This window comes from Callionymus lyra, chromosome 19 (genome assembly GCF_982586985.1).
Source record: "Callionymus lyra chromosome 19, fCalLyr1.hap1.1, whole genome shotgun sequence".
In the NCBI taxonomy this organism is placed as follows: domain Eukaryota; kingdom Metazoa; phylum Chordata; class Actinopteri; order Syngnathiformes; family Callionymidae; genus Callionymus; species Callionymus lyra.
This window is the reverse complement of record NC_141836.1, coordinates 11885243-12156826: the sequence shown is the minus strand read 5'-3', so window position 1 is coordinate 12156826 and position 271584 is coordinate 11885243. Positions and strand designations below refer to the sequence as shown.

General features: G+C 38.0%; 1 protein-coding gene across 2 annotated transcripts; it reads left to right on the top strand.

Annotated features, from left to right (window-relative positions):
- The first annotated feature begins 34681 nt into the window (after positions 1-34681).
- LOC148059524 (plexin-A1-like) lies at positions 34682-214500 on the top strand. Of its 2 annotated transcripts, none has more exons than XM_087781286.1 (33): positions 34682-34874; positions 58041-59371; positions 73193-73375; positions 118225-118356; positions 126820-126920; positions 128542-128665; positions 130704-130857; positions 131460-131559; positions 137630-137744; positions 149857-150057; positions 159104-159200; positions 164628-164845; positions 171183-171334; positions 173147-173267; positions 174227-174363; positions 176782-176949; positions 180598-180691; positions 181490-181726; positions 183268-183411; positions 191213-191447; positions 194185-194333; positions 196232-196329; positions 196448-196606; positions 197549-197615; positions 200782-200928; positions 202749-202908; positions 204089-204192; positions 204264-204360; positions 205415-205605; positions 206487-206656; positions 206888-207100; positions 208480-208630; positions 210169-214500. In XM_087781286.1, exons 2-33 carry the CDS (start codon positions 58214-58216, stop codon positions 210262-210264), a joined length of 5673 nt encoding a protein of 1890 aa, XP_087637412.1. In that variant the 5' UTR covers positions 34682-34874; positions 58041-58213; the 3' UTR covers positions 210265-214500. The 2 variants fall into 2 exon arrangements, with proteins under 2 accessions (XP_087637412.1, XP_087637413.1); XM_087781287.1 differs by having other exon boundaries at positions 34683-34874; positions 194185-194327.
- Positions 214501-271584: the final 57084 nt, after the last annotated feature.

The window sequence follows — 271584 nt, the reverse complement described above, 5'->3', positions numbered from 1 at the left end:
CCTTGTGTTGTCTTTGGGTCAACATGACTCAGATTCCCAGAAACAAATATGTATGGTGGTATCCATTGTGTTTTCTCTGGGTCAACATTACCTAAACGCCTGAAAACAAATGTGTTAGAGGTATCCCTTGTGTTGTCTCTGGGTCAACGTTACTCAAATGCCCCGAAACCAATGTGTTTGAGGTATTCCTTGTGTTTTCTCTCGGTCAACTTGACCCAAAAGCCTGAAAACAATTTTTTTTGAGGTATCCCTTGTGTAATCTCTGGGTCAATATGACCTAAACGCCTGAGAACAAATTTGTTCGTGGTATCCCTTGTGTTGTTTCTCGGTCAACTTGACTCAAATTCCCAGAAACAAATGTGTTTGGTGGTATCCATTGTGTTTTCTCTGGGTCAACATTACCTAAACACCTGAAAACAAATGTGTTTGTGGTATCCCTTGTCTTGTCTCTGGGTCAATATTCTCCCTGTGATGTACCAGGCTGTAATCTCTGGCCTCTCGTAGATGAGATCCTTCTAAACCAAAGAGAACTTTTGTCAAATGGAAAAAAAAACACCAAATGTCTTTTTTACAACTTTTTCAATTAGGACGGAGATAAAGCAGTGCAGATTGTCTCGTAACCAGGGCGTCGTGAATGTGTTTATAAATCGTGAAATTAGATAACTCGTGATCCTGTTTGACTATTTCTTAAGTTCCTCTTTCAGTTTGGAAGGTTGTTGTTGGTTAATGCGGTACCAGGTGCCGAGCCATTCACCGGAACCATTCAGCTTTTTCCCGGAGAAGGTGAAAAACATGCCGATATCATTATCCGTTGCTAACGGCAACCGCGTGGCTGCTTTAAAAGAAGCGCCGACCAGAAGCCTTGACATCTGCGCTCGTGAAAGTCGCGGAAGAAAAAGATAACGCTGAATGCTTCGGCACATTATCCTCAACTATTTGTTTAGTGGAAGAAGTACTTGAAGAAACTCAAGACATAAAAGTGTTATATAGCGTCCAATGTATTCAGCGGTTTAACCGCAGATAAAGAATATATATATATATATTCAGGGAAGCAAACGCTCCACCGGCTTCCTCGGGAACGCCACTCAGGATTAGAGCGATTCCACATTTTTGACTTAATTCTGGAGATGGTGTCTGTAATTAATGGAGTGTTCCAGAATACTTCAGGGCCTTGTTTAATAAGAGCGTAGTGGAATATTGTCTCTGTTCACCTACAGCCCTCAAAAATCCATTATTAACAAGGAGCCAGCGGCCAAAACATCTATTTATTGGTGCCTGTCTCTCTGCTGCCAACCGCCCCCCGGACACGTCATTATTTACCCAATTATAACACCTCGGCAGTAAGAGAAGAACTAGTTCTACCCGAGCCTTGGTATTGACAGATTTTTGCCTGTGAATATCATTCTCGGGGTTCTATGGTGTTAATAAAATAATCAATGCATATTTTCAAGAGTGACTGTTGTTGATTCAAGCATTCAAATATTTTAAATGAGTGTACGTCATCAATGCTTCTGAGAAAAAGATAAAAACCTTCTGAAAATCCTATAAAACTGAATCCCTAATGGGTTTTTATCCATCAGCCCTTAAAGTGATAGTTCATCCAAAATTCAAGTGTTAATACGATACTACTCTCGAATAAGAGTTGAGATTATTTTCAGAGTGATCTTTTTTTGAGAGATAAAGGCAAAAATTCTATATGTACAGTATTTATATGATAATCGTAAATGGGGTTCACAAAAACATTCAAGTACCTATGTACTTGTATGTAACGTCCATCTTGGATTGAACCCTCGGCATAAGAAATTGTTTAAAAACAAAACAAAATAAGTCTGTATTTGTTAAGCTTGGTAGCGAAAGATCGTAGTCACAAGATTGACCCTGAAAGACCCCGAAAAGTATGACGGTATTTGGATGTTTTTAATAGTCTTTTTGGACATACAGTTCTGTCTGTTACTCCAAAAACCAGATTCCTCTGAAAATAATCCCAACTCTTAGTCGACACGAGTAGAAAATGAGTGAAGTTTGAATTTCGGGTGAACTATCACTGTAAGTAGAATATATCGTACGAAATATATCGTACAACATATATTGTACGTAAAAGCCGCTTTCAGTTATTACGGCCTGTATCTATAGATCATTTTAAATGTGAACTATGAAGACAAACCTTCTTATTTCTCCGTCTCATTTTCTGCTTTTTATACGTTAAATTTAGTTGATTCCTTGTTTTTAAAGTCTCTGGTTTCTCCACTAGGGGTCGCCCAACCGGGGACACAATCTGGGGCCAAACAACTGGTGAATCTCTTTTCTAAGATGGGATGAAGGTCATTCTCTTTTACAAAACTACTACACAACACAACTTGAAATGAGAATCAATCTGGAATATAGTAAAGTATAAAATCAAGCAGTTGGTCTCGAACTCTAAGAACGTCTGCAGTATTACTCCATATTTGAAGCATTATAACAAAAGGAAAAGAAAAACATGAAAACAAAGGTAGAATTTCAAACGTCTCTTTGAAACATTGGGAGTTTATTTACTGGAGCTCCAGGGACGAGGATCAGGACTATATTCACACATGACTGTTGCTCGGCGATACCTTTGAGGGAACAACACTCCAGCTCCAGTTGTTGGTGGATGTGACGAGAGCGGCAACGATAGATGGCAGCGTTTGCTTTTTTCATCTCTTCCCTTCATTCACACGGCACCACTAGAGACGCACTCCAGTTACACACACACACGAGGTGTACGCACAACGTATGCATCGCTATGAGGGGTTTTTGTTATTCCTATAAATCCATTTTAAACATCGTTCAAATATAGCTGTTGTGTAGCTTAAATTAGCTCCTGTAGAAAAAGAAAATATGCTTTTTTTAGTGGATTTTAAAGATGTTTTATGGTCACATCGGATTCAATAAAATCGTAAACGATGACCCTGGATAATGCGACACTCCTAAAACACACAAGTGTGTGTGTTTTTGTGTGTGTGTGGACAATGCTCTCAGCTTTTTATCCGGAGAGCCACCAGGCCAGGTTACCATTAAAGAAGGCTTGATTGACAGCTTTGGACGAGCAGACAGTGTGTGTGTCTGTGTGTGTGTGTGTGTCTGTGTGTGTGTGTGTGTGTGTGTGTGTGTGTGTGTGTGTGTGTGTGTGTGTGTGTGTGTGTGTGTGTGTGTGTGTGTGTGTGTGTGTGTGTGTGTGTGTGTGTGTGTGTGTGTGTGTGTGTGTGTTACTTCAGTATCTGAGAAGAGAAGATGAGGGGGGGTTCAAAGGCTCTGGAAAATATAGAAAAAGGGATTGATGAGGTTTTAAGGTACAATTTTGATTCCTGTGAACAATAGCTTTTTGACTTGTTTGTCTTTGAGAGAAAGAGTGTCAGTTTATTGACAGCAGGGGTCAAAATGACCTGTCGATAAAACCCAAATACAGATATTTACACCAGAGCTAATGGAATACACTATATAAGAATGAAAAACACACAATTGTTTGACAGGAAAACCAACAAAAGATAGAAACTTACTCCCAAAAACTTGCTTAAAAATAGATAAAGTTCTTATATATTTTTTATTCAAGTTTAATTAAAGCATTGAAATCAAAACACAATTGCATTTTTCTCCCTTAAGAGAGATGATGTTGCCAACGTTAGTATTTTCCCAATATAAAAACTATCTTGGAAAAACACATTAATACTTGATAATGAACGGGTCAAACCTTTGGCTAATCTTTCCACAGGCGTCTCGAAACAGTTGCTGGGATTATGAACCGTTAATCCTCCAGAATTTGTGTGACTTGGACAGGTTTTTAACGTTCCCCGTCGCAATCCTCTTAAAACTCTTGTTCAACAACACAAGAGGTTTATTATTATTATTGTTGTTGTATTTGTAGATGGAAGATAAATAGTCTGTCATCAATGGAAAAGTTATTTTGACGTGACGACCCACGAGGGTCATGCGAATGTACAGTTGAAATGGTTTATTGATTATCGTTCATAGCAGCAGGAAAGTGTGTGAAAGTGCAACAATCGGGTGAAGTGAGACGGACTGTGACAACCTCTCACTGACACTGTAGAGGTTTGTATGGTCTTAAGATCACGCCAGGAACTCAACAACAGAGACACCTGGCTTCCACCTATAGCTTTGACTAGAATGCTTGGTGAATATACAGTTTATTTGGCCCTTGAGTTTGACTGCTTGAAGATTTTGGCCCCCTGTGTAAGTGGCTTTGACATCATCAGTTTAAAACCATCCTAACACTACACAACCATTTATTCGTACGACAAAAACGGTCATCACCTACAAATGATGTAATTAACTAGACAAATCCCGCTGGGAAATCGCGAGAGTGGGCTATATGCTCCGTGACTAAACAACTATGAAAGATACAAAAATAGTCAAATCCCACGTTGATAATTTGGAGTTTTATCTACATTTTAAAGTTCGAACGGTGTTTCTACGTGAACGTATGCCAGAGTGGTAGATGTTTGAAAACGTCAGAAAGATTTGTCACTTTTTTGGCCTCGTCCCATTCGTTCCTTATGGGAAATTTTTCGCAGTTCTTTGCGACTTGCGTCGCGAAAAATGTATATTCTGGTGAGAAAAATAGTCAGATCGACCCGCACCGTTTGATGTATTTTTCGTTTGTATACGCTCAACGATGCGGGGCGTGAAAAGTGCCAAAAACGGATTTAGGGTAAACTATAAGAACAATTTCTTGGTGCTCCGCGAGCCCCATTAACAACTAAAGCAAAGGGAAAGATGGTCCATGAAGTAGAACATTATAGTCCAAACACAATTCAACAAAAACACAATTAAACGCAAAAAGAATTCAACACAAACACAATTCATTGCAAAGACAATTCAACACAAAAACAATTGAACGCAAAAACAATTAAACACAAAAACAATTAAAGGCAAAAACAATTAAACACAAACACAATTCAACACAAACACGATTTAACACAAACACAGTTCAATGCAAACACAATTTAAGGCAAACACAATTTGACGCAAAAACAATTGAACGCAAACACAATTGAACGCAAAAACAATTAAACACAAAAACAATTAAAGGGAAAAACAATTAAACACAAACACAATTCAACACAAACACGATTTAACACAAACACAGTTCAATGCAAACACAATTTAAGGCAAAAACAATTTGACGCAAACTCAATTTAACGCAAACACAGTTCATTGCATACACAATTTAACACAAACACAATTTAACAAAAACACAGTTTCATGCAAACACAGTTCAACGCAAACACAATTCAATGCAAACTCAATATAATGCAAACACAATTCAACACAAACACAATTAAATGTAAAGTAAATTAAAAGCAATCACAATTTAACACAATCCAATTCAATAAAACATATTATGGAATTTTCCAACAAATAACGACACATAAAAACAATCACTTTGGTATTCACCGACAGGAAGAAACATTATAGTCCTGCAATGCATGATGGGATACTCAATACTAAATGTATACACTTAGTAACGGTTGTATGGAATGGAATATTGAGCACCGGCTAAACCCCAGTCACGAAGACTCACAATGATCTACTGTTAACACAACAGGTGATTTAACAACACAACATCAAGCTACATCTGCGAAGCCCGGATTAAGAGCCACGCTGGAACTACATACACGTTTATTTACGAGGAAAACTTTCTTTTCACTTTCAAAATCCTCTTCTTCCAAGTTGGTTCTGAACTTCCGCCGCCGCCGGTCCGTCCCTGTTGGCGGCACTTGTGTGCGGCGGGCGGCGGGTCAGTCTGCTGTAAATGAGGGCATTGTTCCAGGAGGAGACGGCTGGCTTTGCGCAGAGGATTATCTGTCGGTGCTGAGCTGTGGGATTCAGTTCCTTCTGCAGCATGAGCCGGTCATTGAGCTGCGACGCTAAGCTTGTTATTATTGTTTTGGGAGAAGGAGACAGAGTTCCCAAAGAGAAGGAGGAAAGAAAGAAAAAAGAGTTGTGAAGAAAAGTGTGGAGGTAATTAGGAGACGGGGATTGCGGTTATTGTTTGTGTGAGGAAACAACAAGTGGATAACATGGTAACGACGAGATAATGACACGATCAGTACAAGGTAATACACAAATGATGGGTGTCAACAATGGTTTCCTAGGTGTGTTAAGAAGCTCTTGACGATCTTCTTAAGCAGGGTTGAGTGTCAGGATGATAGTTTTTCAAATGAAACACCTTCAAGGTAGTGATAATAAATATAACTTGTTTTTTTTCTTGGTAACAAATGTCTCGCAGACCTGCTCTTAAGAAGGCTCTGAAATAAGGATGTGTTAAGTCGCTCGTAGCTTAAGAAGATCTGTCACTAAGAAGGGAGTAGACTCTTTACCTCCTTCTTAGCAAGCAGATGCTCAGTCATCGACTTCAGGGAAATGTATATCCTTCACTTTTCCAACTGATAAAACAATGTTCAGTGATTTAGAAACTAGTAAGTACTAAGTTTTATTGTATTGTACTTACGTGTTTTCTACAAACCTTTGCATATTTGAGTTTATAGTACTACTGTGACAAGGCCATTACACATTAAATAACTTTAGTGAGTGTAATTCATCTAGAAATCATCATTAAACTTTTGCAATTAAAAGTAAAACTAACCATAACTTAAGTTTAAAACTTATGTTGGAAAAACAATTCAACACAAAAACAATTCAACACAATCCAACAAAAAGACAAATCAACACAAACACTTTGTGTCACTTCAGACCCAAACTAAAGTTCAAGCAAAAGCTAAGAAACAGAGATTATCTCATTCAAGGCAAACACAATTTAACACAAACATAATTCTAACACAATTCAACTTAAACAAATTTAATGCAAACACAATTCAACGCAAACACAGTTTACCGTAAACACAATTTAGCGCAAACACAATTCAAGGCAAACACAATTTAATACAAACGGTTCATCACAGACAAAGTTCAACACAAACACAATTTAATGTAAACTTAATTCAATACAAACACAATTTAACACAAACACAATTCAACGCAAACAAAATTGAACGCAAACACAATTCAACGCAAACACAATTCAACACAAATACAATTTAACGCAAACACAATTTAACGCAAACATAGTTAAAGCAAACACAATTTGGCACAAACACAGTTCATCAAAAAACACAATTCAAAGCAAACCCAATTCAACGCAAACACAATTCAACGCAAACACGATTAAATTCAAAGCAATCTCAATTCAACACAAACACAATTAAACACAAACACAATTAAACACAAACACAATTAAATGCAAAGCAATCTCAATTCAACACAAACACAATTAAATGCAAAGCAATCTCAATTCAACACAAACACAATTAAATGCAAAGCAATCTCAATTCAACACAACAATCCAATGAAACATATTAAACATATGGAGTTTCTAAAGACGACCATAAAAACATCAACAATACTTTTGCATTTCACAGACATGAAAGGATAAGGTTAAGGTTAAGATTAAGGTTAAGGTTAAGATGTAACTCAGAGACGATTTGTTTCTTAAATAATTTCTTATTTTCTTTGTCTTGATCTTAAGGTTCTCCTAAGAAGGCATCTAAGAACACGTTTGGGAAACACCCGTATCTTAGCTGAACCCTTCTTAAGAGCCTTCTTAGGTTCTTAAGAACAATGGAATCTGGGAAACCCGGTCATTGACGGTAAAAGTATTGTTGTTACATTTTAACTTGTTTGCTCGAGTGCTTCTCTTCGTCTCACTCCCTCTCAGTAAACTCAGTGCCGCTGCGCCTGTGTGTGCAATGTTGAGCAGGGCTTTGTCGTCAATAGACAGTTAATAAAGGTTGAATATTCCTGAAATGATCGCAGGAAACTATCAAGCGTGTGTCGTTATTTGAAGTCGAGCCACATTGAGTTGAAAGTTTCTGTTTTTTGACCAAATACTTCAAAACCAATTGATCCAGTTACCATGGCGACGCAAAGATGGGAATCAAGACAGCCAGAGGTTGTCATGGACGCAGTGATTACTGGAACTTTATGATACTTTCCACGGCTTTGTGTCTTCAGTCCCTCGCTGTGATAGTCTGAGCTCAACACGGAACACTGTTTTTAACTATTGTGTTTGTGTTGAACTGTGTTTGTGTTGAATTGTGTTTGTGTTGAACTGTGTTTGTGTTGAATTGTGTTTGTGTTGAACTGTGTTTTCGTTGAATTGTGTTTGTGTTGAACTGTGTTTGTGTTGAATTGTGTTTGTGTTGAACTGTGTTTGTGTTGAATTGTGTTTGTGTTGAACTGTGTTTGTGTTGAATTGTGTTTGTGTTGAACTGTGTTTGTGTTGAATTGTGTTTGTGTTGAACTGTGTTTGTGTTGAATTGTGTTTGTGTTGAACTGTGTTTGTGTTGAATTGTGTTTGTGTTGAACTGTGTTTGTGTTGAATTGTGTTTGTGTTGAACTGTGTTTGTGTTGAATTGTGTTTGTGTTGAACTGTGTTTGTGTTGAATTGTGTTTGTGTTGAACTGTGTTTGTGTTGAACTGTGTTTGTGTTGAATTGTGTTTGTGTTGAACTGTGTTTGTGTTGAATTGTGTTTGCGTTGAACTGTGTTTGTGTTGAACTGTGTTTGTGTTGAACTGTGTTTGTGTTGAATTGTGTTTGTGTTGAACTGTGTTTGTGTTGAACTGTGTTTGTGTTGAATTGTGTTTGTGTTGAACTGTGTTTGTGTTGAATTGTGTTTGTGTTGAATTGTGTGTGTGTTGAATTGTGTTTGTGTTGAATTGTGTTTGTGTTGAACTGTGTTTGTGTTGAATTGTGTTTGTGTTGAATTGTGTTTGTGTTGAATTGTGTTTGCGTTGAACTGTGTTTGTGTTGAACTGTGTTTGTGTTGAATTGTGTTTGTGTTGAATTGTGTTTGTGTTGAATTGTGTTTGCGTTGAACTGTGTTTGTGTTGAATTGTGTTTGTGTTGAATTGTGTTTGTGTTGAATTGTGTTTGTGTTAAACTGTGTTTGTGTTAAATTGTGTTTGCGTTAAATTGTGTTTGCGTTGAACTGTGTTTCCGTTGAATTGTGTTTGCCTTAAATTGTGTTTGTGTTAAACTGTTTTTGCGTTGAATTGTGTTTGTGTTGAACTGTGTTTGTGTTGAATTGTGTTTGTGTTGAATTGTGTTTGTGTTGAATTGTGTTTGCGTTGAACTGTGTTTGTGTTGAATTGTGTTTGTGTTGAACTGTGTTTGTGTTGAATTGTGTTTGCGTTGAATTGTGTTTTCGTTGAATTTTGTTTGTGTTGAATTGTGTTTGTGTTGAATTGTGGTTTCGTTTAATTTTGTTTGTGTTGAATTGTGTTTGTGTTGAATTGTATTTGTGTTGAATTGTGTTTGCGTTGAACTATGTTTGTGTTGAGTTGTGTTTGTGTTAAACTGTGTTTGTGTTAAATTGTGTTTGCGTTAAATTGTGTTTGCGTTGAACTGTGTTTCCGTTGAATTGTGTTTGCCTTAAATTGTGTTTGTGTTAAACTGTTTTTGCGTTGAATTGTGTTTGTGTTGAACTGTGTTTGCGTTGAATTGTCATTGTGTTGAATTGTTTTTACATTGAATAATGTTTGCGTTGAACTGTGTTTGCGTTGAATTGTGTTTGCGTTGAATTGTGTTTGTGTTGAACTGTGTTTGTGTTGAATTGTGTTTGTGTTGAACTGTGTTTGTGTTGAACTGTGTTTGTGTTGAATTGTGTTTGTGTTGAACTGTGTTTGTGTTGAATTGTGTTTGTGTTGAACTGTGTTTGTGTTGAATTGTGTTTGTGTTGAACTGTGTTTGTGTTGAATTGTGTTTGTGTTGAACTGTGTTTGTGTTGAATTGTGTTTGTGTTGAACTGTGTTTGTGTTGAACTGTGTTTGTGTTGAATTGTGTTTGTGTTGAACTGTGTTTGTGTTGAATTGTGTTTGCGTTGAACTGTGTTTGTGTTGAACTGTGTTTGTGTTGAATTGTGTTTGTGTTGAACTGTGTTTGTGTTGAACTGTGTTTGTGTTGAATTGTGTTTGTGTTGAACTGTGTTTGTGTTGAATTGTGTTTGTGTTGAATTGTGTTTGTGTTGAATTGTGTTTGTGTTGAATTGTGTTTGTGTTGAACTGTGTTTGTGTTGAATTGTGTTTGTGTTGAATTGTGTTTGTGTTGAATTGTGTTTGCGTTGAACTGTGTTTGTGTTGAACTGTGTTTGTGTTGAATTGTGTTTGTGTTGAATTGTGTTTGTGTTGAATTGTGTTTGCGTTGAACTGTGTTTGTGTTGAATTGTGTTTGTGTTGAATTGTGTTTGTGTTGAATTGTGTTTGCGTTGAACTGTGTTTGTGTTGAATTGTGTTTGCGTTGAATTGTGTTTTCGTTGAATTTTGTTTGTGTTGAATTGTGTTTGTGTTGAATTGTGTTTTCGTTTAATTTAGTTTGTGTTTAATTGTGTTTGTGTTGATTTGTATTTGTGTTGAATTGTGTTTGCGTTGAACTATGTTTGTGTTGAATTGTGTTTGTGTTAAACTGTGTTTGTGTTTAATTGTGTTTGCGTTAAATTGTGTTTGCGTTGAACTGTGTTTCCGTTGAATTGTGTTTGCCTTAAATTGTGTTTGTGTTAAACTGTTTTTGCGTTGAATTGTGTTTGTGTTGAACTGTGTTTGTGTTGAATTGTGTTTGTGTTGAATTGTGTTTGTGTTGAATTGTGTTTGCGTTGAACTGTGTTTGTGTTGAATTGTGTTTGTGTTGAACTGTGTTTGTGTTGAATTGTGTTTGCGTTGAATTGTGTTTTCGTTGAATTTTGTTTGTGTTGAATTGTGTTTGTGTTGAATTGTGGTTTCGTTTAATTTTGTTTGTGTTGAATTGTGTTTGTGTTGAATTGTATTTGTGTTGAAATGTGTTTGCTTTGAACTATGTTTGTGTTGAGTTGTGTTTGTGTTAAACTGTGTTTGTGTTAAATTGTGTTTGCGTTAAATTGTGTTTGCGTTGAACTGTGTTTCCGTTGAATTGTGTTTGCCTTAAATTGTGTTTTTGTTAAACTGTTTTTGCGTTGAATTGTGTTTGTGTTGAACTGTGTTTGCGTTGAATTGTCATCGTGTTGAATTGTTTTTACATTGAATGGTGTTTGCTTTGAATAATGTTTGCGTTGAACTGTGTTTGCGTTGAACTGTCTTTTCGTTGAATTGTGTTAAATTGTGTTTGCTTTGAACTGTGTTTGTGTTGAATTGTGTTTGCGTTGAATTGTGTTAAATTGTGTTTGCTTTCAACTGTGTTTGTGTTGAATTGTGTTTGCGTTGAATTGTGTTAAATTGTGTTTGTGTTGAATTGGGTTCTCCATGATTGTTTCTGGTGGACCAGTGGACTCTGAAACCGGCTCCACTCCACCTGGCGCTCCGGCCCGTCAGAGCCCGATCCTCTACTGTATCTGACTCTGACTCTGACTCTGACTCTGACTCTGACTCTGACGGCGGCGCCGCTCATGCGTTGAGGCTGAAAACTCAACCTGGCATTTCCCGGGAGCCTGATGGATGCAGTGCGAGGGGAATCACAGACACTTTCATCCCAGCAGGAGCTCCACAGTCCGACCTATCACAGGGTCTGCTCTACTCAAGGTGCGATATTAGTTCATATTTCTCCATTATATCTACATTTTGGGAATTTCAGAGTACTTTTAGCTTTAGAATACTTTTAATAAATTGATTCTCACTTTCTAAACATGACCTGAGAAGCTCCAGGTTTACATCAGAGACTATATTTGTTGTTTAATGTCACCATTAAAGTTACATTTCTTGACAATTTTTTCGTCCGAAATCTTAAAGTTTGCTTCAGAATCACTGCTTCTTGAGTCATCGCTCTTTGATTAAAAATTTGTCGAAGGCAAATCAAGGACATTTGGAACTATTTGTTGTAACGTTCACTTCTTGGAACTCGAGAACTTGCAGTCGCAGACACAACATGACAATTAAATTCTTCTTTTTTTTAAATTGCAGTGCACTTTTGTCGTGGTCTACTGATTATTACTGTCTGAAAGGTATTTTGTTTGGAAATAAGATGTTATTTTCTCTGGAGTAACATTAGCCTGTGACTCTTGACACGTCAAGACACTTATTTCAGTTGAGTTTACTCGAAAAATAAACTTATAAAACTAGTAAAAAATAGTGAAAAACAACCTTTATTCTCTTTAGAGTTCGTCCCTCATCACGACCATGTTCTGAACTTATTACTTTATAAAGTTCTCCCCCGTCTGAAATCTCGGCGAACGAGAGGTTACGAAAGCGAAGTCCATTATGACGTCATAACGGCTTCACTCGGCTGTAATGCTTTGTTTATACAACAAGTCCCTTTGAGGTGGAGACTTGCCGGATTGATGACACACAGTGACAAACCGTGATGCTTGACCAATCACAGCAGAGTGGGCGTGGTTATGATAACAAGATTTTATCTCCAGAAAAACGAATGCTAATGGCTTTACAATGAATTAAACTGATATTTTATATAGAAAATACTGAACTTTTGCATTGGAAAAAAAAAATCTACCTGAATGACTCCTTGTGACCTGCGGTAGACTCACGACCTGTCCCCCGCCTCTCACCCCGAGTAGCTGGGATCCAGCCCAACGCAAACCAAGTAAAGAAATCAACGGAAAAGAATATAAACTCTTGTTAAACCGAAGCTTTCTTGCACTTTCTGTCCTAGTCGTAGGTTTGTCGTTCATTTTAATTGTTTATAAAGCATCACCTGCTCTGTTATCCAGTCCTTATACATCAGATAAGTATTTATTTACGTTTTCTGACTCTTTCTGCCTCCGAAGAAACGTTCACTGCGTCTCAGGAGAGTTTGCCGAGTGAAAGGACAACAGGCGGAGGAGAGTGTAAAAGATGAAGGTTTTCTCAGGTTTAAATGGTGAGGACGGCGTGGGGAGCAGCAAGGCTGTCACTTATTTCTCTCTCCACTTTGTATTTTCTAAAAGCAATCTATCAAGGTCTGTCTGCAGAAGCACAATTTCAGCAGATGAACACGGGAATCAACCGAGCGCCGCCGCAAACTTTTTGTGCTGAAATAGCTTCGAAAAAAATAAATTAATATATATTAAAATCTTAGCATTTTCTCCGAGAGGAAAAAAAAAATGTTTATTTTATTTCTAATTTGTGTCTCCGGGCGGTCACGCTTTAAACGTTGTGAAATGGTTTCCGGGAGTTTACAGAGAGAAACCGTGTTCAAGTGTGAAATTACTCACTTTCTCTGGGCTCCTCCGACTCTCTTTTGAATGGGTTTTTAGTTGAGTTGGATTAGTCGTCGTTTCCTCCTCAAATTACATTCGGCGACGGGGTCGCGGCGAACTGTAAACATAATGAGATGGAGGGGGGAATATTCCGGTGGCGAAGACGCACAACCCTCTTAAAAAATGGAAGCGTGGCGCATGTGTCTCAATTTGTTTACAACAACGGGCGGCGGGAAAAGGTCGGAGCTGTCCTCGCGTCTTAATTTAGAGCGGCCACGTTCTGTCAAATACCGATCCGCGAGAAGAAACCAAAAGGACAAACTTGTAATGGAGGCAACAAAAAAAAAAAAAGAGGGCGACGGAGATGAACTCCGGGCAGTTATTTAAAGAGTGGAGGTTTTCAGCAGTGAAGCTGCCGGATGTTGTTTTTAAACTTCACCCGCAGTGTTTTCAGAAATATATTTTTGTAGGAATCTGTCTTTTGTTGTTGGGCCGCAGGAAACTATATTTTGACCTTGTGGTCTTTTTTCTCTAGTTTCGGATACTTCGTACATCAGGTCACATTACAGACACACAGACTCACTGCTGACAAACAAGTGCAATGTAATCCATGTCGAAAAGTCAACGGTAAATATTTGACAGCAATGTAGCATATAAGATTACCCAAAGGCACAAAAACAAATGTGTATGTGGTATCCCTTGTGGTCCCTCTGGGTCAACGGATACCACAAAAACATTTGTTTTCAGGCCTTTGGGTCACCTTGACCCTGAGGTAACACAAGGGATACCACGAACACATTTGTTTCCGGGCCTTGGGTTCCCCTCGACCCTGAGGTAAAACAAGGGATACCACAAACAAATTTGTTTCCGGGCCTTTGGTTCTCCTTTACCCTAAGGTAACACAAGGGATACCACAAATACATTCGTCTCCGGGCCTTTGGTTCCCCTCGACCCTGAGGTAACACAAGGGATACCACAAACCATTTGTTTCCGGGCCTTTGGTTCCCCTTGACCCTGAGGTAACACAAGGGATAGCACAAACCATTTGTTTCCGGGCCTTTTGGTTCCTCTCGACCCTGAGGTAACACAAGGGATACCACAAACACATTTGTTTCCGGGCCTTTGGTTCCCCTTGACCCTGAGGTATCACAAGGGATATCACAAACACATTTGTTTCCGGGGCTTTGGTTCCCCTTGACCCTGAGGTAACACAAGGGATAGCACAAACCATTTGTTTCCGGGCCTTTTGGTTCCTCTTGACCCTGAGGTAACACAAGGGATACCACAAACACATTTGTTTCCGGGCCTTTGGTTCCCCTTGACCCTGAGGTAACACAAGGGATAGCACAAACCATTTGTTTCCGGGCCTTTTGGTTCCTCTCGACCCGGAGGTAACACAAGGGATACCACAAACACATTTGTTTCCAGGCCTTTTGTTCCCCTTGACCCTGAGGTAACACAAGGGATACCACAAACACATGTGTCTCTGGGCCTTTGGTTCCCCTTGACCCTGAGGTAACACAAGGGATACCACAAACACATTTGTTTCCGGTTCTTTGGTTCCCCTTGACCCTGAGGTAACACAAGGGATACCACAAACCATTTGTTTCCGGGCCTTTTGGTTCCTCTCGACCCTGAGGTAACACAAGGGATACCACAAACACATTTGTTTCCAGGCATTTTGTTCCCCTTGACCCTGAGGTAACACAAGGGTTAGGGGAACTTGCTGTTGATTTCCATTGTTTTTGCTGTTGGTAAATAAATATTATATTAAAAATTTTTTTTTTTTTAGAAAATCCTTTAATGTATTTGTAGTATTGTCGAGTGCTTGACTTTGAACTTTTTTTGTTTTCAAACCAAAATATGGCCAAAAATCAACTTTAAAGTCTGATGGTGTCAACTGTATCCTCTCGTCCTCAGACAACGCCGGGATCTCGTGGGATTTAAACGCTCATTTAGCTGCGGAGGACGTAATGACTGCTGCCATCTAGCCGCTGGAGGTTTAATTGCTACAGGAAAATGTCTACAAACGTCATGAATGTTAATTGTAGTAATTCGAGTTTTACAGCCAAAATAAAAATATCGAAAATATATATATCGAATTAATATCGTACAGCTCACTGTACAGTGTTTCGTTTCTTGCTCTTTGTTGAATTGCTGGGATCCATTTTTCCTTAATCAACTATAGTCTTATTTCAACTGTATAGTGTATTGAGATAACTTTGTTATGATAAGACACTTTAAATAAAATTGAATTGAATTGAATATCGATACAGTATCATGGAAAAGAAAATCACTTTTTATCACCATATCGTTGAAACCGTACGTGATATCGATGCAACCCCTTATAAAAACTCAACTTCTACGTCAATGTTTTAATGACGTTACCATTGGTTACAACACGATACACCAGATCACAGCAGGTTCAGACTAGTATCCGTTATGGTGGAGAAAATGATTCAGGATTTTTCGGGGGGGTTTTCGTCACCGTGGTAACCGTAATGACCACCAAAAAGTTGCAGCCCGACTGCACTTCGTCTGCTCATATAAGCTTGACTTTGACACATCCATGGTTGAACCTTCCATGTGAGGCTGATGAGACGACCCAGAACCATTAGGGTGGACTTTCCAATACGGATCTTGGTCCGTGTGGTTTGAAAAGTGATGTTTATTTCCGTCCAGAATCCGACATCCCACCCTTCAAAGACCAGGAAGAACAAAGGGGGGGGGGATCTGTGGAATGAACAAGTCTGTGTTGTTGCAGTGATTCCCCTACAGGTAATAGCTAGAAGGCATGTCACTGATGAAGACCTGGACCCGCATCGTCGGTTCAAACGTATGAATTATGAAAGCGACTGCCAAGTTGCAGCCGTCCACCGAGACCTGCCGCCAAAAGAAAAAAACCCACCGCCCCGTAAAAACTCCGGTTCAACAAGTTAGGCCCCCCGGTGCAAATCGGACCACCGGGTCAGAGAAGCCAGTCAGCCTCGAAGCCGGTTCTGCTTATTTTCCCCTTTTGTCATCTTCACTTCGCTGTTCTTACTCACCTTCCCTTTTGCTTATTTGCGCTTCCCCCCCCTGTAGCCCCTAACTGCCACGCATCAACCCAGCAGTCCTGTTCCCCCTTGTCTTCATCTTCATCGTGTCTGAAAAGGGCAAGCCTGTCAGAATAGTTTAGCCGGAATGCGGGGTTTTTCTCAGAGGCGGCGTCAGGGTCGTCTGACCCCGACTGTGTATTTACTGTCGGGGAGGAGAGCGAGTAACGTTCGCTCTCAAAGATCTAAATGCGGCGGACAAATGAGGCCTCGGTTCACATTGTAAGCCCCGGAATCTTGTGAAAACGTATTAGAGGCAAACGCGCCGTGACAGTGAAACGCACACTCAAGGTCAGGCCAACAGGAAGCGCCTGGAATTTGAGGCTGAACAGAAGCGAACGTGGTCGCCGGGCCTCGGTCGGGTTGGTTGAGATTGTTGGTATTAATCCGTGGCGACCTGATCAGGGAAACGATTGAGCTTCAGATGGCAGATTGGTTTAGCATCGACGCTAAGTCGTTGCAGCAACAGATGTGATCGTATCGTTGACCCTGAGCAAGACACTTGACCTTGACTGTTCCTGATGATGTGCTAGGTCGCAGCCTACTGCCATCAGTGTGCGGTAATGGGCGACGTATGGCGCTTTTTTACCACTACTTCGTTGTGTTGTGTTTCCATTGACCCTGCTACCTATTCGCGGTGGACTGGACCCTCAGATCATAGGGCCGCAGAACTTGAAGGCGATGCTGTGCCGACTTGACCAGGGGTCACCAACGTGGTGCCCACAAAGTACCAAACTGATGGTAGCCCTTCGGGTCACAAGGTGTAGCCCGTAGTTGCAAAAAGTTGATGACCCCGTACTAGATGCTTAGAGGTCTGGACGTTGCCAACAGAACCTGGAGCAAGTTTTTGGACCGACATACCGTACTCCTTCTTAAAGTGGATTTCTTAAGTGTTTTACCTAGATTTCGGAGTCGCTCCGCTGAATCTTCAGTGTCGTCTCCGACCAATTAGTGACTGGTCAGCGTACTTTCTAGTACAGGCGTAAGTACCATTTCGGTCCGGACACTTCGTACCAAACATTAATGTTAACAAATAGACCATCTTTGTCAATCGGATCATTTTCCAAGGATCCTTCTGACTCTGACTTCCTGAGCTTTGTCTCAAATACTTAATTACTTGTGTATTTAAATTTAGTATTTTTAGTGCATAAGTGCGTCTCAATTCTTAGTATGCGAAATGTAGTGCGCCATGCACACTTAATTGTCGTACTAAAACGGCCACTACCAATCAAATGGGGTTCATTTTCAGGTGCATTTTCAGCCAGCAGTAGGAGGATGACACGTCTTCGGTGCTGATACCGGCATAAATATCTCGCGAATATTTCATCATATCATTTTTATTGATCCAAACAAAACGTTCTGCCAGCAGGTGTCGATAGCGTTCCTACAGCTGGTTGAAATCATCGTTAAATAGTAGTAGAAGACGAAGCTGTCGAGTCATTTCCTGTTAGTGTGTAGCGGCAGTGTTTGATTTGAGACGTACTATCTGTTTAGAATTTGCGTACTAGTTAGTACCTACACTATCCTGATGCATACTAACTTCTAGTATACTAAGAGAAGAATGTATTTGAGACACAGCACTGGTCTGATGACGTGCGTGACTTTCACCCCAACATGTGACGACATCGATGATTTTCAAAACTGTGTTTGACCGAAATAACGCAATTTTAACCGTACGATGCAATACAAACATTTAAATCACCAACAGACACACAGAAGCTGTCGTGTCATTTCCGGTTAGCGGGTAGCAGCAGTGTTTGATTTGAGACATGCTATCTGTGGAGAATTTGCGTACTAGTTAGTATGTACACTATCCTGATGCATACTAACCGCCAGTGCACTTAGAGAATTATGCGATTTGAAGACAAAAGACGTGACCAAATAAAAATATGTTCTAACTATACTAAAACTAACTAAAAAAACTGTTGCGATGCATTGATTCGTCGACACTTTCTGTTGGAGTAAAATACATATTTACGTCATTTTTGCTAATATAACTGTTAAAAATGTTGGTATAAAGTGTCATTTAAAAGCTCAATTGAAGGTTTGTTTACTAATAAAAAAAGCTTTTTATAAGACGTTTGTTGTATGGGACCGAAATGGTACTTTTACACCTGCTCGGAGGAGTAAACACTAAAAATAGTATCAACAAAAACCAGGTCTAGTCGGGTCGAGTAGAGCTAAGACGAGCCGGTTAAAAGGGGCATCAGCGCTGACCCAAGTTCTTTGAATGCTGACCATATGCTTAACCAACCTGACCAGTAGGACGCTCTTCAAGAGTCGGTGGACTGCAACCATTTCTTCTCCTTCTTTTTACAATCTCCATCCCTGTTTTTTTTTTTAAAGGCTACACAAATGTCTCCGACATCTATTTTATTTTTTTTCATTCTGCAACACGGTGAAAATAATAGGTTTCTGTCGGCGCCGCCATTTCCACTTGTTAAGTCTATCAGAGGAATTGGTCCCGAGTCACACCTCGATGACATAATTGCCGGCGATTGCAGTGGTGAGAGAAAATAAATAAATAAATAACAATAACAAGACTGCAGAGTAATTTTCTGTCCGGCGCGTGCGATTGATTCTGTGCACCGGGCCGTGCACGGCCTCTAACCCGAGCTCAACCCAAGCATGTCCTTGTTAAATTGCATAAGAGGCTGAGCTGCCTCGCAGGCAAATTAAGCCTCGCCGCCGCTGCCTTTTTTTTTCCCGCCGTCCCAATCTATCGCCACCTCGTTCCCTCCTTCACTCCTTTTTTTTCGCCGCTTCCATCTTTAATTCCGTCCATTCCGTCCAAGCGGGGGCCGGCGTGGTCGGGCCTGCTCGCCGTGATAGTAAAAGGTTTAATAAAAAAAAAAAAACGGCGTTCGGGGGAGGGGAGGGATGAGAATTGAATTTCATACTTGGACGCGCCGACACTACATGTGTTTCTTTTTAATAAAGAGAGGAGACCCGCGGAACTGAGGGAGCGCGGAGCAGAAGCACTCGGACTGAAGAAGATTGGTCCGAGCTTTTCTCCTCCACCGGCGGCCTTAAGCTGGGATGTGTGCTTGTTGTTCCATGGTGCGGCCAGAAGGGGGAAAAAATCTTCCTTCATCTGAGCGACGCTCAAGAGCATCTGGTGCGGCTAATGTTGTGTTATTATAACTTTTTTTTTAAAACAGATGACAAGTCAGACAACGTTAGCATTATCGAATGGGAGATAAGGATTTGTTTCTCAAGAATTTGCTAACTTTATGTCTCTGAACCACTGGCTCTACCCTTGGACTCCCCCCTGGGAATTATCGCACAACTAAACACAGATTAAGGATTTAAAATCTATTTTTGTTGATATTATCTTTAATTTAAAGTGTTCCAAGTACTAAGCACACAGTCTTCATTTTATCCATTGGAAATGAAGACCTTATTAAAACCCTATTATATAAGAAATAAATACAATTAGAACTAAGAAAGGGTGAGTTAGGGTCCATTAAAGCATAAAATATAATTGGACTATTTTAATAGTTTGCATTATTATCATTTAAGACGAGAGCTGTGTCTCAAATCGCATACTTGCGTACTTAAACTTAGTATTTTAAGTGTATAAGTGAGTCTTGATTCTTAGTAAGCGAAATATAGTCCACCATGCACACTTAATTCTCATACTACAACGCCCACAGAACTGAGTACCGATCAATGGACAATTTCTACCCTAATCGGCCGCCATTTTAGTGACGTTGACGTTGTAAATATATATATATATATATATATATATATATATATATATATATTATACATCCATATATCCATATACTTTCAGGTGCATTTTCAGCCAGCAGTAGGAGGATGACACGTCTTCGCTGCTGATACCGTAAATATCTTGCGAATATAAAATCGTACACTTCTCTAAGTGCACTGCTTTACACTACACTGTAAGACAGTGCACTTACTTGCGCAGTGTGCACATTTTCGACAGGGTAGTACTGTCTCAAATCAAAAACTGCTGCTATACACTTAATGGAAATGACTCGACAGCTTCTTCTTCTACTACTTTTTAACACTGATCGCAACCAGTCGTCGAAACACTATCGTCAACACTTTTCACCAATCGAAACAAGTTATTAAGTTGTGTTTCATTGTGATATAAGTGTTGTTTTGTGGTAAAATTTGTGTTTTCTCGAGACATTTACGCCGGTATCTGCTCGAAAGACGCGTCGTCCGTGACGTAGCTTCCGTTTAGCGTCATCTACGTCACTAAGATGGTGGCCGTTAAGGGTGGAAAGTGTCCATCGATCCACACTAAATTTTTTGGCCAATTGAGAGTGCCATTTGAGTGCTTATTGCGCTCTACATTTTTGCACACTGCTCATCGGGATGCACTTGTGTACTCTAATATTAAGTGTAAGTGCAGAAGTGCGCGATTTGGGACATCACTCCATTTTTTTTACTCGTGAAATTCGTCCATTTTCTCAAACTGAGCAGTTTGTAAGTAAAGTGTAAAGTTATTTCCTCCGTCTAAATGTTTCCATCCATCCTCCTCAGTCCGTTGACAACAACAAGAGCTTCAGCAACATTCTGAAAGCCACCAAAAAAACAAGAAACGATTTCCCGTGCTTTGGCGCTCTCGGCTTTCCCCGGCTCTTTATTAAATTTATGGAGAGTGAAAGCGAACCCATGTGACCAAAAAGGAAAACAACGGTCCCAATAAACAGAAACAAAAATTGATTTGTCTCCTTGTCATTTCCGTTCTGAGGTCTGCGGAAAAAAATCCATTCCCTGCTGCGTCTCCTCGGATAACTGCTTGTCATAAAAAAAATAAATACCAGATTTTCCAGCCCGACTGTAAGATTGCAGAGCAGAGAAATCTTGTTTTTGGCGCAGATGCAATTTCAGCGACACAACAGAACTCGGACCAATTATTGATCGTGGTTGTATCAGAGGATTATTTTTTGTTTTGTTTTCATTCTCTCCTTCAGCCGAAGCCAGCAGCAGCAACCCTCGGCGTAATGATGTCAGTTTGCATGAACCGCGAGCGGCAGTAATTGCCATGTTGAATTCTCCCGATGACTAAATGATGTCAGAGGTGCCGAAGACCCACCTGTCCGTCAAAGCGGAGAATAACGGGGGGAACTAAATGCATCGCTGACCTCGGCCACATCTAACCGATCCATTATTGATCCGGCTGACATATTCGGCTGAAGGGGGAATCTGACACCGAGATGTATGCCTTTGTCAGAACACGCTTCCACAGCTGGCTTGAGATCCACTTGAACACGTGAACCGAACGTAAATGCTTTTCAAATATTGGCAGAAAGATCATTTACCGTCAGAAGGATGCAGAGGAAGGTCAGACATCGGATATATGTGCGCGAACATCTTTTATAAAACAATATCGATTTGTTTTTCCACCCATTTTTAAATTGAAACCAAACAAATATATAAATACTGAAGTATAATGAGTGGTTAAATCTAGGGGACCTCAATCTTTTAGGCCGCCATCTTATTCACGGTCTGACCTTCAGCTAAAAACAGTCAAAATAAAGAAATATTTAGCTTCTCTTTGAGAAACACTCTGGATTGACCTCCTACCAGCGGTTTGACTTGTTTAATTCAAGTATCAAAGTCAAAGCACTCAACTGTTGCAATATTAGAGAATAATGATGATGTGCACGAATGTTCCTCCCATGATGCAACACTAATAGACTCAGGGACTCATTCATTCCTTGTGCTACTAGGCTGTATAATTCGGAATTTAGGGGCAAGAGCGAAGTGAAAGTATGTTGTTATTCTATTCTTTGTATCCTTTTATTTCCTTTGATTTATGTTCTTTATACTTCACTCTTTTGTTTGCACTTACCGAGCTGGAAAAACCTAATTTCCCGAAGGAGATCTCCAGAGGGATTAATAAAGTCTATCTATCTATTAAAACAAACCTGTGGACAAGTTTAATGTTAGCATTAGTTTCACTTAATGTTTTTAGAGGTGTGGCAGATAAAAACATAAAAAATAAACTAGCCAACCGACCCAAAAACGTACGTAAAGCTTGTGATAAAATATACAGCTTTCCTATACAACTGAATCCACAGCTCTTGGCTGGTTTCTTTGCTACAATTTAGTCCCATTTTATTTTATTGTTATTTCAGGCTAATTTTTAGAGTAAATATGATAAGGTGTGATGTCGGCTAGTAACAGTTATTTAAGTATTTAAACTTGTTTTTGTTGGTCTTTTTTTTTTACTGTAACTCTGCTGCTTTAATGCAGAAAGTCCTGATGAAATTTTAATTTGTAAGGACTTTTTAATCTTCCAGACAGTAATTATCAATATAAGTGGATTTTTTTCTAAATAAACTTCAGTTTCTGCCCCAAATAAAATACCGAAAACAACATTTTACACATTTGGGCAACATTCATTTCAGTTCACATGGTCCGTCGGATACAATACTTTAGTTTTCTGACATTATTTTCCTTTTTTTTTTTTACAAGTTTTCGTTGTGATAACTGTTGTGCTGAACATCAATGTGTTTATTAAAAAAAAATCAGTTACTACTTATCTTGCTACTTTGGGGGGGGACGTTCCATACTGTTTTTTTTTTTTAGAAAAACCTGAAAATATCTGTTTTTAAGCAACTAAAAATGATCAGTTTTTATTAAAACAAACACTAACAATCGAGCAGGATATTGAAAACCATGACAGAAGGATGAAAATAATAAATAAAAACGGCCCAGTCGTGTGCAGAGGAAAACGGTCACAAATTGCAAAACGTCTCCTCCCAGCTCTGACTGGCACAGCGATCATCTCACGAGCACATCTCCAAGCGATGCCTGGCTGACTGTCATTAATTGGAACATGATTGGTGGAGGTGGGGGCGGCAAGATGCTCACATCTCATCCACATCAGAGCAATTAATAACACATTCACTCCTCTGCACTTTCATCACAAGTGATGCTCCCGAATGCCAGCGGTGACGAGCGACGTGAGGCGGGAGGGAGGGATAATTGAAAAGGGAAAGAGGAGGGAAGGCAGACCAGAATGATGAAATTGAGGGAAGAAAAAAAAAAAAGGTATTAAGTTGTGCGACAATTTTGGGGGGCTGACCAGAAGAGATGTTTCTACAATCTAATAACTCAAAAAGTGATTCACTAATGGCTGGAATTCTCACCCTTTACCTTCTTACATTGTGTCGCTGCGAGAATTCAGGGAGGGATTTGAATTTTTTTATCCGTTGGAAAGTGATCGTGTTCATAAAAACCAGAGGCCGTAATAAAAGTGACGGTCTCAGCATGTACGTTTAATGGGACTGAACCGTCTTTTTAAGGATTTTTTAAGTGATTTATCTCCTGCTTCCACCTGACAGGGCGTTTAGAGATTCAAATAAATTGATGTTATCATTCAATTAAACTACGATTTTCATCATATCCTACAGATAAATGACGGCACTAGTCGACCCAACCTTGACATATTTTTGAAAGCATCCTGTCTTAGTTCAGATCAAACGCTGTTTTTTTTATTTTCCCATCAACCAATGCATGACAATATACTTTTCTTGGATTGTTTCTTGTCGTAATGACCTGCACTCTGTTCGGATCCGCAAATAAACAGCAACAATCTAGAGCTAATTTAATAAAAGAAAACTTTTGTATTTTTTTCCCAACCTTGGCTTTTATCCTTGTGATTCCGATGCAAGTGTTTTTACTTGTGCTGCTTTTTTTCTTCTTGTATTCCACCTTCATTGCTCAAAGACAACGCATATTTTCAGGTGTCTTTATTAAGAATTGTCAGGTTAGGAATCTGACTTTTTACTAAAACAAAGAACAGACATCAGATCTGGTTTAAAGTCACACATTTTACTCGTATACAAGTGAGAACAACACAGAGTTTACATGTACACTGGTATCCATTCTGAAGCACAGAGCTGTTACTTTGCCGTTATATCTTCGTACCTGTTTCAAAAGCTGTTAATTTTCTTACTCCAAACACAAACTTGAATAAGTTATTATCCTCAAGGTCAGGGTTAGCGTTTTACTCCTCCAGAGACCTGGTACCAAATTGATTTTCTTTCTACAAGTAGTGATAAGAAATATAGTCAGTGCAATAATGATATTATATTTGGTTAAGTTACTTTGATAAACACACTTTTTCCCAATTAAAACATTTCCAACAAATATATATGTACTTATACAGTTGTTTAAAAAAATGAGAATAGAATTTTGTTTTCTTCAGTTTGTTGTTGATTTGAATGGTAGATTTTGACAAATAAAATGTGAAGTTAAGGTTAATTAAAGAGTTCAATTCTAGACATGTTTTCTCGCTGAAAAGTTTTACATCAGCAGCTTTGACATTGTATTGACAAAAACGATGCTTTTAGGCATTTCATGTTTTTTTTTTTCTTTCTTTCTGTTGATCACATGACACACACACAAACGTTAAAATACACATTTTAATTCACTCAAATCTCCAATTTCCTATTGTGAACAAGAGCTTTAGATACTTGGATACTGAACTGGAATGTATCGCGTTGAAGAACCGACCTGTTCTCCTCGAGCACACCTTGTGTAGGTATCTCGGTAACATCGTCCGGGCTCCGACAAAATAACCTCGATTTAAACAAATCCTGAATAAGAAAAAAAACATGAAAGAAAAACCCAGTTAACATCTACACTGTCACATCTCTACTCTTGCTTTTCTCTCGCCATATATGTGTGCTTTTACATCCCCATTTTTCTTTCAAGCTAAATTGCTTTTGTGGCATAACATGAATAACATAATGTTTTCTATTACCGGCTCGTGGAGAGAGCATCTCTTTCGTCCTTCTCCATCTACAGTCCACTTTCTTATTCCTCTACCGCCGTGCGTTGATGGTAAATTGACTACATTCATAGCGGAGATGCTTCTTTGTCAGCGTCCTTGAGCGAGGAAAATGGACAGCCATGTTATTTCTAGTGAATGAAATCAATTAAATACTCTTTCCTCGCCCACTGTAGCCACTGCTTTGGCGTTCCTCTGCCGCCGGTCTATGGTCACGGTGCCCGGTTGATCTGTAGCTTGTAGTCCCTCCGGATCTTGGCCAGGTCTTTCTCCATCACCATGGTAGGGGCTTCCTGTCTTGGCCTTGTGGTGTCTTGGTTATGGCTTTCAATGTGTACTTTACCCGCTAGCATCTTAGACCTTGCTAGAAGGTGCTGGCCGGCTTGTACCAGGGATATCGTCTAGTCTCTAGCCGCCATGATGAGGTCTTTTGTGCCGTTCTTGAGTCCAGTCCACTCTAGCTGTTGGTAGGGTTTGTTCATACCAGTCACTTCATCCCTCTGGTACATTTCATGCAAGGTTTCTCCTGGTCGTTGTAGGGCTGTAGTAGCTCTGTTGCTCACTAATTCTCGGCCCCCTTGTTAATACTTTGTCTATAGACTGTAGATACTGGATTTAGGGTATAACTGGCTCTTAATGGTGAGTCCTAACATCTGTGACCCTGATTCTGTCCTTGGCCAACTTACTATTCCAGCATGTGTTGATTGCCCGGATCTTGCTTCGCCCATTGAGCTGACTCTTGAGGACCTTTCTTACTCTCATCTGGCTGTGTTTGGTACATAAAAGATATAGAAGGACGTGGATATGGGTGACCACATCATGAATCTCCAAAAAATGAAGATGCTTCTATGTTGAGTGGAGTTGCTGAAAAATTCAGAGTGTTTTTGGTTTGGCTCAAGTGTTTTTTTCCACGTGATTCCAACTCAGAAAGATTCTGAATAAGAGAAAGACACTTTAAGAGCATCACGTGAAAACCCAACTTTCCTGACTCACTCTCATGTTTCAAATGTTAAAGTCTTCCTCTCCAAGATGCAGTAAGTCCCTCATCATGACCTTGTTTGGAACTTATTACTTTATAAAGTTCTCCCCTGCCAGAAATCTCGGCGAACGAGAGGTTACGAGAGCGGAGTCCATTATGACGTAATAATGCCTCCAGCCAGCTTTAATCACGCCCCGCTTTTGCCCCTTGGAGGTGGCATCCGGGATTGATAACGTGCAGTGACAAACCTCGATGTTTTGACCAATCACAGCAGAGTGAGTGTGGAACTCCGCCCCTCAGAGTGTGTCCATTGTATGGTCAATACTGTAGTGATCGGCATTTGCGATTGGGCGGCTGGGCGGCAAAGCATCACAGGGAGCTGCTTCAGTGAGCGATATATTACTGAGCAAGGCGTTCAAAGAGTGGTGCTCGCTACACAAATAACAATAAAACACACCAAGTAAAGTAGATATTTTTGAAATGTTTACTCCTTTTGTTAATTGTAAGGAGCCCCATGAGAATTAAAATCAAATCAAATGTAATTTGTTCAGTAATAATTCATATTAAATAAGGATAATATCCATAATTGCAGCTCTTCCCTGCAGTTTTCAAACCCATAATCCACCTGAACGTACTCTCTCCTCCCCGTACCCTTGTTTGTTTGCCATAGCAACAGGTTTGTACTAAAGTGTCTAAAGGCCCTGACGTTTTTTTTGTCTCAATCTCTATCATTACGTCTTTCATCTCTGAATTCTTTTATCAATCGTCACTGCTCCTTTTTCTTCTTTGTTGCTTCTCTTTTCACCAGCGCCCCCCCCCACCCCACCAACCCCCCCTCTTAGGCTTTCATGGTGAGGGCTAATGCAGCATCACTTTGCATTTAGATAACCATCTCCTCGCCACCTCAAATTGGTCTGGAGCAGAAAGGGGGTCGGAGGGAAAAAGGCGGGGAAATGGAGGGAACCGGGAGATATCAAAGTTCAAGCCAAATAATTGCAGATGCTGAGCCTCGGCAGATGGTGACAGAGTAGGTGGTTGAATCCAGGCTAGGATTTCAGTTCTGGCATTTCGCAACAACAGCAATTTATCCGTTTTTGACACCTTCCACTGGCGTCAATCACACATTTATTGTGTTTTATCACTTCTTTTTTTTACCAAAGAGACTTCTTATTTTTTATTTTAATTTTTGAATCATTTCTTTAGCTTGAAGATGCAGGGAAGTCTTTTATCCAAGTTGTCTTTTTGTGCTACGCAGTCTGTGACACATGATTTAAACATTTTTTTCCTCTACATTAACCAAAATTTATTTGATAAACAATAGGATTTTTTATCGTTTTCTGTAGGAGAAGCTTTAGTTAGTGGTAGGGATCGTTTTATTTATTGCTTATTTTCGACATGAGTTGTTTATCTTTAAAGAAACGTAAACATTTGTCCTTGGAAATTGTTTATTTGTTTTCTGTTTAGGCAAAAAATAGAAAATGAGTAAAAAAAAAGATTATTCTCTACAAACAAAAACACGTAGAAGCTTTCATGCATACAAACCAGAATAGTTTAAAGTACATAAATATCCTCATTTATTTGCTTCTTCCTTTGACCTCTTCTTACTGAGTATAAACTCATTAATCTTTAATATGTTGTTCTTCTCTAAATATGTATATTGTTTTCTTGACTATGACAATGTTATTGTTGAATAAAGGACCCACCATAGTTTCACCAGGTACCGTCTGTAGCCAATATTTATAATAATAATCAAATCCCCAAACAAAGAATAAGTTTTGTTCAGCTGTTGTTTACGCACTTAACTTACGACACTAAGCTCATAAACGAGAAAAGTTGTTGCTTTTAATCTTGATGACGCATTCCTCGCATGTTTTTCTTCTTTTCTTTCTGTCCCAACAGTCTTTATGCTTCCTGCTTATCTCAAGACGTAATCTCTGGCTAATCCGTCTGATTCGGGTTTTTGTGTTGCGAACATTTCACACGGTTCTTTTTTTAAATAATATTTATTGTAATGTATCATTCTTAATTATCATTGTTGTTTAATTGGTTCATCATTATAACGTGGACTATTTTGTTATTTCTCAGTTTTGTTGTATAGACGTTGTTTCCACTGAAGGTTCAAAAGTTAAACTAATTTATATAATTTATTTTCTATTGATTATTAATCTCTGAAAGTGTTTTTTCTTTCAAGATATTATTTTTTCTTAGGTTACTTTAGTTTGTGACACTCAAGACCCTTTTTCAGTCAACTATACTCAAAAAATAAACCTGTAAACTAGTGAAACTAATCTATTATTTATTTTTTACTGTTTTAATCTAAAGTTTGTTCCATAAATATGATCCCAAAAAATGTTTAATCTCTTTTATATATATATATTTAAAACGTTTTTACTTATTAAGTTTAATTGATCTATATGGGGTTATGGAGCTACTCAGGGTAAACAGCCTTTTATGAATTAAAAGATTTTAATTAATTTTTGATACCACAAGACCATTATTTTGTGGCCAAATTCTTTATTTTTTTTTCCCCATTTCACGCTCAACTCTATTCAACTGCACGAAGGCTTATCCGCCCCCCTACTGGCGGGACGGTGTCATCGCAGCCGATGCATTAGCTTACACATCCTGTTACACGTTCGCGGATCGTCAACAGCGGCAGTTCACGATGTTGCAAAAGTGCGCAAAAAGGGCAGTATTTTTGGAAGTTTTGTGAAGTTTGTGATGCTTAACTTGTCAGTTTTTATAGATTTGTGCTTATTCTGAATTACACATTTAGATAGATGGATGAATGGATGGATGGATGGATGGATGGATGGATGGATAGATGGATAGATATATACATAGATAGATACATACATAAATAGATAGATAGATACATAGATAGATAGATACATGGATACATAGATAGATACATGCATAAATAGATACATAGATAGATAGATACATAGATACATAGATAGATACATGCATAAATAGATAGATAGATAGATAGATAGATAGATAGATAGATAGATAGATAGATAGATAGATAGATAGATAGATAGATAGATAGATAGATAGATAGATACATGCATAAATAGATAGATAGATACATGCATAAATAGATAGATAGATAGATAGATAGATAGATAGATAGATAGATAGATAGATAGATAGATAGATAGATAGATAGATAGATAGATAGATAGATAGATAGATAGATACATAGATAGATAGATAGATAGATAGATAGATAGATAGATAGATAGATAGATAGATAGATAGATAAACTTTTTTTTACAGTTCAAGTTACATACTTGTGGACAGAATGAACAGATACACGTATATAGTTTAAAATCCTTTCAGGCTTTCGCTACAAAAATAGCCCCATACATCTATATATAAATACCATTTATACCCCCGAAAAAAAAAGAGTAAAATACACACACTCTACACACGTGTGGCGGCAAGAAAAACAGAAAGAGAATCAAAGACGTTTTTCTCAGTTTGTGATCTCGCTCTGGTTTTAGTCGTTGCCTACATGTGTGCGCCGGGGCAGCATGGATTCTCCGGCAGGAAGTAGCATTAGCAACCGACCCCCCCGCCCCCTGCTGAACATCCCAAGCACGGATACAATTAGGGGCATCCAGAAGAGACGGAAAAAAAAGAAACACAAAGTCTGGCTGTGTGGCTTGACGTTCGCCGGTAGTCGAGCCTGACGTTTGATTGAGCTCAAGCAGAGACGGAGAGCGAGAGAAAAGATGCGGAAAAATAAAAGCAGGAACTTTGAAGTGATGTGTTAAACAAATCCCTTTTACTGTCGGCTTCTTTGGCTTCCCCCCGTCAACCCCGCGTTTCAGAGGCTCACATCAAGAACTTGCTCTCAATTAGTCGCTGATCAAAACCTGCGTAAACCTCGGAGAGTCAAACAAAACTGAGTCAAAAAAAAAAAGAGACTTCAGAGTAAACATGATGTAAAAAGGAAAGAAAGACATTTTTTAACGTCCAATCATGGTCGCTTTTCGGCTGCTGTTTGTTGGAGATTTTAATTATGATCTGGCATCGGGAAGTGATTCCGGATGATCAAGAGTCCGCTGGATGGCGACGCGTTTGTGAAAAATGGTCACATTTTTACAGAAAAGCTTCGTCTACTTACCGAGAAAAAAAAAAAAAACTGTTTCTTCAAAACCTCGCTGATTTGAAATGTCATTGAAACTGATGACGCAAAACTTTCGCCTTTTCAGAAAAAAAGCTTTCACGTCCTTTTAAGTCTTCCTTCAATCACCTGTGATGGACGGGAATTTTTTTTTTTTTTTTCTTGTTAGGAAATAAATGGCTTGCGACGCGTCACTCTCCATGAGTCACTTTTGAAAAACATCTCATGGCAGCTGTCGTCTGAGATGTCCCGATATTCTCCGATGTTTCTTCTGACTAAACAAACACATGGTTCTTTAACTGGTTGACTTGAAAGGGTACAATAATCAGATATTTCAGAGCATGTACATGGATGGATGGATGGATGGATGGATGGATGGATGGATGGATGGATGGATGGATGGATGGATATTTTCCTCTCCATTTTCACCATTTGTACAGGATAACTTTACTATGTTATATTTGAATTTACTTCCTGCTTATGGTCCATTTGTATTTCCAGTTACTCATTATTGCTCATTATTTTGGTTGTTGTTGGGAAAGTCCTTTGTTTTTGTTTTTTACTCACCGACCATTCGATAAAAACTGTAGAAATGCATCATATAGAGTTTGCGTTTCACTCATTTTCACTAGTTTATAGGTTTATTTTTAATCTTAACTGAAAGAGTCACAGACTAATGTTATTTCAGAGAAAATACCACTTTTTTTTTCAAAACAAAGCACCTTTTAGACAGTAATATCATTAGAACTGAAATTTCATAGAATTTTTCTTTTTTCTGTGCGGCCCGATAACACATACTTCACAGATTAATTAGAATATTGGTCTAAAAGGCATTTTTTCCCCCCAAAAAGATCTGGTGCCTCGTGTACTAAGGGGTTTTACGCACAAAAAACATGCTTAACTACCTTTTAGCTCAAAGTCCATATGTATCAACACTGAAAAGAGCGGTAAAAAGTTTGTAATTCCCGCATGGTCTGTAGGTGGCGTACGCCCAGATCAGCTGCTCAGACAGCCAGTAGTTATAGTTACATGAGTGGATATTAAATTATTCACAACTTTATTAATATGTTATCATTCATCAAATTGATGATCTGTATTTATTAACATAACATCGATCATTTTATAATGAATATTTTAATCCGCTTTTTTTTACGCTATTCAGAAAATAAATACATAAATTATGAGCTTGTTTTTATAATATAACAAACAAAATGTTGTCCATGTCAGAAATGTTTAAATGAACGAATAAAAACGGTTAATCCTGTTTACACTCTTTATGTTTTCATTTGTTTGTTCTGATCGAGGCGAGAAAAATCACGTACTCTGGTTCATTTAAATATGATAAATGTGACAGGTGTTTAAAATCCGATTGTCATTTGGGGCATATGTTCTTTCTTTGCTCAAAAATACACACATTCTGGTCAGGCTACTTTAACTGTATATCCACTGTTTTGGAGAAACACTGATAGCAGTTTTTGGAACCCCGTCAGAAGACCAAAAAACGATTGTGAAATTTACCTCGTTGATTGCGCGACGACGACTGCTTCTACTTTGGAAATCTCCAAAGCCACCAACAATCTCAATGTGGCTGAGAGACGTCATACCTTTTCTAAAGCTTGAAAAAATCAAATACACAATGAGAGGCTCAACACAAAAATTCACAGGTATTTGGGAAACTTTTTTGCTATATTTTAAAACTTTGCAAGTTCTGCCCGACTGAGAGTGGTTAAAAGTACTACTCGTTAAAAGTACTACTCATTATTTTAACGTATCTAGAAGTTACGCTACGAATTCCAGGATACGGGGAGGGTGCGGGTGGGTGAGTTGTTTGATTTCTTGTATTGTCCCTTTGTTTTTTTTCTATTTTTATTTTTTATTATTATTGAATTGTTTTGTTTTTTAATTTATTTCGTTTGTTTGTCCTCTATGTATGCAAAAAAGGAAAATGTCAAAGAAAGTTTTTTGTGATGTATAGTACAATCTTATTTCTCGTTTTCCAATAAAAATATTGAAACAAAAAAAATATGATTTAAATATGTAAAGACGGTCGTGGAAAGGGACAAACAAGTCTGCGATTAATTGATAAGGATGTACGAAGGAAAAGTGCCTAAATTCCTGCCGCGCACAGATCCATACATTTAGTAGAAGAACTACAAATTTCTTAGTACATGAGGCTCTGGATTTATACTGTACTTCTTGAATCACTGAACCCTTGTGTTGTCTCTGGGTCAGGGTCGTTCACTTTGACCCAGCGCCAACAAAAGGGATACCTCAAACACATTTGTTTCCAAGGCCACTGGGTCACCTTGACCCTGAGATAACGTATATAGTTTTGACTTAAATCTCGAGTGAAAGGGTGTGAGACCGGCGGATGAAGATCACATAGTAACGTGAGATTCCAGTATTGTCTTCGCAGCCACTTCCTCTGCCTCAGTGCGGAGCGGCAACACAACACCCCGTCGGTCTATTGTCGTTACTTATGTGGGCAAGAACATCGACATCTAATATCCACCAGGGGACATCGGAGGACAAACCGTCGGGGGGGGCATGATACAGACATGAAGGTATTCTCATGGAAAGACTGTCGTGAGACTTTCTCAAATCCACCCCCCGAAATATTCACGTGATACTGTGGTGGGATGTGTAACACTGGATCACCTGCTTTTGTGTTGTCGCTGGAGTGCAGTGTGAGATGAATGGAAACCACAATCTTTCGTGAAAGGATGGCCTCCCTCTTCGTCGCACTCTTTCAAAACAACTCTCCTTTATTCTCCTTCAAATCGTCTCTACGGTAACTTACAGTTTCTACCAAACATCGTCAGGGTTAGTGTGTACTGTACCCCCACTGTCTGAAGGACATGCCGCTGACCAATAGGGGGCGTAGCAGCTTTTTCTTTTGTTAATACTTTGTAACTTTATCCATCTTTGTCCAATCATTGTCCTTGACTTTTTTCAGATCAAAAATATAGTTTTTGAGCAGCAAAAGTTTGTGAGGACGATCGACCTTCAGCTTGCTTTCCATTACTTGGAAAGGTTCCGGGATTCCCGTAGTGCCCTTAAATGTGAACATTGAATATTCAATTCAACATCCATCCATCCATCCATCCATCCGTCCATCCGTCCATCCGTCCGTCCGTCCGTCCGTCCGTCCGTCTGTCTGTCTTATCTATCTTATGTTATCTATCTAGGCTTTTCTAAAATGTCCCTCCATAACCGTAAATTCCAAACCTACTGATAGATCCTGGGGATTGACTTGGATCGCACAGTTGGCAAAAATCATCCCGAGGGCCACAGAAAATTGACTTGGCGGCCCCGATTCAACCCCCAGGCCTTGAGTTTTATCGACATGTGCCATAGAGCGGTGATCCCGAACCTTCGGTTCCGGGGACTGGAACTGGGCCGCGAGGCATTTGTTACCGGGCCGCATTAACAAAAGGTGAACATGCGGGATGTGGAGGTAATTTTAATTTAATAATGCCGAAATGTAACCGTACACAAAAGCTTGGGGGGACCCCTGATGTAACTGCACATTGTCCTTTTAAATAAATAAACTGAAACTGAAATCAGAATTATTTTGATTGACATTATCAGTAGAGGGTTCCACCAATTTATTTTGGTTGCATTGTGCAACATTAAACATTGTAGTTGCAACGATTTTTGGGAGATGCTAAGTAGCTAAAGGCTGCATTTCCCTCATAAAGAAAAGTTTGGAAAGTTGTTCTCTGTCATAACTTCAGGAAACCGTGGTCCATGACATCATCATCGTCGCATTCAAACATGGATGGAAAAGATGGAACTGAAAAAGTCAAGTTAGTATACAGTAAAAATCTGTTAGGATACCAAAAAATGCTTTGGTATATATTGTTTGTTATAAGCTAAAAACAGCAATCTCTGAATTGTATAAATGCTATTTCATAGCCATGTCCTGGTAAAAGGAAAAGCATGAACCGGACCATAAATGTAAGACAAAATGGTGTTTGTAAAGGCCTTTGAACCAAAAAATATATACAATTCTAGGTAAAAGCTTCATTAATAACTGTTTATTTGGTGATGTTCATGAGAGTAAAGGCGTTTTAAAAGGTGTGGAAATAAATTCTTAAGCAATTAATAACAATAGAGTTAATCTATTTACATATATTCTGATATAAAGGTGTTACAAAATGTACCGATCTTTCTTAGTTTATTTACTGTACCATGAATCTATTAAAATGTTTTTTTCATCAGCATTTTTTATTTTCTTGATAAATAATTGGCTTATCATCTTTTTTACTGGAAATTTGTCGCATGTAGACAATTGTTCATAAATGAATAATGAAGAAAAAAAACTGTAAGAATGATTTTTTAAAAAAGTGTATTTTTTAGAGAGTTGCGATCTTCCAATGTTCAATGTCGCCCCCTATCGGCGTCAACGGGTACTTCCCCGGCGCTGTAGCAGTAGGGGGCGCGCCTCTCTTTCACTGCGAGCTTTGCTCTCCCTCTTCCTCCCTCCTTTTTTTTTTTTTTTTTTTCATTCTCTGCTCTCCATCGATGCTCGATTCAAACCGTCTCTTCATTCATGCCGAGCGCATGCACGGGAGCTGCGGAGCCGCGAGAGCCTCTCGTGAAAATAGACCCCACCGGTGCTGCTGGGAATGTCTTGTACTTTTTAAAAAAATGTCAACCTGGACTTCCTCCGAGGAGCGTTTACACGGTAAATATCCAAAGTTTTATTTCATATTTTAAATTATTTTATTTAAGATCTTGTCTGCGTAAGTTTGTGCAGGATCCGCATCCGCGCCTCCATTCACTGCTGCACAGCTGCGACGATTGTTGGGTCGCTTCTTTTAAAAAATGTTTTTTTTTTGCGTCATTTTCTTCAACATTTTTTTGATAGTGTCGCAGCAAGTTTAGGGGTTTTAGTTCTGCGCGTGTTTTTTTTTGCAGCGGGTCGTTGACACCCGCAAACATTTTCTGACCCGTTTTTTCTTTCTTTTTATTTTTTGCTCAGTTCTATTCTGGTCTCTTAAGAAAAGCTTCCTGTCGAACAGATAAATTCATGCGGGATCATCCGTTTGACAGTTTCGTGTCACCTTATGAATATTTGACTAGAAATGCGTAGGTGAGGCAGACAGTTTTTTTTTTTTGAAGAGACCACTGGTTCACTGCCAAGAACATTTAAAAAAAAAAAAAAAAAATCTTTACCTGTGTTGTGTGATCTCTGCTGAGGATGAAAGATGCTCTTCCTCTCCATGGAACCTCAACCTCCACTTGGGTTCCTCATTGTCGTTGTTCTTGACATGAAAAGTGGCGTGAGATCCCTCTGACAGCTTTTATGTTTTTCTTTCCCATGTAACCTCATTACCCAGTTTATTCTCGGCGCGTTTTTAATATTAATCCCCATCTTCGAAGACATCTCTTTACACGCCTGGATGAATATTTTACCACTTTTTTTTTTTTACTGCGTTGAGATTCTCATGCCACATGTTTACTGGATACACTCGGATGCAATATTCATGACTATAGATGCTGATCGAGCTGGGAGAAGTTCATTAACAATAAATCATTTCAGTTTTTTTAATGATCGTGTTGATTCTCCTGATTGATTTGGAGTGAAAAAAACGGTTTGAAGTACTTTTTTTTTGAGGCTCATTGTTGATATTTATCCCCAAACATTGAAAAAGATCCTTTAAATCAACTGGTTATTCAGTATCATCGCCATGTTTTTGACATTAATCTGTGTGAAGTGATCTATCCGACAATTCTGACCTGCTCTAGTAGAAGAACTCACATTTCCCCGATCGTTAAAACTCTTCACTGGCTTCCAGTTTCTTTCAGGATCAATTTTAAAATTCTGGTTCTTACTTTCAGATCTATTCATGGTCAGGCTCCTCCTTACTTACTTGTCACTATTGTTAAAAAAAAAACTTGTCAGCAATATCCCGCTCGATCTCTTGGAGCAGTGGTTCCCAACCCCTGGTTTGAAGGCGGGTAACGGCCGCACGGAAAGAGAAAATAGTTTATATAATTTCAACGCTATCGATTACGATGTCTAAATGGTGTTTTATTTACTTAAATACACATCAAGACGCGTATTTACGTCAACTTTACTCCATTAATAAACATGTTAACTAGTGAAAATTCAAGATTTATTTTGACATAAGTTTGGTAACCCCTGGATTTTGTTTTCGTTGTGGGTTACGAAACTTTAGCAACTATTTTTTTTACTATGAATGTCAGTTTTTAACGAACCATGACGTTGTCAAAATCTCATTAGGACAGTTTTTAAAACTGACTCGTCGACCAGAGCTAACGTTGCTAACCTGGCAACACGTGAAAGTGGAATCTAATTGGACACATTTTTTAGTGAACTGGAAGCTGACAATCTTATTTTTTGTCCTATATTTAACTATATTTCTTCATAATATATAATTGTTTATGTTTGTTAATTAACTTTTTTTTGTTTTAACTTCTACAACCAAGCATAAAGAATACATAGTTTTAACCTTTTCAATTTAAACAACTTTTAGTAATACAAATATAACAAACATCCCATGATTTCTACTCAAATTATCTTCTTCTATTGATTTAAATATGGTACTTATTGTACTTTTTAGAGTTTATCAGGTGATACAAATATTTATAGAATGAATTATATTGCACCGTATACTTTATGAAACTTCCAGAGGTGTTTTTTTCCAAACAAAATTTCCAAAAATGGTTAATTTGTCTTGATTTTAAATAGTGTTCAAAGTAATTTTGAAGTTTTAAACAAATACACTTATTCTTGCACAGATTGTATTTGCATCAAAACACATATTGAAAGTCTTTTGGTAGTATTTTTTTCTTCGACACTCTCGAAGTCCTTTACTTTTATTGGAATCTCATCCTTATCTTATCTTAGACAACTGTCATCTTGACAGGTCGTCACATAAATGCGAAGCTACTCTGATTTCCAGACGACCATCAAGTTTCACTCTTTCAAACGCGAGTCTGTTTAGCAGGAGAAAAACAATCCAACATTAACAGGTGCCTGGTGTTTGTTCTTCTCCGCCGTGTTTGTTCTCAACACCGCGACGGATAGAATGATTTAAGAGTGAAGGAGGGGGGGAAGCGTTTCCACGTCGGGGGAATATGAAGTAACTCAGGCGAGGTTTAAAAAGATGAAAAATAGATGGAAATGGAATATGGGAAGAAAGAGCAAAGCGTGAGCATTGAGGTAAAGAGAGGCTGACATCTCCCCTGACAGTGGGCTGAGATGAGAGGAGCGGCACGAGCCGGGGAGTGAAAGCGATCAGGGTTGAAGGTCTTTCTGGGAGAAGATGCCACAATTAATGAAGCTTTTCGGCAGGTTTTTCTACCTTTTTACCTGAGACTTGCTAATGTTACCAAACTTTAACTTTAACTGATATTTCTAAGTAGAATTTGACACTAATTGGTATCGACCAGACCATGTTATGTCATTTTAATCTCATCAATATGTGGGAAAAAATACTTTCCAACATCAGATAATATCCAAAAATATTCAAAGTATATCCTAATTTATTTTCACCAAAAATGAACTGATTCGAATTATCTTTATTTACAGTACATGAGCTAAGTATATGACAGTCTTAATTAAAATGGATTATTGTGTTTTTATTGATTGTATATTAATATATTTAATTTCCATTCATATATATATTTCTTCTGTTGAATTAAATTAATTTTATATAAAGTTTCAAAACATAACCGTTATCTTAAGATATCATAAAACTGATCATTGTGTTATTTTTAATTGATCATGTATTAATATATATATACATCAAAGCATTCACTTTTGTAAGTTTAATCAAAGTTGTTGATAAAAACGCACTTAAATAATCTATAGTAGCATTAAAAAAAAGTCTGAATTTTATGTATATATTATTTATTATTCTGTTTATTAAAAGGAATGTTTTTTTTATTTATCAAAGTGTTACATTTGTTTGATTAAATATTGTAAGATTTAATGAAAAAATAATAAAATCTTATAAATCTCGATTTTAACAGATTTATTTCAATTTAATATATATATTGTTTTGTTTAATTAAATTTATATAAAGTGTCAAATTATAATTGTTATTTCAAGACTTCTCAAGAGCTGAAAATGTATCTAAATTTTTATTGATTATTTATTAATATTTAAATTTTTTATTCAGTAGTTAAATTAGTTTTATGCTTTGTTTTTGTTGATAAATTAAATGTTTTTTTTTTTAAATTGATCTGAGATTATTTCAAATATTTATAAATATTTTTTTTCTTCTGTTTAATTACTTTAAATTATATATAAAGTGTCAGTTATTTCAAGACACAGATAAAAAAAACACTATATAAGAGGAAAAAATGGCCCTAGAGAACAAAAAGAGAGTGACAATGATGGGGCAGAAACCTCGAGCAGAACCAGACTCAATGTAGCACCATCTTTTCGAGCTAATCTTTGTGTAGTTTTCTTGACACATGAACTCACGTGCGCGACAATAACCAAACCTAAACATGATTCCACGACATTTCCCTTCAAAGAGTTCCAGAAGAAAAAAAAAACACAACAAAAAAAAAAAACTCGACTCACAGCCGACAGTTCGGAAGTAAAACAATCCCCGAATCTGTCTCATCTCTCGCGATCACGTCCGGGTGTTTGCCAGAAACCGAAGCCACTCGCCGGGTGAGAGAGAGAGAGAGAGAGAGAGAGAGAGATAAACTGTGCGTCATCCATCTGGCGTCAAGACATCCGGACTGCCTGCAAACTGATGAAATGACAGGGATGACAGTGTGGAAGTGCTGAGTCAGTGAGAACAATGATACTCTGGGCCATTACCCCCCCCGACACACACACACACACACTCTCACACACACTCACACACACACACACTCTCCGAGAGAGGCTGATCTCATTTAGCTGAGTGTTATATGTGCAATATTTCTTACGTGCTTTAGCTGAAAAGGATTAAAGAACTTTATGAGGACGGTTTTCTCGTGACACTTATTAGGAAAAGTGAAGACTTTCCTCTTTCATCCATCGCTTTTCCAGACTCGTCCACTCGGTTTCATTTCTTTATCTTCATCTTGAGGTCACTGCTATAACGTTTATATATATTTATAGGCTATATTTGTATGATTGCGACTGTTTTATGTTGGAAAGAACATTTGAGGAGCTGCTGTTGTCGTCACTTGTATCTTCCTGGTTGTGCGTCTGGATCAGTTCAAGACTCACTGGAGGAGGTTGAGCTGCAGCTTCTCTTTCCTCTAATGATCCTCAACAAGTGAAGAACACACACCTCAGCTCTCTCTGGTTTCGACTGTGTGATGGTGTGTTCACGTGTGTCATCGTCTGTATGTGTCTCTGCGCTTGTGTTTATCTGTGCGCGCATGTGTGTGTTAGTATGTCTGTTGGTTCTTGTGCGTGTTTGAAGGTGTGTTCATACGTGTGTCGGTTGGCTGTGCGCACGCACGCATGCATGTGATCATGTGTGTCTGTTCGCTCTTGCAGGTGTGTATATGTGCACATGCATGTGAGTGTGTACGTTTTTGTTTGTGTGCATGCATTTGTGCGCGTGGGTGTGTCTCTTTGCATGTGTGTGCGTGTGTGTTAATGCCATGTGTGTGAGTGTGCACGTGTTTGTGTACATGTTCAGGTGTGTTTGTGTGTATGGGTGCTTGTTTCTGTGTGTTTATTTGTGTGTGTATGTTTGTAGTTGTGCGTTTAGATGTGCATGTGTGTGTGTGGGTGTGTGTTTCCATGTGCATTTGTGCCTGTGTGTACGTGTGTGTGTGTGTGTCTGTGTGTACATCTGCATGTGTTTGAGTGTGCACGTGCTTGTGTGTTTGTGTGCATGTGCAGGTGTCTTCATGTGTATGGGTGCATGTTTGTGTGTGTATGTTTGTGTATGTGTGGGTGTGTGTTTAGATGCGTGCGTGCGTGCGTGTGTGTGTGTGCGCGCACGTGCATGTCTGTATGTGTATGTTTGTGCATTTGTGCCTGTGTGTACATGTGTATGTATGTGTCTATGCTTTTGTGTGCACGTGTGTACATGTGTGTGTGTGTACGCATGTGTGTGAACATGTACATGCGTGTCTAGGTGTGCATGTGTGTGTGCAAATGTGTGTGTGTGCTGCAGTAGTGTTTGTGGTTTAGCAAAATTGCTCCAGTGAAACATGATGTGTGTGAGTCAGCGTGTTTTCGATGTGTAGCCATGGGCTTTGTTTTTAAGAGCGTGTGCTGAAGTCTTCATGCCTCGCTACGCACCCGCTTTCACATTCTTTCCTCTTGTGAAACGGAGGAAACCGAACAGTTTATGTGGCTGTTGAACAAAACATTTCATTTTTTTTTTTTTCCCCAACTGCGCGCCGATGTAGTCGAGCGGCCTCCTCCCCTGCAGACCCCCGCGGACCCCCGCAGGAGCGCCTGAGCCCCGACAATCACTCCCGGAAAATCACTTGTTTGTCGTCAACGTTTCCAACTCTACCTCATTGAAACTTCATCTGTTGCGCCTCGGAAAAGAACTCTTGACTCTGATTTTCTAAAATACACATGTTCTTCTTCCCGTGACAGAGAAATAAATCCACTTTTTTGATTAATTATCAAACATTTTGCTTAAAAAGTAGGAAAGGATTTCACTAAATTAATGTCTGGATAGATTTTCCACTCAGTCTGGATCCAAAAAGAAGTCTTTTGGAAAAAAATGTTTGTGTACATGTGCAGGTGTGTTCGTGTGTATGTGTTTATTTGTGTGTGTATGTTTGTGTATATGTGTGGTTGTGTGTTTAGATGTGCATTTGTGCCGGTGTGTATGTATGTGTAGGTGTGTGTTTACATGTGCATTTGTGCCTGTGTGCACGTGTTTGTGTGCATGTACAGGTGTGTTTGTGTGTATGGGGTGCATGTTTGTGTGTTTATTTGTGTGTGTATGTTTGTGTGTGTGTGTGTGTGTACATGTGCAACAACTCTTGACTCTGACTTTCTAAAATACACATGTTCTTCTTCCAATAACAGAGAAATAAATCCACTTTTTTGATTAATTACTAAACATGTTGCATAAAAAGTAGTGTGTGTGTCTGAAGGTGTGTTCATCGGTGTGATCGTGTGTGTCTGTTCGCTCTTGTAGGTGTGTATATGTGCACATGCATCTGAGTGTGTACGTTTTTGTCTGTTTGTGTGCATGCATGTGTGCGCGTGGGTGTGTCTTTTTGCATGTGTGTGAATGTGCATGTGTGTGTCTTTTTGCATGTGTGTGAGTGTGCACGTGCGTACATGTACAGGTGTGTTCGTGTGTATGGGTGCATGTTTGTGTGTTTATTTGTGTGTGTATGTTTGTGTGGGTATGTGTGCTTGTGTGTACATGTGCAACAACTCTTGACTCTGACTTTCTAAAATACACATGTTCTTCTTCCAATAACAGAGAAATAAATCCTCTTTTTTGATAAATTTTGCGTAAAAAGTAGAAAAGGATTTCACACAATTAAGGTCCGGATAGATTTTTCAACTCAGTCTGGATCCAAAAAGGAGTTTTTTGGAAAAAAAAATGGGATGGAAAAAAATTGGCATTAGCTCTAAAAACCCCGGGTTAAGGATGTTTCCCACAGTGACACATGTTATAGTGAGGATGGATGATAGATTGAAGCTTTTCTAACCCGAACCAGATTCTAACACGCGACGTCTTAGATTGAGCGCGGCGTCCTAGCGTGACCGCGAATCCACACGCTAGGGTCACGACGACATGCGTGGAATGTTTTTCCGGAGCAGCTGTGAGGAGGAGGAGGAGAGGAGGAGGCGTCAACAAGTGGGAATCGACCACAGAAGCTGCGGCGCTCGGGAGGGATTAGTGGGTTAAACTGCAGTGTGTGTGTGTGTGTGTGTGTGTGTTCGTGCATGTATGTTGATAGCTACATGTCTGACCTTTTACCAGGCCCGAGCTGCCGTGGATTACTCTCTCTTTCTCGTGATGAGTCCAAGAAGAAAGAAGTGAAAGATTCGGTTCACTCGTCCTCGACTCGACACACTTTTGATGACTCGGCAGAAGTTCGGGACCTTCTTGGCAGGAACAGCCATATTTGGGAGACGTCGTCTCTGGAAATGATTATGTGCCAGACGAGCATGTGCAAGGGTTGCGAGTTGGAATTCCTTCATCTGATTACAGCAGTCCCACTGTAAACTCTTGCAGCTGTGTGTCTGTGTGGGTTTGTCTGGGTGTGTTTTATGTGCGCTTTTTTTTTTTGTTTCTGTCTAAATGTGTGTGTGCATGTAGGTATGTACGTATTTGTCAGTACTGTTTGCATGCCTGTGTGTGTGTGTGTGCATGAATGGCTTTGTGTATGTGTGTGTTTGTCTTTCTGTGTGTATATGTATATAAGTGTTTGTTTACCCTCCTTCATTGACGCACAAAAAGACACACAATTATCCAGGCTCTAGCATTTCTTTAGGCGTTTGTGTACATGTATGTATGTGCATGCATGTGTTTGTGTTGGAATGTGAATGTGTGTGTTTTTGTCTGCACATGTGTGTGCATGCATGCATGAGTGTGCGTGTTTGTCTTCATGCCTTTGTGTTTTGAATGTGCATGTGTGTGTCTGTACCTGTATGCATACACGTTTTTGTCTGTGTATGTTTGTGTTTTTGTCCGTTTGTTTGCATAAATGTGTGTGTCTGTACGTCCATGTGTGTGCATGCAGTACACGTGTGTCTCTGTATATCTGTGTGTGAGTGTGTGCGCACATCTGTGTGTCTGTACGCTTGTGTGTTTGTGCATTCGTATTTTTGTCTGTTTGTTTGCATAAATGTGTGTGTCTGTACGTCCATGTGTGTGCATACAGTACACGTGTGTGTCTGTATATCTGTGTGTGTGTGTGCGTGCACATCTGTGTGTCTGTACGCTTGTGTGTGTGTGCATACATGTATCTAATTTTTGTCTTTGTGTTTACATAAATGTGTGTTTTGTATGTCCATGTGTGTACATATATACTGTTTTTTGTGTGTGCGTGTGTCCTTGTGCGTCTGTGACAATATCATGACCCTGCAGTTGTTGCTCACAACACACAGATACGATCTACACACTGATCAGCAGAAGAACAAATATTTCCCTCCATGTTCCTTTGGTTCTTCACGAACAGATGATTGAAGCATATTTTCTCAGTGAGATCTGGTTCAATCAACAGTTGCGTCTACATTCAAACAAGGACTTCTTGTCGAGGACAGACGAGTGTGTTTGATTCGCTCGAGTGCAGCTGCTGTTCTCAGAATCAACACCGACCATAAAAGTGTATCCAAGACAGACGAGAGCAGCGACTTGGCTAATGGAGTCGTGGACTTCTATACGTTTGTCTTGGCCTGTGTTTTTCCTCTGCGCTTCGAGTGCCAGCGTCAAGTTTATTTTTTTCCACACTTTATTTTCCACAGTGAGCTGCAGAGCTGATGCAGAGACACTTGGCTCTATTCATCCTCGCGTTCCATCGATGACGCCGTACGTTGGCATCGGCCGGCGTCGTTTAGCTTCGCTGTCAGATCGGAATAACATCGGGTCCGCCTTAAAAAATATGTTTTATTCTTCCTGTCGTCGAAAAGCTGGTCCGACCACACGACTCTTGATGAAGTCGTAACTGCTTTCATCTGTTTTGAAAAAAAAATGGTCAAAACAACAGCTTTGAAAGCGGCTGGAGTCGACCGTATCCTCTCGTCCTCAGTCGTCACCGGGATCTCGCGGGATTATATTGTTGAATCTCTAACTAGAACACTAACAAATGCAGTGAATGTTAATTGTCAATAAAACATTTTTTATTTTATTTTGAAATCACTTTATTTACCTATAAAAAGTAAATTACTATGTTGAACAATAAAATATGATTGAAAAGCCTTAATACCGAAGTTTTTTTGTTTTGATTCAATTGATACAGTGCTGTCGAATATTGATACAGTAATGCGATATATCGTAGGATCAATGTTTCCCGCTTAAATATAAATCGTTTTTTGTTTGTTTTTCATGATACTCGGAAGCACTGTATTATTCTTTTTTTTTAATTTAAAATGAACGTGCACATTTTTATAGCGTTTGTTATTTTTGGTGTTGAAATTGCACTTTCGGCCAGATCCTGGCGTTGACTGAGGACGAGAGGATACAATCCAGCAGCCTTTAAAGCTGATGTTGGGACATATTTTGGTTTCAAAACGGATAGAAAAAGTTGGTCAAAAGAGTAAATTCTGAGTCAAGTACTCGACAATACTACACATATATACTTGTTACTAGTATCACAATATATCGTGATATGTATCGTTTCGGCAGATTCTTGCCAATACACACCCTTTCGTAACATACCGAGTTCAAGATGTGAGGAATGTTGCAAGAAACAAAAGGATCTTATGAGCAACTACCAGATGAACCGCAGATGACCTTTAGACTTCACCCGGACGTCTGACCTCCGTGACCAGCAGGGGGCAGCGATCCTGCTTCACATTAGCCAACGTGTTGACGGTATTAGGGTTTCCTGGGACTCGATCCTTGCAGGTCTCACGTCCTGTCCACATTCCTTGAAGTAAAACCATCAGGGCTCGCACTGAAACCTGGCCCGGGTTCATATTTATTCAGCGGCCGCTCGTCTCCGACTGATACGACAACATAGTGCGATTGTTTTCCTGCTCCATTGTGAAGTTGTTTTCATTTGCCGAGCGCTCGACACTCGCCGTGGTCTGGTTTGTTTTCCCTCGGACACTCGATCTTGACTTTCAAGCTCCGAAAAAAACATCTTGAATTTCATGCACAGCCTTCCTGACATCTTGCCGTCTCAAGCTTTTACCCCCCCATCCTCCGGACCCTCCTTCATTGACGCACAAAAAAGACACACAATTATCCAGGCTCTATCATTTGGCGTTAATGGCTTCTTTATGTGCTGGGATTGTTGATTTTCTTCACTCTGGAACAAAAGGCGAGTTGATTGTGATTTCCTGGACATCACCACCTTCAGTGGGAACACTTCATTATGTGGGAACGTCGATGGTGCACGCCTGCCAACAGTGACGCAGCACTTTTTGATCCTGCTGCTATAAGGTTAGCAAGAGTGATGCACGAGGGTTTGAAGGCCACGTGTCGGAGATAAACGCCTGAGGGGCGGCAGTAAAGATGTCCGACAGTAGCTCCTCGTCCTGATGTTCTTCTCTACTATTGTCTCTTTACTTGGTGTCTGTGGTTGATTCTGACTGTTTGCACTCACACTGAAGGAATAAAAGGTTGTTTTATTACATTTATGATGGTAAGTTTTACACATAATTGCATTTGGTTGGTTGAGTATAAAGTACATTAAGATAACTTTAAATAATACAGTATGTGCAACACTTGCCATCATAAATGTAGTAATAAACCACTTTTGATTACTTCAGTGACCTAAATACCCATGCATTGTTGAGTCAATGTGTTTGTATAGTAAACCATATGTGTCAAACTCATGGCCCGGGGGGCCAAATCTGGACTCCAAAGTGATAGTCCGTGGACCCACAGGGTGGTTAGCTAAACGTTCCATTACGTTTCTGTTCTGTCTTAGATTAGATAGACTTTATTAAATCTTCAGGAAATTAGGTTTCCAGTCCACAGTGGTCGATAGAAAATACAGAGGTTTCATAAAATCAAGAACAAGAACAAAGTGCAAATACAAAGAACAAATGCAAAAAGATAATAAAGCGCTAAGAGTTCAAAGGAGAAAAACGCATATCTTTAAGGATACATTTTTGGTTGAAATTAGTAGCTTAGTTACAGTTACTGAATACTTATTTCAAAAGTAACTTAACTAAGGCAAGAACAATAAATTAAGTTACAGAATACAAATGAAATACAACAAAGTATCTATTATTTATCATATAATTACTTTAATTTGTTTTGAAACCAAAATATGTCAAAACATCAGCTTCAAAAGCTGCCGAAGTCCCCTGTATCCTCTTGTCCTCAGTCATCACCGGGATTCATTGTTCCTTTAGCTGCCTAGGATGTAATGACTGCTGCCATCTAGTGGCCGGACATTTAATTGCAACACAAAAATGAACAAATGCTGTGAATGTTAATTGTACTTCAAAAAAAAGAAGTATTTTATTTATACAAACTTTATTCAACTTACACTAGTGTAAGGTTAGATACTGTGAACAAACAATTCAGAAAAAAGGTAAGAACAATAAATAAAGTTACAGAATAAAAATAAAATACAATAAATTATCTATTATGTATCATATAATTACTTTTAATTTGTTAAAATATGTCCAAACATCAGCTTTAAAAGCTGCTGGAGTCGACTGTATCCTCTCGTCCTCAGTCATCTCCAAGATCTCGAAAGATTTCATTGATCTTTTAGCTGCGTTTTGGACTTCCTGTTAGATACAAGTTGTGTTGCTTAACATCTAAAATATTTTGTGTACACGGAGAACAATTGTGTATTAGAGGACAGAGATGGGAACATATCAACAGTAGAAATGACTCTCTGACGGGCCATAGAAAAAGACTTGATCACGAACCACTGGTTTGTTATTCCAGGCGGCGTGAAAAGAAGAGAGGGAGGTTGTCATCAGGGCGGAGCGAGCGACGGGTCAAATGTTCTGGATTTAGACGAGCGCTTCCTCCGCTGATCCCCCCTGCACTTTAATAAGCACTTTCATTTATATTAATGATGCAAATGTAGCCTTTACGGGAGGGATTGATATGCAAGGTGGATTCCTTCGGTGTGTGTGTGTTCATCGGTGTGTGTTCATCAGTGTGATTGTGCGACTGCAGGCTGGAGAGGAAAAATATCCGCGTCTAAAGGTCACGTCACGAAAAGAAAAAAAAAAAAATGACACAAACCCAAACTTCACTGACACCACAGGCGTCGTCGCACACACTCCCTCACACACGCACAACGACGTGTGTGTTTGTAGGTGTGTTGATTTAAGTGGCAGATGTTTAATTAAGCGTGCGATTCCTGCTCCCTGACAACACACGGTTACATTATCTCCCAGTTCACGTTCGTCTTTATTTTTGGCTCCTCGGCGTATGTGTTTAAAAGAAAATCAAAGGATGCCTCAAGGCTTTGGATTTATGAACCGTCATGTTAAAAAAAAAAACTGTCATGTGCCTGCGGAGTGATTTACTGGAGAGAAAGTAGGGCAGCGTGATAAAGTTGCATCATAATACGCAGCTCTTCAAGCAAACGTTTGAACGTATTAGTCAAGAAATGCATCAATGTTCTTTAATGCAGCGTTAAAATCACACGGAGCGTCTCCAAGTGAAGATAAAAAGATTTGTTTTCATCAACAGTCTTGCTTTAAAATGAGGTCTTTTTGTTGCCCCCCTGTGGAGAGGGAATTCTTTTTTTTATCTTCTTTAATTCAACCCATTAAAAACAGTTTCAAGCACAAATATGGTATCATTACATCGTCTTGAAGCCTGGATCTTAAAACAGTCAAAATAAATAGTATAGAGTTCGAGTTTCACTCTTTTTTACTAGTTATGAAGTTTATTTTTTGAGTAAACGTGACTGAAACGAGAGTCTCGATGTGTCAAGAGTCACAAGCTAATGTTACTTCAGAAGAAAATGCCATCTTTTTTCAAAATAAAACAATTTTCAGGCAGTAATAATCAATACAAGAGGGTTTTGGGACCACTGCCTTAGAAAAGACTTTTACAAAACATAAGCAAAAAGGTTTTCTTGAAGATCCAGTCATGGTAGTCGATCTTACATTGTCGGCGACTACTTGGACTAAGCCTGCACGATATGAGAAAATTTTAGTCTGACAGCAAAACTTGGCATATTCTAGATTTAGCGTTGTCGTGGTTAGCACACATGCTAACATCGGAATTACGAGGAAAATTACCTTTCATTGCCATGTGGAAAAGAATCTAATTTTTAGGTGAACACAAATAAAGAAAAACTAAAATATAATGTTGACTTCGTGAAAAAGGAAATCTGTGTTATCTAAAAAGCGAAAGTAGGACCGTGATACATGTTTATCATTATTATGAGGATATAACATAGATAATAAGAAAAATCCTGAAGTATTTCTACAGTATATTTTTAGACATGTATATCACTACTACAGAATTTATGTTTTATTGCCTTTTTGGAGGCAAACTGAGTACAATAAAATATATTTCCAAACATAGAACATTTAAATCTAAAAAGTAGCGGTCCAAATCTTCTGGACCAAGAATCATATAGAGTTCGAGTTTCACTCTTTTTCACTAGTAGTACGGGTTTAATTTGTTTTGAAATGAAAATATGTCCAAAACTCATCTTTAAAAGGAACTGAAGTCCACTGTCTCCTCTTGTAATGACCATTTAATTGCAACACAAAAATGAACAAACACTGTGAATGTTAATTGTACGTTTAAAAAAAAAAGAAAAAAAGAAGGTATTTTATACATACTTTATTGAACTATTAGTAGTGTAAGGTTAGATACTGTGAATAAACAATTCAGAAAAAACGTAAAAACAACAAATTAATTTACGGAATACAAATAAAATCCATAAAATGATCTATTATGTATCATATTATTACATTAATTTGTTAAATTGTGTCCAAATATCAGCCTTAAAAGCTGCTGGAGTCGACTGTATCCTCTCGTCCTCAGTCATCTCCAAGATCTCAAAGTATTTCACTGATCGTTAGCTGCGGTCTGGACTTGCAAAGAGACGTGAGAATACGTTGTTTTGCTACGATTCCAAAATGTCCGACAGACACGATCCCGCCAGGCTGATGCACTCTCTTCGTTCACGTTTAGTTCGGTGCTGGAGTTGGAGTTCCTGCAGTTTGTCGGCCTCGAGAAGTCGTATTTTCTTTCCCCCCGTCTGAGCCGTTGCACTTGAGAATATATGCAAGCAGGCGAGAGGACATCTCTGTAATCCACCATTTTTACGAGGCGAGCGCGCACGCCGTTGATATTTATAACCGTGAAGTACCTTCGGATGGCGGCTGGTCACCTGCCAGAGTGGCTGTAAAGCGATTACCAAAATTCAGCGGCGTTTGGCTCTTGGCAGCCATTAATTTTACACTCTTGCGGATGAGCTCCAGAGCCAAAAGGTTTTCATTACCATCAGCCAGAGTTATTTTGACCTCCTCGTTCCTCTTTAAGTGATTAAAACACATCAGCTTGTTCAGCCGTACACAGTAGTTTCTGATGATATCTTCATGAAACCAACTTGTGAAGAGTCGTAGATTATATCGACACCGATGAGGCCATCAGGTTATGAACAAGGCGGATATCATGGATTTATTTGTGTGACTGCTTTACCTAGGATTTTTAAGACGGTGTGTTAGCAAAAAAGTAAAACAAACGGATGTAATTAAAGAACAGGTTGAGTCTGGTTCTGGTTGAGGTTTCTGCCTGAAGACTTGTTTTTTTCTCTTCTGATGTATTTAGCGTTATTTAAACTTTAATGTGTCTTCAGATTACTTTATTATTTAACTTAAGATAGAGTTTAATTGAATTAAACTGAATAAAGTGTAGTTTAAAGACGGGGTGTCGACAGGTCCTTTTGTGGCCCTTAAGCAGGTTTAATTTGGCCCCGCGTCTCCATTATGAACTGACTTTTAATCAAAGGAATATAAAACACACAATTTTTATAATTCTAAAAGGTAGCATTTTTAAAGACAAAACAAGATCACAGGTCAATTGAAAACATGCGAAGCGGCCAGGTGTTGCTAACGCTAATTCCGTTGTCCGCGGAAAAAAGTTCAGGATTATTTGTTTGAAATGGATCAAGTTTATATTTTGAATACAACGAAAAAGCTCACAACAAATGCAAAGACCGAAGCGACAACACTTCAAAATTCAGCAAAAACACTTCGACATTTATCCAAAAAGGTAATGTGCTGCAGTAGTCCACAACGGAAGTGACGGACATGCGAGTTCGGGAACTTTATTGTTGTAACGTAATAACCTTTTTTTTTCTTGTTCTCTTGCTTGTTGACCAATGTTCGTTTTTGGTCATGTGATGTGGGTCTGTGGTGTCGATTTGAGACGACTCGAAAGCTTTAATGAAAAAATGTTAAAAGATGCGACAAGTACACAAATTATTGGTTGTTGTACTTGTGTTGGGTTTAAAATGTTGGTGAATTACAAATATATATATATATATATATATATATACACATACATACAGGGCTTTGGAGTATTTCTCTGTGTATTATTATAGAGCTTAGCGGAGTAATACTACTGTGACCCGTGGGTTGGCTTCATAGCTTACTCCGTATTTGGACAGATTTTTGAGCACCGTGTAACACGTCGTATAAGCCATATGCGTCGAGAAAATGAATGATTTGTAGTGGACCTTATAGTCCATAAAATATGGTAAATGAATCTCTGCGATTTTCTGGTTATGTTGGTTATAATTGAGTATTTGAGGAGTGTCTTAAATAATAAATCATTTGTTTCTGATCACTACTGGAAGGGCTTTGCTGCAATGGGATAATATATCATTTTAATGGATACAGAACCCTCTAGTGGTTATAAAGTGCAACTGTGTGTAAGTAGTTATTGTTACAAGCCTCGCCTACATCTGTAGAAAAACTATTAAGGAATCCCCCCTTAAATATTCTGACATAAATCAACCATCAGACCCCTAGAACAGAGCTCTTATTCTGGGAAACGTAGACTTCATGGAACGTGGGGAAGTCCAGGTGTCTGCAATGGCCCTCGTCTGTAATAAACCACTAATGACGCCATTTCTCGGGGCGATCCAGGGTGTGTTACTGTGGACATAGTGCCTTCTTGCAGGAAGCGTGGGAGCCATTATCCATTTTCGGCGTTCCCAAATGTCCATGAAAAGTGTTTCCAGGAAACATCTTCCATTTTTTTTTTCTGGTGAAAAATGCTGAGAAATACAGGATTAGGTTTGATGTATTTACAGGGCGTCACTATCATCCTTGCTGACCATATCGGACGTTGTAAAATGCGTGTTTTCTCGTCTCTGCCCTCCTAATGGCTGCGAACATTTGCACTGACAGCCCAGTTTATAGACGCCGTTATGGTGACAATAAAACATGTTTCTATTGCGACTCCATTATACAGTTTCTCAACCAGGATCGATGATGATCTGCCTCTGCACACCCAGAGAGGGAAAACTCCGATACGCCCTCGTGTCCCGTCTCCACTCCCTTTCAGTGTTTTCTTCTTCCACTTTAGCTTTTGTTTTTCCATTCCTTCATACTTCATTGCCCACACCCTTTTTTTTTTTTTTTGTCTATAATTTTACTGCAAAATTACTTCGGTCGGGAGCCAGTGTCGATTATCTTCGCCCAATTCCCTGATAAAGAAGTGTGTTTCTGGGCCTATTCAAGCACTTAAAGCCCTTCTAAATGGCTTTAGCTGCGGGGTTTCCTCTTTTGAAATTTCTCACACACACACACACACACACACAAAGGCATAGCTGTGGCCGCACACACACATACACACACACACAGTAAATGTTAGTGGACGTCTGGAGGCCTAATTGTAAATGCTAACATCGAGAATTCCTACCAGAGAGACTGTATTTACTCAGAGCTTTTTATGACTTTGTTTTGGTTCAGTGCAGAAGCTTCACAACGACTAGAAGTGTTTTATATGAAGGTCAATGAGCTCCTTAAACCGGGGTTTGGAAAGTTCACTTTCTATGTGAACTAGTTCAAAGCTCAGTTCACTCAACTTTCAAATTAACTAGTAAATGAACTATGGTTCTATTATCTAGTTAATGGACAATGGTTCTATTATCTAGTTAATGGACAATGGTTCTTTGAACTAGTTCATGAATTATGGTTCTGTGAATTAGTTCATGAATTATGGTTCTGTGAATTAGTTCATGAATTATGGTTCTGTGAATTAGTTCATGAACTATAGTTCGGTGATTTAGTTCATGAACTATGGTTCGGTGAATTAGTTCATGAACTATGGTTCGGTGAATTAGTTCATGAACTATGGTTCGGTGAATTAGTTCATGAACTATGGTTCTATGAACCCGTTCGTGGACTATGGTTCTATGAACCCGTATCTGGACTATGGTTCTATGAACCCGTATCTGGACTATGGTTCTATGAACCCATTTCTGGACTTTGGTTCTATGAACTCATTTGTGGACTTTGGTTCTATGAACCCGTTCGTGGACTTTGGTTCTATGAACTCATTTGTGGACTTTGGTTCTATGAACCCGTTCGTGGACTTTGGTTCTATGAACCCATTTCTGGACTTTGGTTCTATGAACCCATTTCTGGACTTTGGTTCTATGAACTCATTTGTGGACTTTGGTTCTATGAACCCGTTCGTGGACTATGGTTCTATGAACCCGTTCATGGACTATGGTTCTATGAACCCGTTTGTACACTTTGGTTCTATGAACCCGTTTGTGGACTTTGGTTCTATGAACCCATTCGTGGACTTTGGTTCTATGAACCCGTTTGTACACTTTGGTTCTATGAACCCGTTCATGGACTTTGGTTTTATGAACCCGTTCCTGGACTATGGTTCTACGAACCCGTTCGTGGAACTATGACTCAATGAACTATGGTTCATAGAAATGTGGTTCATAGAACTATGAACCTGTTCATGAACTATGGTTCTATTTACTATGGTTCGTAGAACTGTGAACTAGTTGAACACTGTTCTTAATGAAAGGTACATCGATTTAATCATGAACAACTTTCCTGTATTTAACTGCCTCATGTTTATTTGCTCAGAAAATATCAGTTAATTAGTTCTAAAATCTAAACATCAGAACAAAGAAAAAGTCTCTTTGTCAGAAGAAGCTTTTCTTCCACTGATGAAACGAGCCTCACTCCACATCCTATTGACCTCTCCACGTGCCGTCTCTCAACAAGCCTTTCATCATGTATGTATCCTGAGTAGTCGCCACTTCACTGCCTCTCCACGTTGATTTAGAGCCAATCAAACACTCGCTCGTGTGTCAGGATGAGTTTTGGATGTTTGTGGCGACAGAAAGTAAAGCAGCTCTCGGACGCACACGAGTTGCTGTCGACATTTGTCGCAGACAAAGAACACGAATGTTTGTTTAAATGTCAACTGCTGTCGTTTGGTGGTTCCAGAACAAAATGTGTCGAACTTGACACTTGATGAAGTGTTTGAAACAAAGGTGTTTGTTTGTGACTATATTTCCTCAGGGGCCACATTATGTTACTGTTATCAGGGGCCTCCAAAGAGAGCAGAGACACAATATGAAGGAAAAACTCCAACCTAAGCATTAGATTCAGCAGTTTTTCTATGGCCTTTTACTTGTTTTATTTTTCTCATTGTATTATTCTACTGTTTTTAATCTAGTACTTTTTATCTTGTACTATATGTGTACAGAACTTTTCGCTGTTGTTGTTAAAGTGCTTTATAAATACAGTTGACTTGAGAAAAAACTGAGAAAGTAAGAAAAAAATATCAATATTAAATCAACCAAAAACATTATTGACGTAACGATGGCTTCACTCCTCCTCAGAACAGAACGCCCGCTTTGTTTATACAACGAGTTTCTTTGAGGTGGAGACTTCTGGGATTGATGATGCGCGGTGACACATCTTGAAGTTTGACCAATCACAGCCGAGTGGGTGTGGTTATGGTTAAATCGTGTTTTCAGTGGGCGGGGCTTAAGCAAATTTTCTAATGTAAATATTTTAATTAAAATAAAGTTTTGTAAAAACAGACACTTACTCATGAGTTAATTTAAATCAACACATTAGTTGGCGCTTTAACAATAGAACATAAAAAAATAAAATAATTGTTGGATACATTTTCTACGCTCCTGACCTCCTTAGGGCCACATAACATACAGTGAAAGGGCCAAAAGTGGGCCCCCGGACCACACTTTTGTACAAGTTTATATATGCAGAAGATTGCAGCGAAGAGAATTGTTGCACAATAATTGCCACTGTGTCAATATGATCGGATAATAAGTTTGATTATGTTGACAAACAAACGGTTCTAAAACACAGTTATTCAAGCTATTTGAGTATTTTCGTCACTGGCCTTCTTTGGCTAATCGTCACGTTCTGCTCTGCACACACACACACACAAACAAACGCACACACAAACACACACACGAGGGTAAACTCACACACTTGTTTCAAGCCGAGCAGTCACAGCCAATTAACGTAGTGCAGTCAGAGTTTATTCCTGCAGGAATTAATGTGACGTAAAGTGAATGCAAATGCAATTAAAAAGTAGCCGTACTGTGTCGCATGAATCAAGCCTTAATGGCTCAAAACTGATGCTTTTTCAAAGCTGACAGACACAGATACGGATGTTCAATAATACAAGTTTGTCTCTCACAAACATTCCCTGAATTAGGTTGAAAACCTTTCTATGTTGTGTTGCGTGTAACAAAGACATTGATTTCCGTTTGTGTCGGCGGTGTAATAAATCTGTCTGAACAGTCGGGATTTGAACTGCGTGTCCGACAACGTGGACCAGCGGAAAGATTTTTTGCCCCTCGTGTAAGTTAAGGGCCGGAAAAAAAGTTACACAACAGGAAGTAAGAGTTTTATATTTTATTTTCATACTTTGAGGCTCAATTTAGATCTTTCTAGCTTCAAGCAAAATAAATCAAATATAATAATGAGATATTATTGACTAATATTGGGGAAAATATAAAAATAAAACAAAAAAACAACAAGCCATAGTTCATATAATTGTGTGAATACTACCTCTACTGCTACTTCTACTTTTACTACTCAGTCCACTTCTACTTTTACTGCTTATTCTACTACTAATCCTACTACTGCTTTTCATAATTATACTACTACTAATACTTCTACTACTTACACTTTTACAACTAATTTTACTACTGCTTTTACTTATAATACTTATACTACTAAATCTACTACTACTACTTCTTCTATTCCCCACTCCATTTTTACTACTATTTCTCCTTATACTTCTATTACTAATTCTTCTACATTTTTTTGTACTACTTCTACTATTTATTCTACTTCTAATTATACTACTTCTACTGTTAAGTATGCTATTTCTTCTACTCCCACTACTCCTTCTTCTACTCCCACTACTTCTTCTACATCTACTTCTGTTTCTACTACTTCTTCTACTTCCACTAGTTCTACTACTTCGTCTACTTCCTCTACAAATGTTACTACTTGTACTACAACTTCTACTTCTTCTACTCCTATTACTACTACTTATTCAACTTCTACTACTTCTACAACTCCTACATCTAAAACAAATTCTACTACTTCCAGTACTTCTTCTAGCATTTCAGTTTACATATTCAGCAGATTCAGCATTCACACTGCATTTTTTTTTTCTGCTAATGCAGATTTTCTTGTTTTAATAATGATTCAAGCTGTGTACAAATAATTTTCTTTTCATTGTTTTTTCATGTAAGTAACATACAACAAACTATAAAAAAAAAATTATATCACTGTAGAAAAAAATGTCTTCATTGTTTCCAACATAATTTAATTTGTCGCCACATTTTTCAACTCAATCCCAGTCGATCTATTTCAGTCTCTAAAAGTTTAAAAAATCAACTTTTTCTTTCCCACGTCCCGCTCGTCCCTCTCATCTGGATGCCCCAGTTTAGTCAGACGTCTTCTGACATCATCGTCTCAACCGTGCACATGGAGAATACACTTATTTTTAGCTTCATGAAGCATGTCTGCGAAGGTGCGACGAAAATGTGACAGAAATAACTCAACATGTCATTCACAATTAAGATAACACCCATTAGCTAATGGATCTTTACGTCTGCCGTTTTTCGTAAAAAAAATGATGCTCCAGAAATAGATCAGTTAGATCCACAACAATGTTTAATGTATATCATGTATATCTTTAGCTAGTTGCTGTCGAATAAACATCAAGGAAGTAGATGTTCCTCCTGCCATTTTTATTCCCTCGTATGTCGCAGTTACTGAGTTTATTGCTTGTGATCACATGACTATAATGAGCCAATTAAATCATTTTATTTGGAAAGGGGTTTGTTGAAATGGTGTTGCGACGTTATGCATTTAAAAGTATTTATTTCCCCATTTTCCTATTTATCCTTTCCTTTGAATTATTTCATGTGATCCTTGTTCTTTACACTTTGTCATCCCTTGCGCTTTGTTCTTTTGTTTGCACTTTGTTCTTGTTTTTATGAAACTTGCTGAACCGAACTGGAAACCCAATTTCCCGAAGGAGATCTCCAGTCTGTCAAAGAAATTCTTTCTATCTGAAAGTTTGTAAAATGTATTCAGAAAAATAAAAATATAATGATGGGACCAGAACCTTTTTTTTTTTTTTACAAGTATAAGTAAGTAAGTAAGTAATATTTATTCATATAGCTATAAGATATTACTGAGAACAACACAGGAGTTCGTATCCCAGATATCCGCTATTTCTTTCAAGCCATTCGGGAATGCTCGGAGGTAAAATACCGCGGGACTATAAGCGATAAAGCGGGAAAACGAAAAATGGCGACCTTGGTTTGGTACATTGTCTAGTTATTTTGATTTGTAAAGGTGTCAACAAAGACTGTATTATTACTTCCACACTATAAGCAACATTTTGTTGATAAAATTAATGTTTTTGGGATTGAAAAATAGCCTAATTCTGTTCCCCCTTGAGTTTTTCTTACAGTATTTTACAATTACTCTAATTTAATGTTACATGAATGGATCCCCGTTTGTATTTCTTGTGTCTATTTTGTGTTGTTTTTTTCAAAAGAATCAAAATTCCCAATTCAAAAGGAAGGTGCGTTAACCGGCCAGACTGTGGAGCATCTTCCTTCAGTCCGCTGAAGATGCTAACAGTAGCCATATTGTCCTGGTCAGACATGCCACGGCCGAGTCATCTGGGCCACTGTAATCCCGGCTGGACTGTGGATGAAAGGAGCCATTGACGACTAGTGAAGATTTTCAGATGGAGCGGAATGTAATTAAGCGAAAGGAATGAAACACTAGAGGAATGAAACACGAGAAAAGTCATTTTTCCGTCAGTTTAGAGGAAAAATATAACAACAAGAATGCGTTTTAATTTAAGCTGCAGTTTGGTAATAGTTGTTGACATCCTTCCTTGCACAGTGAGGACTATTTAGTTGGGAATATAAACTCCACAAAGCACCTTAAATACAAACGATCTCAACCTCTTGGTGCAGTTTTGCCTTTAAATTACAGGTCTGAAATCCGGGTCATATCAAAACATATATTCCTGCCATGGTTCTCAAAGAAATTCACGTATATCTGCAAAGTTACCTACTTATAATCGTTTTCCTATATCTCAGGTTCTCAGAATACCTAAAAATACTTTGATAAATACAATATTTTTGTGTAAATGAGAGAAAACCATCTTGTAATTGTCATTTCTTTCATACAGTCATTGGCCCCGTTCATATTGAACTAGAGCGAACTCACTTCCACTTCTTACCCTTCTGTCTTTGTTCCTTTGCTTCATTTGCCCCTGCACCGTTCTCTTATCATTCCTTCTTCGGAAAAAGCCAGGAATTGCATTTCTCTGCTCGGCTGTTGTGTTGTTAATATACTATAGGATTTCCCCTGCGGTCCGAGCTTGTAATTTATGGATGCTTACTTGCTATCACAATGCAGCACATTATCTTGCCTCGCCTCTTTGTATGCATGTGATGTTCGGGGGTCGAGACTACAGTGGGAAAATGTAGTATCACTTCATCCACCAGGTTTATGTTCCTGAGTGTCTTCCGCGGCCCAGACCATCAATTTGTACAGAAGCCATGTTTGGCTCTTCTTCACGATGCTCTCCACACTGTGTCCACACGGGCGTCAGAAAGTCAATACGACTGAATCCAATAGTCTCCTCATTTGAATTGTTTTTGTCTCAAGTGTTAACAGTCTGTTCGTGGATATATTATTTGATGTTCTTGCTCACATCTGTAGCCACAGACCTTCTCTGATTATCTTCTCTGGTTTCTTCCTCAGGGCTGGTGGCAGGAGTGGCTGAAGGAAAGGGGATGAAGTCGTAGAATCCGCAAGTGGAACTAAGGAAGGGGAGGTTGATTATTTTAGCACTCTGCAGACCCGTGAAGAACCAGGAGGATTGAGTGGAGAATTCCGCCGACAAGTGATACATCTGGACCTCCCCTTCCCTCACCATGTCCTTCCACCTCAACCCTCCCCCTCTCATGCTCCCCATCTTTCTCTATCTACTCTTGTCCACGTCGTCCGGCTCGCCGTTCCTGTCCTTCTCGCCGCCCGAGGGAAGCCTCATGCACCTCGTCGTCCACAACAAGACCGGGGAAGTCTACCTAGGTGCGGTCAACTGGATCTTCAAACTGTCGAGCAACCTCACCAAACTTCGGAGCCATGTGACCGGACCCGTCACCGACAATCCCCGCTGTTACCCCCCGCCCGGCGTCCAGTCCTGCCCCCATGAGTTAGTGCAGACCTCTAATATCAACAAGCTCCTGCTGCTGGACGCGGCCCACAACCGATTGATCGCCTGTGGAAGTACGTCCCAGGGAATTTGCCAGTTCCTCCGCTTGGATGATTTGTTTAAGCTGGGCGAGCCCCACCATCGCAAGGAGCATTACCTATCCAGTGTAGCAGAAGCTGGGACCATGTCCGGGGTCGTTATACCTCCAGATCTTTTTGGTGGCAACGTTGGGAAGCTGTTTGTCGGCACGCCCATTGACGGGAAATCTGAATACTTCCCGACCCTCTCAAGCCGGAAGTTGATGTCCAACGAGGAGAACGCCGACATGTTCAGCTTCGTTTACCAGGACGAGTTTGTTTCCTCTCAGCTGAAGATCCCCTCGGACACGTTGTCCAAGTTCCCGGCCTTCGACATCTACTACATCTATGGATTTCAAAGTGAGCAGTTTGTGTATTACCTGACTCTGCAGCTGGACACGCAGCTCACCTCGCCCGACACCAGCAGCGAACAGTTCTTCACGTCCAAGATCGTCCGGCTTTGCGTGGACGATCCCAAGTTCTACTCGTACGTGGAGTTCCCGATCGGTTGCACCAAGGATGGGGTCGAGTACCGCCTGGTGCAGGACGCGTACGTGTCCCGGCCCGGGACCCGTCTGGCGCGTTCGCTCGGAATCCCTGAGCACGAGGAGGTGCTGTTTACCATTTTCGCGCAAGGCCAGAAGAACCGGGAGAAGCCGCCTAAGGAGTCGGCGTTGTGCGTGTTCACCATGCGACGGATCAAGGAGAAGATCAAAGACCGGATTCAGTCTTGCTACCGTGGCGAGGGGAAGCTGTCCCTGCCCTGGCTGCTCAACAAGGAGTTGGCGTGCATCAACTCGGTGAGTTTTTATCCTCTTATGACTTCCCACTCACCGGTAACTGGACTGAGCTTGAAGTTGATGAAGCAAATAAAAGCTTGTGTTTCATCCTCGCCATAGACTCGCACACCAGACGCATGCATGTCGGCCGACGCACACCGACACGATCTCATGAATAATTTACCCTGTCTCACCTTCCCTTATTCAGTTGCTGCTCTATTACAACCTGCCATAAATCTCGCCATCCCATTTCGCTCCCACCAGACTTTACCTGCATCGCCAACATTTGCATAAATATTCCAACCATCCAATTCCCTGAATGCTTCTTCTTCTTTTTTTTTATGCCTTTTGAAGCGCACAACTTCTGACCCGATCCTTGATGTATGTCTTGACCTTTCACACGGTTCATTGTCGCGCTCTCTGGCCTTGGCTTCCTCCTCCATCTCCATCTGTCCATCTCTTGTGTATACCTTCCCTTCCAATCCCTCGCTGCCCTCGTCTTGACTTTGAGGAGTGATGCGATCAAACCAAAGAATCTTATTGCGTCAGCGCTGCAGAGGAAGTGAAATGAAACGGATGAGCAAAGAATCATATTATTCTTTTACTCCCTGCACATGGCCAGTTTATTTTAAAGAAACAATATACGGTAGTTAGTAATTTTTCACAACCCTGAGAATGTAAGCATGAATTTTAAAACATTAAGTTTTTCATAATAGATAGATGGATAGATTAATAGAAAGAAAGATACAGATATATTGACTTCATTAATCCCTCTAGAGATGGGTTTCCAGTTCACACCAGGCTATAGAAGCTACAGCAAGTTTTATAAAACAAGAAAAAGGTGCAAAAACGAAGCGCAAAGGATGACAAAGTGCAAGTATGAAGAACATAGATCAAAGAAAATAACGCAATGAAAAGATTAACATATTATAACATCATACTTTCGCTCCTGCCCCCAAATTTAAGTATTAGACTGTATAATTTTACTTAATACCACAAGGAATGAATTACGGCGTCATGTATATTGAGTACTTAGGACAAACGTTGTTATTGCTTTATTGTTGTAGTGTTTTAACTTGAATTTCTTGAAATTAGAGGTGGGCGATATGGTAAACTTTTTTGTCATGACATGGTCCACAATGACATTATACTGCGATAAAACACAATATCTTTTTTCATATAATAACTTGAAATTGCACTAAAGTACTTAACAAACTGCTGAAACTTTCAAAAAAAACTTCTTAATTTTTCTCTTCCTTCAATTTGCTTGAACCAATACAATGGCAATGGAAACAATAGAAGATGAATGACGTCACGATATTTACTTAATTCCGGGGGCGGCTGGCACATAGATAGTCCCACGGATTTGGCTTTATTTTTTATTTTCTAATCTTTTTTATATTTTGGAAAATAATAATCAACAGTGATGAGCATTTAAGTTTGTAGAATTCTTTACACTGATAAACTATATTTGAATTGATTCACGTTTTGCTAATAATGTTGGTTTTGCGCGGTGATTTGTCATATCCTGTCTATCTGGGGGGTCACTTTAAACCTAAAGTATGTGGGTTCGATCCATGCTCCTGACAAGATTCTCTTTTTTTTGCAGTGTTTTTGTGTGTGATAATGATCAGTTGTTCAAAATCTCTTGTGTCTTGGTGCGTAGGAAAGGTTTTTAATAATTTTCCTGTAGTTTTTTTTTAATATAATCTGGTGTATTCTGATTACTTGGTTTGGAATATCAGGTTGTCATAATATCACCCACCACCGGTTGACAATATCATATTAACTGATACGATACGTCTGTAGTTTTGCATGTGTTCACTTGTAGCCATTAGCCTTGTCGTGGACATTGGTTTTATGATAATGAGCTTCTACATCTACATGATTGTCCTCTGATCAAGGTCGTGTCAGTAGCTCTCGTCGCTCTCCTCGATGACCATGAATTCAACGACTTCCCATCGTACGTCCACGTAGGTGTTTTTCCGAGGACTTGGTTGCCACGACGATGGCACCAGGTTGTAACTTATCGACGCCGACGAAGCTGTTGTTCCACATTATGACATGAGTCACATCACAATATTTCTGTTAAACCGTAAGTGTAATATAAGAATAATAGGTTTGTTATTTAATTGTAGATTTAGAGCAAAGTTTTCTTTATAATTGATTGCATTAGCATCTCTTTCTTATCTTATCTTAAACACTAAAATCTTCCATATCGTTCATTATATCAACTTGAACATGAGTCTCAAATGTTGCAACTCAAGAGGCCACTTAGCGGATCAGATTTGGGCCCCAAGGCCTTGAGTTCAACTAAATAAAAACACATTTTCCTACTCTTTACGTAAAAAAAGATTTTTTAGATTTAATTTTACTAGTTTTAGGGTCTATTATGCATTATTAAGTTAATTCTTAATCTAATTGCTTGACTTGCCTACTTCCGACCTTGGCTCCTGCCCTGGTTTATTAGATGCTATGTGTCTTCGTAATAACTTGTAACTGTTACACGGTAGTAAGTAAAACAGTTTAGTGGAAATTACTGGTTATTTTTAAGAAATAATTGATGCTTTTATTGCGAATGAAACTCCAACTGAGAGGTTAAATAAAGTAGTACTTAAAAATGAATTTGAGCTCAAGGACCATTTTAAGAACCAGTAAATGTTTTACCAACTGAACCAGTGGAAGTCGAGAGCGTGTCCGTGGGGGGTCACATGACTCATTCATTGTGTTCCCAAAAAATTCCTCCACAAACACTTTCGCACGTGTGTCGCCCTCAGCGCGTGTTGACAACCTGGGGTCGCGGCTGGCGTGGCTCGGACTACAGGGCAGTGCCAGTCATGGGAGAGTAGCCAGTTGTGGCCCCCGGGGGACGATGGGGGGGGACGGGTTGGGATGGAACCGAACGGCGGGCGACCTTCCCCCGACCAGCGCTCCAGCCCCGTGAGCAGCACGACCTTGCAACACAACAGCCCCGGCATGACTAATGAGACTTATTCAGACACAGAGGGAGATACTATCCCCCGTGTGTGGGTCTGGGACTCATTTTATCTCGGCTTGTTTGTGTGTGTGTGTGTGTGTGTGTGCGCGTCTCTTTATGCTCGACTCATTTGTGTATGTGTGAGCGCACACTTCTTATCCTCCACTCTGAAGGAGAAGAACCAAACAAACAAAGGCAAACGGACTGATAATGCTGAGTGTGTGTGTTTGTGTGGAGGAAAAAAAAATCGGAGACTATCATTATCGCCTTCTCGCTCCGTCTTCATTTTTTCTTTCAGTTATTAATATATTTATCAGGATTGATCACTAGTTTAATCATATATTCCTGTTTTTATTGACTCGTCTAAAGTCTCATCAGGAAGATCTTCTGCCTGAATCCATGGATTACTACCACCTACTTCAGATCCACTTGGTTGAGATGATCATGTGGATTGTATTTGCCTGACGCTTATATCAGGAAACTGATGTGTGTGATTCTTGTCTAGTTGGTAGCTTTTGACCTGGAATTTCTACTGTTTTTTTATTGGATTATAATCTGGTTGCAGAATGGAATTTATAATCCATGCGTTTGTGTCATCTCGTTCAGGATATTGTAACAGTTTATTTTCGTGTCTCAACAAGAAGGATCTGTCTCGCCTGCAGTTAATACAAAATCTGCAGCGAGAATTCTGACCCGCTTTAGTAGAAGAACTTACATTTCTCCGATCCTTAAAACTCTTCACTGGCTGCCAGTTTCTTTGAGGATCAACTTTAAAATTCTGGTTCTTACTTTCAGATCTATTCATGGTCAGGCTCCTCCTTACATCAGTGATCTGATTCAGCCTTACACCCCAGCTCGGGCTCTGAGGTCTGTGGATCAGAATCTACTGATGGTTTTGGACCAGGCTGTTGCTCCTAAGCTTTGGAACGATCGTCCTCTACCTCTGTGTTTGATGGATCTACTGACTATAAACACACACTCAAAACATTGTGACGCAATCTATGAAAGTCTATCAAATATATCTTGTCTTTTGAGGACAAGTTGTGTTATCGTTGTCTTGTATCAGTTACCAGATACCAGGCGTCCCCAACCTTTGTTGCCCCGGGGACAGGTTCAATGTCGCCATTATATTCACGGATCAAGCTGCAGATGAAAGGGGGAAGAATAAAGGGCTTGACGACAAAAAAGGTTCATGACAAAAAACATCTCAATATAACGCTGAATCAGCAAGAGTTTGGTACTGTTTTTGGTTGTTTTCTCTAGTTTTTTCAGTAAATTTGACTCAACTGACTTGATATGTGAAGAGTCACAGACTAATGTTACTTTTAAAAAAAAAATAAAACAGGTTCCAGACAGTAATAATCAAAGGAGTTGAATTGTATAACTGATTAAAACTTGTTAACTTGTGGATTCTTCTAAAGATTCCATCACTTTTTAACAAAGTGTTCTTTAGCACAAGGTTTTTTTTCTGTAAGAAAACCGCTTTACCGAATTACCAAAGATGAAAAATGGAACTACAAAAATTTGTACTGTGTGTCATGTTTTTTAGATTTGATCTTGTATTAAAAAGATAGATATGTTGTTCAGGAACCGGTACTTAAGTGAAGATATTTGTATCAATACTAGTATCAAAAACTTTGGAATGATACCAAATACAATTTATGTATATTACTAACTAAAAAATCCTAGAAACGAATTAATTTCATTAAAAAAAAAGGTTTCCTGCAAATATCTTTTGAATGAATCATATATCAGTGAGATCCAGGTCAGTACTAGTGTCTATAAATGAATTGATGGATCTATGATACAATAAATTCCTCACCTTGTTACACGGCTGGACCTGAAATGCTTCATAGTTTTGAACTTTCATGAACTTGAACTCACCGCGACCTCTATTTTTAAAGTAATTTAAACAAAGTGATGTAGTAACAAAGCAACCGGTTTTGAAGACGTGAGTTGATGTTGAATGAACTTCCTGTCAGTCACAAGAGGAAGAATACTTTCACTAGGCGTGTGTATTGGCAAGAATCTTGATATTATCACGGTGAAGGGTACACAAAACGATATATTGTGATACTGTATATATATTTGTAGTATTGTCGAGTACTTGACTCTGGAATTTGCCACATGACTCTTGACGAAGTCGCATTCATTTGTTTTGAAACCAAAAAAATGTCCAAACATCAGCTTTAAAAGCTGCTGGAGTCGACGGTATCCTCTCGTCCTCAGTCATCGCCGGGGTTGCATTGTTCCTTTAGCTCTGGAGGACGTGATAAATGCCGCCATCTAGCAGCAGGAAGTTTAACTACAACACAAAATGAACAAAAACGTGATTATCTGCATGTTAATTGTAAATAAAATTTCATTTTATACACACTTTATTAAAATATAAAAGCAATATAAATCCCCAAATGTATTTATTTATTAATTGTGTTATTGTCGATACAGTATTGTTAATAAAACATACTCGATATGGAAGTATGTCAATATTTTCTCGCATAGAGCCGACCAGTGATGCACTCTGGGTCCAATCCCAGATATGTTGAGTTTGTTGATCCATCTGGTGAAGATCGATGTCGGGTTGAGTCGGTGGAAAAGAAAAAAAGGGGCAACGCTCTGGTTCAGGTCTTCTCTCGGCCGCCAGAGACACGCTTGCTTACAAACTGCTGACCTGCAGCAGCTAATGAAGAGCGTAATTATTTATTGATGTGCATCTTGTGCTTGATCCGTGCCTCCGCCGGTAAATGTGTTTGTGCCATCACATTTCTTTATTAATGTATATTTGTTGTTTGAATTATTTATCTGCACGAGTTCAGTCCGGTTGTCGAACGCTCGCCAACGAGCCACTCGGCAGTATCTGCAGCACCAGATAAAAAACCTTATCTCTGGGACTGAAGCGTAAATATCAACCGTGTCCCTAATAATCCAAGCTCTTCTGATATTAAATAAAAACCGGACACTTTTATTAAAGGACATTTTTTTGGGGCTCGTATAGACGTCGGTCGCTCTCTCGTTCTCCAGCGTTCGTCGCCGTCTATTACTTCCACCGTTGAGCCGGAGAACGTATTACAGCCTCTGATATTTGGGTGAATTCCCTCAGCCGTCTGGGGTAATTGGATTATGGAAGTCAGGAACGGCTTTGGTTGAGATTATAGACACAGATCATAGCCGGCAACGCTCGGATGGGCAGCGCTTATGCTCCCGGAGCCGGCATCATCTGGCTCGTCTTGCCTAGACAGAGCGAACAGACAGATGTGCTGTTTACCTACTTTCAGCCGATGTAGGCCACGGCCTGCACATGTGTCCGGGGAAAGTTGCTGCCAACAAATAATACATCTTTAAAAACATTTAATTAACAAAAAAACAGATGTTCGGCATTCTGTATTGCATAATTCAAGTGTCAAATTACTCTAGCCGTTAATACGTGTGCACAACTACAATTATATTTACTAAAATATCTTTAAAGTGCAACTATTGTGTTGATTTAAGTGTCTTAAATATATTTTAGACACTATTGTATCATCAGTGTCTGTTGGTGTTGGTACAAAACTCTCTTTAACTGAATTAGAAAATGTGCTTAAGCCCCGCCCACTGAGAACACTTTCTGGGGATTACCATAACCACTCCCACTCTGCTGTCATTGGTCAAGTAAAGAAGTTTTTTCACCGCGCGTCATCGATCCCGGAAGTCTCCACCCCCAAGGGCATCGTTGTATAAACAAAGCGGGGTGTGATTACAACTGGCTGGAGGAAGAGTGAAGCCATTATTGCGTCATAATGGCATCCGCTCTCGTAACCTCTCGTTCGCTGAGATTTCAGAATAGGGAGAACTTTATCTTGAAAAATATTGAATGCTCTTTTTTTTATCTCGTCATTTGTCCTAGTTATGATGTGTACATTAATCTGCAAACATTATTTGAATTATTATTATTTTTTTATACCAATATAGCGATGTTTTGTGGTCAAATTGAAAATCTATATTATTTTAGCCCCTGAACGCCCCTCGTTTCTTTTTGTTGATGAGCATTCAGTGACAGTACATTAACTTGGGTTCGTGAAATGACCACGCTGGAACTTCTTGAGGTTTTTGTTTTGACAAACGTAAGCTTTGAGTTTGATCGGAGGCTACTTCGGGAGCAGCAGGAGCTTTATTGACAAGTGGAACGATGTCTACGTTTGGGATGTATCAGCGAATACGTGGAGAGAGGAGAGGACTGGACCTAGGCAAAAAATCCACAAAAAACATTCCTTATACATAAGTTTTATTGTTTATTTGAAGGCTTTTTGAAGTTACATTTTTGGACATCAACCATCTGTTTCTTATCTTATCTTAAACGCTTACATCTTAGTTGTTTGTGTTTTTTTTCAATGGTCCAGGTCCAGCCACGTGTGTTCGTCTAGGACTTTTGTGTTGCGTCCAATGCGACCGAAAACCAATTACCGCCTGCAGCCGTGGTCATTTCAAGAGTCCGAGTCAATTAATAAGACGTTCGTCTTTTCCTGCCAAACGTATTGTTTACATAATCCACTGCTGACTCATTATTAAGAACCCCTTGAACACTGTCACTGCAGCGCAAATTGGATTTCGAGACAGTTTGGGTTTTAATTGGACGGCGTCACGAGCTTTGTTATTGCTCTACAAACACACATTTGCAGACCCAACGCTCACAATGTGAAGCGCTGATGTCGACAAAAGAGCTTTTTCCCGGCAAACGGAGACAAACTTGAGCGTTTCCTCCTGTGATGAGCTCTGTTATCGTCTGAGATGTCGTCGCTCATTAACCGATGTAACCAAACCCAGAGACCACTCGGCATTCCACCGTTTTCCATCATTATTTCTCCGCACGTATCGGGGAAAATGTGGCTCCGGAGATGTAGCCATGTGCGCGACTATGATTTTTAAACCCTGCAATTAGACCCAATTAACCCCAATGAGCCTTTAAGGTGTTTTAAGGAATATTGAGGGGCGACAAATCGTGCAGATAATGAGGCTTCCTGCACACGAGGACCCCCGTGGTGGACGATAAAAGAAGAAGTGAGACAGTCGGAGAAATAGATCCAGAACATGTGTGGAGTTAATTTCATTATGCACTTATTTCCGTTAAGAATGGGGATCATGTGATCATTAATATTTATACTTTATATTGAAGAGAGTGAATAAAACAAAGTAAAAATATATTTTTTCTTTCCATTTTTTAATTGAAGATTCAACAATATATCAAATTACTGTGATTCTTTTTTTTTGTCTTTTCTTATGAGAACGAAATACAGCAGTTGTGCCAAAACGATAAGAATAATCGAAATTAAATAAAAGCTCCACAGAAATAATGTATTAACTTAAAAGTTGATTTAAATGAGTAAAGCACAATCCTCTACCATATAAATGAATGTGTTGGGATTCTGATGTATTTGTACATTTAAATTAATAGTTTGGGTCGTACAAACTATTTTCTTTTCTAGTTTTCCTTTCGTTTAAAAAAAAAAAAAAATGTTCAAAAGTTGACAGGCGAGTTTCTTTCTATTTTTAATAAAATTAGACTTAAGTAAAACATAACTAATGTTGATGAGTTGACTCCTGTGATCACCAAACTAAACCAAGAAGGCCGACAATCTTATCTTTATTTCCAGTACATTGGATAATAATTTAAAAAAAACATTAGCCTGATGCCAGTTCTGCTGCTTCTTATTTTTGAAAATTGGTGGGAAAAAAACCCTCAAAAACCCCCAATTTACTTTAAGATTTGATCTTTTGAGAGTTGATCTTTTCTTGTTTATAATGCTGAACAATCCTTGTCCTTTAAACACCATTTATATATTTCTTTTTTTATTATATTCTAGTTAAATTAACTCATGGTTGTGACAATTTTTAAGTCACAGACTGGACGCCCACTATAGAAAGTAAAAAATTCTTCAGCCCAAACCTATCTAAGGTGACCCGGGAGGCTTCTCTCCATCAGACACGCTTGGAAGAAATCTAATTTCAGCAGCTTGTATCGGAAGGTGTTGTTCTCGCGGTCACTACCCAAAGCGTGTGGCAATAAGTTGAGAAGGAGTGGGTTTCGTGTTTGTCCGACACAAAGACGAGGATGTTCATGAAGTTTTAGGTTTCATGAAGCGTAAGAAAATATAGATACACCCACGATAATGTATAAATATTCAATAGCTCTGTATAAATTGTTTATTTAACGTATAATATATACGTTATTTGTTCATGTTTGTGTCGCAATTAAACTTTGATCCTCTTTAGTAACTGAACGTTATTGGACGAAACGTTTTATCTACTGAGATCAGTTGCCATGTTTTGAAACTCGAGAATCGACATTTTTAACAATTAAATCATCAATTTTATCGTCGTTCCTACAGTTTCCTAATGTATCCCAAGATTCTTGGCATTAAACCCCGCTAGTTTATACTACGGTATATTAAAGCATCTGTTTGTAATGTTTCCGATGGACTAGCCGCTCGTCGATGACTAACATTTTAACACACATTATCATTATTTTCGCCGCCGACAAAACATGCACTCGCTCGTCCACACCCAATTAGAGAGCAGCTATTGGCTCGCGAGGGGCATCCAGGGGCCAACCAGTTCAGTCCTCGGCCTGGATGCCAAACAACAACAAATATTGGAATGAAAGACCAGTGAACACACAGTGTGCGTTTTGGTGTGTGTGTGTACTTCCCTGTGTGTCAGTCCAATCTCTTGTTTGGAAAAGGAAGCACAAAAAAAAAAACACATTTAAAGGTTGTTTTCTGTAATGCAGGTCATTGTAAGTCTTGTTGTTCGTTGCATCAGGTCTCAGTAGATTTACTCTTCACCAGGAGAGCACACACACACACACACACACACACACACACATTAACATTCTCAGAGGGACGTGAGTGATTGTGTTGATGCGTTCTCCGTTTTCTTGAGAGCGAATCAACACATCATTTTCTGTCTCTCACACAAACACCTTTTTTTTTTTTTCCCTAATTCACGTTCTAACTACCTAATTGTTTTTCTCTCGTTTTTTTTTTTTTATAATCGCATCCCTTATTCCCAGAACAGATCTACGAGGCTGTAAGACTGGTTTATCTGGGGGTAATTTAAACAGCAATTGGTTGATGGTTTTGTAGCCGTCTGTGTGCAGCAACTGGGAAATCTACAGTCCCGAGTACTCTCAATAGTGCCGGTGATGGATGTGTTTCCCCGACACGCGTCGCATGAGCAATAAACTCCGCCGGAAACAGATAGTGAGGAACTGTTTTTTTGGTCGAAGAAAATATTTTTAAAAAGAAGTGTGCGCCGTTGAAGTTGCCAATAAAGTGCGTCTGTGTGCAGTGGAGTGAAGTGCTGTAATTGGACTTCTGCTGGTAATCTGATCCTCCCAAGTGTTGACAGCAGCTTCAATGGCAAAACGGACCAATCACAGGTTTGGATTTAAACCGTCTCGCCGTATTTACTCTCACTTGGAATGGTGGGAACTTTGACTGTTTTTGTCTCACCTTTGTTGCCATGCAACTAGTTTGTTCAGATTTCTAAAGTTAGGTCATTATTGTTGGTTCTAATTAGGCCAGAACGGAAAGTTGTATCAATTATTAGTTAAATCGCGATTTAATAGAGTGTGAATTTCAATCAAATGACGAAAGCTCCGATTAGAAAACCAAAAACGAATGCTTACGCGGACTGTACAGTAGGTGGCAGTATGCGCATTTAATGGCAACAGAAGCAGAAAAAGCCAACGCAACACTTACACTTATCTCACTATACGATTTCATATATTTCGATACGACTTTTGGAAGACAATGACTTTTAATGACATTGTGCGATTGTTCCACTCTCTTCTGAATGAATAAAACTGAAAGCCAAAATATGTCCAAATATCAGCCTTAAAACTGATGCATCCTCTTGTCCTCAGTCATCGACAAGATATTGCAGGGTTTTATTGTTCTTTTAACTTTAGAGGACGGGATGACTGCTGCCATCTAGTGGCCAGACGTTTAATTGCTACACAAACATGAACAAAAGCGGTGAATATTTACATGTTACTTGTACATGGAAAAAACTGAACAATTTACAAAGACTTATTTGAAATGTAAGCAATCAAACTATGATAAACCTAAAAGATGATTTAAAAGCGCCAAGCAATGTTTATTTTTTTATTTGTTTTAATAGTAAAAATATATTGAAAAAATCATGTATATCGTAGAATTGTTTTTTTTGGTTTGTTTTTTAAATCTTACACTCCCTGGGAGAACTTGTGAATTTTTTTTTTTTGTTGTATAAAATGTTTAGATAGATGGATAGATAGAAACATACCAACATCCATGAATACATGTAAAAAAGAATTAAAATAAATACATGAATACAATAAAACGAATGCATATAAACATATACCAAGATATAAATAATGAAAAAGTTGCCAACAAACAGTAAAAAGTGCATGTTAAGAGTGAGGGAGAGTTCTATTGTAACATCTTATGGCAGAAGGAACGAAGCGTTCCGCTCTGCAGTGCAGGGAGAGGAGCCTGTTGCTGTTACTCTTCTGAGCTACACATTCTATTGGTGTATCCAAAACCTTTTTTGCACTTTATTTTTGGCGACTTTGACCGGAGATCCACAGGTTTACTTATCCGAGAGGGAAAGTCATTTATTTTCTATTTAGATTGATTATTTTTCATTTCATTTGTTCCAGTGAACTAGTTGTTGTTTTAATTTTCCGTAAAAAAAAAAAAAAAAAATATATTTTATTAAAATAAATGTATGCATCAACCAATTGATCTTCGAGGAAGGAGTTTTTTAAAGTTGATTATATCAATTGTTTTCTTGGTCTTTACCTGATTCTGACCTTGTTTGACCTCTCGCTACCTGGATATCGACGCTGTTCCAGCGCTTAGTTTATCCGTGAATGTAGTCGAAGAACTCTTTTGACTACAGTCCAGCAGGTTTCACATCCCTGCCTCGCTGGAGGAGGAGGGAGCGACACAGTGGGTCGACCGGATGAATCACACGTCTCTCCGAAGGCGCTCGGCGGCGAGCAGATGTCGGGCCTGTGTGAGGCCGCATTAGTCTGGTGTGGAGCCTGAACGCTCCACTGTGCCGCCATCACAACTGTTGACTCTCCGGTAATGAAGCAAGTCCCACTAAACATAACAAACCATTAGCATCCTCAGCACGCCGCGGTGTTAAGGGAGGACCGTGTTGACGGACATTCGGAATATAGATTTACTTTAGAAGTTGATTTTAGTGTCCGAACACTTTATGCTAGAATCGTGGCTGGACCACCAACGGCGGTTTGTAGTTTGACGCCGGGGAATGTTCAATTTTTCTGCCGTTATTTAACGTCTACAGTATAAAAAGAAGAATACTTTTGTTTTCTTTCGAGCTTCTGTTTTATCAGCTTCCCTCTCGAAGTGAACGCCGTCTTAACCTTCAAGCTCGGAAGCTAACATCATCATAAGCAAAGTCCTTGGAACAATTCCAACCTCATTCCAAGTTCCTCCGATAAAATGCCAACAAGAAAAAAGAGAGAGCCAAAAAGGTTTTTTTTTTCGCAACACGCTTCCGGAAGAAAACCGCCCGTGTTGCCAAGGGAGCAATAATTTTGTACGTCGGGAGAAAACGCATCGATGGATACGAAGAATGTAAATTAAATGTCACGAACATTCCTGTCAAATTCCTTTTCGTTCACAATTGGTTTTACTCTTAATATAAATAATTTTATTTGTAAAGAAATCACTGTCAGATGGTGCTTTACATAAACAAAAATGTTAAAAATGTACTGTCACATTAAAAAAGGGACAATACATTCCATATATATAGACATTCCGTTACATAATAAAATGACTACAGTATCAAAGTTGATTTAAGTGGGTCTTAAATAGATGTTGGACTCTATTGTATATTTAGTTTGTGTCTGTTTGTGTAAAACTCTATTTTCATTTACATTAGAAAATGTGTTTAATCCCCGCCCACTGAAAACACACCTCCACAGGACTCATTGTATAAACAAAGGAGGAGGGGTGAAGCAATTACTGCGTCAAAATGGCTCTCGTAACCTCCCGAACGCCGAAATTATAGGTCAGTTAAGGGGAAGAACTTCCTTATTTTATCTTAAACATTCGCATCTTAAGAGGTTTAGAACTGGAAACTGTTTAAAAAATGAAGACGGAAGTGTGAAAACTATACCTTTAAAGGAGGAATGCCACAAGAAGATCTAGAAAGGTAAAACGGACCACGAAAAATAAGGAAATAAAATAAAGGATGATGCCAGAAAAAGCAAGCCTACACGTCGAAGGATCTCATCGCTTAAATATTAAAACACAGGAACAATAGATAAACAAAAAGAAGGAACATCATGGCTCTCAAACCAAAATAACTATATAAAATATATTAAAAAAACATTCCGTAAACCTCCAAAATGACGCAGAAGATATTAGATTAAAGACCTAAGAATAAAATGTTATAACCACGGTTCTACACGTTTATCATATCAACTACTTCCTCGCATTTATTGATCGACGTAAAGGAAACAGAATAAAGAGAATGAGCCAAAAGTCTTCAGTTATTATGTTATTATAAATCTAAATTAAACTTGTACAATGACGTCGACTATAGTGTGTGTGTGTCGTCGCCACAGGAGGACATGTTCACGGGAATATGTCGACACACACACTGCATGATGAATGGCACTTTGATTATAATATGCTAATCTGACCTATAATTTACTTCTCGTCATTTCCTCTTGTCGTGTTCCGAGCTCACCTGCAGCCACCTTCTTCCTCGCTCGTTTTTTTTCCTCCTACCTCCACAATTGACTCTTTTTTTTTTTTTTATAAACCAACAAGTCACACCTTTTTTTTTTTTTACTTTACCGTCCGCAGCCTCTGCAGATCGACGACAACTTCTGCGGCCAGGACTTCAACCAGCCTCTAGGGGGCACCAGCGCCATCGAGGGCACCCCCCTGTACGTGGACAAGGACGACGGCATGACGGCGGTGGCGGCCTACAACTACCGAGGCCACACCGTGGTGTTCGCCGGGACTCGCGGCGGTCGCGTCAAGAAGGTAAGGAAAAGCGACGGAGGGCGGGATTGATGGACGTGTTTTCACTCCTCTCGGCTGTGTTTGCTCCAACAATCTGCATTTATTCACAGGCAAGCTGTGATTTCCCATTACACTCAGCGCACACAGCGTGCTCTCGCTTTGTGTGTCCACACGTGTGTGTGTGTGTGTGTGTGTGTGTGTGTTCGGGAGGTTTAACGTATGCGTATTTGTTTGCCGCTCAAGCAACCAAGTAGATTAGACCACACGTCGAGCGTGCCAATCAGCTGCTCCTTCATCTGAGGGATCCAGCCGAGCAGTTTTCTCTTCCTTACGCCGCGAACAACACACTCACCTAAGGATTAAAAACACGCCGGAATAAATCAATATTCGACTCGCTTAAAATTCGGTGTCAGCGGAATTTAAACTCTCTAAAAGTTCAGACTCTTGGTTCATATCAAATGTTGTTTTCGGGGAGGATTTTAAATGCCACTGATCTTAACAACAAATAAATAATAATGAATGCATTGGATTAATTTGTTTCAAAATAAGGCCGTCGTAGGCAATAAAATGTAAAAACTAAACTTGCCTGACTCATTCCCATGTTTCAAATCCAAAGTCTTCATCTCCAAGATCCAATAAGTCCCTCATAATGACCATGTTTTGAACTTATTACCTTATAAAGTTCTCCCTCGTCAGAAATCTTGGCGAACAAAAGGCTACAAGAACAGTACCCATTATGATGTAATAATGGCTTCACTCCTCCTCCAGTCAACTGTAATCACGCCCCGCTTCGTTCATACAACAAGTCACTTGGAGGTGGAGGCTTCTGTGATTGATGACGTGCAGTGACAAACCTCAGTGTTTTACTAATCACAGCAGAGTGGTTTTGGCGAACACAATTTAATCTCCAAAAAGGTTTTCTCTGGACGGTGATAAATACGATTTGACGTTGATGGCTAAAAATATCTTATAACATTAGTTAACTTTTAAATAATATAAAGATTGACCTCAATAGTGAAACTAACAAACGGCAGATTCAAGTCGCTGTTTTACTTTGATTGCGGATCATGTCGAAGCTTTGGAAAGAAACATTTGCTTAAGTTAACATAGGAAGCTGCAATAAAATGTGTCTTATCATTATTATTATGGTGCGATCCATCATCACTGTCCACCATATAGATTGTTTTAGGTTTGCTATCTGGCATGTCGTTGTGAAGATGTGTTCAAGGGGTTCTAAAAGTATAAACTGTTTTCGGTTAATTCATTTTTAATTTGCATTCAATTTGATCTTAATTAAATAAATAAGAAAACATGAAAAGCAGAAAATGTGGATCAACGTTTGAAGTATATATTCTTAAATATTTTTAATATTTTTAATACTTTAGGCAACTTGTCTGAAAAGTAAAAAAAATCTATAAAATTAGACAAACTCAATAAATAATAATTGATTTAAATAAACAAACAATATTAACTCAGGAGGACAATATATAGAAACTTTGTTAAAAAGCGGTACTATAAAACGGTACATTGTATTTTGTGTGATACTTTTCCAGAATGATTTTAAATGTGTTTAAATAATTTTTTATTATTTAAATTATTAAAAAACGTTTTTTTTTTTAATTTTCAGTGTCAAGTTGCTCTTAAATTTAATTCCAAATGTTATTTTTTTTTAATTATTCACAGTCTTATGTGTAGGAACCCTTTTAAAGTTCAATCGATTACCGTATTTATATAGGGGGCACTAAAAATGTCTATTTTCAAACTGTTTTCATACCTAAAACTCACTGGATTAGAAGCCGCACTCTATGATTTTAAGTGCACCTTATAGTCCAGGTAATACGGTAACTTAAAGTATTATTTTAGAACTTCGCCCCCATCAACGGATGAGTAGGTTAAAGGCCTCGTTGTTCCGAGTCCGTCGTAGTAATTCTTCCGTCGACTCCTCGGATATGTTGATATTTTCTGCACACGCCTGCAGAGACGCTCTCTTCACTGCCGTTTGTGTTTTGCTATGTCGACTGAAACCTGGTCCACCAGTCCTTGTGGCTGACCCCCGCGCAGTGTCTGGATGTGTGTGTGCTGACGCTGGCTCTGTGTGTGAGTGTGTGTGTGTGTGTGAGGTCAGCAGATGCGAGACTATACATCCTGCTGATCGGAATAGATGCCGGTTGGCTTTCCTGTGACTCGGAATATGAAGCTTCCCACGGATCGATGCGACGTTTTTTCCGTAATATGACCCCATTTTTATCTGTTTAAAATCCAACGAAATGTACGAAAACTTGTTTTACTTTTCGGCCGAACAGAGAAGCGAGGAAAACCGTGATGGTTCACCGCAGCCACTTCTGCCCTAATGAAATGCAAATGTGTGTAGCATCGATGTTGACAAACACACACACGTGCTCACACACTCATTTGAATTCCTTCCATCAATTACGTCCTCTTGTCTTTTAAGCCCTCGTAATTGTCTGTGTGTTTAAGTGTGTGTTTGTTTGCTAAAGATCGATCCACATACATTCATTACAAATGGTTTTGACAGGAGCTCAAAATGTTTCCGGGCTCCAAAATAACTCCTCAATATGACCTCCATCATCTGCTCTGTATCTGCCTGTTTTTGCCGAAAACATTTGCGCTATAGTAGTTACCTACTGCCTTATTATTATTATTAATGCTGACTTGGCTTATTTTCATAACTCATTCAATAAATGCTTTGAACTAAATAAGAGTCTCTGTTACTCAAACATTGACCAAGTTACAGCCTTTAAAAGCATCTCCAACATTTCTGTCTTTCTTTTAGCCCGAAAAATGGCGCTAGCACCTGATAGCATGTTGAAAAGACAATAAGAGATGACATGCATTTTTGATTCCTACATTTTTTTTTTCATTTTTTTGTATCTTTGAAAAAATCCCTGGATGGGCTGCACAATATATCAGAAGAAATATCGATATCGCGATGTTGGCACGTAAGTAAGTAAGTAAGTAAGTAATATTTATTTGTATAGCGCTTTTCGAGACCAGGGTCACAAAGCGCTTAGACAATCAAAACAATACTCAAAAAAGTACATACTTTAAAGATCAAGATAATACTGTGAACAACACAGGAGTTCGAGAAATTCAAGGAAAAGCCTGAACAAATAGAAACGTCTTAAGATGTTTCTTAAAGGAGTCAGAAGACTCCATCAAGTGCAAAGAGAGAGGAAGATCGTTCCAAAGCTTAGGAGCAACAGCCTGAAAAGATTTCTCTCCTCTGGTCCTGAACCGTGTGCGTGGAACCATAAGTAGATTCTGATCCACAGACCTCAGAGCCCGAGCTGGGGTGTAAGGCTGGATCAGATCAGTGATGTAAGGAGGAGCCTGACCATGAATAGATCTGAAAGTAAGAACCAGAATTTTAAAGTTGATCCTGAAAGAAACTGGAAGCCAGTGAAGAGTTTTAAGGATCGGAGAAATGTGAGTTCTTCTACTTGAGCGGGTCAGAATTCTGGCTGCAGAGTTCTGAATCAACTGCAGACGAGACAGCTCCTTCTTGTTAAGACATGAAAACAAACTGTTACAATAGTACATGTTACACGTGTGATATGCATATCGAAAACATGTGCGATAATTTATTTAAAAAAATTGCATAAATCAAGCATTTATTAAATCCACACTGTGGCCAAATAGTATCACGTTCTGTAAAGTTGTCAATTTGTACTTCTATGTCTTGTTGCCTTTTACGTCTCCGCCTGTCTGTGAGCTGTGCTGTTTTTATTGCTTGTAATCCTTTAAACATCTGCCACAAACCGTATTCAGTATGGTGGTATTTCGATGTTTTTAAGTATCTTTTTGTAGGTAGGTAGGTAGAACTTTATTGAACCCTCAGGAGGTCTCCTTCGGGAATTTCTTTTTCCAAAAAGACAAAAAATTGGGGAAAAAAATGGGAATATATATAAATATAGGAATAGGAAGTTAGTCCATTTGTCGACAGTCGCTACATTAAAATGAACATCCATTTTTGTCTATAACGCTAAAAAGTGACGGATTAAAATAATCCCAACCCTGAATCGACATGAGGGTGAGTAGAAAATGAGTGAACCTTAAATTTTGAGTGAACTATCACTCTAAGATCAGGCAGACACACAAATCGGACAACTTTACTATCACATGATACGTTTAATTGATATCATTAAAATGTTCACGATCTTATTACACCGTCTAAAACGCATAGTAATGTAATTGGATTTTTCTTTGGAAAAGACACTCATGCAAAAACTCCATCAATTGTAAAAGGGTGTAAAGATGTTCACGTTTCATGATATATTGGTAAGCACTCGTTCTTAATGAGCGAGTGGTCTTCTCATGTTTTTCAACCGCACCAGCGTCTCTTAGCTGTCTGGCAGATGCAACGAAAAAAAAAAAAAAAAAAAGACCCGGCCAAGCTTGGATCTGGATAAATCCCTGGAAAGCTTTCATTCGCCTCATTTCATCTGCTGTTTTGTCTACCTGGGAGAACAAGGCGTCGCGGCGTCAGCCGGGATGAAAAGAAACACTCAGCAGTCTGAAGTATTTTCAGATTTTTTGGGAAACTAAAAAGCGGGAGCGCAGACTATGCATATGTACCGAGGTGTGCGAACACGGAGAGAGAAAGAGGAGAAGGTTTCATGTCTTTTCATCATTTCCCTGCCAGCAGCAAATCCAATTACTTTCCCCCCTTTTTTTTCCCTTCTATCTGGGAAGATAGGCGGAGTGACGGGGCCGATTGGAGTACAGCACTATTGAGGTAACTGTGCCAACAGCTTGATTGATGCCACGCTGCTACTTTATTGCCTCCAGTCAGAGAGACAAGTTAGTGACCCCTAGAGACCGAAGCGTGGATAAGAGTTTCACCATCCACTCCTAAATGCCCCTCACTTAAAGCTCCACTTTCTCCGAGATCCTTCCACCCCTTTAGCGACGCGCTTCAATTAGCAATACGTAGCATCGGGTTGACCTTCATCTCCCTGTAGTGTGTCCTCTAGAAAATATAGATTTGACTCAAATTGTATTGAGACGTTTCTCTTATCTAAAATGATGGAGTATGTTTCGGTCATAGTATTAACTTAATGGAAGTAAATGCAATTTGACGTTGAATTTCTTACGCGGAATTTTTACAGTTTCTCAAAAATTCAACTTTGAATTTGAAAAACTCACATCACAAGCGATTGACGTCAGCGCAAATATAGTTAGTGAAAGGATTTTTCACCGATACCCGATCCGATTTTGCTAGATCGGACTGATCGGACCAATAGCATTTTTTATTTCAACGCGTCAATAAAATCGGTGTAAAAATAGTTTCCAGGGTAAAATATTAATTGTAAAAAAACAAAAAACTATGTAAAAAAATCGAAAACATTTCAATGGAAATAAACTCGGTGTTAGAAATTCGGTGTAACGGTTTGAACATTTTGGGCAACCAATCGGGAGAATCAATAGGTCCCTGCCGTTAGATACGTGATGGTACGTTTTTTTGTTTGTTTTTGTTAGCATCGCTCAGTTGTTGGTAGCCACGCCCACTCCTACTTCCTGTGACCTTTGCGTGATGTCGCCTGATGGAAGGGATCGATTGCTTCTCATTGGTTCTTAACATTAACATTGAATTCTAAACACTAAATTGATTTACGCTCATTTTTTAAACGTAAAATATTCACATTAAATTATTTAACATACATTTTTGTTTGATTGTTACGATACATTTTTTGACACGTTTAATTTTACATGTATATTTCCAGCCTCCAGTTCACCTTGACCCTGAGATAACGCAAAGGATACCAAAAACGCATTGTTTTCTGGCCTCCGGGTCACCTTGACCCAGATTTAACGCAAAGGACACCACAAACGCATTGTTTTCTGGCCTCCGGGTCACCTTGACCCTAAGGTAGCACGAAGGATAACATGCACACGTTTGTTTTCCGGTCTACGAGTCACTTTGACCCTGAGATAACACAAAGTATACCACAAACACATTCGTTTTCCGGGCCTATGAGTCACCCTGACCCTGAGATAACACAAAGGATACCACAAACACATTTGTTTTCCTGCCTCCGAGTCACTTTGACCCTGAGATGATGCAAAGGATTGCACAAACACATTCGTAAATACATTAATTTACTGAAAAAAGACGGCAAATCGACAAATGTGCTTGAAAATTGAGTTTTTCAAAGTGAAAGTATGATTTTAATGCTGTAAAAATGTGTTTATATTCAAAGTATTATGGCTCACATTGACTTCCATAGACAATTGGTTTGGACACACGTAAACGTCCACAAGAACCCTGGACTCACGCACACGTCTGAGCTGTACCTGGGTTTTCTAGAAGTGTGTCCTGGGAGTCGCTGGCAGTAAAAGTGGATGTCGGAGTGATTAAAGCTAATCAGGAAACATGGAATGGGAGGTAATTTGGCATGTGAATGTAAATGAGCGCTGGCATTTAGAGTGACAGGCGATGATTGAAGCAGTGCATCAGCCGCTCAGCCTTGTTAAAGGACAAAAAACTCCAGTCTGGTCGAGATGATCGGTACTTCCTGTCTTTTATTTTCCATGCTCGTGGGCGACGGCACCTTTACTCAGAAAGACAAATCATCTTATCGTCATAAAATCCTCATTATTTCATTCCTTTAAGGATTGTTTAGGCGACAGACTGAAAATCAAGAGACCTGATCAACCAGAGCCAAGGTTACAAAATCCATTCTTTAATTAAAACCAAAATACATAAAACTGTCGTATCTAAAACGTACATCTCACCTCAGGGTCAAGGTGACCTGAAAGCCGGAAATTAAAATGAGTTTCTGGTATCCCTTGTGTTCATCCTGATCCAGAGACGAAACCCTTGACCACCGGGTCACCTTGACCCTGAGATTACACGGGATTTTAGAGCGGGCATCTTGACTACCATAACTTAAGGTGTAGGATAATATAATGCAGTCAAATATTGCAATATTTCTTTTTAACAATACTGTATCTATTTTGTTAAACAAAAGACACAAAAATGAAATATGATTAAAAGCCATGGTTAATTAATGGTTTCATTTTTATTTTATTTTTATTATTTATTTATAATAAAAATGCTAATATTTACAGCTTCCTTATTCTGTTGAGATTAAACGTTAGATGGAAGCAGTCATTACATCCTCTTCAGCTGAAGAAAAAATGAAATCCTGCGAAAATCCTGGGGATGACTGGGGATGAGAGGATACAGTCGACTCCAGCAGCTTTTAAAGCTGATGTTCGGACATATTTTGGTTTCAAAACAAATACAAGTAGTTACGTAAAGTTTGTATTACATATTAAAAATTTTTTTTATATATATACTTTTAACATGCATCATTTCACAGGGTTTGTTCATTTTTGTGTTGCAATTAAACTTTCAGCCAAGTCATTATGTCCTACGCAGCTATAGAAACGATGAAATCCTGCGAGATCCCGGTGTTGACTGGGGATGAGAGGATACAGTCAACTCCAGGCAGCCTTTTTAAAGCTGATATTTGGACATATTTTTTTAGAAAGTTTAAGAGTCATGTGGTCTGTAAATTCTGCAACACCAGAGTCAAGTACCCGACAACACTACAAATATATACTTGTTACTACAGTATCATAACTAATCTACTGCTGCCGCCAGATTTTTGGATTTATGCCGTGGGCATGTATTGATCTCAGGCCTCAGCCAATAATTCTTTCAACACTTGAAGCTTGTTGAATGTAGAAAGACCTGCAGGACGAGGCCGAATGAGGGATGTGTGTTTCACCATCAGATCAGCATTCAGTGTCAGCGAATCGGGAATTTACCTTTCAGGTTGTGCAGCGCATGCTAATGTCTCGGCTCGTCGTCTGCATTCAAAACCCCGCAGCTGTTACTTCACCACGTAATGTAGCGTGGAGAGAAAAGAGCGAAAATGGCATCCAGCGACGACGAGCCGATCGAGGAAAAGTCCTTTCACTGCGGAAAGTGTGATGAATAACAACAGCAGGAAATGAAGCGCCGCTGGAGAGCGGGCTTATGCGATACTCTCCCGCATCACTTCTCAGATGTGACCGCTGCTAATGTGCACGAGTGGTTGTGGGTTCCATTCCCAGGTGGTTTGTTAGTTCATAGACCGCTTGGCCCTGGAGCTGGGTATTGACTCTGCGTCTCTCACATGAAAACATTGATGACTGGAGGGAAGTGAGGCATGAATTCATAAGTGCGCTAAAGAATCTTTAAATCGACGTCGGTTATAGAGAAACATGAACACCCATCATCAAAACCCTTATGTATCTCAGGGTCAAGGTGACCCGAGGGTATTGTTTTTTATATTGTGGTATTGGTTTTGTATGTTTTGGGTCCCCTGGATCCTGAGATAACTCAACGCAAAGGATGCCACAAACACATTTGTTTTCCAGCCTATGAGTCACCCTGACCCTGAGATGACACGAAGGATAACACACACACATTCGTTTTCCGGCCTCCGGGTCACCTTGACCCTGATATAACGCAAAGGATACCACAAAAACATTCGTCTTCCGGCCTCCGGGTCACCTTGACCCTGAGATGACGCAAAGGATACCAAAAACGCATTTGTTTTCCGGCCTCTGGGTCACCTTGACCCTGAGATAACATGAAGAATAACACACACATTTGTTTTCTGGCCTCCAGGTCACCTTGACCCTGAGATAACGCAAAGGATACCACAAATGCATTCATTTTCCGGCCCCTGGATCACCTTGACCCTGAGATAACGCAAAGGATACCACAAACACATTCGTTTTCCAGCCTATGAGTCACCCTGACCCTTAGATAACACAAGGGATACCACAAAAACATTCGTTTTCCGGCCTCCGGGTCACCTTGACCCTGAGATAACGCAAGGGATACCACAAATGCATTCGTTTTCCGGCCCCTAGGTCACCTTGACCCTGAGATAACGCAAAGGAAACCACAAACGCATTCGTTTTCCAGCCTATGAGTCACCCTGACCCTTAGATAACACAAGGGATACCACAAAAACATTCGTTTTCCGGCCTCCGGGTCACCTTGACCCTGAGATAACGCAAAGGATACCAAAAATGCATTTGTTTTCCGGCCTTTGGGTCACCTTGAACCTGAGAAAACGCAAAGGATACCACAAACACATTCGTTTTCCAGCCTATGAGTCACCCTGACCCTTAGATAACACAAGGGATACCACAAAAACATTCGTTTTCCGGCCTCCGGGTCACTTTGACTCTCATATAATGCAAAAGATACAACAAACACATTTGTTTTCCGGCCTCGGGGTCACCTTGACCCAGAAAAGTGGTGGATTGTGTACCCCTCGTAGACGTGGTTTGTACTGCATGCATGTACGTGGAGAGCAAGCGGGACACAATGGTTCCTCAGTTGTGGAAGTGACGACCGTGACATGACAGGTGCTTGGATCTCAAATGGGCCGATGAAGAGCCAACATCTGGAGAACAACAACTGGTGGTTCGGTGGGAACAGAGTGTCTGGGATTGTTTGACAAATGTTTTCATTGTGATTCACCAGAGTGAATAAAAACACACTGCAATGTTTTTCAGAGTAGCAAGTTTTCTACCCTCGCCTGAAACGTGTGAACCGTTGATTCAATACATTTAATGCATGGCATGTCATTTCAAAACTATTCCAGAATTAGTGAAAGAAGTTGTAAAGCAAAAAATATTTATCAGGGATATTTTTATTACCTCACAAAATCAAGTCCCTGGGTGCCAAACCTGGCCTGTCAAGTCATTTTATGTAGCACTTTGGATTTAAAATAGATGTTCATGTTGATATTTTAGCTATAAAGATGCAAGTATCACACATCCAGTGTGTCAGTCGTGCGATTAGACATTCTCACGCCAAGCTTGACATTTCTCACGCTTATATTTACCCATTTAATACTCTATATTTATTATTTTCATGATAATTATCTTGGGTACTTTTTGCCAATCACGGAAGGCACCACGCAATATCCACCAATCAGAAGCGGCATAAGGCGGGTCTATCTGTCATTATAGCATCACTATACACTATACAATACACAGTAATATCCTGTCAAAGTAACTTTTAACAACATTTGAATACAACTGAGGTTTCTCCAGTTGTGTTGCTAGACCATAATATCCCCAAACACCATTCAGAAGTAGTAACAAAACTTCTGGCTTTCAAAATAATTGCATTAAATCAGCTAAGTCTTGGTTTTCATCCTTTAATTATAACGGCTGTACTACTGTTTAAAATGCATTGTTATTCATCCATTTTTGTTAGTATTCATTGTTCTGCACATTATCTATTGATACAGATTTGAGTTTTCACACAGTAAATAGGTTTCAGGCCTTTTGAAACTGCAATTTTAAGATGCAAATAAATAAAATCTAGCATTTGACTGTAGAGTTTTAGATACATTGATTAGTTTAGCTTTAAGTCATCTATAACATTGTTGAAGATGACATGTTTAGATAGATAACTTTAATAATAAATGTGTGTTCCAGTTCACAGCAGACGATAGATTGATAAAAGCAAGAACAAAGTACAGTAAAAAGAACAACGTGCAAGGGATGACGAAATCTAATGCGAAAGGAATAACGCAAAGAAAATGACACAAATATGAACACAGAATAAAACAACATACTTTCACTCCCCTCCTGTAAAGTCTAATAGCACGATGAGTGAATGAGTCCCTGAGTCTATTAGTGTTGCATCATGGGAGGAGCATTCGAGCTCCATCTGCTTCTCTGCTCACTGATGATTGTGTTCAGAGGATGACGCTTTAAATCCATAATAATCCTAAAATACGATCAATACCTTTCATAGATCTCTTCTATAAGATGTAAACTACTATAACACAAAACATACAAACATTTTAATGTAGACTTTTGGAGAAATTAATAATTAAATCATCATATTTTAGCTATTTAAGTCATAAGACATCGTCAAACACGACAGGTTTATGACACTATAAGCGTTACGGAGGTGCTGACATCAGCGTTATCGATCGTATAAATCAGCATTTACGACAGTTACCGGTGTCGAACGACACCCTCGCTTTACACGAAAACATTTTCATATGATCAATGAATTATGACAAATACTTTCAGATTCCTCTTCCCTTTCATAAGCCGTCGAACTCGCGCGTCGACGACCGAAAACACTGAAGGCGGCGACACAAAGATCTTCATCAGAGCCTCTTGTGTAGGGGTGTTTTCGGCAGCTGTGGTGTCGCTGATGTAGAGTGGGAGCTGCCCACCTGATGCCCGGGCAGCTGCCACAGCAACAGCCTGAGTCTCGCACACACATCCAGACAAGTGATCGCTGCCAGCCGCCGTCTTTTGTGCGCCGGAGTGTTTGCCTCGGAGACGTGGAGAGAAAAGAAGTGGGGGGGGGCAGCTGCGATGTCAAGTCTTTCTCAACTGTTCTTCTAAACTGCCCCATCTGTCTGTCGCTTGATACGTACCCCCCCCCCTCATTCACGGATGCCCACACAGTCTACGTATTGGAGTCTGTGTGTTCTTTGTTGTGCGACTGAATGCGAAGCGTCAATACGTCTGTTCAAAACTATTGTCTTTCATTCAAGAGAGAAAACCGATAAAAACACCTTTTCTGAATCAATTCAATTCTTCTTTCAACAGTTTTTAAACGTCCTTTACTCGACAACTACAGACAGATTTGCCTTAAGAATCTTCATGCTTTCTGGTTAAATTAGACCCGGGGGCCACATGTGGCCCTTTGACTGTGTTTGTGTGGCCCCTGTCAATTATATTTTGGATTTATTCATATTACTCATTGCTAGTCTTGAAATAGAACCATTGTTTTGTTTATATGAGTTTATATTGCCACTCAAAAAGATTTAAGGGAATTTAAAAATATATATATGAAAAGAAAAGTGCTTTATGTGAGATTCAAATTAAATAAACGTTGGATAAAATACACTACTGACTCCTTTAAGAAACATCTTAAGACGTTTTTATTTGTTCAGGCTTTTCCTTAATTTTCTGGACCTCCTGTTGTGTTATCAGTTTTATCTTGACCTTTAAAGTATATACTTTATTGAATATTGTTCTGATTGTTTAAGCGCTTTGTGACCCTGGTCTGGAAAAGCGCTATACAATTAAAAAATACTTACTACAATATTAATATTTTTAACATATTGAGCTTCATTTTAAATGGATGGACTCTATTAATCCCTCTGGAGATCTCCTCCGGGAAATTGAATTATTTTATGACTCGATTTCATACTTTTCGCTGCTTAACTTTTGCTCGATGGCCCCTGTAACAACAGCCACTGTTTAAAATGTGACCCCTGAGGAAATTTAAATGCTCACCACTGGGTTAGAAGGTCACATTTTATGCTAGGTGGCCTTTATGACGTTTGGTCCACTGCTGTACAAACTGCGATATGCATCGTATCTGAGGTTGGGTCGTGGGGGCAGCATACAATGTCCAAAATGTTCCTTTATTGTGTCCTTGGTCTGCCCTGAGGTCTCCTCCCATTTGGACAATGGCCAGAACACATCCTTGGGAAAGCGTCCAGGTAATAGAGGGTCAAGAATAGGATATATTGTGATACTGTAGTAACAAGAATATATTTGTAGTATTGTCGAGTACTTGACTCTGGTGTTGCAGAATTTACAGACAACATGACTCTTGACGAAGTCGTAACTGTTTTCATTTGTTTTGAAACGAAAATTTGTCCAAACATTAGCTTTAAAAGCTGCTGGAGTCGTCTGTATCATCTCGTCCTCAGTCATCGCTGGGATTGCTGGATCTCATTGTTCCTTTAGCTTTGGAGGACGTTATGACTGCTGCCATCTAGCGGTCGGAAGTTTAATTGCAACACAAAAATGAACAAACTCTGTTTAATGTTTGCGTATTTATTGTATTTTTCTAATCAACTTATTTTTAAAACATTTTATTAGGCTATCTACCATAAAAGAAGTATGATTTAAAAAAATGAAACAGTGCCAACCAAAATATGTCCAAACACAAGTTTAAAAGCTACCGGGGTCAACTGTATCCTCAAGTCCTCAGTCATCGCTGGGATCTTGCAGGATTAAAATGTCCAGTTCCAGGTTCTAGTTGATACAGCATTATATTGCATGTATCTATAGTTGTTACCACCTCTACTTATGTTAATACATTTATTTCATGTCTTCCTTGACATTCACTCCCTTCCTCTCTTAGGACAATATTGGATTTTGATGTTTAGAACATTTGATTAACGATCGAGTCACGACAGAAGTGAAAGTTCAACCTCTAACTCCCGAATCCCACCGAGAGTCTCAATGAACACGTCAGGCGTGTTGACGCTCCAGACTTCCACCTCATGTCGCGACAGTAAATCCAAACACGCAAGCGAAGCGTGAGGCGGCCCGAGACAGATGACCGGGTCAGCGGACCACACAGACAAGCCTACAATCTGGAACCTCGGTACCATGTGACCCCCGCACACATGGTGGTTGTTAGAGCATGTGTGTCGCTGAGTGAAGCCTGTTATGATGTTGAAACACAGACTCCATTTCTCAGGCTTATCACACTGTGAGTGTCGAGGAAGGAAAATAAGAATTGTTCTATAGTTCAATATTTGGACGGTGAAGTCTTAGGGGTCGGACTTAATGCAACCCGGGAGACTTCCTTGTGTTTGTTTCCTCTTTTCTCTCCCGTGTCTGTCGAGCCTCTTTCAGGTTGTGGCCCCTAAACTTTCTTTGGAATTCGCCCATTACACCAATTACTCTTCAATTGCACAAGATTATAGACACATTTTTGCTTTAAACTGACCTTATGTGAAGATACTTTTATAGTTTTTTGTGTTTCATTTGCACGTTTAAGATGTCATCTTTGCATTGCATGCTCATAGAAAGTTGAGAACCCCATGAAATAATACCCCCAAAAATGTGGGGTATTAATTACCAAAGAATGTAACAATTATTTAGATATTTTCGGTCTATTGATTATTACTAGGCCTATTTTTCCCCCCACTTTACTCTGTTGGTATTCAACAGCAGTGCATCAATTATTATTATATTTGTCTTTCAAGTCATATACTTTTTTTAACCATAGTTCCGGCCACTAGATGGCAGCAGTCATTACGGCCTCCGCGGCTTAAGTAACAATGGTATCCTGCGATGATGACTGAGGACAAGAGGATACAGTCAACTTCAGGAAGCTTTTAAAGCTGATGTTTGGACATATTTTGGTTTTAAACAAATGAAAACAGTTACAACTTTGTCAAGAGTCATGTGGTAAGTAAATACTGCAAAAGCAGAGTCAAGTACTCGACAATACTACAACTGATGCAGCTTATGGTAATTATTACTGTCCTAAAATGTGTTTTGTTTGGAAAAAAAGATGCCATTTTCTTATTAGTCTGTGACACGTTTCAGTCAAGTTTACTCAGAAAATAAACCTGTAAACTAGTGTCAATGAGTGAAACACAAACTCTTTTTAATTTATTTTGACTGTTTTGATCTGAAGGTCGTACTCTGGGTAAAATATGGACATTAAAATGTGGTGTAAAAGGTGTAATAATAGTCGCAGACCCATTGTCTAAATGTGTTTGAATGGATTGAAACTGTTAAAAAACATTTTTTTTTGCATAGTTTTGAATAGTTAAATGTTAATGTGCAAATAAATAATATATATTTGGACAATTTCACCTTATCCGAAATAGAATGTACACATTTAATATTAATTCTAATTTGTTCCAAAAGTTCTTGATTGTTATTAAAATGATGCCTTCGATACTGATAATATAAATAAAATCTTTATATAGTTTTTACCACAAAATAATGCTGTAATAGTTGGCTGTTGTTTCAATAATGAATGAAAGACAATAAATATGGTTATTATTATTTACTACAATTACAAACCAAACATTTTGATCAAGACCCACCTTTACAAATGCTGTTCATAATCCCTAACTTGCACAATGGATGACCAGGCAGGATTCAAGTTGGTGCCGCAGCTTGTTTCTTTTTATCGTTTATTGTTTTCCTGGATTCAAGGGGCGATCCGAGGGTCACTTCAGGTCGAGCAAGTTGTTCACGTCTCTGCGGAAAATAAACCAAAAAAAAAAAAAGAATCTCTGGAACATTCTAACGACAGTCGGGGACGGCCCGCGGGCAGAATCTCGTCGAGTTCAAAAGACAAAAAAAGCGTCTATTCCGGAGGCTCGTTCAGGGGCTGGGGACAGCAGGGGTCAGAGGTCACGAACAGAGGAAGTGTAATAAAGCGAGAGCAGGGGAGGGTGAGCTGTGGATGGAGGGCGTGTGTGATTGATTATTTCCTGTCGGTGTCCTGGTCTGCTCCCTTTGAGTCCTCCTCAGCATCAGCGTCTTCCTGGTCCACTATTTATTAGTTAATAAACACATGAAAAATACGAATTTTGACACAATTTTCGCTCGTACTTTTGGGATTTAAAAGGCCGGCAGAAGAAGAAAAGAAGACGGATGTTATCAATATTATTTGAATTATTTAACAAAATAGTTTCACCTGAAGCAGGAAAAAAATGTCTGCTTTCATATGAGAAGCGGCGCCATCTACAGGTGTTTCCTGACATAGTTCCACTGTCAGTGTGTGAGTGATTAACGCGTGTGTGACTGAGACTGTGTGTTTGTTGTTCTTGATTCCCTGACCTCGCCGTGAACTTTCCTTCATTCTCATTCATGGGGGCATCCGAGCGTGCCCGCTAGCTGCGTAAGCTAAATACAGCTGTGGCATTGGGGGGCGCCGTTGACCCCCCCACCACCCCCGCGGGCGCCTGGTCACATGACCGGGCACACGCTTGACACTCTCAGTGGAATCCTGGCGACGGTTGTTGTTGTCATCTCTGGACTTCAAGACCAGACATGACGTGACAAGACATGCTCTGAGTCAAATTGAAATAAGAAAATATGAACGTACAAACACAACTTTATGATAATTGACTGTATATTTTTCATACATACATAAAAAGATTATATATTTCTATTTTAATGCTAACAATATTTGTAAATAAAATGTTTTAAAAAATAAATATTGCATAAAAAACAAACAATTTAGGCATGTGTATTGACAAGAATCTGACGATATGATACGTATCACGATACACGGGCAACAATACGATATATTGTGATACTGTAGTAACAAGGATATATTTGTAGTATCGTCGAGTACTTGATTCTGACGTTGCAGAATTTACAGGCCGTGTGATTTGGTTTCAAAATATGTCCAAACACAAGATTGAAAGCTGCTGGGGTCGACTGTATCCCCTTGTCCTCAGTCATCGCTGGGATCTTGCAGGATTACAATGATCAGTCTGGTGCGGTCTAGTAGCCGGATGTTAAATTACAACCCCAAAGTGAACACGGCGTGAATATTTGCTTGTTAATTGTAAATAAAAAAATACATTTATTTTATAAATAAACTAGTTTGTTCTTTTTGAGTCATGACACAACCATCTTTTGCATTACATTTTTCTTTTGGTAATATTTAATATTAAAAGGTATTTTGACCTTTAGATAAAATGAATGGGAAAATTACACAATTTGAATATGAATAATATTAATTAAATTACATCTTAAGCTTGTCCTACAATGTTCTCTTTACTCATTTGAATTTTTATTTTAGGTTTTACCATCATATTGATGCTCTCTTTTACTTTTTGCTTAATGGCCCCTTAAAAAAATCCCAGTATACAATTTGGCCCCTGAGGAAATCTAACTTGACACCCCTGGTCAAGAGTATAATAATTTTAATGAAATTAATGAACATATTAAATGAATATATTAGATGCCTATAATACAGTATGAGGACAGGAATTTAGTTTTTGATTATTTAAAATGTATTTTGACACTTTTTCTATATTGTCCAGGCAGGGATCTCAAACTGAATCACAAAAATGGGCCAAAGTGTTTCAAACAATTTGTGCCGTCTATAAATGACTCTAAAAAGAGACTAAAATATGCAACATCGGTCTGATTTAAACAGTTTAATGACTAGTTTTACCGTTAACGTCATCAGAATTCAAGCATTTATGTGGTTCACAACATACTTGTATTTAATTTGCGTAAATTTTGTGGAAGTTTTCAAGTTTTTTTCGAACTTTGTTATCTCTACTGGCTAAGTGTGTACCTGTCAGCATGCTAGCTAACACTATGGACTTTTTTCTGAGCTAACCTTGTAGTCGAAAGCTCTTTGGGGCAACTTAGTTTGACACGTGTGATCTACAGTTTATGGAAATAAACCAAAATATATAATGTTTTTAACACGTTTTCCGCACGATGCAGATCATTTGGAGACTATTTTCTTCCAGTATAAATGTACATTTGTAAAATAAAGTTGTTATACAGTCACTGGAGATGAAAGAGGTGAAAAGAAGCAGAAGTTTACAGTGAAACTCGTCTCTGGGCTTGAAGTCGAACACTGACAGTGGCTCGTGTCGTCTCGTCGACTTCAGACCAAAAGGCAACACGCTTGTGTTTTACAACTTTTTGATAAGTCAGCCATTTGTCAGCACTTTGAATTCTGCTTGACATTCCAGGGTCCTATCAAAGAGCGGCTGCATAAACAGGCAGCGCTGCTGGAGCCACCCTCGGGAGTTCCAGCGTTTCTTCTGAAAGAAAGTAAACTGTGCAACTTATGCACAACAAAGGAACGTCTCTCCTGCCACAAAATACAAACTGAAAAAAAAAAAAGTCGAATTCTCTGAAGCTTTTGACACTTGGGCAGAAAACAGCCCTGGAGTTGAAAATCCTCCAAGTGTACATGCTTTCTCTCTTTGTGTCTCCGTTTAAAGTGCCTTCATGTTCGAGGTTGTGGTTAGAATTTAAACTTTGTTTTTTGTACAAACGGCATCAAAATGATCTTCTTAAGATGCTCGTCCCACTTGTTGGTCGCAAACATACGTCCACTCGTTTTATGACTTCACTCGTTCACAACAAACTTTTCTCTGTGGACACTTGGAGAGTAAAGTCTATAATTTAAGCTTGTTTTAGCAGATGTTGCTAAGCTAGCTGCTAGGTTAGCTTCATTTTGGTCCGAAAAAACAAACTAAAAAACATCCAAATACCCCCATACTGCTCGACTGTAACTATTGAAGCCTCGACAATAGAAATTGTTCTGGAAAAACTCAAACGAGTCTATAGTTTAAGCTTGTTTTAGCAGATGTTGCTAGGCTAACTTTTAGGCTAGCTTCATCTTCAAAAGACACGTTTAAAAAAAATCCAAATACCTCCATACCGCTCCTCTGTAACATTCATCTTGTATTGAAGCCTCAAAAAGAGGATTTGTTCTAAAAAATCTAAACAAGTCTATATTTTAAGCTTGTTTTGGCAGGCACTGCTAGGCTATATGCTAGGTTAGATTCATTTAGGTCCGAAAAAACAAACTTAAAAACATCCAAATACCTCTATACTGCTCAACTGTAACGTCCATCTTGTACTGAAGCCTCGACGAGAGGAATTGTTCCGGAAAAACTTAAACAAGTCTATATTTTACGTTTTTTTTTAGCAGACTTTGCTAGGCTAGCTGCTAGGCTATCTTCATCTTAATCCAAAAAGACACTTAAAAACATCCAAATGGCTCCAAACTGCTCGTCTGTAACATCCATTTTGTGTTGAAGCCTCAACAAGAGGAATTGTTCGGGAAAAACTCAAACAAGTCTATGTTTAAAGCCTGTTTTAGCAGACATAGCTAGGCTAACTGCTAGGCTAGCTTCATCTTAATCCAAAAAGACACTTAAAAAAACATCCAAATACCTCCATACTGCTCGTCCGTAATGTCCATCTTGTATTGAAGTATCGACATGAGAAATTGTTCAGGAAAATATTTCAAAAGTCTATATTTTTATTTTGTTTTTAGCGGACGCTGCTAGGCTAACAGCCTAAATCTTTTGCACAATTTGCACTTGCGATGTGTTTCAATGAGGAAAGACGTCAAGCAGCAGCTGAGAAGCAAGAAGGTTGGAGGTATTTAGATGGTTTTAAGTATATTTTTTGACGAAGATAAGGACGAAGACAACTGAGCATTAGTCCCTATATAATAATAAACATATATTTTTGGTTGAACCGTCACTTTAAGCAATCGTGAGGTTAACTGTGTTGATAATCTAACTGGTGTGTGGTCGACCCATTTCCTCGCAGCTCCGTGCTGCGAGAAAGTAAAAGAATGTACGACGACAAATTACCACGGCAACCGCCCGAAGTCTCAAAATGACAACCACTTGTTTGCTCGCCGCTCAAACGTTTCCGTGGACGACGTGGCGGCTTCGGTGTTTGACTCGCACTTTATTCGATGAAATTACTGCGCTCTGATCCTAATTTAATTTCCCCGGTGGGTCACGCCGTACCCGAGGGCGCCGCGGTTAGAAGCCGAGACACTGGAATCGATAGGTCGGGGGTGGACCCAGTGCTCTTTTATGAGCTCGGATATTGCAGAGGGACTCGCCGTAGATGCTCGGCAGTCAACAACACGACGTGGAGAATCACCGGAGAAACAGGAAGTTACAGCGGCGGCGGTCATCATGTAGAAATGAAACGTATTCAGGTGAACATCTGGCCCCTGAGGTCATTTTACGTGCAAGTTGGTTTGCTCAAAGTGGATTGATGTTGGGTGGAAAGATGTTTTTAGTAGTAAAGTAAATGCATTTGTTTTGGAAGTGATAACAATGCGATAAATGGAGCCTCCAGAAAAGAAAAGACAACAACATAAATAAGACTCACTTCCTGCTTCAGAAAGTTTGGTGAATAAACCTTTTTGTACAATAATTTAGTGTTTTTGTAGGACACGTAGTGGCCCTTCTTCTTCTATAGAAATACAACAAATATATATAAATATAATTGTTTTTCTTTATTGGCAGGAAGTGAGACCATCTGGTTCAGGCAAATTTTCAAAATAAAACTAAATTATGGCTCACATTTTTAACGGAAACAAGACGACATGTTCAACAAACTACTCTCCAGTGTTAAAGGCCTTAACTTCGGTTGTCTTGCCATCGTGGACAAGATGATTTCTGCGCAGAAAAAAAAAGAAAAAAAGTCAGCATTGTTCCTCCTTGGAGTGCGATGTAATAATCTCTACTACAACTGGAGAACCAAACTTCAGTTCCATACGGTACGGGCCAAAAGTTTTAGACACTTGGTTCATTCCAAAAAATGAATTATAAGGTTGTCCAATTGTATCAACCTGATTTCTGCACAACAAAACCAAAAAAGTAACGCTAAAAAAGAAACACTTGTGAAGTAGGGCTGCACGATATATTCGGAAAAATATCGCGATATCGGCACGTGTGATATGCATATCGTAAACATGTGCCATTATTTATAATTATTTATTGCATAATTTGAAGCATTTCTTAAATGCACACTTCAAACCAATCAGGTGCGACTTTGAATTCGCATGGCCTCTAGATGGCGCTTCGCTATTGGCCAGAACCAGCACACGCTCAGCAGAGGCGTGTGTAGTAAACAAGCATGTCGGAAGTTTTTAATGCTTTCATTGAGAATCTATTATGCAAATAATCATGCAAATTGAACGAGAAGGTTTTTCCAAATTTTAGGTCTTTACTCTATATGTAATAAAGTAAGTAGAGAAGTAATAGTTATTGCAAAAGTGCTTTTTTTTATGTTTAAGTCCATCAGTGTTTGTTCGCGAAAACCACTTTAGTAACGTAGTTTATTCGTCCAAGTATTTTTTTTTCGAGTCATAACCGTTGTATTTCTATAGTTTAGACACAAGATGGCGTCAGTAAAATTTTCATTAAAGCGTTCTGCGGCTACGCTACAGTATGTAGGTTAAAAACAAGATTTATTTTTTTTACTGCACTTTATATTTTTTATAAGTAAATTTAAAATACATTAGAATAATTAATTATTGTAAAATAAGTATCGATAATGTTCGTGTATTTTGATTGATAACCAGGCCGAATCTCTGAGATTAAAAAATGTAAAAAAAACGAACTAAAAATGGATGAGATGGAAAAGAACTGAATCAAATGATCAACGTTCGTCCCATTCTAGCAAAACGACCAAAGTTTCTTTTATTTCGCTGCTATTACCTTGTTATCTCCGCCGGCCGCTATCTTCTCCGTCTGACTCAGCAGAATGAAAAGGAAGATTTAATATTTGCATGGGGAATATTGGATGACCCGTTGAAACGGACGCTCAGGTGCCTTCGGTGTTGATTCGACTTATCGGCGGCGCCGAGACACCGGAGCAGAACCGCGGTCGCCGACACCGACGCCAAAGAGCGCGACACACACCAACAACTGTTCCACTTAAGTTCAATCCATCGCGCCTGACAAAGAAGGCGAGTCGTCGGCGCGTAATGGTGCAGGACGCCTTTTTTTTTTTTTTGTGTGTGACTGTTAGAAGTGGAGGACGAGCGCCGTGCACTCTAATCCCTCTTCATCCCTTTGGTGTCATTTGCAGAGCAAAGTGCTACAGTGTGCAGTTTAGCTGACGTTAAGCATACCCTGCCATTCAGCCTCTTCTCCACCTTACAGGAAGAGTCGCTTACTGTGACACAATCTGTCTCACATGTTCCCCCCCTTTTTTTTTTCTTTTTTTTTAAAGCTATTTGTCAGGGAAAATGTTTGCTGAGTCCCATTATCACGTCCCTTGACTGACTGGAGCTGATCATGTAGTCACTGAGCGGCTTACTCCACTTTTTTTTTTATTCGCCTCTCAACCTAGTATCGGGTGATTTTAGACCATTTAAAATGATATGTTTCAGGCTTAAAAATGACAATAAATGAAGTTGAATAAGTTGCGAATATGAGTTGCAACTTTAATAAACATTTGGTTACAAGTCAAATACACTGATTCACACAAATTCAAACCGATTATACCGTTTTTTCCGGACTATAAGTCGCAGTTTTTGTTCATAGTTTGGCCTGAAATTATTAACACATTATTACCGGTATTTAATTTCATATGTTATTTTCACACTAAACCGCAAGAGGGCGCTCTAGGCCTGTGTTGATAATTTCGACGTAGAAGAGGAAGCGCCGCCTCTTCTACCTCCGGAGTTAGCGGAGTTGTTTAAAAGTGACACCGAGGATGAAGATTTCATTGGATTTTAGTTATTTTGAGTTACACGGATGGTTTGGTAAACTTCTTAGCATGTTATTTATGCTATAGTTATCTGAATAACTCTTAATATGTTATGTTAACATACCAGGCACTAGTCATTTGTGTCATGTAACGTAAGCATACCGTACAATTATTCAGCCTGTTGTTGCCTCTATTTTTATTTTAAATTGCCTTTCAAGATGACATGTCTGTTCTTGGTGTTGGATTTTATCAAATAAATTTTCCCCCCAAAATGCGATATATGCTCCAGTGCGACTTATATATGTTTTTTCCTTCTTTATTATGCATTTTATGGCTGGTGCGACTGGGACTCCGGAGAGACTTATAGTCCAGATACGGTAATTCAAACCGTTTTGTGTGTAAACTACACATCATGGTTGACTCAGAAGCGCCACCTACAGGGCTCTAAAACGAGGCTTCAAGAAGTATCGTAGCTAGATGTGTTGCAGAGGTTTTTTTTCGATAGTCGTTCTTTAGAAATAAAAAACATGCTGAGTCAGCACTTTTTCTCCCTGAAGTTAGCTTTATTTCCAATATCTGGTAGTTATTGTACAATACAAGAGTAATGTTTTGAGTATAGTGGACTGATTAATACTCGTGTGTGGATGTATGAACAGGAGAATGAGTAAAATATGTGGATGGATGTTCATATACGATAGACGGATAAATTAATTGATAATTGATGATTGATAATAATAATTGATAATTGAGATTAACATCTCAACACATTTGTATTAGTGCAAGCTTTTCCTTGATTTTCTGAGACTCTTGTGTTTGTCTCTGTGTTTTCCTGACCTTTTAAGTATTTATTTTATTGGGTATTTTTTGTGACCCTGGTCTTGAAAAGCACTTTAGAAATACTAATTACTTACTTACTTACAGAAGGTTTTTTTTTGTCGAGATGTATACCTGCTACCATTGACCTTTTGGTAAATATATATTTTGTTCGACCCGCGACCAAGAATTCGTAACCCTTGAAAACCTCGAAAACAAATGTGTTTGTGGTATCCCTTGTGTTGTCTCTGGGTCAAGGTTACCCGGAGAAATCACAAGGGATACCACAAACACATTTGTTTTCGGGCCTCCGGGTCACTTTGACCCAGATAAAACTCAACCTATGCAACCCTATGCTTGGTTGTTACTTCATGAAGCTCCATCAGTTCATCACCAGTTATGTTTGCTCAAAATGACTGGACGAAAAATAGTCATTAATCATTAAAAACCGATAAAAATCATTTGAAGGAAAAGTCATAATCACTTACAGTGTTTGTCTCCTCCATCCACTGATCCATTCCTCCATCTCTTTTCATCCCCTTTTCATTTCTGAGCAGACGCTGCGTTCACTTGCCCTCACCTTCCGTCAACAACCTGCTTCTGCCAGTCTAAATTAGAGTCAAAGTGAGATGTTTTAAAGAGCCATCCTTCATCTCTAACAAGTGCATGTTAAGAATGTTCATTTCTAAGGTGATGACTCGTGATAATACCGAAGGTAAATTCTTCAGGAGTTTCTCCCGACGATGTAGAAACCCGACCCCGACGCTGAAACCGGTTGCTCGTAACAAACGTTTTTTCTTTCGTTCTTCCATTTTTTTATTTTTTTTTGGCGAGAAGCGAGCCAATGGCGTGGAGAAGAATGCCACACAGGAGACAGATTAGGCTGTGTGAGGTGGTCGGCCACCAGACGAATACAGATGAGTTTGAATCTGAAAAGGAGGGGAATGGACCGTGGCCATTATGGACGGTGAAAAAAAAAAGAAAAAAAAAAAAGGTGGTTTCCATCAATAGAGCTCCGGCTGGCATGACAATGACCAACAAATTCGAATTCTACGGTCGCGCATGTCGCTTGTGCTGCCTGTCGCTGGTCTGAGGACTTTTTTTTTGTGAGTCGGCGCGATGTTTATTTACGATGCTCCTCCGAGTATAGATTAGAAATGTGGATTTTTTTATGACGAATAAATGCTATTTTTTGTTCGTTGTGAACCCCTTTTCATTGAAAATGGGGGGTTTGACACGTTCTATTGTCCGCCGGAGTGTGGGAGTTGTTTTTCATATGCAGATCCAGCCCATAATCTCGCCCGTCACGTTGGACAGCTATAGACATGAACTTGAGCGCCCTCTCAGTGTGGAGCCCACCGACCGGTCACCAGCTCCCGCTCGCTTCCGAAGACAAAGCCGGCCAGTCACGGGGCGACTGTTGACTCGGGCGAGAGCATGAGTGTCGCATTTGTTGTGTCGACTTAAAGCCTCCTCACCAGGACGCTGCATTCAAGTGTTCGTTTTGTCCCGGAGAGAATGATTCCCGACACGTTTCCGAGCCTCGCCACCTGCTCGCTCGAGGGCCCCCCGAATGTTTAACGTCCGCATTATATTCAGGGACCATTAGATGGAAATAAAGCATATAGAGTTTGTCATTTTAACTTGTTTACATGTTTATTTCTTGACAGAAACAAGTGTCTTGATGTGTCAAGAGTCACAGACTAATGTTACTTCAGAGGAAATACATTATTTTTTTCAAAATAAAACATCTTTCAGACAGAGATAATCAATAAAATGGAAATTGTAGAAATTCTTTGGGGCCCCGGAAACAAATGCCTCAAGGATCAGTCCTGGTCACGCACTTGTTTTTGTTTAAATCATGTTTAGAAAAGCAGCACTAATGGCTACAGTTGAAGAAAACGACAAATAAATCATCCTTATACTCCATATTCAATCCTTAACATACAAAGAATGAATGAAATTTTAGATTTTTGAACATGAATAAATATTATTTTGTACATATAAAAAAGAAAACTTAACAAAATAATGTAGTTCAATAAACATGTAGGAAAAGTACAAATACGTTTTTCATTTAGTTATTCATCCGTTTTTAGCGAATTGACGAATATTTCTACACAGATATACATTAAATTAAATCATATTGAACTACTTATTGCTATATATAACATGATTATCGTCTTGTATAATTTATATTGCACAATATATTTATAAACGTATAGACTAAGCAGATATCCATATAAATACATACTATGTACACAAACATACTTTGTTCTGTTAAATGTTTCTATTATTATCCCAGTAAATATATACTAATTTAATTTCAATTCTTCTTCTTCTTCTATATTCATCCTTCATTTTTAGCGATCACACTTTCTCTTCCATATACTTATTTAGAAATATTCTTTTGTACCTTTTTCATAATTTTCATTGTATATTTGTACTTTGTTGTTTTTTTTCGTCTCCAGACTGTTCCAAATAATTAGTCACACAGATAGTTTTCGTATTGAGTCTTTGGCTGAAAGATATTGATAGAAAATGTATATGTAAATTTTGTTTTGAAACTTGTTTGAGTTCCACAGCGCCTGTTGCTCTGACAGCAGCTGCAGCAATCATCACCTCAGCAGCAGAGCTTAATGCCAACTCTCCTGCAGCAACAGGCACCAGATGATAATCGCCACTCCCTCCTGTTTTTGCTCCGCCCGACTTGTGTTGCACTTTGAGTTTCCTTTGGAAATTCATATGGACACTTAAGAACTTGTTGCTGCAGGAGAGGTGGCTTTAAGCTTTGCTGCTGAGGTGATGATTGCATGACAGGCTGCAGCTGCCATCAAAGCAACGGGCGCCATGGAACTCAGGAAGGACAAACTAAAAAAGTGTCAAAATAAAATCAGACATGACATGTAATTCCTTCATGGTCATGTAGAAAATGTTGTAATTTCTATTAGTGTTGTTATTTTTAATATTATTATTATTAATATTATATTTCAATGTATTCAATCCAACTTTAAGTACTTCACAGCGCCTGTTGTGAGGTTGTAAGAACCACAGATAGCGAAACACGAAAAGTAAATAAAGTAAAACATGCAACTCTTGTATAAGAAAACATGAAATGTACGCACCTGGTGTTATTCAATTCATTTGATGCTAGCAAACGACGGCGCTAACTCCCTGAGAGTTGCTTAATCGCCTCCATCCTCGCTAATTCCTCGTGTCTCATTAAATCCTGGTGCCGGAGTTGTCCTTCCAAAAATGTAATTGAAAGCCGGGAGAAGGCAAATGTTGCTTTAATCTCATTTGCTGCGAACAATAGGCCTGGGAATATGCTAAATTCATAAAAGTGCTTTAATGCAACAGAATTAATGAGGTAATTTTGTTAGAAGGCAGGTTGGTGTCGTGCTATGCTCAACACTCACTTGTGCCAGACGCACACACACACACACACACACACACACAGACACACACATTCCAGACGTAAGAAAAGCAAATCTATTATAATGTTAATGCAGGCGACAGGGATAATATCCGGTGAGAAGGCAGTTTATAGCTGAGTGGACTTGAATGAGGCACTTGTTTCTGTTATCAGTGCTGGAGTGCTGACTCATGGTGTGTGTGTGTGTGTGTGTGTGTGTGTGTGTGTGTGTGTGTGTGTGTGTGTGTGTGTGTGTGTGTGTGTGTGTGTGTGTGTGTGTGTGTGTGTGTGTGTGTGTGTGTGTGTGTGTGTGTGTGTGTGTGTGTGTGTGTGTGTGTGTGTGTGTGTGTGTGTGTGTGTGTGTGTGTGTGTGTGTGTGTGTGTGTGTGTGTGTGTGTGTGAACTTTTGTGAGAGAAGGAGAAACTAGACTGAAAGTAAAATGTGTCAATAAGGTGTAAAACATAAAAATGATTTTGCTCTGAATGTTAAATGACTGGTCACCGCATCAACATCCACTTTGATTTAAAACGACCCGGTGGGCCTCGTAAAATGACTTGGCAGGCCAGATTTGGCCCCTCGACCATGATTGACGAATGGGCTTTAAGGTTTTCGCTATAATAGTTCAATTACACAATGTTTCTACGAGTGTTTTTTATTTGATACATATCACGATAAAGGGACAACGATACGATATATTGTGATACTGTAGTAACAAGAATATATTAATAGTATTGTCGAGTACTTGACTCTGGTGTTGCAGAATTTACAAACCTCTTGACAAAGTCGTAACTGCTTTGGTTGTTTTGAAACCAATATATGTCCAAACATCAGCTTTAAAAGATGCTGGAGTCGACTGTATCCTCTCGTCCTTAGTCATCGCTGGATATCTTGGTTAAGTCGTAACTGCTTTCACTTGTTTTAAACAGAAATATGCCAAAATACAGCTTTAAAAGCTGCTAGAGTCGACTGTATCCTTTAGTCCTCAGTCATCGCCGGGATTTCGCCAGTATTTTATCCTTTTTTTAGCTGCCATCTAGTGGCCAAAAGTTTAACTGCAACAAAAAAATAAACAAACGCTGTGAAAATATGCCTGTTCATTGTACATGGAAAAATACATGAAATGAGATAAATAATTAAAAATCAGATTATATACAAACTTTATTAAAACATAAACCTCGGAAAAACTATAATATCCGATCATTACGGACGAGAACTTCTCGCTTCAAGAACTCTGAATATTGTTTCAAATGTAATACATTTTACTTTTTATTTAGTATCTCTAATTTTATTTTAATTCAATGTATTTTATTTTATTACTCTCTTTTTTTTATCCGTATTTTTTCCCTTTATATTTTTTTATGCCACCACAACAAATATCTGCGTTGCGTTTACGTTGGCAATAAAAGTTTTCTAATTGCAGAAAAATAAAGCCAGAATTTAGGTGTTTTTTATTTTAAAAATTAATAACTTTGAAAAAAATACGCCTCTGATAAATATTGCTACAGTATCACAGGGGAAAAAAGGATATTTAAGTTTATTAATAATATTTCATTACACCTCTATGCCACAGAATATCATCCCGGGACCACAAATGCAACTATAGGGGGTCAGACCAAGACACTAAAAACCTCTGATTGGTTCCCACAGTTTAGCTGCTTCTTGTGGCGTTATTAAACAATATGTTCTCGTCCTCGCGCTCGTCTCCTGGTTCCCGTCTTTAGCGACGTGGAAGTAATGGAACGGCAGCAGGAATTGGAAGCGATGCTGGATCCATTGAATCTCCTCAATGAGGTTTAATGACACAGTGTAATCTCCGCTCCAAGATTGAACATCTTCCAGCAGACAGCCCTGCAGGCTTCATTAGCCTACAGATGAGGCAGGACCAGAGACATTATCGTGACGGAGGTGAAGCACCTTCTCAGCAGCTCCACAGGGTGAGGACGGGACGGAAGAAATGATACGTCCGAAAACCCGATGTTTATCAAGTAAACAGTCATGTGACTAATGGACGGATATCATGTGACGTCCAAGAGCAGTAGAATGTTGTCTATGACTTTTCTGAGCTTTTTTTCCACTTATCTTTTTATTTTTTATTCGTAGCACACGTTTAAATCAACAACACACGGAAGTCAAATATGCGTTTGTACATCGAAAATGTTATGTGTCAGGAAGTCCTATGATTTTGATTTAAAACGTTTTTTGCCAGTAGTATTGGTTAGTAAAACAAAATGTATAATAAAACCAAAAAAAGTGACTTGTGCATTAAAGTTGGCAATAAAAATGAAATAATTAAATTAAAAATAAACTTAAAATTAAATGAATAAATTCAGAGATTGCTGCTGTTTTACAATAGTTTCTTAAATATATACAATGTGTGTATAAAATAAAAATTGTTTCTTTTGAAAAAATATATTTATTGATAATACAAATACAATCATATATCCATTTGCACAATTATATTTTCTTAATTAAACAATTTGTGTATATATATATGTGAAATAAATAAACCAAAATAAGTGACTTGTACATTAATGTTGGCAAATATGAATTCAATAATTTAATACAATAAACACATGTTCTTATTGATAATGTAATTACAAACGTATATACATTTGCTATATATATACATATACATACATATACATATATATATATATATATATATATATATATATATATATATATATATATATATATTACTTTTCTGAATTAAATGATAATAAAAAAAATATTAAATAATTAAATCCAGTGATTGTTGCTGTTTTATAGTAGTTTCTAAAATATATATATATATATATATTTATATATATAAAATTATCTTGGAAGGGTCTTAGAGTTTTTGACAGCAAGTTTTTTATCAAAATGTAATTAATATTTTGTTTAATGTTTTTGGTGTTTTGTTTTTTTCTCTGATTTTTACAGTGAATATGTTTTTCAATTATTCTTATTGATAAAACAATTACAATTGTGTGTAGTTTTTTAGTTTTTAAAGCACTGTTACTTTTTCTTACTTTAATTAAATCATTTAATTCAAATATATTAAATGAAATCATTAAATTCCGAGGTTGCTTGTTTGAATCATGGAGCGAAAACATTTTAGATATTTAATGGTTTCATTTAGATTTTTTTACCCTATTTATTATCAATATACATGTACAAGTAAATCCGTAAATGTTTACACGTTTGAAGAAGCAAATAGAAGTACATTAAATACTAGCGATGATCTACAATCACAAACATCAACTCTTGGATGAACAGTTTTTTAATATATTTAAGTAAAACTCTGGAAACAAGCCGTCAACATCCGGTGGAGCCAGAATGACTCACGTTAACCAGCCTCGACTCGTACGAACGGCTCCAGTAAATTGAAAGGACGAGAATCAAACGGCTTCTCTGTGTCCGTCACTCACGGCTCGTCTCTGAAGTGACACTAATGGAGAAGCTCTGTCATCGGGCGTCCATCAGTCCGGCGTCCATCTGCAGGTAGATCCTCTCGGCGAGCAGATTCATTAACGCCCGCGTAATAACCATCCTCTGGTGGCGTCTGAGACCGGCTTCAGTCGGCCTTGACCCTGCTGCTGATGATGATGTCACTTCCTCAAATAGACCTCACACTCGCCAGCCCTGTGTGTATATATGTGTGTGTGTGTGTGTGTGTGTGTTCTAGTGTAATGTGGGAGGAATAAAGGTCAAAACTGATTTGATTAGATTTTCTCTAAAGTGAACGACCAGACAGTTAAAGTGAGTGATAAGAGACTTAAATATTATTTGTTTTCTTCCTTTATTCATGTTCAAAATATATTAGAATCATAAAACTTTTATTGGAAAAACAATAGAGCATTTTTTTGTGTTGTGGATACACTATGAAATTGAAATAAAATACAAAAAAAAACAAAGAATACAATAAAAAAGTGACTTGTTAATTAAAGCTTTCAAATTAAAAATAAACAATTATATTAAAATTAAAAAGTCAAATTGCTGCAGATTTTTTTACTGTATGTATTTTTTCCAAATTTGATGTATATTTTAAAGTTTATTGTTTTGTGGATTTGTGTCTGGTTTCACTCTGAATTTAAGCCGTTTTCTCTTAATTCATTACTTAACAAATCCAAACTATCCGCCTGTTAAGTGATTTGCGCTTCCACAGGTTAAGAGAAGGTCTTTGATATTAAAGGTCAAATCAAAAGGTTTTAAATGATGTTTCTGGCTCCCCCTATTGCTCGGATACTGCAACTGGCCACATGGATGATCAGGCATTTCCGGGCGAGAAAATAAAACGACTAAATAAATAAAAAAATGTTCCTAAATAAGTCACTTGTAAATTAAAGATGGCAAATATAAATGTAACAATTTAATTACATTGAAATAATACAAAATTAAATAATGAAATTCAGAGATTGCTGACTTTTTTATCCAAATTTGATTTGATTTTTTAAGGTGAATTGTTTTGTCGATTCTGTCTGGTTTCGCGGTGAATTCAGCCCAATTTATCTAATATTTTTCATTTTATTTTAACTATAGAATCTATCTATTGCAAATGTTTAAAGCCTCTGATTTAAATAAATGAATTTAACTTGATAAGATGAGTTAAAACAAAAGTGGGTGCATGCACAGAAAAACACTTAAATTTATATTAAAATACGTTAAAAACTGCCTCTTTAACGTTTAATTATTGATAAATAACCTTTAAAAATATATATACAATAATGATCAACATATTTTATTCATTAGTGTGTACTTAAAAGCAGGGATTAAAAGTAAAACCCTTAAACCAGTGGCAGCTTGTGGGCGAATGAAGCAGCACAAAAGTTTTCATCAAACATCTTCAACGCACCGACATGAAAATATGATGATGTGTATTAAGTTTGACGTCTGCACTTTTTCCACCGCTCTTTGCTTAGCAAAGCTTTAATTGATTTTGTCAACAAGCGTCACGCTCGAGTGGTGCGTGTCGCGTCAGACTGTTTGGATGTGTGTGCGTGTGTGTGTGTGTGTGAAGGTTAATAGCGACAATAAGCACATTGTTCCAGCAGCAGCTGTAATCATTTAAAGGAGACTGCAAGTGTGTGTATGTGTGTGTCTCTTTGTATGTGTGTGTGTGTGGTAAGGCTGGCGACTGCAGGTTGGTTTCACCTCACTAATCATGACATCATGATTTCCACTGTGTAGTTTTCATCTGGTCGCTCGCTGCCTCGTCGCGCCGTGAGTCTGGATCTGCTCAACTTCTCTGTGAGAACAAACATCTCCGCTTTATTGTCCTTCACGTAGGAGCATGTTAGCAGGAACGTACTGGAGGGTTCGCAGCAGCTACATTGATCTTTTTACTGCCTGGCACTGACGCGCCGTAAAGTCCACCCACGACGTTCCACACGTGTGTGTGGTTACGTTGGTCACATGTACATGTTTATCACTTATTTCGTCTTTTAATTAAATTTCAGTCAAATAACTCTATTTGAAGTCGACTTTTTATTGTGGAATTTGATATTTGAAATACATTTAATTAGCTTGTGATGGAATCAAAGGATGAATAAATAATATTACTATATTATTTGTTAATGTTTTGTGTTCTGATGATGTCATTTTGAATTGACTTGCATTAACATTATTAAAAAAAAATATATTTTTAATTGGCTTTCCGTTTTTATTTTTAAATTAGGTTCTTAAATAAACTATTCAATTTGTTTATTTTTACAATTAACGAGCAAATATTCCCAGAGTTTGTTCATTTTTGTGTTGCAATTATACTTCCTGCTGCTAGATGGCAGCATTCATTACGTCCTCCCCAGCTAATGGAACAATGAAGTCCAATTGATTACTGAGGACGAGAGGATGCAGTCGATTTCAGAATTTTTTTTAAAGCGGATATTTGGACATAATTTAGTTTCAGAACAAATTTAAGTAGTTCCTTTTTTCACAATTCTATATCATTATTCAAAATGTTTACATTAATTTTTTGGCTTTAAAATTATATATTATTTTTAACTTCTATTTCTTTCATGGTTTATAAAAAATGATTTTATAGAAAGTTTTATTTTCAACTTTACAATTAACATGAAAATATTAACTGAGTTTGTTCATTTTTGTGTTGCAATGACACTTAAGGCCACTAGATGGCAGCGGTCAGTTTTTTTTTTTTTTTTTACAAAATAAATGTATTCCCACATTGCAAAGTTGTCATTACAAGATCTACTTATTTATATGTCAGTGCTATACTGTGTATTTGACAATGGAATCATTAGTAAAAACATAATTAATCAGATAAAAAACACAATTAATCCAAATGTTTAACTCTGAGAGGATTTTTTTTCATCTCACCACATGACAGAATACGTAGAGACAACACATTTAGCCAGATCTGCCATTACCTGCTTGAATCTCAGGATTCCAGAGAGTGTTGAGTGTGAGGGGAGGGGGGGGGGGTTGAATCTGAAAAGGCAGTCAAGTGTAACGTCTTCCTCATGTGTCACTCCTAAGACACCCGGCATCTGTCCTTAATAAGAACGAAGACACACTTTAATATTCACAGCAACAGCCATGTGAAGGTGTCGTGACTTCAAATTAAATCTCTATTACAGACGGTTCAGCAGCTGTAGACGCCGGCGACCGTGCAAAGTACTTCCTGGAATAGAATCACGTAACCACAACAACCACACAGTTGGAATGGTGTTAAGATTAGAAGTGTATCGGCGGGAATCTACTGATACGACATGTATCACGATGCAGGGGGGATCGATATGTCCAAATATCAGCCTTAAAAGGTGCTGGAGTCGACTGTATCCTCTCGTCCTCAGTCATCACCCAAATATGTCCAGACATCAGCTTTAAAAGCTGCTGGAGTCGACTGTATCCTCTCGTCCTCAGTCATCACCCAAATATGTCCAAATATCAGCCTTAAAAGGTGCTGGAGTCGACTGTATCCTCTCGTCCTCAGTCATAACCAAAATATGTCCAGACATCAGCTTTAAAAGCTGCTGGAGTCGACGGTATCCTCTCGTCCTCAGTCATCACCCAAATATGTCCAGACATCAGCTTTAAAAGCTGCTGGAGTCGACTGTATCCTCTCGTCCTCAGTCATAACCAAAATATGTCGAGACATCAGCTTTAAAAGCTGATGGAGTCGACGGTATCCTCTCGTCCTCAGTCATCACCCAAATATGTCGAGACATCAGCTTTAAAAGCTGCGGGAGTCGACTGTGTCCTCTCGTCCTCAGTCATCGCCAAAATATGTCCAGACATCAGCTTTAAAAGCTGCTGGAGTCGACGGTATCCTCTCGTCCTCAGTCATCACCCAAATATGTCCAGACATCAGCTTTAAAAGCTGCAGGAGTCGACTGTATCCTCTCGTCCTCAGTCATCGCCAAAATATGTCCAGACATCAGCTTTAAAAGCTGCTGGAGTCGACGGTATCCTCTCGTCCTCAGTCATCACCCAAAAATGTCCAGACATCAGCTTTAAAAGCTGCTGGAGTCGACGGTATCCTCTCGTCCTCAGTCATCGCCCAAATATGTCCAGACATCAGCTTTAAAAGCTGCTGGAGTCGACTGTATCCTCTCGTCCTCAGTCATCGCCGAGATCTAGCATGATTTCAATGTTCCTTTAGCTGGGGAGACTGTTGCCATCTAGTGGCTAGAAGTTTAATTGCAACACAAAATGAACAAACGCTGTAAATGTGTGCATGTTAATTGTAAGAAAACATTTTTTTGATTTATTATAAATGAAGCAGACTTTATTTAAATGTAAAACATAAATAACTTTGATAAAAAATGTTATCTGAAAAAAACACACAACAAACTATCAGTATTTTCTAGTGTTCCTGCTACATCATTTCATTCATTAAGAACAACCTTCACAACGTTTAATCTGCCATTATGTCACAAACTGCTGGAGTCGACTGCATCCTCTAGTCCTCAGTTTACTACTTTTTTTTACCCTATTTTTAGCTGTGAACGACGTAATGGTTGCTGCCATCTAGAGGCCAGACCTTTAATTGCAACACAAAATTAACAAACGCAGTGAATATTTGATGGTTAATTGTAATTTTTAAAAATGATATAGTTTTCGTTCAGTGTAACTACATTTTTTTAATCCGATAAGAGATAGCAAGTAACTAGTTACTAGTTAAGACTCTTTATAACTTGCATATTTCCACTGTTGCTGCATCAGAAGTTGATATTCCGGGTCTGAAATGTGCTCAGAAATGTGTTCTAAATACCTGCAGAGGTGGTCAGAGTTGGTCAGACGGTTCCTGCCGGGTGGTCATGCGTGTCGCCTGGCACCGTCGAACCCCCGCGGTATCATGAGGCGACCTCTTAAGTTGAAAGGTCAGGCGGCTGAAACGATGGCGAGCCTGGCACGGTCTCAGGATTATCGGTCACGAGACAAGCGTCTGGACACATGTTTTCAAAGGAGGAATGTACGAAGAAGTTTAGAAAATACATTTTCAAGTTCATGTATTTTAAACACGTACTTAAAAAAAAAAAACTTCATGTATATTTTAAAGTGGTCCTGGTCTTGCAACATCATCCGTTGAATCTTGAGCGAGACAAACTTTATCAGACTGTAACTAACCTGGTGTCATCTGCACCTGCAGGCGTCTGGTTACGTCTCTTCTTTCCCTTCATTACAATGAGTGAAGCGTAACTATATCTCACACACACACACACACACTCACACACACACACACACTCACACACACACACACACTAGCTCTACTAGTTAATTGACAAGTGACTTACAGCTCATGTTAACCCATCTGTGAGGACACACTGGACACTAGTATTTAAAAGTTCCATTGACGTTTTCACTAGGAGGGTGAATCCGGCGATACTTCGAGTATACATTTGTAGTATTGTCGAGTACTTGACTCTGGTGTTGCAGTATTTACAGACCACATGACTCTTGATGAAGTCGTAACTACTTTCATTTGTTTTCAAACCAAAATATGTCCAAACATCAATTTTAAAATTGGCTGAGGTGGCCATCCAGTGGCTTAAGGTGTCATTGCAACACAAAAATGAACCAACTTGGTGAATATTTTCATGCAAATTGTAAACTTCAAAATGTTTTGTCAATTTTATAGACACTTTATACGAATACGAACTAAAAATTAATGTATAATTTGAAAGCCAAACATTTTTTTAAATATAATAAAAACAAATCAATACAGTACTTTTCAATAATAACATAGTATTGTGAACAAAATATTATGGTATTTAAGTATAGACCGCATGAGAAATATGCCCAAACATCAGCTTTCAAAACTGCTGCAGTCGACTGTATCCTCTCGTGCTGAGTCATTGCCAGGATCTTGCATAATTAGAAGATGATGTAATTACTGCTGCCATCTAGTGGCTGGAGGTTTAATTGCAATACAAAATAAACATAAGCTGTGAATATTTAGATTTAATTTAAATAAATAAAAGTTTTATTTTACACAAACTTTGTTGATATATAAACAATAACAGAACTATGATAAAAATACAATATAATAATTTAAAAGCAAAAGAAAAATGGATACATTTCTATGGAAGCAAATTTGTGCCATTAAACTTTGAATATGAATGTCTAACTCTGATTTTTTTTTTTTACAGTAACATAATCAATTTTTGATTTGTTTTACATTAATTTATTCATGCAAAAAAGCGGAAAAATAACACTGCTTCAAATTTTATGTCTTTTAAAATTCAAAGTCTGCTTTTGATGCTGTAAAAATTCAGTGTATAATAAAAGTCTGATAACACACAATTACTTCCATACTTTTCTATGGTTTCCTGGATGTTGACACTGAATTTATTTACCCTGATTTTTATAAAAGATATATTTTATTTTACATTGAGTATTGTTTCATTTTTACATTGACTTTTTAAATATTGAATTGTTTACAATGAATCTCGTTTTACATTTAACTTTGTATTGAAACCAACCAGTGTTTTTTTTCCAATGCATGATTATAAATAGTGTGAAATAAAATAATAAAATTATCAAAATAAAATTCCAAGTTTGGTTTTGATGCTGTAAAAATTCAGTGTATAATAAAAGTCTGATAACACACAATTACTTCCATACTTTTCTATGGTTTCCTGGATGTTAACACTGAATTTATTTACCCTGATTTTTATAAAACATATCTTTTATTTTATATTGAGTATTTTTGCATTTTTACATTGACTTTTTAGATATTGAATTGTTAACAATGAATCTCGTTTTACGTTTAACTATTCAAACGCTTTGTATTGAAACCAAACTGTGTTTTTTTTTCAATGCATGAATAAAAACAGTGTAAAAATTAAATAATAAGTTTGGTTTTGATGACGTAAAAATTCAGTGTCAGAATTTCAAATTAAAATTAATGGCTCAAATTGACTTCCATACATTGCTGTTGAAAATGTTATTTATCGATAATTTCCAGTTTTCACGCCATTCGTCCCGACGTTGGTTTGATCCGGCATCACGTCAGTCTCCAGCAGCAGCAGCAGCAGCAGCAGCACGATACCTTCACACTTCCCTCACAGCGGTGCTACCTCCAGGGGAGTGTGCTATTGTCTCTCACCGTACGCTTGTTTTAAATGGCAATTTGAAGCTCCGCTGGCTCTATAATTAGCTGTGAGCTCCCACAGGAGGAGAGCGAAAACGGGCTTATCGTTTCTCGTTTGTAATTACACATCGGAGAACAGCGACAGAAACACACACACAAGACACACCAGCGACTGCAGACAGATGCAAGACGAAAACACAGGCGTGCATGCATGGCTGGCCTCGACATGCTCGTTTTCACTTAAGCACCATCTGTGCTAATGGCTACAATGTAGCTTTCGCTAGCTTTTTTTTTTGTTGCAACTTTGTCTCGCTTTGACATGAAGATTGATGACGACGCAGCGGGAACGTCGGCCCCCGGGGGCCGGTTGATCTCCTCTGACGTTAGACGACCAGGACCAGAGGGATTTGAGAAGATGTTCACCAGCGTTTAAGGGATGACGAAGAAAAAAAATATTATGATTTAAGAACTCATTTTGGCTTTTTTTTAATCAAAAAAATTTTTTTTTTTTTACATAAATTCCATACCACAAACGTGACATTAGTGTCTTCTAATTTATTTTAAATTTTTTCCACCTTTTTTATTCGTCGAAAAATGGCAAAATCTGATTTAAAAACAATTAAATTCAATCATTAATTAACTAGAATTGACATCCATATATAACAATCACTTTTAAATTCTCAATAATGTTAATATGTACTAAAACACTTTGAGTGTCGACACTTCTTCGTCTTGTTATTTTTAAATGTATCGCACAAGGTAAATGCGCATTGCTGCCCCCTGGAGGTCACTTGGATGTTGCGGTAAATCACAGAAATTTGAGATTAAATAAGCAATTTTTGTAACTAACATTTCCCAGCCTGCTTTAACGTAAATCACACGTCTCAAAGTTGCGACCCGTATGATATTCTTTGGATCTTTATTTATTTTCCTAGTTTTTAAGCGACTTATCCACGTCCATTTTTAAAATTTGTCTTTTATTCCCACTTTTATTCCCTGTTTTTTTTAACTCTGTAGCTGTTTTTAGTGCCTTTTACTTTACTTTGACTTTTTTTTTAAATGTTTTTAACTGTTGTATTTTATCAAACAACAGCATTTTTGTTGTTCTTAAGTGCTATTTAAATAAAGTTAAGCTACGATGGATTAAAGATCAAAGGGTATGATTTGATTATGTAGTTAAAATGGAACTGATTTATTAGATTAAATAACTTGTAAAATTAGACAAAAATAGCCTACATGTTTAGTTAAACCACACAAAAAATCCCTAAAAAAAATTAAACAACAAAGATATTAACTACATTTGTAAAGTAAGTCTAGTCAACATGTGCAAAATCTGAGCGAGAAGTAAAGCATCCTGGGAAATCTGCGCAGATGACAGCAGCAGGACGAGTCAAACAGCTCAGGGATGTATTCTGCCGGTGATGGGAGACACCAGAGAGATGGTGAGAACGAACTTGAACGTGTCTTACGACGGTGTCTTTTGTCAAGTCCGTCTCGTGAAAGATTAAAGAGGCTTCACAGCGGAGCGTGAGTGAGATCAGACGAGACAGGAAGAAGAGTTCAGGTGTCGACGAGTCCATGACCTCAGAGTGACAAACACCTCTGGACGACACATTAGGATGAATTATTTTTCATTGCTGCTATTTAATCTGTCTTGAACGGTGAGTGCTCATCAAACAGAATAAGCAAAAGGCATCGCTAGAATACTTTTAATATAAAATGTATTGTTATTATTACTATTATTATTATTATTATTAGTGGATTGTTGTAAGTTGCGAAAAAACTGCAATAAATTTCCCATTAGGAATGAATGGGACGAGGTCAAAAAAGTCGCAAATCATTTTTCAAACATCTCCTGCTCTGGCATACGTTCACGTAGAAACACCATTGAAACTTTAAAATGTCGACAAAAGTCCAAATTATCAACGTGGGATTTGACTCTTTTGTAGCTCTTGTAGTTTTTTCGTCACGGGGCAAAGCGCACTGCCCACTCTCTAGATTTCCCACCAGGGAATTGTCTAGTTATTATTAATGTAACAGGAAGCATAAGTTTAATAGTAAAACATTTATATTTAATTCATGGAGGCTCAATATACCTAAATAATCCTTATTTCTAATCTTATTTTAAACACTGACATCTTTAAGGATCACTTTTTATACATGAACATTAATTTTGGGATTCCATGAACAAAATAGTCCCAAAAATAATATGGTTAAATATTATAAAGTCTCTCAACTCCAAATAAAAAAGAACTATCATACTTCCTTTCATAAACCTGAACAACAGCAGTTTTAAAATATATATTTTTACCCAAGAAAACTTTCCTAATCTGTCAAGGGAAGGACTTTATTGTGGCGGGTTGTCAGCGGCCAGCTGCCTTCCTGTCACTCTCTACTGTACGGTGTGCGACACCTGAGGCCCGACCTCCTGTAGTGAGAGCAGCGGTGCGACAACACAACGATGATTAATTTCACTCCCAAGTCTCACTCGTACAACGTGTGTGTGTGTGTGTGTGAGTGTGTGTGTGTGTATGAGTGTGTGTGTTGAGACTGTAATCTTCAGGTAAAAGTTTGACCACTCACCATCAGACACAGACCCGCATTAAAACATCACGTATTACTAAGAGATCTTTTCAGATCTTCGACTTTTTATTATTCTGCACATGCTTGTTTCTAGTGGCGAAGAAATATGGATACACTTGAAAATTGCGGTATTCTTAGTAACAATTAGTTTACAATTGACAAATATTCCCTTGATTTCACAAGTATTTCTTCTCTTGTAGGAAAATTAATTCATAAAGTTGATGTAAAGCATTTAACAACATACGTTTTTAATATTAAACTCTTTAATTATTGTTTCTTCGACAGTTATAGATATATATATATCGGCTTTCAGATCATATGTAACTTGAACAATAGTTATTATCAATAAAGTGTGTTTATTATAATATATATTTAAATTTACAATTAAGATTTCAATATTTACGGCTAGATGCTATCAGTCATTTTGTCCTCCGTAGCTAAAGGAACGATAAAATAAGGGGAAATCCCGGCTAATACTGAGGACAAGAGAATACAGTCGGTCTTCCGATTCAAACCAAATTAAAGCAGTTATGACTTTTTTCCGATTACGATTTTTCAAAATACTGTATCGATATTTGACAGCATTGTATTGATTTTTTGGCTTTCAAATTATGTTTTATTTTTATTACCATAGGTGTTTTATGGTTTACAGTTCAATAAAGAGTCTTTTAACTAAATAATTCGATTTTTAATTTTACAAATAACATTCAAATATTAATGGCGTTTGTTCATTTTTGTGTTGCAATTAAACTTCCAGGCACTAGATGGCCGCATCCACCGCAGCTAAATGAACATTGAAATCTTACTAGATTCCAGCGATAACTGAGTACAAGAGGATACATTTGACTACAGCAGCGTTTAAAAGTTCATGTTTGGACATATTATGGTTTCAAAACTACAGTTACGACTTCATCAAGATTCATTTGGTCTGTAAATTCTGCAACAGCAGAGTCTAGTACTCGACAATACTACAAATATATCCTTGTTACTACAGTATCGCAATATATCGTGGTGTTGTCCCTGTATCTTGATCGTACCTCCAGATTCTCACCCATACACACTTCGACTTGTTTTCTCCATCATTCAAAATTAACACCTTCGTCAAGAAACTTGGGTCTAAATTGAAAAAGTTAAAACTGATTTATTTAAAAATCTGGTCCTAAATATAGTCGTGACTCGAACAGAAAGTGCCGCCGAGACCCGAGAACGGGCGGCGAGTTGGAACTTGAAGTGATTGAAAGGTGTGACCGTTGTTTGAACCCTGCTTGATATTAATCATGGCGGGGCTACGGCCAGACCTCATTACTTCTCTTTGTTCACTTTTATTACCTCGTCCTTCTCCGCACGGCCCCGACACATGAACCATCCCTCATCGTCGTACTGCACCTCCCACCTTGATCCCACCTTATCTGTCTCCATCATAATGACCACTAACGCTTCCTTTGATTTCCTAAATCTTCCTTTAGAGCCATGATGGCGCCAGACCTTGAAAGTTTGAACGAGCGGAGAGTTTATTTTGTGCTGCATTGTCTTCCTTTCTGTTGGTTTTATGATGTTTTTTTGCAGAATGTCTCGGTCCGAGTTAAGAGCCAGGGATGCTAGTGTTGGCTCTGGCCTAGTTCCACGCATGTGTCTTTGGAGATATACATCCAAGATTCCAGGGGGAAAACCCAGTAGAAAAGTTAGGGAAGGAACAGCTATAACTCAAATTGCAAAAGTCACCTTTTAGTTTTATGTCTAAAACTTCCATAGACGGCGTCGCGTCGGTACAACTAGCATAACTCAGGTGTTCCGAAAGGTCAATACGCACGTCGTGCTCAAGACTCGCTGTAGATCAACGCCGACAAGAAGGTTCTCTGAACTTATCCAAGAAGTTCTTCCTTCTTTTAAGTCTCTGAGTTAAAGAGCTGCGAAAAAATAGTTGTTTGAAAAAGTTTTCGGGTTATTGAATTAGTGGTAAGTGATTAAGAAAAGATCTTCATATCCACGTTTATTTTCTTTTAAATGTCATTTCATTCATTACATTTAAAAAAACAACAACATATTTTCATAATTTTACAAATAACATGCAAATATTAACGGCATTTGTTCATTTTTTTGTTGCAATTAAACTTCCAGCCACAAGATGGCCGCATCCACCCCAGCTAATAGAATAACGCAATCCAAGGCGAGCTTTAACTGAGGACGAGAGGATACAGTTGACTCTAGCGGCGTTTAAAGTAGATGTTTGGACATATTTTGGTTTCAAAACTACAGTTACGACTTCATCAATAGTCACATGGTCTGTAGATTCTGCATAACTACTGCATAACAAAAAAAACAAATACAAAGCTATCAACATAATTTAAAACCGACCATTGTTGAAACCACCATGAAAACCGTTAAAATGTGTTTGGATTATTGCAAATAATTGGCAAAAATGTATAAATATAATTCCATATTTAACGAAATAATTAATTATTGAAAAAAGATATAGAAAAAATGATTAAATCATCAAAATTCAATGGACTGAATTATATGTATCCTATTTTCCAAACTACACAGAAGAAAAATTAAATTGTTTTAAGTGCGCCTCTACAGGGGTCCAGGATATCGGCTATTTAGCGGAATTCCGCAATCAAGTGTATTTTTGAAACTTTAAATTAAATTTTAATATAAAACCACAAATGGTATTCTCCCACTACATGACACACATTTATATTTACCAATTTGACACTTCGACCAATCAGTGTCACGTTCTGTAAAGTTGTCAGTTTGTACTTCTATGACTTGTTGTCGTTTCTTTTTAAAAAAAAAAGATAATAAACGTTGATATATCCAATCATAGAGCAACATAAGGCGGGTCTACCTTTCACTACAGCAACGCTACTCACACAGAGGTGTCCGTCGTTCGGGGTTTTTCCTCTCATGAGCCGCACTTCAACTTGGAAAGTTAACGCTAAACTTTACGGTAAATTCCCCGAATGGCGTTCAGAAGGAGGGAATAACATCCGGCTTTCAAAATAAGAGTCTTACGTTACGAATAATAACGTTCCGTCTGTCTTGACCCTTCATTATCACCGTCACACTCTTTACTGTTTAAAAGTCAAGTCAGTTTAATTATTATTTATGATACCATTTGCCATATCTATTGATTGTTTAAAACGAATTTAGGAGAAATTGATAATTAATATTTTAGCTGTAACTCATACATGTCCATGTCAACGATGACAGATTTATGTACAAATCACCATTCCTCTCATTTAATTTGACCTAACTGGGATCCCAAAAATTATATTTAACAATATGCATTTTTATTTATGTATTTAACACTTGTGTGTTCTCCTCAAGAATCACCTTGCATCCATTTTTAGACTTCCACGACCGCTACTTCATCACCATGTTCAAGGAAGTGTATAAAAAAGTTCCCAAAAAGTGTTGAACTCAGATGTTCTCCTTTTATTAAGAGGTTCAATTCCCCAGACCAAAGTTAAGAGAAGAACATCACTATTGATTTAACGATCTCTGACCTTAATCTTGGACATATCCGTCCATGTAAGGGTGAAAACTAGCCAAAACTTTTTGTCTAGTCCTTTACTTTTTACTCTAAGATCGATTAAACTCTTTATAGATGATAAATTAATAATCGGAGGAAACAGACTCTTTTATCCGACATACTGATGGTTACAAGTGAGGGGGGAAAGCACCAATGGCAGCACAGATATTTCCAGATGCCCCTGTTTCACCCTTTAGAACTTTTTTACGTCTTTAAAATTTACCTCCTCGCGCTGCACATTAAACATGGTGGCCAGATCGGTCCGGCTCTCGGAGCTCTGTTAGATATTTCAAAGTGGAGCTTCTGTACCGACCCCCTCCGGTCCATTTACAGGATTTATACACTGCCGGCCAGGGTTCTGGATCTGGAAGCAGACTCGCCGTCGACAACACCGATGATTTAGACGTCCTTTGCTGTTTTAAAACTCTTTATTGCATCAACATATTTAAGGACATGGATCCAAAAGTGGTCGAAGATATTTGTCGATACACTTAAATATCGTGATACTCTTCACGATATTGGATGGGTATTAAAACAGTACAGTATCGATTTTAGTTGATAAATTAATAAATAATATGTTTATTTACAAATGAGCTGCGAATATTCGAATCGTTTGTTCATTTTTGTGGCAAATTAACTTCCGGCCGCTAGAGGGCAGCAGTCACAATGTTAAGTTAAGGGATGAGAGGATACAGTTGACTCCAGTAGAGTTGTTACGATACAAAAATCTCATGATAGGATTTAATAAATGTCTTCTGAACAATTGTTGGGAAGACACTGAATTTAAGTGACGTCTTGTGATTGTTTCCTTTGGTTGATTAAAAGGTCCAATCGTCAGCTTTAAAAGCTGCTGGAATGTATCCTCTCGTCCTTAGTCATTGGCAGGATCCTGGGGGATTCCATTGTTCCTTTAGTTGCGATGACCATGAAAGTTTAATTGCAACACAATAAACAAACGTTGCCTCTGTAAGATTCTAATACAAACCTCAGACAAACATATTATCTCAGCTCTCACTCCTCCTGAACACAATCAACATCGGATGAACTTCGACTTCTCTGACTTTCACGTCTCAGACCACAATGTTCGCAGGTCGAATAAAGAGATCACTCGTGTCCTCGGGCCCCGGGAGAGGTTGGGTTTGGAAAATCTGCTCCTGTCTGGCATCCCCGCTGTGCTGGATGACGTGAAACCCACTCCAACTGCCCTCTGCCCCGAGCTGTAGGCCAGAGCTCGCCCCCTGCTCCCCGAGTTGTTATCGCGTCACCTCAGTCCTTCACGCTGTCCGAGAGTTCAAGAGCCGGCGGCGCAGAAAGTTTTCTTAAAAGGACTTAAACAGTTCCCTCCATGTAGTCAGCTGTCAGTTGAAAACTGCTCTAGATACTACGTTGGTACACATAACTCAGTGATAATTCAAATTAATATTCGCATGAACAAAGGATATTTTAATACAGTTGTTCAGATTCTGTCACTAAAAAGATAAACATGGGCGTCATTGCATTTGTCTTGATGATCAAGATTTAAAATGTAATATTTGGGCTACGTCGCCTTCAAGTACCTCTTATTTGTTGTCACGCACCGGCTTTCATGAAGGTATTTTTGGCAGATATTATGATAGAAGCTTGAAATAATCATCACGGTGATGTCGTATGTGGTCGTCCTGTCAGGAGTGATTTAGTTATACGAAAAAAAGGAAGCGAAAAATGTGATTTGTTTTTTAGGTTTTATCATCTCTTTTGTTCCGATGAGCTCCGTTAAAAAGAGAGCTTGTTGTTTTACTAGTTATCATAATTCATCTTTGATCACGTTTGTCCGTCTGCATTTGCAAAACCTCAATGGTTCTTTTCAAATTGTTATCTGGTACCTACATTGCCCTAAATACTCCTAATAAAAGTATCATCAACTCGCTGTGTGGTACATAATAACTATCAAGTTAAATAGTATTGACTTGATCTCATGTTTTTTTCTGTTTTTTTCCAGATACTTGTCAACTCCGTCAACCAGCCGTCCCTGCTGTACGAGAGTGTTGCGGTGAGCGACGGGAGTCCGGTTCTGTCCGACCTGCTCTTCAGCCCGGATCATCAGTACCTTTACGCCCTCACGGACAAACAGGTGGGACTTGACCGCGTACGAACTCAACATCTCTTTAGAAAATACACTTTCAATGTGTTGTACTGATGCTACAATGCATCGTCATATTTAGCTAACAGGAAAACTGATGCATACATCTGGTGGTCATAATGAAACGGCTAACACAACCGAAATGTACCGAAAACGCCTCGGAGAGTAGTTTGCTTCAAGGAGAAGTCGGACATTGACACAAGCATATTGATTTCAAGTGAAAGTTTGTCTAAATTGTCACTTATTTTCTACTCACCCTCTTGTTGACTAAGGGTTGGGATTATTTACAGAGACATCGGTTCCTTTTTAGAGTTATTGACAAAAATGTTTGTTCATTTTAATGTAGCGAATGACGACCAGTGGAGAAACCTCCTCAAAAAAGAAAGTTTAAAAACATCCAAATACCTCCAAAGTGCTCGTCTGTAACGTCCATCTTGTATTGAATCCTCAACAGGAAGAATTGTTCGGGTAAAAAAAAGTCTAGATTTTACTCTTATTTGTGGCAGATGTTTACAGAATAACAAGCGATATGAACAGGAAGGACTCCGGGTAAACATCACGAGCGCTTCTTGTGTAGTACTTCCTGTTTATATCGCTTAGGATACTGCAAACATCTGCCACAAACGAGCGTAACGTATAGACTTTTTTTTTCTGAGACATGAATGTTGAATAGAAAACTAGTGAAGTTTGAATTTTGGGTGAACTAACCCTTTATGTTCCTCTCTTTGCCTTTCAAGTGAAGCTTCTGCAACTTTGAACCATCTCTGAGTTATACTCTAATTAAGATTTCTAACCTGACTCTATGGTTCTGGTATTAATCTTATTGGGCAAATAGTGTCAAGCATTTGATCCTAAAACTCTGAATCTAGGACAATGTATTTTCAAAGTGAACCATTGGTGCTGCCGAAGTTTTAGCATGTGTCAAATCAGGAAGCTGTAAAGTTGCAATCCAACAGGTTGAGAGAAAACAATCTCATGCATGTCATAATGGATACCATCAGGCATATGCGCCGCCACACCTGGTGATAATGAAAACACGCTCAGCTGGAGGCAGCAGGTAGAAGATCCTGGAACACGTTTGATGTCGAAGCAGCAGTCATCTGCATATTAATTCATTTTGGGGAAAGCAATGCGTTAATAATTGAGCCAATCAACTTGAGATCGTCTGGAACTTTTTCCCCCATCAACATTCCTCAAGTCGTTCACGTCGGACTCTCCTTCTCCCTCCACCTTTCTCTTCCGTCTCTTATCTCGTAACGCCTGATGACCTCATCGCGATAACCTTCACCGGGAAAATTCCTGCAACGTCGTCAGTAACCGGGCGTGTGAGTGCCGTGTAATTTACCAGCGATTAGACATAATTGACCTCCATGTGTCTGAGAAGAGAAGCGGGAAGTGAAGTGTAATTGATACAAATGGACGGTGTTGGTGTTGATGGGGAAATGAGGGCCTTATGATCGCAGATAAGAGTTGTGGCGGCAATGTTGGAACACAAGTGAGGCAGGCGAGCTCAGATAAATGAACTGTTGTGGTCCAGGTACAGTTGTTGTAAAGAAGTCTGGCTCAAAGGCACGCCGGTCCGCAAGAGGGCTAGAGCCGTCCCACCCGGGGCGTCCCGCCTCCCTTCATTCTCCCGCAAGAGCGATAGTCGAACGGCCGATCTCCTTCCTCCCGCTGGTCCGAACGCCACGCCTGGGCTTGTAAGGTTGTCATGAACTGCTGAGTCCAATCACGGCTGGTCCGTCTGTTCACGACGGGCGACCCAGGAGCCGACATGAAGCGCAATCCTCGAGTGACAGAGTCTGTTTATTCAGTCCAAGGTGGAGACGCAGGAGGTCAGAGTAGAGGCAGATGGATCCACGTCTGGCTGCAGGAAAAAAGGGGAGAGAAGTAGGAAACGGAAAGAGAACGACATGTCCAATAAAACTTGGAACACGAGCTCCAGCTGCGTGTGTGTGTGTGTGTACATGTTTCTGTGTGTGTGTGTGCCAACGCGTGTAAATGTGTCTGCATTTGTTTGTGCATTTGTGTACGTGTGTGCATGCTTGTGTGTTTGTGCTCAGGTGTGTACAAGTGTGTGCACGTTTGTACGTCCGCACATGTAGCTGTGTGTGCACATGTAACTGTGTGTGTTTGAATTTGTGTGTGCATGTATGTTTGCGTACCTGCTGGTGTTTTATGTGCGTGAGTGCGCTTGCATTTGTGATTGTGTATTTGTATATACGTGTGTACGTGAATGTGTGTTCATGTGTGTGCAGGCATTTGTGACCGTGTGTGTGTATGTATGTGTGTTTATTTGTGTGCCCGTGTTAGTGTGTGTGTTTGTATTTGTGTGTTCATGCTTGCTTGTGTGTCTGCATATGTCAGCGTGCGTGTGCGTCAGTGTGCATATGTTTAAATTCACATGTATTTGTGTGTGTGTGCTCTTTAGTTGGTATGTTTGTACGTTCTGGGGTTTGTGTTTTTGTGAGTGTGCGTGCATGAGCATGGGTCTGTATAAATATGTATGGGTGCATGTGACTTGTTGTTTGTGCGCTTTTGGGTGTGTTTGTATATCCTTGTGTGCATGTGTATAGGTGTGTGTGTGTAGATATGTGTGCGTCGTTGTGTTTGTGTGGGTGCGTGATAATTGTACATGTGTGTGCGTGCATTTGTGTTTGAGTTTGTATGTGTTTGTGATTTTTTTATTGATTACAAACTTTTACGTGAGCTGCAGAATATAATTAAATAATCGAATGTAATTTAATTTTATATAATTTAATAGCTGATATTCAATCCTAATGGCAGCACAGAAAACAAATTAACACAAGAATTTGATATTTATTCTGCGTTCTGGAGGAGTTTGTGTTTATGTAAGTGAATATTCTGATGAAAGTTGAGTTAAAGTAGAATGTGGTGTAACTTAATAACACAAAATTGAGCTTTTTATGTAATACTGACAAACTTAAGAGCGAATTGAAATTGTCGGGCTGACTGCATTATAAATAATAAATAAACGGAATGCTCGTGGAAGTGAGATAAAAGGTGAAATGTCTTGATTTAGTTTCAATCTACTCCTTAATGGCTCTAAATCCTCCACCTGCTGCCTCGCCCGCTCTTTACTTCTGGACAAACATCAGAGATGGATGTGGCTCATTAGCTGCTAAACGCTCCACTCTGTTCCTCTGCCTGTCGCCGTAATGTGTCTTTTTGTTTCCACCACTTCTTTAACACTGAGAGCCGGCACTAGGGTCTCACTCATCGCAACACAACATGTGATCCGGATTCTTATTCAACGCTTTCCCCTTCGCCTCTGAAAAGCGTTCGGTCCAAAAAAAAAACGCCTCACAAAGTGTTTTTCCGTTGACCCTGTTTTCTTCTCTCCTCGCTCTCATCATCCCTTCTCGGCTGTTGATTAATAGAAATGCCAAGTGATGAGAACTCAAACATCAAAAAGTCCATTCCTCAGCCTGACAGAGCAATTTACCTGCCCATATAAACCTGCAAACCTAATTAAAAGTTGTAAATTGGATGAAAGCGTACACACTGTTGAAAAGTGACTCCTGAAACACACACACACACACACACACACACACACATGCAGATACAAACATGCCCAACTCCAAGAGAGGTGTCGAGACCAAGGCTGAAAGAATAACAATACTTTGCATTAGTTGTGGAGTTGCATAACTTTAGCTTCTTACTGGGTGCAACTGCTACTTTTTTTAGCGACGTAAACATCAACACAGACGTAGCATGACAACAAAAATGCAACATGTAGACCTAACGTAATTAGCATTAGCAAGCGAGTGGCGAACCCTGGATACCTTTTTCCGTGAGACTACTATTGGCCTTTTCCTATTAGCTTGCTTAAGCTCGTCTCTTCCCGGTTTTTATTGCGTTTCCGCTAGCATGGTACCACGTAGCTGGTACCTTTTTTAGCAACCGGTCTGGCTCCGCTGTGGTTCCAAGCGAGCCAAGCTAGTACTAAAAATGTGACGACAACGACTCACCGAAAGATTGTGACGTCGCTGAAGGCCCAAGAACAGACCAGACTTGGAGATCCTGAGGCCATGTGGAGGGGATCTACCTTGGTTGAATAGGGTGGCAAATACTACACTAAAAGAAAGCTTTGCCACCCTTGCTGCTTCCCATTTGCTTCCCTAACCGATTCAATTGTATAGGTTTGTTATTTGGCCAACCCTTCAAAGTCCCAGTCCCTCTCCTGCCACCCCATAATTATTTTCCTAGATCCACCCATGCCCTAGACCATCACAGAAACATGTAGACGTGAATGTACATTATAGTCATTCAATAGTGGGCCCTGGATACTTTCCAAGATACTAATATTGGCCCTTTTCCATTAGCTTACTTTAGCCCATCCCGGTTTTCGTTGCATTTCAAATAGTATGGTACCACAAAGAAGGTAGTTCTCCACTGTGGTTCCAAGCGAGCGGAGCTGGTACCAAGAATCGGAGAGAATCCTAATACAAGAAACAAATCCAACATTTTATATTTAAAAAACATTTCGAGAAAGAGCAAGTGTATGTCCGTAGGAAAAGTTTTTCCGGGGTCCGTGGACGATGTCCAGACCTTTTTGTTTCTGGTGGCCCAAGAGCAGTCCAGATCAGAGTTCCTGGGGCCATGGAGGACCTACCTGGGTGGCAAATACTACACTAAAAGAAAGCTTTGCCCAAATTTACTTTCCTATCTGATTCAATTCAATCTATACTTTTGTCACTTTTTGCCAAATCCTCCAAAGTTCCTGCCTCTCTCCTGCCACCCCATAAATATTTTCCTAGATCCACCCCTGCCCGAGACCATGACAATCCACGATGAAACAAGACCACAGCATAGTGGTCTAAAGATCAACTCCATCTCAAGAACTACAAGTATAGATATATATATTTTTAGTAGAAAAACTCTACTCTCATCTTAAATGGTTTTCCTGAAAGTTCCTCAAAGAAAATAGTTTTAGATTATTTTCTATCAAGTCTCCTTGGAAGAGGTAAATAAATATTTTAATGACCAGAGTGAAGTCACAAACAAGCAATTCAGTTCTTAATAGCTCTGTTTGATGATTTCATGTTGGGTCGCCGTTGATGAATGTTCTCCTGGACTTACGGAGCAGGATCAGGCGTCTGTACTTGTAAAACATCTCCAAGAAGGTGACTCCAGTTGGCAGCAAATGACTTTGCCCCCCCGTCCCATCGGCCCGGACCGTGGCATAATAGTCTGATGATGTACTTCGGCGTATTGATCGAGCTACAGCAAGGAAATGAACTGCACTCTCGGGTAAAGAAACCCAACCCCTGGCAAAACACCACACACAGTTCACATTCAATTCACTCAGCATTTATTAGACTTGGAGGTCAGACGGAAGCCATGTGCCCCTGAGAACGGATTCTTTCTGCTCCTCAAAAATGCATTTCCTAGTAGCCCCTAAGTGACTTCTTTTCCCCGACGACCCAGAGGATGTGACCACAGTTTATGACAAAAGAATGTAAGAATAATGGCGCAGACGTTCTTTCCTCACAAGGCTCCATAACTCTCATTCTCCCATCTCTTTCACCAAGGTTGTCTGTTGCTGTGTGACTTGTGATCTACGGCTTTACTGCCCTGTTTGTCAGGTCGTCCTCCTCAAGTTATAGCCAGACCAGTGCACCGGGAGAGGAAGCCGTGAAACCGCTGATAAACAACGTGAATGAGTACACAGTGTCTGGAGGGAAGAAAAGATAATATCGGATAGAATTAGTGTTTTTTTTGGTAGACAAGGGTAACTTTATATGCCTTCCTGACATGGACATCTTTTGAAAACCGGATGGAGAAGCTCACATAAGGGGCCCAAATCTTTTAGTTACGGGACAAACAATATCTATTATTTTTAAAAACAGTTAAATGTATCTTAATTTTCTCTGCGTTTGTCCTATATCTAAAACACTTATTCCCCTTTTCCTTATTCACTCTTACTGGACGTCTCTGTAAAATCTTATCTTAAATCCCTATCATCTTTAGAGGTCAATATAAAAACAGGAACCATTATCTACTTAAGTTTTAAGTCAACCATCTGGCGGGCCACATAAAATCACTTGGCGGGCCAGAATTGGCCCACGGACCGAAAGGCCGACCTTAAGTTGAAACTTTGAATTGTATAGAAATGTTTCAGTTTTCAGTAAAGATTGAATTCAATTTTCGAATAACTGAATTCAGGAATATCTATATAGAAAGATTGGATTCATCTTTATTCTTCATTATTTGTTATTTTATTACAATTCATAATTTAATTTTTTTTTTTAACAGTTGAATTTGTTTGGTTTTTTAATAATTGACTTTTCGCACAAAGATTTATTTCAAATCATTCAGAAATGAGTTTCAATATTTTTAAATGTGTAGCTTTTTAAATGGAATGTATGAAAAAGGTGGAATAATAGGGCGACCATGATTGGCCGATAGTTTGATCGAGTATTATCTGGTGATACAGAAACATGTTCAATTCAACCGTTCAATACACTGATATATTTCCTTTAAAGTCCACTATCTAAAGTCGATTTTCTCAAGTAAGAGTTTAAAGTAAAGGGAAAAAAAAGTTTTGGTTGAATAGAAATGACAATCCAATGAATGACAAAATTTTTATTAGAAAACCAAATAACCTAGAAAATTCTTAAGAGAGAGTGGGAGGACAGAAAGTCAGTTTGGCAGAATTCTTGGCCTTCAAATTGACAAAAGAAGCTGAAATTCTGGCTTTATTTCAATTATTTGAATTTTCTGCTTCTCTTTCATTCTCACACAATCATCCAACTTTTGTCATTTAGTGTTGAAGCTGCTTTAGATATGATTCCTAACGTCAGTTTCTATCATTTCTGTCAACTTCTTTCTAAAGATACTTTACGTTGAGATATATTATGTATGTGTATTTTAAAAAGGTGTTTCACCCACATACACATCCGTCTCTGGACCTCCCATCCCATTGTCTGCCTTCTACAGCTCAATAATAGAACTTTTGTATGGGACTGCATCATCCGTCTGACCATCACAAATCCACATTAAGTCTCTTCTGGGCTTCAGTGTGACATACTTTCTCTTCCCCCCCCTTATCCCACCCACCCCCTCAGAGAGCCGCTATTACTCATGTAGTATTTGTGCAGTGATGACAGCAATTTCATGGTATTCTGTGTCCTGCGCGGAGTGGTAATGGCGGTATTATAATACTGTCGTTATCACACGCCTCGCTCATACATGTGCGCCTTTTGTGTGGCCGCCGCTGCCGGACCCACACAAAGAAGGGATGTTCACAAAGGAAAGATTGATCGAGGAACAGCGAGAGATGTGTTGAGTATGTAAGACATTATCGTAGTTCAGTTCGTTGCTACGGTGGATTCATGTCGGTGTGGAGGTGAAAATGAAGGCTATTTTAATGAATAATTGAATTCTAAAATATTAATGACAACTATCCAGTTATACATACCAGTTAAACACACGATATGCACTTTATTCTTATTCATTTTGAAATGTTTTCGACAAGTTAAAAATAGCTTTTGAGGACACATTTGCATTTATAATGAGTAGCTGCAATAACAACTATTTTTAGCTTAAATTAAAAAACCTCTTGTTCTTTAGACTCTATTTTTAAAGACACATTTTTTTCAGAGTTCAGTCGTGTATTTAAGTGATCATCAGACTCTTGAGGCTTTTTTCATGAGCAGTTTAATTCCGTAAATCAAGTAAAACGTGCTAAAAATAAGAGATTTATTAAGATTATACTGCATGTGGTAAAGCTTTATGTACCACAATGAAATAAAAAAAACGAAAAATGTACCTGTACAGAAATAAGTGACTTTATAAACAAAGTGAATCCATCCTTGTGCGTTTTTTTAATTTTATTTGGTTGCTTTTTATACTGCCAAAAATCTAGATGACTTTGCTTCTTTTCGTTTTTTAATTCTCATACGACAGAAAGACTTGGTAAACACTAAAAAAAAGACTAAAAGGTATTTAAAAAAATGGATCGGGAGAGGAATTCAGGAGTGAAGTCCCGGTCAATGGAGGTTGTAATTTGGCACCTGTTGCTGAGGCTGAGGTTGCTTTAAGCTCTGCAACTCTGATAATAAGTTTAGGCACAGCAACAGTGGTGCTGATCAAACCCTGGATACAAAAAACTAAGTGGGACAAATGGGAAGTAAAACAACGACACAAGACATGAGAATTACACAAAAAGACAAACTAATATTCATGGCCCGCAACACTTTCTGGAACTAATATTGAGTGTGTAAAGTTGGTGAGCCACGGAGAGGTTGTATTTCCCAACATTTTTTATCCTTCAAATACTTCCGCTCTTCTGGAAGAGCTTATCTAGCGCAGACACAGCAGGTAGTTTCTTTAATCTCGGGCTCCAGACGCAGGTAGAAGCTACACCGGCGTGTTGGACCCTCGTTTGTATTCCAGACAGAACTGGATTTTTTTTTTTTTTTTTTACAGGTCACTCGAGTTCCAGTGGAGAGCTGTGAGCAGTATTCTTCCTGTGCAGCCTGTCTGGGATCCGGTGACCCGCACTGTGGCTGGTGTGTGTTGCACAACGTGTAAGTGCATTAACGTGTTATTGTTGTTATGGATCTGTGATGCATTTGTGGTTCCAGACAAGAGAGCTTCGTTGGAAGTTGGAAATTCAGTTGAAAAGCAACGACGAAATTAGCTGATTTTGCTTATTAATGTCATTTATAGCTGAGTATCCCAACTCCTGGTGCGGGGTCCAAATCCGGTCTGTGAGAAGTGTTTAACTAGGGGTGTGTATTGACAAGAATCTGACATAATACACTTTACAGATAATTATTACTTACTTACGTATCACAATAAAGCGTTAAAGATACGATTTTTTGCGATACTGTAGTAACAAGGATATATTTGTAGTATTATTAAGTACTTATAATTATTTACAGACCACATGACTCTTGGATGAGTCATAACTGCATTAATTTGCTTTGAAACCAAAATATACTCAGCTTTAAAAGCTTCTGTATCCTCCCATCCTCAGTCCTTACCAGGATCTCTCGGGATTTCAAAGTTCCTTTAGCTGCGGAGGATGTAATGAATGCTGCCATCTAGAGGGCGGAAGTTTAACTGCAACACAAAAATTAACTCAAGTCGGGAATATTTTCATGTTAATTGTAAATAAAAATTCAAATACATTTATTTGATACACGTATTATTAAAATATAAAACGTAAAAGAACTATGCTAACAAATAAAATATGATTTGTAAGCTAACAAAAAGGATGTAAAATAGAATATATGTTAAAATAAAACTTAAAAATGTTTAATATCGATACAGTATCATGAAATAAATATTGCAATATTTGTTTGAATGTATTTGTTTTTTTTATATTGTTTGTGGGATCCACAGAAAAAAACAAACAACGATAGAACATTTAGTCTATTGGCTTTAACTGTCTGAAAGGTGTTTTATTTTGGAAAAAAAAAAAGTTTACACTGAAGTAACCTTAGCATGTGACTGTCATGTTAAAATGCTTGTTTCATTTTTACTCGAAAAAAATAACCCTGTAAATTTGAGAAAAAAAGAAAAAAAAAACGCAAACTCTCTAATGACATTAAACTGGTCCAGAGGGACCTCTGATGTCATGTATATTATTCAGGCAGTTTTGGGTTCAAATAAGTTTTCTCTCCGCACATCAAGTAGCTTCAGACCTTTCAATCAAAACCTCAATCTCCTGGAGCGAGTGATCGAATGTGTGGAGGAAACACGTTGTTAGATTTGATGGTCACGCTCTCGTGAATAATGGCAGGAATAAATAATTACCTTGACGACAGCAATTTACCACATCACAGCACCGGTTCTTTTTTTTTTTTTTACTTTAAAATCTGTGATCACCTTTAAAGTTGAATCAGTAAGAAATGAAAGTGGTTTTATAATTACACTTAAGACTTAAGTGATGTCCTCTAAACAACCTGTTACTATGACTCACACTGAGCTGGATTAAGATCTGACTCTGGACTCTTACGTCATTTGGTCTCAAGTGAACACAATTGGATTAAATATTTCAGATTTTATCGCGAGGCTTTTATGTAAACTGGAGTTGGCAACGTTTGAGGAAATTACGTCAGGTGATTACTCTAATGTTTGTTTATGAAATGTTTTCACGTTCTAGCTTGTATCTTAAGACGGGGTTGTTTTAAAATGTTGCAGGTGTTCGAGGAAGGATCGATGCACTCGAGCAGAGGAGCCGCTGAGATTCACCACCAGGGTGGAGCAATGTGTCCGTTTGTCCGTCCAGCCCGACACCATCTCTGTCACCATGTCCGGAGTGCAGGTCAATATTCCTTCGAAACATTCGATCTAAATTGATGTAGTCTGATGGAAATCGAAGGTTTCTCCCAAGATTAATTTTTATTAGAGGTTAAGAAAATATAAATTTACCAACTTGTCCGTAACGGGACGAATGAGTCGGATTGTGACTTTTTTTTATATATATTTTTGGAGGTTAATATAAATTAATTATGTCACTTTTTACCCTTGTCAAAAACTCCCATTAAATAGATGGATGCGTAGATGGATGGATGTGTGCATAGATGGATGCATGGATGGATGGATGCGTGCGTAGATGGATGTGTAGATGGATGGATGGATGGATGCATGGATGGATGGATGGATGCGTGCGTAGATGGATGTGTAGATGGATGGATGTGTGCATAGATGGATGCATGGATGGATGGATGCGTGCGTAGATGGATGGATGTGTAGATGGATGGATGCGTAGATGGATGGATGCGTGGATGAATGAATGAATGCGTGCGTAGATGGATGCGTGGATAGATGGATGCGTAGATGGATGGATGCGTGCGTAGATGGATGTGTGGATGGATGGATGCGTGGATGGATGGATGCGTGGATGAATGAATGAATGCGTGCGTAGATGGATGCGTGGATAGATGGATGCGTGGATAGATGGATGCGTAGATGGATGGATGAATGCGTGCGTAGATGGATGCGTAGATGGATGGATGTGTAGATGGATGGATGCGTGGATAGATGGATGCGTGCGTAGATAGATGCGTAGATGGATGGATGAATGCGTGCGTAGATGGATGTGTAGATGGATGGATGGATGCGTGCGTAGATGGATGGATGCGTGGATAGATGGATGTGTGGATGGATGGATGAATGCGTGCGTAGATGGATGTGTAGATGGATGGATGTGTAGATGGATGGATGCGTAGATGGATGGATGAATGCGTGCGTAGATGGATGTGTGGATGGATGGATGCGTGGATGAATGGATGAATGCGTGCGTAGATGGATGCGTGGATAGATGGATGCGTAGATGGATGGATGAATGCGTGCGTAGATGGATGCGTAGATGGATGGATGTGTAGATGGATGGATGCGTGGATGAATGCGTGCGTAGATGGATGCGTAGATGGATGGATGTGTAGATGGATGGATGCGTGGATGTATGGATGCGTAGATGGATGGATGCTTAGATGGATGGATGCGTGGATAGATGGATGCGTGCGTAGATGGATGCGTAGATGGATGGATGAATGCGTGCGTAGATGGATGTGTAGATGGATGGATGCGTAGATGGATGGATGGATGGATGCGTGCGTAGATGGATGGATGCGTGGATAGATGGATGCGTAGATGGATGGATGAATGCGTGCGTAGATGGATGGATGTGTAGATGGATGGATGTGTAGATGGATGGATGTGTAGATGGATGGATGTGTAGATGGATGGATGTGTAGATGGATGGATGTGTAGATGGATGGATGCATAGATGGATGGATGCGTGCATAGATGGATGCGTAGATGGATGGATGAATGCGTGCGTAGATAAATGGATGCATGCGTAGATGGATGGATGGATGGATGAATCCGTGCATAATGGCTGGATGGATGAATGTGTAGATGGATGGATGCGTGGGTAGATGGATGCGTACGTAGATGGATGGATGAATCCGTGCATAAGGGATGGATGGATGCATGTGTAGATTGATGGATGCGTGCATAGATGGATGCATAGATGGATGGATGGATGCGTGCATAGATGGATGCATAGATGGATGCATAGATGGATGCATAGATGGATGGATGCATAGATAGATGCATAGATACTTAGATGGATAGATTTTATTAACTAACTATCCTGCTGACCACATAAAATGACTCAGACGGTCGTATTTGGCCCCTGAGCTACAAGTTAGAGAGTTTTTATTGTTATTTTGTCGTGAATATCATCCAATTAAAGATCATGTTAAAATATAAATACATAAATATCGTTCACTCTTAGAGAGGTTTTTGCTCAATGAAGTTGTGAAATAAATGGTGGACTCTCTCCTCCTCCTCAGCTGGTCCTCCAGACCCAGAACGTCCCGAGTCTCTTCGCCGGCGTCAACTGCTCTTTCGAAGACTACGTGGAGACAGAAGGACGGATCTACAGCGGCAGGATCTTCTGTTTGTCCCCCTCGGTGAAGGAGATCGCTCCCATTACACACAACCAAGGTAAACCCAATGACTCTTATTTTTGTTACAGAAAATAACATCACAAATCTCATTATTTTTATTATAAAATGACATTTTTATACTTCGACAATGACATGCAAACCATAGTTTGTGCAGGAGATAGTTTACTGGTTCGCTGGTTAACTGATATTTAACTTGTTTTTATTTAAAAGGTTAGGTTAGGTAGAACTTTATTGATCCCTCAGGAGGTCTCCTTTGGGAAATTGTTTTTTTTTCCAAATTATCCACAGCAAATACAGCAATTTTTCATAAAAAAGAATAAAATAATAAATAAAAATAAAATAAGAACAAGAACAAAGAGAAATAAAGAAACATTTCTAAACCAAGACAACCATAAATAAACTAATACATTTTAAAAGTTGTACATTTTGAGGGTTAAGGGGTGCACAAGGTATGAAGTGGTTTTCAAAAATATATATCATTTAATACCTTTTATTATTATATACTATAAATATTATATTATATATATATATATATATATATATATATGTATTTTTGTGCGACAGTATGTTTAATATTTTCCTACTGTACACATGCTATTGACAAAAAAAATCTTATCTTATTTATGTTGTGACTCGCAGGTGATCGACGAGTCATCAAGTTGTACCTGAAGTCGAAGGAGACGGGGAAGAAGTTCGCAAGCGTGGATTTCATATTTTACAACTGCAGCGTCCACCAATCGTGAGTTGGCTCCTCGATTTTCCACATTGCAGTGATTATGAAATCCAATGGGAGAGTTTCCTGTTTTATTTTGCATGACTTCCTGTCGCTCGTCCAGCCAACGGATGGATTAGAATTCCAGTTGTGAGCTTCTGAAATGGGTTGTGTGAACCGAACAATAACAAGCGTTGAGAATGTGTGACGTCTGCTAACTAACGCTTTAATCCATTTATTTTATTTCTCCACAAATCAATGAGTTAATTAAACGCCAGGTTGTACAAAAAGGCCATTACAGAGAGCGAAATAATAAATCAATGACCGAGCGTGAAGCATCCAGATGGCAGCGGAACAAGAGGTTCTCCCGGACTCTTTATGATCAGCACATTTATACACGTTTACAATTTCACTGCGGGGTCAGTACGACCACCAGGGTTGAAACAATCTTTTGAAGGAAATACATGGAGTTTCAACTTTAGCCTTATTCCCCCCCCGACGGAGGACGAACCTTCCAAGGACGAGACTGATTTGAAAGCTCGGAACGATCCCGTATATATACATTATAAATCCTCGTTTTAATTAGGTCAATAAAATGTCTGCGAGCGTCTGTAAAAGTGATGACGACATTCAAATTCCCCGGCGTTAATTACGGGCGTCCAATGTCTCTCCTGGGAGCGCCGGAGCAGGTGGAGGTTCTTCCACCTTCACTTCCATCAATCAAGTTTGACATTTTGAACCAGGCGGTGATTCTCTTTCTGCTACTTTTCCAGGCTTACATTCCAACCTCCGCTGCCCAGATGTGTTGATATTTCTGTTAGAGACGCATCAAAAACCAAATCGAAAAGCAGCTTTTGTCATTCAAATGTTGATCCTGCAGTACGACCTGCTTTTTCCAAGTCATCTCTTTTACTTTAAGTAAGGGACCAACATTTTTTTTAGCACTTTGGTCGCGGACCAACACATTTTATGAGAGAACGGGGCTGCAAAATTGTCTTTTTTTCTCCCGTCAAATTACTTTCCTTCACCTCAAGTTTTACACCTTTTGGAAATTTCGGAGTAACTGTTGACCTAAATCAAGGGTGGGAAATTAAATGTTTAGGGGCCACACTATATACTTTGGCTATTGTAAGGGACCGTCAAGACCCATAGAAAGAAGGAACAAAACCTTTGAAAAAAAAGTGGGAAACCAAGCCATGTTCTTGTTATTTATTAAAAAAAGAAATTTGAAATAAATTCTCATAAAAAGGAAAAAGAAAAAGAAACATGTTGTAGTTATTCGAAAGAAGCAATGTCGGGTACTTACGCAAGTGAACAATTACAAGATATTAACTGCGTTGTTACGTCTTAGTGACGCAGATGACGCTACCTCAAAAGCTACGTCGCTAAACCGAAAAGACGTCACTACTTGTTTTGTTACAGAAAATTACGCCGCAAAACTCCTCATTTTTATTGTGAAATGACATTTCTATACTTCTACAATGACATGCAAACCATCGTTTGTACAGGAAATGGTTTACTGGTTCGCTGGTTAACTGATTTTTAACTTTTTTAAAAGAAGGCAACAGAAAAGTTCCAAACTAAGACAACAATAAATAAACAAATAAATTGTGAAAGTTGTACCTTTTGAGAGTTAAGGGGTGCACTAGGTATGAAGTCATTTTTAAAAATATATTATATTATATAGTTGTTATTATTATTATTTATATATATATATATATATATATATATATATATATATATACTGTACAATTGCGGTTGACAACACAAATGTCTCCAATGTGGGATAAACAAAAACCTTATCTCATTGACTTAATGACTTGTTTCGATTGGCGAAAAGCGCTGTAGAGTGTCGGCGATAGGCTTTGAAACAGTACTACCCCGTCGAAATGTTGCGCACTGCGCAAAAGAAAGTGCACTGTAAATCAGTGCACTAAGGCCTTGAGTTCGACACGTGTGATCTAGCGGATTCTCTAGACGAAAGCGGCTAAAAAAAAAAGTGTGTGGAGGCATCAAGAGGGTCTTCCAGGGATTACACATCACACTCGCTTCGGTCGAAGCCACGATCTCCATGTGTGTCCCTCGTCCTCCCTCTGCTCTCGCTCGTCCTCCCTCTGCTCTCGCTCGTCCTCCCTCTGCTCTTGCTCGTCCTCCCTCTGCTCTCGCTCGTCCTCCCTCTGCTCTCGCTCGTCCTCCCTCTGCTCTCGCTCGTCCTCCCTCTGCTCTCGCTCGTCCTCCCTCTGCTCTCGCTCGTCCCTTGACCTCACATGTCCACATTCATTCATCCAGCTCTGCCTCTGCCTCTGAGCCTCGCATATGTATGCATAGCAATGCGCCGCTAATTAGCTGGAATTGGACGTCAGTCTGGAGATGGTCATAATCAACTGGGATGTGGCGGGCGGGCTTCTCCGGAGCCCCCCCTGGCTTTTGTCATCGGCCGCGAGTGGGAAATATGTGGGGGGTTTTTTTCCTGGTGGGTCTATGTGGGCGTTCATGCATATGCACGGAGCTCCCACTCACGAGAGCACTCCTGGTTAACCAGCTCCTGTTCTGCATAAAAGCCGGCGCACTGTTTGGACCTTTGATGTTTGCCGTCTCCAGCGTCCCCCCGGACCCTCGCAGCGCTCCGACTGCACTCCAGCTATTACCTATTACCGAGCCAGGTGTAACCGAAACCCCCTCCCCGGGCTCTCAGGGGCAGATAATGGACTTCTTCTCATGTGGGCGGGTCCAGGATAATGGGATGAGTTTCACCTGTTTGGGTCGACAAGTGGCTCCTCAACTGTTTTTTTTTATTATTGAAGATAAATCAATTTATTACCAAGTTATGTGTGAAAATGTACATTTCATACATAAAATTATTATTACAAATATATATTAGTATATATATATGGATTTATTTACATGCTAATTTGACTGATTGATGTTCAAACAGAACTAGAACTAGAAAAAAATCCCAAATAATCTAAACTTTCTTTAAATCTACAGAAATTGACATAGATTTAATAACATTTCACATTGATTAAACAAAATTCAATTTTTTATTAATTTTTTTTTGACTTAATGTTACATTTCAAATGCATTTGTTTTTTAATTTTTGAGATAAAACATATTTTTAAGATTAATATTTAACCTTTCCTATGCAAAATAGTTAATCAATTATTTATTTATTTTTTAAATCTGTTCTAAAATAACTATTGAAAATAATTAACAGAGGTTTTTTGGTTTATTTGTTGTATCGATCACTTTAACCCGTGTGTTATCACAAATGGGATACCTTCAAACACATTTATCTCGGGGCCTTCGGGTCACCTTGACCCTGAAAATGACACAAGGGTTATACGGTTGTTTTGATTCTCTAGTTGTCTTCACCACGCCTGCAGGTTTTTGTTGTCAGTACTTTACTCGTTCAACAAATCAGTGGATCACACCTTAAAAAAAGAAACATAAAGACACACTTTGTGTTACGCTATGATGATGCTTTGCCGCCCAGCTGTCAATCCCTTTTGACGTGGCAACATAAACGTATAATTTAAGTTCAGTATTGTAGCGACCGTCACTTAATAGTTCAAGGCATCATGGGAGTGCACTGTTTTTTTGGGGGGGAACCATAAGTAAGGTGGGTGCGGAAATGAGTGCCTTCCACTGAGATCAGTTTTCTGCTTTTCAAATAAATCACTGGTGATTGAAAATATGAACAAAGACGAGGAGCTTCACCCTTAACAACCGCTGCTTGATGCTATATAATTAAATACACTTTACTATTGACCCGCCTGCTTTCACTGAGAGGGGGTGAGGCATCCAGAGAGTGGTGTTCAAAAAACATGAGTGGAGCACAAGTATAGTGTTTACTTGAAAAAAGGTTTTGTAGTTGTTTCTTTTGTTCAAAACATCTGGTCAGTTGGAAAAAACGTAACTTTTGAGAAACATTTACATAAAAATAAATAAGTAAAAATTATATTTCATTGTTAATTTAACTGGAAAAACTTAGTTTGGTCAGTTGGAAAAAACGTAACATTTGAGAAACATTTACATAAAAATAAATAAGTAAAAATTATATTTCATTGTTAATTTAACTGGAAAAACTTAGTTTGGTGAGTTGGAAAAAACGTAACATTTGAGAAACATTTACATAAAAATAAATAAATAAAAATTATATTTCATTGTTAATTTAATTGGAAAAACTTAGTTTGGTGAGTTGGAAAAAACGTAACTTTTGAGAAACATTTACATAAAAATAAATAAGTAAAGATTATATTTCATTGTTAATTTAATTGGAAAAACTTAGTTTGGTCAGTTGGAAAAAACGTAACTTTTGAGAAACATTTACATAAAAATAAATAAGTAAAAATTATATTTAATTGGAAAAACTTAGTTTGGTCAGTTGGAAAAAACGTAAAATTTGAGAAACATTTACATAAAAATAAATAAGTAAAAACTGTATTTCATTGTTAATTTAATTGGAAAAACTTAGTTTGGTCAGTTGGAAAAAAGGTAACATTTGAGAAACATTTACATAAAAATAAATAAGTAAAAATTATATTTCATTGTTAATTTAATTGGAAAAACTTAGTTTGGTCAGTTGGAAAAAACGTAACTTTTGAGAAACATTTACATAAAAATAAATAAGTAAAAATTATATTTAATTGGAAAAACTTAGTTTGGTCAGTTGGAAAAAACGTAACTTTTGAGAAACATTTACATAAAAATAAATAAGTAAAAATTATATTTCATTGTTAAATAATTGGAAAAACTAAGTTTGCTCATAAACAATTGGCTACTTATATAAAAAAAAAGTCAAATGAAATGGGAACAACTTGATATTATTAACTCTTTTTTTTACAAAATTGTCCTCATTTTGTGGAATCAAGGGGGTCTAAGGTCTAAATAAATATACAGATAAACAACTTCCTTCACACGACTGCGGCGGCGCATCCACTTATCAAAGCCGGGCGTCCGAGCTGTTGAAACAGCTTGACCCCTCTTCACTGCCCAGGTGTGCGTCCAAGCGAGGGGGGGGGGGGACCCCTTGACGCGCTCGCCTCGAAGCGGGGGTTCATGATAATAGCCGGGCGTGATCGCGCATGCACACATCCCCGCCAACAAGGAAATCGATGAACCCCGGGGTTAATGGCGTGAAGGAACTAGCTTAGCGGCTCCACTAACAAACATCAGACTCTGACCTCTGGCCGTCGCCCTTCCCCACGGAAATCCAGCGCCATCGATTGGAGAGCTCGGAGCCGCAGTAGATTGCTGCTCTCACTGGCTTATTGCTGAATGTTTAAACCTCGATCCATCAGTGCACCTCAAGTGCCGGCGTGCACACCAGGATCAGCCCGCATGCAGCCGGACAGTCTGACGTCGTCCAGTAAAATCATGAAATAAAAAGATTTGCTAAGTGCTTGGAATAAAAGCCAACAAATAAAATTCATGGGAAGACAAAACAAAGAAAATAACAAGACAATTATGTTGTTTAACAAAATAAATAAATATAAATAATAATAACTTCAATATTTTTCAATTTATGACAGAAAAGCTGAGTAACTTCTGGACTTAGAATCCCCTAATAAAATAATAATAAATCCTAAATTGACTGATTTATAGCTTCAAAAGTGCAGGATGTTTTATAATAATAAATTATTATAATCTTTCTTTGGAACATTTTTCTGGAAAAAAGGGCAAGATGGAATTATAGGATTTGTTTTCCAGGAAAGTAAGAAGTCATGTTTATTATGGTAAAAAAAAAAAATTGTCCCTAAACCTATAAAATTGATGCGGCGAGTTTTTTTGTGTTCATTTTAAGTTGTTTGTGGAGTTGGTCTTAAATTTAATTTTTTAAAATGCAACTTGCCTAAAGCGGTGAATATATCCAACAACAACAAGTTTGAATTATTAAAAATAATTCTTAAACATGCCAAAATTTTTTTTTTTTATTATTTTGTTTTCATGAAAAACAAATAAATGTTACTTTTTAAAATAATTTAAATCTCAAATCAACATGTTATTAAGTGTTGCTTACTCGGGAAAAAAAAAGTATTTAAAAATCCGACTTTGTATTTTATTAATAATTTAACGATGTCTTTTGTACGTTCTCCAGATGTCTGTCGTGTGTCGACGGGAACTTCCCGTGTTACTGGTGCAAGTACCGTCACATGTGTACGCAGGATGCGAGCGACTGCTCTTTCCAGGAGGGACGAGTCAACACGTCACAGGTGAGTGACAGATGTGGACTCAGTGCTGTCAGTGGTCACAGAAAAGAACATTCTACAGACATTTTTATTTTTATTTTTTTAACTGTGGTGTAACCTGAAGGACATTTTAAACTAAATGCTACTTTTGCTTACTTAGCGAAATGCTTCACTTGCTAGGTTAGCTTGTGAGTAGCAGAGCTAGCTGCACTGAGTTGCTAATTAAACTTTATTTATTTGTGTTTATTTTACTTGTACATTAGTATCTAAATCCAAGAAGTCTCCAGTTAAATAACAAACCTATGATTCATCCTGTGAAATAATTTTAAAAAAAGTTATTGGTCATAATAAGGGGTGTGTATTGGCAAGAATCTAGCGGTATGTTACGTTTCAGGATACAGGGACAATAATACGATATACTGTAGGAGCGAGTATATATGTGTAGTATTGTCGAGTACTTGACTCTGGTGTTGCAGAATTTTTAAGACCACATGACTTTTCACGAAGTCGTAACTGCTTTCATTCGTTTTGAAACCGAAAATATTAGCTAAAATTAGCTTTAAAAGCTGCTGGAGTCGACTGTATCCTCTCGTCCTCAGTCTTAGCCGGGATTTCCTGGCATTTTATCGTTCCTTGAGCTTGGAGGACGAAATGACTGCGGCCATCAGGCGGTAGATATTTAAATCTTAATTGTAAATAAAAAAAAAATATATATAAATCATATTAAAAAAACTTTATTGAATAATTTAATAAGTATTGTTCAAAGTAAAATATGATCTGAAAGCTATATATATATATTCTGTCGGAGCAACAGTAATTCAAGAATTTAATAGTAAAAATCATCGATGGGATCTCGTAGGATTACATTGTTCCTTTAGCTGCGGTGGATGTAATGCTGCCATCTGATGGCCAGAGGTTTAATTGCAACACAAAAACGAAAAAATGTCGTAAATATTTGCATGTTTATTGTAAAATAAAAAATCTAATCATTTTATTTTGAAGACACTGTATTGAACTATAAACCAACTATAGTAAAACAAATTAAAAGCCAAATAAAACAATAAAATGTTGTCAAATATTGATACATATCGATATTTTCTATCCACCCTAGTCAAAATATAGCTTGTCCTGAATGGTTTAAAAACATGTCCGTTGAATTTCCCTGCTTCACAATATGTTCCCCCCTTTGTCATTTCATCACACGAGAACAAAACCAATTCTTTCTTCCTGCCTGAATAACAGCCGGCAGTAATCCGTGTGCACGCATGAGCCGACACGAGTGTTTTCGTCTCTCTCCTTGAATCCCTCCATATTCGCCAATCGACGCCCGCGAATGAAGCAATATCTGCCGCCTGGAAGTTTACCCCATGTGTCATTAGCAGTCTGTTGCCGGAGTGATTGAATTCACACAACACTGGTTATCTTCCCGAAGGCATTTGTGTTTTTCCTTCTCCGGGGCCGACTTCATTTCATATCTGTTGAATTTCATCTGTGCCCAGATTCTTCTAAAGGCGAACTAAATTAGAATAACTGTGATTCACTGTTGAGGCTATAGATTAGCATGACGCTACATTTGATTGCCTTTGTAAAGTAAATGGAACTTCCTGCTGTCACAGGATGTGTAATTACAAATAAATCAGCGGTGTTGTGACAGCAGATAAAGAGGGAGGGCGACCGAGCGGAAAATCGTCAGAGGAGCTGGAATAGAGGAACGTTAATAACGACAACAACAAACAAAAAAAACACACAATTTTGAAAGTGAGATCGTATTATCGACGCCACAGGATTCATCGGTTAACATCTTAAAAGAGTTTATTCAGCAGCCGCTTTTGTAGAGTGTTCAAAAATAAGAGGAACTTTATGAATAAAGGAACATCCGGAGACCCGTACCGGTCCGTGAGGCATTTGTTATCGTGCCTCACTGCTTATTTAATTAACTATTACTGTCTGAAAGGTGTTTTATTTTGAAAAAAATGTGGTATTTTCTCTAAAGTAACATTAGTCTGTGACTCTAGACACGTCAATATACTCGTTTTTTGTTAAGTTTACTCAAAAAGATACTCGTACTCTTCTGTGAGGCATTTGCCAACTTGCCTCACAGCTCTGTTCTATTGATTATTACTGTCTGAAACGTGTTTTATTTTGAAAAAAGTTGTTACTTTCTTTTGAAGTTACACTAAGAAGCTTGTTTTAATTAAGTTTACTAAATAAAAATACTGGTACTAATCCGTGAGGCATTTGTTACTGTGCCTCACAGTGTTATTGATTATTAGTGTCTGACAAGTGTTTTATTTTGAAAAGAAATATGGTATTTCCTCTGAAGTAAAATTAGTCTGTTACTCTGTTACACGTCAAGACACTCGTTTGAGTCAAAATTACTCAAAAAACAAACATGTAAACAGGTGGAAATACGTGAAAGAGTAATTATTTTTTACTTTTTTGTATTTATATGTTTGGGATCACCTGCTGTAAACAATTGAATATATTTATAGTTGTTTCATTCTTTCTTTCTCAAGTATCTTTTTATTTTTTTTTTCAAATATATATTTTTTACTAACAAAAAAGTTTGGCATAAGATGATACATATATTTGAGTTATTATTGTTTGGCTATTTTTCCAACTGTGGCGTCACCTGAAGGACATTTTAATGCTACTCTTGCTAACTTGGCTAAATGATTCCCTTGCTAACTTAGCTAAATGCTTCACTTGCTACCTTAGCTAAATGCTTCACTTGATAACTTGGCTAAATGCTTCACTTGCTACCTTAGGTAAATGCTTTACTTGCTAACTTAGCTAAATGCTTCACTTGCTACTATAGCTAAATGCTTTACTTGCTAACTTAGCTAAATGCTTCACTTGCTACCTTAGCTAAATGCTTCACGTGCTACCTTAGGTAAATGCTTCACTTGCTACCTTAGCTTAATTCTTTACTTGCTACCTTAGCTAAATGCTTAACTTGCTACCTTAGCTAAATGCTTTACTTGCTAACTTAGATAAATGCTTCACTTGCTAACTTAGCTAAATGCTACACTTGCTACATTAGCTAAATGCTTTACTTTCTAACTTGGCTAAATGCTTCACTTGTTACCTTAGCTAAATGCTTCAGTTGCTAACTTAGCTAAATGCTTTACTTGCTACCTTAGTTAAATGCTTCACTTGTTACCTTAGCTAAACGCTACGCTTGCTAACTTAGCTTATTGGTAGCAGAGTTAGCTCCAACATTGTTGAAAAGGAATGTTTTTCAGGAGCTCGAACTTTTTCATCAAGTTATTATAACTAAAATTCCATCACAGTGTAGGTCTTGAGTTCTTATACCACTAGAAGGCTCCGTCTAAGTAAGAGGGAGGAAACAAAAGATATTTTTTTATTGAATAGTACGTTTAATTTAAGACAAATCTAGTCACAATAAAATAATATTGTTGCTAAAAGCTAAAATTTGACGGAACAATAGCTGAGTTCAGTGAGAAGTTTTTACCCCAACTCAACAATCTTGACATTATAAGGCAGTAAAAACTGTTGATGTAAAGACGGAAGAATCAACTTTATTCTTATCTCTCTCACAGCCGTAACTTTTTCTTCTTCTTTCCATCATCCATGGCTGACTTTGGAAGGATACTGCGTCTCACTTTCTCAAATGTTGAGTGTCATTGTCTGGCGAAGGAGAAGCTGGCATGTCCCTGGAGTGACGGCTGGCTCCAGGCTCTGGTACCACTGATGAGCTTAGCTGTGCTGGATGGTGTGTGTGTGTGTGTGTGAGTGTGTGTGTGTGTTTGTGCGCGCATGTCTGTCAATTATTCAAAGTGTATTAAAGCTTAAAGATATTCCTCCTGATGCCTCTCCGATCAAGTCAGGATGAAACAATCTGTCCTTTACTATCAAGTAAAACACTCATTATTTAGTTTATTTATTGATAAAGTAAAGGAGATCAACATGAGACGTAAAATGCTCAAGAGTAGTATTATTTTTATTCTTAAAAAATATATATTTTAGTGTCGTTTCCTGTCGATCTAGGGGTCCCATCAGTGACGTACCATTTCTCTAGTGTGGTCTCTGACTATGGTTTAGGGGAGCTGGAAAAAAAGCGACTTTAGGCTTTTTATTTAATAATAAATTAAAAAAAACGCTTGCTAACTTAGCTTATTGGTAGCAGAGCTAGCTGCAACGTTGTTGAAAAAGTTAATGTATTTGTGTGTGTTTGTGATAATTTGTTAAAAGTAAGAAAGTATATTTGTTGTCCTGGTACAGAGGACAGGTTGTTATATAGAAAACAGTTTTCCTTTAGTTTTTTTTTAAATAATTTGGTTTATTCTGTATTATTTGTATCCAAACGAGGAGCGTAATACATTTTATTTTTTACTAATTATTATCCATCATTAGCTTAAAGTGATTAGTTTAAGTGTTGATTTCTACATGTAATATACTGTGTAGAATAGGTAGGAAAATGTATTGGAAAAGAGCCCCATCACATTCTTTATTTGTTTTTGTTTACTTTATTGGTTTTTATTTAAGGTAAGGTAAGGTAAAACTTTATTGATCCCTCAGGAGGTCTCCTTCGGGAAATTGTTTATTTAAATTGTATTTTTTAAAAGCTATTAAATTTCTCTATATTTCCTTTTACTCTCAAAAGTATGACGTTGTGCAAATGCTTTCCAATACTAAATAGTTGATTTTATTTTTTATATTGAACCAAATAGACAAACTCATAAATAAAACACACAATCACTGAAAAAACAAATGACATATTTACAAAAGAAAACACAAAATAAATGAAACAATTTAATAAAAAATAACAAAGCAAAACACACAATAAAAAGAAACAATTAAACAAATTCACAAAGAAAAAAACACAATCACTGAAACAACTTAAAACTCATGGCCACCAAAGTCAACTTATCTGGTCAAAATTATAAAAGATCTTTGTCCATTTTCCCGACCTTCAGAGACGTCGGTGCGTACGATAAGATCTTAAAGAGAAATTATGGACGTCAATAACTTTACAGAGACTTAAAAAAAAGAGTATAAATTATGTCAAAGGACTTTAATGGGAACGAGTAAAGGTAGCACAAATCTGGATTTTGTTCACGGCCTTGAACTATAGAAGATTCAGTTCATTAAAAAGCCATTTTTAACAACTTGATTCAAGTTTAACGACGGAGCAAAGCAACGACAGAAAAGTGTGAACCTCTTTTTTTTTAAGTGTCATCCTCCCCATCTCGCTCCTCGCCTCGTATCCCCGGCAGGATCAGACGGGGATGAGTGGGTGGACACCCGGTTCAAAGTGCCTTTTATTTTGGCGGCTTCTGTGGAGCGCTGCATTATGGGTATGCGCCCTCCCCCCTGTCTTTACACCTGAGATTACTTCTGAGGAGGCTGGTTCACTCAAGAAAGAGATGAAAAAGTGTTTGAAATAAAAAGGTTAGAACTCCCAGCCGCAGAATGGAAAGATGAAGTCGGTGAGAGCTTTTTTAAAGGGAGGGTTTCAAACCACTTGGACGTTAGCTTAGCCAGTAGAGCAGGAAGTGAGTATCGTAAAATAAATGCACCAACTATTGATCTGGAGGATGTTCTTATCGGCAACATCCTGCTCTTTGACTCGACCACCTTGATTTAACCTGATAATCTCGCATCATCAGAGATAAGAAACACAGAGATGCTAAACTAATCAAAGTGTTTTCCTAGATCATGATCTTGAGATACGATTGGAAATTGACTAAAATATTAGCAACAATCAATAACTACTTTCTTTTAAGTCAATGAAATTCTACATTTTTTACAAAAACAAAATAAACTCTAAAAATTGATTCATATATAGTTTTGTTTCACTCATTTTCACTAGTTTACAGGTTTATTTTTGGAGTAAACTTGACAGAAACAAGCGTCTTGACGAGTCACAGACTAATGTAACTTCAGAGAAAAAAACATATTTTTTTCAAAATAAAACACAATTTCACACAGTAATGATCAATAGAACAGACCAGATATCAAGTCCCGCCGACCCCGCACGTCTTGGTGAAGTGACATAAATATGGTGTTACATATGCACCAGTTGGTGAGACTTAAAAGTGATATCAGGTTGACTGTCTCACCTCCTATAGATCAGCAGCTCTGGATGTTATTCAGTTGTTCAGTTCTGCCTGATTTTCTCTCAACAAGAACAACAAGAGATCTGAATAATACAATAAAATGTCCCAGTTTTGAGGTCCAAAGTGATGTCATTATACACTGACAACAATTACGGAAAAAAAAGAGTAAAACTGATGCCAAAGGAAATAGATTCGATAATAATTAAATCCAGCCATGAATAATAAAAGACAACATCAGACTTCCTGTTGGTAAATATACATTTATTTCGACCAGCGACTTGTATTGTTTACATATTGTGGCCCCTTGTGGAATTGAGTTTGACCCTCCCTTAATCTAAAGATTTCCAATAGTACCAGAGTCGCAATCCTGCAAATGTTTCAATCAAATCCTGAAACAATAATGTACTTAACATGTAAAACTTGCAAGTTATAGAAACAAGTATGTAATTAAAAGGTTATTATATCTTTAAAACCTGCCAATAGTGAAACGAAAATGTACTTTAAACAATTCTATTATATTTTATACTTGCAAATTGTAGAAACAATATTGTAATTAAAATGTTATTATATCTTTAAAACCTGCCAATAGTGGAAGAAAATGTTCCTTAACAATTCTAATATATTTTAAACTTGCAAATAGTAGAAACAATAATGTACCTAAAAAGTCTTTAAAACTTGGAAATAATGAATGAGACATGTATTTAAAAAGTTATTATCATTAAAACTTACTAATACTGAAACTAAAATGTACTTTGATAACTTGCCAATAGAAAAAAAAATACTTATAAAGTTGTTTTTTTATTATATTTTATTATATCTTTAAATTTGCCTATAGTGAAACAAAAATGTACTTAAACTATTCTTATATATTTAAAACCTGCCAATAGTGAAACAAAATTGTACTTTAACTATTTAAATATATTTTAAAACTTCCAATAGTTAAAGAAAAAATGTACTTAAACTATTCTAATATGTTTAAAAATTGCCAATAATGAAACAAATATGTACTTAAAAAGTTATTAGATCATTAAAACTTGCAAATATTGAAACTAAAATGTATTTAAACAACTTGCCAATGGAAAAAAATACTTATAAAGATGTAAACTTATTTAAACTGTTCTAATATATTTTAAACTTGCCAGAACTGAACAAAAATGTACTTTGGATTTAATATATCTTTAAAACCTTCCAATAGTGAAACAAAATGTTTACTTTTAAGCTATTATATCTTTTAAACTTGCCAATAGTGAAACAAAAAATGTACTTTAAAGTTATTATAATTTGAAAACTTGTCAATAGTAAAACTAAAATGTACCTTAAAGTTTTTATATCTTTAAAACTTTCCAATACTAAAACAAACATGTGCTTTAACAATTCTAATATATTTTAAACTTGCCAATAGTGACTTTAAAGCTATTATAACTTTTTAAAAAGTTAATCAAAAAATGTACTTAAACTTTTCTAATATATGTTAACCCTGCCAATAGTAAATAAATATGTACTTGGACAATTGTAATGTATTTAAAACTTGCAAATGGTGAAAAAAAAAATGTACTAAGACTATTCTAATATATATATTAAAACATGCCAGTGGTAAAACAAAACTGTACTTAAACTGTTCTAACATATTTTAAACTTGCCAGTACTGAACAAAAATGTACTTTGGAGTTAATATATCTTTAAAACTTTCCAATGGTCAAACAAAAAATGTACTTTAAAGTTATTATAATTTGAAAACTCGTCAATAGTAAAACAAAAATGTATTTTAAAGTTTTTATATCTTTAAAACTTGCCAATTCTAAAACAAAAAGGAACTTAAAACGTGCCAATAATGGGAACAAACATGAGTAAACCATGTCTTCTGCTGGCGGTCCAAGTGAACTTCAGGCCACTCACCAAAGCCAGTAGAAGTGTTTTTAGATTTTTAAGCTGCTAGTATCGTCTCTCTCTCTCGTCCTCACTTTGATCAGAGTTTTGTATTTGGCCCAGAGGCTACTGTAGAACACTCCGCTCACCTAATCCTGAGCTCACCTCGCCGCTCGGAGCCAGAGGGCCCGATTTAGTTGTGGAGCGTCGTAGGTGTGGAGGACGGAAGTGTTGCTGTGAAGCAGATCTACTGGGACGGATGGATGGAAGTAGAGAAACGGTTTCTTCTTCTGGACTCTGGATTGTGTGGAGATCCGTTGATGACGGTTTCATTAGCGTCTGAACCAGTGGTTCCCACTGAAGTGGGCCGGAGGAGCCACAGATAGGCATCGGCGGAGTCCCCGAGGTGAAGCAGATTGTTGTGTTTCATTGTGCGGCGCCGCCGCCGCCGCTATCTGATGCAGACTCGGCTCTGACACCTGTCACCGCCGCTAATGAAACAACTCCCACAATCCTCCGCTGCCGACATCTTTTATTCCTCCTCTTCTTTGTCTGCTTCCTCGTGTTTTGCCTCGGCGGGTCTTTGTGCGCCGTGTACTCAGCCTCGCGCCGGGTATTCCCTCAGCAAGCACGCCTGCACATTACACACTTGTTCAGAGGAGTCGCTGGATTTTTTTTTCTTCCACCGCCGCCACTCTGATGCGGGGAAACAGATCCTGAAGAGAGAACGTGCGTGGAAGTTTCAAAGTGTGTCACTCCTTCATGCTATACCCAGAAGAAGAAGAAAAAAATACCACAAGTCTTGTTTTTTTTATATTAACTTTTAGACTTCTATGTTTGTTTTTCCTCTTCGTTAATGCGTCAAGTATTCATTGATGTCTGTACTTTTTGAGGTTAACTTTTCTTTAAAACTTCCTGTTCCTGTGTCTGAAAATCCTCACTTTACACTTTTTAACTGAAAATATATCTTTAAAATTCAGATACAATGAAGTAATTGACGATAAAAGAACACTTTAAAGCTTAATAAAGTCATGTCCTTCAATTTAGTTTTAAGATGTCAAGTCTTGTTGTTTTTTTTTTATATTAACTTTTAGACTTCTATGTAGGTTTTTCCTCTTCGTTAATGCTTCAAGTATTCATTGATGTCTGTACTTTTTGAGGTTAACTTTTCTTTAAAACTTCCTGTTCCTGTGTCTGAAAATCCTCACTTTACACTTTTTAACTGAAATATCTCTTTAAAATTCAGATACAACGAAGTAATTGACGATAAAAGAACACTTTAAAGCTTAATAAAGTCATGTCCTTCAATTTAGTTTTAAGATGTCAAGGTTTTTTTTTATTTTTTTATATTAACTTTTAGACTTCTATGTTTGTTTTTCCTCTTCGTTAATGCTTCAAGTATTCATTGATGTCTGTACTTTTTGAGGTTAACTTTTGTTTAAAACTTCCTGTTCCTGTGTCTGAAAATATTCACTTTACACTTTTTAACTGAAAATATCTCTTTAAAATTCAGATACAAGGGAGTAATTGACGATAAAAGAACACTTTAAAGCTTAATAAAGTCATGTCCTTCAATTTAGTTTTAAGATTTCAAGTCTTTTTTGGTTTTTTTTATATTAACTATTAGACTTCTATGTTTGTTTTTCCTCTTCGTTAATGCTTCAAGTATTCATTGATGTCTGTACTTTTTGAGGTTAACTTTTGTTTAAAACTTCCTGTTCCTGTGTCTGAAAATATTCACTTTACACTTTTTAACTGAAAATATCACTTTAAAATTCAGATACAACGAAGTAATTGACGATAAAAGAACACTTTGAAGCTTAATAAAGTCATGTCCTTCAATTTAGTTTTAAGATGTCAAGTCTTGTTTGTTTTTTTTATATTAACTTTTAGACTTCTATGTTTGTTTTTCCTCTTCGTTAATGCTTCAAGTATTCATTGATGTCTTTACTTTTTGAGGTTAACTTTTCTTTAAAACTTCCTGTTCCTGTGTCTGAAAATACTGACTTTACACTTTTTAACTGAAAATATCTCTTTAAAATTCAGATACAGCGAAGTAATTGACGATAAAAGAACACTTTAAAGCTTAATAAAGTCATGTCCTTCAATTTAGTTTTAAGATGTCAAGTCTTTTTTGGGTTTTTTTATATTAACTTTTAGACTTCTATGTTTGTTTTTCCTCTTCGTTAATGCTTCAAGTATTCATTGATGTCTTTACTTTTTGAGGTTAACTTTTCTTTAAAACTTCCTGTTCCTGTGTCTGAAAATATTCACTTTACACTTTTTAACTGAAAATATCTCTTTAAAATTCAGATACAACGAAGTAATTGACGATAAAAGAACACTTTAAAGCTTTATAAAGTCATGTCCTTCAATTTAGTTTTAAGATGTCAAGGCTTGTTTTTTAATATATTTCCTCGTCCGTCCTTTGGCTCTCATCCCTTCACAACAGCCTCTGAGAAAATGTCTTTGCTTTCTCCTGCTTTAGACACTCAAGGACATGGATGTCAAACTCGATCACACATCTTCTAGAGCTTTTGGTTGTGGGCGATATTTTATATTTACCATCTTTAATCGTCTCTAATTCCCATCAAATTCCTTCCTTTTAATCTCAGTTACAGCCTCTGTATACTTGTTTACAAACCATAATCTCTGTTCCTTATCTTATCTTAAACACGGTCATCTTTATAGGTTCAAAACATGAACTTTAATCTACTTAGAAAAATGTTTTACAGACGTGGATTCACTGGGATGAGTTCCTTCCGAACAAAAATCCCTTCCCTGCCCAATACGCGAGTGATTTTTCACGCTTCATTGGACGGAGCAAACCCTCACTGTGATCTCTCTTCAGCGCCTGTTGCTGATGCTTCTCTCTTCCTATTCATTCCTGATTAAATACAAGGTTTTCCATTGACGCCTCGCAGCACGTGTCGCCGTCGTATTCAAATGAGACTTCGCTTAATGGCGTTCAACACGGAGAACAAGCTCATTTGTAAAGTCCAGATTGGTGTGTGTGTGTTTGTGTGTTTGTGTGTTGCATTTGTTTGTGCGTCTCTGGAGAAATAGGATTCACACGTTAGCTGCTAATTGCATCATGATCTGCTAAGATTGTTCCAGGGCTGCTCAGATATACGGTAGATTAGATGGTACTGAAGACAGGATGAGTCGGTATGGAATGTAAATTGCAGCATATTGTTAAATCATGGTTATTTTTTAACGTGTCAAACTCAAGGACGACCTTTTTTTTATGTGGCCCGACGGATGGTTGTTTTAAAATCAAAGTTGATCCATGTTCATGTTGATATGGTGATCTATAAAGATGCACTTGTTAAGGAACACGATTTTTGATTATTGATCAGATATTATATATATGTATATATATATATACATATATATTATATATGTTATATTTATATATATTATATTATATCTATATATTAAACTTGCAAATACTGAAACGAAAATGTGCTTTAAAAGTTCATATATATTTAAAACTTGCAAATACTGAAACAAAAATGTACTTTAATAGTTCTTATATCTTTAAATCTTGCTAATAGTGAAACAGAAATGTACTTTAAAAGTTCTTATATATTTAAAACTTGCCAATACTGAAACAAAAATGCAACATAACAATTCTTGTATATGTAAAACTTGCAAATACTGAAACAAAAATGTACTTTAAAAGTTCTTATATATTTAGAGCTTGCCAATACTGAAGCAAAAATGTACTTTAAAAGTTCTTGTATATTTAAAACTTGCCAATACTGATACAAAAATGTACTTTAAAAGTTCTAATATATTTAAAACTTGCAAATACTGAAACAAAAATGTGCTTTAAAAGTTCTTATATATTTTAAACTTGCCAATACTGAAACAGAAATGCAACTTAACAATTCTTACATATGTAAAACTTTCAAATACTGAAACAAAAATGTGCTTTAAAAGTTCTAATATATTTAAAACTTGTAAATACTGAAACAAACGTACTTTAAAATATATTATATATTTAAAAACTTGCAAATACTTAAACAAAAATGTACTTAAACAATTCTATTCTATCTATTTGATATAAATTGTTTAATTTTGGGAAATATGTGTTATTTAGTTTGACAAACCTGGTTTAAAACTTGTTACACACATTATACTATCCCTCGTTCTCTAACCTTCTTCTCTTTCTTGACCTTCAGGAGTGTCCTCAGATCCTGCCCAGCCCACAGATCTACATCCCCGCCGGGGTCATGAGGCCCATCACCCTGCTGGCCCAGAACCTCCCTCAGCCTCAGTCGGGTCAGAGGAACTACGAGTGCATCTTCCACATCCAAGGAAGCTCCCAGAGCGTCCCGGCGCTGAGGTTCAACAGCACCAGCATCCAGTGTCAGAAGACCACGGTGAGACATTTGAGTGCTTTGACGGACCAACTCGCACATCATGTGTCATTCTACTTATATTTTTATGTTGTTATTCGCACTTTTTGTAGGAAGATCGACAAATATTTTGACCAAGATACTGTATTCCCCAAACTTTGCTTCGCAGCTTGTGAAAGAACCCGAAAACACTTGGTGACAGTTTAAATCCAGGCTTAAATTTACAGTAGTTTTACTGTTTCCTTGTTTTAAAAGTCATGTTTAACCAACATTACCTAAAATATATAATTGTATATTAAAGGGTTAGTTCACCCTAAAATTCAAATTGTTCTTCTAAACCTCATGTCGACTAAGGGTTGAGAGTTATAGTTATAAGTCATAAGCAAAAATGTGTGTTCATTTTAATGTAGCAATTTGAGCTCAGCTGTCCTAGGATGTTTTTTTAATTTTTCTGGACACTATGCTAGCTGCTAGGCTAATTTCGAAGCTAGTTTCTAGGCTAGTTGCTAAGCTAGTTGCTAGTCCAGCTTCAACTTCGTCCAAAAACACACTTAAAAACATCTTAATACCTCAATACTGCTCATCTCTAACGTCCATCTTGTATTGAAGCCTTGACATGCGGAATTGTTCCAGAAAAAACTTTTTAAAAGTCTGTATTTTAAGCATTTTCTAGAGGACACTGCTAGGCAAGCTTCTAGGCTAGCTTCATCTTAATCCAAAAAGACACACTTAAAAACATCAAAATGCATTCAAACTCGTCGTCTGTAACATCTAACTTGTATTGAAGCCTCGATATGCGAAATTGTTCCAGAAAAAAACTTTAAAAAGTCTGTATTTTAAGCATTTTCTATAGGACACTGCTAGGCTAGCTGCTAGGCTTGCTTCGTCTTCGTCCAAAAAGACTCTTAAAAACATCCAAATACCTCCATACTGCTCGTCTGTAACATCTATCTTGTATTAAAGCCTCGACTTGAATTGTTCCTGGAAATATTTGAAAATTATAGGACGGGATTATAGGCTAGGCCACTCACCTCCATATGCTCGTCTACACCGTTCATCTTGTATTGAAGCCTTGAACTGAAGGATTGTTCCAAAAAAACATTAAATTAGTTTGTTTATTTTAAGCTTTTTTGTAGAGGAAGCTAAGGATGAGTAGAAAGTAAGTTAAGTTTGAATTGTGGGTTATTTATCACTTTATACAACACTGTACATCTTATTTTATGAATAATTATATGTATTTTATGTTGGGTTTTATTATTATATGTTGGTGGAGTGACTTCAAACTTATTTTCGTCTTACACCAAATCTTTCCTTACCCATATTAGTCATGACTTATTCTAGGTCACAGCTGACACACTTCTTTTTTCCAAGCATTTAAGATCTTCCAGCTGGTTAGCTCCGGAGCCAGAGCGAGGCTTGCCGAAGTGAAAGACTTTTTTTTTTCCAGCGAGTGCAGACCGCCAGGGGGGGAAGACTGTCGCGAGAAAAAGAAAAAAAAAAAACCCTCCTCACTCTCCCTTTCATCGTCACTTCTCTTCTCCCTGCCCTTCTTCAGCCTTCAGTCAAACTGTCATCGCCGAGACGAGCGACCCGGTAACGTTGATCCGCTCAGTCACAATCAGGCCACGACTTGGACAGGAGGCATTGTAGTAACACCGATTATGAGGAACTTTAACAAGAGGAATGAGGAGCGGGGGCAAGAAGTGGTTAGAAAAGCCGACTTTTCTTGACAATATCGCACATTTTCATGAGTTAAGAAGTGTTTAACCTGCTTCTATGCTCATTCATCTGCCCTTTTACGCACTTTATCCACACAAATCAAGGTTTTTCTGCCTTTATAAAGTAATAAAACTCAAATTAATTCAATTAAATAGGGATTTTCTTTGCATGTCCACCCCCCGGTTGACCATACCAGAATCCTTTTTTGGCCCGCGAGGGGAAATTCGGTTTAAACAGCAATATACAAAAAAATAAAAACACCCAGAAATAAAAATAAAATGAAAAAAATCTAAATAGAATAGAATAAAAATCTGCCCTATATTATATATATACACTAACATATTTACAAAAATAACAAGAAGAAAAGGTGCTGTTAATTATTATCTGGCTGTGTTCTTGTTGTGGAGTCTGATGGCAGCAGTAAAAGTACCTTTATCTTTAAAAATTGCTAATACTGAAACAAAAATGTACCTAAAATTTCTTATATCTGTAAAAGTTGACAATACTGAAACAAAGAGGTACCTAAAAAGTGTTTATATATTTGAGAAATTGCTAATACTGAAAAAAAATGTACTTAAACAATTCTTATATCTGTAAAAGTTGACAATACTGAAACAAAGAGGTACCTAAAAAGTGTTTATATATTTGAGAAATTGCTAATACTGAAGGAAAAAAATAATAAAAAAATTCTTATATATTTAAAACTTTCCAATACTGAAAAAAAAATGTACTTAAACAATTCTTATATCTGTAAAACTCGCAAATACTGCAACAAAAATGTATCGAACGATGATAAATGGCGGCGCTAAACCAGACCGATGACACTGATAACTCAAGATAAATCCAAAAGAGAAGTCATTATTATTTAACAAATCTTTGTTGTTTCAGCGAGACAAGGTGAGGAATTCGGAGGCTCCGCGGTTATAATTGATAACCCACACAATGGTCACCATTGTACTTCTGTGTGTGTGTGTGTGTGTGTCACAGCTGGCTGTGACTGCCACACTGTAGGGTAATAAATCACGAGGAAAATTAGCCGGCACTAGATGTACACTCATCCACTTAATCTCATTGTCTCTTTTTTTGCATAATTTCGCCGCTCATCAGCGCTTACACATCGAACCTGCATGCTAAAACACACCCGGGACCCGGGGTAACGCATGAGTGAGCTCCGGGATGTTACCCGAGTAAACATATGCTTTTTTTTTTTTGCGCGTGATGCTAGAAAATTGACTTGCTCGTGGACGAGCTCAGACGCTTTTTTTTTTTTTTAACCCCCCGAGGACTGCCCGACATGAAGCAGACATATGGAGATTCTCTACATGATCCTCTTCCTTATCATGTGGAGCAGACGGAGACCGGAGCCTCGGCAACGACCGGGGACCTGCTTTACATGATTTATTACACTGACACGGGTAGACGCTGTACGTCTCCGTGTTACACACTCAGCTTAAATGTTTGTTTTGGCCTGGATTACTTCTCACAACAAAGTGACCCGCACCTGCTGCCGCAGTCGGAATCGATCTGGACGCCGGGGTCGTCGGATGGTTGACGCACAATTAAAAATAGATTATTTATTAAGTTTAGTTTATTTATTTACGCAAAAGCAAAGTTGTGCGCTAACTACTCCCAGATTATCGATGCTATTGACGTTCTTCGTCTCGGATCTAAGCTCCTAAACTAAATTCAAAAGTCATTCAAAAGTCAAAAGTTGTTCAACTTTAGCGGCTTCCGTGTGATTTTTGCAGAATCTGCCCAATTGGCCGATAAAATGCGCTAGCAACATTTTCGTTCTTATTTTCAGTCATGACTGTTTATTGTTAATGATATTGTACACTGTAGACACTGTATCATGATACTGTACAATGTAGACATTGTATCATGATACTGTACACTGTGGACACTGTATCGTGATACTGTACACTGTAGATACTGTATCATGATACTGTAAAATGTTGACATTGTATTATGATACTGTACACTGTAGACACTGTATCACGATACTGTACACTGTAGACATTGTATTATGATACTGTACACTGTAGACACTGTATCATGATACTGCACACTGTAGACACTGTATCATTGTACTGTACACTGTAGACATTGTATCATGAAACTGTACATTGTGGACACTGTATTGTGATACTGTACACTGTAGACATTGTATCATGATACTGTACACTGTAGACACTGTATCACGATACTGTACACTGTAGATACTGTATCATAATACTGTATACTGTAGACATTGTATCATGATACTGTACACTGTGGACACTGTATCATGATACTGTACACTTTTGAAAGGCCACTAGGTGGCACTTTAAGTCAAAAAGTTATGGAATTACTAGATTAGAACAAAATATTATAAAGCCAACAGTGCCATTTACCAGCCTTTCAAATTGTAGACACTGTATCATGACACTGTGTCTACAATGTAAAGTACCATGATGTCTTCACTACACAGCTGTATCATGAGGCCATTAACCTATTGCTAGTGTTTTCATATAAAGTACTAAGTGATTTTTTTCAACACGACTGCTTTTGGCTATATAATCTACTATAAACAATAAATAATTAAGTAATAATAATCTTGTTTTTTGCTTCTTTAATGATAAATCATTGTTACTTATTGGATGTTATGAAAGTTAAAAATCCTATTTTAACTAATTTAATTGTTACATATTCGGTTTTAAATTTTGGTCAGTAGGAGGAGCTCAAAGACTTAAAAAAAAAAAAAGTGAATCTCCCCTGATCTAAGAATTTATCATCGATGAATTAGCATAATAAATAAAATGAACTGGCTTTATTCATTATATAAGTGCTGGGGGCAGAGTCGGGGCTACTGTGCGGTGGTCCTGGCTTTATTAACTACTTATTACACGTAATTGTGCTCTCCATGACCAGTCAATAGGTTTTTGAACAGCGCTTGAAAGAGAAGATACATCGGGCCTGTGGCGCTGCACACACCGGGTGCCTTTCAACATGACTAATTACTATAGGGTGACCCCCACACACCGACCCGCCGCCGTACACTCACACACTCCAGGACTTCCCCCTCTTTTTTTTTTTATTGGCCTCCTCACTTCAGCCAGCTGTTCACTTTTGTTAACACCAGCAGTTTTCTGTCCCCCAGACAAGGAGGCACGAACACACACCTACACACACACACACACACTCTATTCACACACTCTGTGGACGCACACGGTCCACTGGGAACACGCATGTAGAGAAGAAATAAACGAGTGCAAGAGCTGATAACGAATGAACCGGCGAATGGGTTGGTTTGCTACTTTAATGAGGCCGGGGACGGCTTTGTTCTCACCTTGTACTTTTTTTGCACTTCCTCCCCTGTCTCTCCCCCCTTCCTCCCCCAGTTGTCCTCTCTCTCATCCACCGTCCCACTCACTCCCTCCATCTAGTGCTCTCGTCTGAAGAGCCTCTTGGCCAAAGTTATTGGGTGTGAAAGGGACGACGAGGTTGTCGCCACCAGAAAAAAACACTCATATCTGGGTCATGTCTGATAGACATTATTAACGAGGTTTTTCACACTTTTTTTTAGTCATTTTTCGCAACTTTTTAAATGCCATATGCTTTTTTTTAAATATTTTTATTCATAAATCAAGAAGAAAAAGTATAGCACAATGTATAGCAAGTAAAGGGGAGTGAAGGAATGATGTTATTCTATGTTTGTATCCTTTTAGGTCTATAGAAATATTACTATGGATGGATGGATAAATTGACTTTATTAATCCCTCTGGAGATATTCTTCAGAAAAAATAGAGTTTCCAGTTCGGTCAGAAAGTTGTATTAAAACAAGAACAATGTGCAAACAAAAGAACAAAGTGCAAGGGATGACAAAGTGCAAGTATAAAGAAGGAAAATCAAAGAAAATGACACGTAGGAAAAAGGATATATAATGGTGCCCTGTTTATCGCGGGAGATACCTTCCAAAAAAAGAACCCGCAAAAGACAAAATCCGCGAAGTATAAGCTTTATTTCTACTATTATTATACATCTTTTAAGGCCGGAAATCTCCGAACCACACACTTTTATACACTTTTCTCAGACAAGCATTAACATTTTTTCACAGTTCTACCTTATTAAAACACTCTCAAAGTTTAACCTTTCGCAGATAAAAAAAAAAAAATGACACGTTGTGCGTTCATACTGTACGCTGTTAAAAAAAAATGCATGCAAAATTACACTTTAAAAATCTGCGAAGCAGTGAGGCCGCGATAGGTGAACCGCTTTATAGCGAGGGAACACTGTATATTCATTTTTTGCATTTTGTTCTTGCTTTTAAAAAACTTTCTGTACCTTCCATTATCTGCTGTGTACTGGAATATAATTTCCTAAAGGAGGACTCCAGAGGGTTAAAATAATAAATAAATAAATAACTCGCAAACAAAATTAGATCTAATATTTTGGCCAATATCTCAGAAAAAAATAACACAAAAAATATACAAAATATCTCGATAGTATCGGAAGCAATTAAACAATTGGCCAAAATTTGTGCACAAATCAAAATGTTAAATGACCAGGAAGTACAATTTAACTCTTAGCTTAAACATTAGCATCTTTATTGGTGATAATATAGACAATAATCTACTTTTATAGTAGTCAACCGTCTTATAGGCCACATTAAAAAAACTTGTCGTCCCATATTTAGCTCTCTTGGTGAGCGTGTATTATTATTTTAAATATTATTTTTAGTCAAATGCCAGCCGTAGTGTGTCTCTGCCCTTTACTTTGGCATATATATAGGTTTTATTTGGGGGAACACTCCCCTCACCTCCCCTGGGGGGCCCGTACGAGTAAGTTCAGGTAGATTAATTATACGGCGTGACATTGAGGCGCGAGCCAGGAGCTCCAGTAATGAGTCTGATTACTCATCTCCAGCAGCTCCCAGCTCTTGGGGAGGCCTGTTCACAGAGAAGCTACAGTAGAAGGTTCCTCCTCTCAGTTTGTTCAAGTAAATCAAATCACTTGTTAGAGTTCAACCTTTTTTTTTATTATTCCATTTAATAACTTTTAAATGTTTACAAGCCGTTTTTAAAGGTGATTGACGGTAGTTCCAAATAATAAATAAATACATTCATAATGCATTCGACCTTTAAGTGGAAAATTTCAGTCGATACAGGATCACATTGATATGGTGACTTATGAAGATGCTAGTGTTTGAGATAAGATAAGAAATTGTCTAGTCAGTAATTATAAGGAAACTTGAAAAGTAAATAGAACTAGAAGAAGGAAATTTAATAAAAATGCTTGTATTTTGATAGAAGGTTTTAGCTAACATTGGACAATCAGAAATACTTATAAACTTTAAAAGCTGCTGGAGACGACTGTATCCTCTCATCCTCAGTCATCGCTGAGCTCTAACAATATTTCATTGTTCTTTTAGCTGCAGAGCACGTACTGACCGCTGCCATCTGGCAACCAGTAGTTTAATTGCAACACAAAAATGTGAAAATTGGCACGTTAATTGAAACGTTTATTTTAAAACAATTTATTGAAGTGAACTTTGCTTAAAAAAAAGTTTAAAAAAAAAAAGTGCTGTGGAATATACAGAATTGTGAAAAAATAGCAATATTTTGCTGTATGTATAAATAGTAACCAAAATATACAGGTATTTTTATATAAGGTTTGAGCTAACATTAGAAAATCAGAAATACTTTAAAAGCTGTTAGAGTCGACTGTATCCTCTTGTCCTCAGTTGTTCCTTTAGCTGCGCAAAAATGAGGGGGGAAAAACCTGAAAATGTGCATGTTAATTGAAAAAATATTTTTACACACTTTATTGTAGTAAACTATGGTTAAAAAGAAGTTACAAAAGATTTGTGTTGTTGAATATTGATACAGTAACGTGAAAAAAGATATAGCGATATTTCGCTGTATGTATTTTCCAACACACACAAAAAATAATTTTTTAGTTAACATAGGAAATATGCTACATTTAGCTTACAATATTTAAAACCTTATCAAAATAATACTTCTGTTTCTATTTCTATATATATATATGTATATATATATCATTTTGATTAGTTTCACTCATGATTGGACCATAAATAATATTATAAAATTACATTTTTGAGGAAAATATTTAGTATTTCTCTCAGATTTCTTTGTATCTTTTGACTTGGCCTCAATTTTAAAACTAGGATTGCAATTAACACCTACATTAAAAACATTATTTCCTTTATCCTCTTTATGGGAGATCCACAGTGTGTTTTTGTCACAGTTGTGTGTCTTTGAAATCAATATAGCTGTAAAAATGAAGCTCTTTCTTTTTTCTAATGTATTTGAAAACCAAAAAGTATAAGAAAAAAATATGAGATGAAGTTTTTAATGCGGCATTCCATTGGTTATTTGATTATTTGATCGTTTCAATTATCGAACTATTACACCCTCATACCCAAAGTGGTCTTTAATGTTGGAGTGTGTAATGAAGTACGGCCAAAAGTAATGAATCAACATAATCAAGCCTGTGTGTGTGTGTGTGTGTGTGTGTGTGTGTGTGTGTGTCTGTGGGTTGATTACTAGCTACAGAAAAACCTTGTAGAGTGTGTTTGAGCCTTTATTTAGCAGCTCTGTCTACCAAACCTCCTGTGTCAGGAAGCAAATTGGAAATGCCAGTTTAATACCACCCACCCTTCCCTCCTTCCACCACTGAGCTCATAGATAACTGAGAGAGATCCTTCTGTAAAACATCTTAGAAACTTGGAAAATGCTTGAAGAAAATCAATAAATTAAAATGAGTCTACACTTCTCTGGTGCACTCAGTCATAATTAATAACGATAATACATTTTATTTTGAAGGCGCCTTTCACAGAACTCAAGGACGACGAAAAGACAGGTTTAAAAGTCACAATGAAAACTAAAAAAAGTGAAATCTACAAAACATGAATAACTGAGAATAAGCTAGTTTTAAAAGGTGGGCTTTTAGGTGAGTTAAATGCGTTCAGTAGAACTTTTGCGTTTTATCTTTTGTGTCCAACATTCAAGACAAGTTTGAATGTCGAAGTGTTTGTTAAATTTTATCTACATTCATTTCACCAATTTAAAAGAGTTTAAGTCTGCATTCGAGTTTTGTAACATCATTGTTCTGCTGCCAATGAGGATAAAAGTTTAAGTTTAAAACGTTTTCTCTTTACCAGTGACTATGTCAAAATGGCCGCCCTAGAACCATTATTTTGTTGATGTCATTGATCGTTTAACAGTTGCAGTAAAAGTTTGTTATATTTCGGTACATGATGAATTAAAGTATTACAACTGGAATTTGGAGTTTCCTTGATTTAATGTGATATTTCAGGCTTGTTTTTAAATTAATGTTTCTATTTTCTCAGTATGACTACGAGGGAAGCGACCTCAGTGACCTCCCCGTTGACCTGTCCGTGGTGTGGAATGGAAACTTTATCATCGACAACCCCTTCAACATACAAGGTAACAGGTTTTTTCCCGTCACATAAGTCAAATTTTGACTGGTTGACCAATACGGGAATTTACAAGACAACATGACTCTTGATAAAGTTGTAACTGCTTTATTTGTTTTGGAGGGATCAATAAAGTTTTACCTTACCTTACCTTAAATATGTCCAAATATCAGCTTTGAAAGCTGCTTGAGTCAACTGTATCCTCTCGTCCTCAGTCATCGCCCCGTGATCTTGCAAGATTTAATTGACTGCTTCCATCTAGCTGATTCATTGCAACATAAACATGAGTAAAAAAAATTCCATGTAAATTGAAAAAAAAAAAGTATTATTTAATTGTAAACACACTTTATTAAACTTAACTATGGTAAATATATAAATATATATATATATATTTAATGTTTAAATCAGACCTGGTTATATAGAGAATATATTTAACAGTGGTGTGTATTGGCAAGAGTCTGATGATACGATACATAAATAACGATACTTATACTGTAGTAACAAGTATATATATTTGTAGTATTGTCGAGTACTTGACTCTGGTGTTGCACAATTTACAGACCACATGACTCTTGACGAAGTCGTAACTGCTTTCATTTGTTTTGAAACCAAAATGTGTCCAAAAATTGGCTTTAAAAGCTGCTGCAGTCAACTGTATCCTCTTGTCCTCAGTCATCGCCGAGATTTCATAGTTCTATGGAGGAAGCATATCTAGCAGCAGGAAGTCCAATTGCTGTGAATATTTGCATGTTAATTTTTATTATATTTCTAAACATACTTTATTGAACTGTTCAAATATATATAATTTATACATAAAAAATAAAATATATAAGTTGGAAAAAGAAAAGGTAAATATATATATATATATATATATATATTTATACATATATATATATGAATACAGAATGACTTCCTGTAGAGCATCATGTCTGTTTTGCTTCTATTGAAATATGATTTCATCTGATGGAAAGATAGAACAGAGCGTTTGTTTGGAAGGTGATCGATGGTCGTCAGAACAATAAACAAACTTCCGTCACAGGAATTAACTAGAAGTTGTCACATTAACAAATGGAGAATCTTCCGTGAGAGAAGGAAGGATGGACGAGGAAGGAGAACCGGCTCCCGTGACAGGTTGATGAATGGATCCCGCGACTGCACGGAAAAGACGAGAATAAAAAGGAATTGATAAAGAAAAACGGAAAGTGACACAGAGGGATGACATTTATTATTTTTAATAGTTATTTCTGCGCCGAGCTGCAACACAATCACCCTCGGAAAAACCCTTTCATCAAGTGCAATTTATCGGGCGGCCGAGGCTAATGGATTTAGACGTCCCATTACTGAGGATTATAGCAGTCTTGCTCTTCAGTGAGTCAAACACTTGTTAGTGTCACATCTGCATGTTTACCGTCAAGCGTTGTTTTTGTCTGCCTCGTATACTCCGAGCTGCAGCTGCGCCTCCATCCCTCACCTTCCGAGTATTTATTTGTCTTGAGCTTGGACCTGGAAAATAATGGGGTTAGCAACTAGTGTGACTTTGTGAAAGCATCGACAGTTTAACAAGGTGTTGAATGATGAGGACGAGCGCTGGCCAGACTCGATGCCAGAGATGACTGCAGACCTCTTCACAATCCCCGCGACTCTCCATCATCTGAAGCCGTTCGCAGTCGATACTTATCTAATAACATGACAGACGTCAGTGGAGGCGGCATGTTAACATCGATTAGTCTCTCGTCCAGGATTAGACTTTAGGACCGTTCCCATTGACAGACGTATCATTGATTACTGACAGATGAAGAGTCTGGTTTAGTGAAGCCCGAACCCCTGGTCCTGGGGCTGGTACCGGTCCATGAGGCAGTTTTTACTGTGCCTCACAGAACAAAAAGAAAATTCGTTCTAGTAATTATTACTGTCTGAAAGATGTTTTGTTTTGAAAGGAGATGTTATTTTCTCTGAAGTTACATTAGGCTGTGACTCTTGACAAAGTCAAGATGCTCGTTTCAGTCAAGTTTATTTAAAAATAAACGTGTAAACTAGTGAAAATAGGTCAAACGCAAACTTTATATGATTAATTTTTTACTGTTTTTATCTGAAGGTCGCTTCGTAAATATAATGCCGACATTAAGCTTATCCACCGTGCAAAATTTGGGCCCCCTTATCTAGATTACCTCGACCTTAATTTATATATTTCGTTTTCCTCCTTGGAATTTACAGACCACATGACTCTCGACGAAGTCGTAACTGCTTTCATTTGTTTTTAAAGTAAAAATATGTTCAAACATTAGCTTTAAAAGCTCCTGGAGTCGACTGTATCCTCTCGTCCTCAGTCATCGCCGGGATTTACATTGTTCCTTTAGCGGTGGATGACTGCTGCCATCTAGCAGTAGGAAGTTGAATTGCAACATGAAAATTAAAAATAAAAATAAACGTGAATATGTGCATGTAAATATTTTTTAAAAAACACTATATTGAACTAAACTACGGTAAAAAAAACTAATATACAGTATCATAAAAAATGGAGATATGTCGCTCTATGTATATTTTATAACCTCCTTATATTAACATTATTTATGAATATTTGTTACAGCAAATAGGATAATGTAAATTTCTCCTCATGAAAATATGAATTAAACAACAGTTTGAAGGATTAAATGTATTAAATTACTATGGTGCCATCCACAGCAGTTCCACTCTGAACCGAACTCATGCTAAAAGTGGATGTTAATGTGGATTTATCTTCAGTTTAATTAGCCTGGAGCTCCTTTTATGTTCAGCCAGATTTGATCAGAAGAATGGTTGCGATGGCCGACTGAGGCTAGCAGCTGGATTAGATCTTTGAAGTGCAGCCGGTGTCGGTGCTGACGGTGAGAGGCAGAAGCGTGGTGTTCCCCCTGTCTAGTCATTAACATTTAGGCCAAAACTCTATCCTTGCAAAACACGTGAAAATCTGTATTTTAAATTCATGTTTAAATCATTGCCTGTCAGACCTGGTTATATAGAGAATATATTTAACAGGGGCGTGTATCGGCAAGAGTCTGATGATACGATACATGTATAAACAATACTTATACTGTAAAAACAAGGATATATTTGTAGTATTGTCGTGTACTTGACGCTGGAGTTGCAGAATATACAGACCACATGACTCTTTACGAAGTCGTAACTGCTTTCGTTTGTTTCGAGACCAAAATGTGTCCAAAAATGAGCTGTAAAAGATGGTGCAGTCAACTGCATCCTCTCGTCCTCAGTCATCGCCGGGATTTGATTGTTCCTTTAGCTGTGAAGAACATAATGACTGCTGCCATATAGCAGCAGGAAGTACAATTGCAATTTCTTTTTAAATGAATAAACACTGTGAATATACTTTATTGAACTGTAAAAATATATATAATTAATAACAATAATAAAAAAATATATATATATAAGGTACTTAGGTACTATTGAATATAAATACAGTATCGTGAAAAAAAGTAAATAGCTATATATATCATAGTATCGATATTTTCTAACACCCCTAATTTTATTTTCATAATGAATATTTGTTTTAGCAAGTGAAAAAAAGTGTTTTTCATCATCAAACTGTAAATAAAAACAGTTACAAATATGAATGAAAGTAGAGTTTGAAGGATTAAATATATTTGTATTGCTGCTCAATGATGGCAAGTGTGAACTTAATAACATGGTTGTGTTTGAATATTGTTTGGTTCCTCTTTGCTTTTCCTCTTTTCACTGCTTGTCTCGACTCCACGTTTTTAATTCTGTTTTTCAAATCATCTCAGACTCCGCTGCTTGCAGCGAATCATCTTTAAAATAATAACAGACCTCATCTCTGCATCCTACTCTTTCTCTTCCACTCTTTTCTCCTTTGATATTTAATAATTTTCCTATTTACCAGCGTTTTTTTCATACTTTTAATGACTTCCTCATTCTGTGAAGATTTCCTGTGAGGCTTCTTCTTTTCATACATTTGGCTCCAGGAGCTGCTAGAAACAAGTGGATCTTTCAGATGCGTTTATACTCTCATTCAATTTCACTTTTTTTTAAACGTTTTTCTTCTTCTGTGAGTCTTTTAAGAGAAAATGATCTTTTCTGAAATCATTTACGAACCCTCAGCATGAAGAAATGACATGCCAACACTTTTATTTTGAAATTTGATCCATGATCAAGGGGATAATAAGTTGAATCTTTTTAAAAATTGTTTAATAATAGTTTATTTTGGTGTCTAAACAAGAAGGATCTGTCTCGCCTGCAGTTAATACAAAACTCTGCAGCGAGAATTCTGACCTGCTCTAGTAGAAGAACTCACATTTCCCATGATCCTTAAATCTCTTCACTAGTGCTGTTTCTCAAATCGCATACTAACGTACTCTAAGTTAGTATTTGTTGTGCGTAGGTGCGTCTCAATTCTTAGTATGCAAAATGTAGTGCGCCATGCACACTAAATTGCTGTACTTAAACGCCCACAAAACTGAGTATGGTTCGATGGACACTAACCACCCTAAACGGCCGCCATCTATATATATATATATATATATGCATATATATATATATATATATATATATATATATATATATATATATATATATGCATATACCTACAGGTGCATTTTCAGCAGCAGTAGGAGGATGACACGTCTTCGGTGATACCAGCCTAAATATCTCCCGAATATTTTGATTCTCATATTTTTTCTTTATTTCTTTTTCCAAACTTGCAAAACGTGCTGCCAGCAGGTGTCGATAGCGTTCAAACAGCTGGTTTCAACATTGTTAAATAGTAGTATAAGAAGAAGCTGTCGCGTCATTTCCTGTTAGTGCGTAGCAGTAGTGTTTGATTTGAGACATACTATCTGTGGAGACTTTGCGTACTAGTTAGTATGTACACTATCCTGATGCATACTAACTTCTAGTATACTAAGAGAAGTATGTGATTTGAGACCCAGCACAGCTTCCAGTTTCTTTCAGGATCAATTTTAAAATCCTGGTTCTTATCTTCAGATCTATTCATGGTCAGACTCCTCCTTACATCCATGATCTGATCCAGACTTACACCCCAGCTCGGGCTCTGAGGTCTGTGGATCAGAATCTACTGATGGTTCCAGAACAAGCTTCCGGACCAGGGGAGAGAAATCCTTCCAGGCTGTTGCACCTAAGCTTTGGAACGATCTTCTTCTCCCTCTGTGTTTGATGATCTACTGACTTCTTCAAGAAACATCTTAAGATATTCTTATTTGTTCAGGCTTTTCCCTGATTTTCGGGGATCCCTCATTTTCGGGATTTTCCAGGTTAATTATTTAACTCTTAAAATTTAGATTTTTAATAAAAGTGCTGATTGACTTTTAGACTGAGGGTTGAAATCCCAGCAGCAGATCATGCGTGACCGAAAATCCATCGGTGAGTTCAGCTGCAGTTAAACCCTGGCGTCGTCTGTTCCCTGCAGCTCACCTGTACAAGTGCCGGGCTCTGCGCGACAGCTGTGGCATGTGTCTGAAGGCGGACCCCCGGTTCGAGTGCGGCTGGTGCGTCCACGACAGGAAGTGTTCCCTGAGGCAGGAGTGCGCCCTCGCCGGGAACTCGCCGCCTCAGCTGGCCGACGGCGGAGGATGGATGCACGCCACGTCTGGAAACAGCCGCTGCACTCATCCCAAGATCACCAAGGTCGGTGTTTTTTTTATACACTTGCATATCTTTTTAAGATGTATCTCCGAATTGTATGAGGCTTTTTTAGTGCTGGAGGTCAAATCGGGGGAAAAATCTCAAAAATAATCTCAGAAGGCTGTGAGTTAATAACTATTTTTTATTTGCAACTTTATTATGACATCTTTTTGGAAGCTTTCGACCTTCAGGTAACAGTAAAAAAATAAATATTACAGTTTGTATTTTTGCTCTTTTCCCCTAGTTTACAGGTTGTTTTTTTTAGTAAACTTGACCAAACTGAGCGTCTTGATGAGTCAAAAGTGACAGAATAATGTTAATTCAGAGAAAATAACGTTTTGTTTTTTAAATAAAACACCTTTTAAACAGTAGTAATCAATAGAATAGAAATTATAACAATATTTACTTTTCGTATGACCTTATATGGTATTGTTGAGTACTTGACGCTAGTGTTGCAAAATTTACAGACCACATGACATCTTGACGAAGTCGTAACTGCTTTCGTTTGTTTTGAGACCAAAATTTGTCCAAAAATGAGCTGTAAAAGATGGTGCAGTCAACTGTATCCTCTCGTCCTCAGTCATCGCCGGGATTTCATTGTTCCTTTAGCTGTGGAGGACATAATGACTGCTGTCATCTAGCAGCAGGAAGTACAATTGCAATTAAAAAAAATATGAAGAAACATAAATATACTTTATTGAACTGTTAAAATATATATAATTAATAACAGTAATAAAATATATATACAGTATATAACGTACTTGGGTAGTATCGAATATCAATACAGTATTGTGAAAAAAGTAAATAGCTATATATATCGCTGTATTGATATTTTCTAACACTCCTAATATTATTTTTATAATAAATATTTGTTTTAGCAAGTGAAAAAAATAAATCAATTTCATCATCAAACTAAATTAAAACAGAAATGAATGAAAGTAGTTTGAGTTTGAAGGATTAAATATATTTGTATTGCTGCTCAATGATGGCAAGTGTAAACTCAATAACATCAATAGAATAGAAATTATAACAATAATTTATTTTCGTATGAACTTATAACTAACCAGTACCGGTCCCCTGTGTTAAGATAGAGTATCATTGATTGTTAGTGTGATATTCCAGGAAAACAAATAGATGTCAGAGTGATTTTAAGCCATCAAATCAGCGATATTGGCTCATAAGAAACAGACGTTACAAGATGAATTACAATGTCTCTCAATGTAACTCGTCCAAATCTGCTATTAGATCTTCTATACCTTTTTATTTCAAGTCCCAGGGGCCAATATACAGTATTTGAAGGCACTTCAAGTGGCCAATGGGATGGTTGTCTCATATTAAAGTGGGTTAATGTTCACGTTGATATGGTGACCTATGAAGATGGCAGTAAAACTGAGTAAATATTTTTTATAATCCCTGTTAAAGACAGTGTGTTAAATATGAATTTTGAAGTGCATTTATCGCGTTAGATTTTCATATCCACATTAAATCAACACATACCTAACAGCTTACCAACAAACCGCTTGCAAAGCTTCCTGCAGCAAAGGTAAGTGTTCACGGATAAACACATCACTCAAATCCTAAATCCACGGTGGGAAAGTCTCACAGCTATTCTAGTCACAAAAAAAAAAACCCTCACATGTTACAAACTCACGGCAAAGCCATGCTGCTCCTCCAGCACTTCACCGTAATCCCATCAACGACGAGAGGTAGAACATTACCTGCGAGGATCCAAGCGTCGCGGGCGGTTGCGTCAGTCGTCGGGCGCCGAAGCTCCTGCAGTCTTTTTCCCAATCCAACACGTCTCGGGAAGAAAAAAGAAAAGCTGCTCGTGGATCATAGAGACTTTTTGATTTAGGAACCAGATCGTCGCTCATGAATGCGTCAAAAGAGATTCGTCGCCGTGTTTCTTCACAAGGTACAAAAACTTATTGGGAATATTCAGAGAGAAGAAACGGAAATTGTATCAGATCAGAAGCAGACGATGAATATTTTAGGTTTTTTACAGCTCAATATAATGTTTTAATCATTTATACGGAGCATTAAAAAGTTTTTACTTCCAAAAGAGAAAGTTTCACGCCTTTTTTTAGTTGTTTTTTATGTCCCTTAAGGGCCTCCGTAATATTATTATTAAAAGATATAGGATTCATATTAAGATCAAGTACATTTACCTGCTTTTTTTCTGATTTACTCTTCATCAGGTGCTAGTCCAAATAACCGTCAAGAAAAAATGATTTAAATTAGAACCATGATTCATCTGGTCAACCCTCCAAAAAATAAATAAAAAGTATGGAATGGACAGATTCCACGAAAAAAACACCTCCCGTTTCCTCGTCTTATGGCTCGGCCATTATTGTCGCTGAAGCATTTGCGTTCTTGGCCACGAGCTCCCATCAGTCACCATATTTGTTTTGTCACGCCGCACCTGTCCCCGTTATGTGCCATAATCTGGATACATAAATCACATTAGGGCGTCGGCAGCAGGACCGACACACTCGCCTGCGCCAATTCCAAACCACTATGATAAGTTTCAATTATGAGTTCAAGAGAATGTCGCTTCCAATTTCTGCGTCTTGTTATTGTTCTTTTTTTTAAGAGTGATTTTTCATCGTTGAAGCGAGATCCACCTACTTTTACCAACTCTTCAGTGTGTATTTGTACTTTTCTTTTTAAATATAATGGAAGGGAAAAAATGTTAGCTTAAAGCTAATATACGAAATAAAAAATAGAGCCTTGCTGTGTCTCAAATCGCATACTAGCGTACTCAAAGTTAGTAATTTTAGTGCGTAAGTGCGTCTCAATTCTTAGTAAGCAAAATGGATTGCGCCATGCACACTAAATTGGAGTACTAAAACGCCCACAAAACTGAGTATGGTTCGATGGACACTATCTACCGTAAACGGATCCATCTTAGTGATGTTGTAAACGGAAGTTACGTCATATATAAGTAAGTAAGTAAGTAATATATATTTATATAGCGCTTTTCGAGACCAGGGTCACAAAGCGCTTTAACAATCAAAACAATACTCAAAACAGTACATACTTCAAAGATCAAGACAACACCGAGAACAACACAGGAGTTCGAGAAATTCAAGGAAAAGCCTGCACAAATAGAAACGTCTTAAGATGTTTCTTAAAGGAGTCAGTAGACTCCATCAAGCGCAAAGAGAGAGGAAGATTGTTCCAAAGCTTAGGAGCAACAGCCTGAAAAGATTTCTCTCCTCTGGTCCTGAGTCGTGTGCGTGGAACCATAAGTAGATTCTGATCCACAGACCTCAGAGACCGAGCTGGGGTGTAAGGCTGGATCAGATCAGTGATGTAAGGAGGAGCCTGACCATGAATAGATCTGAAAGTAAGAACCAGAATTTTAAAGTTGATCCTGAAAGAAACTGGAAGCCAGTGAAGAGTTTTAAGGACCGGAGAAATGTGAGTTCTTCTACTAGAGCGGGTCAGAATTCTCGCTGCAGAGTTCTGAATCAACTGCAGGCGAGACAGCTCCTTCTTGTTAAGACATGAAAACAAACTGTTACAATAGTCCAGACGAGAAGAAACAAACGCATGGATTACAAGCTCCAGATCATGTTGTGACAGCATTTTCCTAAGTTTAGAGATTTTTCTCAGTTGAAGGAAACAGTTTCTGGTCAGTTTTCTGCAGTGTCGAACAAGAGACATGTCTTTATCAAATACAACACCCAGGTTTCTCAGGCTCAGTTTGACAGACTGACCTAAGTCACCCAAGTACTGACTCAACCCTGGAATCGTATCATCAGGAGCAATCACCAGAGTTTCAGTTTTGTCCACATTAAGCTGTAAAGTGTTTTCACTCAGCCATTGTTTGATTTCTAGCAAACAATTGACTAAGCTGTTCAGCCTTTGGGGCTCAGTTGGGTCAAAAGAGCAGTAGAGCTGGATGTCATCAGCAAAAATGTGATAAGAAACATCTGGAAATCTCTGAATGATTTTACCAAGGGGAATCAAGTACAGCAAAAACAATAAAGGACCCAGAACAGAACCTTGAGGGACTCCACACAACAGATCTGCCGATTCAGACCTCATTTGATTGGCAGATACACTAAAACTGCGCCCAGAAAGGTAAGATGAGAACCATTCTAACACAGACCCAGACAGTCCCACTTCATCCCTTAGTCTTCTCAGCAGGATCTGGTGATCAACTGTGTCAAAGGCTGACGACAGATCCAAGAGAACCAGAACAGTGAATTTACCAGAGTCAGCCGACATCATGATGTCACTGGACACTTTCAGTAAAGCTGTCTCCGTAGAGTGATGTTTACGGAAGCCAGACTGAAACTTCTCATGGATGTCGCTCTGATCCAAGAACAAAGACAGCTGCTCGGACACCACCTTCTCCAAGATCTTGGACAAGAAAGGGAGCTTAGAAATAGGCCTGAAATTACTGAGGTCAGTTGGGTCTAAGCCTGGTTTTTTGAGCAGAGGCTCCACAATGGCATGTTTAAATGCATTGGGAAAAACCCCTGTGGAAAGGGAGAGGTTCACCATATTGGTAACCCAGGGGCCAATTACATCAAATACTTTGATAAAAAGCCTACAAGGAAGGACGTCATCTGAGCAAGAGGAGGGTTTCATCTTGTTCACTAGTGCTGAAATATCACCCAAAGATACAGCAGAGAAGGATGACCAAGAGGAGGAGATGGGCTCAGAGACAGTAGGGGTTCCCAACAAAGGGGGAGATAAATGCATACATATATATATACTTACAGGTGCATTTTCAGCAGTAGTAGAAGGATGAGACGTCTTCGGACTGATACCAGCGTAAATATCTCGCGAATATTTCGATTCTCAAATTTTTTCTTTATTTCTTTTTCCAAAGTTGCAAAACGTGCTGCCAGCAGGTGTCGATAGCGTTCAAACAGCTGGTTGCAACCAACGTTAAATAGAAGTAAAAGAAGAAGCTGTCACGTCATTTCCTGTTAGTGTGTAGCAGCAGTGTTTGATTTGAGACGTACTATCTGTGGAGAATTTGCGTACTAGTTAGTATGCACACTCTCCTGATGCACACTTCTAGTATACTAAGAGAAGTATGCGATTTGAGACACAGCACTGGTGACAAAATATTGCTTTTATTACCCCACGATTCTTTTTTCAGTGGCTTTTCTGTAACGGTTAATAGGTTACCAGGCCGGAGGTTCACAAAAGACTATTACATCTTATTTTCCGTGATTATTAAACTAACAAAACGTCTACAAGATGGCGTAAAAAGTTTAAAGAGTCCAAATAAGAACCAGAAGTCCAAGAAACCAAGGCGAGGGTTGTGGCTGCAAGGCGCGAGATCCACTACAATACACAAAAGGTCAAAAATGATACCCAGAACTCACCAACGGAAACGCAAAATCACTGACAGGAAAAAAAAACAGTCAGGAGGTTAGCATCCAAATTGCAAAGTAGGTTCACCAGGCCAACAACTGTGAGGGCTTTACCGATGGTCCAGAGAATACTTGCCTACGTCAGCCAGGAGCAGACTTTTTATGAAGCACAGCTAATTATCCTGATATTTAGCCGTGGATCTTGCCAAGCGCCGCGCTCACGATATGTCAACAGAGCAGCAAAACACATGCTGGGTCTCAAATCGCATACTTCTCTTAGTATACTAGAAGTAAGTATGCATCAGGATAGTGTACATACTAACTAGTACGCAAATTCTCCACAGATAGTATGTCTCAAATCAAACACTGCAGCTACGCACTGACAGGAAATAACGCGACAGCTTCTTCTTCTATTACTATTTAACGATGCTTGCAACCAGCTGTTGGAACGCTATCGCCACCTGCTGGCAGCACGTTTTGCAAGTTTGAAAGAAGAAGAAATAAAGAAAAATTTTGAGAAACTAAATATCCGGGAGATATTAACGTCGGTATCAGCAATGAAGACGTGCCATCCTTCTACTGCTGCTGAAAATGCAACTACAAGTACTGCATATATATATATATATATATTTATATATACTGTATATATAAATGCATATATATGACGTAACTTCCGTTCACAACGTCACTAAGATGGCAGCCGTTTAGTGTGGATAGTGTCCATCGAACCATACTCAGTTTTGTGGGCGTTTTAGTACGCCAATTTAGTGTGCATGGCGCACTAAATTTTGCATACTAAGAATTGAGACGCACTTACGCACTAAAAATACTAACTTTGAGTACGCTAGTATGCGATTTGAGACACAGCAACAGTAAACCCAGGAAAAGAGTGTACAAAATAAAAGCCGCAGGAAGGGGAACGTGACATATTTAATGTTTTTTTTAATCAAATTTGGTTAAAATACTGTTTTTGTTTTTTTCTCTCCCTCTTGTTGCTGTAGCTCTTCCCAGAGACCGGACCCCGACAGGGCGGAACCCGGGTCACCATCGTCGGGGAGAATCTGGGCCTCCAGTTCCAAGACATCGAGTCGGGCGTCAGGTTGGGCAAAGTGCCGTGCGTGCCCGTCGAAGAGGAATACCTCAGCGCCGAGAGGTAGGCCGACGACGACAGACAAAGCGATAAATATACATCAAACATCTTATAAATATTTCTCCTCCGCTTCCATATGCTCCTCATTTATTTCCTCCGCTGCTTGACATTTACCTTTTTCTGAAAGGTTTCTTGCGTGACTCAGATCAAACATTCTCTCGGTATGTGTGGATAGAGCGAAGGTCCGCTCACATATTACTTTCATTTATCCTGTGGATCAACATTATTTTTCATCCGCGATTCTCCTTTTTCGCTGCACCTGGTCTTACCTCCATCTTAACCCGCCGCACTGAAGTCAATGGAGGGCTTTGATCAGGTTTTGATGGATGTGTGAATGTCTTTTCTTTTATTGAAACAATTTCAAATCCCAAACGAACGACAGATGGCGAAGGCTGTGACGTGATCCTAGTCACTGAAATTGAAAACTGAAGACGGGGGACTCTTAAGAAAACCAAATAAAGTTCACACGATGAAAGAAAAAGAGCGACTGACCGTTGCCTCGTCTGGAGACGTTCAAGTTTCTTAAGAACTGAAGGAAAAAAAAAAGCTGCCGCTCGATCGATGAGAAGACTTTCAGCTCGAGCTCACCAGGATACTGACATTTAAAAAGCTTTGCTATGTTTATCACAAGTGAAACACGGTCCAAAATATTATATTTTAAAGCAAAACATAAGTCAATTAAATTTACTTCAATGGCTTGTAAACAGAATTTTCCATTGTAACTATAAAGAATAGAAGAAGTTGCTCAGATGGCCTTTGGAAGTTGCAGGTTCAAATCCGAGCTCCAGATAGGATTGTGTCATTGTGTCCCCGAGCAAGACCTTTAACCCCTGATTGCTCCTGATGTTGAGTTGGCACACTGCGTCGCAGCCTACTCCCATCAGTATCAGTTTCTGAATGGGTAGAAATCGTTGCTTAAAAAAACAAATCTGAATCTAATATTTCACCAAATACTCTATTGTTTTTTGAACAACCTGTACTTCTGGGCGATCGCCTCACAGCAAGAAGGTTGCCGGTTCACTTCCACGTCAACAAATGACCTTTCTGTGTGTATGTACTCCCCAGTGTTGTGTACATTTACTCTAGGCACTCCGGTTTCCTCTCACAGTCCAAAAACATACAGAGGTTGATTAGGAAATTGGGGAAATTGTCCATAGGTATTAGTGTGTGTGTGAATGGTGTCTGTCTTTATGTATCCTGTCCAGGGTGTCCCCCGCCTCTTGCCCAAAGAACCCGGGATTGGCTCCCATTAGGGAATAAGTGGCAGAAAATGAATGAATGAATGAACCTGTACTTGTGCTGCTTCACTCTTAGTATATGTCATCACTGGTGCATTACTTACTTATATAGCACTATCTCACATAATCACACACTGATGGCAGTAGGCTGCAACGCAGCGTGCATCATGACCTTACTTTTCTATGGCTTGTTTTCAGAATCAGTCACTTTTATTGCGTTTTATTGTGTTTTAAACACAAGATAGGAATTGTTTGTGGCAGTACAGAATAAATAAAATGAAATTGTGTTTGTTTTATTTCATTATTTTTGGTTATTTCGTGTACAACAACAGTAACAAAAGTTCCTGATTCAGATTAAATGTGCAACTTCTCAACTACGAGCTAACCACCTTTATCCTTTAAAAAAATCTACTGACTCCTGCTGAAGTTTTTTAATAAAAGTGGTTCGGCGCGACTGTAATTAACTCGCACGCGTTCATCGCGCTGACCCAACCTGCTGTTAGTGGAACCTGTGGAAGTAATTAGTTAAATGTAATTACCGTCATTCTGTTAATCCTCTTCTCGCTTCTGTCAACAGGATCGTGTGTCTGCTCAACGACGCCACCGGCTACCGAGTGCAGGAGGCTCAGGTGGAGGTGTGTGTGAGGGACTGCATCAACGACTACAGGGCGCTGTCGCCTCGACCTTTCACCTTTGTGGTAAGGAGGTTGAGAGTGGGGAGGGATGCGTTAGTTTTCATTAATATATACATGTGCGTGTTTGTGGATAAGATATTGTGTACGGTTTGAATATATGATATTTATCATTTAAGATGCTTTGTTTAGCTATTTTCAAATTTGAGCGAAAGATTGCAAAATCAAACTTAATAATAATGAATTTATTTTAGATATTTTAAAATGATACTATAACGTTTAACTGACAATAAGGTATATAAATGTATATTTGTTTGTCCATTTTATGTTAATAGTATAGTTTTAAGAATGTATTTTAATTAGCAGTTATTATTGCTATTACAATATCTATTAATTAATATGTCTTTCTTCTGAAACTTTGAAATTGTTGTTGATAATTGAAGCTATAAAACTAGAATTTATAATCAACTCTGCAAAGTAATTTAAGTTACTGATTTTGTAAGATACATTAATATTTGATAACATTTTTAACTTGCCGTCCTGATATCGCAGACCTGGGCAAAGTGCCGTCAAAAGAAAACCGTTTAGAAATGTTTGCGAAGTTTATCTTATAGTTTTATCACTTATTTAACTCTACATATATAACTTTTGAAAGATCTTAGTTTGAGGACTTTTTCCCCTCTTTCTTTTTCTTTTTATAAATATTGGGCAGTTTTTTTTCAGCTGTGCTATTATGTCATCAAACGTAGAGAAAATGAAATATTACACAATTTATTTCATTTTTACTTTAAATGTTGAAATAAATACCCTGTTTTTTTCTTGTTAGAATCTCTAAATAAACTTTATTTATTTAATTCCTTTTGTTTTTCTGTCATATCAAATTCTTTATTATCCTTCTTTTATCTTGCCTTCCCCATATACCAGATACAATGTGGCCCCTGAGGAGATTGAACTGCCTGAGCTCATGACTTCCACACCAAAGTTTTTTTTCCTTCTGAATCGCTGACCCTCTCGACTCCTTCTAGACGCCGTTCTTCAGCCGAGTCCAACCTTCTCAGGGTCCCATCTCCGGAGGCACCCGTGTCACCATCGAGGGGAACTACCTGAACGCCGGAAGCTACCTGTCCGTCAGCGTGGGCTCCCAGCCGTGTCAGTTCAAAAGGTAAAGAAGCTCCTTGTTTTTCCGCCGAAGCGACGGCGGACGAAGACGGAGAAAGTACAGCCGAAGCTTGTTATCGCGTGTTGCTGGCGTGTCTGTCAACAGGAATCTGCTTCCACGCGTGTGTTCGGTGACACATCTGACACAGACTTTTGGCTTAATCTCATGGTGGAGAAAAAAAAAAAAAAAGCTTGGTGGTTGTCAAACGGATGGATTAGCTATAGCAAGCTAATCTCCATTCACACCAGTGTGTGTGGGCTTTGATGTGGCTGCAGTCGCAGTAATCCAGCAGATTCCACTTCAACACAACTGCTTGCTCACCTCGTCTCTATCTTTATCTGTCACAGCTCGCGTCACCGTTTGTGTCAAGGTTGCTGCGCCGCGTAGTCTTTGTCAATGGAGTTGCCATGGTTACCAAGCAAAAGGACCCAAATTATCGTCTCTTTCTATTTCACACTCTTCTCTCCTTTTTTTTTTTTTGTTGTGCTTTAAAGAAGAGAGAAAACATCTAGTGATAAGTTTCATGGACCTGAGAGCAACTTCCACACACTGAGACTCACACACACAAATAGTACAATTAGAAGTGTGTGTTGGCAATTATCTATACACTGACAATACGATATATCTTGATACTTTAGTAACAAGGATATATTTATAGTATTTGCAAGTACTTGACTCTGGTGTTTACAGATCACATGACTCTTGACGAAGTCGTAACTGCTTTCGTTTGTTTTGAAACCAAAACATGTCCAAAGATCAGCTTTAAAAGCTGCTGGAGTCACTGTATCCTCTCGTCCTCAGTCATCTTGTGGAATTTCATAGTTCATTTAATTGAATGAATAATTAAATAAAAAAAAAACTTTTTCCAAAATGATTTTTTTTAGTAGAATTTTATATTCTAATTCCAATAATTCAGTAAAATATTTCTACGCTAAATACATTTTTATTTATTGCTTTTCGTTCAAAATATTTTGGTATAATAGTGCCACCAGACAACATTGAATTTAAAACCAAAATATCTCCAAATATCAGCTTATAAAGCTGCTGGAGTCACTGTATCCTCTCGTCCTCAGTCATCTTGTGGAATTTCATAGTTCATTTAATTGAATGAATAATTAAATAAAAAAAAAACTTTTTCCAAAATGATTTTTTTTAGTAGAATTTTATATTCTAATTCCAATAATTCAGTAAAATATTTCTACGCTAAATACATTTTTATTTATTGCTTTTCGTTCAAAATATTTTGGTATAATAGTGCCACCAAACAACATTGAATTTAAAACCAAAATATCTCCAAATATCAGCTTATAAAGCTGCTGGAGTCACTGTATCCTCTCGTCCTCAGTCATCTTGTGGAATTTCATAGTTCATTTAATTGAATGAATAATTAAATAAAAAAAAAACTTTTTCCAAAATGATTTTTTTTAGTAGAATTTTATATTCTAATTCCAATAATTCAGTAAAATATTTCTACGCTAAATACATTTTTATTTATTGCTTTTCGTTCAAAATATTTTGGTATAATAGTGCCACCAGACAACATTGAATTTAAAACCAAAATATCTCCAAATATCAGCTTATAAAGCTGCTGGAGTCACTGTATCCTCTCGTCCTCAGTCATCTTGTGGAATTTCATAGTTCATTTAATTGAATGAATAATTAAATAAAAAAAAAAAAAATTCCAAAATGATTTTTTTTAGTAGAATTTTATATTCTAATTCCAATAATTCAGTAAAATATTTCTACGCTAAATACATTTTTATTTATTGCTTTTCGTTCAAAATATTTTGGTATAATTGTGCCACCAGACAACATTGAATTTAAAACCAAAATATCTCCAAATATCAGCTTATAAAGCTGCTGGAGTCGATTGTATCCTCTCGACCTCAGTCATTGCCGGGATCTTGTGAAATTTCATTGTTTCATTTAGATGCTGAGGTTGTGATAACTGCTGCAAATTTATTTGAAACAAACACTGTGAATATTGAATTTTAAATGGGGAAATAAATCTGATATAAAAATTATTCACACTTTATTTAAATGTAAACCATTAAAGAAATATGATCATAAAAATAAATGTGATTTAGAGCCAGAAAAAGTCTATTAACCGAAAAGTTCTTGCGACAGGATATTGAATAAAAAAGCGATATTTAATTTTTTTTAAACGTCTTCCACCATTAAGTATGATTAGTTGACCCTTTTTTTCTACAAATATGTATCAATCAAGTAGTAATTGTTCTTCCTATTTATATTTCCCTATCGCTAAGTCAGCGATCAGATGCTGGTGGCAGCAGGCCGTGACGCAGCGTACTATCTAGGGAGCTAGCAACGAGCCAACCGCTCTACTGTCTAAAAAAACGTGGAATACCTAAAAGCTCTGTTTTTTCTGTTGAAATCATAACAGTCTTTCTGGTTCTCCAGGAGGAACGCCCGAGAGGTGGTGTGCGTCACGCCCGCCGGGATGGCCTCGGGTCCCGTCTCCGTCTCGGTGGACATCGACAAAGCCGAGCTCCGGAACCCGGCGGTCAAGTTCAACTACACGGAGGACCCGACCGTGCTGAAGATCGAGCCCGAATGGAGCATCGCCAGGTAAATAAAGACGCTCGAACTCGACTCTTTGTGATGGTGTCGGAGTGATTTTTCTCCGTCACCTGCCTCACACACAAATATTTTTACCTTCAGGGTAAAGAATTAACACTTAGTTCACACGGTTCCTTTTCTCATGTTTCAAATATCCAACGTGTCGCTTCCTTCACACCTGTCGTCGACTAATTGGTGAGAAGTGCTCCGGATTACTGCTAGCTTTGTTTAGCAGATGGTTCGACTCCGGCAACCTTTCGCTCGCATCCAACCTTTCGCCGTGGAGCGTTAACCTCGTTCCCCGTGGGTCTCCGTCACTTCACCTCCTCTTTCCCGCTCTTACACCTTCCTCCGACAACTTTGGGAAACTTTTAAATAGCTTCCCAGAGGAGGAGAAACTCGTTGTGAGATGCTTTGTCTTCATCAACTTTAAATCGAGACCAGACATAAATACAGACACAAGGACTTGGGGTTTTTTTTCAGGTACTTGACTTTAATGTATAGACCATAGAACTCTTGACGAAGTCGTACCTGCTTTCAATTTGTCCAAACATCAGCTTTAAAGGATGCTGGAGTCCACTGTATCCTCTCGTCCTCAGTCATCGCTGGTATCTTGTGGAATTTCATTGTTGATTTAATTGACCGATTAATTAAAGTTTCATATTCTCATTCCAATAATTCAGTTAAATATTTCTATGCCAAATACATTTTCTGAAAACAAATTTTGTCCAAACATCAGCTTTAAAAGATGCTGGAGTCCACTGTATCCTCTCGTCCTCAGTCATCGCCGGGATCATGTGGAATTTCATTGTTGATTGAATTTAGTGACTAATTAAAGTTTCATATTGTCATTCTGATAATTCAGTAAAATATTTCTACGGCAAATACATTTTTTTTTAAACAAAATTTGTCCAAACATCAGCTTTAAAAGATGCTGGAGTCCACTGTATCCTCTCGTCCTCAGTCATCGCCGGGATCTTGTGGAATTTCATTGTTGATTTAATTGAACGACTACTTAAAGTTTCATATTCTCATTCCGATAATTCAGTTAAATATTTCTACCCCAAATACATTTTTTTGAAAACAAAATTTGTCCAAACATCAGCTTTAAAAGATGCTGGAGTCCACTGTATCCTCTCGTCCTCAGTCATCGCCGGGATCTTGTGGAATTTCATTGTTGATTTAATTGAACGACTACTTAAAGTTTCATATTCTCATTCCGATAATTCAGTTAAATATTTCTACCCCAAATACATTTTTTTGAAAGCAAAATTTGTCCGAACATCAGCTTTAAAAGATGCTAGATTCCACTGTATCCTCTCGTCCTCAGTCATCGCCGAGATCATGTGGAATTTCATTGTTGATTGAATTTAGTGACTAATTAAAGTTTCATATTGTCATTCTGATAATTCAGTAAAATATTTCTACGGCAAATACATTTTTTTTTAAACAAAATTTGTCCAAACATTAGCTTTAAAAGATGCTGGAGTCGACTGTATCCTCTCGTCCTCAGTCATCGCCGGAATCTTGTGTAATTGCATTGTTGATTTAATTGAACGACTACTTAAAGTTTCATATTCTCATTCCAATAATTCAGTAAAATATTTCTACGCCAAATACATTTTTTTTTTTTTAACAAAATGTGTCCAAACATCAGCTTTAAAAGATGCTGGAGTCGACTGTATCCTCTCGTCCTCAGTCATCGCCGGGATCTTGTGGAATTGCATTGTTGATTTAATTGAACGACTACTTAAAGTTACATATTCTCATTCCAATAATTCAGTTAAATATTTCTACCCCAAATAAAAAAAAATTTAAACAAAATTTGTCCAAACATCAGCTTTAAAAGATGCTGGAGTCCACTGTATCCTCTCGTCCTCAGTCATCGCCGGGATCTTGTGGAATTGCATTGTTGATTTAATTGAACGACTACTTGAAGTTTCATATTCTCATTCCAATAATTCAGTCAAATATTTCTACGCCAAATAATTTTTTTTTTAAACAAAATGTGTCCAAACATCAGCTTTAAAAGATGCTGGAGTCCACTGTATCCTCTCGTCCTCAGTCATCGCCGGGATCTTGTGGAATTGCATTGTTGATTTAATTGAACGACTACTTGAAGTTTCTCATTCCAATAATTCAGTAAAATATTTCTACGCCAAATAATTTTTTTTTTAAATAAAATTTGTCCAAACATCAGCTTTAAAAGATGCTGGAGTCCACTGTATCCTCTCGTCCTCAGTCATCGCCGGGATCTTGTGGAATTGCATTGTTGATATAATTGAACGACTACTTGAAGTTTCATATTCTCATTCCAATAATTCAGTAAAATATTTCTACGCCAAATACATTTTCTGAAAACAAATTTTGTCCAAACATCAGCTTTAAAAGATGCTGGAGTCCACTGTATCCTCTCGTCCTCAGTCATCGCCGGGATTGTGTGGAATTTCATTGTTGATTTAATTCAACGACTACTTAAAGTTTCATATTCTCATTCCGATAATTCAGTTAAATATTTCTACCCCAAATACATTTTTTTGAAAACAAAATTTGTCCAAACATCAGCTTTAAAAGATGCTAGAGTCCACTGTATCCTCTCGTCCTCAGTCATCGCCGGGATCTTGTGGAATTTCATTGTTGATTTAATTGAACGACTACTTAAAGTTTCATATTCTCATTCCAATAATTCAGTTAAATATTTCTACACCAAATAATTTTTTTTTTAAACAAAATTTGTCCAAACATCAGCTTTAAAAGATGCTGGAGTCCACTGTATCCTCTCGTCCTCAGTCATCGCAGGGATCTTGTGGAATTTCATTGTTGATTTAATTGAACGACTACTTAAAGTTTCATATTCTCATTCCAATAATTCAGTTAAATATTTCTACACCAAATACATTTTTTTTAAACAAAATTTGTCCAAACATTAGCTTTAAAAGATGCTGGAGTCGACTGTATCCTCTTGTCCACAGACAGTAACTGGGTAACTTGATTACTTACTTTATGGTGACGTAATGACTGCTGCCATCTAGTGGCCTGTAGTTTAATTGCAACACATAAATGAAAACCCCTGTAATATATGCATGGTAATGGTAAGAAAAGGTAATGATATTTCATATCAAAAACACTTAATTGAACTTTATTAATAACCATAAAGGAGCAAAGATAAAATAAAATAACGATAAATAAATATCGAGGAACAAATTCTCACTTTATATCGCTGTATTGATATTTTCAAAGTAATATTTGTAGTAAACTGAAACTGGTCCTTCTCAACAACCCTCTTGGTAGTGGTGACCTGAGCAGCTCCCATTTTGCTTTGCCGCCCAGCCAACTAATCACTCCGCTGTCAATCAATATTGATATAGCAACATGGAATTTAAATAAGGTATTATAGTAACCAATGAGTCGTCACTAAATAGAGCAGTGTGTAGAAAGGCATCATGGGAGTTCACTGTTTTGTCGGCACCATAATTACGGTGGATGCTGTAATTAGTGCCTCACAGTTCTGTAGTTGTGTTGATGTTTATCAGTTGTTAAACTAAATAATCTGTTTGTAACACAGAGAGAACAATAACAAGTAGTTCCTGACTCCAGCTTGTCACAGTATAATTAAATATGTAGTACTGTGTTTAAAAACTTTTTGTCTCCCCACAGTGGAGGAACTTTGCTGACTGTGAGCGGAACCAACCTGGCAACCATCAGAGAGCCTAAGATCAGGGCCAAGTATGGACAGGCGGAGTCGTTCCATGTGAGTAATACTTACTCCATTTACTTCGAATATAAACTCATAATATTGTTATGGCATTTTTATGGAACTGTCATCAGAATATTTTATGGTTGAATTGATTTTGGAAATGTTTTTTTTATTAGCATTAAACATGTTTTTATTAAGTAATTGAATTAATAAGATTCTTATTTAAAAGGTTTATATTGTGAGTATTGAATAAATTAATCTTATAATTTGTAAATTGAAAGGTCGAATTTTTATTTATAAATTTAATTGAATAAAAAAAATCTATTGTCAGAATGTTTTTTTTAGTTTGATATTCTCATGCCAATAAGTCATTAAAATATTTCTATACAAAATAAATTATGATTTGTATCATTTTAATCTCAGTATGTTGGTATAAGAGGTCAAAGAGAAAACATTGGATTTAAAAAGATTGAATTATGAACCTTTTCGTTTTGAATAATTATTTTGAACAATAACGTCAAACTTTACATGAAAAAATGCATTCATTTTTTTCAATATTCGTTTTTTTATTTATTTTTTATTTAATCATTTAAAAAAACTAATTTAAAATTCCACTGTACAAACTTTTTTTTTTAAATATTCCAATAAATAGGTTAGGTTATTTAGAACTTTATAGTTTTTTTTTTTCCAAATTATCCACAGCAAATACAGAAATTTTTCATAAAAAATAATCAACTTAAAACAAGAACAAAGAGAAATAAAGAGAAAGAACAAGAAATAAAGAGAAAGAATATAGATATATAATAATTCAACGCTTCCATACATTTGCTGAACTGTGGTTAATTCTTGCAGAACTGCACCGTGTACAACAACTCCGTCATGGTGTGTCTGGCGCCCTCCGTGGCCGACTCGGACCTGGACTTCTCGGAGTCCGGCAGCGGCCCGGACGAGATCGGCTTCTACATGGACAACGTGAACGCTCTGGTGGTGGTGAACGAGACCTTCAGCTACTACCCCGACCCGGTGTTCGAGCCCCTGAGCTCCTCGGGAATCCTGGAGCTCAAGCCCACGTCGCCGCTCATACTCAAGGTGGGTCTACGAAGGGTTTGTTGAGCGGGTTCGGGTCACGACTGGATGTTCGTCGTAGACGTGTGTGTGTGTGTGTGTGTGTGTGTGTGTGTGTTGTGCGGGTGGATTTGTGTACATGTGAATGAAAGGCAGCGTGGCGTCCAACAGAGACCACGGGATTGTCTGTCTCCGTCTCCCACTGATCAGCCAGCAGGAGACACGCCAGCAATCTCCTCTTTCTCATTTTCTCTCCGTGTCACTCGTTTTATTTCCCACTTAGTGTTTCCTTCACTCTCTGCTGCCAACACTCCTTTTTCTCCCTCTCTCTCTCTTCTTCTCTCTGTCTCTCCACTCACCAGGTCGCCTCTCATCACCAGTTCTCACCACATTCTCTCCTCCTGCTGCTTCTCTGTTTCATTCTTAGTTACTCTTTACAGACAGTCGTCTCTTGATAGTACTATGGTAGTACACAAGTCCTTAAGCTTGTTACGTTTAAAAAAACAACACATCAGAATATTCAATGATTTAATTCAAATACTTAAATACTTTTTAAACAATTTAATTCAATAGTTTAATGTGTTAGTTTTTATTTTTACACATATAGTGTTAAAGTACACAAATGTATTTTTTACATGTATAGTTTGATATTCTAGTATCAACAATTTAAAAAAAAGAATCAATATATTTTATATTTTTTAATTTGAAACAATGTTGTGTTGTCCAAACTTTTTGTGTTTTAAGGTGTTTAGACATTTCCATAGGCTTTAAAATGAAATATATATATATTTTAACAGAATTACATTATTTTTCTTGTAATAATTCAATTTTTAAAAATTGAAATAACAAGGTTGAATTCATTTTTACTAAAAATTAAATACCGGTATACAAAATTATATAAAAATAAAAAAACACATTCAACCTTTCAATATGGCTTAAAAAATAATTTAATTATTTTTTTGTTTATTTAAAAAATGTTAAGACTATTATAGCAACATTTCCATGGCCTTTTGAGTTACATATACAAATATAATCACTATTATATCAACATTATTATATTGAATTTAAAAAGCTTTGAATTTTACAATATTGAATTTCGAAAATGTATTGGAATAAGAATATCAAACAATGTGTGAAAAAAAATACTAATTTTAAAATGTTTTTAGTTCTTCACACCAATTATTAAAAAAAAACGAAACAAATTCAACATTTAAATATATAAATATTGAATTAAATTATTAAATTAAAACAAAATCAAATAATTTAAAATGAATGTCAATACAGAAACTGTTTAAATTAATTTAAAAGAAAATTGATTGATTTTTTTTTTAATCATATAAAGTTTCAACATTTAAAATGTTCAATTAAACCGTACACTAATCCGATGAAACTTTGTATGGACTTACATGACACCAGAACAAATATCCATTATTGAGGCGCCTGGAGAGCTCGGTCCGTCGTCGTCGTCTTCCGTCCCTTCCGGACTCGGGAGAGTCTATTTCGGTGCATCTATTAATTAAAACCACCTCGATTCTCATGTTGTTCCCTCTCTGTTCCGTACTCAGGGTCGTAACCTGATCCCAGCAGCGCCGGGCAACAGTCGCCTGAACTACACGGTGCTGATCGGTGATACTCCGTGTGTCCTTACGCTGTCTGAGAGCCAGCTGCTGTGTGAGTGGCCCAACCTCACAGGACAACACAAAGTCACGGTCAGCTCCACTTATTTGACTTTTTTTCTTCCCCCAACAAGTTTTACTGCAGATTATTGTCGTACCTTTACGGACGGCTACTCCCATATATGATGCCGGACAAGGATCAGGAAAGACTGACGACGTTTATGTTAATGGTGATGAGAAAAAACAGTTTCCAGTCGGATGGTGCCGTCCCATCATGTCAGGGCGACCTTGTCGCTGCCTTCTAACTGTCATTTATAAACAGTTTTCCCGCTGACGGATGAAGGCCGTCAGTGAGTGGGAACACCAAGGCTGCTATTAAATGTTTGTTCTAATTACCACGTTGAACTTTGAGGACCACCGACTTGCCTGTGGAACCGAGAGGGCGACAGTTTTTTTTCGGTCTTCACTTAGAATGATTCACGAAAATTGCGGTTTGAGTTCTGGTTGAGTCGGGGTAAGATGTGTCACTATGAGGGTACATACGGTGATGTGCCTGGACTTCGTTGACTGGGCAAAAGTTCCTGAACTAGTTCATATTTTGGTGGAATGTGATCAGAATGTAGTGTAGTGTGCGTTGCTGTCAACACAATCTGAAGTCTGTGATCTTCACACTTACTTAGGTCTGTCTTCGTTCAGTAGGTTTTCCAGTTCTTTTACCAAGCATTGCAGGCAAATAAAGTGGCGAAAACACACTAAAAAATACTGTAAAACAGTGCTTACTGTATTGCGTAAAAACACCCAATCTGGCAACATTAGCCACCAGTGTCGCATAACCGCTAACCTCATCCTTAAAACTCTTCACTGGCTTCCAGTTTCTTTCAGGATCAACTTTAAAATTCTGGTTCTTACTTTCAGATCTATTCATTGTCAGGCTCCTCCTTACATCACTGATCTGATCCAGCCTTACACCCCAGCTCGGGCTCTGAGGTCTGTGGATCAGAATTTACTTATGGTTCCACGCACATGACTTAGGACCAGAGGAGAGAAATCTTTTCAGGCTGCTGCTCCTAAGCTTTGGAACGATCTTCCTCTCTCTTTGACTTGATGGATCTACTGACTCCTTCAAGAAACATCTTAAGACGTTTCTATTTGTTCAGGCTTTTCCTTGATTTTCTGGAACTCCTGTGTTGTTCTCAGTATTATCTTGATCTTTAAAGTGTATATACTTTTTTGAGTATTGTTTTGTTTGTTTAAGCGCTTTGTGACCCTGGTCTGGAAAAGCGCTATATAAATAAAAATTACTTACTTACTTACTCATCTAAACTAGCAGTGGTTTTCAAAGGGGCCAGTAGGTACTTGAAGGGCCTCAGAATATCGGAAGGAATTTCATGTGATGCGACATCATCTTGCACCCTTTTTTTAGTTTTTAAACTTTTCAACGTTTTGTTATCTCTATCTATGAAGGGCACTTGAGTCCGCTTGGATCTCTCACGGGTGCTACAGGGGTCCCACAGAGATCTTCTTGGGCTAAAAATGACCACCATGAACTGCTCTGATTTTCGACCTACCCTGATTTTTTTCTTTTTGTCCTCACTCGTTCGCAAAGTCCAACACGGAGCAAGTCCTTTATTATCGGTGGTATGATAGCGTGGATAGTCTTATCGTGTTTTTCTGATTGAAAAGAAGATTTTAAACTAAATATCCTTCAACGCTTTTGGCGTTCTTTTAGGCATTTGCAGCTGCTGCGTCATTTTTTCCGAAAAATGGTTGTTGCTTCCTTTTAAGTCCATGCAACCGTGTTAAAGGGACAATAAAAAAAATGACTTGGCTTTTACACTTTTTGTTAAAAAAATGTTTGGCAGTTTTATATAAATACCTGTGGCAAAGCCATTTTACAATTAACCTGCAAATATTCAAAGCGTTTGTTCATTTTTGTGTTGCAATTTAACCTCGGGCCACTAAACGTAAGCAGTCAAAATGTCCACAAGCTTGTTATATTAAAAAAAAAACACAATTTCAACCATTTCCCCCAAACATACGTGACACAAACTTTTATCTTCTGATTCTCAAGTTTCCGATTGTACCTAAACACACCACTAGGGAATGTAGGGATTCACTTTCTTTCTTTGACAACCAGTTTCCGCCTGTTACCAAGTTGCTTGTAGCTAGTAAGCAGGAAATGGAAAGGTTTTAGAGACGTACAGAAATACTTAACGAATAATAAATGTTGAACAGTGTATAAAAGTAAGGAAAAACACTCTAAAAGTACATTTTAAATTGTATAAATTGAAGAATTTGCTGTGTTTTGTAAAGGGTGTCTTAGGCTAATGGTGTTTGAGGGGGCCTTGGTAAAGTTTGGGAGCCCCTGATGAAGCCGACTAATAAAGTTTAGTAAATGGAAAAGGTTTGACATTGCAACATAGATAGTCAACAATAGTGTCGCTGATGTTTGGGTGAATCTTCTCACTTTCTGTCCTCCAGACACACAAGAACATCCAAGTTGTCTACTGGGATTGTTTCTACAGGGCGCTAGCCGTAATCTCCTCTCTCCTAATCCTGGAACCATAATCACTCTGTAAGAAACCTTTCTGATGTGCAAATTTTCTCCGCTAATCCCAACACTTTATCAAAGTCATTCTCACATTTTCAAAGAGCTTTGCCGCATTTTTGCCGTCAAATTTCATGGCTGATCGTAAACTGCCGTGTCCCGACGGTGTGGAAGCGCCGCTACTTTGTGTGTCCGATATTTCCCAACGTTCCACACAGAAGAGTTAAGAACCATGTCTCTGGTTTTTTTCTTACCAATTCAGAGATTAACTCCAAAATTACCATGAGGTTCCTTCAGTTTTCGTATTCAGGGGTCAAACTAGGCAACACTTCACCTTTGTATTTACTTATCTTAGTAAATATGAATCAAAATGCCAATAATTATTGTTGACATAATCTTATATTTTCAGAGAATGTATAGAAAAATATCAAGATTTTAAATGTTTATTCCTTGTTCAGGTTGAGCCACGCCCACTTCACTCCCAAAGAGAAGTCGTTTTACGACTTGGAGTATGAACCGTTTAAACGTCTTAAAGTTCTTCAAGTTTTTGAAGCTGTGACGTCCCTCGACTTCGAAATGACGAACCAATGTTTTTTTTGAATACGGACGTTTATTTAGCCGTGAAAACTGTATTCAAAAATAAAATAAAGGTCATATAAACAAAGATATTCTTCAAACAATTACAAAGATACTAATTTATTGAAAAAAAAACCTTCACCTTACAAAAAAACGACTTTAGAAACTTTGTATCACCAGCAATATTGACAAGAAAAATACAGCTTGCAAAACTTGAGCTTCTGCATGCTCTGTCTGTCTGTGTGCACATCAAAAATGTCCCCCTGATCCCAGAAACTGTGAAAAATAGTTCCACCAAGGTAGTCACTTTAAAATTGAAGAACATACACAATTAACGTATCTAGTTAATATTTATTGATGTTAGATTTATTCTTACATTAGATATTATTCTTATAGCATATGCTATCATCTTGTTATTTCCCTTTATTTCTCTTTGTTCTTGTTCTTATTTTATTTTTAGTTATTTTTAGTTATTTTATTTTTTTTATGAAAAATTGCTGTATTGCTGTGGCTAATTGGAAAAAAAACTATTTGCCGAAGGAGACCTCCTGAGGGATCAATAAAGTTCTACCTAACCTAACCTATTTATTATTATTTATTTCTTTTCACAGTATCATTTCAACACAGAATTCTTGATGTTTTTGCAAAGGCTGAACGAAGTGCAGATGGTTGTTCTTAATCTCTCAATCATTTTTCTTAAAATACTCCAATCTGTCATTCGAGGAATTTGGGTTTCCAAACTTGTTCTCCTCACGGACTTCCTTTTCTCCTGATGTTGAAGATAGTCAACCAGATCCTTAAGCCCCACAATTATGCATTAAATACACCGTCTTCGATGAATGTGTGCCAACATATTCCTTATTGAACGGCTCAACCTGAAATAAAACGTCAAATATTAATCTGTTTCTAGACATCGCCAACGTCTTTGGCGTCCGAAAATGAGGCCACCCTGTATTTATAGATGTTCCCTGTATGAGCACACGCCCACCATCCAGCCTCTTCCCCCGTCACACCTCAGTTGAACTTATCACCAACATCCTTTTATTACATCTTAACGACAGATACCTGCCGCCGAGCTCCCGTACAGCCCATAAACCTGGAAAGCCGGTGACGGCGGATCCGTGTAATTCACTGTGAAGCTTCTCTAGAGCGCCGGTCGGCTCTAAGTTGGAACTCTCTTGCAATTTTTTTTTTTCCTCCCGACGATGAGATGTCATGTTGAATACCATGGCGATTGAATGTGTTGGCAGGGGGTGGCGTTTTGTTACAGGCCAACAAAAAAAAAAACCAACTGAGCTGTCTGTTCATATCGCTTCTGTTGTGCGTGTTGTGTTCATCGGTTGAGTGTGTGCGAGCGTGGAAGCTGTGGAGAAGGACTCAGCTGTAACATTGTTCCCTGTGTACATGACCTACATAGAGGGGACCCCGACGGGTGTCCAAACATTTCGGTGTGTTTCATGGTGTTTACACTTGACGACTTCTAAATGTGTCGTCCTGCCCCGTGTTGGCGGCTCCATTTTTTTTTTTCGGGAAAAACTTCTTTTTGGCCTTCAGCTCTGAAATGTTCCTCTACAAGTCCTTCAGAGGCTCAAAAATAGACGCCAGACTTAAAAAATGTGTCACAAGCCGCTTAATTTTCCTCACGCGGCACCGAAGTCATGCGAGGCTCTCGTTCCCTCTGGACTCGTGCTCTCATTTACTTAAGGTTGTGGACGTTAACACCCTTGAATTTATGGAACGATGCTTTATAAGCAACATTTGCGGTTTAGAAGTTTTTGCTCGGAGGTAGAACATGTAAATTACACTTTTCTAACTCAAGGCCTTGGGGTCAAACATGGCCCACCAAGTCATTCTACGTGGCCGATGGTTGTTTCAAAATTAGAGTAAATTAATGTTAATCTGGTTGACCTATAAAGATGCCAGTGATCAAGATAAGATAAGAAACAGAAAGTATGGGTGTCAAAACTATTACAAAGACTTGCAATGAGGTTAAAGTAAATGTCGTAGATTATGAATTTATGGATTAAATGAGACGGGACAGAGAAAATTGTGATAAAGTGAGTTAAAGAAATTCAATTTAAAGATCAGACTCGTACTTCCTAGCATTTTTCTTCGGTCGCAAATTACTTAAAGGGTTTCCAAACCTACACCTATGGCCATGGACCCCATTAGCAAAACACATCAAATTCTTATTAATATATAAATACATATTTAAGATATATTTAAGATATATTTCTTTACTTTAATTCACTTTTTAATTTGTATTATTCGTTAAGCATTTCGGGCAATTGTGAAATTTTTTAAACATGGCTGTAAAGCCGTACTTTAATTTTAGAAACTTCCATGGCAGGGCTGTTGGTCCTTTGGTCTTATTTGGTCAAAATTCTGCATCGAGAATTCTGAGCCGCTCTAGTAGAAGAACTCACATTTCTCCGATCCTTAAAACTCTTCAATGGCTACCAGTTTCTTTCAGGATCCATTTTAAAATTCTGGTTCTTACTTTCAGAATTATGTTTTTTATTATAATATTTTATATTTATATCATATAATATATAAACTGAATTCTTCTCTTCCCTCCAATTATCTCAGCCGAACCACTTTGCTAAAAGGTTTTTATCTCTTGATGTTCTACTGGATAGGAATCGGGGAAATCACTAGTTATAAAGCTTCTAAAGAATAGATATCAAATAATTATCCATCCTCAGTGCAACGTTGATCACTGGGACTCATTTTTAACTCGCAATATTAGCCCAACAGACGAAAAACTCGACATCAAAACTTGAAATGACTTGACACGCTTCTCCGACTCGGAGTGTTTTCGGAGAATATGCCATCTCAGCCACATTGACCGCAGAAAGAACATTTTCTGAAAGGCTCGAGAGCTTGAATCGCCACCCTGTCAAAACTGTTTCGATGGCTCTCGCCGCTGTGACAGAATGTCGTCACCATGGAGATGGTTCCCTCGCAGGATGTAGCGATGAAAAGAGGATTCAAAGTTTCAGAGTATGTTGTTTCAGGGGTCGTGTCTAAACCGTCATGATCTCTAGACGAGGATTCCACGTATCTTTATATGAATCAATTGAAGTGATATGATACTTGAATTACTTTGAAACCCACTTTAGATTATCATTATGTCCAGTCAAATCCAATTAACGTGCAGCGACTACTTTGACGTTGACTTAGCAGCTTCCGGTGATTCCACGTCAGCCTTTGATATTATTAACGTGGACGTGCACTTGAAACTTCGACGTGTCTAATCATCTTGATGTCTCGACCCCCCCCCCCCGCCATGCTGGATTCGTCTGATTTGCCGTGAGAGTGTTTATGATTGCCTGACAGCGTGCTTATGGAAATGTAGCAGGTCCAACAACAATCAAAAAGTATGGTGACTTTAAGTGGTTCAAAATGATGACACCACCTGTGGTGAGGTTGAATAATGCTGATTACCACGTCTAAATGCTTCTCCCGTGTCTGAGTTGAACTTTTATGACTTGTTTTATTTAGGAGAGAGTCCAACGTTAGTTTTGTTCGACTTCTGCTTTGGACTCGCGGTGTGCATTGGCAAGAATCTGGCTATACTATACATATGATATATTATTCACATGAGAAGCGGTATTATATATATAATGATATATTCTGATACTGTAGTAGTGTACAAGGATATATTTGTAGTATTGTCGTGTACTTGACTTTGTACAATTAATTTACAGACCACATGACTCTTGATGACGTCGTAACTGCTTTCATCTGTTTTGAAACCAAAATATGTCCAAATATCGGCTTTAAAAAGCTGCTGGAGTCAACTGTATCCTCTCATCCTCTGTCATTGCTGAGATCTTATTTGATTGTATTGTTCCTTAAGCTTTGGAGGACAATATGACTGCGTGGTGGCCAGAAGTCGCAACACAAAAATGAACAAACGCTGTAAATATTTGCATGTTTATTGTTCATTTCAAAAATTGTATTATTTCTTTTTAAACCCACAATTACTGTAAACCATTAAAGAAATATGGTAAAAGTTCAAATGTGTATCGAAGCCAAATAAATAATTTTCAAATTTTCTTTAAAAAAAAAAGATACAGTGCTGTGATCATGACTGCTTCCATCTAGTGGCCGGAGGTTTTATTGCAACACCAAAATGAACAAACACGGTGAATAATTAATTGTTCATTAAATTATTTTTAATTATAATATTTTAAACACACTTGTACTGTAAACCATTAAAAATTATAGTAATAAAAAAATATATATGAGTCAAAGCCAAAATAATAAAGAAATATATTTAGTGATACAGTGCTGTCATATATTGATACGATTACATCGTCTGTATCTCTTGTTTGGACCTGGTATAAACGTTCAAGTGTCATTGTCGATACTGTTACTGTCTATACTGTGAAAGTATTGTCACATGTTCACTATTAAAATATTTAGTATATTTTCAATATGAATAGTTCAACGAGGGAAGATTGAGAGTTTGCACTTTAATGGTAGGAATCTTGAGCCCGACTGAGCTTGTGATCCTGCATGATCTCCTTTATCACACTGTGAAGATGTTTACCCCGAGGCGGCGAGAAACCTTCAGAAATGGTTGGTTCGCTGCTGTCAAGTCGTTGCCTCACTGCGAGGTCTGATGCTGTTCAAAAAATAAAAAATATAATCCCTGTGCGGACAAGAGTGACGTCATCATCCCACAGAAATTCTTGACCTTTGAACTGGACGTATCATTTCTCTTCTGCCATCATTTAAAATCATATTCTTGTTCATACTCAGGTTCGCGTCGGTGGCTTCGAGTACTCTCCGGGTACTCTCCACATCTACTCCGACAGCCTGCTCACGCTCCCGGCCATCATCGGCATCGGCGGAGGAGGCGGGATGCTCATGCTGGTCATCATCGGCGTGCTCATCGCCTACAAGAGGAAGTCCAGGGACGCCGACCGCACCCTGAAACGTCTTCAGCTTCAGATGGACAACCTGGAGTCCAGAGTGGCCCTGGAGTGTAAAGAAGGTGAGCTACAGTTTGATTTAGATTCTAAAAAACATAAACATTCAAGGTTTTCTTCTTCTTCTTTTACCCTTTACCAACATCTTTAACACCTTTTTCTCATAACACTTCAGTTCTTGTAACTGTTTTAGTCAATTTCTTAATGTTTAGTCTGATACAAGCGTCACCCTTCCTAGACTTTAGAGTGGACTTAACCCCCTATTAGTGACCCCTGCTCTATTTAGAGAGCAACTTATTTAAAAACCCCACTCACCTGACTCACTTACATGTTTCAAACGTTGAGGTCTTCCTCTCCAAGATGCAGAAAGTCCCTCATCATGACCATGTTTGGAACTTATGGAACTTCTCCCCCTGACTGAAATCTCGGCGAACAAGAGGTTACGAGAGCAGAGTCCATTATGATGTAATAATGTCTTTACTCCTCCTCCAGCCAGCTGTAATCACACCCGCTTTGTTTGTACAATGAGTCCCTTGGAGGTGGAGAACTTCCGGGATTGATGATGCGCGGTGACAAACCTAGATGTTTGACCAATCAAGGCAGAGTGGACGTGGTTATGGTGGTTATTGCCATTAAATAAGACTATGTTGGATTTGTTTATAACCCATAAACACACTCAGTCAGCCATTTTGTCTTGAAATTCCAAAGAATTAAAGGTCATTGATATAAGAGTGACCTTTTATAAGTGATTAAAAAGCAAAAACAATTCATATAATTTCTGTTTTTTTTATTATTTATGTGTGAGAAATGTTTTATTGATAAGAAGAAGAAGAATATTAGCCTCTTGACTCATCGAGAAGATTGTTTGAGTCAAGTTCACTCTAAAAATAAACCTTTAAACTTTTGGAAATGAGTGAAAAACAAACTTTTTTAAACTGTTTTTAACTGTAGTTTGGTCACTGAAGATAACTTTAAACTAGTCCACGGTGCAAAAAAAAAAAGAAAAAAGGATAGAGACTCCTGATATATTCGACTTCCTATTGTAATTAAATGAATATATTTATTTTATTCTATTTCTGAAGGGAGGTTTTTCCACATTTTCTCACTGAACTAACCCGACCTTCCACTGCTGGCACGTCGAGCAGGTAAGGAAAGTAAGAACCTCTCGTCCCGCCTCGCCCTGCTGCCTCTCCTGCTGCCTCCGGAGACGTGGAAGTGTGTGTGGGCGGAGGAGCAGATGAAGGAGGCGGCACGCTGTTATTGTGGAAGTTAAAGGAGGTGCGAGGGGCGGAGGCGAAGGACGTGGACCTCCATCACGCCCGAGCACTTCTGACGGGATCCCTGTTAGCTTATTAGAATCACTAGCCAGGGATCGTCGATGAATGCGGTTAAAATAACGAAACTTATTTATCGGATTAGCTTGAAATTGGACATTCTCTCAGTGTGTCTCCACTTCATTGTAAACCTCGTCGCGTCTTCAGACTCTATTTTAATTCCCTCGTTCCCCGATTCTTCTTTCATCATTTTCTCCGTCTCTCTTGTGGAACCAACACAGCTGGTGGAAATTATGCATGAAAACTCATTCACACTTTTCTTAATAATTATTCACTCATGCAATTAATTGACTCTCTTTCCAGGAATTGTGTTTTTTTTTTCTGTCTTTTTACTTTTCCTCACCCTCCAGCAGGTATTTCTGTTTTTCCTCAGTGTGGCGCAGCTTTTGTGGAGGGATAATACAAAAAAAAAGAAAAGAAACGGGGGCACAAAGAAGGGAAAATTTGCATTAATTTGTTTTTAATTTGAGCATTGTTGACATCACTGCGGCAGTTTGTGTTGTTTTTACTTTTACTCTTTCCACTGTTTCTCTTTGAAATTAAAGCATTTTTTAAATGTCATCGTTCTTGATGTAATAACTCAGGTGGTTATTATCAAGTAAACATGGAAAATGTCTGGATATTACCTCTAAAATTAAACTTTATTTTTATACGTTTTAATACTCTTTGCTGCTAAATATGGACAAAACTGAAACTCTGGTTATTGTGATGATGATAAGGGTTCCAGGGTTGAGTCAGTACTTGGGTGGCTTAGGTCAGTCTGTCAAACTGAGCCTGAGAAACCTGGGTGTTGTATTTGTTTCCTTTAACTGAGAAAAATCTCTAAACTCAGGAAAATGATGTTACAACATGATCTGGAGCTTTTAATCCATGCGTTTTTGTCTTCTCATTTAGACTATTGTAACAGTTTATTTTCGTGTCCAAGGATATGTCTCGCCTGCAGTGAATACAAAACGAGAATTCTGAGCCGCTCTAGTAGAAGAACTCACATCCCCCGATCCTTAAAACTCTCACTCGCTGCCAGTTTCTATCAGGATCTCCTTTGTTTGTCTTATGTGTCTTGGCCTTTTAAAGTATATATTTTAACTGTGTATTGTTTTTGTCGCTTTACAAATAATCTTTACTTACTTAGTTACTTTACTTAATATATTTCTCCGAATAGATGTACCTTTAGATCGGTAGTGGCCAAATTCTTTGAGCCATCCATGTCGCTGGCAAACAAAATAATATTTACCAAACTTTCTGAGTAATAATGTCACTTTTATGGTTTTTAGTTTTGTTTGCATAGTTGTTGACGGTGATAATCTGTTACTTATCTTATGTTAAACATATTTAAAATAATATCTATTAGTATATATCTAAAAGAAAATATGAAATGCCCTTTTATTAATTAATTAAAAGTATATTTTGTTTGATTATAGTGTGTAAAAAAGGTCGACTCACTCGTCTAACGTAACATGTCTCACAGCTTTCGCGGAGCTCCAGACCGACATCCATGAGCTGACGCAGGAGCTGGATGGAGCTGGAATTCCTTTCCTGGAATATCGGACGTATGCCATGAGGGTCCTGTTTCCCGGTATCGAGGACCACCCTGTGCTCAAGGAGATGGAGGTACGGGTCAGTACACCGACATCTAAAACTTAAACTGACACAGACTAACAAACCAATAATCAATTAATTGATCGTACTAATAAACTAACACTTATTGTTTTAATGCAGATCAGTGGATAATGTAGTATTTTGGTTTTTTTGCCATTAAAAAACATTGTTTATTTTTATATTTTGAAGATTAGGATCTTGATCTTCAAATAGATAACAATCTATCATGTTCTCTTTAAAATTGAGGATTGTTTTCTTGATAGTTTCAAAAGAAAAGCCTTGTGTCTATCGCAGGGTGGTAAAGAATGAATCTGACGTGCGAAAAAGTCAATGAAAAATTAAATATATTTTGACTCACCGCTGGCGAATAAATGAATATGTTATAACTCGTCTTGAATTCATCTGGAATCCGTTTATATTTAATGTTATTGCGCTTCAATATTTATCCACGGTACTCACTGGAACATGACAGAAACGGATGTAAAAGAAAACATTTGAAATCATTCGAAGTGTATCACTGTGTCTCATGGATCGTTTCGTGAGTCAGACGCTCATAAACCCGACAGTATCTAAAGCAAACTCATAATACAATGGACACAAAAACAACTTCCTCAGTATTTCCCTCAAGACCTGCCGCCGTAATCCAATGGTCTGTGTAAAGTAATGTCGCAAGATTTATTGCTCTGTGACTCTGAAGTCAGCATGGTCATAGAAGGACACACACACACACACACACACACACCTGTCCTACTCTAGAGAGCTTAAGAATCTGATCTAACACGTGCAGACAACAGACACTTTATTAGCACGAGTCAGAGCTGGAGATATTCAGTGTTCAAGTTCAATGGGATGTGTCTGTTTACATGTCTGTCTGTTTGTGTGTTCGTCTGTCTACATGTCTGCCTTTTTACATGTATATCTTTCTTCATGTCTCTCTGTCTAGATGTGTGTCTGTCTTGATGTCTGTCTGCCTGTGTCTGTCTACATGTCTATCTGTCTACATGTCTGTGTGTCTAGATGTATGTCTACATGTCTATCCGTCTACATGTCTGTGTGTCTAGATGTATGTATGTCTAGATGTCTGTCTGTCTGTGTCTATCTGTCTAAATGTCTATCTGTCTTTCTGTCTACATGTCTATCTGTCTGTCTACATGTCTGTATGCCTGTGTCTATCTGTCTACATGTCTATCTGTCTGTCTGTCTACATGTCCTTCTGTCTAGATGTCTGTCTGCCTGTGTCTGTCTACATGTCTATCTGTCTACATGTCTGTCTGTCTAGATGTATGTCTGTTTAGATGTCTGTCTGTCTGTGTCTATCCGTCTAAATATCTATCTGTCTATTTGTCTACATGTCTATATGTCTGTCTTTCTAGATGTCTGTCTGTCTGTGTCTACATGTCTACATGTCTAGATGTCTGTGTCTATCTGTCTATATGTCTATCTGTCTAGATGTCTGTCTGTCTGTGTCTATCTGTCTGCATTTCTGTCTAGATGGCTTTCTGTCTGTTTGCATGTCTGTCTGTCTACATGTCTGTCTGTTTAGATGTCTGTCTGTCTCCATGTATGTCTGTGTCCGTCTGTCTGTCTGTTTGTCTGTTTGCATGTCTACATGTCTGTCTGTTTAGATGTCTGTCTGTCTCCATGTATGTCTGTGTCCGTCTGTCTGTCTGTCTGTCTGTTTGCATCTCTGTCTGTCTGTCTACATGTCTGTCTGTTTGCATCTCTGTCTGTCTACATGTCTGTCTGTTTGCATCTCTGTCTGTCTACATGACTTTCTCTCTGTCAGTGAAACAAGCAACAACAAGAGCAACACTATCATTAGTGAACAGTATCAAACTAAAGGTCCAAGTTAATCCATTAATCCATAACAACACATTCCTTTAAGTGTAAACTCTCTGTATTACGTCTCCATGTAGGTCCAGGCTAACGTGGAGAAGGCGCTGACATTGTTCGGTCAGTTGCTGACTAAGAAACACTTCCTGCTGACCTTCATAAGGACCCTGGAAGCACAAAGGTTTGTATAAAGTGTGCGGCTTTTTTTTTCCCCTTTTCTTTGACTTGATGCTTTATGATGATGGATCTGAGAACGACGCATTCTTGACTGAACGAGCGTCTTCCAAACGTGTTCTTAGGTCGTTTTCCATGCGAGACCGCGGCAACGTGGCGTCTTTGATCATGACGGCTCTGCAGGGGGAGATGGAATATGCGACGGGGGTCCTTAAACAGCTCCTGTCCGACCTGATAGACAGAAATCTGGAGAGCAAGAACCATCCCAAACTGCTGCTCAGGAGGTGAGGGAAGACGCATCACTCACGGGAAGTCTGCGCGTTATAGTGGAAGTATGAAAGCCGTAAAGACCCGGGGAACAATAAAGACGCCGATAAAAAGATGACAAATGGCCTGGAAAGAGGTAGTTAATGAGACTGATCGACCTGCGCTGGATTATAAATCTGACTTTTTTGTTTTCCACTCATTAGCTACAAGTCGTTGATCAACGTTGAGCGACGACCACATGCGTGTTTTTGACTTTGATTAAAGAACATTTTGTCATGTATCCGCCGAGTATAAAGATGCCCGGGTGCATGTGGAAACTTCTATGAACCCTTATGGATCAACAGGATTCACTAGATACTCTACTTTGAGTCTCTTTAAGATGACTTACCTTATCTTAAAGAAGAACCACCTATTATAATCTGCTGTTATCTGCCATTTTATTATTTGAGTCTAAATCGATAAGTAAGTAAATAAGTAATTTTTATTTGTATAGCGCTTTTCCAGACCAGGGTCACAAAGCGCTTTAACAATCAAAACAATATTCAATAAAGTATATACTTTAAAGGTCAAGATAAAACTGATAACACAACAGGAGTTCCAGAAAATCAAGGATAAGCCTGAACAAATAAAAACATCTTAAGATGTTTCTTGAAGGAGTCAGTAGATCCATCAAGCGCAAAGGGAGAGGAAATTGTTAAACAAAAGTGATATTAGGTGAGGATGGTGAGATGGACAAAACAAAATAAAAAACAATTCGATATCTTAAATAAAAAACGATTTACTCAAGGAATACAAAACTGGTATGAGTAAATAAATCAAGGGTCCATTAATAAGGTGGAAAACAAAGGTCAAAAAACGTTATGATAGCCTCAGAGACTTCACCTGGAAAGTTATATATTCAATAAATGACAAATAACAAGTTTTAAAAGAGGATAAAAATGCATTTCTGTTTCTTCCAGAACCGAGTCCGTGGCTGAGAAAATGCTGACCAATTGGTTTACCTTCCTTTTATACAAGTTCCTGAAGGTAAGAAACCTTCCTTAAAGCCTTGTGTCTCCTATTGAGCGTCCTGCCTCTTGAACATCTCTATAAGTGGCTCCCACATCATCCCTGACACCCCTCCTTTTTTTCTATCCTCCCAACTTGTTCGATCAAACGTAACTCCTCACACCGCCTCCAGACGCACTTTGATTACACAATTCCCGGCGTCGTCCTCGCATGCCAGTTTAATCCTAATCCCATTAGGAGTCTGGTGAATAAACTCGCCCGTAACCACGTATGGAGAAACACATCTTGAGAGAGAAGTGGGGCACGTTACGTCACCCCCAAGATTTTTGAGGTGCGGCAAAGACAAACATTTAAGAGCAACTTTTTTTTTGGGATCAACCCGCCCTGACTGGCCGCGACGCTTGTGAGGCATTAAAGGCAGGAGTTGCGGAAGCTGCTGTGAGAAAAGAGTCGGGACAGAGAGAAGGTGGTTAAGAGGATAAGAAAAGTCTTTTTGGACAAAGTTATGCTTAAGAAAAAACGCTGCCGTTCAGAGGATTGAACAGACGTGGTGTTGAAATCTGGGCTAAACACACTTTGATGCTTTCAACTTCTGGATTAAAGTGTTCGCTGATTCATTGTGTGATTGTGTTCGTGGTGACGGAACACAAGTCAGGGAATCTAGAAACATGGATTGATCCATGGCTCCTCAACATATGTCGAGCCAATGATTCATTTATCGTAGTGAGTCATGGACGTCGCTCTCTGAAATGTTCTCACTATTTAATAGAAACATCAAACATTTAGTCCGTTTTGTGGATTGTTGGTTAGAATATTTTTGAAGTCCATGAATAGAATGTGTCTCTGCTGGGTGCCACTGGCGCCGAGATCATTTCAAACAGATGGAGCTCCAACTATTTTTTGTTAATTCAATTATTAATCCAAACATTTGAGTCACAGTGGGGGGGAATTTAAATAAAGATTGGTCTAAGGCTGAATTATGTATAAAGGAAAGAAACAACTTCAATAAATACTATTAAATAAAATGTTTGACATTTATAATCTTCAACCTTCCATAAATAACTTGTGGATTTATCTTTTTTCTTCATCCAAACATAAATAACCATGAAGTTACTAGTAGTAAATCAAAATAAAAGCAGACGGTCCCAATCTTTTTTTTTTTCGCCGCCGACTAGTTTAATTTTGCCGTTATTTACCGCCCTACAGATATAAAAATAAAAAGATAAAATGTCAGAAACCAAACTTTAGTTAAAAAATGATCTCAGGGTTTGAATCTTTCTAACAAGTTGGTCCCATATAGAGGTTTGTTTCAATTATTTTCTCTACTTTCTTTTTTTTTTCTTCAGAAAACAGTAAAAAAGTGTCTTTGCCTGAGTCACATGCTATTATGACTTTGGAGAAAATCACATGTTGGGTTGCTCTCTAAAGCAGTGGTTCCCAACACCAGGTCTGTGGACCGAATACGGTCTGAAAGGTGTATTTTTTTATTAACGGTATTTTCTCTGAAGTAACATCAGCTTGTAAGTTTACTAAAAAAATAAGCCTTTATGTTACGTTTTTCTATGTTATGTTGCACTATGTTATATTACGCTAAGTTATGTTACGTGATGTTGATAATGTTAAATAAAGTTACCTTACAATACGTTACGTAATGTTATGTTATGGTACTTTATGCTGTGTTATGTAATATATTGCTATGTTACGCTACGTTATGCTATGTCACGCTATGTTACCTTACGCAATGTTACGCTGTGTTATGTTACGCTGTGTTACATTACGCTATGTTACGTTACGCTATGTTACGCTGTGTTACGTTACGCTATGTTACGTTACGCTATGTTACGTTACGCTATGTTACGATACGCTATGTTACATTACGCTATGTTACGTTACGCTATGTTACGATACGCTATGTTACATTACGCTATGTTACGTTACGCTATGTTACATTACGCTATGTTACGTTACGCTATGTTACGTTACGCTATGTTACGTTACGCTATGTTACATTACGCTATGTTACGTTACGCTATGTTACGTTACGCTATGTTACCTTACGCAATGTTACGCTATGTTATGTTACGCTATGTTATGTTACGCTATGTTACGATACGCTATGTTACATTACGCTATGTTACATTACGCTATGTTACGTTACACTATGTTACATTACGCTAAGTTACGTTACGCTATGTTACGTTACGCTATGTTACGTTACACTAAGTTACGTTACGCTATGTTACGTTACGCTATGTTACATTACGCTAAGTTACGTTACGCTATGTTACATTACGCTAAGTTACGTTACGCTATGTTACGTTACGCTATGTTACGTTACGCTATGTTACGTTACGCTATGTTACGTAACACTATGTTATTTTACGTAATTTACGTTGCGCTATGTTACATTACGTAATGTTTAGTAAATTTACTTAACGCTGCGTTATCTAATATTATTTATGAGTTACTTTTCGCTGTGTTACGTTATATAATGTTACGTAATGTTATGTTACGTAATGTTATGTTACGCCAGGCTATGTTACATTATATTAAGTTACGCTATTTGACATTATGTTACTGATGTTATGTTACAAAAAAGAAACCTGCAAACTAGTCAAAAATTACTGAAACACAAATGATATATGTTTTTTTTTAATCTAAAGGTCAGTCCGTGACCATATTTCAGATTTAACCTGTCCATGGTGCAAAAAAAAATCTCTAAAGGGTCTAAACGACTCCCTCAAGACAGGGTGAGCGAACGTATTTGTTAGAGCGATAGAAATGCGAGATGAGTGCCTGTAGGTGAGACGGATGAATTAGCGTTTGGTGTTTTGAACATATCTGAAGCTCGGAGCAACCGCTGGGTTGTTCATTAAGCTGTGATCACAGACGGGCATCGACTGCGACGTGTTCTCTCGCTCTCCTCAAAAAACTCCCGCCGCCTTCGGACCAGTTTTCCGCCACTTATGAGAAAAGACGTTATTGATTGGCAAGATGGAGGAGAGACAGACGCTGAGACCTGAACTACTTCTTTGTCTTTTCTAAGCTACTCCACTTCCTCCCTCCCTGCCCTGAATGTGATCCTTGTTGTGGTTAGCTAGCGCATGAAGATATCCAGACATGTCTGAATGAAAATGACGCTCGCATGTGTCTCCATCTCTTCCTCCGTCTGCTTCCTGACCAGGAGTGTGCTGGCGAGCCTCTCTTCATGCTGTACTGTGCCATGAAGCAGCAGATGGAGAAGGGACCGATCGATGCCATCACGGGAGAAGCCCGCTACTCCCTGAGTGAAGACAAGCTCATCAGGCAACAGATTGACTACAAAACCCTGGTCAGTGGATTCGAAGCTGCTGAGAAATACTGTTTGTGAAAATACGAGCGGTGAAGCGAGGCAGCGCGTGACCTTTGTGACCTCTCCTCACAGTCCCCATTTATACCTCCATTTTCTTTGGAAGACCATGGAATTGCTCTTTGTCTGATCCTGCTCTGGTAGATCCCACCATGATCACGACAGCACCGGGAGTTGAGTTGCTGGAACGATTTGTGATGCCTACAGATTTATTCCTTATCCCTGATGTCAAAAAAGCGCACTATTTTACTTGAAGAACGACTACTAGTGACGTCTAAAACTAACATTAATGTTCTTCAGTTAAGCGTAGTATTCAACTTAAGTAGTGACAGATGTAGTTGTGCCTCACTATTGAACATGTGAGGGTTAAATGATTTACTAGTGAACTAGTCAATGTCTTTATGTCAAATGTTTATACTAGCTTTAGTGTACTGGACCTTAGTTCACTAGTGGCGGAGCATATTTGTTTCTGGTAACATCCAAACTAGCAACATGTTAACTAGTAACACACCTTTTACAAACTTGTTAACTAGTGGAGCAAAATAGTTGTGACTAGTTAACTAGTGTCAGCCATACATGTCAACTAGTGAAATTGTACAAGAATGTCTAGTATGAGTCACAATGGAACCCTAACTAGTTATCTAGTTTCGTTTAATTGTTAACATGTATGTAGTAGCATTTTAGGGTGCAACATATTAACTAGTAATCCTCCGTTCTTTCTGCTCCAATATCTTTGTATTTTAACTTGATAACTATTGGTTATTGTGACTTTCACTGGTAAACTAATATACACTTCCAGACTCACTAGTTTAGCAGTGCTGCTGGCAAAGGGTTTATTAAGTAAACTAGTAACTGCCTTAGTGTTACTAGTTCACAAGTAAACATAATGGATCAAACTAGTTCACTAGTAAATAAAATGGATTAAACTAGTTCACTAGTAAACATAATGGATCAAACTACTTTATTTGTAAACTTAATGGATCGAACTGGTTCACTAGTCAACATAATGGATCAAACTACTTCACTAGTAGACATAATCGATTGAACTAGTTTACTAGTAAACATAATTGATGGAACTAGTTTACTAGTAAACATAATTGATCAAACTACTTCATGTGTAAAGGCAAAACCGGCTTGAATTAGTTAACTGGTGAGCATACTAGTCCTGACAAGTTAACTAGTGAGTGTTTTAAGCCTTCACCAGTAAACTAATTAAGTTAATGCAGGTTTGACTACCTAACATATTTTTTTCAACCTACTACTCAAGTATTGTCTGTTTTGTGATATCAAGGATATGGAATAAATCCTCTCTCAGCTTTACAAAAAGGTGGATATGTCAGAATCAAACGTCTAAAGACCGAATAATGCTGAGCTTTATTTCAATTTAATCATAATTACATGACTAAAGATCGCCCTCCATGGCCGAGACAATAATAGAGTTTATTCTGCCATAATTAGTTTTCTGTCTGCATGTGTATAGACTGGTTGGAGAGAAAAACTCACCAACTGAACAACTGAATTTCAATAGCTTTGAATCAGACAGAAGCAGTGGTTGGCAGGATCAGTCGTGGTCTGCACGCACTGCCAATTCGGATGTATTTCTGCCCACACTAATTGAATTGTTTTGGAAAATATCCACCAGTTTGAAAGCAAAGTCCCAAAGGTAGGAGAAAAGGCTTTGCCGCTTCGTTGAAATGCATCATCGGAATCATCTGAAGCCTGAACCGGGCAACATTTCACCTCCGAGCCTCTGCTCCCGCCTCATTTCTATTTCCTTTATCTCCTCTTTGTGTCTCCGCCAGACGCTGCACTGCGTGAACCCGGAGAACGAGAACGCCTCGGAGGTGACGGTCAAGTGTCTCAACTGTGACACCATCACGCAGGTCAAAGAGAAGCTGCTGGACGCGGTTTACAAGGGCAGCCCCTACTCCACCAGACCCAAAGCCTCCGATATGGACCTGGGTACGAATCTATCAGCAAGTTCTAAAAAAGGCTCAACTACACAAAACAATATATACACACACAAGGGGCCAATATCTAAGTCACGCTCAAACTAATTTACCATCTGCACCTTTAGGAGTATAAGTATCATTGAGAAGTTATCTTTTAAATCTTGTTTACTACTATTTGTGTTTTTTGTAAGTACTGACATCAGCAATCTCTATTTCTTAGCTCATCCTGAACACTTATATTTCAAGAGTCATTATATCAAACTGAAAATTCATCCGTATTGACAAGTTTAACACTTGTGGGCCACATTAAATGACTTGGTCTTCAGTTTGACATGCCTATGTCTTAGAGAATTACTTTTAGAATCTCAAGTGTTATTATTATTATTATTATGTAGCATTGGTATTGACAAACTAAGCTAGCAGGCTTAGCCATTAAAAATGACCTCCAAAACTTCACGATTTAAAAAGATAAATATATATATTAAAGTGTTCAGTTTTCCTATTTCTCTTGTGTAACCTTCTCAAACTGCCTGAGGCCTTGTCTCCTGTAAGGGTTTGATACAAGTTAGGTCCAGTGTTGTAATAGCAAGTAGCAAGTAAACGGGGGGTTGGTATATGACTTGACCACATACTTAGATAATAATTATGCAGGTCATAAATCATATTTTTTAGTTAAGTAATCACAGTTTATTCAAATAAATATATATATTCGGGATCTTTATCTCCACCACTAAGGCCGATTCGATACACATCTCGATACACTGCCAGCGATACAATAAGATACACTTAAATCCCCTGAAGATACGATGCGATACAAATTGTTCCTACTCCTTAAAAATGAATCGCCCACAACACGTTTGTTGTCCCATTACTTCTGTGTCTGAGGACGCTGTGGTGCGTTTAAGGTGCCTCGGAAATCAATGTTACCATCACATTTGTCGATACAAAAAGACTAGATCGGATGCATCGTGAATTCACCCGCAAATGAAATCTGATTCTTGATATATATATATATACATGAGTATACATGAGAAATTACCTTTTTTACAACAATCTGATTCCTAAAAAATAGGTTTTAAATCAGCATATATAAGTACTTGTTGGTCAAAACAATCATTTAAACGAACAAGTGTTGGATTTATCGACTTGGCCTCGACAAAGACTCACTGAGGTTCATTTTCTCCGCGAAGAATGGCGCCAAGGACGGATGGCCCGGATCATCCTGCAGGACGAGGACGTCACCACGAAGATCGACAACGACTGGAAGCGACTCAACACGCTCGCCCACTACCAGGTCAGGGTCACGAAAACCTTCCGGGGTCACACGTGTGCCGTGGGTCTGAACTCATGTTTTTCTCGCTCAAGGTGACGGACGGCTCGGTGATCGCTCTGGTGGCGAAGCAAAACTCCGCCTACAACATCTCCAACTCCTCCACCTTCACCAAGAGTCTCAGCAGATACGGTACTTTCTGGTCACTCGTCCTCCACTCACCCTCCCTTTGTTTATAGAGGCCCGTGATTGGCCTCCACTCGTCTTCTCTCCTCCATTACTTGCAATCCCTTTTCTCTGGAACGCTATCAGCCGGGCCAAGGCTGGTGCAGGGCTATTAAAGAAGAGACCTTGATCCAGCGATCAGACTGAGCGAGACAGTGGGGCCTGTCAGCAGGCGGTGATTGACACTTTCTCCGCCTCAGTGTACCGTACTTGAGCTGGAAATTAAGCCGTTTGGAGAATAAATTACTCGCTGAAACCGACCGATGCGAAGACGGTGATCGGGTTAAAGAAGCCATTTGCAACTCAAGTATATCTAGAAAATGGTTCATAAAACACTCCAGTAGGCGTCGTAATCAGATTCCGAAGCCGCCCCCGACGGAATCCTATCAACTCCGAGGAGCATCTTGTTCTTAGGTCACTTATCGTGACCTTACTTAAGGGTAGGGGACGTAGATAGATTGGTATACCGAGTGCTTTGCCTCCTCCTTTTACCGAGAAGATCGGTGCATCGTCTGCGTAACTGTTGACGCCACCTCTCGATCTCACGCTCCATTCTTCTACCTATGACCCTGAGATACTTGAACTTCTTCCCTCTTTGGTGTGATCTCAACCCCCAACCTAGAGTAGGCTTCCTTTGATCTAGACCTTTTTTTCAAGGAGGGGCCACATTTGCAAGGTGAAAAAAAGCGAGGGCCAAAAGTGCTACCCAGAGTTACCTCATTCAGAAGTGAAATAAAAGCTACGATATCTTCAAACATACAGAAAAAACTATAGTTCGGAATTGTGGTGTTTACATTTCACCAATGAAGTTTTTAAGAAAAGTAAATGTTGAAAATGTTGATATAACAGTTACTGGTGGAGACCACAGGCCACATTAAATCATCTAAAGGGTTGCAAACGGCCCCCTGGCCACACTCGCATGCCTGATCTAGTCAAATGAACGCTTTTGTTGTTCCTGCACTTCTATACCGACAGACATATCTTCCTCTGAACCAGGTTGTTTTTTTGTTTCCATCTCCAGAGAGCATGCTGAGAACAGCCAGCAGTCCGGACAGCCTTCGATCCAGAACGCCGATGATTACCCCTGACCTGGAGAGCGGCACTAAACTGTGGCATCTGGTGAAGAACCACGACCACTCGGACCAGAGGGAGGGCGACCGGGGCAGCAAGATGGTCTCCGAGATCTACCTGACCAGGCTGTTGGCAACAAAGGTACCAGTGAAAAACTTAAATGAACTTTTGTTTGTAAACGTATTGCACTTTGAAGAATCACTAAGGAAGACTGAAGATCAAGTTTTTTGTTTCAATTTTTTGGATAAAACATTAAATTAAGACTATATTTGAAGTAGCCTTCATGTAGTGTACAACAGTGAAAAAGTTAACCAAGGTTAAGTAGAGCTAAAGTTAGAAAAAAAAATTTTTTAATAAATATATATTTTCTTAATCAAATAAAAGGAAAAATGTATTAAATATCTGGGGGTTTTTTCTCCGTACTGTATCGATATTCAACTGCATTGTATCGATTTCTTCTTGAGGATTTTAAACTCATAGTTTATTTTTATCATGTTTGTTTTATCTTTAATATTTTAATAAATAAATAATTACCATTTAAATATACACCAATCATTTTATAGCAATTAAACTTCCTCCGCTAGATGGCCTCTGCTAAAGGAACAATTGAATCCCGCAAAATACCGGCGATGACTGAGGACAAGAGGATACAGTTGACTCCTGCAGCTTTTAAAGCTGATGTTTGGACATATTTTGGTTTAAGGTTAAGGTAGAACTTTATTGATCCCTCAGGAGGTCTCCTTCGGGAACAACTTCATCAAGAGTCATGTGGTCTGTAAATTCTGCAACACCAGAGTCAAGTACTAGACAATACTACAAATATATATCCTTGTTACTACAGTATCATCAGTATATCGCATCTTGATATTTATCGTCAGACTCTTGGCAATGCAAACCCTTATAAATATGCCATTTATTAACTTTATATCCAATATGAATTTTTTTTTTTTGGTGGAATTCTCTGCTTCCTTATTTCTTTAGTATAGATCGACAACAGTTTGAATTTGATGTTTGTGCTTCAGGGAACCCTTCAAAAGTTTGTGGACGACCTGTTCGAGACCATCTTCAGCACGGCACACAGAGGCAGCGTTCTGCCGCTGGCCATCAAGTACATGTTCGACTTCCTGGACGAGCAGGCGGACAAGCACTCCATCTATGACTCAGACGTGCGACACACTTGGAAGAGCAACTGGTGAGAAAACAACACACTCCATCCAAAATCATGTTTTCTTCTCCCAACAGTATTTATCTTTACTTTCAGCTTTGAAAAACTTGTTTAAGTAATTGAAAATGAATGTTGCTGTCAACATTTATATTTAATTTGTCGCCCACTATGTAACGTTTGTATCACAACGAGCGTAATATGACACAATAATACAATATTTAATAGCAAATAAAAGGTTTTTTTTGTTCATTTCTCCAGTCTCCCTCTGAGATTCTGGGTCAACGTCATCAAGAATCCTCAGTTCGTGTTCGACATCCACAAGAACAGCATCACGGACGCGTGTCTGTCGGTTGTGGCGCAGACCTTCATGGACTCGTGTTCGACATCGGAGCACAAGTTGGGCAAAGACTCGCCGTCCAACAAGCTGCTGTACGCCAAGGACATCCCCAACTACAAGAGCTGGGTGGAGAGGTACGACACGTATGAGATGACTTGATGGCACAACACACAAAAAACACTTATTTGATCAATAATGAACTGGCTTAGAACATGATCATTTGGAAAGGTTCAGATGGGTATCTAACTATTTTATTACTAGTTCAACTCTACATGTAACTTCTAAAGATCCTTCTTTTAACACCTTTTCCCCCTATTTTCTTTTTTTTCCCATTTTATTGGTATTGGTTTAATACCATATACACATAAATAAATCCTTATGAATATTGATTTTATTGCATATTGGCACTTTTTTATTTTAAATTTAAATGTATTTTTAGAATCCTTAACTAAAACTAAATCTGAAAATGATAATGTGATGATAACATTAAATCATAATAAAATTGTTTGTTTTTTTTAAATTATTAATTCATTTTAATCTTTTTATATATTTATGTATATTTTTCTAAATTATCATATATAGTTCTTGATTAATCCCTTCATTCTTTTGGCCCTAGTATAAAATGTAAATGTCCATCCCTGGTTTAGATATAAAGAGCCTCCGTGAACGAAAAGTCAATTAGACTCTTACTCTCCGATGAATATACTAGTGATGTGCTGGTGAAGCTTCATGAAACAGTGTTGTGTTGTTTAGAGCTCAGTAGGTGGCGCCATCAGATTAAAAATGATGTGATTTTTCATTCAAGCACTTTGAATGAGTTGAAAACAAAGGAAAATAGTGCAGAGATGCCATCTAGTGGACTCAGAAAATAATGACACTGTTTCATGAAGCTTCATGAACCTTCAGAATTAAGACTACTCACTATTTTCTTCATTTATTTTAAAACAAACATAAGATGGAGATGGAGGAGATATTAATACAGTTTTTATTTGATTTTATTTGAAAAATACATTTTTCGTTCTACATGATTGTGGGTTTAGTGATGTAAGAGTTCAACTCGGGTGTGATTGACTTTGACGCTCTTGATTTGAACTTTCACATTTTCCTTATTGACATAAACACGTTTGAATCTGTAAACAATACTCTCGACAAGTTTGACTGTTGAACTCTCCGGCGAGCGTTTGTTTTTCAGTGTCGCTGCGGGACAGGTAAAAAAAAAAAAGAAAAAGGGTAAAAAACAAGAAGGTAGATTTATTTACTGATTGGAGTCGCTCTCTCTTAAAGCATCCTCCGCTTCATCCTTCATCTTTTATTCAGCAGAACGTTCCGCTGAACTCAGCGTGAGTTATGCACCGCTGATGCTTTCCACACTCATTGTTTCTGGAGACGCAGAATCTCTGCTTCTTTATGAACACGAGCGTCTGACAACGAGGAAGAGAGTGCAGACGGGGTGGAAGGTTTTAAAATTGACACTTCATGGAGGGTTTTTTTTTTCCCTGGGTCTTGTCTGCAGGTATTACTCGGACATCTCCCGCATGCCGGCCATCAGCGACCAGGACATGAGTGCGTACCTGGCCGAGCAGTCCCGGCTTCACCTGAGCCAGTTCAACAGCATGTCTGCGCTCCACGAGATCTACTCTTACATCATCAAGTACAAAGACGAGGTAAGGACTCCCATGTTTGGAGTCGGCCGTCGATGTTATTATCGCTGTTAGTCCTGGACGTCTTTCATCCTCCCTTCATCCCCTCCTCCCTTCTTCTCCCTCCTATATGTGGCTTCTCTTCCTCTCGCTCTTCATGTGAAGTGGTGAAGTGTCTCCCCTCCTTCACACCTCCACACGAGCATGCAGCTGCATCCATTCAAGTCCACTGTTCTCCTTCATTACAGTCTATTATCCAGATGCAGGCAGCTGCTGCCATCTCTAACACACACACACACACACACACCCACACACCTACACACACACATATATATATATGTAGTAGATGGCAGCAGTTTACGTCTTTCGCAGCTAAAGGAACGAATCTTGCAAGATACTGGCAATGACTGAGGTCGATAGAATTCATATAAATAATCAATATTTGACATCAATGTTTTTTTTTTGCGTGCAAATCCTATTTTATGTGTTACCATAATTATTTTATCGTTTACAGTTCAATAATGGGTGTGTAAAATAAAAATAATTTTAATAATTGTTTTATTTACAATTAACACGCCGTGTTCATTTGTGTGTTGCAATTAAACTGCCGGCCACTAGATGGCAGTAGTTCATACGTCCTCTGCCGCTAAATGAACAATTTTATCCTCCGAGATGACGGCTATGACGGAGGACGACAGTCGACTACAGCAGATTTTAAAGTTATTTATGGTTTGGAAACTAATGAAAACAGTTATGACTTTGTCAAGAGTCATGTAGTCTGTAAATTTAGAGTAGAGTCAAGTAGTCGACAATACTACAAATATATCCTTGTTACTACAGTATAACAATATATCATATCATTGCCCCTGTATTGCTATACGTATCGTATCACCAGATTTTGGGGGTTTGTTCCGGTGAACTGACCCCTTCCCGGTATCGATAGGTGGGAGTGGTAAAAAAGGACACAGACAAAGAAATGAGTTTAATAGAAAATTCTCGTTTAGTGAGAACAAACTTGCATGATCGCAAAATGGCGGATCTTTTATATTAGGAATATTCAGGTAAACAGCTCTGGTCATTCACGCTTGTAGGATTGGACTTCGCTTCTAAGATGGCCGTTCCATGTGGTCTTTGTGGAAAGTTACTGCAGTTGATCTCTTTTAGAGAGAATCGGTTTATCATTTGACTTACGCAGATGTCTGTCCTTGAGCAGAGACTGGCTGGCACCATTGAGAGATTTGTTATGGTTCTCTCTGTGTGTAGGCTTGACCTGACCTGAAGTACAGCTGAGCTTGAATTTAATATGAAACAGCCATAGCCATGTTTATTTGAAATGTCTGCTAAATCTAGATGATCAATACTGTAAAATTGTAATTTCCTAACATTTGTCAATACACACCCCTAGTTAAAACTGATAATGATGTATATCTAATGCACTAATTCTACGAAGATCATTCTAAAGATGGGAAAATTGCCTTTTTTATGCGTTAAAATGACTAAAAAGTTAGATTTAAATGATCTTTATTATCATTAATCATGAACATTTTTTGATCTTCCTCCAGATCCTGTCGGCGTTACAAAAAGACGAACAGTCTCGTCGTCAGCGGCTTCGCGGGAAGCTGGAGCAGGTGATCGACACCATGGCCCTGGCTAGCTGAGAACCGACCTCCGTCCTTTTCGAACTCGTCTGAACCCGTCGACACTTGAAGAGCGTCCGCTTCCATCCTCACATCACGAAACCCGGCACAGGCGGAGAGTGTAAAAAATATGGGACAAGCTCTTCTTCCGGAGCAAGGGACCCGGGGGACTTCCAAAATCACTTGGAATACTTTGAATACAATCAGGGGTATTATCCGAAAAAAAAAAAAAAAAAAAAAAGAATTCTCCTCACTGGACACTAGCCACGATCAAGTGAACCGTCACCGATCCAGGATATTTAACCTTCGACTCTGAGTCCAACTTCAGGGAGCTGCTATTGTGTTGCTCAGAGACCCTTGAGCAGGACCGTTGTTCCCACTGCACTGAGGAGTTCTGCAGGGACAGACGAAAACAAACAAAAAAAAAACACTTTTAGTTTTTAAAAATCCTGCTTTCGTCGTTTCATCTGCCAACTCGTTTTCCTGCTGAATTTGCACAACAAAGCTGATCAAAAGAGAGGAGAGGATTCATATATATATCTATAAATATATAGATGTATATGTATACACACGTTTGCCGGGGTGGAAAAGACTTTTCTATTTAATGTACAGAAATCAGATTTGATATTTGCAAACACGAGGAAAAGAGTCGTCCTGTGCCATGTTTTACTTTGAATGTGTTTAGTGAAAACAAAAACAAACAAAAAAAACCATGTTAGATGAAAACGTGCTTCTTTGAAAATATTGTGATGCTTAGTGACATGAGAGTACGAACTTAGGTAGAAGGCAGGAAACATTACGAACACTGTCCGGACGTCTGAAGGACCTGGAGATCAAGTAGACGTTCTGAGCCGACTTGCTTTTTGTGTGTTTTTTTTACAGAGACCAAATAGGTGGATGTCGCCCCCCTTTGCCCCCCCGACTTTAGCTTCACGTGGTTGGAATGTTCCATAGAAGCAAACATTCCCTTCACTCCCACATCTAGTTCAGGGCGCTTCGATCCAAACTGAGGACCAGAAGAGTTATGTTCTCATTTGCAGTAACGGCTAAGTTGTATTTAAAAAAATGTGAATGTGGTTTTACTGAGACGTAGCTTGATATTGTGTTTTTTTATTTTCTACCAGAAGGCCTTTGTTAGTGAGCTTACGTTGCATCATTTCTGCTGCCAACACAACGAAAAGCATGTTCTTTTTTTTATTTTTATTTCTCACGGGGGTTATCCACGCAAGGCTGCATCCACCCTGCACTTCTGACTGGTTCGTCCGGTTTCTATAGAAGATCTCATCAAGATGAGAACCTTGTGATGTGGATCCAGCCTCCGTGGATGAGACGATTGTTGAAAACAGGGTACTTGTATATGTGGACGGTCATCTTCTTTTAAAAAAAAAAAGAATTAGATTTAAGTCTGAAGTGACATCTTTTTCACATGCTTCCTCATCAGCAGTACTTCCCGGGTTTGTGTTCAGAAAGTGACGTTGAATCACAATCAGATGGACTTGGGTTCGAGTCCCGGAGAACCTTGCATGGTCCCCGGTAGTTGTTGGTGCTCACTGGTGTCTTTTGTGAGTGACTCGTTCATCAGAGCGAGTCTTTTAAAAAAAAAAAGAAAGGCCGACGAGTCGCTCGTTTCATTTTGCACATGATACAGATTCGAAGATTTTTCTTCCTGTCACGAAAGTTTTATTTTCAGTCGCTGCGGTTCTGATCGATACCTCGAATCTCTCCTAAAGTACGGTTAAATGTCAGAAACAAGCACCAGATTTACTTTTAAAACCTGTCTCTCCTCTCCAGCTACCTTCTGGTCTTTTGGCTCTTTTATTTAAACGATTTAACATGTTAGATCTTTAAAAACCGTTAAGTCAAGTAAAACAACTATTCAGTCTCATTTTTAAGTTGTATTATTGTTTATTTTTAATTTATTTATTGATAAAATGAACTTAATAGATACATTATCAATCCAGCCTTGAGGCATTTGTTACTGGACCGCACCAAAAAAAGGTTATTTTCTGTTGATTATTACTGTCCGGAAGGTGTTTTATTTTGAAAAAGATACGCGTTTCCTCTGAAGTAACATTAGTTTGTGACTCTTGACACATCAAGACGCTCATTCTAGTCAAGTTTACTCCCAAAATATACCTGTAAACTAGTGAAAAATGAGTGAAAGACAAACTCTAAATGATTTATTTTTTACTGTTTTCACCTGAAGGTCGGTCCCTGAATATACTGTTGACATTAACCCTGTCCACGGTGCAAAAACAGGTTGTTGACCTTTGTATCTAGTGGATAAACTAACTAAATTTTGCTTTTTTGAAAATTTAACTTGGAAAAAAATGCTTTTTTTTTTATTTTGGCAAATTTTCTTGCCACTCCCGCGATGAATAGAGTCCACCAGGTGGCGCTCTCTGATTGGGGGCTTTGAATTACTTTTTTTTTTTAATTAACTACACATCATTTTAAAACCTGCAGCGCCACCTACTGGCCTGTGAAAATGAGGACACTGCTTCATGAAGACCTTTTAACTAAAGATGTCAAGACCAGTTGGTAGTTGGAAAACATTTCCAACTCTTCAGTACTTCCAACAAATAACTTAGTTCACTATCCTGGCGCTGAAATTAAAGTGAATTCCATATTGAATGTGAGGGGGGGATGATCGGAAGAGAAAAGGGCATTTCATCTCCGAGGATTTTACTTGTTGAGAATAGAGATGAAAAGATTGTGGCAGCACAAAGGATGAGCTTTGAAGGTCCACAATGCTGCTTCATTTCCAATTCCTTTGCATCTGTACTGTCCAGATTTTTCCCAACAGAAATGCAGGAAAAGGAAAGAGGGAGAGAGAGAGAGAACGAGAGGAGAGTGTAGAGAGGAGTGACCGATGCATCACCCTAGCATAAGGTAATGTTTCTACCTTATTTCTCTGGGAACAAAAAAGATGTTGCACAATTGGACAATTCATTTAATGGTTTCAAGGGTGATCTTAATTTCTGGAATAAAAGTTTATATTAAGACGTGAATATAAAGGTGACAAAGATATATTCAATGCTGAGAACATTTTATTTCTCTACTATTCTACTTAAAGGGCAACTAATGTGTTGATTTATAGATGTTGGACTCTATTGTACTCATCAGTATGTGTGTGTTTGTACAAAACAATATTTACGTTGAAATATTTACATTACAATCACTGAAAACCCTTTTTTTGGAGATTAAATCGTGTTTACGTAACCACGCCCACTCAGCTGTGATTGTTCAAACGTCAAGGTTTGTCACCAGGCGTCCTCAACCCCTGAGGTCTCCACCTCCAAGGGACTCATTGTATAAACAAAGTAGGCTTGATTACAGCTGGCTGGAGGAGGAGTGAAGCCATTATTACAGTCATAATGGACTTCACTCTCGTAACCTCTTGTTCGCCGAGATTTCAGACCAACTTTACAATAAGATCAAAACATGGTCTTGATGAGGGACTTATCTTGGAGAGGAAGACTTCAACACTTGAAACATGAGTGAGTCAGGAGAGTTTCACATTAGTTGCCCTTTAAAACCATTTAAATATATTTTTATTTTTCTTAATACTGATTGAGGACCCATAGAGAAAACCAAGATTTATTAGCTTAGCATGTTGCGACAAACGGTATTGACGTAAAGACTAGCTTAAGCAACAGTTTGTCGGGTACAAATTAGCGAATATTTTTCTTTAAATCCACGACTAAAGTGCTCATCCGTTCTTGACATTAAAGTTGTAAGCTCGAAAGATTGTACGGTGAGCTAAAATAAAAGGCTTTGATCTGTAAGATGTATTATTAAGCGGACATTTCTTGACTAATACTAACACTTCTGGTGGGTTAAAAAAAAAAATGCTATTCAGTCCGGCCTGTACCTGCCTCGCACGTGCCACAGAGTCTTCAACTTAATTCCCTTTCACACGCGCTCACCGGTTTTTCCTTATCCGCCACTTCCCAGACTCCATATTTCGCACCTGCTGAGTTCACATGATTAGCGTCCATTTCAGAGGAGCACATGTGAAATAGCTTCAAGTCAAGATTAAAGAGGCAGGGTAAGAAGTAAAAAAAAGAAAAAAAAAAAAGAAGTTTTAATACTTTACGATACCTTTTTAAGAGTTTCAGACTTTAAGCTGCTGTAACGTGTTTCAGCTGTTTCACACCTGTGTAAATATCCTTTCCTATTTTGCAGATTTATTATGTGTAAATAGACATGCATCAGAAGAGATTAAACATGTTTTTGATAAATCTGTCTGGTCATTTTTTCCCGCTTCACCGTCAGGAATTACTTTCGCCTTCGCACAGAACTCAAGTTATTGTGACCTTTTTTTTGCATTAAGAAACTTGGGGAGCTAAGTTAGCGTAGCCCCCTGAAGGTCACCGTGGGCGACGAATGGACGGCGTTCGTCACGTCCATTATGAGTTAGCATGTAACATTTAAGAGCGACGGCCCTCTCGAGAGCCCGTGACTTTGACAGGCGAGCCATCGATCAAATTAAAAGGCCCATTACGAAAACATAAAGTGGAGAGATTTAGACCTCCGGAGAGAGTCTGACCTGGATTTCACAGACACCTTCCGTCTTCGTTTCTATGTAAAACTGACCCGTCTTTATTAGCCGAGCGCTTTAATCATCTTCTCCTCCCACCTGTGGCTCCCATTTCAGGCACGATCCTCGCTCCTCCTGCCGAGTCCTCGCTTTATTTGCCGGAGTATTATTAAGTCCTCCTGCCGGGTCTGGTGCTGCAGTCTTCATGTTGAGCTCAGGCTTGTTCACAGCCTGAAGCTCCAGCTGTGTTCAAAAGTGCTTCATATCACCCAGTGTTTGACTTGTTACCAAAACACTATTTCACTCAAGGTCTCCCTGACAACTGAGCTTTAGGAAAAGTCGATGCGAGGAGAGAAATCCATTGTCTGGAGGAAGAGTTTGATGGTGACATCAACCCTTCTACGGAAGAAAGGTCTTAGGTGAGTAACTATAGAACTTTAGAAATCCAATGATTAGTGAGTGTAATTGAGTTGTGTTTATTGGCAGGAATCTGCTGATACGATATATTGTGATACTGTAGTAACAAGTATATATTTATAGTATTGTCAAGTACTTGACTCTGGTGTTGCAGAATTTACAGACCACATGACTTTTGACGAATTCGTAGCTGATTTAATTTGATTTAAAACCAAAATATGTCCAAACATCAGCTTTAAAAGCTGCTAAAGGCGACTGTATCCTCTCGTCCTCAGTCATTACCAGGATGTCGCAGGATATCATTGTTCATTTAGCTGCGGAGGAAAGAATAACTGCTGCCATCTAGTGGCCGGAATTTTAAGTGCAACACAAAAATTAACAAAAGCTGTGAATATTTTTATGTTTATAGTAAATAAATAATAATAATAATCACATTTCTTTACCATAAACGACAATAAAATATGATTTGGAAGCAAAAAAATAATAATGAGATGTCAAGATGCTTCTTTAATCAAGTGTCTTTAAAAATAAACCTGTAAAATATTTAGATTATAATATCTTTGGTTTATTTTAATAGTTTGAACCTGAAAATGTGTCCGGGAATATAACATTTAAAAGGATGTGCAACAAAATGTTGGGCTCCCATTTCCTACAAGCAGCTACGGTAAGTTGGTCTTCTTCTTCTTTTCTTACTTCATTATAATTTAGTCAGCAATGTGTCAGCTTTTAAAGCTGTATCCTCTCGTCCTCAGTCGCGAGGATCTTCGCATGATTGTTGATGAGGTCGTAACGAATGCTCCCATCTAGCGGCTGAAAGTTTAATTGCAACACAAAAATTAACAATAAATATCTGCATGTTAAATGAGAATAAATTACATACAATACAATACATTTTAATGTTATATAAACCATAAACTAACAATGATAAAAATAGAAAAATAAATTGGTACAGCGCTGTTCAATATTTATCGAGTATTTCATTAGTTTGCAAGGTTTATTTTTCGAGTAAAAACGGGCGCCTTAACATGTCTAAACTCGCATGACAATGTTTATAAAAAATAAAACACCTTTTAGACAGTAATAAACAATGGAATAGAAATAAAATTAAAAATTTCACGAACAGCTTGTTTAATCATAAATACTTTTTTAATCTCCAAGAGCAGTTACTTCGTTGACAGCGTTAGAAGACAGTGGGTTGAGGTAAAAAATGCAAAATAACTGAGAGAAAAACATCTTAAACCATCAAATATACAGACACCAGATATATGACTTATACACTATACGTGGACGGGCGGTATTTCAAGACTTCCGCGTGTCTGACAAAGTGTAAAAACCTAAACATAGCGCAGGTAGACAATTTTCCTCACAGAACAGAGAGTAAATATATATTCAGCCGACACGGAGGGAATTATAGACACTCCGACTGACAGAGTGCAGGCATCAAGATAAGTAATAAATGACATAGTTTGGAAAGTGCCTAGAGGGTTGGAGATAATAAGATGGGCTACCAAGCATAAAGTGAGAACAGTAGGATCGTAAGAATGAAGAGTGTAGACGTGTCAGGAGAGTTGCAGGGAAGAAGTGCTCGCTGTGAGTAATACTGTTTTATATATCTGCACAGAGAGAGGAAACTGCAACTTTTTTATTCCTATCGCACTTTGAGGAGCGAAGGAAGGCAGTGAGTCATTATTGTCCAACACACTAATGTGTGGATTTAAGTATGTCTTAAATCGATGTTGGACTCTATTGTATATAACAATTTTGCTTAAAGCCCCATATATTTAAAACCTATAACTTTATATAAATAATAAACTTCTGACCACATGATGATTCTGCGTTTACATTAAATCATTTGAAAACTTTTATACTTATTTATTATAAACGCAGTGTCACCATACTATGGCAAAAAAAGTTCTTGAAAAAAACCCGATGCTAACCAGTGATGCTACACCTGGAACTACTGATGCTACACCAGCTAACCAGTGATGCTACACCTGCTAACAACTTATTATAAATCGACTAACAACTAATGCTACATGTGCATACTTTGATGCTACACCTGCTATCCCTTGATGCTACACTTGCTAGTCTGTGATGCAAAACAAGTTAACTACTCGTGCTGTACCTGCTAGCCCCTGATGATATGCCTGCTAAACAATGATGCTACGCCTGCTAACTACTGATGCTATACCTGCTAGGCGTTGATGATACGCCTGCTAAACAATGAAGTTACGCCTGCTAACTACTGATGCTACACCTGCTAGCCACAGATGCTACACCTGCTAACTACTGATGCCACACCTGCTAACTACTGATGCCACACCTGCTAACTACTGATGCTACACGTGCTAACTACTGATGCTACACCTGCTAGCCACAGATGCCACACCTGCTAACTACTGATGCTACACCTGCTAGCCACAGATGCTACACCTGCTAACTACTGATGCCACACCTGCTAACTACTGATGCCACACCTGCTAACTACTGATGCCACACCTGCTAACTACTGATGCCACACCTGCTAACTACTGATGCTACACGTGCTAACTACTGATGCTACACCTGCTAGCCACAGATGCCTCACCTGCTTACTACTGATGCTACACCTGCTAGCCACAGATGCTACACCTGCTAACTACTGATGCCACACCTGCTTACTACTGATGCTACACGTGCTAACTACTGATGCTACACCTGCTAGCCACAGATGCCTCACCTGCTTACTACTGATGCTACACCTGCTAGCCACAGATGCTACACCTGCTAACTACTGATGCCACACCTGCTAACTACTGATGCTACACGTGCTAACTACTGATGCTACACCTGCTAGCCACAGATGCCTCACCTGCTTACTACTGATGCTACACCTGCTAGCCACAGATGCCTCACCTGCTAGCCACAGATGCCTCACCTGCTAGCCACAGATGCCTCACCTGCGAACTACTGATGCTACACCTGCTAACCAAGCTCTGTAATTCCAAACAATGGAGAAACCTGTTTGTTCTCACATCTAAGGCCAAGAGGACGACTCATCATTTCTCATGTCGTTGAAGACGTTAATACTTTTTGTGGGCGTACACCAATTTAAGTTTAAGTACACAAGTATGTGATTTGAGACACAGCCGTGGTCAATCTTAAACAGGAAATTCTAAAGTTAATAAAGTTCTAGATGGAATCAACCGTCAGAATGGACCAGAGTTTGTAGGGGGGTCTCTGAAAGAAAAGCCCATCCCTGGCCTCTGTCTGCTGCCTTCACTCCAGCACCCTGACACCACCATCTCCATGCATTTTTCATGACCGGCGCTGTAGCTGACAAGCTCTCGCTCGTCTGCATGCTACTGCTCTTACTTTTACCTCGCAGTCCTCGATGCACGGCCTTAAGCTCTGCACTCCCCTGGACTCCAGAAGCCATCACGATCAACAATTCCCTCTCTAATGCAGAATGACATTTCACTCAGAGGGAACAGCGAGTACAGAGAAGACATCAGACCAGAGAGAAGAGAAGAAGAATGCTGCATGAACGCTTTTAAATGCAGAATAGTTCAGTTGTTTGACCATTTCTCCCACACAAAGATGAGCCGTTACATTATGACCGCTGTTTTTTAACAATTAGATTATAGTGTCAAACTGAAAGTTTTTAAGCTCTTTCAACACCTTTTAACTGTCTTTAACCGTTATTGGAAATCTCTATGATTATTTACGTCCATGATATCTGTTCCTTATCTTATCTTAAACACTTAAGCATAGAGTTTCTTCCTCATCGTCACCCATTTCTCTGATCCTTAAGAGTTCTATCTGATCTAATCTAATGTCATGAGGATTCAACATCTGCTGCTACGTTGTCCTTCACAAGACCTCGTGCTACACTTGCTAACAAATGATGCAAAACCTCCTAACTACTGATGCTACACCAGCTAGAAAGAATGATGCTACACCTGCAAGCCCTGATGCTACACCTGCTAAAAAGAATGATGCTACACCTGCAAGCCCTGATGCTACACCTGCTAAAAATAATTATGCTACACCTGCTAGCCCCTGATGCTACACCTGCTAGCCCCTGATGCTACACCTGTTAACTACTGATGCTACACCTGCTAGCAAGTTACGCTACACCTGATAACTACTGATGCTACACATGTTAACTACTGATGCTACACCTGCTAGCAAGTTGCGCTACACCTGCTAGCAAGTGACGCTACACCTGCTAACTACTGATGCTCCACCTGCTAGCAAGTGACGCTACACCTGCTAACTACTGATGCTCCACCTGCTAGCAATTGATGCTACACCTGCTGCATCACTTGCTAGTGATGCTAAACCTGCTAGCCCATGATGCTACATCTGTTGACAACTGATGCTACACCTTCTAGCAAGTGATGCTTAACCTGCTAGCCACTGAACCACTGATGCTACACCTGCTAAAAAAAATATGCTACACATGCTAACTACTGATGCTACACATGCTAACAAATTATGCTACACTTTCTAACCACTGATGCTACACCTACTAAAGAAATTATGCTACACTTGCTAACAAATAATGCTACACCTGCTGACCACTGATGCTACACCTGTTAACTATTGATGCTACACCTGCTAGCAAATGACGATCCACCTGCTAACTACGGATGTCGCACCTGCTAGCAAGTGATGCTACACCTGCAAACTACTGATGCTACAACTGCTAACAAATGATTAAATGCCTGAATAAATGGTCTTTGCTTTGATATGTGCGGCTACGTCGTCCTTCACAAGACCTTGCCAGCCGAAGCGTTTATTTATTTTATATGGCGACCACACGATATCTTCCCATCTCCCTCTCATCACAAGAGTTGTGTTTAACGTGACCCTCATAAACACTCCAGGACACTTGTGAGCTTCAATCAGGTTTCTCTCATCACGGGGTCAACCTGCGGTGTCATCATTAGTCACGTCTCATTTCTTCGCAGCTCATGAATCTGATCCGGGGTCAGGGACTCGCCTCGCAGCCATTTCCCTCCCCTGCTTAGCCCGTGTTCTCTGGCTGATCCCCGTCTTTTATCCCTTTCACCGGCTCCTCACCTCCCGTGACATTCAGTCAGACACATGTACCTGGCTTAGCTGCTCGTCGCATTTTAAACGGACCTTTTACCACGAATCTGTGAATCTTTTTCTTATTAAAGCGACACTTGGAGGAAGTGACACGTCATTGGACTGAAACTGTCTCCTTTTGCTCTACCTGAAGGGTTTATAGTTAAATTAAGTGTGTTTAAATAGATATATATAGATATATATATACATACATATATATAATTTAAAAATAACTATGCAAATAGTCCCGCCTTTTCGTCTTTTATTGGTGGCAGCAGTCATTGCGTCCTCAGCAGCTAAACGTACAATAAAATCCCGTGAGATCCTGGCGGTGACTGAGGACAAGAGGATACAGTTGACTCAAACAGTTAAGTTAAAATAACTGATTTTACCTGCATTTTCAGGAAATGTGGATTAGCATCTGGATCCAGGAATCTTTTGAAGGATTTGGTCAATCCCTCAGCTATACCTCTATTTGTATACCAGTCAAGATGTTTCAGAGGCGGAAAAATGACTGAGGACAAGAGGATACAGTCGACTCCAGCAGCTTTAAAAGCTGATGTTTGGACATATTTTGGTTTCAAAACAAATGAAAGCAGTTACGACTTTGTCAAGAGTCATGTGGTCTGTAAATTCTGCAACACCAGAGTCAAGTACTCGACAATACTACAAATATATACCGTACTTACATTATGGCAATATATCGCAATATATATCGTATTTTTGCAACTATATCGTGATATGTAATGTATTGCCAGATTCTTGCCAATACACACCCCTAGTTAAACGTTAATTTGAATTCCCTAAAAAACACAAATTACTTACTCAGGCCTCTTGGAGAAGTTTCGTTCATAAACAAGGTTTATTCCTCACATGGAAGTTGGAGTAACAAGCTGACATTATCTTTTTGAGGTGGACTGATGGAAGTGAAATATGCTTGTTCTCAGGATATCTCAAGCTTTCTATATTAGAATTTTCGGTGGCCTGAAAAGCCCCCAAAAAAGAGCACATATTCAGATAACAGCGGATATTGGTCACCGCATTTTTTACTAAAAGTTCTTAGATACGATAATGCCAAAATATCTGTTTAATGCGATGCGATGATAATTTCTGTGTCGACAAAATGAATTATGAAGCGTTAAATTAACTTCGGTAACTTCAACAATGTGGTATAATCAACATTTTAAAAGTACATTTCTGAGTTGAAACAAAGAAAAACCTCTTAATGTTTTTAACCCTCGCTTTATCTCAGGGTCAAGGTGGTCTGAAAACGAATGTATTTGTGGAATCCCTTGTGTTGTCTCTGGGTGAAGGTGGCCCGAAAACAAATGTATTTGTGCTATCCCTTGTGTTGTCTCTGGGTGAAGGTGGCCCGAAAACAAATGTGTTTGTGGTATCCCTTGTGTTGTCTCTGGGTCAAGGTGGCCTCGAAAAAAAAATGTGTTTGTGGTATCCCTTGTGTTGTCTCTGGGTCAAGGTGGCCCGAAAACAAATGTGTTTGTGGTATCCCTTGTGTTGTCTCTTGGTCAATGTGGCCTGAAAGCAAATGTGTTTGTGGTATCCCTTGTGTTGTCTCTGGGTGAAGGTGGCCCGAAAACAAATGTGTTTGTGGTATCCCTTGAGTTGTCTCTTGGTCAATGTGGCCTGAAAGCAAATGTGTTTGTGGTATCCCTTGTTGTCTCTGGGTCAAAATGAACTTCCATAGATACATATGCAGTGGTGGAGGTCGTTCACCTTGAGATAACACGAGGGTAAAAGAAGAAGTTGTTACTGTAAACGTAATGTTTATTTAATTTTGCAAAATAACGGCAACGTTGCTCTTTGCTTGTGTATCTCCGGCATCATCTCCTTCTTTGTACTAATCCTCGCGAGGACGATTCTCGATTAGACTTTGTTATTGTTTCCGCCTATAATGCTGCAGAGCCAGAAACGGGCAGGTGTACGCGGCAACAATGGCGTGATGGATGAGTGTGGCTGCCGTAATTATATGAGGACCAACAGTGGCTGGAGCTGCGAGCCGCCTGCCGAGCCTTGATAGCACTGGTGTTCTTGGCTGTTTTGTCTTGTTTTGTGCTTCGGAGAGGCCCCTAAACAAGGGACGAGGACATGGAGTGTCTCTGAGTGTAGCTTTCGTCTTCGCCAATATTCATGGAAACAACAACAGAGACTTCTTTGTACACTGTTTTAGATTCTCTAATTGTTCATAAAAGATTCCTTTTTTTAAATCGATTTGTCACTTGAAGGTTTTTTTTTCCTGTTGAAAGTTTAAAAGAAATAATCTCGGCGGATGATTTTTAATGCGGAGGGACAGATTGAGGTCATTACACGAGAGAGATGGCTGAGAGAAGGAGGGACAAAAGCTAGAAGCGAACGCGTCCCTGCTGTTTCAGCGATGTCGCTGTATCTATTTATTTCCGTCCAGATAGATGATGCTAAGAACGCATTGTTTACAGGGGAGGGAACAAAGAATCAACTTCATTATTTTAACTGCCTCCTCGCAAAACAAGGAAGTCATTTCTTTATATTTGAGCTTGTATGTAATTGTGTTAAACTCTTTTTTTTAACTATAAATGACAGTATCATCAGTAAAGAGTGAGATTTTAAGGGACTTCTCTTTAGCCTTTTCTGTTAATCTGTCCTTCGCTATACCGGCAACAAGGGCTGATGTCAACCTCCTTGTATCTTGAATCCTTCAGTCAATCCTACAGTACCTTATTCTTGCCGCACTGTCCTCATACATGTCCTGTACTACCCTCACATATTTATGTGATGCTCCAAATAAGGATTTTGAAGACACAGTAACTTCTTTTGACTGTCTTTACACTTCCCTATCAGTTGATGCAAATCACGAATCTGTGGCCAACTTTCTTTAACATGACTCCATGACTCCTGCTCACTGACCTCGCTGAAGCTCGGTACATGGACCGACCTTCTGCTGATTTGTAAACTTCATGGTCCAACAGGACGTAGTTGTCCCTCTCTCACAGAGCAGTTCATCCTCATGAATAGTTTCACCACTAATATAACCTCCATAACAGATGATGTTATTATCTACTGTGTGTGTGTGAGAGGTAGAAAATAGAAACGCAGGTTATGGAGCAGCCATACATCATCCTGGAGCAGGTATGCACGCCCCTACCTTGTACCATACGACCCCCCCCCCCCTACCAAAATGTACCCCCTGCCACCCCTCCATGTATGATGGCCGTTACCTGAATATTTATATATTTAAACATATGTATATCCCATACATACACACTCACTACAGTAGGTAGGAACTCCTGGTGCTCGACCTACTTTGTACGTCCTGCCTTAGATGTGACTATTCATCACTGCATGACACAAGTTTTCCACTGGGATGGTGCTTGGGTGTTTTTTTTTCAGGAGGGACATGGGGAAGAGGGGGATGGCAAAGAGGCTAAAAAGAGCAGCGGTTGCTGTACTCGGGACAGAACGCCCTTTAAAAACAATGGGGCTTGCAATATCACAAATGAGTGAAACTTTACGTTGTTATATATATATATATTTTTAAAGTTCTTTTCTTGGTGAACGAAACAAAATTATCTTAGTTGTCTTTAAGACGTCTTTTGGGCGGCTAGTCCTAAACGTCATTTAGATGTCTTTTGGACGGCTAGTCTTAGACGTATTTTGGAAGGCTAGTCTTAGACGTAATTTAGACGTCTTTTAGACAGCTAGTCTAACGTGTCCTTTTGACGGCTAGTCTTAGATGTCTTTTTGACGGCTATCCTTAGATGTCTTTTAGACGTCTAGTCTTAGATGTCTTTGAGACGTCTTGTCTTAGACATCTTTTAGACCTCTTGTCTTAGACGTCTTGTCTTAGACATCTTGTCTTAGACGTCTAAAAGACATCCTTAGATGTCTTTTAGACGTCTAGTCTTAGATGTCTTTGAGACGTCTTGTCTTAGACATCTTTTAGACCTCTTGTCTTAGACGTCTTGTCTTAGACATCTTGTCTTAGACGTCTAAAAGACGTCTTGTCTTATACATCTTTTAGACGTCTTGTCTTAGACGTCTTGTCTTAGACGTCTTGTCTTAGACGTCTTGTCTTAGATGTCTTTTAGACGTCTTGTCTTAGATGTCTTTTAGATGTCTTGTCTTAGATGTCTTTTAGACGTTTTGTCTTAGATGTCTTATAGGCGTCTAGTCTTAGACGTCTTTTAGTAGTCTTGTCTTAGATGTCTTTTAGACGTTTTGTCTTAGATGTCTTATAGGCGTCTAGTCTTAGATGTCTTTTAGACGTTTTGTCTTAGATTTCTTATAGGCGTCTAGTCTTAGACGTCTTTTAGACGTCTTGTCTTATACGTCTTTTAGACGTCTTGTCTTAGACGTCTTTTAGACATCTTGTCTTAGACGTCTTGTCTTAGACGTCTTGTCTTAGATGTCTTTTAGACGTCTTGTCTTAGATGTCTTTTAGACGTTTTGTCTTAGATGTCTTATAGGCGTCTAGTCTTAGACGTCTTTTAGTAGTCTTGTCTTAGATGTCTTATAGGCATCTAGTCTTAGATGTATTTTAGACGTTTTGTCTTAGATGTCTTATAGGCGTCTAGTCTTAGACGTCTTTTAGACGTCTTGTCTTAGATGTCTTTTAGACGTCTTGTCTTAGATGTCTTTTAGATGTCTTGTCTTAGATGTCTTTTAGACGTTTTGTCTTAGATGTCTTATAGGCGTCTAGTCTTAGATGTCTTTTAGACGTCTTCTCTTATACAGTATGTCTATTAGGCGACTAGTCTTAGACGTCTTTTTGACTGTTAAAGACAGTTTTGATAATAAACATTTTGTTCAGTTTGTGTTGTCTGGTTGTGTTGGCAAGATAACAGCTTGAAGTGAAAAAAAAAAAAATGCAGAAAACATGATGAGACAAAGATAATTTTGACAGGGTTTTTAATCTGTCAAAAAAGCCAATGGTTTCCGTCCGTTAGTTAGAAAATAAATGTTCTTAATTTCAAATTTTTCCTTTTTGTTCCCCAAAAAATGTATTACAGGGCGCAGCAGGAATTTTAAGAGGAAGATATTTCAGCGGCTCTGATTTTGTTTTTTCTCTCCGCAGGACTCCAATCATTTTGGCTTTTTTTGTCTGGAGTGCATTGATTGCACTGGTCTGCTGTGATTGCTCCCATATTTGAGTTCTGGAATGAAAAGACGGTCACAGATATGCCAGAAGAAAAACACCTTTGGTTTCTCACTTCTTTTGAAGGTTTGATAATCAAACTTCGAGTGAAGACAATTGTGAGCGAGGAACTAAAAATGTCTGCAGAGACACATTTTAAGTCAAAATATCTGAATGTATGTCAAGTCCTAGTGTGTCGTTAGCATTATGTACGATGATAACAACCACCAAAGAACATATGGTCTAATGGTTCATAGACTGAAGGTAACTGTTGAAGAAACAGCTACTGATCTACATTTGTAACTAATAAAACAATAGATATACTGTATATGATGACGTTTATAGTACTACAATATATAGTAAAAACTTGCATGTGAAGAAAATGTGAGGAGAATTCTTGTGCAGAACAAACAATAACATGACAATATAATCTTCCGGCTCTTATACAGTCAAACACTGATGATTTCTGCTTTTAAATTGATTCTGTTCTTCAGCAAATGACTTGAGTCACCAGTCTTTGCAATGATTACCTTTTTTGCATCGCTTACCTTTATAAGGTGCCTCGGAATCACTGCACGGATACACGTAAACATTACAAAGATCTATAAATAACTTGGACGGATGTCACGGCCATCTTACTTACGGTGCTATCTGTGGTAGCAAGTGAAGTGGTACCAATTCTTCATCATGTGTTTAATGTCTTGAGTACCGAAATTTGGCCGCGAAAGCTGAAGAAATTTTAAAATAAGGCACCAAGGTTCAATACCCAGCCCTATAGACACAGATTTACTTGGTAGAATGGCAACAATTCACTTGAGTGACAGCATATAAAAGTCCCGCCTCCGTCATCCCGGACTTATGTGCTGACGATTCAGTTTCAGCACCACCGCGGTGGACAGTTCCCACAGCAAGAAGCCTGACAATACAGTCTCAAAACAATGACAGGATGTTCTGTCCATTTTGGTCAAAAAAGTTTGTGTCCGGTTTTCACTTTTGTTGCGGCGTCAACACAGATGAGCGCCACCTGCTATTATGAGCGAGTATTACATCTTGAACATGTGCAGAACGTACACTGAAGTCAGAGTCAACTCCTTTGTCCTCAAAGTCCTTTAAGAAAGCAGTAAAGAACGTGTTTCATGAAAGGGTGTAGCTGTGTGATCGCACCATAGATATTCCAAACATAACGCCACGACACAGCAGTAATTCCTCACTGATATTTCCATCTGATTTAATAAGAACTGACCCTATCGCAAGAACTTCCAAGAGAAGCTATTTAATGATTTCACTTTACCTTTTCAAATAACGTGCCATCATCTCCTCCGACTGGCTTTGGTCTCAGAAATGGGCTCCCATGGTGGAGACGAGGTGTTTTTTTTCTTCTTCTATGCCAGAGACAAGCTCCCTCTTTATCTTTTCCCTCTGGATCTCTGGAGAAAAAGACAGCAAAGATTTTAATTGCTCTCTTCTCTTCCACATCTGCCCGAGCACATTCATCAGCTCTGGTGCCCCCCTCTCTTCAGAAGACGCCTGGTAGATGCCAGGGGACCTAAGTGGCCCGGGTTTTTTTTTTTTCCTCTTTTTTTTTGGCGGGAAATTCCCTCATGGGATTGGGTGCAACTGAGAAAAGTAATGGAGAAGAAGGATAAAAGGTTAGAGAGGAGAGATTGGCACTGTGTGACAGAAAGAGCCAGTAATCCTTTTGTGAGTCTGTGATTGGACGGGGAGTGGATGGGGAATTGGGACACTGGGAATAAGAATAAACGTAGAGGGGGGAATAAGAAAATGGAAGGGTGAACACATTAGGGGAGGAATTAAAAGGGCACTTTTTTCGTTACAGGGCACATTGAGTACTAAATTATAATGAAGTAAGAAAAGAAGAAGAAGACCAACTAACCATAGCTACTTGTAGGGAATGGAAGCCAAACCTTTTGTTGAACTGCCAGTTATATTATATATTGTTATATTCATAGACAAATCTTCAAGTTAACATTATAAAAATAAACCAAAGATAAAGTAATTTAATCATTTCACACGTTTATTTTTAAGGACACTTGATTAAAGAAGCATCTTGACATCTCATTTCTTTTTTTTTGCTTCCAAATCATATGTTATTGCCTTTTAAGGTTTATATTTCAATTAAGTAATTTGATTATTATTATTATTTATTTACAATAAACATTAAAAAAAAATACGCGTGTACATTTTTCAGCGTTTGTTAATTTTTGTGTTGCACTTAAACGGTTATTACACCCTCCGCAGCTAAAGGAACAATGATGTGATGACTGAGGACGAGAGGATACAGTCAAGTCCGGAAGCTTTTAAAGCTGATGTTTGGACAAATTTTAGTTTCGAAACAAATGAAATCAGTTACGACTTTGTCAAAAGTCATGTGGTCTGTAAATTCTTCAACACCAGAGTCAAGTACTCGACAATACTACAAATATATCCTTGTTAGTACAGCACCGCAATAAGTCGTATCTTTTACCCTGTATCTTGAAACATTTTAGACAGAAATGATCAATAGAACAGAAATAGTTTTTATTATTTTTTCTTTCTGTGCAGCCCAGATTTCGGTCTGTAAGAGAGAAAAGTTTTCTTGAATAAATAAAGATTTGAGTAAATGTTAATACAAGGAAAAGCAAATATGAAGGCTGGTTGGTTTTCTACAGTTTGATTTGAATTTAAAAATGTAAATACTAATATACTGACTTGCTATTATAGCTTGGATGTGGTGCTGCTGCAAAGCACTATTGTCGCCCTGACCCTTCAACGAAGTCATTGTGTCTGTTAGGTTATGGTTCATTCAAGGACTTTCCGTCCTTGATGCTTCTTTACGCTTCTCTGTGTGAGGAAATAGAATATTTTCAATGCCTATAGAAGAAATGTAACCATGACTACCTTCAATTTTATATTAAGTTATCAACTTATAAAGGGCTCTGCACCATGAAAGTGTGAATCATTTTTCGCAGAATAATATTACACGATCACCCTCCGTTTTTAAGCACACTGGGCGTACAATTAGTTGTCGGTACAAATGTATAGTGTCCATTATAACCTGTTCAGCGCAACAACATTTAAGATAAAAAATAATGTGTAGAGTGTTTAGAAATTAAACTTCCGGCCACTAGATGGCAGTCATTTCAACCTCTGCAGCTAAATAAACAATGATATCCTGCAAGATCCTGTTGATGACTGAGGACGAGAGGATACAGTAGGAAAAATTTAACGTTTGAATGTATCTACTAGCAATGTTCGAAAATATTGATGCGGTGATCTATCGCAATGATTTTTTTTTTTTACAATATTGTATCGGTATTTTACAGCAAACATTAACGACATTTGCTCAATTTTTATGTTGCAATTAAAATTCCCGCCACTTGATGGCAGCAGTCATTACAACCTCCGCAGCTAAAGAAACAATGATATCCTGCGAGAACCCGTTAATGACTAAGGATGAGAGGACACAGTCGAAAAAAAAAAAGTTTGTATGTATCTACTAGCAGTGTTCAAAAATATTGATGCATCGATATATCGCAATTATTTTTTCAGAGTATTGTATCAGTATTTGACAGTAAACATTTATGGCGTTTGCTCAATTTTTATGTTGCAATTAAACTTCCCGCCAGTAGATGGCAGCAGTCATTACAACCTCTGCAGCTAAAGGAACAATGAATTTTTGCGAGATCCCAGAGATGACTGAGGACGAGAGGATACAGTTGATTCCATCAGCTTTTAAAGCTGATGTTTGGACATATTTTGGTTTAAAAAAACAAATGAAAGCAGTTACGACTTCGTCAAGAGTCATGTGGTCTGTAAATTCTGCAACACCTGAGTCAAGTACTGGACAATACTACAAATATATCCTTGTTACTATGGTATCACAATATATTGTATTGTTTCCCCTGTATCGTGATGCGTATGATAGCACCAGATTCTTGGCCTAGTATCTTCCATTCATCATACGACAGATGAAAGGCAGTTTTAACAAGCTCAGACAAGTGCTGAAGGCTTTCAGCATTTTGTAATTAATGCACACAAACCTTATTCAAACAGCTTGCTTTTCTCTCCCTCATGGTTATTTCAGTTAAGCATCGTTTCATGTTTTTACAGCAGATGTATCTTGAGGCAGATGAATCTTCCAGCAGGGGAGGGGAAGAGAAAAACACACATTTAACACACCGCGGAACAGAAGGGAGTCAGATTAACTCTCATTATACGGCGTTAATAAGCTCTAATCTTCTATTAATCCAATATTTTTACCTCACATTATTAATGATGTCAAGTCTGGATTAGACCTCAAATATTGAGTGCAAATGTTCTGAGACTAATGAGCGAATTTTTTTTTAATTGAGATATGAAATCCCCATGAAGTGACGGAGATGCATCGTGAATTATGATTATACACCGTATGAAAATATCTATATAAAGCTGTAAATAATTCTAATATGGCGACAGAGTAGATGGATGTAGCTACGTTAAGTCCTTCAATTTTCTTTCTTCTGCCCAATCATGCCCCACGTACAGTTTATTTTTGTGTCTAAATAAGAAGGATCTGTCTCGCCTTCAGTTAATACAAAACTCTGCAGCAAGAATTCTGACCCACTCTAGTAGAAGAACTCACATTTCCCCGATCTTTAAAACTCTTCACTGGCTGCCAGTTTCTTTCAGGATCTACATTAAAATTCTGGTTCTTACTTTCAGAACTCTGTTTATTGTTTAAGCTTGTGGGAAATGACAGATGCCAAAACTAATAATGGAAAAAATGATAAAATAATAACGACATGTCAAATCTCTAAAAAGAATGAAAGCATTGTGTTACAAACAAATCATTCTACTTCCTCAATACAGTTTGGTAAATGTGCATTTTATTTCGGCCAACGACCTCGACAGCTAAAAAATTTAAGTCCCTTGTGTATTCACTGTCGACTTAAATCCAATTTCCCTCTGTGGGAACCGGTTGTGGTCTCCAGAGAACACAGCTGGAGGGGGTAAAACAACAATACCCACACTGTAAGGTGACAGTAGTATTACTGTGAGGTGTTGAAATATGCTTCCCTGGATGTATGCCGTGGATTCTCAAGAGGGCTCAGCTGGAGTCAACTCCATTTTCAGCTTGTTGTAGAAAGTGTTTTCGGTTAGGACAGCAGGTGCCTCTGGGTTGAGCCTGGTGTATTATCAAGCATTATAAATATATTTAGTATTATCTATAGAGCAGTTGCTTGTATGAAGTGAACACCAATGTTACTATTATTATTAAGTTGTTTAACTTGTTTAACTGAAGAATCTTAAATGAACAAGTGAAAGTTAAAGGCTGGGACTGTTGTAGCTCAGCAGGAGGTTCAATGTGATCTAATGGTCTAATGATGAGTTACCTGATGAATCCTTATAGATATTAATGAACTCCTCCTGCTGGTTTAATCTAACACGTATTTAACTCAAACATAATTATCTTAACATCATATTTTCCTTAGATGTGTTGATAATTAATGAAAGGTTAAAAATACACGGATTTATATATATATATATATATATATATATACTGTATATTTTGAAACCTCAAATATAAATGTATGTAATATTGATGTTACTAATTAAATTAATAATAAAATGCTTATTATTTAAAAATAAGTTTACTTTTTTTTTTTAAAGATTATGTACGATTGTTAAAATATAAGGGCGACTAATGTGTTGATTTAAGTGCGTCTTAAATAGATGTTGGACTCTATTGTATCATAAATATGTGTCTGTTTGTACAAAACTATCTTTTAATTTAAATATTCACATTAGAAAATGGTATTAAGCTCCGCCCCATGAACCCACTTAACCACGCCCACTCTGCTGTGATTAGTCAAACATAGTCATCAATCTCGGAAGTCTACACTTCCAAGGGACTCGTTGTATGAACAAAGCAGGGCATGATTACAGCGGGCTGGAGGAGGAGTTAAGCCATAATTAGGTCATAATGACTTTCACTCTCGTAACCTCTTGTTTGTCAAGATTTAAGATGGGGGGAACTTTATGAATAACTTCAAAAGATGATGAGGGACTTACTGCATCTTGGAGAGGAAGACTTCAATATTTGAAACATGAAACACAATAATACATTAGGGGGGGGATTTAACATTTATTTCTTAGGGAAAAACAAATGATCAATGTTACGCATCTTGTCTATATTCAGGGTTTTTGGGAGTTGGAGCCAGCAAGGAATCGTAATAATAAAACAGAAAGGCTTGGTTTAGCAACACACAATGCATCACGGGTGACTATGTTTGAATCGTTAATGGTTTAAAGCCGGTGTTTTTTTTTTATGGGTTTTATTACATTAGGGAGGAAAATATTTAGATAAATATAAATGTATTGATCCTTTGGTAAAATTCCTTTTGGAATATGAGTCGCCAGCACAGCAGCCGACAGAAGAACAAAGTGCAAAGAACGATTTAAAGTGTACTGCAGTACATTTAACACACATGTAATTCTCTGTTTCTTAGAGGGAAAACGACCCAATTCCTAAAGTAGTGAATTCCTTCCTTTTTTGTGAGCGAGTATCTGCTTCGTACTTCTTACCTAGCGGCATTTGGCAGCACAACCTGTGTAGGCTGTGAGGAAGAGAGGATCAGAGCCGCACACATCTGAACCCAGACTTTCTTTGCCAAGGTAAACACAAAGAGATGATGGAAGTTTTCGCAGAGATTTGACATTTAAGTTCATCCCCACTTGATGCACAATCTGCTATGTTTTTTCTCTGATTGTATTGGCGATAAAGTTTCTTAAAAAAAAGTAGTGGAGCATCATCGTGATTACCTACATTTTAAAAATAGAAGCACTAGGAGAGAGAAACAGTATTGATTTGTCGGTGAATATAGATTTCCGCCTCAAGTTTCTCCTTCGCTCTTGGTGGAAAAGTTTGTAAAAATGTTATTTGGGTGAAAAATACAATTGGTTGTTCCGCCTACATATGTTAACACTTATGCTGCAAGACGTCGAAGATTTACAAACTTGTGCGACACAATGTCAGTTGCATTCGTTAAGTTGCACAACTTTGCAGGATGTTATCTATTCCTCCTTTTATTCAACATCTTCTCTATTCAGTGTGGCAGCTTTATCGCCCGGAGACTCTCTCTGTTCGTACTGTATCAGATTGGAGACCAGACAAGGTCATGGATGTGGTGCAAACAGGCCCCCCAAGGCGTCCGCCCACCACTAGCACCGGCTGACAAGTTAGCACATTTAGGCTGTGTAGTTCTCGCATTGATTGCACGGGAAAGTTCTTTCTAACCTCTGTGTCTCTGGAGCTCTGGAATGTTAATTATTTGTGGAGTTTTGAATTATCAAGACTGACTTCGCCAATAGCAGCGTCAAACTGAAACTGACATGTTGTGGTACATTTGTATACATAGCGTTGGGTGGAAACGCAAAGTCAACCGTTTTATTTTGGATTGCAAACTTTTCTATGACAGATCCGGACATTCAAATTTCACACATTTTTTTCTGTCCCTCATGTCAGCTAAGTGTTGGTGGTGCTCACTTTTCTTCGTCCAAAAAGACAAATTTAAAAAACTCTGTGGTCATGGGATGTGTCTCAAATCGCTCACTTCTCTAAGTGCACTGCTTTACAGTACACTTACTTGCGCAGTGCTCAAATCCCGACAGGTAGTACTGTCTCAAATCAAACACCGTCGCTACACACTTACAGGAAATGACTCGACAACTTCTTATTCTACTACTTTTTGACGCTGATTTGGAACGATCTTCCTCTCTCTTTGCGCTTGATGGAGTCTACTGACTCTTTTAAGAAACATCTTAAGACGTTTCTATTTGTTCAGGCTTTTCCTTGAATTTCTCGAACTCCTGTGTTGTTCTCAGTATTATCTTGATCTTTAAAGTATGTACTTTTTTTGAGTATTGTTTTGACTGTTTAAGCGCTTTGTGACCCTGGTCTCGAAAAGCGCTATATAAATAAATATTACTTACTTACTTACTTACTTACACTTGACGGCACTTTTTCGCCAATTATAACAAGTTATTAATTTGTTTTTCATTGTGTTATTAGTGTTGTTTTGTGGTAAAATTAGTGTTTTCTCAAGACATTTACGTAAGTATCTGCTCCGAAGACCCCTCGTCAGTGACGTAGCTTCCGTTTAGCGTCATCTACGTCACTAAAATGGCGGCCATTAAGGGTGGAAAGGGTCCATTGATTCACACTTAATTTTCTGGCCAATGAAGTACTCATTGCGCACTGTATTTTCGCACACGGTTTAGTGTGAACGCACTTCAAAATATTAAGTGTCCATCTTGTATTGACGCCTCTACATTAGGAATTGTTTTGAAAAACTTAAACAAGTCTATGTTTTTAGCTTGTTTGTAGCAGATGCTAAAAGGCTAACATGCTACACAAACAGGAAACACTCGCAACAGCTAACAGTGTCTAACCGAGTCTACAAACTTTTTGTTCTTGTCTAGTTGTCAATACATGATGGATTTTTTTAAATGTTTATTTCTCGGACCAAGAAAATGTATTTTATACATCTATTACCGTTTTGCTGCAACATTGTATACATGGGGTGTAATTCCTTCTAATTCTCCAGCACTGGACAGTAAATCCTTCTCTTCGGATTAATCCCAATTCCGACCCCGGAATAAGACGATGCAGGAAAAAAAAAGAAAAAGAGGGGCCGCCCTGCTCCGAAGACCTAATGAGCTTAATCGACCGCACACTACAATCTGGTCTAAGCACCTCATCTTTGCCATGAATTAAACTATTATGAAGCAGGTTTTATCACGGGCGGCCCTTTTAATCTCAGCAAATCTCTGTAATACTGGATTTCGGGGCGAGTCGAGTTACAAATGTGTACTGTGTGTGTGTGTGTGTGTGTGTGTGTGTGTGTGTGTGTGTGTGTTGGTCAGGTTTCTGACGTCGACAACTCTTCATTTATCCTTTGCTTTTTTTAATCATACCGTCCTTAGTTCGCATTCTTTCTTCTGTCTTTTGTTTGACAACTAGTCATCCCTCTCGCTCTATGTCTCGGCGGCAGAAGATGAAAAGAACGGAACGGATTAGAAAATGTCGCGTTAAAACATCGCAGGTGCATTTTTTATTTTTGTCAGTTAATTCCGTTCGAGTGGAAAGTTCTCCGCCGATGGTTCAGCCTCCGCCTCCTTAATGGGAACAGAAGAAGTGGAAAAACAACTTTATTCATTCTCAGCAAACATTGTAGGATTATTATGAGCGTAAAAAGCCAACATGTGTGTTCTTGGACCGTCTGTGTGATGCGCCATCATTAAGCCTAATTGGGCTGTTTTCTCCAGAACCCGTCGGACAAGTGCTTTACTGAGACCAACTCTTGCTGCAGCTGCAAGAGTCACTTTTAATGAGCTCCAGGCTCCGTGTTTACCACCAACTGTCCAGCCCTGCAGCTCCTGCACGTTCACACCATCCGTCCACGCACTATCACGCCTTTACCATGCGGCGCAGCTGCAACACAATCATACTTTAGTTCCACTTGCATCAGAAATACTTGATTTGATATCTTCGACGTTGTTTTTTCTTCCGTGTATTTCTCCCGTTTCATGTCGGTAACGGATCCGCACAACGCCCCTCGGGCTTCTCCTCATTGCCTTCGACTTCAATTTCCACCAGTGATTGACCACATTTTAACAGCGCACCGCTGCTCCACTCGATTTTATAGGCATGCTGGAGAAGTCAGTGGAGGCTCTGAAGCAGCAAGTTGGTGAAAACTAATCAACCCTGCATTAATTAATGATGGTGGAAGGGCTTTTCACTGACTCGTTTTTTGGAGACTTTTCAAGGAAGCAGCAGAGAATATTTTGGAGTTGCAGGGTCGGCTGAATTGATTTTTGAAAGCTTATAGCCCTGAAGTATGAGGATGCACTAATTTACCCTATGTTTCTGCGGATGTATGTTGCTGTTTTTGAGTTTAAACTATTACAAATGCGTCTGTGTATCCGTGCTATGATCCGCAAATGCATGACTTGATTTATAAATGTGTAACTCTGTTTACAAATGATCAACTCAATTTATAAATGCATAAATCAATTAACAAACACGTAACTTGATTAAAATTTGCATGACTCGATTTACAAATGTCAGATTTGAGAACGTGTAACACTATTTTAAAAATGTTTAACTCGATATACAAATGCGTAACTCGTTTTAAAAAAGCGTGACTCGGATTTGCAATGTGTAACTCCATTGCAATAATAGATTTACAAATGTGTAACTCAATTTACAAATCCATGACTCAGATTTACAAATGTGCGACTCAGATTTACAAATGTGCGACTCAGATTTACAAATGTGCGACTCAGATTTACAAATGTGCGACTCAGATTTACAAATGCGTGACTCGATTGCATAAATAGATTTACAAATGTGTAACTCATTTTCTAGTATAGTTTTAAAGTCAAAACTTTATTTACAAATGTGTTAACTCAAATTAACAAATGCATAACTTAGTTTTACAAATGCGTGACCAAATTTACAAATGCATATACATTTCCAGAATTATACTGTTACACACATATGGTAGCAAGACAGTGACGCATATAAAGGGAGACTATTTGCTTTTGGAAGAGATTTGAGAACCTCTATTAAAATTACGCATTTATTACATAGTAAATTAAGTTACACATTTGTAAGTCAAGTTACGCTTTTTCAAATTGGAGTTACACGTTTGTTAATTGAGTTACGCATTTGTAAATTGGGTTACATGTTTGTAAATCAAGTTACACGTTTGTATATCAAGTTTAACGTTTTTATATCAAGTTTAACGTTTTTATATCAAGTTATGCATTCTTAAATCCGTGTTTCACATTTTTAAATGGAGATACGCAATTGTAAAGTAACTTATGCATTCTTAAATCTGAGCTACACATTAGTAAATTGAGTTACGCATTTGTAAATTCAGTGACACCTTTGTAAATCGAGTTATGCATTCTTAAATCTGAGTTACACATTTGTTAATTGAGTTATGAAGTTGTAAATTGAGTAACACATTTTAAAATCGAGTTATGCATTTGTGTATCTAGTTTAATGTTTTCATACCGAGTCACACATTCTTAAATCTGAGTTACACATTTGTAATTCGAGTTACACCTTCGTAAATCTGAGTTACACATTTGTATATAGAGTCACACATTCTTAAATCTGAGTTACACATTTGTAAATCGAGTTACATATTCTTAAATCTGAGTTACACATTTGTATATAGAGTCACACATTCTTAAATCTGAGTTACACATTTGTAAATCGAGTTACATATTCTTAAATCTGAGTTACACATTTGTATATAGAGTCACACATTCTTAAATCTGAGTTACACATTTGTAAATCGAGTTACATATTCTTAAATCTGAGTTACACATTTGTATATAGAGTTACACATTCTAAAATCCGAGTTACACATTTGTATATAGAGTTACACGTTTGTAAATATAATTACATGTTTGTAAATCTGGTTTTGCATTTTTTATACGAAAGTTACACTTTTTATGAAGTTATGATTTTATATTTTAATGGACTTAAGTCTTAGAAAATTGATGTTACGCGCTTTTAAATCCAAGTATCACCACATTTGTAAACCTTACAGGCACCTGTGACAGTTTTAACTTGATAGTAGCCGAGTACCGATCCATGATATACCTTCAGATACATCATACACAGTATATGTGAGTCAATATATGTATTTGCAGGTTCACAGTTGAGAGTTGTTTGTTTCAGTCCTCCTGCCAATACAAAACACACATACGCGGATGTGTAAAGTGAAAAGAGCCATAATAGTGGCCCTGAATACTTTTTTTGCAAGTGCCACCAGAGGGTGATAACACAAATTGACAGTTGTTTTGTTCCAGTGTCTGAGTATGATAGGTCACCTTGCCGTTTCTGAAGGTAAAATGCCTTCGAGAGCTGTAGTAAAATATAATGACAGGCCCTCAAGGTGTGCTGACTTGAGATTTGTCGTACACTCGCTTTTCTTTCACCTTCTCATCCTCTTCCTCTGCTCGCTCTGTTCTTCCTCTTTCTTCCTCGCAGTCTTTGCTTTTTTTTTTTCTTCCCCCCCTCGTATGACCTTCCATATCCCCAATCCCCCAGTTCCTTGTTAGGGCCAGGCTCAGGTGGCTGACAGAGGCTGAGATGGATGATGTGTCAGGTCAACATCGACGCTGTGGAATTCTCGGAGCTCGGCCCCGACGTCCCAGCCCGGATCAAGCCTGACGACGACTTTGCACTGTAATATATTTGTCGGGAAAAGATCTACGTTTCTGCCAGGATGGAGTTCCTAAAGTGGGCTTGTGATTGAAAGAAATGGGGAAATAGTTCAACTTTAGTCAAAATTGGAACTCTTGACTAGAATCATTAGCTTACATGTTATCGTTGATTTACTTTGCAAAGTACTTTTTTTTTTGTACATAAAACTGGTTTAAATCTATTACAATTCTCAACCTGACAAAATTATATTACAAAATAGTTTTCAAAAAAGTTAAACTTCATCACAAAAAAATGAAAATCTAACTTTAAAAATCTTTCTAAAATACCATGTGTTGTATTTTGCATTTGTAAATCGAGTTACGCATTTGTAAATCGATATAAAAATGCATTACCCGACTTTATGTTCTGATTATTAATGTGTCCATTTAATCAAGTTACACGTGTGTAAATCGAGTTATGTACTCTTACATCTGAGTTACTCATTTGTTAATTTAGTTACGCTTTTGTAAATTGGCTAACACATTTCAAATCGATTTACGCATTTGTGTATCGAGTTAAACGTTTTATATCGAGTTAAGCATTCTTAAGTCTGGGTTACACATTTGTAAATCAAGTTCAACATTTGTAAATTTAGTTAATTGAGTCTTTTTTTTTTGTGTATAAAACTTGTTTAATTACAAACAAATTTATTATAATTCTCAACCTGACAAAATTACATTACAAAATCGTTTTCGAAAAGGTTTACCTTCATCGCAAAAAAGTGAAAATCTAACTTTAAAAAGCTTTAAAATACCATATGTTGTATTTTGCATTTGTAATTCGAGTTACGCATTTGTAAATCGAGTTACGCATTTGTAAATCGAGTTACACATTTGTAAATCGAGTTACACATTTGTAAATCGATTAAAAAATGCGTAACTCAACTTTCTTTTTTCTGTAATTGTTATTAATGTGTCCATTCATTTGAGCTACAGATGTGTATATCGAGTTATGCATTCTTAAATCTGGGTTACACATTTGTTAATTGAGTTACGCATTTGTGTATTGAGTTAAACGTTTTTATATCGAGTTACGCATTGTTAAATCTGAGTTACACATTTGTAACTCAAGTTACACATTTGTATATCGAGTTCAACATTTGTAAATTGAGTTAATTGAGCCAATTTATTTTGTTTATAAAACTTCTTTATTTACAACTAAATGTAATATAATTCTCAAGCTGACAAAATGATGTTCCAAAATCGTTTTCAAAGAAGTTTAACTTCATTGCAAAAAAAAAGGAAAATCTAAGCTTGTGTTGTATTTTGCATTTGTAAATCGAGTTACGTATTTTTAAAAATATGTTGCTTTTTTGTGGCATTTGGCAATATCAATGCACGTCGCACAATTTTCTACTAGGAAAGTGGGCTTTTTATAGATTTCAGTTCCAAAAATTCAAATTAACATTAATTAATCTAATCTCATTTTCAACTTTTCTTTCTGTGCTTTAATAGACTTAAAGGTTGTTCTTAAGTTTGTCTTACTAAATTGATTGAATTGCAACTTGTGCGATATTCTATAAAACACAGTGGTACTAATAGAAATAAAAATCAATGTTCCATTTTCCACTGAGGAGCGTTTGGAGGTTTTTTTTTTATTGCTAATTAGTGGGAACGATGACAAAAAGTTTCTGGATGAGAAGACTAAGGGGGGGAGAAGAACAAAAAAACGAAACATTGTTGCCAATTGCACTTATATAATGATGATGTTTAACCTCCCTGGAAAGCACCAGCGCCGAACAACTATTGATTTGCTAATTGCCTGCGTTTTCAATTCCATTATTCCGTCATGTGCTGCTAAACCACTGAAACACTGCGGGGACAAGAGACACACATACACAGCGTCTTGTCCTTTAAGACCAAATTGAAAAGGACAGTTTAAAGTAGATAAAAGTAGATATTGTGACCGATAAAAGATGCCAGTTTTAAAGATGAGTTACTAAGATTATGTCAACAATTATACAGAGACTCCCACTACGAGTAAAACTGAGTTTGAAGGAAAGAAAATTGGTGTTTTAGGATAAATCCTCCAACAATAAAAAGTAATCCTGTTGATAATAGATTCCGGCCACTGCTTTTCCACTCGTGAATTTATTCTCTCGACTTCCTGCTTGTCATTTCCCCCACTCGTATTCCTCTTGATTCTACTCGTGTGTCTTTCTTCTGAACTTTCATTCATTCTCTCTCTTCTCAGACACATTTTCTCGCCTCTAATCTTACTATTTCTTCCTCTTTCATCATTACGCCATTCCACTTGACGCCGTCGTGCTTCGTTCCACTCGGTTGATGTGAATAATCAACGGTGCGAACGCCGAGCGGCTCAAGCGCCGCGTCGCCTCTGAAGTAGTAAACAGCATAATAATGTCACATGTCTGGAGGGCAGCTCTCGGAAAAAAACCACAAGTGTAAAAGAGAAAGTTCAAAACCGACTTGAAAAAAGAAGAAATCTATATTTGTGTCAGAGAAGCCGAATGACTTTAATAAATTAAGTAAAAAACCCTAATGTTTTAAAGTTCATTAATTATTTTGTGCATTTTAACTTAATGAGCCTATGACAGCAACTGAAAACTAATTTAAAGTTAATAAACATATATATATATATATGTATATATTTACATATATAAATTGCATTTAAATTCATTCGTGTCTTGCAGTTGAACATTTGGCCGCTAGATGGCAGTAAAGTACAGTGAAATCCTTCGAGATCTTGGCGATGACTGAGGACGAGAGGATACAGTGACTCCAGCAGCTTTTAAAGCTGATTTTTGGACATATTTTCGTTTCAAAACAAATGAAAGAAGTTCCGACTTTATCAAGAGTCATGTGGTTTGTAAATCCTTCACCACCAGAGTCAAGTACTCGACAATACTACAAATATATTGCTCGTTCGGGATTGCAATATTCAGCTATCTACGTTATAAGTATCGCCAATATCGACCACTTGCTTATGAATTCAACAATTTAAAAAATTTTTTTTAACGTATCATGTTCATTTGTGAGACTATTTGTGTTAACTCTGGGTCAAGGTGACCCGGTGGCCCTGAAACAAATGTGTTTCAGTTATCCCCTGTGTTGTCTTAGTGTCAAGGTGACCGACCTTCTCCACTGCATATGTATATCTGGAAGCCAACGGGTCACCTTGACCCAGAGATAAAACAAGGGTTGAAAGAATAAATTGTATCACAATTGAACATGAATTGTTAAAAAATTGTTTAAAACCAAAAGGACAAGTTTGTTATGAAATCTTTATTGAATGAATGTCTTTATCAACCAGAGAATATTTTTTTTTTTTTTTAATAATGGAGATGTTAAAAAATAGTTGAATTAATTTGAATTTCGAACATATTTTTGGCCATTTCTTATTTCAATTTGGGTAACAAATTAAGTGTTCAGTTTGTATCTCTTCCTGTTTGCCAATTTAATATTTTAGAAAGTCTTATTTTTCATAATGTTGTCCAAATAAGGCTTACAGATAAAATGGCTGAACACATCAGGGTTTTCGACAAGTATAGGGGAGTTCAGAGTTTTAAGTTTCTGTGGCGTTTACTTTATCTTTGTATCACAGACCCTTAAAGTCCAATATTTGATTTTGGATAAATGTTCGTAATAAAACCTATAAACCAACTTTTTGGTGAGTATTTTCCAACATATCCAACATGTAAGAGTTAAGTCTCTTTTTTGGGAATTAAAAATTTGGGTTAAACTGTGTCAGAGACATGTAAAACCCCCCAAAAAACCTTAGAATTCTGCGACAACTTGTACTAGTGCCCTCGTAATGGGGATCAGAATATGGTCACCCTAGTAGAGACTAACTTGTTGGTCGACTAATGAGTCTGTTTCCCATAAGACAGAGTAGAAAATTATTCTATGGTTTCAAGTTTTTCTTAAATTATCTTTTTTTTTTGCTTCTTCTTCTTCTTATCAGCGTATTTATAGCAACGGCTTGCGATGGAATCCACCAGTTAACAGATCCAGAGATCGGCTCATTAGAAACTCCCTCTGTCTGTCTCTGCTCCTTCTTCAAATCCCAGCTTTGAGTGACGCCTCCTTAATTATTTGGCAAACAAACAAGTTGTTTGCTATTCTGTCGATGTCGACGTCTTCATCTTCCCTGCGCTCCTAGCTTGCTTGTTCTAGCAGACTGTGGAACAATGAAAGAAAAATCAAGCTGCGTACATAAAGTTAAAAATATTATATCATTTTCTTTTTTGTTCGAGATTATCATCTGTACTTACCTTTAAAAAAAAGTATACACGAGTGATGAGTCCCTACATCTCTGTCTCTTTTGGCTGCTGGTGTATTCATTATTGTTTCTGTGTATTATTTGGGTCGTTTCAGTCTGAAAAAAAAAGAAACAAAATTGTTGTTTCCAAACTTGCTTGTCACACGATGCAGAACAGAATCTTTTATTGAAGTAGTGCATTATTACAACAATGTTTTTTTGCACCATCACTTGAAAACAAATGGAGCAGTTATTCTTCTCAGATGCACTGAACTGTCTACAAGGACAGGAGACTAAACACGGATAATTAAGATAAATAAATCCTTGACTAAATTAAAATAGACATAATTTTGGAGGTATTTTAAGATGTTATTAAGCCATGTTTGATCCAACTAATCATTCCCTGTTTTTCCGCCACAGTTTGAAGCACAGAGGAGCGAGGACTGTCCCCTGAGGCGCCCCCATGCTGCAGACGATCCCATCAAATATCGCAGTCGAAGAGCCATCCCACGCTTTTTATGAGGTAGGAAGTAATAGCCAATGTGCTGAAGTAGTTTAGCTTCCTGGAGTGTGTAGTTTTGGAACCACCAATTTATCCATTGTCGTGTTGGGGTGTAAGAAAATATTGATACACTTTAATATCACAATATCTTATTTAATGATACTGTTTGATATTCACCAGCACTGTATCGCTTACATTTTTTATTTTTCAAAAACGTTATGGTTTATATTCCAATTAAGGCTGTATACAACAATAAAACTATAAAATAGTCATAACGCCAGCCACAACTAAACAAAATCACGTCTGATCCCAGTGATGACTGAGGACGAGAGGATACAGTCGACTCCAGCCGCTTTTAAAGCTGATGTTTGGACATATTTTTGGTTTCAAAACAAATTAAAGCAGTTACGAAAATAATAATTTATTTTAGAATTCACATGCAAATATTCAACTTCCGGCCACTTGATGGCAGCAGTCATTACATCCTCCTCAGCTAAAAGAACAATGCAATCCTGCCAGACCCCGGCAGTGACTAAGGACGGGAGGATACAGTCAACTCCATCAGCTTTTTAAGCTGATGCTTGGAAAGATTTTGGCCATGACTGAGGACGAGAGGATACAGTTGACTCCAGCAGTTTTTAAAGATGATGCTTGGACAAATTATGGTGATGACTGGGGATGAGAGAATACAGTCAACTCCAGCAGCTTTTAAAGCTGATGCTTGGACAAATTTGGTGCTGACTGAGGATAAGAGGAGACAGTCGACTCTAGCAGCTTTTAAAGCTGATGCTTGGACAAATTTGGTGATGACTGGGGACGAGAGGATACAGTTGACTCCAGCAGCTTTTAAAGCTGATACTTGGACACATTTTGGTGATGACTGAGGACGAGAGGATACAGTCGACTCCAGCAGCTTTTAAAGCTGATGCTTTGACAAATTTTGGCGATGACTGAGGACGAGAGGATACATTCGACTCAAGCAGCTTTTAAAGCTGATGCTTGGACACATTTTGGTGATGACTGAGTATGAGAGGATACAGTCGACTCCAGCAGCTTTTAAAGGTGATATTTGTACATATTTTGGTTTCAAAACAAATGAAAGCAGTTACGACTTCGTCAAGAGTCATATGGTCTGTAAATTCTGCAACACCAGAGTCAAGTACTCGACAATACTACAAATATATTCTTGTTACTACAGCACATAATATATCGCAATATATTGTATCTTCTTGCCACTTTCTCCAGACTAAGTCAGGTTATCATCAATTACTATTGTAGGGTGTTTATTTTAGTTATTATTTGAGGTATTTAAATCAAAGCACATTCAAGACGTCACTGTCTTGTTCGTCTTCTATCCACAAGAGTCTCTCTCTGTCTAAAGCCAATGTCACTTTGTAACGGCGCAAACTCAATGTGAGGCTGTTTTGGCTTCTCTCTGACAAACACAAGAAGGCCAAGTGGCCCGTCAACGTCAGCTCCAACTTTGAAGTGGCTCCGGGCGGCAGGAAATATGAGTGTTTATCACACGGCCGCCGGTCACGAGGGTCGATGGGCTATAAATCCACAAAACAAGCAACACCCGGCGACTGATAACGGCTCGTCAGTGCAACAAAATGTCCGTCAGACACGAGCCGGAGGCCACCTTTTCACTGAGCTCTACTTTTTATTTGTGTCGCTAATGAAGCGAAAACATGTGAAGACCTTTTCTTCTCCGGCGAGTAGAAGGCCTCGGCTTCTGTTAATCAGGGCTTTCAACTCATCTCAGAGAAAGTCTTTTCAATGCTTTGTTGCTCTGCAAACATGTCGGCGCCCACTCGTCGTCTATTCGTACAGTCGGCCCAAGGCTGGAGGGAAACTGCAGAGGTTTAGTTTGTCGCTGACCTGGAGAAGAAATATTTGATACGGTTTACCTTTTTTTTTTAAACCTATTTTTTTGCTTTTACTATCATTCTGTGAAATATAAGCTGTCAGAGTAGACAATAGTGCTTTTAAAATGTGTGTGTGTGGACTTGTTTTCCTGACATATGAGGACATTCTTAAGATAGCGCACCTAAAATCTAGGTGGAACAAAGAGGACATGTTTGAGGTCCTTGTTTCTGAGTGGACCAAACATTTCTGATAATGTTAATCTTCACAATTTTATTCAAATGAAGTGTGTTTTCAAATTTGGTCTTTTTCATTTTTGCCCCCTAGTGGACATCTCTTAAACAAAACACACTTTTTGTAACACACTCCTGCAGATGTCGCTCGTCTATTCCTCATATCATGTTCATTCAAACACTTAAAGACTTAGACTTCCTTTTATTTTCATTGCACAGAAAAACACCGCGGTGACACTGGCAACGACATTTCGTTGCTTGGCAACCGTTAAGAAACACAGCATAGAATGATTGTATATAAAAAAGTATAAATATAAATATTAATAAGTTAAAAATAATCAGATTACTGCGAAACTTAGATCTGTCGGAAGTTATAAAACAAGATGGCAACAACATCTACGAAAGCAGAACTTGCCAAATTCTAATTCAAACAACATCTATGATTATTCAACTTATTTATGTGCTGAAATTTTTTGGTCCAAAAATCTACATCTGGAAAATAATGCTGAAAAACCAGTGGCCATGTCCCGGCGAATCCTCTTTACAAAAATAAATCTTCTGAAAAATTAGAAATGGGAATTTTTTAAGTCTCAAAAATTAAAAAAAGTTGTAAAAAAATCCCTTTAAATTGAGAAAAAATGCCTCAAAACTAGATTTAATTCCGAGCAGTTTAACTACATTTCAGAGAAAATAAAATGTGATTTATTGAAGTCTCAATCCAGTAAAAACTAATTTATTTTCTTTTTTTTTTAATTGGGAAAAAAACCTAAATGTACACTGCAAATAAGTGTACATTTGCAAAAATACGGCAAATAAGTAAGTTGATGTTCAGGCAGCCCATGTGAACCCAAATAAATGTTGACAGCATTTCGAAAAATGTATATTCTAAGGCCTCAAAAATATGGTACATTTTTTATTTATTTTTTATTTGAAAAAGTTGAAAAATTGCCAAATATTAACGTATAAAGCTAAGGTTCATGTTCGGCTGGAACATGTGAAATAAATGTTAAACAAAATTTCAAAATGGGATTTTTCTGAAATTTCAAAAAGTAGACCATTTTTACTTTAATTAATTTAGCCCAAAATCAGAAAATACTATTTTCTGAAGCCTCAAAAATCTGGAAAAAACAATATTTGTTCTGTTGGACCACGTAATTACACATAAATGCTAAACCAAAATTTGAAAACATGATTATGGTTTTGCGGCAACACACCTACATACACACACAGTAAGATGGCAGCACAAGATACATCCTTGTTTCAGCTGTAATTGAAGAAAGGCTCGTGATTGGCACCTGATCAAAAAACGGTCGACGTTAAAGCGTCAATTCCTGTGCACATCAAAAGCACGATCGTTTTCCATTTCCCGGCCAGGACTGCAGGTGCTTGCTCAATGAAAGTGGTGCAACACAAGTGGCTAAACGAGAGGCACCTGCGGAGCCAAAGCACAGAAATGCTAGGAAGTCATTGACGGCGGCGACTAAAGGAGCTCCTGCTGCTGCTAATGCATCAGCTATGATTGCAGGCCTGAGGCGCGACATGTCAAATCTGCAATAATTATCCCGGAGAGAACTTCCAGGTCATGCGGTAGCAAGAGAAAGCAGTCTTGGTGTCTTAATTGCATGTGCTGTCTTGAGATGTATACACTTATATAAGTGTGTGTGTATATGCTACTTCTGGAGAATTCATCTGGCAACATAAATTATATTTTGTAAAACTATTTCCCAAACCCTCCGCAGGCTGTTTTTTTTTAACTCAAGTTCAACACCAGTGAATGTATATAAAAAAGTATAAATATAAATATTAGATATAGTTAAAAATAATCTGATTACTGTAAAACTTTCATCTGTCGGAAGTCATAAAACAAACATCTATAAAAGCAGAATCATTTATCTGCTGAAATCTTTTGGTCCAAAAATCCACATGTGGAAAATAATGCTGAAAAACCAATGGTCCCGGCGAAAGTACAAAATAAATAAATCTTCCTGAAAGATTTGAAATGTGAGTTTCTTAAGTCTCAAAAATTTAAAAAAAGTTGAAAAAAATCCCTTAAAATTGAGAAAAAAGGCCTCGAAACTAGACTTTAATTCCGAGCAGTTTAACTACATTTCAGAGAAAATAAAACGTGATTTATTGAAGTCTCAATCCAATAAAAACTGTTGGCTGTTTTTTTTTTTAACTCAAGTTCAACACCAGTGAATGTATATAAAAAAGTATAAATATAAATATTATATATAGTTAAAAATAATCTGATTACTGCAAAACTTTCATCTGTCGGAAGTCATAAAACAAGATGGAAACAACTAATCTATAAAAGCAGAATAATTTATCTGCTGAAGTTTTTTGGTCCAAAAATCCACATGTGGAAAATAATGCTGAAAAACCAATGGTCCCGGCGAAAGTACAAAATAAATAAATCTTCCTGAAAGATTTGAAATGTGAGTTTCTTAAGTCTCAAAAATTAAAAAAAGTTGAAAAAAATCCCTTAAAATTGAGAAAAAATGCCTCGAAACTAGACTTTAATTCCGAGCAGTTTAACTACATTTCAGAGAAAATAAAACAGGATTTATTGAAGTCTCAATCCAATAAAAACACATTTATTTTTTTAAATTGGGTACAGTGCAAATAAGTGTACATTTGCAAAAATACTGCAAATAAGTAAGTTGATGTTCAGGCAGCCCATGTGAACCCAAATAAATGTTAAAAGCATTTCGAAAAATGTATATTCTAAGGCCTCAAAAATATACTTATATAAGTGTGTATATATACTACTTCTGGAGAATTCATCTGGCAACATTTCTGAGCTCAACATAAATTATATTTTGTAAAACTATTTCTCAAACTCTAATTGATTATTGGAATGCATCCGCAGGCTGTTTTTTTTAAACTCAGGTTCAACACCAGTGACCCCGTCTAATTCATTCCTCCTGCAAGCTTTTATTTTCCTGCAAAATACCTCAAATTGAATTGATAAAAATACGTCTTTTTTTTTGTTGCAAACTCGTCTTTTTCTTCGGCAAAACATCTTCTGGTTCCTCCTAACCCTGTGATCCAGCACCGTGACTAAAGTCCTCCCTGATAACTATGGGAGTCACAGCGAGGGTGCAGACGGAGCCGCCAATCATCTCGGGTAATCACAGACAGCTTGACCCTGCCGTGACCCCGGTCCTCGCGAGAGACGCTCGCAGGACAAGAGTCTCTTGAGTGGAACTAACGGGGTATTTTTTTTTCAGATTGTCCTGCAAACACGTCACGGACGAAACATGAAGGAAGACGTTTTTATTTTAGGGACTTGTTTGTAGCATCTTTGATGATTATATTCAGACTTCCAATAAGAGTAAAACTGACCAAAAATTGTCCTCCGACCTTTACTTTTCTTTACAATGACCTTTACCTTTAGTCTTTTAGCCTGACACGCCTTTCACTCATCGAGCTGATGGAGTTAATATTACTGTCTGAAAGGTGTTTTATTTTGAAACAAGATTGTATTTTCTCAAGACGCTCGTTTCAGTCAAGATAACTCGAAAAACAAACCTGGAAATGAGTGAAACACAAACTCTATATGATTTATTTCTGCTGGTTTTATCTGAAGGTCAGGACAGTGAATATAAAGCCACCGTGAACCGCGGTGCAAAAAATGTTTGTTGCATCAAATAGATGTTCTTATATTCTCGTAAAAAAGTTTAAGAAAATCCTTGCCATACTATTCTATTCTATGTTAATCTTTGTGTTATTTCCTTTGATCTATGTTCTTTATATTTGCACTTTGTCATCCCCTGCACTTTGTTCTTTTATTTGCACTTTGTTCTTGTTTTTATGAAATTATCGCCTGGTGTGAACTCCATCCATCCATCCATCCATGCTCTATCTATCTATCTATCTATCTATCTATCTATCTATCTATCTATCTATCTATCTATCTATCTATCTATCTATCTATCTATCTATCTATCTATCTATCTATCTATCTATCTATCTATCTATCTATCTATCTATCTATCTATCTATCTATCTATCTATCTATCTATCTATCTATCTATCTATCTATCTATCTATCTATCTATCTATCTATCTATCTATCTATCTATCTATCTATCTATCTATCTATCTATCTATCTATCTATCTATCTATCTATCTATCTATCTATCTATCTATCTATCTATCTATCTATCTATCTATCTATCTATCAATCACTCTATCTATCAATCACTCTATCTATCTATCTATCTATCTATCTATCTATCTATCTATCTATCTATCTATCTATCTATCTATCTATCTATCTATCTATCTATCTATCTATCTATCTATCTATCTATCTATCTATCTATCTATCTATCTATCTATCTATCTATCTATCTATCTATCTATCTATCTATCTATCTATCTATCTATCTATCTATCTATCTATCTATCTATCTATCTATCTATCTATCTATCTATCTATCTATCTATCTATCTATCTATCTATCTATCTATCTATCTATCTATCTATCTATCTATCTATCTCTCTATCTATCACTCTATCTATCACTCTATCTATCACTCTATCTATCACTCTATCTATCACTCTATCTATCTATCTATCTATCTATCTATCTATCTATCTATCTATCTATCTATCTATCTATCTATCTATCTATCTATCTATCTATCTATCTATCTATCTATCTATCTATCTATCTATCTATCTATCTATCTATCTATCTATCTATCTATCTATCTATCTATCTATCTATCTATCTATCACTCTATCACTCTATCACTCTATCACTCTATCTCTAATAAATTACCAATGGCATACAATTAATGAAAAGTTGATAATAAAAAAACATAAATAAATACAAATAAAAAACAGTAATTTAATAGAAAAAATATTGTTGATCCATTGATATTTTGATATTGAAGCAAGCCTGAGAAGTGAGGAGGGATTTAATGTCCTTTGAGTTTGATATAATCAATCATGTTCATGAGCTGGTAAAATAATTCATGTTATTTTATCAGTCCTGGCGGTTCTAGTGGGTTCTAGTTTTGATTTTAAGCATGAATTGAATCGGTAAAATGAGTGTGTGACAGGTTTTTCAAACAAAATAAACGATCATTAATCAAGTATTTTCAACATCGGCGCAGCTACTTCCTACTATGTTTGAAACGTGGGTGATGTTTATTTGATCTCCTCAAACCGCTACAGATGGCTTTTAGTTTGTGGGAAAATGGCCAAAAGTGGCTCATTTACCATTGAACGCTGCAGCCCGAACGTCCTCATGGCTCGCTCTCTTTTGTCGAGCGATGATGATGTTACGACGCTTTGTTTCTGCAGCTTCCTGTAATTACTGAACAGACAATGTCTTTGCTGGAAGTTGCTAGTTATTCCCTTCATCAGAAGCACAGGAGTCGGTGGATAAAAGCTTGTTTGACTCGACATTGTTTACTTTCTTAATCAACGAATTTTAAAAAATGGTTATTTTGTTCGATGTATAGTTTGAATCGTCCCGTAAGCAACCGCGCTGTCAGCTCCAGCAACGCAATCTCTGATGCAACATTGCTGCTTTTGTAGCAACGGCGGCGCAGAGAGGAGTTAAGGTGGGAATGACAGATTCTTCAGCCGCGATTTTTTTAGTATTCAGTTCCACTTCCAGAGCCGCTGTTTCTTTTTTCCCCGACACTCCACGTTTCCAATTCACACCTTGCCTCACGTACAACTGATGCAAAGAAAGAGGGGAGAGTGAAACGGAATAATAAGAAACGGGGAGTTTAGCACGATTGAGTTTGGAGGGAATCGACCGCCGTAGCTATTTGTTTACATCGCGCATCGTTTTACTTCATTTTAGTTGTTTGTTTATTGTGGATTCAGTCACAAACACTAACAAACGTTAACTAAAGCTAATTCTGAAGCCCAATTATTTATGTTTAGTTGACGTTTATTTTTCCCTTTTTTACACACACACAGTTTACCCAATTAGTCAAAATGTTTCCCCAAACTGAGACTAAATCCTCAAAGAAAAATCTACAAAGGAAACTTTTTTTTCCTATTTTTTTGCAGGCAGTTAAACCAAACTTTAGGAGTTTTATTAACACGTCGGTTGCCATGAGCGACCTGAAGTAGAATGATATTTTTGGAGGCACAAAGAAAACACAATAATTAGTTCTAAAATATCACTGAAGAAACATGTCAAGAACAAAAAAGGTTATTTTACTTTTTAAATATCAGTTTCTCATTTATGTTATGAAGCTCAGCATAGTTTACTTCATATGAATTGTTTATTGTGGATTTAATATAATGTGCTCACTTAAACTCATTCTGAAGCCCAATTATTTATGTTTATATTTTAATTTATTGTTCCACTTTCTCCCTTTTTTTCTACACGCAAAATGTCGAAATTTAATGAAGATATTTTACTTATTATTTTGAATGAACAAGTTTTATTTACAGGTTGGTTGTTACTGACAAACCAGAATTAAACATATTGATTTGAAGATAAATATAGTCAGATTAATATGACTCTTGTAATTCAACTGCATTATCAATAAAACTTGTTTGACAAAAAAAAAAACCTCTAAAGATGGATTCTTCAGTTCAAAACTTTTTTCTGTATATTTCAGAGATTTTTTATAATCCACATCTGAAGAAATGTTTTTTGTGATCAGTTTTTCATTTGTTTGTAATTTATTAAATTAATTTAGACTGTTTTGATGTTTATTTATTTATAATTAAATTTAACTTAATGTACATTATTGTTTTTTTAACGGCTACAAAATTCATAAAATCAAAAAATTAAAACATATATTATAATTGTAAATTAAATTAAATTAAAAATATCACTGTGGTGAATTAAGTGTGTGAAAAAAGTTGTCGTACCACTTGCTTGTTTATTTTGTAAACTGGTCTTAAACACAGCACTGTAACAGCGTATACCTCCACCAAGGAACCCCTTTGAAAAGTGTTAGCGCAAAATCTACGTTTATAGTTTCCTACGTTTCTTTCTAATCCTTGTGAAAACCGAGTCGTAAACATTTGATTTAGTTTGTTGAGAACCCTACGAACACACAACAAAAACACCGGCACCTGTTATTGTAAAGACAGTATTGTACAAACACTGCTTATATTGTGAGTTCCTGCTTCCTCCCGGTGTGCGCTTGTTCAAGACCTTGACAATCGTGAGGTTTACGTAGTTACACAAAAGATGCTCGTGCGGTGCAAGGCTGAAAACTTGGATCGCCATGGAAACGCCAGGCTCTCTTCATTTTCTACTTTTGTTCGGCACGAATGTTGCAAAGACCTTTGAATAGTGAAAGGATGTGAACAGACGTGAGCTTCGGTATGTCATAAGTAATGCAGTTTTCCCCGTGTTTTCTTCATATAAATATATAAATATGGAGGGTTTTTTTTTTATATCACCGACCACTAGAATCCAAATAAACGAGGAACCATCTTGTCGTTTGGCACGAGTTCGATTTGTAGTGTGGAAAAAAAAACTTTCATTAAAAGTTTTCGAGTCCAAGGTCAAGCGGGGCCCCTGCGGAATTGTTTTGACACTGTTTGACCCGACACAATTATTGCCCATATCCACTCCTCTGACAGGGTCGAGCCACTTAGACGCATCCCGACTCCAAACATGGATGTGAACTTTTTTCTTTTTTTTTTTCTTCCTCTCGGCTCCATCAAATAATCCGAATGTACATAACCTGAGCGAGAGCCGGCGGCGCACACGGCGAAATGAAGAGCTGAAAGGTCAATACAACCAACCCAATTACTGCCATTCATTACTCAAAGGAGATCGAGCGGAGCGCCGGATGAAACGGAGACGACAGCTGGTGTTGAAAGGATAATATCCGCCTGATAAATAATCTTTAAAGTTCCGTTCTCCATCTATCCGACTCTTTTTTTTTTTTTCCTTCATATTATTCTGTGTCATTTTATTTTTCAAATCTTCCCGAAGGAACAGCGTTCGGCTTTGTCCCTGGACCACCTTTCCCGCACTCTCATTTATTTCAATTTGTCATGCTTTGCTCCTCTCCCTTCATTGGAGGGAGGGCTCGTACACCAAATAGTAAGAGCCGGGCGAAGAAATCGGTATCTGCTCTTGTGCCATAATGACACATTTAGATGCAGCTGCAGCTTTGCCACGGCATTAATGGCCGACGTGGAAAGGGAAAGACTGAAGGGGAGAAAAGGGGGAGGCTCTTCACCCTAATAACCCTCCATTCCTGGTCAGACAGGACCAACTCTGGATAATCAGCCGCCTCGATCAGATGTTGTGTGTGTGTGTGTGTGTGTGTGAGTCCCAGGTGTCACATATTTTGTTGACGCCGATGAATATTGACGTTTCTCATCTCGGGCGAGATTGGACTATTAGCAAACTTCCTTTAGATTGTTCCCCGATCTCCGGTCAGATTTACTCCCATCGTCAAGTGGCGGAGATAAATTCAGGGGGAAAATGATGATGAAACGTGGGAGTGAGTGCCACTCAAGGCATTGATTTGCATGGATGGGTTCCCGCGAGTGCAAGGTGTGGAGTAGGTGTATGTGGTTCCTTCACCTGTTCCACGGACAAGTTTTCATTTCAAACGATGATATGACTCGTTTTGGAATGTTTTGATCTTCAAAGAATGTTTGAAAATTTTAAACTTCACTCATTTTCTACTCGCCCTCATGTCGACTAAGGGTTGAGAGAGTGACCTGTTCCTTTTAAGAGTTATAGACAAAAATGTTTGTTCATTTTAATGTAGCAACTACAGCTCAGTTGTCTTCATTTTGGTCCAAAAAGACAAACTTAAAAACATCCAAACACCTCCATACTGCTCGTCTGTAACGTCCATCTTGTATTGAAGGCTGGACAAGAGAAATTGCTCCGGGGAAAACTTCTATATTTTAAGTTTGTTTTTAGCATATGCTGCTATGCTAGCTTTCATAATTGTCCCAAATTACGCACCTAAAAACATCCAAATACCTCCATACTCTGTAACGTCTGTAACGTCCATCTTGTATTGAAGCCAGAAAAAGTTTAGAAAAAAAATAAATATTTGAAGTTTTGAATTTTGAACTATCACTTCAAATAATATTGTAATTTTTTCATTGTGACAAAACTTCTTTTTCAATTTTTGATTCACCATTCTGTCGAGGTGGTGAATGTATTCATAGAATGAATTCAGTTTGTTTGTGTTTTTTTTGTTATTTTATTCGTAAATTAATGCAGTGGTTCTCAGCTTTCGGGCCAGGGACTAGTATTGGTCTGCAAGAGACTCAAAATATGGCCAAAAATAAAGAAAATAAATAGATGAATTTCTGTTTTTTGTTTTATAAGTATCTGAAAAGTGTTTTATTTTGAAAATAAAAAACACTGTATTTTCCAATGACTCAAGAGCCTAGCTTAGTATAAATTAAAAAAAACATTCCAGGGTTCCTGCTGATTCAGCGTAATGGTTACATTTATTTTTATGCACTTATGCAGGTCTTAATATTTAATTTTGTTGTTTTTGTCAGCTGGTCCATGAAAATAGTGCTGACATTTCACCGATTTATAGCCTCAAAACAGCTTGAAAACCTCTGATATATTGTTTAGTAGGGTGTGAGTAATTATGGTTTCACTTAAAAATCTCAATAGTTTTTCCCACGATACCATATCGACACTTAGTTCCGGTCCCTAGTTTTCAGTCATGTGTTTTCTGTATGCAAATAGGTGTGTGTCAGTGCTCTCTTTTGATTGGCTCCCACGGTAACTGCCTCCACCGTGATTGGGGGATCCTGCCCATGTCCTGGATCCACTCACCTGTGACACACCTGTTACAAATGAGACTAAATGTGACTGAGGTCACTTCTTATTGCTGTGAGCAGTCGACCCCTTCACCTCCTGACTTCTGCATCTTTGAAACCATCATTCTGTGAGTGAACGCTGGTATTTTTGTATTCATTTGATGAACGTTGTAGCCAAGAGTTAACTCTTAGCTCAAGTTAATTTTTTATTTTCAGTTGGTCGTTCTTACATTTGGAAACTAAGAGGTTTAATTCCAGTTCTGAATTCTGTATTGCTTCTTATAGATAGATAGGTTTCCAGTACACAGCAGATGATAGTTTCACAAAAACGAAGTGCAATATAAAGAACAATGTACAAGGGATGACAAAGTGCAAATATAAAGAACATGGATCAAAGTAAATAACACAAAGAAAAAGTATACACAATAGAATAACATCATTGTTTCACTCAGCTCCTGCTTCCAGAATTTTACCATCTAATAGCACGAGGAATGTCTCTGAGTCTATTGGTTTTACTTATTTTTAATTTGGGAATATCTGAATTACATTTTCTTTTCTTTTTTTTTTTTTCGGATTTTCATTTTTCTTTATGTAAAGAAAAAAAAAATTCTGTTATTACCGACAACTGGTTTATGTTATTTCCCTTTTTTTGCCAACAAGCTCGTAACAATATTCAACAGCATTGTATTTATTTATTTTTTCCTATGAACATGCTTTCTTTTGTATTTCTTCTCTTGTGAAATACAAATATAGATCCCTCTGTTTGATGTACTATAATAGCTTTCCTAAAATTAAATTCTCAAAGAAGTAGCCAGTGAAGTGATGTAAGTAAGTCATTTTTATTTGTATCATGTTAAGGATTGGAGAAATGTGAGTTCTTCTACTAGAGCAGGTCAATTGCAGGCAAATATAAGCACAATATATCGTTGTTCGTACAGTATCGCAACGCATCACGATACATATCGTATTTTTGTTGTTTCGTATCGCCAGATTCCTGCCCCCTAGTGTTGAAGGCATAATATAATGAATGAACAGTGGGTAAATGTATAATGATTTTTCCTAAAAATGTGTGTTTAATTAGCAACATTGCAATTAAAAGTTGTGGATTATTTAAAAAAGAGTTTTATCCTTTGATAGTTCCAGACACTGACTGGACTCTGAAGGCACTGGATGAGATAAAGAGAACTAATGTGTGGCCTCCTGTCGTTGGGTTTTCTAACTTTATCCTTATCTTCTGAGAAGAAGGGGAGCGAGAAGCTGTGATATCTTGACAGCTTAGCTTCACAGAACGTGTTAAAACACTCTCCCATGGAGGAGTGAATTGGACGGTGGCACCGGTTTCCGAAGCCTTTTTTTTTTTTTGCGGTTGTTTCTCCGGCGTCCACGGCTCAGATGCCGGTCCTTTCATGAGCAGCAGTGATGAGACGCTGGCATTTATATAATCGACTCTTGTGTTGAGGCGATTCTCGCCCTTCTGTGTGTTTGCATGGATGCGCCTTCAGCACTCTGTCACCGCGGATACGTCGGCGTTTCGTTTGCCGCCGAGCTGCTTCTAAAGCATCGCTCTTGCATTTATCTCTGCCCGTAACTGACTATGACGCACTGGAACTCGGACAGATTTAAGACGGAGTCGCTCGCCGTGTTGCTCCAGCGATGAATTGGGGAAACATTTTATTTCCAGATGGAACATTTTTTTTTTTATGCATGGTGGGGTAAAAAAAATGCCGTTAAAAACAAAGTTGTACATTTCACAGTTGATTTAGGGGCAGCCATGACTCTTCAAAACTGGCAGCGTTAGCTTGACGCGACGGCTAATTTGAGGATAAACGTCCGTGAAGAATGAAGGGGGGCCTCAAGACGTGGCCAGAGAATTGTCTTTTCTTTTCTCTCTCGTCTAATGAATGTCTTTTTAACTCGCCCCGGTCCTTCTTTTGTCATCCGCCCGACACACACTATCTGTGAGCTAATGGCTGCCGGAGCCCGACGGCGCACATAAGTCTCGTGCGTCTGACACTGTACTGTCATATCTGGCCAAGGCTTCATTAATTCCTCGCGGGAGAATCAATGAGTCGCGTTTTTTTTTTTTTTTGGGTGACGCTTCCGTCGGCCCGGGCACCGTCTTGTCCTCGTGTTCTGCCTCCATCTTTACCCTCATCCTTCATCCCGGCGCTCTCCACCGGTCCCACCTCAAGGGCCGGGATGGTTAGATGAATGGCAACCACGTGACTTTACCACGAGCATAAACATCCTGAAGATAATGGGGAGAAACGTTCTGTCTTTTTGTGTTTTTGTCTGTGTGTGAGTTGTATATGTCAGTGTTGGTATACTAAAGAGGTATATCAGAATATTGTAGTGTTTGGATTTACAAATGTTGCCATTTTTGTGAATTTTCTTTTTTATTGAGCAATTTTATATATAGCTTTTTTTTATTCATATTTAAAGGTTTTATTTGTTTTTATTGAATAATTGAATTCAAATAACGATACATAGAATAAGTTTGTATTGAATAATTTAATTTTTTTTAACAAAACAAAATTAAACAGAGTTTGATAATTCAGATAATTAAAAAATGTCTTAATTCAAGATTTCTTAATTTGTTGCCTTTTAATTTCAATATAAAAATGCTGGTATAATAGTGTCTCTAGACGATACAAAAAGAGTACCTGTTACTGTACTTCATCCAACTTTCAGCCAATCCTGCGTCACGCTGACAATCACATGACAACGTAGAAGCATACGACCAAGACGCTTATCTTATTTTTGAATTGCTGGAATGAGAATATCAAAAACTAAATCTTTTTTCTTTTTTTTTTTTTAGAATATATCCAAACATTCTTTGAATATATTAATTATTGAACCTTTTTAATGCCTACGTATAATAATAATTAAAAAACTTAAACATACAAATTAACAAATACTTACTCATCATGATCCTACCATTGTTTTTTCTTAAGTGAAATGAAGTTTGATTAAAATATATATTTTAAAATCATGTTTTGGAAGAACACACCTGATCTCATTTAAAGTATGTTTTGTTATTAAAGTCGTTCTTTCCTCAAAATACCACATAATTGGTCCCAATTAATCTTTCTTGTATTTTTGAACTTTGATTTCAAAAGAAATACTTCTTCCAGGTGAGTCGTGCTCGCCTTCATTAGTCTGTAACTGACGATAATTACCAACCAACGTCTAACTCGATGGTCTGTTGTTGTGTAATTGACTGAGGTGTTATCCTTGTTAATTATAGGTGTTGTTTTCAACACGTCGCCACCTACACACACCAACTGTGCACAACGCAGCGGAAGAGCTAATAATCAACACACAAGGAAAAAAGGCGTTTTTTCTTTCCAACCGTTGTTTTTAACTAGTCTCACTCAAATATACATGACAGACATTCATTACATATGATTTCAGCTTTTTTTTTTCAGGCACGATCATTTAGGCGAACAGATATATTCGAGGAAAAGATTTTGCTTTGTTTCCTTGAATGGAGTGAAATTAATTTTGAGTCTCGGTGAAGATATTGATCAATAAAAATCGTTGGAAACGCCTTTTAAAAAATGCCTCCGATCGAGTCGCTCTAAATAAACAAATCCTGTGCAGAACGTTTGAGATTGACTTTTTAAAACCTCTGTTAAATGGTTAATCATGACTTCAAGGCGGTAGAATAAGCTTCTAGTTGTGTTTATATATTGCTAATAACAAGAGTGATCCCTGAAAATGTCTAAGGTCTAACCTCGACAGTGCTGTCCCCCAAAAGCAATATTGCCGGTAAACATCCAAGATGGAGGCTGTCCACCCCTGTTGCGTCAAGGCTTTTCTGGAGTGACAGCCCCGGCTGCACTTTTGACCTTGACGTTGTTTATTGGTTAGTCTGGGCTGCTCAGGTGGCGCCGAAGTCCAATAATGGTGGACTCAAATTGAGGCATCTTGTTTATACAATTTTTTTTACTTCCTGTTCAGAGTATTTCATGCCTTTTGTAGAAGTAAATCTGTTCCTTTAACGCAGTGGTTTCGCGACACACAAATGCTCCGTGAGGTGTGCCAGTTCCGTCTGCATCTGATAAGTCGTGTGCCAGAGACGCCGGCACCAACTGAAAGTGGCAGCCTTTGATACCGGCATCCAAAGTGTGAAGGTTTTCGTGCCAGCGCTGCGAAAACACTGTGATTGCACCAGCGTTGATTCACGCGTGTTGACGACACAAAGATCCTTTTTTTTTTTTTTTTTATCAGCACGCTTAAGATTCATCGAAACAACAATGGTCTCGCAGACGATGGAGCTTCGATACTTTTACATTGTTACATTTATAAATGAATGCTCAGGTGTTCGTGGAGTATATTTGATAAAAACACCTGCGTGTCATCGGCGTATCGACACATTTTGGACAAGAACTGTGCTGTGTCTCACTTCTTTAAGGCACCACTTTATAGTACACTGTAAGAAAGTGCTCTTACTTGCGCAGTGGTTAAATTTCAAAAGGGTAGTACTGTCTCAAATCAAACACTCCCACTACACACTTACAGGAAATGACTCGACATCTTCTTCTACTTTTTTTTAACACTGAGTGCAACCAGCCGTTGGAACTATCATTGACAGCGCTTTTTTGCCAATTGAAACAAGTTATCAAGTTGTGTTTCGTTGTGATATTCCTGTTGTTTTGTGGTAAAATGAGTGTTTTCTCTGGACATTTACGCCAGTATCTGCTCCAAAAAACGTGTCGTCAGTGACGTAGCTTAGCCGTTTAGCGTCATCTACGTCACTAAGATGGCCGCCGTTAAGGGCGGAAAGTGTCAATCGATCCACATTCAATTTTCTGACCATTCAACTGCGTAATTTGAGACACAACCCTATAGTTTTCAGTTGATTGTGGTGAAACAAATTGAAATGATGATGTCGACATTCTAGCCTTTGAAAATTAATTTAATTTTAGGTTAGGTAGAACTTTATTGATTAAAATAGTTTTTTTCCAAATTAGCCACAGCAAATACAGCAATTTTTCATAAAAAATGATCAAAATAAAATAAGAACAAGAACAAAGAGATTGTATCATCTTGTTCCTTCTGTTTATTTCTAAGTCTAAAGATAAAGAACATAGATCAAAGAAAAATAAAAAAGACAAAGGATACAAAGATTAACATAGAACAGAACATCATGATACTTTTACTCCACTCCCGCCCCTGAACTATATTTGTTTTGCACCTGGGAAAGAGCATTTTACACGGAGACGTAAAAAGAAACATGATAAACTATTTTTTTCACTTTTAATTAAGTCGATTTGTTTCCTCAAAGCCCAGATAATGTAACTGGTATTTTTGTCTTCCCGCACTTGAACTGTTTTTCTCATTTAACAGTTTTTGTTGTTTATTGAGCGCTAACATCCCTTCTTAATTACGCACGTTTACAATTATTTGAGAGGAAGTGAGGAGGCGGATGATGATGATTCTCTATCCCTTGTCTTTGAATCTCTCTAAACCTGACCTGTTGGTTCAACGCTCTCGTCGCCATAATTACCTTCATCACAATCGCTCGCGTCCTAATTGGCCTTATCTGCTTGTTAGCTGCTCGTTAGCTAATTGACGGGCGAGGATACGGCGCTAGAAGTTGTTCCTCCATTTCCGCGCCGTGACGAAAGACGACAGAAGGCGATCAAGAGACGACATCTGCCCGTTTAAGAGTAAAGAAAAAAAAAAAAGGGAGGACGGAGTCATCAGTGGCGACCGTCTCAACAACTGTACACAATTACCAGGAAGTACTTTTTTTTTTTTTTCCCGCCGCAGCTGCGGCGACGCCGCTTGTAAACGCGCGCACGGACGATTACACGGTCGAACCTCGGCTTAATAACATGTTCAGGCGGATTTAAGAACAAGCATCACCAGAGGAGGCGAAGAAAAGAAGGCAATTATACAGCAGGTAGAATCTGCTCATCCTACGCCCACGCAGCCGCTTCAATGTCAAAAAGCCAATTATAGGATATTGGAAGTGGGGGAATGAATTGCTGTAATTAAAGCCAGAGAATAGTTAGGAAAACATGTCAAAATGATTGTCAATTCAAATCAGAAGAGATTAGTCGCTGACATAGGAAGGTTATTACTGGAATATTTTCCTTTTTATCCTGAAAGATGCATGTGTTTACTTTGATTCTCTTCTCACATCTTTGTGCCCCGGTGGTCATTTCCTCTCATTTTTCTTTCTTTTTTTTTTTTCTTCGGGTTTTGTCTCTGTATCATCTTTCGCCTTCACTTTTTTTCCCCCTCTTGCTCCTCTGTCGCTGCTGCATCGGAGTCTGCTCGCGTCTCTGGTAATAAGGTCCCATGGGTCCACCCTCTAATCCAGGGATCTGGAAATTGGCTGCATAATATACAGGGCTGTGTGGAGTGTAGTCCCACTTTTAAAAGAGTTCAAGACTCGGGCGCTCCACGTGTGCGCGACGACGTTTTTTTTTTTTTTTTTGGCTTCACGTGTTCGTTTGTCATGCTCTTAAGTGACGCGTTGACCTGGATAAAATATCATCAGCGGGCGCATAAATATTTATCGCGCCGCAAATATTTGATTCTCAGAATCTTCAGTCACCGCCTTCACGCTGTCAAGGTTTGCTAATGCGGTGACGAGTTCCTCTTACTTTCATCTCATTTTTCTCAGCCTCCAGCAAAGTTCTCGAGCGACTTGTTGCACCCGTTTGGCTGACATTAACTCATTCAATCACGTTTTAAATTTCAGTTGTTATTTGGATATGTTCTCCTGAAAAGAAACCGATTTATTCTGTTTAAATCTGGGTTTTTTAAACCTTTTTTCAAGCTAAGGTACACATTTCACATTGCAAAAAAATCATGAGCTGCCAGCCAAATATGTTGAAAGTGCTGTTGTCCAGTGTTGACACTGTTTCTGCTCACAAGCTACTTTTAAAATGATTCAAAAGATCTACTTTCATCTAACTTGCTCAACATAAGCACATACTTATCAGATCACTGATAATCAGTCACGATGGAAGGATGTTTGGATTTAACCACCTTCATAGAAAAAATGCTGACTGTGACATATCGGATATTGCAGTCATGAAAAAGTAATATATTTTCCTCATATTTGGATAATTTTTTCTCAATGGGTAACTTCTATAAGTGTCCATGAGCCTTGAGCTCAATCCATCACTGCAGACAAGTTCAGGGTCTCATGAACCAAGACGTTCCTGGATTTCTTACTATAAACACTCAAACTCTGAAAATTATATATTTTACGTAAGGGGTTTATGTTACGAATATTTTATCAACAGTGCGACCAGTGGCTCTTTTGAAACGTCTTGAAATTGAGTTTAACGAGAATATAACTGTGGATCTTTATGGACCAGAATTTATGGCTCAACTGTGTCACACACATCCTAATTTTTACATTTATCAAATAGAAGTAAAGGTTATTTGTAAAGTGCCTTTCTAGACCAGGGTCACAAAGCACTTTAACAATCAGAAACATAGTTAAAATAAATGCTTTAAAAAGCCAAGACACACAAGACAAACACAGGAGTCTCAGAAAATCAGGGAACAGCACAAATAAAAATGTCTTAAGATGTTTCTTGAAGGAGTCAGTAGATCATCAAACACAGAGGGAGAGAAAGATCGTTCTACAGCTTAGGAGCAACAGAATGGAAGGATTTCTCTCCTCTGGTCCTGAACCGTGTTCAGGAACCATCAGTAGATTCTGATCCACAGACCTCAGAGCCCGAGCTGGGGTGTAAGTCTGGATCATATCACTGATGTAAGGAGGAGCCTGACCATGAATAGATCTGAAAGTAAGAACCACAATTTTTAAGTTTATCCTGAAAGAAACTGTCAGCCAGTGAAGAGTTTTAAGTATCGGGGGAAACTTGAGTTCTTCTACTAGAGCGGGTCAGAATTCTCGCTGCATAGTTTTGTTTTAACTGCAGGCGAGACAACTCCTTCTTGTTTAGACACCAAAATAAACTGTTACAATAGTCTAAACGAGAAGACACACGCATGGATTAAAAGCTCCAGATCATGTTGTGACATTATTTTCCTGATTTTAGAGATTTTTCTCAGTTGAAGGAAACCGTTTTCTGTTTACGTATAGACATCATCAGGAAGATCCTTGCAGATCTCACTACTGTCCCATATTCATTCATTCCACCCTGCCTGCACTCTCCTCTTTGCTTCCTTTTGATCTCTGTTTATTTTTCAATCTTGCAGCCTTCCCCATCTTGATAAAACATCCCCCTGTCTTACACAAAAACATTATATGAAGCTGATAAAAGGTTCGACAGCTTGTCTAGCTCCTAAAAAAAAATCCTCAGTGTCAATTAGGGGCTTGAGATCAGAGAGCGAAGCCACGGAAAAAACATCAAAGCTTTGTTGTGCTTTGACTTTAACACGGGACATTGAGAAGCAAACAATGTACAAAACAATTTAGTCAGAAGTCCCAATTATTTACTTACAGGATCGAATCGCACAAGTTATGTGTCACGATATAAAACTTGAATGTTCACACAAAACACCAAAGCCCTGTCAATAATATTAACCCCAAAAAATACCTTTGAGTTAACCTTGTATGTTGTCATTAGGACGCTAAAAAGTACCGAAAACCACTGACCTCTCACTTCCTCGGCTTGTTAAGCTGAGAGCCAGAATCACTCGGACTCGTTTCCTTCTGATCTCCTAATGAACTCTGCCTCTGACATGGTCTCATCAAAGATGCAGCAGCACAGACCATCCTAACCCTGAACATGAAGGACACACACACACACACACACACACACACACACACACGGTAAGAAAGTGAATCACTATCTGGTCCTGACAGCTCACAGGGAAGTTGTTAGCAACAAATCAAACAAGGAAGTGGAAGTTCCCAAACATAAAAAAATTGAAGTGATGCAGCGTCCCACTGTGGTTCTCCCCTTATCTCGCCGCAAACACCTGCTATGTCGGCTGCTACTTATCCTATGATTACAGCTGAAGCCTCTTTTTTTATTTTTTTTTTAGCTGTAAATCAGCGAAAAATATTCTGGATATAAATACATTTTATAATGCACAGAAGACGAGTCACAGGGTGGATGACAGGGCAAAAGAGAGGAAGACTTTTTATTTTCCTACAGTGAATTCTTTGTTATTTTTATTTCCATCAGTCTACGGTGTATATTAATGTAAAATTGTACACTTCCGGATTGAAGCTTTAAACTCGAGGCCTGGGGGGCGAAATACAGCCCACTAAGTTAATATATGAGACCATTGAGACTAAATCAATTTTACCTGTTTTAAAGAGTAGCTATGGATTATTTATATTGCCAATTTTTAAGAGAAACCTTACAATAAACATAAAAACGATCATAAAGAGATTTTGGAAATTATTAATATTGTAGTCAAGCCTGTTACAGTTAATAATAAAAACAAAAATTAAAATGTTGAGTGTAATATATATTACCGTCAGCAGAGTCTGGTTCTGCTTAAGTTTTCCGCCCGTTTTACATATAAAAACATGCATAAATACATTTTCTTTGTAGTTTGACACACCTGTTGTACAGGAACAATCATACAAGAATCTAACTTTCATTATTTTTGCCACTTTTTCATACTTTTTTGTTCCAATGAAAGAATATTAACAAAAAAAAGCCACAGCTTTTTTTTTTAATTATCTTACTGAATGTCTGTATCATGCGATCAATTTAATGTTGGAACTTGTTTCTTACTAAATTAACCAGGATTACACCACAAACAAGCGTTAAAGTTATTGAAAATTAATTCTACAGCGCGGTCGCAATAAAAGTGTCCAACAAAGGTGCGAGTGTATGTAAATGTCATTTCTTTTTTAAGTTAGCCGTGCTAACTTGTGCGGCAGGAGACGGCGATGACAGCAGCTAACAATTTTCGGATGTGACACACTGATAATGAAATGCGGTGCAAAGTGACTGTGAATGTAGCACAAATTAAATCCGGCGTTTCAATTTTGATCCTGTGACTCACTTCAGATCTGCACAAATTATAATGTTTCTACCCCCCTAGTTGCCCATCTGTCAGCCGTTGACGGCCATTCTTTCACTCCATTATCGTCCCTCCTGTCGCTCTTTTTGTTTTGTCCCACACGCACAAAAACACAAACTGTGTCTCACAACAGGTACTTTGGGGTGTTTTTGTTATCTTTTGAGCTTCGTGTGTTGAATAGAAAGCATTGCTGTCCTCTATTGGTCAGTGAGTGAACATCCATTTTTAGACTTTTTCCTTTGCAGACTTGAGCGTTTGAACTATTTATCTTAAGTCAATTAAAAAAAAAGAAGCAGAAACCTCGAGCAGAACCAGTCTCTGTGAACTGTCTTGTGCTGTGACCGGCCGGCTAAAAACATAGATTGGTAATTGGTTTTAAATCCATCCTCCAATGTCAAGATTTTGATTTTGTTATACCTTTAATGTCATTTAATGAGACGTATAAATAAGAGTTTTTGTTACAAGTATATGCTGGAGCTACAGAAGTATATCAGCATCATCAGAATAATAAATGTATTCTACATTTAAAATGTTAAAACGTTGAGCCTATTAATCATTTAATTATATTATTTCTTATTATTGAATAATTAAATTCCTTTTTTTTTGTATATTTAAAGGTTTTTTAATAACTGGATTTTTTTTTAATCAGAAAATTACACATAGGTTTATATTTTAATTTTAATAAACCAAAAATATTTGTTTTCTAAATTCAATCATTTTTAATTCATTGCATTCTGAATTTAATATATTAAGTATAATTACACTATTAGTATTATAGTTCCACTAGACGAAACGTTTTTAAATTGGATTTAATTAATTTTAGAAATTAAAATATATTGAATTTAGACAGTTTGATATTCTATTTCCCAAAAAAATTAAAGAAAAATCTTTGTTAAATTAAATTCATATTTTTAAATTAAAATACAAGCTTTCAAATATAAACATTTTTGAATTCAATTAAATGCTTTGTAAAAATGCTTTTCAAAAATGTTCCTCCGTATAAAACATTACATTTTAAAGCAAATAAAATAAATAAAAATACAAAATAATCATATGATCATAAAAGGACAAAGCACTGAGATGGTGCATACCTCTGCAAAGGAGCTCGTTTTTACATGAACTTTCACCTCTAGACCACTAGTGGCGCTATCTTCGTGTAAACACTATAAATGTTTATTCAGCAATAACACATTTTTGTCACCAAGGAAAAAAGATGAAACACAAAATCTCCTTGGCAGCGTAAAGTGAATATCATTATCTGGACCGGCTCAAAAAAATAAAAAATCCTCCACCCTACTCCGGTTGCCGTGGTAACCGGGGCGAAGCTGGTCCCCCACCAAACATGTCTCGGCACAGGTTTAATTCTATTGTGTCTCTGCTGGTTTGGCAGAGTCTGGTTCCTGCATATTAAGCGCAAACATCAGAGCGGACCTCGTGATGCTGGAGGAACCTGTGGGGACAGATGGTGGAATAACACTCGCAGGAGGAGCCTGAGGTTGAGCTGGCAAACCCCACGTAGATCTCGCTGGTGCTGGTCCAACGGGCAGAAACGGATGATACGACATTTTCAAATGTTTGTTTTCCATCCTCTGTTTTAAACTAGGTTTTAATAAAGGTGTTTTTTGCCAGCTTACATGCTGAGCTGCCCTTCGTCAAATCTCATAACCTGATGATTTGATTTCTTTTTATAATCCAAGATTGGCGTTCGACCCACGTTCCCAGGCCCCGGCCTCTCTCACCCTTCAAATAAGTAATTGCTCCCTCCTTTTATTTTCTCCTGTACGACTCCATATCAGCCAGCTGATCTCTAACAGCACCGCGGCTCAAATTAAATTCCCTCATCTGATAATGAAAGTCATTAGGGCCTCGCCGGAGCCTCGTGGACGGCCAGACAAAAGCCGGGCGTACGTGAAAATAACCGGCGCGGGGCGAAGAACGCCGGCGACGCGAGGCTGGAGCGTGACTCGCGGCTTCAGTGTACATTCATTTATTGAGATAAATGACATGTGAAAGATGATTTTACCAGCTTTGTTTGGTTCTGTTTGTTGGTTGCTATGAATGAAGGTTCATTTTTATAAACAAGACACATTTAAAGTTTAATTTAAGAGCTAAAATCTTCACATTGTCCAAGTTTTCTTGATAATAACAAATTAAATTCTTGCACTTTTTGATTTACAGCTTTTTTTTAAAGTAAATTAAATTATATTTTCAATGTATTTAAAGTCTCAAGTCGTTCATCTCCAGACCCTTTTAAAGTTTAAAGTACATTGTTTTGGAGAAAATAGGTGTCTGGTGACAAAGAGCGACAGTGGCGAGGAAAAACTTTAAAAGGCAGAAACCTGGAGCAGAACCAGACTCTGGGAACGGTATCGTGCTTTAGAGTTATCTTTTAGGTTTCTATTTCAATGCCTGTCTTAAATCAGACGGATGAAGAATAGAGAGTACGTTTATTTTAACCTAACAATATACTGGGCCACAAATAAAAATGATCTATATAGTAATATATATTTACATATAAATTAATTGTATCATTGAAGAATTTTAAAATCAAGATTTCCTTACTTGACATGAAGACGCTAAACTACGTTGAACTACTAAATTAAGGACTGAACCAATGAATTAAATTGGTATTTTTGCTATTCAATTATATTGTCGATCATAAAATCAGCTTCGACACAATCCGTCAAAATGATTGACTGTTGACCCTTGAACCACCCCCCACTTTATCACTTTATCACTTTACAATCATCGGTGTAATTTGACTGTTTGATTAAAATAATAAATGTGGGAGGGAAGGGGAAAATAAAAAGAGTATATTTTCAAAATTGTTTAAGTAAATAATCAAAATGGCCACAAGCACCAGTTACTACCTGTGGAGGCTAGCTTAAATGTTTAATTATTCATTGATAGATTTATAGTTTGTTGATAGTTTATTTCAGAATAAGTTTTCCTAACGCATTTACAGTAATATTTGTTTATAGTATAGCTAGACTGTTTGGCTCAAGCCAGTTGTTTAAAAAAAAAAAAGATTAATTTATTTTTTCCCACGGTCTTAATATATTCTCTTTCCTGTATTTTAAAAAATCTTTATAAATGTACATTTTTTTATGCCAATGAGTTTTTGATTCCTACATGTTGCTCTTCAGCTACTGTCTTACGTTGTTTATTTGAATCAATTTATTGTGTGCCAACTGTTTAAAAAGTGGTCAAGTTTACTGGAAAAATAATTCTATAAAATAGGGAAAATCTTCTTTTTCCAGAAAATAGTTTTTTTTAATGATAAAATGTTTGTTTATTTGTCCCACAGAGGGTACATTTAAGTCCTGAAAATTGTGTAGCGACTTCTACGTTTTTATACAAATGGTAAACAAATATATGCTCTTTTTATGATATTTAAAAATGGTATTATATCAATGAGTTTAGTAGTTTAGTGTATTTATTTAAAAGGACAATGTGCAGTTACATTAAAAAAAAGATGGCTGCACCTGATTTAGCACGATGCTAATGTCTATCTGTAAATGCTACTCTGTGACTTTATTGACTAAAAAATCATTTTATTGTGTCCCGGTTGTGTCAAAGAAAGCCGGTTGAACTCCAGCGTTTGAAAAACATCTGCAGCAGTTGTTGTCTTGTTGTGCGTCTCTGATGGTATGTGTGCGTTAATAGGGAGGTCCCTTTATTACAACACTCAAAGCATCAGGTTTATTAGCCCAACAATTACATATTCATGAATATGCTGTTAAAATGGCATTTGCCTCGTCGAGAGCGCCGGCTCCTGTCAAGCCTAAGTGCTGGGTGAAATAATTTTAATTGGTCTCCCTCCTCTGTTTGGTCGTTTATGGAGGCTGGTTTTCTGGGAGTGTGGATGAAACGCCGGGGCTAAAAGCCTCCAAGATTGAGGGGGGGCTTCGAGGGGCAGGAGAGGAGATGAAGTGCTCTGGAAGGAAAGGTCACAGTAATCACCATAAAGGCCAGCATGCAAAATAATTAAAGGGGGAATAATTGGCAAAAAGTTGTTTAGATATTCTGTTTGTCTTGTGACGAGAGATTCTTTTCCACGTCTGCGTTAACAAACTGGGAAACATTCCGTCTCTTTTCCTGTTTGTTTTTGGAGGAATCATTGAAATGAAGCTGTAACAAACATGACTCATTTGTAGTAAATCACTGTGGCCGAGTACTGGTATGTGAGGCGTTTGTTTCCAGGCCGCACAGAAAGAAACAAATATTTATTATTTATTTCTCTAAACTAACATTAGTGACTCTTCACACCAGCAGTCCATCAATTATGGCCCCCGTGAACAGCGTCAAATTTTAGTGCGTGACAAAAATATGGCGGTAAATAATTTTTTATAAGTAGCTAAATAAAACTCAAGACTGTATGTTTTTTTGTTATATTCTACACCTACATTTTTTTCCTTTTCTAAGAAGGCGTGGTTTGTCAGAGGCCTATAATTTTTCTATCTTTTCAGAGAGGTTTTTGAACAGTTTCTGTATAATCCAGAAAGATTTATTTTATTATTTATTAATATAATATTGGAATTATTTACTTCCTGACTTTTTCTGGGAAAGGGTTTGGTTATTTGTCTCTTCTGGAAACGATACATTTGCCACAATCACACTTTTTTGGGTTACAAACTGACCCCGGACCCCCATCAGAGAAGGTAAAAAGTTTGGGGACCCCTGCTTGACACGTTAAAACGCTTGTTTCCAAGATAACTCAAACCATAAACCTGTAAATAAGCGAAACAAAAACTCTATATATTTTTTATTTTGACTGGTTTTATGTGGAGATTTGTCCATGAATATAATGCCAACATCAAAAAAGTAATGGGTGGGGAAAAGGTTGTGGACCCCCAGTACTTAATATAGTGAGACATAAGGCGTGCTACTGTGGACTCTTACTCTAAAAACAGTTGTACATGGTGTATCTTTGTTTCTAGTTCAAGGCCACTCAAGTTTGGAACTGTCAGAAGATGATCCATGTCATCTTTTTAGTACTAGCTCGGCCTGCTTGGAACCACAGCCGAGCAGGTACTTTAAAAAGTTCCTGCTTCGTGGTACCATGCTAGTGGACGCACGACAAAAACTTCTGTAGATCTAGTAGAAAAAAGGGTCATTAGAGGAAAAGACTTGTAGGATATAGAACCAGGGATAATTTAAACGACGACAAGGTTGTAAACATTTCAGCGGCTCCGCATTCTTTTGACTTTTGTATAAAAACTGCAGTTGTGTAACTACTTTTAGGAATAACTGGAATTGTGAGCCCAGTCACTGGAACATACTAATGGTGCAGAGCAATCGATGCTCATATGGCATTTAGTCAATTCTCAACAAAGGAACACGGCGAAGACAAAATGCCACAGAACTGGAATCTGAAGCTAATTGTCAGAGACTTTGCTCCTGCCGGACTCGGAGCAGCTAATTAGCCTCTGGTTTGTGGAATAAGATGGGTGTCCGGGATCAATGCTCACGAGTGGAGCGGGAGCTCTTTTTTTTTTTTCCTCTTCGCTGACTTTATTGATTACTCGATGTCAGCGTTTTCTTTTCTTTCATACAATGAAGAGAGTGTGAAGTTTTGGTGTTTTGGCCTGACAGGGATCAAACCGAGTCAAACGAACTCTTGTGCGGGTAAAAGAAAAAGATGTTGTGTCGGTATGAGTCGAAGGAAAAAAAAAAAAGGCTGGTACGATCTGGTTAATGTCTTTAATCCGGGTTGATTATTGCTTCCAATGTGGTGGCCAATATGAAACAGATGGTGTTTGTGAGGCCAAAACACTGCTCCACGTTAACGGTTCAGCTGCCGTAAGGAAACAATAGCGTAGATAAATATAAACTATATTTCCCTCTAAACACCTACTGAATTCAAACTCTCCAATGAATCTTCCTTTAGAGCGACACCAGGGTTAACCAAGCATGGGAAGACCTCGCTGATCGAAGAAACCGGGCTCTTCCACCTCCCTTTACAGACCTGCAGCACCTTTTTCATTCTCATTTTAAAGATTTAGCCACAAGCTTTTATAATTAGTCCAGCATACCTTATCTAAAACAAGTCCATTTTACAAACCGTTCTGCTTGCATTTCTTTAAGTGATATCACTAATGAAAGTTGTTCTAATAAAGTGTGTTAACACTAATCTCAAAAAACAAAATAAGGGTAGGTAGGTAGAACTTTATTGATCCCTCACAAGGTCTCCTTCGGGAAATTACACAGCAAATACAGCGATTTTTTTTCATAAAAAAAGAATCAAAATAAAATAAGAACAAGAACAAAGAGAAATAAAGAGAAAGAACAAGATGATACAATCTAAGTCTAAAGATAAAGAACATAGATCAAAGAAAAATAACAAAGACAAAGGATACAAAGATTAACATAGAACAGAACATCCAAATACTTTTACTCCACTCCTGCCCCTGAACTCAGAATTGTACAATTTGATAGCCCGAGGAATGACTGAGTCCTTGAGTTTATTTGTTTTGCACCTGGGAAGGAGCATTCGTGCACTCATTCTGCTTCTCTATGATATTATGATATCAATTATTAAATTAAATCTTAAATGAGATCATTTTTTAAAGTTTGAGAAAAAAAACGAAATAGACCTTTTTTCGAGCCTTCAAAAAACGACATTTTACGCATTTTCGTAACAATCTTTTGCACTCACATGATACGTCTGATATCCTACTTAAAAAAAAATCGGTCGAAATAGACCTTTTTTCGAGCCTTCAAAAAACGGCATTTTAAGCATTTAGGCAACACTTTTCTGCGCTCACATGGTGCGTCTGATATCATACTTAAGTATTCCGACCTTTTTTTCCATTTTGGGACACGTCGATTTTGGGCCATTTTTTAAAGTTTGAGAAAAAAAAATCGGTCGAAATAGACCTTTTTTCGAGCCTTCAAAAAACGGCATTTTAAGCATTAAGGCAACAATTTTCTGCGCTCACATGGTGCGTCTGATATCATACTTAAGTATTCCAACTTTTTTTTCCATTTTCGGACACGTCGATTTTTGTGCCATTTTTTAAAGTTTGAGAAAAAAAAATCGGTCGAAATAGACCTTTTTTCGAGCCTTCAAAAAACGGCATTTTAAGCATTAAGGCAACAATTTTCTGCGCTCACATGGTGCGTCTGATATCATACTTAAGTATTCCGACCTTTTTTTCCATTTTCGGACACGTCGATTTTGGGCCATTTTTTAAAGTTTGAGAAAAAAAAATCGGTCGAAATAGACCTTTTTTCGAGCCTTCAAAAAACGACATTTTACGCATTTTCGTAACAATTTTCTGCGCTCACATGGTGCGTCTGATATCATACTTAAGTATTCCGACCTTTTTTTCCATTTTGGGACGCGTCG

Coding starts and splice junctions, on each gene's coding strand:
- LOC148059524 (XM_087781286.1), top strand. CDS start 58,214: ATGTCCTTCCACCTCAACCCTCCCCCTCTCATGCTCCCCATCTTTCTC. Junction 176,950..180,597: donor CCCGAATGGAGCATCGCCAG/GTAAATAAAGAC, acceptor GTCTCCCCACAG/TGGAGGAACTTTGCTGACTG. Junction 204,361..205,414: donor CAAGAGTCTCAGCAGATACG/GTACTTTCTGGT, acceptor TTCCATCTCCAG/AGAGCATGCTGAGAACAGCC.